At 48.4% G+C, this 281479-nt stretch overlaps 7 protein-coding genes, 2 long non-coding RNA genes and 1 pseudogene across 30 annotated transcripts in view; 6 read left to right on the forward strand and 4 right to left on the reverse strand.

The window, feature by feature from the left end:
• Positions 1-1062: 1062 nt before the first annotated feature.
• On the forward strand, positions 1063-46851 carry MKNK2 (MAPK interacting serine/threonine kinase 2). Its single transcript, XM_083594660.1, has 14 exons — positions 1063-1187; positions 3080-3238; positions 12273-12354; positions 13497-13598; positions 14895-14992; positions 21214-21293; positions 21661-21734; positions 22764-22868; positions 25142-25197; positions 25944-26039; positions 35474-35668; positions 37002-37166; positions 39522-39565; positions 40595-46851. Exons 1-14 carry the CDS (start codon positions 1065-1067, stop codon positions 40854-40856), a joined length of 1641 nt encoding a protein of 546 aa, XP_083450786.1. The 5' UTR covers positions 1063-1064; the 3' UTR covers positions 40857-46851.
• On the reverse strand, positions 45587-53830 carry LOC310753648. Its single transcript, XR_014543421.1, has 2 exons — positions 53748-53830; positions 45587-47420 (listed from the first exon to the last, which is right to left on the reverse strand). It is a non-coding gene; the product is annotated as an uncharacterized lncRNA (long non-coding RNA).
• On the forward strand, positions 49993-74137 carry BTBD2 (BTB domain containing 2). Of its 4 annotated transcripts, XM_083594665.1 has the most exons (10): positions 53664-54158; positions 57180-57299; positions 59356-59512; positions 60301-60406; positions 62323-62520; positions 67206-67398; positions 69426-69513; positions 70213-70359; positions 70717-70805; positions 72174-74137. In XM_083594665.1, exons 1-10 carry the CDS (start codon positions 53695-53697, stop codon positions 72214-72216), a joined length of 1605 nt encoding a protein of 534 aa, XP_083450791.1. In that variant the 5' UTR covers positions 53664-53694; the 3' UTR covers positions 72217-74137. The 4 variants fall into 4 exon arrangements, with proteins under 4 accessions (XP_083450792.1, XP_083450791.1, XP_083450790.1 ...); XM_083594666.1 differs by lacking the exons at positions 53664-54158; positions 70717-70805 and adding an exon at positions 49993-50390; XM_083594664.1 differs by lacking the exon at positions 70717-70805 and having other exon boundaries at positions 53666-54158; positions 69426-69501.
• Positions 74138-76545: 2408 nt separating this feature from the next.
• On the reverse strand, positions 76546-135441 carry CSNK1G2 (casein kinase 1 gamma 2). Of its 4 annotated transcripts, none has more exons than XM_083594713.1 (13): positions 135252-135441; positions 113849-114456; positions 101101-101141; positions 100739-100808; positions 97474-97622; positions 95735-95969; positions 94681-94766; positions 92087-92171; positions 90094-90242; positions 88762-88845; positions 86126-86233; positions 79820-79926; positions 76546-79515 (listed from the first exon to the last, which is right to left on the reverse strand). In XM_083594713.1, the coding sequence occupies exons 2-13, from the start codon at positions 114033-114035 to the stop codon at positions 79461-79463; spliced, it is 1356 nt and encodes a 451-aa protein (XP_083450839.1). In that variant the 5' UTR covers positions 114036-114456; positions 135252-135441; the 3' UTR covers positions 76546-79460. The 4 variants fall into 4 exon arrangements, with proteins under 4 accessions (XP_083450839.1, XP_083450840.1, XP_083450841.1 ...); XM_083594714.1 differs by lacking the exon at positions 135252-135441 and adding an exon at positions 117606-117758; XM_083594715.1 differs by lacking the exon at positions 86126-86233 and having other exon boundaries at positions 135252-135427.
• A 5161-nt stretch (positions 135442-140602) lies between these two features.
• On the forward strand, positions 140603-159512 carry LOC310753490 (uncharacterized protein). Of its 3 annotated transcripts, XM_083594848.1 has the most exons (9): positions 140603-141625; positions 141878-141939; positions 142186-142229; positions 142363-142439; positions 142562-142865; positions 142970-143046; positions 143343-143401; positions 143600-143731; positions 158262-159512. In XM_083594848.1, the coding sequence occupies exons 1-7, from the start codon at positions 141602-141604 to the stop codon at positions 143394-143396; spliced, it is 642 nt and encodes a 213-aa protein (XP_083450974.1). In that variant the 5' UTR covers positions 140603-141601; the 3' UTR covers positions 143397-143401; positions 143600-143731; positions 158262-159512. The 3 variants fall into 3 exon arrangements, with proteins under 3 accessions (XP_083450974.1, XP_083450973.1, XP_083450972.1); XM_083594847.1 differs by lacking the exons at positions 143343-143401; positions 143600-143731; positions 158262-159512 and having other exon boundaries at positions 142970-143335; XM_083594846.1 differs by lacking the exons at positions 143343-143401; positions 143600-143731; positions 158262-159512 and having other exon boundaries at positions 140603-141939; positions 142186-142439; positions 142970-143335.
• Positions 158313-159506, forward strand: LOC310753223 (actin-related protein 2/3 complex subunit 1A-like; annotated as a pseudogene). The gene has a single exon. The product of its transcript is annotated as an actin-related protein 2/3 complex subunit 1A-like (transcript).
• Positions 159513-167434: 7922 nt separating the features above from the next.
• KLHL26 (kelch like family member 26) lies at positions 167435-187843 on the forward strand. Of its 5 annotated transcripts, XM_083594573.1 has the most exons (4): positions 167443-167642; positions 170102-170216; positions 177637-177819; positions 183589-187843. In XM_083594573.1, exons 3-4 carry the CDS (start codon positions 177638-177640, stop codon positions 185168-185170), a joined length of 1764 nt encoding a protein of 587 aa, XP_083450699.1. In that variant the 5' UTR covers positions 167443-167642; positions 170102-170216; position 177637; the 3' UTR covers positions 185171-187843. The 5 variants fall into 5 exon arrangements, with proteins under 5 accessions (XP_083450696.1, XP_083450699.1, XP_083450695.1 ...); XM_083594570.1 differs by lacking the exon at positions 170102-170216 and having other exon boundaries at positions 167435-167642; XM_083594569.1 differs by lacking the exon at positions 167443-167642 and having other exon boundaries at positions 169999-170216.
• Positions 187844-190798: 2955 nt separating this feature from the next.
• Positions 190799-240349, forward strand: CRTC1 (CREB regulated transcription coactivator 1). 7 transcript variants are annotated; one of them, XM_083594574.1, is made up of 14 exons: positions 190799-190991; positions 218432-218548; positions 221087-221224; positions 221996-222057; positions 222632-222726; positions 223095-223180; positions 224800-224843; positions 226120-226340; positions 228861-228997; positions 229638-229895; positions 232423-232524; positions 236968-237054; positions 237475-237670; positions 239000-240349. In XM_083594574.1, exons 1-14 carry the CDS (start codon positions 190863-190865, stop codon positions 239209-239211), a joined length of 1884 nt encoding a protein of 627 aa, XP_083450700.1. In that variant the 5' UTR covers positions 190799-190862; the 3' UTR covers positions 239212-240349. The 7 variants fall into 7 exon arrangements, with proteins under 7 accessions (XP_083450700.1, XP_083450701.1, XP_083450702.1 ...); XM_083594575.1 differs by having other exon boundaries at positions 237490-237670; XM_083594576.1 differs by lacking the exon at positions 232423-232524.
• LOC310753626 lies at positions 240071-242664 on the reverse strand. Its single transcript, XR_014543398.1, has 2 exons — positions 242107-242664; positions 240071-242062 (listed from the first exon to the last, which is right to left on the reverse strand). It is a non-coding gene; the product is annotated as an uncharacterized lncRNA (long non-coding RNA).
• A 4368-nt stretch (positions 242665-247032) lies between these two features.
• The window catches only part of COMP (cartilage oligomeric matrix protein), a 48598-nt gene continuing 14151 nt past the window's right edge, over positions 247033-281479 (reverse strand). For 2 of the 3 annotated variants that reach the window (XM_083594486.1, XM_083594487.1), the window contains exons 4-20: positions 278571-278622; positions 276889-277061; positions 275860-275997; positions 274017-274094; positions 272606-272764; positions 270998-271102; positions 269251-269358; positions 267581-267740; positions 266523-266641; positions 264516-264568; positions 260893-261086; positions 259225-259403; positions 258168-258216; positions 255835-256031; positions 252719-252891; positions 250585-250724; positions 247033-248572 (exon numbers count right to left, since the gene is read on the reverse strand). In XM_083594486.1, coding sequence (XP_083450612.1) covers positions 248523-248572; positions 250585-250724; positions 252719-252891; positions 255835-256031; positions 258168-258216; positions 259225-259403; positions 260893-261086; positions 264516-264568; positions 266523-266641; positions 267581-267740; positions 269251-269358; positions 270998-271102; positions 272606-272764; positions 274017-274094; positions 275860-275997; positions 276889-277061; positions 278571-278622 — 2127 coding nt within the window. In that variant the 3' untranslated portion in view covers positions 247033-248522. Of the gene's footprint in view, positions 248573-250584; positions 250725-252718; positions 252892-255834; positions 256032-258167; positions 258217-259224; positions 259404-260892; positions 261087-264515; positions 264569-266522; positions 266642-267580; positions 267741-269250; positions 269359-270997; positions 271103-272605; positions 272765-274016; positions 274095-275859; positions 275998-276888; positions 277062-278570; positions 278623-279787; positions 279904-281479 lie in introns of those variants that run through there. The other variant, XM_083594488.1, reaches the window with a different exon arrangement.

Consider the following 281479-nt stretch of genomic DNA (forward strand, 5'->3'; position numbering starts at 1 on the left):
GAAAGAGGTTTGCAGGTTGTGGATTTGTGCATGTTTAGAAATACCACTGAAAAGATGGTCAAAGTTGGGGGTGGGGAACGCAGAAGGGAGTCAGTCGCAGGAGGTGAGGAAGTAATCAAGGCACCCCTTTCCAGGAGCAGAAAACTCTCTGCACATGTTTAGAGGCACGCACTGTCTTCTCTCTCCTGCCGCAGAGGCACTCTGCACATGCCCAGAGGCACTCCCTTCCTAGAGGAGACGGCAGGAGCAGAAAACTCTCTGTACATGTTTTCAGGTACTCTTTACCCTCTCTCCTGCCGCAGAGGAGCTCTGCATATGCCCAGAGGCACCACTTTCCTAGAGGAGACAGCAGGAGCAGAAAACTCTCTGCACATGTTTAGATGCGCACTCTGCCTTCTCTCTCCTGCCGCAGAGGCACTCTGCCCATGCCCAGAGGCACTCCCTTCCTAGAGGAGACGGCAGGAGCAGAAAACACTTTGCACATGTTTAGAGGTCTCTTTACCCTCTCTCTCCTGCCGCAGATGCACTCTGCCCATGCAACAGCAGAAACCCCTCTGCCCATGTTGAGAGGCACGCACTGTCTTCTCTCTCCTGCCGCAGAGGCACTCTGCACATGCCTAGAGGCACCCCTTTCCTAGAGGAGACGTCAGGAGCAGAAAACTCTCTGCACATGTTTAGAGGCATGCACTGCCTTCTCTCTCCTGCCGCAGAGGCACTCTGCACATGCCTAGAGGCACCCCTTTCCTAGAGGAGACGTCAGGAGCAGAAAACTCTCTGCACATGTTTGGAGGCACGCACTGCCTTCTCTCTCCTGCCGCAGAGGCACTCTGCACATGCCCAGAGGCACCCCTTTCCTAGAGGAGACGGCAGGAACAGAAAACACTCTCCACATGCTTTCAGGTACTCTCTTGCCGCAGAGGCACTCTGCCCATGCCCAGAGGCAAGAGGAGCAGAAAACTCTCTGCCTCTCGCCGCTCCCCGCTGGCCTCTGCCGGCTGCTGCCCTTCCCTTCCCGGCCCGGCCGGCGGAGGCGGAGGCAGGGGCGGGCCGGTGGGGCTCAGCTGATGCAAGCGGGGGCCGCCGCCTATATAAGGCTCCGCGCGGCGCCTGCTCGGCACCTCCCTTCCCGAGCCCGGCTGTGCCTTTTCCATCTACAGTGGCGCCAGCACTGCGGAGCCCGAGCCTCGGTAAGGGGGACCGCGGGCCGGGGGGAGGGCTGCCGAGGGCCGGGTCAGACTCTTGTTTCCCCCCCCCCCCCCCGATCCCCGGGCGCTTTTGCAAAGCCGCGTCCCTTGCCTTCGCTATTGCGCTTTGCAAAAAGCGCTTTGCAAAAACCAGAGACGACTGGATCTCCGTAGTTCTGCAATGGAAATGGGGGGGGGGGAGAGAGAGAATGGTTGGGAAGAAGACTTAAGATGGGGGTGTGTGTGAATGCCCCCCCAGCAAATAAATAAAGCAGGCCGGGGGTATTGCATTCCCCCACCCCTTGTTTGCAAACTCATTGCATGGCGCGCGCAGCTGAATCTGTCTTGTGTGTGTGTGTTTTTTTAAGGGGGGGAGGGGTTTTGCAGGGGGAAAGGAAGGGGGAGGGGCTGGGGAGGCAGCCCTTCACCCCCCCCCAATATTCCCCTTTATCTCTTTTTTACCCTGTTTTGGTGCCCCCACTTATTTTTGCAAAGGGGGGGTTTAAAAATCTGTTTTTCCTTTTGCAAACCTGGTAGCATTGAAAAGGGCCGGATTGTGGTGTTGTTGTTGTGTTGCAATCCTGGGGAGGTGTGTTTGCGTGGGGGGGGGGAGGAAGCTTTGCGGGGGCGTATCCGTTTCACGCCCCCCCCCAACAGTGAGCGATTCTTTTTCTCCTCCCCCATTTTACCTTCTTCCTCGATGCAATAATAGAAAATGAACTCACGCGAATGATCACGCCCCCCTCCCTTGCTGTGCAGGATGTAGGGTTTTTTTCCGGGGGGGGGGTGGCTTAGGAAATAGTCCACCCCTCCTGGAAAAAAGGGGTGTGTATTTTTGCTGTGTTATTTCCACCCCCCCCCCAATTGCAGATTTTCAGAATAAAGTCCAGAGAGCGTTGGGTTTATGATTTTACTGCAAATCTGCGAGTTTCCTAGATCAGCTGCAAAATAATATATATGGTTTTTGTGGGTGGACGCGGGGGGGGGGAGGGAGGAAATATTAAAATTTTGTGTGGCTGCGGGGGGGGGGGAATATAACATTCCTCTCCTGCCACTTCTTAGCTGCATCTAACTGCAACCACTGTTGAAATCTATGGGCTTGACCATTGATTTCAGTGGGTCTACTTGTGAGTAGAGCTTGAGTTGGCTGCATAATCCCTTCTTTGCAAAAGGCGTGTGTGTGTGTGTGTGTGTGTGTGTGTGTGGTGCCCACCCCCTTTGTACACACCCCCTTTTCCCTTCCTTCCCCGGGGCCTGTACTTCCAACATCTGCCTTTGCTCCAAGAATTTTGTTCCCCCCCTTCCTTTGAAAAATAAAATAAAACAAAGCAAAACCTCTTTCAAATCATAAACAAGGGGTGTTCTTTCTAAGCTTTGAATTGCATCACAAAGGAACGAAAATCTGGTGCAACACAGAGAGGGAGATTGAGATATTTTTGTAATAAAGGCCTTGGTGTCGGAGAGGTTGGGAGCTGAATCTTAAATGCACAAACTATTATTACTGTGATTACGACAATGATTATGATTATTAAATACGAGCATTTCTGTGCAAAAGGGCCTCTGTTGTCAGAGGAAAATACTTGCTCCCCCCCCCGAAGCCCCCACTTCTTTGTGTGTTTGCAAAATCTTTGCTTGCCATTTTCTATATTTCGGGACGCACTCTGTTCCTCTGTTGTGTTGTGTTGTGTGTCATTTGCAAACCGTCCGTTCTCATTTCTCTCTCCTTTTCCCAGGAGTCTGGTGCTTTGCTTTTAAATTTCCTTTGTCAGAAATGAGATCCCCCCCCCCAAAAAAAACCCCAACAGCTATTTTATTGTTATGCACCCAGTGGTTGAATCTTGAACTTTTTAAAAAATAAAAATAAAACCTTTCTCTTCTTTTCTCTCCTTTTACAGGGTCTCCATCGGCAGACCCGGACTAGCTTCACCCCAATTTTTTTTCCTTCTCTGCCCCCCTTTTCTTTTCTTTACTCCCCCCTCTTCATTTGCATCTTCAAAACCTCCAAAATGGTGCAGAAAAAAACAGAACTCAAAGGTTTTCACCGTTCCTTCAAGGTAAGATAGATTAAAACTATTATTATTTAACGGAAGTCGTGTTGCGGAGTTAATGTGTCTGGGTTTTATTAATGCCTTCTGAAAGTTGCTTCCGTTTTCTGTTTTTCCCTTAAAAAAAAAAGTTGTGTTTTTGCAATGCAGTCCCAAGCATATGTACGTATAAAGAAGCCCCATTGAATTTAATAGGGCTTACTCCCAGGTAAGTGGGCCTAGGCTTGCAGTGCCTTTGTTGCTCATTGGTAAAAAAATTTGTGGAGAGACTTATGTTTGGGAATCAAAATATGTGCTGTGAAACCGTTTGCACTGAAACTTTTGCAGCACGTATATCCATTATAAAAAGGCTTAATTTTTTTTTAAGGTGTATGCAAGCTTCTGAGCTACACAGAACTCCTGGTCGGTCAGGCGAGCTGACTCGGGATCCTGTGGTCTTCCTCAGAGTAGTGGAAAACACTTCCTTAGTAGGTCAAACCCTGAAACTTTCGCTGCTGCAGATATAATAGTAGCATATAATATAATATATTAATAATCCTACTCTCCCCTACTTAGAGATGCTAAGGGTTGGACCACATTCTCCCTGCCCTCCGCCCCACCAAAAAGCGAGTTTTTGACCTTGTCCATCAAATTATAGAGGACCACCAGGACTTGAGGGTCTCTGCCCCGAGGAGATTACAATCAAAGGGAGGAAATCAGCCCGGGGACGTAGCAGGTGGTTGGGGCCCGAGAGGAATAATAATACCTTTATTGTCAACGTACAACCTGAAACCAACCGACATAATAATGATTAAAAGGAACCCGACATAATAACAATTAAAAATAATAATTAATAATGATTTACGGCACCTTGTCGTAGGTTGTGCATTGTCTTGGTGGTTGTGCATTGTCAGAAGCAATGCTTTAGCGACAAGTTGTGTTGCAGTTTTGGGCGTCTGCATGGAGCGCCGTACATTTTTACTTTTCTGAGTTGTGTGCGAGATTAATTTCTGCTTCCTAAGAGGAATTAATTTGCTGCTGGGTCGGCCTCCTAGAGAGAAGCCTTTGGCAAGCTCTTTTGAAAGAGAGAGCCGGGTGCTTGCATTTAATGAAGGCTTGCTTGCCGTTTCGCTGGTGCCCTGACATGCAATGGTGCTGGGGTTTTTGTGTCTGTTTTGCTGAATGAGCAAAAAGAGGGTTGTGTCAGTTCCTTTGGCCGGAACATGTGTTTAGGGAGACGGCCAGGGCCCGACTTCTGTGTTGTGCAAGTGTGTCAGGGAACCCTGTCCTTCCAAACTGGTTGCCTGAAATGTTTGGGAAGTGATGCAAGTCGTGTGTAGGTGCCGCCTCAATTTCCGTGATTTATGAGCCGATGGCAGTTCCCCAAAACCCTTTGGCAGGCTGGCTTGGTGGCAACGTGACCTCTCTGCGTCTCTCTGCTCTCCATAGGCAGGTTTCTAGTCCCCATGGAGGCAGCGATATCGCCTGCACGCTTTCTGCAATTCCTGTTGATCCTCAGATGCTCTCTGCTAGTTGCAGCCAGGTTTCTAGCCCTCATGGAGGCCAAGATGTTGTTGCTACAGGTGTGTGCGTTTGTGTAGCATTGGTTACTTGTGCCGTGTCTTCTCTGAGTAGAACCTGGTTGGACGCCTCCCAGGTTGAATAAATGAGGCCAAATTGGATAATGCCGTACAAGTGTTTTGTTTCTATAATTTGCACGAAACAGGATCATGGCTGGTGTGAGTCAGGATCCCGCAATGTGGCTCCGATTGTCTGAACTGCTGAGCGGCAGGTGACCTTTAGTTTGTGAGATGACGGGTTCCTGCCACTCCAAAGGTTCAACACGGGACCCTGCATTGGTTAGAGCCTGGCGCTGATATTGCGAAGGTTGTGGGTTCAGTCGCCGTCAGGGACAGCTGCTGGGCTGCACTCAATTTCAAGCAAAACACCCGGAAAACGCTCCCAATATTTTTGCCTTTCTTGAACAGACAAAAGGAGGGAGGAGTCCTGGAGCCAGACAGGCTTCCACGCCTGTCTCTACTGTCTTGTACCCATTTCACAGGCGGGATAGCTGAGTCCCGGTTGGTTGGTTGGCCCTGCAGATTAATTCCTCCCTGCAGGGCTGCCAACCCTGCGCTCAGAGTCATGGGGTTTGTCCCGTGATGCGCCGCCTCCCTCCCTCCCTCCCTGGTTGCCGAGGGCTCTCCCTAATTATGGGATGCCGGCGTCCTGGTTGGCAGAGGCTGGGAGCCACGCGGGAGGGCTGGTCCTCTGCGGCTCGGAGCCAGACCAGTTGGGCCAGTCGGAAGAGAAGCTGGGAACAGAATTATAAGAGTTGGAAGGGGTCCCCAAGGGTCATCCAGTCCAACCCTCTGCAATGCAGGAATCTTTTGCCCAGCGTGGATCTCGAACCCGCAACCCTGGGGTCTCATTGCAGTTCAGGCCTGGGCTGAATTTGCCAGGAGAACATTGGAAAGACTGCAGGATGAGATCTGGCCCAGCAGCATCCTGTTCTCCCAGTGGCCAAATTACCCCCAAGAACCTAGGGATCCAGATAGACTGCCGCTGGACAGGGAGGTTCCATAGGAACATAAGAAGAGCTTTGTTGCAGGATCAGGCCCGTGACCCACCTAGCCCAGCTTCTATTCTCACTGCAACTCACCGGTTGCCCCCATGGATCTGAGCAAAAGAGCCACTCTCCTGCACAACAGTCTCCTTTTGGAGGTTGTCGACTCTCCTTCCTTGGAGGTCTTCAAGCCCAAGGTCGGGTGGCCATCTGTCCTGGGTGCTTGAGCAGAGATCCCTGCATTGCAGCAGGTTGGGCTGGATGACCTTGAGGGTTCCCTTCCAACTCTACGATTCCATGCTTTCCAGCAACTGGTCTTCAGAAGCCTTTCTAGCCTTCCTGGCTAGTAGCCTTGTCTGCCGTGATGCTGCCTCATCCTGTTTTTTTAACCCTTCTGGGTTGGTGGGCATGACTGTCTCCTGCAGCAAGGAGTTCCATAGATCTAACGGTGCACAAGAAGGGCTTTCCTCTGTCCGCCCCAGATCTCCCAACTGTCCAGCTTTGTTGGGACGTCCGTAAGCGTCTGTGAGAGAGGGGGGGAAAGCTTTTCACTCTTTTCCCATGGCGGACGTAATCCTGCAAACGTGTGCTTGCTTCCCTCTTCTCCAAATTAAAAGGCCCAAAGGTTGCACGATTTTTTGCCGCTGGAATAATCCTGCAAACATTGCAGACGAGTAGCCGTGTGGGTCAAGACAACCCAGCCATGGGGGGGCCTCTGGTTCTCCATCATTGCTGGGCTCCCGCTCCCAGTTGCCACCATAGCCCGATGGTCAGGGATGATGGGATTTGTAGTTCTGCAAAACCCCGCAGTTCCCTTGGCCTAGAGCTGTTTCTGTACTGGGGTGGCGAGGCTCCCTATTATTAACTGTGTTTGTAGCCCGCCTTCTTTGTCCACTGAGCTCAAGGTGTCGTCGTTCCTGGTTCTGTTCAATTAATCACCCCAGCAACCCTGCAAGACTGGCCAGCCTAGCCAGAGTGGCGATTCTGACGAGAAAAGTGACCTTCCCAAAGGTTTTTGCTCTGTCCTTTCTCCTGCAAAAGGCCTGCCTTCTTCAGTCCTTTGCAGGTTTCAGAGTCGGGAGAGTTGAGTTTGTGGCTCGATGGGGATTCGAACTCGGGTCTCGCCTGCTCCAGCTGCAAGATACCGGTTTTGAAACTGTGCTCAGACTTCCAAAGTGAATCTGTGTGGCGCCGGGCACCGAGGAGTCTGCGACTCCAAACCCTCACTGAACTTGCCGGCTGATCTCTGGAATATCTCTCGCTCAGCTTCAGCCTGCCTCGCAAGGTTGTTGTGAAGCTTCCTTGCTTAGTATTAACGGCAACCAACTGGCAGTGCCTATCTGGGGTTTCCTAGTCAGAGATGCTGAGGATCAGATCTAGGCTTTCTGCATGCAAATCTTCCCTGCATCGTAGCGGGTTGGAATAGATGACCTCCTGGTGTCCCTCAAAAATCCACGGTTCTAGGATAACTATGGGGTGAGAGGGGGAACCTTTTTGTGGGGTCCACCGGCCGCCTCCATCCATGCCTCCAAATCTCCTATGTTCTTAACCCCATTCCCTGCCCTACAGCCAACCTCGTGGGGTTTTCCGCCTGCAGATAACAGCTGCTCTTAGAAATCTTATTTTCGTTTCCCTCTCCAGCGCATGCTGAGATCGCGTACTCCATTCCTCCTTATGTAATGCAAAATCTTTTCTTCTTTTTTTTTTTGCAACTTAGAATGCGGGTGTGTGCCTCAAACGCCCAATTTTGCACGGGGCTTGACATGTCCCCCCCTGTTGCGTCTCCTGCCAGTATTTTTCCAAGAGAGTATTTTTCTTTCAAGATGCCTTTCGGGTTGGCGATGGCCAAAGCCTCCCGGCCACCCTGTGACTTTGCTGCCTAATCTCAAATTAATGCCCTTGCGCTTATTTTTAAACATGCCGACACACACACACACACACAGCCTGCACAATAGATTCCCTTGCATTTATTGCTTGTCGTGAAAAGCCTGGGTCCTTCAGTCGATTGCTGCGCAACTCTCCAGTTTTAAAAGAGAGCAATGCAGGGACTGTGCAGCCGCAGACCTGGGTTTGTGTGTGCGCACAAGTGTGTTTCACGGGGTGTAAGAAGGCGGCTGCGCGACGGGAGGGTTGCCTGCAGTCCCCCCCTTTTTTGCACCCTGTGTTTTGCAAAACTCGCTTGCGGCCGGGTGATGTAACTTCTCCGCGGCTGGGAGGCCCCATGGAGGGATATTTGGCGCAGCGCGGGATGCGTTATGTAAGCGCATCTTGGGCTCCGCAGTCTGTGCGTTTGGTGCGCAGAGGCACAAGGGAGTCTCGTACGGGGAATTCGCAGACCCGGGTTTTGCAAAATCCAAAGTGGCAGGAGCCAGAGAGTTTGGAGGAGAAACCCGGAAATGGGTCTGTGGGTTTTCCTGTTGTTGGTTTTTTGCATTTTTTGAGGGATGGGTGGAAATTAAGCAGGCGCAAAGGGGATCGGGGGTTGGCGCAAGCAGAGTGGAAAATAATAAGTGATAATAATAATAATTTATACCCCCCACTCCAGTCTGGCTGGGTTTCCCCAGCCACACTGGGCGGCTCCCAACACATAGAAAAACACAGTAAAATGTCAAACATTAATAGCCGCAATCTTTTTTTAAAAAAAGTTTTTATTAACAATTTCAACATATCATATTCATTATTTTCTCCCCCTTTCCCCCACCCCCCCTCAAACTCTCCCTCCCCTCCCCCAGAGATTTCTCAGCAAATATTATTCTCTACATCTTGCAAAATTATACAATCCTTACATTATCTGTCTGCCATGTTATCAATCAATAAATTTGTGAATGTTTATTCAACCTGCCAAGGAGTCCGTCCAACTCATTTTGTTTGTTTTTAAGTAATTTGTAAAAAGTTCCCATTCTTATCTTGCAGTTTGTATGTCAGTTTCACCAATTCTGCGTAGTTCATCGATTTCTCTTGCCGCTGTTCTTTATTAATAGCTGCAATCTAATACTAAAAAGTCACAATGTGCCCAGCCTCGTGCATTGAGAATGGGTTAAAGGGGTGTGGGGAGAAGGCTGGCTTTCAAAAGAGGGTCTGGAGGTGAAGGCTGCAGATAGAATCATAGAATCGTGAGCTGGAAGGGAACCCCAGAGGTCATCCAGCCCAACCCGGTGCGATGCAGGAATCTCAGGCCGAGCAGCCATGACAGGTGGCCACCCAACCTTTGCTTCAAAAACCTGCAAGGAAGGAGAATCTGCAACCTGTCGAACGGCGCTTACTGTCAGAAAGTTCTTCCCGAGGTTGAGTTGGAATCTCGTTTCTGGTCACGGGTTCGAGTCTTACCGTCTGGAGCAGGAGGAAACTAGCTTGTTCTCTGCTAAGGACCAATGCAACAGAGGGGTGTGTTTGTGTTCAGAGAGCTTGAACAAAATATTTCTCTCTACTGTGGGAAGCGCCTGCCTCCTTCACCTGAGTAGATTTCATAACAGCCTGTCTATCCAGGCTGCGGGTTCAAAAGGCGCCGCTTGTGGCAAGGCTGCTGCTCCCTCCCTTTTTTTGGCCTGGAATGAGATGGGGGTGGATTTGGTTTGCGGTCAGGGGGTGCTAATAATGGGGTTTACGATGGGAGTGGGGGGCTTAACCCTCGGGGGCTAGTTCCCCCCAGGGGGAAGAGTTGCTTGAGCGCGTGCAGAGAGCACTCAAGGAGCAGGCTTGGAAACTCGGGTATAAAAGCCAGGCGCCAAATCTTAAACTAGGGTTTCCTTTTGGGTGAAAGGAGTTCCAGGTCGCCTTTTTGGGGCCAGAGGACTCGGAAAATTGCGCCTGACTCGGAATTTCAAACGCTGTTTTTGCTGCTGGCGCTGGTCCGGCTGCGACAACGTGGTGATATCTGGGCGCCATTTGAAAACCTCTGCTTTAAGAAGAGGTTCTTAGAAGACTTGAGTAAATGCTTGAAAAGCAATTGTAATAAACGGATTACGCTACTGGGACTGCAAGAAGTTCTGTACGGAGGATTATGTGAAATATTGCAAGTTAATGATAATTAAAAGTAATAGAGAAATTAAGAAATGCAGAATAATAATAATAATAATAAATTTATTATTTATACCTCGCCCATCTGGCTGAGTTTCCCCAAGTGATAAAGAACGGAAAATCTTCAGAGGTTGTTGGCGGGAGTCTAAAATATTGTATAAGATAAGAATTTGTGTTCAATGACTGTTGGAAATGATATGTTAAAAAATTAATAAAAATGTATATAAAAGAAAAGAAAACCTCTTTTTTAGTCCACGCTCAATGCCGTTTCCATTTCCGCTGTGCGTGTTTCTCCGCCTTACGAGTGAATTGTCGTAAGAGGAAGCCGCGGTCAAGCAATGTAGCTGAGATCGTTGAATTGTCGCGTCGGAAGAGACCCCAGCGGTCATCTAGTCCAACCCCCCCGGCGAATAGACATTCTGCTGCGGTGACTACAACCTAGGTTTAAGGTGCCCAGCTTAGATAGCTGAGTTTCTAACGTGGGGGGGGGCTCCTACAAAGAGATGCTAAGGATTGAGGGGGGGTGGACTAGATGACTCTTGGGGTCCCTTCCAGCCGTTCCCCGATTCTGCGACAGGCACTGTTACCTGAGCTGCTCCTCTTCTACATTCAAGGTACTGAATATAGAATGTGGACTTGAGGAGCCTGGGTGAGATCTCTGTTGGTTAGAGCGTGGTGCTTGATAATAATGCCAAGGTTGCGGGTTCGAACGCCGTATGGGACAGCATTGCAGCGGGTCAGACTAGATGATCCTCAGGGTGGCTTCCGACTCTTAATATTCTACGATTCTGTTCCTTAATATAAATGCTGGGGGTGTATTCAAAGTCCATTTGCCACCCCCACCCCTGTGGGGCAGCCCAGAAAGGAATCTGCCACATACTTTTTAATAATAATAATAATAATAATAATTAATAATATATTTATTATTTATACCCCGCCCATCTGGCTGGGCTTCCCCAGCCACTCTGGGCGGCGTCCCAACAAAATAATAAAATACAGTAATACATCAAACATTAAAAGCTTCCCTAAACAAGACTGCCTTCAGATGTCTTCTAAAAGTCTGGTAGTTGTTGTTCTCTTTGAAATCTGGTGGGAGGGAGTTCCGCAGGGCGGGCGCCACCACCGAGAAGGCCCTCTGCCTGGTTCCCTGTAGCTTTGCTTCTTGCAGTGAGGGAACCGCCAGAAGGCCCTTGGAGCTGGACCTCAGTGTCCGGGCAGAAGGATGGGGGTGGATATGCTCCTTCTGATATATAAATGTGCAGCTCAGGTCTAGGAGAGGCTTAGTGCGCTGCTCAGGTCTAGCAGGCACCTCCTGTGTTTTCTTCTTCGGAGTACCTGGTGTCTCTGCAAGCTCCTCGCCACGCCCTGCCCTGCCGTTCCCAAACAAGCAGTCTCCTCCCAGCTCATTATGGGCTGGATCCCCAGCCCCAGCCGGTGGGGCAGCGTTCCGGCCAGGTCTGGTTAGGCTACCCTGCGGTTCTCCTCCCTGTTGGCCTCCTTTTGCGGCCTCCATCAGTCACACCTGTCCACGGAGACTGTGTACTGGGGAATAGTCAGTTTTCTGGTTTTGTTCTCCTTCGCCAGGCTGTCGCACAACAGGGAAGGAACTGGTTTGAGCACTTTCAAGGGAGTTGGCTCCTGCAAAGCTGCAATTGCAGGTTGCTAAGTTTCTAGTCCACAAGAAAAGATCAAATTACTTTTTATTTTTTGAATCAACCAGTTGCGTCTGGGTTGAACGACACACAGAGCTGCCTCTGGAAAAGCAAAACCAGCCCCTAAGTGGCAAAGGGTTTTTTCTAAATGTACAAAATTTGGGCTGGCTGGCTGCGCCCATTAAATATTGTTGACCTAAAGGGAGCAGGCAGGAGAACATCTCTGAAGGTTTTCTGCGCTTGGGTGGCTGGCCAGAAAAAGTTGGCAGCGATGGCGGCTGCCGTTTAAGAAGCTGGCAGCTCAGGTCTAGCAGAGGCCAAATGTGCCACTCAGGTCTAGCAAATGCTTTTTACTGAATATGCACCTCAGGTTTAGGAGAAATTGAATGTGCAGCTCAGGTCTAGGAGAAATAGAATATGCAGCTCAGGTCTAGGAGAAATAGAATATGCAGCTCAGGTCTAGCAAATGCTTTTTACTGAATATACACCTCAGGTTTAGGAGAAATTGAATATGCAGCTCAGGTCTAGCAAATGCTTTTTACTGAATATGCACCTCAGGTTTAGGAGAAATTGAATGTGCAGCTCAGGTCTAGCAAATGCTTTTTACTGAATATGCACCTCAGGTCTAGGAGAAATAGAATGTGCAGCTCGGGTCTAGCAAATGCTTTTTACTGAATATGCAGCTCAGGTCTAGGAGAGGCTAAGTGTGTAGCTCAGGTCTAGCAGACCCCTAGTATCCTCCCGGAAACTTCTTACCACCATTCCCCCCTTTAATTCTGGCTTGGATGTGACTTTTTCTCTCCCTTCCCCTTTCCTTCTCTACTCCCAGGGCCAGAACCCGTTCGACATCGAATTCTCCCAGTCCACTCACCTGGATTCTGTCTTCAACTTCGAATGCCCCTCTCGGCCCGGTGAGCGCCGCCGTTTTAATTCTGTTTTGGGATCAGGAGGAAGAAAATCAGTTCCTGAACTGGGAATTGTCCTAGGTTTACGCCTCTTGAAATTCAGACAATTTGATGGAGGGTACCTCTATTCTGGGTGGCACTGTGGGTTAAACCACAGAGCCTAGGGCTTGCCGATCAGAAGGTCGGCGGTTCGAATCCCCGTGACGGGGTGAGCTCCCGTTGCTCGGTCCCTGCTCCTGCCAACCTAGCAGTTCGAAAGCACAAAGTGCAAGTAGATAACTAGGTACCACTCTGGCAGGAAGGTAAACGGCGTTTCCGTGCGCTGCTCTGGTTCGCCAGAAGCGGCTCAGTCATCCTGGCCACATGACCTGGAAGCTGTACGCCGGCCAATCTAGCAGTTAAGCGAGATGAGCGGCACAACCCCAGAGTCGGCCACGACTGGACCTAATGGTCAGGGGTCCCTTTACCTTTTTACCTCTATTCCAGGGATTGTGAACTGCAGGGGAGAGGAGAGCGGCCCCCGAAACCACTCCTTCTGGCCCTCATAACTCTCCCATTTATTGGGTTCAGAATGCCACCTTTTTCCTCTAATCTGGCGTTCATGGTTTCCTCCCCATCCTGTGAGGTGGGTTCAGTTAAGAAGTGGTGGCTGGCTTTGTGAACATGTGTCGGGATTTGAACCCTGGTCTTGACCCAGGGTTTCCCAAACTTGGGTCTCTAGCTGTTTTTGGACTACAGCTCCCATCATGCCCAGCTAGCAGGACCAGTGGTCAGGGGAACTGTAGTCTCAAAACAGCTGGAGACCCAAGTTTGGGGAACTGCTCTAACCACTGCGCAGCACTGCCCTACTGCACAAAGGGGAAGCTTCTATTAATAGCCCCGCCCACATTTGCCCATCGCCCCGCCCACAGCTGTCATGTGGAACAGCTTCCCTGGTCTTAACTCCTGTAATGGAGCCTCCATTTTCAAAGAGAGTCTACCTTGAAATATAAGCCGCTGGCTGTTTCATGCAAAATGCAAAGTTTAAGGGCGACTTCAGAACCCAGCACGCCTCTGGCTTTAGGGATTGTTGTTGCGCGCCTGGTCCTGGGTTCAAATGCTGCTTTTAACTGTGATTCTCCTCCCCGCCCTCATATCTTGTGGAACAGACATGCCTTCGAGTCAGCCCATCGACATCCCCAACGCGAAGAAACGGAACAAAAAGAAAAAACGCTGTCGGGCCACAGATAGCTTTTCCGGAAGGTTTGAAGGTGAGCCGCTCAAGTTGCTAGTCCCCAGCGTTTATTCTCGAAATCGTCACCTCCCGCCTTCCCCTTTGCAGCAAAACGTTTTCCGCTCAGTCCTTGTGGCCTCGTGAGAGGGGCTGTGTCCGCAAGAAGCCTGCAGGAAGAGGGTTGCAGGAGAGATGTGTGTTTATTTATCCAAATTTGCAAACTTTGAAAAAGAAAATAAAGCCCACCCTGCAATCTGAACAGACCAGGAAACGCTACAAATGCACAAAATCTGCTCCAAAGGCTGGGAAAGGAAGTGGTGCTTTTTCAAAGGAGTTGGATTAGACTAGGAGAACTTGTTTCTCAAGCAGTTGTTGGACTACAACTCCCATCCTCTCAAACTAGCAGGACTGGCAGTCAGGGATGATGGGGATTGTAGTCAAAAAGCAGCTGGAGTCCCAAGTTTGGGAAACCCTGGATTAGACTCTTACATTTAGGGAAAGGTTGCTGTAGACTGCACTGGGCTGGATGAGACCCAAAGGTGTGACGCTGTTTGAAGGAGAACTTCCTTTTTAAACCAGCCTGTTGGTTCAGACTCATGAGGACTAGCCCCTTGTTTTATTTTTGCAGGAACGGTTAGAGGCAAGGAGGACTAGAACTTTAAACCGGCAGGGACTGCAGCTACTGGTTATTTTACTATTAGGCGGTCTGTCAGTATGCTTTGGTTTTGTTGTCGTTGATGTTCTGTAATGTGTTTTGAATGATAAAGGGTGGCATGTAAATTGAAATAATAATTACAGCAGCAGCAATAATGATGATGATCTGTAATTTGAGGGGCAGCCAGGGAGAGGCGTCTGCAAAATTCAGGCAAAGATGGACTATGTCAAATCAACAAAGCCATCAGTTAAAATAAGATGATCTGGTGCTTGGGTTTTTTTTTTTTTTTTTGAAGAATGCTAAGCCTTTTCCGGATCGTTTGGAGAAATACGGCAGCACGAAGAATCCATGATCAGGATTCGAACTATGAGCAGCAGAAAGAACGAAAGATTATTGCGCTACGACTGTGTTAAAAAAGGGGAGACAGGCAAAGGGAGCGGGGAGCTAAGAAAAACATCATGGAAAACGAGATGGGAAGTTGGCGATATAAAAAGAACATTTTTAAAATATATATTGGACTTTTATGTGGAATTTTTGGAATATAAACACAGTTTTTGGAATAAAAAAAGTTCAGGCAGCGACGCAGGGAATTGCACTTTGATTCCCCCCCCCCCCCATAATTCTCTTGTTTCCTTGTCTTTCTCTCTTTCCCCGCTACTGTCTCCCTCAAACCTTCAGACGTTTACCAACTCCAGGAAGAGGTCCTAGGGGAAGGGGCTCATGCAAAAGTCCAGGCCTGTGTTAACCTCATTACCAACAAAGAGTATGCAGTGAAGGTAAGAGAGCTTGGGGACTTTGGAGTTTGAGATTTCGGTCAAGAGATTTCTGCATGGCAGCGGGTTGGGATGGATGACCCTCGGGGGTCCCCGCCAGCTCCACAAATCTGTGATTCTCACAGAGGCCAGCCGGATGCCCCAAGCAGGATTCTCTCCCCTCCCACAGCTGCATTGCGTTTTGGGTGTGAGATGGTTGTGTTCTGCTTTTATTGTTGCCTATTATGGCTGCCTCTGACCGCAGAGGCAGAGCGTAGCCATTGTGGCTGCTGGCCATTGATGACCAAACCCTCTTTCGAAGCCGTCCACGATGGTGGCCCTGGCCACCTCCTGTGGCAGGGGATTCCACAGGTCCTGGGCCAAAATTGGGGTGTGTGTGTGTCAGGAATTTCCAGCATAAAACGTCTTCAGTAGTGTTTTTCCGGTTGGTGTGGTTAGCTGGGATTTGGAGGGGGGAGAGAGAGAAATTCTTCACAGGTAGGTCTTTGTGCTGTTGGAGTAGGAGCAGGGACAATTGGGGCTTAGGTGCTTTCCTCCACATGTGGTGGGAGTGTCCCAAAATCCGACTATTCTGGACAACAACCATACGAGAAATATGTAAAATAACCAAGAAAGTATTGGAAATCACCCCAGAATTGGCCTTACTAAACATCTTCCAAGACAATTATGCCCATTTACACCACAAAGAACTCATAACCCACCTACTTTCAGCAGCCAGAAACGCCATAACCAGACACTGGAGAGACCTGTCAGGTGTAAGCATGGACCAGTGGTACCAAATAGTATGGGAAACAGCCCTACTAGAAAAATTAACCAATAAACTGAAACTGATACAGGGACAAACAGAAGAAGACACCTTCACCCCAGTATGGCTCCCCTTCATCACATACACAGCCCAACAAGACAATGACAAAAATCCACCAACAGCATACAGATCATTACAGTGGTGCCCCGCAAGACGAATGCCTCGCAAGACGCAAAACTCGCTAGACGAAAGGGTTTTCCGTTTTTTGAGCTGCTTCGCAAGACGAATTTCCCTATGGGCTTCCTTCGCAAGACGAAAACGTCTTGCAAGTTCGTTTCCTTTTTCTTAACACCGTTAATACAGTTGCGACTTGACTTCGAGGAGCAACTCATAGAACGCAGTGTACATAGTAGCCTTTTTTGAGGTTTTTAAAGACTTTGGTGATTTTTGAAGCTTTTCCAAAAGTACTTTTGCAGCTATTTGGTAAGTTAAGCTTTTAAAACTTAACTTTTTTGGGGGGGGGTTGGATTTTGGGTTGGGGTGTTTGGAATTCAAGGACGGTGTTGGGGAGGGGTTTGCAAGAATCTGGAAACTTGTTTTTTCCCCCTGCATTTTTATGATTTTCTGTGACCATTGGGCCACTCTGCTGTTTTTTTAAAAAAATTCTGGGTTTGAATTTTGAAATGCTCTTTACAGTATGTGTGACTTTAAAGAGCACTTAATAAACTCTTGTTGTACCAAATTTGGCTTTGTTTGGACTTTTTTTGACCATAGGAACGCATTAATTGATTTTCAATGCATTCCTATGGGATTTCGTGCTTCGCAAGACGAAAAATTCGCTAGACGAAAAAATTCACGGAACGAATTAATTTCGTCTTGCGAGGCACCACTGTATGGCTAACCTGATCCAAAACACCCTCCCACCCCACTCACACACAAAAACAAAGACCACCACAGCCAACCACAAATGAACAACCACACCCTGGGCCAGGCACCCCCAAACTCGGCCCTCCAGATGTTTTGGGACTACAACTCCCATCATCCCTGACCACTGGTCCTGTTAGCTAGGGATGATGGGAGTTGTAGTCCCAAAACATCTGGAGGGCAGAGTTTGGGGGTGCCTGCCTTTAGGCCAACCCCAACCTCTCTCGCCACCAAAGGAGCACAAGCGAACAGCAGAGAACCTGCACAAGCGACGCTGACACCAAACCTTACGTATATTAAGTAAAATAGAAACATCGCCATCCGACCCCCCCGCCCCCCGTCTTCCACACCCACCTCTTTCCCTAATGTCTCAACAAATGAAACTGATTCGTAAAAATGTTACATGGAGAAAGGAAAGTACGAGAGAGAGGCATGGCACACACTTTTGTAAATCAAGAAAATCTTTAATAAAAATACATTTTTTTAAAAAAAAACCCAACTCAGGCGCCTTCCCAGCTCTTAGCATTCGGCTTTAAGGAACGCTCACGGATTTGAGTCTTGTGAGACAGGAAGGAAAGCTTTTTTTTTTTTTAGGGAAGCTTTTAATGTTTGATGTATTACAGTATTTTAATATTTTTTTGGAAGCCGCCCAGAGTGGCTGGGGAATAAATAATAAAATATTATTATTATTATTATTATTATTTTTCTCCATCAGCTGGCGCCGTGTCTGGCACCCTGTGCAATCACTTCCTTGTTTTCCCCTGCGGACCCTGCCTCTTTTTTCACCACCCACCCCAAAGAAGAAATTCCTCTCTGCAGTCTTGCCACGAGGCTGTTTTTTTCCAGCGCATGGGAGATGCGGAGGGAGGGAGGGCGGGCGGTGGTGGCAAAACTGGCGTTGTTTTGTGCTGGCAGAAGTTGGGGAGGGCCGAGGTGGTGACCTGCCTGGGCCGGAGGGGGGGGAGAACAGCTGCTGGTCTGGCGCTGGCATCCCCCCCCCTCGCCCCCTTCCCTTTCATGCGCAGGAGGGAGAGGAACAAGCAAGCCTTTTCATCAGGTTTGGCTGCAAAGCGGCATCTCGGGGCGAGGAGAAAAGTTTAGAGCTCCGTAAATAATCTGATTCTCACTCCTTATGACTGGGGTTTGGGCTGTGGCAGCGATGGCAGCTCTCAAAAGGAACCCCCTCGCCCCTTTCTGGAGCCGGATTTTGGGTGCAGATGGGGATATAATAATAATACTTATTATTATTATTTGATTACCTCCCCCTCTTTATTTTTTTCCTTTCTCCACCTGTGATGAGGCTGTATTTTAATGTTTTAATGTTGTATTTTAATCTTGTTTTTAAGTTGTATTCATTCAATTTGTTTTTATTATTGGTTGTTAGCCGCCCTGAGCCCGGCCTTGGCTGGGGAGGGAATAATAATAATAATAATAATAATAATAATAATGTATTACAGTAGTACCTCGTTGTGAGTCTGCCCTGTTTAGTGTCCATTTCGTGGAACGTCCACGGCAAACCCAGAAGTACCGGAACGGGTTACATCCGGGTTTGCCGCTCGCACACGCCCGCTAAATCATGCTTCATGCATGTGCAGAAGCGCAAAACCGCTCACGCGCATGCGCAAAGCAGCGCTTTGTCGAGCGCCCGGGGCTCCGGAACGGATCCTGAATCAAAACAAGGTACCACTGTATTTATACCCCGCCCATCTGGCTGGGTTTCCCCAGCCACTCTGGGCGGCTTCCAACAAAATATTAAAATACAGTAATGCATCAAATATTAAAACCTTCCCTAAAGAGGGCTGCCTTCAGATGTCTTCTAAAAGTCTGGTAGTTGTTTTTCTCTTTGACATCTGTTTTTTTTTAATTTAAAAGATATTTATTGAAGTTTTACAAAAACATAAATTTAAAAAATCATATAAAAAGAAAGAAATACAAAAAAAACATAGAAAAATACATAAAATAAGAAAAAGAAGAGTAGAAACAAATCCATTTTTGTAACCCTAACTCATTATCTTATTTCCTTGGCCTCCTCACACTTCCCCTTTTTGTATCCCCATTTAAATAATCAAATCAGCAAATCCTTACCCTCTTTCGTTTATCTTAACTCTGTATCTTAACATATTATAACTCTATATTTTCATCCATTATCAGTTCAATTTTGCATACTCTTGTTAACTTTGTTGCTAATGCCACTTATTTTCAATCCAACATCATTTTAACATTCATTAATTTTACAGTGTTTCTGCAGATAGTCTTTAAATTTCTTCCAGTCTTCTTCCACCAACTCTTCTCCCAGGTCTCGGATTCTGCCAGTCATTTCCGCCAATTCCATATAGTCCATCACCTTCATCTGCTATAAAGATGAATGTATTGCCAAAAATGTTATTTTTGTTTCAGTCATTGCAAATTTTGGACAAGATGGACTGTTTCAAGAAGTGGCAGAAAGGTTTTTCTCTTTGACATCTGGAGGGAGGGAGTTCCACAGGGCGGGTGCCACCACTGAGAAGGCCCTCTGCCTGGTTCCCTGTAACTTGGCTTCTCGCAGGGAGGGAACCGCCAGAAGGCCCTCGGTGCTGGACCTCAGCGTCTGGGCAGAAGGATGGGGGTGGAGACGCTCCTTCAGGTATACTGGACCGAGGCCGTTTAGGGCTTTCAAGGTCAGCACCAACACCAATATAAAATGCACGTATTCCCTCTCTCGTCTTAAGAACTTTGGGTTGAGTGAAAACGAACACGGGTGTTTTTCATTTTACAATTTTTATTATTTTGCGTTGTGGACAGTTGGCCAGCATTTCCAAAACTTGGCCCTCCAGCTCTTTTGGGACTGCTGTTCCCATCATCCCTGACCGCTGGTCCTGCTAGCTAGGGAGGGTGGGAGTTGTAGTCCAAAAACAGCTGCAGACATGATCTTCTGAAACATTGTGCTGGGTTACTTTCTGCGTCTCTTCGAACTCTGATTTTAGAAGGGGAGAGAGAAGCAATTGGGGGGGGGGTATGTGAATGGGGGGGGGAATGCTCTCACAAAAGCAGCCACATACACACCCCTAAGCACATTCATAGAATTGTAGAGTTGGGACCCCTGAGGGTCATCCAGTCCAACCCCCTACAATGCAGGGATCTCGGTTCAAGAACTCCTGACAGATGGCCACCCAATCTCTGCTTAAAAACTTCCAAGGATGGAGAGTCCGCCACCTCCCAAACAGCTCTTACTGTCAGAAAGTTTTCCTGATGTTTAGTCGGAATCTCCTTTCTTGTAGCTTGAAGCCATGGGTTCGAGTCCCGCCCTCCGGAGCAGGAGAAAACAAATTGCGTATGTGTGTACGCGCACAGATATAGCAATAGACGATGCATTTATTTTCTCGCCTTAGGAACATTAACTTTTGTAACGACAGCTGAAAATTAAAAGACTGGAAACTAAATGCCTCGCCCCCCAAAAAAGGCACGTAGATCAAGTACCTACAGGTGAAATAACAAAGCCCAGTTCATGAAAGAAAGAAAGAAAAAAAAACGAGAATAAAAGTCTTTGCATTAAGAGAGAATATTGGTGTTGCTGGATTTTCAAGCTTCGTTTCCTGTTTGCCAGGCTTGTCTCAAAAATGATAGCTTCACTGTCCATATGTAATAAAGGAATTTCAAATTATATGTAAAGTGTCTGGAAGTTCTAGTCCTCGTTAAAATCTCAAAAGATGCTCAATTTTCTCCATTATCACTGTATTCCAGAGTGGTGGGACCGAGTGCCCGGTGTAAGATTTTGGGCTGTTTCCCATTGAGTTGCAATTCCTATTTGAGCTGCTTAGATTTTAAGGACATTTTCTTGATCTGCGATTGTAGGCGTGAAAAGCAAAATAGTTTTGTTTGTGTTTTTTTTTGAGGCTGGAGCAAAACAAGGAAGTCCCTGGATGAGCCCAAGAATGTCTTTGTAAATTTTTTTTTTTTTGAAAAGGAAACAGCTGCAAAGGGAACAGCTGTGTTTTGCAAAAAATAAAAAAATTAAGGAAGTGTTGATTGGGGGCTGGTGTGTTTATGGTGCCTAACTGGGAGCAATTCCTTTGCTGTGGAAAATTTTCTGTTGCTTCGTGGTATGACCTTAGCTTGAGAGAGGCTGAACTTGCACAGAAATCCCTGCACGTAGAAACAAAGCCTCTCAGGGTCAACATTTCTTCTTGATATTCTTGCTTTCTAGTTGCGGAGAAGCTTGCTTTTTTGGGTGTTTGGGGGAGCATTTGTGTGCAAGCAGATGAATCGTGACGCCGTTTTTAAAAACCTGTTCTCCAGCAAGGTGCTTGGGGGAACTTGCGCACGAGAACGGTCTTCTGTGCAAAACGGCACCCTTGCAGCTAGAGAGCTAGCCTTTCAAGGTGGGCGGGGAGTTGCGACAGGACATGGGTGGCCATGAATGGTGCCTGTTATGCACACAGACTCCCGCAGAGACAAGGGAACATGAGTTCATGTTAAAAGGGTGCAAAACTCTTGATTGCGCCCAACTGGCCGCTTTCAAATCCCTGACGCGACTGTGCGCTGATGTTCACTGCTTTGTGTGTGTTTCTCTTTAAAGATTATCGAAAAGCGTCTCGGACACATCCGGAGCAGGGTCTTCCGGGAAGTCGAGATGCTGTATCAGTGCCAAGGACACAGGTATTTTTAATTTTATCTTTTGGTGGCTTAAGCTGTAGGGTTTTTTAAGGGGTAACTTGGACTGACGGTGCCCATAATAGTGGCTCAGATAAACCTGATGTTCCACCAGCACCTGGTTCGCCCCCATGAAACCTCCATGCTCAAGAGCAGTCTATCTGCAGCCTTGCTTTTGCAGGCTTCCTGGAGACGCATCCCGTTTGGGGGAAGAAAATGTGGGGAGGGGGTGTGTGGACCTTTCTTGGACTGACCTGGCAAGGCTGTGCAGTGGGGGAGAAAGAGAGACGTCCTCGTTCTAGGAGAAAACCATGCAAAGTGGAGATTCCCCCCCCCCCATTTTTAAATGTCCTCCCTGTCTTGCTCGCGGCAGGAACATCTTGGAGCTGATTGAGTTCTTTGAGGAGGAAGACCGGTTCTATCTTGTATTCGAGAAGATGAGAGGAGGCAAGTAGCGACGCTCGTGTCTGGCATGTTGCTGGTCGGGAACGTTTGGCCCGCAGGCCTAACCTGGCCAGCTTGATTTGGCCCTTCTGGTAGTTTTGGCTGAGCCGGGCCCGCCTGTCCTGGGTGTTGGTCCCCCAGGGGACGGGCTCCACCTGCCTGTCCAACTTTGCCTGCAGGTGGGTGAGGAAAGGGATCCCAACTCGCAGGCCGGATTAAATTATTGAACTGGAACCTGTGAAAAGATTTTATTCTCCGGTGAAGGATGGATGCTTGTCCTCTGAAAAAGCCTGGTGCCTGCGTTGTTGTTGCTATCATCATTTATTAAATACGTATACTTCCCTTCATCCGGAAAATTATGAGATGAAAAACACAAAATGCATAATAAAAACAATGGCAAACCGATAATCTACCCCTGCAAAGGGCATCAGGTTGAGCCAGGCGCTTAAAGGTGTAGAATGAAGGCACCAGATGGGCCTCTCTGGGGAGAGCGTTCCACAAACGGGGAGCCACCACAGAGAAGGCCCTGCACTTGTGTTGCCACTCTCCAGATCTCTTGAGGAGGAGGCACACAGAGAAGGGCGTTGGAGGATGATCTCAGGGTCTGGGCAGGTTCATACGGGGAGAGGCCAGTCCTTAAGGGATTGCGGTCCTGAGCCGTTTAAGGCTTTATAGGTGAAAACCAGCAATATCTGCCTCTCCTGGAGTTGGCAGCCCTGCGTGGGGAGCGAATTCCCTGCAGATTTACCTGCCGTAGTTGCAAAGAATGGAGCTGCTTCTCAGACACTACTCAGCTAAATTAACGGATGGTTAATGCAGCCATTCTACTGCAGAGCAACAACCTTCCTCCTAAAAAGTTATGTTACTAGCCCTCTTGGTTCGAAATTGAGAACTGATTCGAGTCAGACCATGAAGTTTGGCATTGCCTGCTGTCCTGATTTTTCCCCAGGCCTGCAAACTTGTATTTTTTGCTGCCTGAGATTGCTAACATTGCTGTGCCCTCTTTTCTCTCTCTGCCCCGATCTTTTCCAGGTTCCATCCTGACTCACATCCATCGCCGCCGCCATTTCAATGAGCTAGAGGCCAGTATGGTTGTGAACGACATCGCCAGCGCCCTCAATTTCTTGCACAACAAAGGTCAGCAAATCCTTTGCGAGTCTGCAAATACCACGGGGCTGTTGGGTCTTATCACTGTTATTTTGTCTGGCAACCCGGAGGGAAAGTTTGGAAGAGGGGAGTCTGAACTCTCAAAGGGACTCCCCCTAGGAGGAAAGTTTGCAGCGTTTGGAACCTTTCAGTTTAGAGAAAAGGCGACAGAGCAAAGAGTCGACACGGGAGAAGTTTATGAAATCATGGAGGAAGCAGAAAGAGGAGTTTTTCCTTCCTCCTAACAACTGGAAATTGTGGAAGTGTGATTCTGGGAAAATAGCTATAACAAACTGAAAAAGATGTTTAGATTTTCATTTGGAAAAAAACAGAATCCTTTCTCCTAGGTATCATGTTAGAGGAAATAAAAAGAACGGTCAAACCAATATTTTATGAATGCAACTACTGCGGCAAGGTTATTGATTGCCAAAAATTGGAAAAGCAGCAGCGTCCCAACTAAAACAGACTGGTTATCTAAAATGATGGAATACTTTCATATTGCCGAACTAACAGGGAGGGTAAGAGGAGATATGGTACAAAAATTGAATAAGGAGTGGCCTATCTTTAAGGAATACATCAAAATTTATGTGGAAAAAGTAGAATTTCTGACAGATACTGAGTGAATCCAGAAAATGATTAGAGTGAAAGGAGAGTAAAGTTAAGATAAAAGAAGAGATTAAAGAAATAATGAAATGCGTTTAAGCTAGTTGGAAAAATAAAGTAGCGTAACAAGAACGGCTGGAAGACAAGTCACTTGGTGGGTGTCCATGTGGGGTAGGTGTGTAGGTATGTTGATATGTGCAGTATAGGTAGGTATTATATAGAGTAATGTAGGTATGTTTTATGCTATGAAAATTAGGTAGTGTGTTGTGTAAATGTATATGTATGTGTTTTATATGTCAATAAAATAAAAAGGAAATTGTGGAAGTGTGGTGAAGGTAGGTAGATAGATAGATAGATAGATAGATAGATAGATAGATAGATAATACTTTATTCGGCTATAAGCCCACAAGGTAAAACCAATCAATAAATAAAATAGCATTTTACATTCTAAGATATCAACTAAAATATTTCATATTTCAACGCATAATCTCCTTCACGTTACATACAATCTCTAAATGTACCATATTGTGGCCTTGAATATAAAGATGGTGGATAGAGTTTACTAGATTTTTAGTAGTCATGCAGCATTCCATGAAGTCTTTTATATGAAAGAACTGAATTCAGGAATCTGGCAACCTGTAATGTTCTATAAGAGTCAATGTCTTGGAGTAGGTAGGCTAGATGTAATTCAGGTGGTTTAGCAACAGTTTCCAAAATGATTGAACTCAGAATCCTTGATCGAGGAACAATATATAAAGGACAATTAAACAAGATATGATAAAGGGATTCTATTGATTTGTTGTCACATGCGCATAAAACAGAGGTTTTACCGTTAGAAAATCTATTGCTCAGCACATTTGAGGGGAACACATTAAATCTGGCTCTAACAAAAGCGAATCTATGCGACGCAACCGATAAGGTAGACAGATATCGAGGTATCTGGGACATAAATGTAATGCCCTGATTTATCGGGGAACATGTACCTCCACCTGTAGTAAGATTTTGTTGCAAATCAACCTCCTCCAATCTTTGTTTGATGTGGTGAAGGTAGAAAGGCGGGGCTCTTCAGTGTTGAAAACCGTGGAGCTCCCTCCTGGAGGAGAAAGGGATGTTAGAATGGTAGAGTTGGAAGGGACCCCGAGGGTCATCTAGTCCAACCCTCCCCTGCCATGCAACCCGGTGTTAGAAGCGGAGAGATATAGGGCAGGAACCAGGGTTGCAGCTGCCCAAACAGAATGCCTCGTGGCCATTTTTCAAGACTGTAAGACTTCGCTTCTTGAAATTCCTCTGATTGTGCAGATAAAATATAACGAGTAGGATTTTGCAGGATGGGGGATTGGTGTGTGAAAAGGTCCAGATCCGAGGATCCCCAGGCATGCCCCTCCAGGTGGTGGGGACGTCAGATGCCATCCCGGCTCCCAGGAATCTTCACTTCTGGCATCTTTTGAACTCTGCATCTGATGGGAGGGTGTTCCACAGGGTGGGAGCTAGTTTTCTTAGGGACTAGTGCCTTTGCTTTCTTATTCCGTAACCTATATTTATACTGCGGTCCAGTTGCTGTTTTCATTTCCTCGCTTTGCGAAAAAGGTTTCTTTGATCTTGCAAGAAGTTTAGCCTCTGTGCTTTCGTTTGCTGACGCAATCTCTCTCTTTCCTTTTCAGGAATAGCACATAGAGATTTAAAACCAGAAAATATCCTTTGTGAAAGCTCCAATCAGGTAAGGAGTGGCTTCAAACACATTAACAGGATGCTCCCTCTTGTCTAAAGAGAAAGTTGTCATTTGGTGTGCGATCTGTGGAACTGCCGTCTGCAGGATGTTGGAATAAAGGGGTTGCAGACGAACATGCAGCTGCCCTTTGCAATTTGCTCTTCTCCAGATTTTGCGATGTGTTTCTCCAACGAAACAAGAGACTCTTAATCTCAGGGTTCTGGGTTCGAGATACACATTGGGCAAAAGATTCCTGCGTTGCAGGGGGTTGGACTAGATGACCCCCGTGGTCCCTTCCAACTTTACCATTCTAGGATATTAGATGCAAAAATGGCTCTGTGAATAATGTCCAATAATAATGCCCAACAACAACAACAACTTATTATTTGTATCCTGCCCATCTGGCTGGGTTTCCCCAGCCACTCTGGGCAGCTTCCAACAAAAATTAAAAATACATTAAAATAATGCTTTGAATCGGAGAAAACCCCTTGAGGATTGTGCATATTAGTTAAAAGGGTGAGTTAAGATAAATGCATGTGAAAACATGCAGGAATTTTTAATGTGGACTTCGAAATTTTTCACGGTGATGTGGAAAGCAAAAGGGGGGGGGATGAACTGAATTTGAGCTGCTTGGGGAGGGAGAAATGAGAAACTGAAATTCACAGGTTTGTCTGATTAATTCTTTCTGGAGCTATGGATTTTTTTAAAAAAAACAACAACTGGCAACTTCTTTGTCTTTCTTTCCTGCAATGCAGGTTTCGCCCGTGAAAATCTGCGATTTCGATCTAGGAAGCGGGATCAAGCTGAACGGCGATTGCTCACCCATCTCCACTCCAGAGTTGCTCACCCCGGTAAGTTCCCCCAAGCGTGGAAAAACCCAATTTATATAAAATGCTTTAAAATGCTTTAAACCAACAAAAGTGGCAGCCAGCAGGTTTTGAACGAGGAGGAAGGCTTTTTTATGTATATAATCGATGGAATTCAAAGGCGTGAGATGTGCTGAATGGTGCTGAGGTTTAGCAGGCTTTAAAAATGGAAAATCCTCCAGGAATTGCAGCGTCCGTTCACTGTGATGGCTCAGATGGAAGCCTGCATGCTTGGGTGCAGTCTACCTGTCTGCGGACACACGCCGGCTCCCTCGGCCTGAAAGCGAGATGAGCGCCGCAACCCCATAGTCTGATTCCCAGAGGTGTCTGGCTGTCCACTGTTAGAATCAGAATACTGGGGATGGATGGATTCCACCCCCACACCCCGATCCATATAGCCGCCTCTGTGTGTTTTGCTGATGTTTTGGCATTGGTGGAAAGAGGTGTTCGGCTTTGTATGGCTTGTCCGTGTGTACGTTCGGTCATCATTTGCTGCAAGCCAGCCTTCCAAAATCCCTTATGTGGGACACAAGAGCCCTTATAGAGTCCTTTGCAGGTTCTCCATCGGTCGGAGATAAGAGCAGAGGCCAATCAGAGAATATTGAGAAGCAAAGATTGTAAGCCTGATCTTTATTGAACTGTTGCAGCAGGGTGCCCCCTTCACACGGAGGAGAAGGAGGAGGACCCCGAACCAAGGTGTGCCCGCCCTTATATAGACATTTTAAATTGCCCACCCTGGAGTCCAAGACCACCCCCAGAAACAACATACCTACATCACAGAAAAGGCAGTCTACAACAGAAATCTGAGTGCGTTGTTTACCTCCTGTCTGGCAGGTTATCTGTTAATGCTCACTTGATTGGATACCCTGGGGAGCCTGGACAGTCTTTTGTAATGATAAATACTTAGTTCCTGAGCCAGGTCACAGGCTCACCCTATTCCCACACAGACATACCCTTAAGACAGGATTTGTGAAGGAAAAGACAATGGGGAGGCTTTTCCATTTTCCTTGACCTTGCAGAGAAATTGGTTTCAGGGCTGTTTTCCTGTGCTGCTTCAGATATGTGGTTTATATATTTATGTACGTGTTTGCTTGGTACGTTTATGAACATTTATTATATATATAAGACCTTAAATTTTTTATTTTATTTAATCCCCCCTTTGCATTTGTAATCTGTTTATTACATCCTTTAACTGGCGTTAACTAATGTGGTGGCTTATGGCGAGTCAAGGATCCCCCTAGGAGACCAGGAAGGGAGATATTTGCAAAATGGGAGGACGTTGGTTCTTTCCTAACAGTCCCTGACCAATGCAGACTGGTCTTGTGTGGTCGTGTTTCTCCAAGCTTAATGGCGTGCCTTTTTTATCTAGAGTGTTGCCATAGTCAGATTTGATTTCTGGCTCCATCTGGCTTGCTTATTAATGTTTTTATTTATTGTGTTCGTTTTTCCCAGGGATGGCCAACGTGCTTCTCCTGTGACGTAGATTAGGCTGGCCCCCAAAATCACCCCCAGTGAGTTTCATGGTCGGGTGGGGCGATTTGAATCCTGGATAGCTTAGTCCAGGGGTCAGCAAACTTAGCCCCAGTGTCTCCAGCGCCGATTGCGCAGAGGGCCGGGGGAGCGCGTGCCCATATGTGTGCACACACAATATTTCCGGCACACTTCCGGGTTGGAGGAGCACCGGAAATAGCTTGTGCGCATGTGCACAGGCCTCCTCTGACCCGGATGTGCGCCGGAAATAACGTTTGCGCATGCTCAAATAACGCTTGCACATGCGCACAAGGTATTTCTGGTGCTTCTCCGACCTGGAAGTGGGCAGCTGCGCAGTGCCAGTAAGAGCGGGCAGCGGGGGTCACCGCGGGCTGGATAAACGAGTACCTCCGGCCTTATCCGGCCCGCGGACCTTAGTTTGGGGACCCCTGGCTTAGTCGGTAGAGCATGAAACTCTTAATCCCAGAGCTATGGGTTCAAGCAAAAGATTCCTTCATTGAGGAATGACCTGCATGGTCAACTTCCAAATTTGATGGTCCGTTCCTGGGGCGCCAATGAGATTAGTAACTTGTGGCGTAGAATTGTGTCATGAATGTGAACACCACATCTTGTTCTGTATCTCGGCTATGCGGCTGGTTTGCGTTTCCTGAGAGGCTGTGCAGAATTGAGAAAGGTCGCATCGCGTTGGCTGTGGCTCAGTCTTTTGAATGAAAGAAACAGGCTTGGGGTGTGTTTTTTGGGGGGGAGGCACAGACCTGCGAAATGCAAATCTGCATATTCCAGTAGAAGCGAAGCAGCCAAGGGGCTCCCATTTGCAATCTGCAAACAAAGTTTTGAAAAAATTAAGTATTGCGGGGGGAGGAAGTGCACGAAACTGGGGCACCTTGCAAAGACACAGCCCCCCCCCCATCCCAGGTTTCGGGTTCCATAGTGCTCTTAATTTATTCCCCTTCCTTTCGAAAGCTTTTTAAAACTGTTGTTTTCCCACCCTAAGCAGAGAGAGGAGCCACCTGCCTCTGGTCTCTCTTGCCCCCCCCCCTCCAAACCGCTGCTGAGATGCTGTAAAATTTGCCCCTAGCAACAGCTTGGCTGATTGGCTGTCAGGCCTGAGGTTTGGGGATTTCCTCTCTCTCCCCCCCCTTCCATCTGTTTCTCTCTCCCTTCCCCTCGCCTTGCTTTGTAGAGGCTGCTCTGACCCATTTCTGCAGTGGGGGGTGGGAGACGGCCGGCTATGGACAGATTTTTTTTTAAAAAAACCAAAACTCCTGGAGTTTTAGGTAAGATCAAATCACAGCCATGTGTGTCAAAAGGGTTATAAATATCGCTATGATTAAAACGTAAACGAAACGCTCTTTGCTTTTTTTTTTTTTTGCAAAAAACCTTTGCCTTTTTGCAATCTTTTAAAAAAACGCCAAAAAAACCACCCCCACACCCTTTGCTATTTTTGCAGCAGCAGCAACAACAAAAACAATCTTTGCTGTGCAGCCCAGGGTTGTATTCAGCGTTACTCAAGAGTTGACTCATTGGAATTGATGCAAATGATTCGCGTTAATGGGTTCTGTTGATTATTATTATTATTCATTGAATTTGTACGCTGGCCTTCATCTGTAGATATCGGGGCGCATCTGCTCTCAGGTCGTATTAACACCCTAGATTTAAAGCTCTGTGACGCCGCTTTGAATGGTCACGGCTTCATCCCTCACAAAGGACCCCCCCCCCCCAGGGAAGTGCAAGTTGTTCAGGGTGCTGGGCGCTGTTTGACGAATACCTGCGCTACAGTTCCCAGACTGGTTTATCGCTCCATCCCTCTTCCCAGGGAATTGTAGCTCTGGGAAAAGGGGGGACAAAACTCTCGGCACCCTTATTTTTTTAAAAAAATATTTTTTATTAGGAAGTTAAACAGAACATATCTTACAACATATCATCCTTAATTCCCCCCCATTCCCCCCCCCGACTTCCCTCAGTTCCCATCTCTGGTTTCCCTGTAAATGCTATTCTCCGCATGTTACAAAATCGTATAGATCCTTAATTTATCTAACTGAATATTACCAATAAAAAGTTTGTGAGTGTTTATTCAAAACCTGCCAAGGAGTCCAATTCACTTTATTGCATCTTCAAATACTTTGTAAAGGGTTCCCATTCATCTTTAAAGTCACAGTTATCCTTGTCCCATCGTTTATGTGTCAGTTTTGCCAATTCTGCATAGTCCATAGTTTCTCTTGCCATAATTCTTTAGTCGGGGTTTCTTCGAACTCTCAGTACCTTTAACGCTCCCTGAATTATCTGGAGGGAGCGCCGACTGTTTTAAAGTGTTTTTTCCTAGTGCTTCGAACTCAGAACCGGTTCTCCATGCTTTCAGACAGGCTGTCTTTTCCCCACCCTTACCTGGAGACGCACCTGAGGCCTTCTGCATGCCAGGCAGGTGCCTTGCCAGTGAACTCTCCCAAAAGCCATTGAAACGTTTCCTGCATTAGCTGGGGTTCCTGCGTCTCAGCGGGTTGGACTGGATGACCCCATGGGTTCCCTCTGTGAACCCTAAGCGTGCATCCTTCCCCCGCCCTCTTTAAGTGCCCCCGAGGCAGATCGGCTCCAGAGAAGCTCTTCCCTCCTCCCTTTTCGTAAGCCGGCCGGTTGGGCGAGTTACCCGGACTCTGCGCCCTGCCCCTGTTCTGAAGGATTTGCCCGAGGCCAGATAATGTGGATTTGCGTATGTATTAATTCGAGGAAGGGCAGAGTTAGGCAGCTGACGCGGCGCCGGGCGGCTTGCGCCTCGGCTGGTTAGATCCGGTCTCGTTTGGGGAAGGGAGGATGCGGTGAAAAAGAAGAGTGAACTCTGTTTGCCTCGGTTGGTTGGCGACAGCGAAGGGTTTTTGGCGCTGTGTGGTTTTTTGCTGGTCTCGTTTTTGCAGCTGCAGTCAAGGGTTCCTCTGAGCATGTGCAGAGTGCCCTTTCCAGCACAGAACCCTTTCCTCCTCCTCCTCCTTCCTTTGCTGCGTATCTGGGATTAAAGGACAGGGTTTAGCAGGCGGTGAGCTGGGGTTCGCTGCTCCCCTCACTGATTTTTAAAGATTTCTGTATGTATACAGAAGAGTTCAGGTAGGTGCGTTCTATTTAAACCAGTTTCACTTTCCACTTCTCAGATGAACCAAGTACACTGTTCCCCCCCCCTTTTAAATCTGCAAACGACAGATTGATAATCCCGAAGCGTATAAACTGATCATCATTTTGGAATTAAAATTTAGCATGGAATTAACTTCAAGCTCCAGTTTTTCCCTCTCTCCATAACGCACCTGTGGGTTTTTTTTTAAGCTAGCCAGGAAGGGTGTCTTAAGTTTGCTGAGGATACTAAAATAGAAACACAAAAAGCTGGTATAGTCAATGTCGCCAACTGGCTCCTATCAGGGCCACCAGCATTTTAAATCTTCCTCCCCATGTGTTTTATTGTATTTCGACTATTTCTTTTAGCTGATTTGTTTCAAATAATTGGTATTTTAAAATGGATGGGTTTTTTTAAAACGCTGTAAGCTGCCAACTTGGGAGAAGTGGCAACGCAGTCAGGTGGGTGGGGTACAAATAATAAAATTTGACTATTACTATAAATGCATCAAATGAATGTCAGCCTGGATAGCTCTATTGGCCCTCCAGATGTTTGAGACTACAATTCCCATCATCCCTGACCACTGGCCCTGTTAGCTAGGGATGATGGGAGTTGTAGTTCCAAAACATCTGGAGGGCCAAGTTTGGCCATGCCTGGGTTAGATTGTGGTGCTGATAATGCCAGGGTTGCAAGTTCAGAACAGCTGCATATTCCTGCATTGCCAGGGGGTTGGGCTGGATAACCCTCAGGGTCCCTTCGAACTCTACAATTCTGGAATATTTTTTTTTTTTAATGAATGAACTCCGAGGCTCCGATCTCCAAATCTGCCCCCGCCATTTTTGTTTTCTCCAGGCACTACTAACTAGATGGATTTATTTTCTTCTTCCACGCAAGAACTGTCCCAGCGGATTGTTTCAAAGGTCTGGTGGGGGGGGGTTGCCCCCAAATTACAGCTCTCTTCCCAAGTCCTTAACTGAACCCCCCAATCTTATTGCAGAAAAAACACAAACCCCTGCTCATCTCTCGTGGGGGATAAATTCTGGGGATACAGCATGAAGCCAAAATTGTGTAGAGTCAAAACATGTTGGTTGAGATTCCCACTGGAAGTTTTGCCCCATTTTGGCCCGCTTCTTAATTATTATTATTTATTTGCCAGGCGTATATTAAGCAGAAATGTGCACAAGGTAAATGTACTCTTTAACCAGGCCTTGGGCTGATTGACACCCACCGCCCTTTTAAAATCTGGGGAGGGGTGTTGTTTGTTTGTTTTATATTTATTATGTGTTTTGAGGGGTTTTTAATTGTGATTTTATCCTGTGAAGCGCCCTGAGACCTGTGGGCATAGGTCAGTATACAAATTTAATAAATAAAAATAATAATGATATCTGTGCCGATATCCAAAGTCTGGGAAACACCAGCTTTGGGGCAGTGTGTTCTCCCCAAAAACCTGAGGTCTAGCAGCTTGGTTTGCACTTTTCAAAACAACGGACTTCCACATTTTCAAACCCTTGAGCCTTTTTGTTGTGAGATATTTCTGTGCCCCAGAACAGGTTTTTTTGCTTTATTTTTTAGCTAGTGTGAGAAAAATGCATTTGCTCACAAAGGACTTTGGGTCAAATATCTGCACATATATTTGCACCAAGTTCCTTTGCAAGTGCAATTGGAATTTTTTTTTTAAGGGGTGGGGAGAAGAACATAATTCCTGCCGTTTGTGTATTTGGGGAGATCCCAGCCCTTGCATGCACAATCCCTTCCCCTTCTTCATCGGACAGAACTATTCTGGCAGGTTTATAGCGGCGCCCTGAACATTGCAAACCCTTTTTCCAGGAAACGCTGCCTGGCTTTTTATAGACCTTGGATGGTCTCCCTCTTCTTGGCCCTGAGGGCTTCTGGGAAAGAATGTCCCGGGTTTTTTTGGGGGGGGCTTTATTTATGAGGGGTAAAATGTGGGGCAGAGGCATGTTGATCACGTGCCCCCCAGCTGAAGCAAAACTCAGCTGGTGCTGTCCAGAGAGCATGGCTACTTGGCGAAAGAGAAAATGCTTCCTGGTCTGATGGGACCCCCAGAGGCCATCTAGATCAACCCGCTGCAATGCAGACATCTCAACTGTAGCATCCAGGACAGATCACCTTCCAACCTCTGCTTAAAAACCTCCAAGGAAAGACAGCCCCCCAAGCAGGGTTAGAAACTCAAAATATACAAGTTGATCGCCAAATGGTACCTTAAACCTCGGCTGCGGTCACCATGATGGAATGTCTAGGTGCCATTTTTTCCTTGGTGAATTTTATTATTATTATTCATTTCATGTCCACGATATTTTAAAGAGGAAAATTTCAGAGCGGTGGCCCACAGATTAAAACTGGCTTCCTGGTGGCGAAGTATTGGAAAGGGAATCAGTTACCCACTAGGGGAGAATGGTTAGGTAAGCTTTCAGAATATTTAGAATTAGCCAAATTGACAGATAAGACAAAAACCAAAAAGGGAAGTGAAAAAGGAATGGGAGTGCCTAAACGAATACCTTAAAAGCCAAGGTTTGAGGACAGAAATCTGGCTAGGTCTGGAATAACCTTGTGAAGTGAAAGGATAAGAAAGAGGGATTTATATCTAGATACTAGGATAAAGATGATAAGGAAAACTGGAAGACACAATGAGAGGTAAAGGAGGTGCTGTGGGACTGGTGGAAGTCAATGTTTGTTTTTCTTTTTAGTGTTTATATTTGTGGTTTTTTTGTATGTTGGTTTTTGTGTTTTGTGTATTGTTACTTTCCGATATTTTTCGTGTTGCTGTGTGGAAAATACTAATAAATTTTATAAAATAAAATAAAACAGGCTTCCTCCACCTCAGCCCTCCAGATGTTTTTGGCCTACAACTCCCATGATCCCTAGCTAGCAGGACCAGTGGTCAAGGATGATGGGAATTGTAGTCTCAAAACATCTGGAGAGCTGAGGCGGAGGAAGCCTGCATTAAAACATCTGATCAAACTATCCAGAATAAAACAAACTCTTTAGCTTCTAGGAAAATATTTCAGATCCTTCTCTTGGGTACATTTGGCTTCTCCCCCCCCCCAAATTTTTTGATTTACCTACTTAATTTATAGAGCCTGCCCCCTAGCAGAAGAGCTATGGGAGGGCAGGTGGTGTGGTGGTTCGAATGTCAGAGATCAGGGTTCGAATTCCCACTCAGTCATGAAGCAAGACTAGGGCCTGGGAGAGACTAGGGTTCAAATCCTACCGCCACCCCGCCCAAGAAACTGCCTTGTTGTGGGGATTAGATGAAGCAGGAAAAACCACGTACGCCGCCTTACAGAAAGATGTGGGATACAAATGAACAATTTTTAACTGTGTATGTGTAATTCCCAACAATATTTTCAATCTGATTTTCTGCTTTTTAGTGAGCAGTTTGGGTGCTATTTTATGGTGCTGGAGTTGCCCTGCTCCCTCCAAACCCAATCTTATTTCTGGAGAAATTCTTGGTGGATAAATCTCGTCCTCTTTCTTTTTAAATCAACAATCATGCGGTATTGAGATCTGCACATTGTGTGAATCCTTGCCACTATACAGTATCTATCTATCTATCATCTACAGTATCATCTATCTATCTATCTATCTATCTATCTATCTATCTATCTATCATCTATCTAATAGTCTATCTAATAACATTTTATCTTTTACTCCACATAGAATGTTACATTTGTTACTCAACAGCTATATTCCAATTTGATCAAACTACGAATGCGTTTTAAGGTTCCAGTCCTCAGTGTCTTATCCAATTACATCCTTTCTAACATGTTTCGTAATACGTTCTGCTGCCTTCTTACACTCCAAACCCCACTGGGGTATGGGGAAAATACTTTTTTTATAAATAGACTACGAATGGGTCCCAGCCTCCTTTAAAAGACTCTAAATTTGTGTCTCTTATCAGTGCGGTCAGTTTTGCCATCTCTGCATATTCAAGGTTTTTCATCTGCCATTCTTCCTTTTTGGCTTTTCTCTCCTCCTTCCATTTCTGAGCATAGGGAAACCATAAAGACGGTTGAGGCTTTTCTCCCCGCCTTGCCAATCCAGATCTGTTGCTAAATAATTTCATTGTGGGAGCCAGAGATCTTAGACAGTAAAACAACTTTCCATTTGTGTAAAATGTGTGTGTTTCTGAAAGGGCAAACTGGAGCTTCTTTCCTGCAAAGTTAGTGGTTTCAAATCACATGCATTTCTTCTGCATGTGAAATCCGGAACCTTTTTGTTTGCGGTGGGGGAATTTTGAAAAGCAAAAGTGTGACCCTGTGGCTTTTAACTCTTTCTCTGCCCGATTCCTCTTTTTTTTTAAAAAAATAAATTCGACTTTATTGATTTAAAATATCATCTTACATATATATTACAAATAGTTACATCAAAATTAAACACAAAAATATAATAGAAGATAAAGAAAATAAAAAAGCAAAAAAGAGTTAACAATAAGAAATGAATATTGGTTATAACATCCTGTCTTTTCTAATAAAGTCTTCTGAAAGAAACTTCCAATCTTTTTCTATTGTCTTAATTTTATCGCACAGTTTGTTTTATAACTTTTCCTGTATATTTTTCTAGTATATTTGTTCCATTTGTTTATTATATACAAGTATCATTCAGTTCTGCTAGGATAACATCATTATTACAATATAATCTTATATATTCTCTGAATAGTCTCCATTCTCTGAAAATTTTTTGATTTGGGGCTCCTCTGACTTTTCCGGTCAGCTTTGCTAACTGAAAGTACTCTAGCGTGAGTGATTGCCAATCTATTATTGTAGGGGTTGTTTCACGTTTCCAACTTCTGTTCTCCTCCCGATTCCAGTGCGGCTCGGCTGAATACATGGCCCCGGAGGTTGTCGAAGCCTTCAACGAGGAAGCCTCGATCTACGACAAGCGCTGCGACTTGTGGAGTTTGGGGGTCATCCTCTACATTATGCTGAGCGGCTACCCGCCTTTTGTGGGCCACTGCGGGACAGACTGCGGCTGGGACCGCGGTGAAGCGTGTCCCGCTTGCCAGGTGAGCAGGCCTTGGGCTCCTTCCTCTTCTTTTGTTCCTTGCACAAATGTCAGGGTCTGCACTTGGGCAAGAAGAACCAGCTGCACCAATACATAGCTGTCAAGCGTCCCTTATTTGGCGGGACAGTCCTTTATCCCAGCGCCAGGTCCCGCTGCTGTCCCTTATTGATGATGTCCCTTAAATTTCCCGGGTTTCAAAGAAAGCAGCTCCTCTCCCTCCCTCCCTGCCGGCCAGGGAGGCGGGAGGCTCCAACTGTGTTGCTTGGCTGCGTTGCTCACCCAATAAGGAGTCTAAGAACGACTGGGGGGGTGGAGCTTGCATGCCTTGTGCTGATCAAATCAGCTGCGTTGCCTGGGGACTCGCCTTTGCTCAGCGCTTCCCAGTGGAGAGGTGACGGTGGTTTTCCTTGAGGCTTGCGGCTTCGTTTGGCTGCTGGCTGGGCTTTCTGCCTTTGGCTCGGAGGGGCTCAGAAGTTGAACATACCTGTGCTTGGAAAATCCCTTATTTTGGCTTATTTTCGAGGCTTCTAGTCCCTTATTTTCAAATCTGTAAGTTGACAGGTATGCACCAATATAAGATTTTTTTTTGGTGGTGGGGGGCACAAATAATACAGTAGATCCTCTGGATGCGAACGGGATCCGTTCCGGAGCCCTGTTCGCATCCTGAAGCGAATGCAACCCGCATCTGCACAGGTCGCGATTCGCCGCTTCCGCACATGACGTCGTTTTGAGCATCTGCGCGTGCGCAAGCAGCGAAACCCGGAAGTAACGCGCTCCGTTACTTCCGGGTCGCCACGGTGCGCAACCCGAAAAGGCTTAACCTGAAGCGACTTCAAACCGAGGTATGACTGTACATGTGGAAAAGATCTAGGGGTCCTAGCAGAGCACATGAGTGAACAGTGTAAAAGGTAAAGGGACCCCTGACCATTAGGTCCAGTCGTGGCCGACTCTGGGGTTGCGGTGCTCATCTCGCTTTATTGGCCGAGGGAGCCGGCGTACAGCTTCCGGGTCATGTGGCCAGCATGACTAAGCCGCTTCTGGCGAACCAGAGCAGCGCACGGAAACGCCATTTACCTTCCTGCCAGAGTGGTACCTATTTATCTACTTGCACTGGTGTGCTTTCGAACTGCTAGGTTGGCAGGAGCAGGGACTGAGCAACTGGAGCTCACCCTGTTGCAGGGATTCGAACCGCCGACCTTCTGATCGGCAAGTCCTAGGCTCTGTGGTTTAACCCACAGCGCCACCCGTGTCCCTTTTGTGAACAGTGTAATGCAGCAGTAAAACAGAAAAGGTGGTTTTGTATGGTTCCGTGACCCTTCCTTCCTTCCTTCCAGAACATGTTATTTGAAAGCATCCAGGAGGGGAAGTATGAATTCCCTGACAAGGACTGGGCTCACATCTCTTTCGGAGCCAAAGACCTCATTTCCAAGCTGCTGGTCAGAGATGCCAAGAAGCGCCTCAGCGCAGCCGAAGTTCTCAAGCACTCGTGGGTGCAAGGGGTGAGTGCAGGGGGGGGGAGGCGGGAGGGGTTCGTTGGTTTGGGGTTAGGGTGTTCTTCTGTTTTTTTGCAGCCTCCAATAAACCTGTCCCGTTTTTTTCTCTGCATGAAATGAGACAAGCCTTTGGTTCATCTAGGTCAGTATTGTGTACACTGGCTGGCAGCATCTCTACAGAGATTCAGGCAGGCCCCTTCTGGAGAGGGACTTTGTAGTAAAGTCAGGGTAGGTTTAATTCCACCACGCTGACATCATGTAGTAATGCTCTACCCCTTCCTCTCCTGTCCAGCTGGATCAGGTTTAGAGGAATGGCGGTCGGAGGCATATACTTTTTTCAGGACAAAACGCATCAAGAAAGGTAGTTGCTGCCACCTCTCCCTTGTACCAGGGGCACCAGAAGGCTTCACCCAGGGGAGAAGGTTATCCTCTCAGTTACCGGCTGCCCCACCCTGCAAGTTGCTTCCACAACTTGGAATTCAGGCAGAAATTCAACAGATACACATTCCCAGAGTGATTAGGGTTGATAACTCCTTCACACCCAGGCAGCCTTTTTTGGTACCAGGTGCCACTAATCAACTTGGAGAGTTTCCTTCCTTCAGATGCCTGAGATAAGCAAATCACACTTTCAGAGACTGTTAGTCTGCATCTTTAAAATAACAAAACACATGCCCCATAAATCCTATGGCCTTTGGTCTTCCCATAATACTTTGCTCCTTACTTGACCAAAGTTTTGTCTATTGAAATTTCCTAACTTTCTCTACAGACTTAACCTGGGACTTTCCCCTGTAAAGATTCCCTTGGCTCCTAAGCAAGCCTGCACTTAACCAAGATTGCAGAGGTCCTTTGCCGTCTCTGTGGGCAATTGGGAACTATACTTAAAGAGTCTAGTTCTTAACAGTTCTGCGTTTAACAAGTTAGCCTCTAGGAGAAAGCCATCACAATGAGGATGCATAATAATAATAATAAAAATAAAATTTATTATTTATACCCCGCCCATCTGGCTGGGCTTCCCCAGCCACTCTGGGCGGCTTCCAACAAAATATTAAAATACCGTAATACATCAAACATTAAAAGCTTCCCTAAACAGGGCTGCTAATCAGAAGCAAAACAGAGGATATCTGTCTGATCAGGATTCACAGTGTGGGTTTGAAACCCCTGGTGCTCTAGGTGGCGCTGTGGAGCTATCCTCTGAAGGTTCCTCAAACCCTGCCTTTCATTTTTTGAATTTTTTTTATTATTATTAATTTTCCATTTAAACATATATAATCACATCATTATTATCCAATTTCCCTCTTTGGCTCTTCAGAGCCTGCCAACTTCCTTCCCTCCCACCTCTCGGCTTTCAAAGTTAACCTTTATATCATAGTATTTTATATATTTTCCAAGTCTAATAAGACTCATTACAAAATCCTCAAAATTAAATATAGAAAGGTAAAAAAAATTCTCATTACAGATCTTCAGATAAGCCTACTAGTCGTGTTAATTGCATACAATGAGCTTTCAGATGTTGTATAAATTGACTCCAGTCTTTTTGGAATACTTGATTGTGCTGGTTTCTGATTTTCCCCATTAGCTTTGCCAGTTCCGCAAAGTCCATCATTTTCATCTGCCATTCTTCTTTTGTTGCTGTTTCCATTTTGGGGCTAAAAGGGTTCTTGCCGCTGTTGTTGCATACATGAACAGTCTTTTATCTTTTTTTGGTATCTCTTCACCTACTATACCCAGTAAAAAGGCTTCTGCAAAAGACTACAAAAGACATTGGATGTAATATTCAGTTAGAATCTTGGGAAAGTCTGTGGAATGAAGGTATTAAATTTACTGCACATAGTGCGCTTCAAGAAAATGTGATGAAAATGATGTATAGATGGTATTTAACACCATCAAAACTTGCTAAAATGTATAGGACAAGATCTAACGAGTGTTGGAAAGGTAAAGAGAAGGAAGGTATCTTTCACCATATGTGGTGCACTTGTATAAGAGGTGAAGGATTTCTGGGAAATGATATATAATGAGTTAAAGAAAATGTTTAAATACACTTTTGATAAAAACCCTGCCTTTCAGATAAAATATAGCAGTATGAGAAAGTTGTACCTTCGTAAATTTGTGTCGTGTCCCCCCCGCCCCCACTTTTGGTTGTGGGAAGTCGTAGAGCAGAGTTCCCCAAACTTGGGTGTCCAGGTGTTTTTGCACTACAATTCCCATGATCCCTAGCTAGCAGGACCCCCACGGTCAGGAATGGTGGGAGTTATAGTCCGAAAACAGCTGGAGGCACAAGTTTGGGAAACCCTGTTGCAGACAGAAAATCTTGCCTTGGTATGATATTAGCTCTCACGCTCTCTCTCGTTTTTTTCTTTTCAGTGTGCTCCGGATAACACTCTCCCAACCCCAATCATTCTTCAAAGGTAAGAGGAAACCCTTGAACCTCCAACCCATAATTTTGTTCTGCCTCCACAGTAGGGATGGGCAATACCTGGTTTTCAATATCGCCAGCTAAATGGCATGATGCAGGTGGCGCTGTGGGTTAAACCACAGAGCCTAGGACTTGCCGATCAGAAGGTTGGCGGTTCGAATCCCCGCAATGACGGGGTGAGCTCCCGTTGTTCGCTCCCTGCTCCTGCCAACCTAGCAGTTCGAAAGCACGTTAGAGTGAAGCGAGATGAGCGCCGCAACCCCAGAGTCGTTTGTGACTGGACCTAACGGTCAGGGGTCCCTTTACCTTTAAATGTCACGATATACCAATATATCACAATGTCTGAAATAAGGATGGAGCTATGTAGAGGCCTTGGCTGGCTTCACAGTTTACCCCGTGTTGTGATTTTTGTATAGCACACACAGAGGTAAAGGTAAAGGGACCTCTGTCCGTTAGGTGCAGTCGTGGACGGCTCTGGGGTTGCGGCGATTGCTTTGCATCTGGTTGGGCCCATGAGAATAGAATAGAGTAGAGTTTATTATTTATACCCCGCCCATCTGGCTGGGTTTTCTCAGCCACTCTGGGCGGCTTCCAACAAAGTATTAAAATACAGTGGTCTGTTAAACATTAAAAGCTTCCCTAAAGAGGGCTGCCTTCAGATGTCTTCTAAAAGTCTGGTAGTTGTTTATCTCTTTGACATCTGGTGGGAGGGCGTTCCACAGGGCGGGTGCCACCACTGAGAAGGCCCTCTGCCTGGTTCCCTGTAACCTCGCAAGGAAGGAACTGCCAGAAAGCCCTCGGCGCTGGACCTCAGTGTCTGGGCAGAATGATGGAACGTGGAGACGCTCCTTCAGGTATACAGGACCGAGGCCGTTTAGGGCTTTCAAGGTCAGCACCAACGCTTTGAATTGTGCTCCGAAATGTCCTGGGAGAAGAAGATGCTAGGCTTTGCAGGGGCTGCTGGTCCGATCCGGCAGGTCTCTTCTCCTTTCCTAAACACGCCACCCCCTGCTCTCCGCAGGAACAGCTGTGCCAAAGAGCTGACGTCCTTTGCGGCCGAAGCCATCGCCGTCAACCGCCAGCTGATGCGGGACGAGGAGGAGGATGAGGCTGCCGTGGAGTCGCACTCCCCCATCATCATCAAAGCTACCTCACGCTCCATGCAGCTCTCGCCGCCGTCCGAGTCCAAGCTGGCCAAGCGGCGGCAGAAGACCAGCATGGCAAAATTGGACGCCAACCAGCATCTGGTTACCCCCTTGGTCCTGGTGGGGGATCACATGTGAACGCCCCTTCCTCCGGCTGCGTGTACATCCCCGTTCCCCCCCTCCCCAATTTTGGACAATATATCTATATATGTATACTGTTTTTGATAGCTGGGGGGGAAAGAAAAACAAGATCAGACCCCTCTCTTTCAAGTTGGCTGGATTCCAAGGATCTATTCTTTCTTTTCTTTTCGTTTTGTATTGTTTCCTGGTCTTGTTTTGAACACTGGCTCCTCTCGACTCCCCCCCCCCACTCTTCTCCCCTCTTTTTTTCCTTTATAAATCTCTCTTAAAGGAAAAAAAGAAAAACCAACTTCCATATTAACTCACCTATAGTTTTTTTTAATTAAACTCCCCCCCCCCCAAAGGTTGCATTTTGACACACGTGTAATATATTTTCGCTTTTTTAAAACAAAAAATAAATGGATTTCCCTGCCCCCACTTCCCTCCTGCTTCTTTGGAAATACCAGGTTGACATGCGCCCCCCCCCCCCCCCCCGGAAAAGCTTAAAAAAACACCAGGCTACTGTTACTCTGTTTTCTGTTGCCTCTTTTTATACTGTGAAAATATTGGGGATGGGGGAGAGGCGTACCCTTAAAAGTTCTCAACTTTTTAAAGGTAGCATTTTAAGTATTTGGGTGTATTATTCCTTTTTTTCTCCCCATTTCCTTTTTTTTTTATGTGGCGTTGCTGTTTCTCTTCCTCCCTCCCTTATTTCTAAAAAAATGTTTTGTTTCATTTTCAACCTAACGGAATTCTAGAACTGAAAACAGCAGCTGCGGTTTGAGGGGTGTGGCGTGTGGATTTAGGTTTTGCCCCAGAAGGCATCATGGGCGCTTATGGGGGGGTCGGGTTTGTAAAGATCCATTTGATTGGGGTGGCGATCGTGGGCAGAGTCCCTCCCCGCCATACACCCCCCCCCCCGAGAGCTGCCGATTCTGTAAGGTTTGGGGTGGGAGTGTTTTGGGCTCTCCGGCAGTTGTCCCGAGAGAGCCGGCCCAGAGTATCAAGGGGCCCGTTCTTGTCCACCCCCCACCCCTGCCCCCCAAAATAACACAGCCCATTTTGTTTCAAACCCAGGTTCCCCCTATTTCTGCGGGGAGGAAAGAGATTGGCATTGATCAAGATGGGTTTGTCGCTGCCACCCCCATCCCAAAATGGGTTTGTTTTGTTTAGCGGAAAAGTCACTGCGCAAAAAAAAAAAAAAAAAACAGCCCCGAAATTTGCACAAGTGTGTGCTCCCACCCCCGGCGCCGCTGGGCTCCAGCTCCTGTCCGTGCTAAGCTAGCTCAGCTGATGGTCAGGAGGAAGGTGGGCGTTGTGTATCTGGGGCAACAACTTCTAGAGCCACGTTTCCCAAACTCCAGCTGTTCTTGGACAACAACTCCCATGATCCCTGTCTAGCAGGACCATTGGCCAGGGATGATGGGAACTGTAGTCCCAAAAACAGCCAGAGACCCAAGTTTGGGACACATTGTTTTAGAGGGTCTCTTTTGGGAGGTTCTGGGTGGGGGCTGTCTCTTGCTGCAGCTGTTTCCCGTCCGTTTTGCGGCTGTCCCTCTCCGAGCGAAAAGTTTGGTCTGGTTCAGAGGGGGGTCTTTGCTTGGGGTGGGTGGTCTTGCCTCTCGTTCCTCCATCCGAGGCTGTCTGCGGGGAGACCCTCTTACCAGCTTGCCAAGATCATGGCATAGCTGTGCCCAAACCGCAGGCCCTTTAAATGGGGCTGGGGCGGGTTCCACCCTCTTCCCTCCTTGCTGGGTGGGTGATGGGACTCTCTGTGTTGCCCTCTTTGCATTGTGCAAAGCCCTCTGTCCTGCGATGGGACGAGGCAAAGCTCCATCTTGAGCACTCGCTTCATTGGTTTCTAAAAGCCTTTGGAGGTTGTAGCCACAGACGAGCGGTTTCAAATAAAATTTAAAGAATTGTCCAGTGGGCCCAGGAATGACAAACCAGCACTGGCGGATTCTCCCTGGTTTGTTGTTGTTTTGAGTTTGCTTTATTTCATTGTGGCAGCTTCCCCCCCGGCTGTTAAACTTGCTTAAAACTCCTGTCCGGATGTGCATATCTGGAATTTTGATAGGATTGTGTTATCAGAGTGATAATTTCTTCTCTTATTCTCTCCCCCCCACCGACTTAAGAAATACTATGCAATAGTTGTCTAGGTAGAGATAGATGATAGCAAAAAAACTTTTTTCTTTTTTAAGTCTTCAGGTAACCCTAACTTCCATCTGTGGGTGAAAGGCGTAATTGGGTTGTGAAATAGTTTGGCCCTCCCACTTTGGGACCCCGCCCCCAAAGAAAACCACAAACATGGCATCTGGGGTTGTGTCCAAAGTCATTCATACTTACAGTTAGACCGATTGGCATTGATTGACCTATGTAAGTGCGGTCCATCAATTTCAGTGGTTCTGCTCAGAGTATGATTCCACTCCCACCCCCTCTGGCTGTGAAATTTATTGTCGCTTTCTTTTCACAAACATTCAGCATCTAGCAAATGTCTTTTCAAGGGGGATGGGGGGGTCAGATTGGGATGTGAGGTTCACTGTGTAAAGTTGGTGAGAGGTTTTCTTTTTTTTTAAGGGGTGGGGAACCCCTTTATCTTTCTTTTTAAACTTTGTTTTACATCACATTTTGTTATTTGGTTGTAGAGCTTCATCTTAGGGTAAGAAATACTTGAACATCGGACGGCTGTGCACCAATGCCGCCGCCTTTTTGGTCAGGAAAGCTGTCTCAAGGCTGCGGGTGATGGCTGTGACCTTTTTTGGGGATGGTGTTTTTCACCCTTCCAGGGCAAGAAGCGAAGGCAACTCTTTGCATCTGGGACTGAGAGTGGCGGTTTCTGCGCTGCTTTTGCTTGCAAGAGCATTCGCAAGAGATGTTGCAAGGTTAGCTTCAGTTCCTTGGGTGGAAAGAGGGGAGATTTTCTCCCCCTTTCTCGGCTGTTATCTAAGCAGCAGATTTTCTGATCTGTTTAGGAACCGCTTCCCTCTTTGGGTTTATTTTACCTTTCCTAAAAAATTCTGGGAATTGCCGACTTCTGAGGGCATAGTCTTCTTGAAGGTCCCCGAGATCCTGCACAGTTGAACAGTTCCCAGCAATTGGGAGCCAAAGCAGATGTGCAGTTCCCAGGATGCCCAGGATTGGGACCCACAGTAGATGCACAGCTCCCAGTGTCCGCAGTACTGGGAGCTACAATGGTTCAGAAACGGGTTTTAACGTTTGCAGTGGTGATGTTAAAATGATAGCTGATTTCTCCCTGGGGTGGGTTGTTGTTTTTTTTGCGGCAGGGTGCCGGGCGTACCTTTGAAAAACAGCATACCCTTGTTTTTAAAAGCAGATTTTTTGAGCATAGGAACACTTCCTGTGACGTTTTTTGGGTTTTGTCTAAGCCCACTTATTCAGTACTACACCAGTACTACGCATGTAATATCTCAGAAACACATAGTGGTTTCTGCAGTAGAAGTTGCAGATAGGTAAGTTGGTCTGCAGCTATGTCTGTTCCTCCAGAAACAACGTGGTCCTCGTATTCTGCTGACCCTGTCCAGGCGGTGGCGACCGTAAGGTCCGCGAGTGATCCTCGTTGCCTCTGAGAGGGCCAGATAATTTGTATGGGATCATGTTCTTCTTCTGTGTTAGTGATCCTGTTTTGGGGAAGGTGGGTGGGTGAGTGCCCCCCACCCCACCCAGTTCATTACTGAAGGGCCAAAATTCAGGAGTGCTGGAAACTCCCTCAGCAACAAGCCCATGTTGAGTTGTCGACTCGCAGGGTTGTGGTTAAGCTTGTGTGGTTTGGCTTTCGAACCAAAGTTCTTTGGCGAAAACCACTCCCTTCTCTTTCTCTCTTCCTCTCTTCAAATAAAGGGGACTTCTCAGGATAATTTCAGCGTGTGAAGGACTGCTCAAAGGTTTCCTTTTCCCAACTTGAGTCTTTTTGACTTTTGCCCGGCGTTTTATGAAAACAAAACGCCAGAGAGTGTGCTTCATTGAGCACTGTTGCAGAATAAAATGATTTGAAGCGCTTTAATGTGGCTGTTGCGGTTCTTCGCTCCCCCTTTGGGCTTATATACCTTCATATGCATACCCTCTCTGGCCAAGGGTGTGCATTATTTTGTGTGTGCAAGCGGGCAATGTGCTAGGATCGCGCCACCACAAAGTACCTGGATTTGGTAGCAAACCAGCATTGGAAATCATTCAGCGTAATGGAATCAAATCCCATAATGGAAGTTTAATCAAGTCCACCTCTTCTTTCCTGAGTGGTGAATGACTCGCATCCTTGTGCATGGAATTGGGTTTGAGCGTCGCTGAAAGTCAACTCTTCCCGCTCCCCCAATTTCTGATCGGATGATTGTTTTGTGGCTTGAAAACGCCAGGCGATTGTGATGGTTTGGCACGTGGTCATTTTTGTTTCTTTAAAGAACTGCTGTTGTGAAGACACAATCATGCCTTCCCATTCTTGTGTGGCCAAGTCAGATCAGGAACCCAGCCTTGCTTGGTTGGGGTTGGCTTTTGCCAACATAGTGATGAGCTCCCCCGCCCCACTCCCCATCTTGCTTAAACTGGGGAGGTAAGAAGTCCGATTCAGTCCTAGCGGGGAGACACAATAAATTGCATTGAAAGCAACAGTTACGGCTAACGTCTAGTTCCCATTTCAATGGGGTGAGTCATGATTAGCAAGTGAGCTGGATTTTCTCCCCATGCCCCCCCTAAAATATATTTAGGCTTTTCATATGTGTGTGTTGAAATTTTGTTTCTGTTTAATGGTTATTCTCAGGACGTGAGCAAAATCCTGATCCTTCTCCTTACTCCCGCGATTGTGCACCTTTTCGTTTGTGTGACCAAAACTGGTGGTGCTTTTCTTTTTTTCCACCGCTCAATTCAGATAAAATGTGTGTTTTCTTCCTCTTCCTTTTAAGGCTCCCTCCCTCCCTTCTTTACTGGGAAATAAGTCTTCCTATCATACAGTCTCACACTACAATACACACCAAAGCTCAGATCTTCTAACATGCAAGGAATTCTGGGCTTTGGAAACGGCGAACCTGTGTCCTTCCACTTGCTTGACCACAGGTTCCCCTCATCCTTGCCTTTAAGAATACCCTTTATTGGATCGCCTTGAAGTAGTCGCCCACAATCCCCCTGGTTTGGAAGCTGGAAGAGTTTAAACTGAGTTCAAAGTTACTTGTCTCCCATAGAGATATGAGGGACCTCTTGTCTCTATGATGGGGACTTAATCCAGTGTACCCTTTTGACATCCTCTTAACCAGCCTTCTCAAGGTTGCTTTCCAGGTATACTATCTTTGGTTTGTGTTATCCCACCCCCCCCCAAGTCTTTAAACTGTGCATGGATTTTTAACCCTTATATTGCCAAAGTTCTTAGTTTAAACTTCTCTTTCTTCCACCAGTCCGCCCCACCAAAATGTTTTTCTTTGTGAAATTATTTTATTGGAAATTCTTTTTTTCTGTACCTCCTTATTATGAGTTGTATTAACTGCAAATTTGAGGTGGTGGTGGGAATGTAATCGCTTTAAACGACGTCTCCTTCCTTTAAATTTTACGTTTCCTTAGATGTTGGTTAGCAACATTTTACTGTGAAAATCTGTTTCTTTTCACGTCCCTCCTTTTTTTTTTTTTTTGCGGGGGTGGGATTCAGTCCAGGAGAAATGTTTTCCTCTGGTTATCAGAAAGACTGCCAAAGGTTTTGTGGAGCTTTTAAATTTAAGTTTATTTTATTTTTTTTGGACATGCAGTCACCTTAACGTACCGTTGGGGACTCTTATGAGCAGGAAGTCCTTCAGAAAGGGACTGGTTTAAAAAAAAAAAAGAAATTTAAAAAAGAAAAAAAAAGAGAAAAAAACCATAAAAATATATAAAAAATAAAAACTTATAAGACAACAGCAACCAAGCACTTTATTAACTGATACAGCTTGATGGAATTTTTTCCTTCGTAACACCTTGTTGATGCCAGAATTTTTTGTATTCTGTTTTGTAAGAATTTAATAAATGCATTGAAACACATAAATGAATTGAATGTTTTTGGAGTTGGAGTCTGTCTGTTTTTCAAAATATAAATTTTAAAAATGCTGCTTAAGGTCCCCCCACACTTCCCAAGATCCTCTTAGAAATGGCGGAACTACAAGTGGCGTATCACAATGTCTGAAATAAGGATGGAGCTATACAAGGGCAATGACTGGCTTCACGGTCTTCCCCACATCGTGATTTTTGCAAAGCACACACAGACACATCACAATTAGCGATACATAGCCAGGTGAAAAAATTATGAAACCGATATCATAATATAGACTTCAAACAGGTTTTGGACGATATATCACCCAGCCCTACGGGCAACCAGCGTAGCTTTTTTAAAAAATTGGGGCTGATATATAAATGGAACCCCAGCCAGTAATCTGGCTGCTGCATTTTGGACCAAAGTGAAGGTTCTGAGTTTCCTCCAAGGGCAGCCCCACGGACAGTGTGTTGCAGTAGTCCAGTCTGGAAGTTGCCATGGAGTCCATTCACCTAGTCATCTCTCTAGCAACCAGTTCACCATCATTAAAGAGAAGGGTCAGCAAGCATCCGGGACTGGAAGCCCTGCTCATAATAATAATAATAATAATAAATATTTTATTATTTATACCCCACCCATCTGGCTGGGCTCCCCAGCCACTCTGAGCGGCTTCCAAAAAAATACTAAAATACTGTAATACATCAAACATTAAAAGCTTCCCTAAACAGGGCTGCCTTCAGATGTCTTCTAAAAGTCTGGTAGTTGTTGTTCTCTTTGACATCTGGTGGCAGGGTGTTCCACAGGGCGGGCGCCACCACCAAGAAGGCCCTCTGCCTGGTTCCCTGTAACTTGGCTTCTCGCAATGAGGGAACCGCCAGAAGGCCCTTGGCGCTGGACCTCAGTGTCCGGGCAGAAGGATGGGGGTGGAGACGCTCCTTTAAGTATACTGGGCCGAGGCCGTTTAGGGCTTTCAAGGTCAGCACCTTTGAATTGTGCTCGGAAAGTTCAGGGAAGTTTTTTATGTCTGACCTGACGCTTTATTATTTTTAATATTTTGCTGGAAGCCACCCAGAGTGGGTGGGGAAACCCTGCCAGACGGGCGGGGTATAAACAATAAAATGATGATGGTGATGATGATGATGATGATGACGACCATAGGAGTCGAGTGGATGCAGCTGCGCACCACTGGTGTGGTGGTGTGGTTGTTACACAGATCCTCCCCATGTGATGATCATTGCTTAGCCTCGGGTAGCGTGGCAAAAGCAAGACCAGAGACAGGAGCAGTGTGGCTGCAGTCTTTTCCCCAAGGGCATATCTGTTGTTCACGCAAAGCCCGGCGGGTGGGGAACTTCAAGCCTTGGGGGTGGGTTGCGGTTCTGGGGGTGAAAAACCACTGCGTTAGCCATCACTGAATTTTATACGCTGCCCATCTTGACTGGGTTGCCCCTGCCACTCTGGGTGGCTTCATTCCCGGGATTGTGGCCACTGTCACCTGCTGGCAGCTTCTAGGAGCCACAGGTGAGAGCTGAGTGCTGGTGGGGACCAAAGGTGGACAAACTGCCCCAGAAGGAAGAGGACGTGTTTCCCGCCACCAGAGGTACATTACATGTTTAGTCGTGTCCGACTCTTCGTGACCCCCTGGACCAGAGCACGCCAGGCACTCCTGTCTTCCACTGCCTCCCGCAGTTTGGTCAAACTCAGGTTAGTAGCTTTGAGAACACTGTCCCACCATCTCGTCCTCCGTCGTCCCCTTCTCCTTGTGCCCTCCATCTTTCCCAACATCAGGGTCTTTTCCAGGGAGTCTTCTCTTCTCATGAGGTGGCCAAAGTAGTGGAGCCTCAGCTTCAGGATCTGTCCTTCCAGTGAGCACTCAGGGCTGATTTCCTTCAGAATGGAGTGGTTTGATCTTCTTGCAGTCCATGGGACTCTCAAGAGTCTCCTCCAGCACCAGAATTCAAAAGCATCCATTCTTCGGCGATCAGCCTTCTTTATGCTCCAGCTCTCACTTCCATACATCACTCCATACACCCGGGTGAAATCATCTCAGGGCCATGAATGAATGTCAAGGTAACCTTGGGACAGTTGCTACCTCTTGGTGCAACCTACCCCACAGGGTTGTTGTAGGGGGTAAAATGAATGTGTTGGTGGTGGCAGGTACACAGCTTTGTACAGCTTGCTGGATAAAGGGTGGTGCATGTAAAAATGTCAGACAAGCCCTGTAGCAGGATCAGACCAGAGACTCATCTGCTCTAACATCATCTTGGATACAGCAGTTGTCTATATGCCTCTGGGAAACTCACCAGTGGGGCATGATCACCTTGGCAACCTCCCTGTTCCTCCTCCCCAGCAACCGTGATTCTCAAGTGTATCCCGCCATCATAACTAGAAGCCTTGGATAGTCAAAGCTTCCATACAGGTGAGCAAGAGGCCCGGGTTATAAATAAGGCGAATGCAGCTATTTCAGGCACATTTTGAAAAGAGTTTTTGCTTTCTGTTTTTTTCTCTGTGACTCACCTCTTTAAGTCTGACCTTTTGATGCTTGAGCTATCTTTTAGGACCCACCCTATTCTTGCGACTAATATTTTTTAATATTGAATTGTTGAATATATGCAGGCTACCCTGGGACGTTAGAGTGACGGGTGGGTAAGAAACCAAATAAAACAATTCCGTGCAATATTAATTCCCCCCCCCAATGTTTTCACAATGACCTTCGAATCAGGTAATTGCATTGTTTCACGAGTTGACTTTCCACCCTCATCTGCAGTGTTTTTCTCAAACCTTTTCTACTGCATTATGTCTTTATTGCAAAAAAAATTCCTATATTACAATTATTTTGCCATTTTTCTTCCATTGCTTTTCTTGAATCCTGCCCACAATTTCATTTGTCTGTAATGCTTTTCCAAAGTCCATGAAAGGCCTCTATTCTTCTATGAAAAGTTCATCGTTTTGATATCGTAATTTCGCAGTCAGCTTTCTGCTTAGTAATAAAACCATTTACCTTATTTTTCTCTCTGCCTTCAAGAGAGATGGGTGGGTGGGTGTCTTTAGTACATTTGGAGGGGTTTTGTTTGTTTTGTTCGTTACCAGCAAATTGTGCTTACCAGAGGGTTCACCCGTGAATCACAAAGTTTAAAAAGGAACAGTCCAAAGGGTTGGGCAGAAAGATTAGATGTCACGATGGGTGTCTTTCACCTCTCCAAATGGCAAGGAGAGCCTCTGGGACAGGGAAGAACCGTTGACAAATCCGCTGAAAATAACCCTCCGTAATCACGTAGAAATCTGCATCTTTGTAGGGTTGGCTGCCTTCCTTAACCCTTAAGTCCGATCTATTCATTCGGGTGCTGGCTTGTTTGATCCCTGGGCTCAGGAGAGGAACACTGCAGAACTGGGAGAAGATTCCCAGCGTTATATTGGAATGGTTCACTGTTCCTAAGTCTTGCCCCTTCTTCCACTGTGCCTCCGATGGAAGGGGGCACTTCCTTAAAACGCCCCTTTGCTCCTAGGGTGGCAACAACTCTGGAGGTGGTAGTTGCAGAGCCGACACAGAAGGACAGGTAATCTTATTTATTTCATACTGCTTGGAAAGCGCTCTCGGCGATGCACACAAACAAAACTGGGGACAAAGCACCTCCCTTTGGGAGGAGGAAAAACGATGGATGTCAAAATAAGGGGGAGCGGCTACACAAAACCACTGCACGCTGTCTAAAATGCCATGAGAAGCTTTGCTGAATCGTGGCTGTGAGATTTTGTACATCAAGTAATAGGGAAGTTAACAAGGCTTGCTTCCAAGTGAAATGTATGCATAGGGATTGCAACGTAATAGTCCCTCTGTGTGTGTGTGGGGGGGCACTCGGCAGGTCCAGATTTCTTTTTACTTATGTTTTTAATCTGCAGGCAGAAGCTAGCTCTCCTTTACCACGTCTGTTCATCCTGCGGTCTGCAGCAACCTCTAGTGTTCATTTGGTGTGTTTCTTTAATGACGCTCCCATTACATTTCCTTTCCACTGTGGAAATTTCAATGCACTATGCGCTGAAAGCTGTATCAAACTATTTAAAGTGGTTATGGCTTTAAAGAATTCTGGTAACTGTAGTTTTGATGGTGGAACAGCATGGTGGACTCTCCTTCAATGGAAGTTATTAAGCAGAGGTTGGACAGCCACTTGTCAGCATAGGAGTCAACTCCTAGGGATTGAGGTCCCTTTGGTCCCCCCAATAAAATATTTGAGGGATCTGCCCCCCCAAAAAAAGTTGAGGTGAGTTTCCATTCAAAGTGTATGTGTGTGTGATCTTATGTGATTATGTGGGGTGGAGCTCATCTCATCCCCACCCCCCAAGGACAATATTTTATTCAAGTTGGCACCCCTGCCTATCAGAGACTCTCTAGCTGAGATCCCTGCTTCGCAGGGGGTTGGACTAGATGATGCTTGGGTGTCCCTTCCAACTCAGGAAGAACTTTCTGACAGTCCAAGCCATGGATCGTTCTCTCTTGGGAGGTGGTGGATTCTCCTTCCTTTAAATCGGAACCAGTGAAGGTCCTAAGTGTCTGGAGGCAGTTGGAGGATGGATGGCGGCTAACGGATTGAGGTTGAATCCTGACAAGACAAATGATGTTTTGGGGGAACAAGGGGTGGATGGGACTTTCTGGTCCTGAACAGGTAACTGTGACCCTAAAGGACCAGTTACGCAGCCTGGGGGTCATTTTGGACTCACAGCTGTCCATGGAGGCGCAGTTCAATTCTGCATCCACGGTGGGCATCTGCCAGATCCATCTGAAACCCTCCCGGCCTGCTCTGTGTCTCACCAGAATGGTCCATGCTCTGGTTTTCTCCCGCTTGGACTACTGCCATGCGCTCTCTGTGGGGCTACCCTTGAAGGTAACTCAGAAATGACAACTAATCCAGAATGCAGCAGCTAGACTGGTGACTGCCAGAGGCATACATATATATATATGAATATAAGTCTCACTTTCCCCCCAAATTCTGTGAAAAGTTAAAGTGTGGCTTATAATCACGACCTTACGGTATGCAGCCAGGAGCGCAAGGCAAACAGCGCCAGGAGCTCCGCAAAGTGGCACCTGCCCTGTGCGTAGTCCCCTGCCCTCTCCCTCAAAGCCGGAAGGGGAGAGCAAGGAAGGGGAAAGGCCCTCAGCGCAGACCCCCCCCCCAAGTATGCAGCCAGGAGCAGCGAGGAATGGAGCAGCTTATATTCAGGGTTTTTTCTTTTTTTCTCCCCCCCCCCATCAATTTTAAAAGTGCGGCTTATATTCGGGCCAATACGGGTCCTAAAGGATCTTCACTGGCTCCTAGTATGTTCCATACGTGACCTTTAGAGCCCTAAATAGCCTCGGCCCTCTATGCCCAAAGGAGCATCTCCACCCCCATCGTCCATCCCGGACACTGAGATTCAGATCCGAGGGCCTTCTGGCGGTTCCCTCGCTGCGAGAAGTGAGGTTACAGGGAACCAGGCAGAGGGCCTTCTCGGTGGTGGCGCCCGCCTTGTGGAACACCCTCCCATCAGAAGCCAAGGAGACAAATAACTATATTTCAGAAGACATCTGAAGACAGTCCAGTATCGGGAAGCTTTTTAATGTTTGACGTTTTATTGTTTTAATATTCTGTTGGAAGCAACCCAGAATGGCTGTGACAACCTAGCCCATGGGTAGGCAACCTAAGGCCCAGGGGCCAGATTTGGCCCAATCACCTTCTAAATCTGGTCCACGGCCTGCCTGGTGTTTTTACAAGAGTAGAGTGTGTGCTTTTACCGTATTTTTCGGCCCATAGGGCGCACCTAGTTTTTTGGGGGGGAAGTAAAGATTTTTTTATTTATTTCCCCCCCCCCAGGCGCGGGGCTGGGGCGGGGGAATCCCGAGCTTCCCCTGACCCCAGATCAGGCAGCTCTCCACAAGCCGTGGGAGAGCTGCGCAACTTTGCGCAGCCCTCCCACAGCTTGCAGAGAGCTGCGCGAAGCCCGAAGCCTGGGGGGCGCTGAGCTCGGGTGCAGGCACCTCTCACCAAGCCGTGGGAGAGCTGCACGAAGTCGCGCAGCTCTCCCACGGCTTGCGGAGAGCTTCCTGATGCCTGGAGAGCGAGAGGGGTCAGTGCGCATCGCCCCCTCTTGCTCTCCAGGCTTCAGCGAAAGCCTGCATTCGCCCCATAGGACGCACACGCATTTCCCCTTCATTTTTGGAGGGGGAAAAAGTGCGTCCTATAGGGCGAAAAATACGGTATTTAAAATGCATCTCTGGGTGAGTACATAGCTGTCAACCTTCCCCTTTTTTGCGGGAAATTCCCTTATTCCAGCGCTGTTTCCCACTGCCTCCTGCTGCTACCCCGGATTGTTAGATATCCCATAGACTGATCCCTTATTTTCAAATCTGAAAGTTGACAGCTATGCATGTGTGCTTTTATTTAAAATGCATCTCTGGGTTATTTGTGGGGCATAGGAATTTGTTTATCCCCCCCCAACAAAAAAAATATGGTCCGGCCCCCCACGAGGTCTGAGGGACAGTGGACCGGCCCCCTGCGGAAAAAGTTTGCTGACCTGGCCAGACAGGCGAGTCGTCCTCGTTATCAGCACCATCACCCTTCCCTGGCGGTTTCTAAGCAGAGCTCAGGGCTGCTTCGGGGGGGGGGGTCAGACTGGATGACCCCGGGGGTCCCCTTCCAACTCATTCGACGCCTCATGGGGCCTCCGTCGCTGAGCCCGCCCCGCCCCGCCCCCTTGCGCATCTATCCGGGGGGGTCAGACTGGATGACCTTGCGGGCGCCCCTCCCTCCCTCCCGGCGTCGCGCCTGAACGTTCCCCGCCTCCTCTTCGCCCTTCTTCCCTCCTCTTCCGCCGGCCGCCGCCCCTCGCAAAATGGCGGCCGGCGCCGGGCCCGTGGCGGGCGGAGGCCTCCCGCCGTCTTTTACCTCAGCCGCGGCGTCGCCTCAGCAGCAGCACCAACCGCCGCCGCCTCCTCCTCCTCCTCCTCCGCCTCAGGCGGCGGCCTCCTCTTCTCCCCTCACGCACAACCACCGCGCCGGGAACCCTCTGCCGGCCTCGTCGTCGTCGTGTCCGGCGGCCCCGGCGGCGGCGGCCGCTTCTCCCGCCCCGCCGGCCTCTCCGCCTTCCCCGTCCCCCGCTCCCGCTCCTCCTCCGCCTCCGCCGCCGGCCTCGTCGTCGTCCTCGCTGGGCCCCCGCGAGCCGGCCTACAACTGGCAGGCCACGAAGCCGACGGTGCAGGAGCGCTTCGCCTTCCTCTTCAACAACGAGGTGCTCAGCGACGTCCACTTCTTGGTGGGGAAAGGCCGAGCGGGGGCCCAGCGCCTCCCCGCCCACAGGTAGGAAGAAGGCCGGGCCCCCCCACCTCAAAAACGGCCCCCTGGATTTTAGCCACGTCGGTCATGCAGAAGCAACACCCCCCCCGTTTTATTCACGTCGGAGCCCCCCTGGTTGGGGGCAGAGGAGCGTGGGCGTAGCCAAGCCCCCCCCCCACTGAATCAATAGAAATCAATAGAAATGCATAACTGCACAAGAACCTACCTAAGGACTCTCTATGGGCTCTAAAGGAAAAAGGGCAGATGGGTTTTGTTTACAACGCCCCCCCCCCCCAATAACAAATCCTGCCCCCAATATCCCATGCCTTTTTGAAATGGGGATCAGGGGGGTTGTTGTTTATGTACTTGGGGGCGACCCTGTTGGGTGGGTGGGGCGCAAATAAAGGACCACAGCATTCGCGTGTTTATGTTGTGGTTTTGTGTTGCAGCCACCCCCCAGAGCTGCGGGAGTAGGCGATGTGCAAATTTAATGAATGAATGAATGAATGAATGGATAATATATTTTTTGGGGGGGGTCGTGCACCCACCCACACCCAAGTCAATGGGCATTGCCATTCAGATAGTGTGAGCGCACTACGTCTTGTGGCCAGTTATACAGGGCAGGGCTTATCTGCCTTCCCCCCCCCCCCATATTTTATTCAAGTTAGCACCCCTGGTTGGGGGGCAAGTAGGGAGGGACAACCCCCCCCACCGCTGACCTACTTAAAGGGGCGTGGAAAGAGGGGAATGGCCATGGGGAGTAGGGGCCTGTTACAGAGCCACGGGCCTTTTTCAAGGGGGAGGCTGAGAACAGTTAAATTTGGAGGGCTCTTAAGGGCAAGTTATTATGGGGGGGCAGGTTACAGTGGGGTTTTGAGTATGATTGGGGGGTGGAGAGAACTGTGCTGTACACATACCCCCCCCATAGGCTGTCATTCTTTGGATGTGATGGACTTGGCTGTTCTTTATACCGGTAGTTGTTGTTTGTTATGAAAATATGGGTAAAGTTATGGGACAGGAAGCTGGGGAGAGGGGGGCAGTTGTGGGTCCGAGAGAGGGGTGTGTGTGTGTGTGTTTGTGACGGGTGGGGCAGCTGCTGGAGGCTTTTGCTGCTGAGAAGGGTTGTGGGGTGGAAGGGGGCTTCATAGGGACAAATGGCTGGGCAACCCTCAAGGGAGCATCTGTGGGATGGGGTTTAAAGAGGATGCCGAAGGTCCCTCGCATCTCCAGGTAGGGCTGTGAATATTCCCTACCTGGAATCCTAAAGAGCTGCTGCAAGCCAGTGTAGGCCCTACTAAGCTATAAGGCTGATTCTTAGGTTCCCATGAGGTCGCAAATTCATCCATCCTGGACTGTGTTGTTGTCTTATGCTATTGATTTTGTTTTTATGAATTATGGATCTCACTAGGATTTATCAGATTGCATTATGCTGTGGGATTATATTTAATGGGAAGCAGACTAGAAACAAAATGAGTTTGCTTATTTGCAACTGGCTTTCCTGATGCACCTGCAGGCAGAGCTGTAAGCTAGCAAGGAGTGAGCTCCAATTCTGGCATGTTAGAGGTTCCAAGTTGTGGCTGGTTTCCCACTTATTACACAAAACTAGGGGGAAACCTGCCCTGGAAATATGCCACCATAATTCTAAGTTACCTAGGTCCACTGATAGCTTTATAGGAGGGCACCATAGCCTTCGCTTCGCATGCAGAAAGGCCCAGGAAAGATGCAGCCAGTCTGCGTTCGGCTTGCTTGCTTTTGTTACAGAACTATTTGTTATTGGGCAGATAAATTGGTTGATTTCGAACCACAAGGATGTTCATTCTGAGCGTCTGGTTGTTCCTGGCTTTGGGCAAGAAAAATGATCCAGGCTTCAGGTGGAATGGATTGATTTCTACAAGCGATTTACGTCATGCGTTTTCTGAGCAAGCATGTCTCCTAATTGGTTGCTGTAGCAGTTAAAAGCATATCTGTTTGCAAATAGAGCTTTTGTAGTACCCAGGAGCGTAATAAAAAAAAAAAACCCCATCTGATCTTGCAAGTTCCTGTGCCCTTTTACACTAGGGAACTGATACCTGCTTAGTGTCAGGGCAGCAATTGTGTTCTGAAAGGTTTCTGCCTGGTTCTCTCTCCCTCTCCCTCCGCGTGTTAAGGACACTAAGCAAGACCATTGCCTTGAAGGTGGAGGGTCCAGAACTTTGCAGAAGCAAAGGCTGGTAGCTGCACATGGCAGATGGATGTTGCTCCCGTGTTTAGATGAAGTAAAAGCCTGTTGGGTTTTACTTAAGTTCTTAATGCAGTCTAAATATTCACAACTTGCACTGTAAAACAAACAAACAATTTATTCTGCCATGAATTACAATGCTTGAATTTGGAAGTCATGTTTTTATTCGTGCTTCGTTCTTTTATGTTGAAAAAACATAAATCCCCGCGGCAGGGTGCGCTCCCGTCGTTCAGTCCCAGCGCCTGCCAACCTAGCAGTTCGAAAGCACCCCTAAGTGCAAGTAGATAAATAGGGACCGCTTACCAGCGGGAAGGTAAACGGCGTTCCGTGTGCTGCGCTGGCTCGCCAGATGCAGCTTGTCACGCTGACCACGTGACCCGGAAGTGTCTGCGGACAGCGCTGGCTCCCGGCCTATAGAGTGAGATGAGCGCACAACCCTAGAGTCTGGCAAGACTGGCCCGTACGGGCAGGGGTACCTTTACCTTTACCTTTACTTTTGAAGGACTAAAGAGCGTAGTTTTCAATACATTTGTGTAACATCCAGGTATCACATGGTTGTTAGGGTGCCTGATAAGTTGATAACAACCACAATGTAAATAAACCTGATCTAAGTCTGTTCCTTTTTTTTAAGCATCGTTTTTATTGCTCTGTTGTGTGAGCTGTGCACCAGAGGTTCTGAAGAGGAAGAGTAACTTCAGGGCAGCGCACTGTGCAATACGATTATAGCAAAATCTTAATTTGTGGTTCTTGTTGTGGGGAATGGACGAGATTCAGAGTGCAATCCAGTCAACGCCGGAACCTTCTTGTTTCTTCTTTCCAAATGTCAGGTTTGTGCTGGCTGTGGGCAGTGCGGTCTTTGATGCCATGTTCAATGGCGGGATGGCTACAACGTCCTCCGAGATAGAACTACCCGACGTGGAACCGGCTGCTTTCCTTGCTTTGCTGAAGTAAGCCCCCGCTTCCTCGGGAGGAACACAGTTCTCCAAAGAAACACCAGGCAATCGCTCTCCAGGGGCTGGATTCTAACAGCGGAGCGCTTGCTTCCCTTCTGCTTTTTTAAAATTTATTTTTTAAAGGCACTAGCTCTCATGGTTATATAGAAATTTTAGGGGAGGATTCTCAAGACGCCAAGCCTTCAGATTTTGTGCAACACCTTAAAGTGGCCTCTTGCCCCACAGCCGGCCTTTGCTTTTCTGTTGAAGTTCTCTTTCCCATCTCCCTCCTTCCTGTAAGTCCTTGAGCAGATTAAACCCTTTTCTCTTACGAGGCAGCAAGGCTGTGCTTCTGAGACCTGGGCAGCCTTAAGAGACCGGGAGATTTGTCTTTAAGTTTGTCCCTTTACCACTGGGCCTGCCTTCCCCAACATGGTGCCCTCCAGGCATTGATTGGGGCTGAGTTGTAGGGACCCCCCAGGGTCTTCCAGTCTGACCCCCTGCAGTGCAGGAATCTCAACTAAAGCATCCAGGACACATGGCCAGCCAACCTCTGCTTAAAAATCTCCAAGGAAGGTGAGTCCATCACCTCCCTAGGGAGACCGTTCCACTGTGGAGCAGCTCTTAAAATCATAAAGTTTCTCCTGATGTTGAGTCGGAATCTCCTTTCTTGGTTCTTTGGTTTGGGTCCTCCCCTCCAGAGCAGGAGAAAACAAGCTTGCTCCCTCCTCTATATGACAGCCCTGAGATATTGGAAGATGGCTCTCATATCTCTTCTCAGTCTCCTCCTTTCCAGACTAAACATGCCCAGCTCTCTCAACCGTTCCTGATAAGAGAAGCTCCCTGATTCATCCCATGGCATCTTCAGCCAGGGGGTGAGGAAAAGACCCTGAGTCTGAAATCCTGGAGAGCTTCCAGTCAGTGTAGACAATACTAAGTTAGACAGAACCAGCCTCCTGACTCGGTATGAGGTAGCTCCCTGCTTTAGTAGAACGGAGATTTTTGTGTGAGAGAGAGTTTCAATGAACATTTCAGCTCCAATGTTTTTGGCTGCAGTCCACAAGGAGTTTGTTTTATTTCATTTATTGTTTATTTCTGCAGTTTGTCGGTCCTCCTTTGTCATGTCGACCTGACCCCCTAGGGCAGTTTCCAACAGTTCACTAAGTACAATAAACACCTAAAAATGTAATGGTTGTTAAAAGCAATCCAACTAATAAAACAAGCATAGACATACAGCATAAAAGCAAATAAGAGTAAGTTAATCCCCGGGGGTGGATTATGTGTGTGTGTGTTTGTGTAGCTCGTGGAAACCGAGCTTTTAAATAACCCGTGGAAAGCCAGACTGAATCAAGTGAATATACTTTTTAAAAACAAACAAAAATTGAAGGTCCAGGTTTGTTTGAGAGGCAGTATGGTGTAGTGGTTAGAGTGCCAAACTCTGTCTGAGGATAGCCAGGTACAAATTGCATCGCACCCTTGGTCACAAAGCTTGCCAGGTGCAGTTTGAGCAAGCCGCTACCTCTCAGGCTAACATTATCCTCACACCCAACCTTGAGAGTTGAAATGGAGGAGGAGTACAGTATTATGCTCTTTGGAAGCAGATATTATTATTATTATTATTATTATTATTATTATTATTATTATTATTATTTACCCTGCCCCTATGGCTGGGACTTCCCAGCCACTCTAGGCAGCTTCCAGCACATACAAAAACATAACAAAACAAGCTATAAATGTTTTTTAGCAAGTACGCATACCTGCCCTGCCCAGCCTACCATGCTCTCCACTGAGAGAGGTCCATATTTAATTTTTAAAAAGAGGTTTCTAGTCCTCCTTGTGCCTGAAAATTGCAAGAAGGAGGAGGCAGACACCTCCAGGTGGTGTGCTATGACTGGGCTGCTGCTGAGTCAGGTGCAAAATGGAGACCCTCCCAACCTCCCATTTATGGGCACGGAGAACCCTTCCTACCTAACAGCTAACTTATTCCATGCTAGTGCTGTATCTTAAGTCAAAATCCTTGTTTTTAATTGCAGCAGTGCTTTCTTCCTGCCCTCCCTGCTCTCGCTCCCAGGTTTCTCTATTCGGATGAGGTTCAGATAGGGCCGGAGACCGTGATGACGACCCTTTACACCGCTAAGAAGTACGCCGTCCCCGCGCTCGAAGCCCACTGTGTGGAGTTCCTCAAGAAGAACCTCAGGGCAGACAACGCCTTCATGCTCTTAACGCAGGTATGCTTGCACAGGAGGTTCTGTGCTGGCAGAGGCTGTCGCGAGTGGTGGTCCCAACTGATCTGGAGGGCGTTGGAAAAGGTAGTGTAGGCCGTGCCGGCCAACCTCAGCTGCCCCCCAGTTCTTTGCTGAGACAATGCCTTTCAAACTCTATGTGGAAAGGTTGCATCATTGGGAACTTCTTAGTTCAGAGAAGATAATGTCAATTATTATTATTATTTATACCCTGCTCATCCGGCTGGGTTGCCCCAGCCACTCTGGGCGGCTTCAAACACCTATGAAAACATAGTAAAACGTCAAACATTAAAAACCTCCCAATACAGGGCTGCCTTCAAGTGTCTTTTAAAAATTGTGTAGTTCTTTATCTCCTTGACATCTGATGGGAGGGGCTGTTCCACAGGGTGGGTGCCACCACTGAGAAGGCCCTCTGCCTGGGCTTCCTGTAACTTCACTTCTCACAGTGAGAGAACCCCCAGAAGACCCTCAGAGGAGGACCTCAGTGTCCGGGCTGAACGATGGGGGTGGAGACTCTCCTTCAGGTATACCGGGCCGAGGCTATTTAGGGCTTTAAAGGTCAGCACCAACACTTTGAATTGTGCTTGGAAACGGACTAGGAGGCATTGAAGATCCTTTAGGACCAGAGTTATATGGTCCCAGCGGCCGCTCCCAGTCACCAATCTATCTTCCGCATTCTGGCAGCTGCCCTCCATAGAGTTAACCCCCCCACACACATTTTAATTAACCTTATATATTTTTATTTCACTTGCTGGCTGATGGCTGTCTTTCAGGCCAGACTCTTCGATGAGCCCCAGCTGGCAAGCCTTTGCCTGGAAAACATAGATAAGAACACATCTGACGCCATCAACGCAGAAGGCTTCACAGATATTGACCTTGGTGAGTCGTCTACTTTGCAGGCACAGTGGGGATCATAGCGTTGGTCGGTTGCTTGGATAATTCTCTGTACTGCTTGGGTTCTGGCTTCCTGAAGGGCCGGAATTGAGCCTGTGTGAATAAAGGAAACGGCAGGGGTCGCTGTACTATTCACAGAATGCTCCTTGGGCATTTTCAAATTCATAATATGCATTTTTTTATTAAAAAAAAAACACACACGCACACCAACCCCCAAGTTGCTAGTCCCCATGGCTGCAAAGTATGCTGCCAAACAGTTCATGCAACACCCAGCGGGGGAGAAGTAGCAGAATAAGACTTCCAGCAAAGGGGAGGGAGTTCTTGCTGTGCCCCTGCAGATTGGCACAGCAGTTCATGGTTGTTGTGTTGTGTGCTTGTGTGTGTGCATTTGCTGTTTTGGATACAAGCCTTTGAGGGTCCCAAGTTGACCCCAGAAACAACCGATTGAGGCTGTGCCAATTTGCGTCTGAGCTGAAGCGCCCCTTTGGGCTGCCGGTGGGGAAACCCAGCATGATTGAATGCTCCAGCGTACAATATGTTGTTTTAAGATATTCCTGCACATAGAAAGCTTGTGCATCAAGGGTTTTGGCCTTGCCATATCCCTACACCCTACTTTTCTATGTGCATTGTGTATTTTTTGTTTATTATTTATTTTAAATGCATGCAGGAGCATTTAAGCATGCAAGTTTGAAGCATAACGACAAGCCTCATTGGTCAGTATTTTGTGTCCCAGCTCAGTCGGTCTGTGCGTCAGGCGGCAGAGAGGACATTCTGTCCTTCCGTCTTCTACCAGCCGAATGCCACAATGCCCATTGTCTGGCACACACAGGATGCTTGCCAACAGAGGTCTCGCTTGTGCTGCTACATTCCTCCCAAGCCTCACAGGATGAAAAGGGCGAGTGGGAACAGGGCAGGGCAGCCAACAGTAGCAGCGGTGGCTGGCTTGCCCCACGTGCGGCCTTCCTCCTTCTGTCATGGCGTACCTCTGCATACGTGCAGAGACTAATCAGTGCAGATTTGAGCCCTGGTTCTTCATCTGTGGCAGCAATTGTCAGGCTGCTTTGGGAAAAAGTTCTGGTCTTCTTGGCAAGGAGATCAGATTGAGAGAGCCAAGCTCCCCGCTGGAACAGCCAGCCTTTGCTGTGTCGGGAGTGTTGCTGTTGCAACTCTCTGAGCTTCCTGTCACACTGACCTGGTGATACTTCAGCTTCACCCAACGAGGTGCTTAACGTGTTAGCTCGGGTGTCCCTGGGTGTTGCTGAACTACAACTCCCACCATCCATTGCCAGCTCAGGGAGGGCAGGAATTTTACCCCCAGTGGGATTTTGGGACTGGTCTGGAGAGTACGCGCTCAGGTCTGAGCCCTGAGGTTGACAGGACCTGGCCTTTGCCCTCACGTGAGAGCTGCATCTGCCCCAGAATTCTCTGCTACTCAGAGCAGTTGTTTCAGTTTGTGAAACTTTTCTCAAAGCTGTCTTTCAAAAACCAGTGAACCTCCCAGGTTCCTTCCTTTCCTGGATGAAATGGCAATAAAAACAGCTCCACGCCGTCCCTGCTTGCCCTAATGTGTGTATAGGGGAGCCTGTGACCCTTCAGGGGGCAGGGGGCGCCAGCTCCCAGAAGCCCCAGCGTTGTCAGTGGTCGGGATGATGGGAGTTGGAGTCCCATCGGCATCTTAGATGCTGCAAGAAAGAGATAGCATTCCTTGCTGTGTGCAAGAAATGGGAGCTACCCTCTTCTCAGATCAGGGATGAGGAACAACCGTGATCTGGCAGCTGGTGTGGCTGGTGGAAATGGCTGCCCAGCAACATTGTGGAGAGCTGTGGCTGCACCTCTTCCCTGCCCTCAAGCCCTATATCGCCGGGGCCTGCAGCTGACGCCCCACTCTCCTTGCCCGACAGATACACTGGTGGCTGTCCTGGAGAGGGACACCCTTGGCATCCGCGAGGTGCGCCTCTTCAACGCGGTGGTCCGGTGGTCAGAGGCCGAGTGCCAGCGGCAGCAGCTGCAGGTGGTCCCAGAAAACAAGCGGAAAACTCTAGGCAAAGCCCTCTCCCTCATCCGCTTCCCCTTGATGACCATCGAGGAGTTTGCAGCAGGTAAGCGGGGAGCCCTTCTTGAAATCCAGGGGGTCTGGAGACTTAGCAACTGAACGTCACAGGACCCTAAGCGGCCGTGTATCCCAAGTCCAGGGTGTCCGCCCTGGAGCCCCTTCAAGCCCTGCCCAGGATTGAACCCAGGACTTTCTGTTACTGAAGAGCGGAGTCCCCTTTTGGACCACTCGAGGGAGTATCATAGCTGAATGAAGTCGCAAGCAGGATTCAAAATGTAAGCAGCAGAAGGGAAAGACGCCGATTGCAACAGAGGAAATAACTGTGGGATGTAAATGTGTCACGTAATGCAGCAGAAAAAAAGGGGTGGGAACAAAAACATCACGGAGTTAAGGGTTAAGGAAAATAAGTACATTAAAGCTGAAGGTTTTTTTTTGAAATTTAATAAAAAATTAATATTAAAAAGAGCCTAGGACCTTCTGGGAAGCAGGTGCTCTACTGCCAAATTCTAGGGTCCTTCCCCTAAATTTAAATTAAGATTCTAGTCCTCATGGTCATCCATAAAAGGCCAGCTTAAACAGGAACAGAGGTAGCTGCCTTACGCCAAATCAGACCTTTGGCCCATCTAGCTCAATATTGTCCACACTGACTGACAGTGGCTCTCCAGGGATTTGGGCAGGAAGCCCTTCTCAGGCCTGCCTGAGGGTGCCATTGGGGATTGAACCGTCTGCACACAAACAGGGTGCTTGCTCTCTTTCACAGAGCACTGGCTAGTCCTGAGTCACCCTGTGGATTATTTCACTGGACGCTGTTTTGGCCTGTTCCCCTTCTCCCCAAGGCTGCTTGCGGAGAAATAAAAGCCATTAAAATAAATGTGCAGAGTTACGTGTGCTGCCAGCTCGCGCAGCCCCACAAATGCCTCCTGGGAACAAAGAGGCACTTTTGCCGCTTGCTGTGGATGGCAAATATCGAGGGGGAAGCCAGGCAGTGATGCAGAGCAGAAAATATTCCTCTGCTGCCGCCGTTTTTTTCCCATGGGAAAATTCAGTTTCTGAAAAAACGGATCAGTAACACAATGGGAACTACAGTAGTCAAACTGGTTAGTTTCCATGTTCTAATGAATGGCATCTTTTAAAGATCTCTTGCAGGCTTCTCATGAACACCTGGTTGGCCCAGCGTGAGGGCAGGATGCTGAATCAGGTCCCAGCTGATTTTGAGGCAGCATCGGGAAGTTTTCCAATTTATTCCCGCCCCACCCCTTGAAAACCCACATCAGTGGGGCTGGCTCTGGAGGGCAACTTGAGATGCTGTGACAGAAGGGTTCGGGATGCTTACAAGAACCAGAAGGTTCAGCGGATTGGGCGTAGCGCCCCCTTCTCTCTCTCTCTCTCTCTCTCTCTCTCCCCCACCCCCAAATCCCTGGTTGTTGATAGAAGGTCATTGACTGGTTCATCAGCAAAAGTGAAGGGGTTTGTGGCTGGAACATGTAGGAATGTGTAGGACAGTTGGTGTTGATAACTCCCAACGTTGCAGTTTTGATCCCCTCATGGTCCCTTCTAGATCTGCGATTCTGTTGTTCTATTTATTGCATCTACATCCCACATTTTCTCCCAAGAAGCACGTGCTTCTCCCTCCTCCTCATTTAATCCCCACAGGGGATTAGCTGCAAGGGAAATTAGGCTGAGAAGCAGTTATTGGCCACAAGGTCGCTCTGTGAGCTTCATGGCCAAGCGGGAATTCGAACCCTGGTCTCCCAGATCTTATGCCACAAGACCACAGTGGCTGCTGCGAGGAAACTGTTAGCAAACCACAGTTCCCGGGATTACCTGGGGAAAATTGTGATGGTTCAAAGTGGTATAGGTAAAAAGTAAAGGGACCCCTGACCATTAGGTCCAGTCGTGGCCGACTCTGGGGTTGCGGCACTCATCTCGCTTTATTGGCCGAGGGAGCCGGCGTACAGCTTCCGGGTCATGTGGCCAGCAGGACTAAGCCGCTTCTGGTGAACCAGAGCAGCGCACGGAAACGCCGTTTACCTTCCCACCGGAGCGGTACCTATTTATCTACTTGCACTTTGACGTGCTTTCAAACTGCTAGGTTGGCAGGAGCTGGGACTGAGCAACAGGAGCTCACCCCGTCGCAGGGATTCAAACCGCCGACCTTCTGATCGGCAAGTCCTAGGCTCTGTGGTTTAACCCACAGCCCCACCCGCGTCCCCAAAGTGGTATAAGAGTGCTGTAAACGTATATTGTGGATGCAGCACCTGCTGGCTTGGCTCTGACCGGGTATTTTGCCAGCACGCGATGAGGCGTCCTTGGCAGCCATTCTCCAGCCAAACATTCACACACACTACTTGGGGGCAGAGAATCCGGCCTCTGCAGTCCCGATCTTTCTGAACAGACCAGCAGCTGTGCTGCCGCCACACCTTTCCCTCCAGAGCAAATATTTGCTGAAGGGCTTTGCGGCCAGGAACTGTTGGCAGCAGCAAAAGCTGTGAAGCAACTGCCCCCCCCCCCCGCGGTGGATTTTGGATAAAGTGTGAGAGTGTATGATGTGGGCAGGAGGACGCTGTCCATCATAGAATCACAGAATGGTAGAGCTGGAAGGGAGCCCCAAAGGTCATCCAGCCCAGCCCCCTGCAATGCAGGAATCTCAGCTAAAGCTTCCGGGGCAGAGGACCATCCCACCTCTGCGTTGAGGGGAAGGGCCATTGCTCAGCAGCGGAGCATCTCCAGGTGGGATGGGAATGCCCTCTGTCTGAAGCAAAGTTGGAAGGACATCTAATTCAGGGATTGATAAGGCCAAGGGCCACATGACCTTCTGAGGCACATGACAGTGGTGGGCGGGGCCAGAGGCTAGTGCCTGTGCATCATCATCATCATCATCATCATCATCAGTTTATATGCCACCCATCTGACTGGGTTCCCCCAGCCATTCTGGGCAGTTTCCAGCAAATTAAAACACAGTGAACCATCACACATTAAAAAAAATTCCTATACAGAGCTGCCTTCAGATGTCTTCTAAAAGTCAGGTAGTTATTTATTTCTTTGACATCTGCTGGGAGGGCATTCCACAGGAGGTGCCACCACCGGGAAGGCCCTCTGCCTGGTTCCCTGTAAGCTCATTTCTCACAGTGAGGGAACCGCCAGAAGACATCCAGGGTGGACTTCAGTGTCTGGGCTGGACGATGGGGGTGGAGACACTCCTTCAGGGATACATGGCTGTTTAGGGCTTTAAAGCTCAACACTTTCAGTTTCATTAGATGACCCTGATTTCTAGCATTGCGGGAAAAGGAGGGGGTCATTTCTCCTGTCCTTATTTTCTTCATCTCGTGTGTCAGCTTTGTAAGCTCTTTCCTAGAAACATGGTAATAATAATAATAATTTTTTATTTGTACCCCGCCCATCTGGCTGGGTTTCCCCAGCCACTCTGGGTGGCTTCCACAGAGACCAAAAATACACTAAAATGTCACACATTAAAAACTTCCCTGAACAGGGCTGCCTTCAGATGTCTTCTAAATGTCCGGTAGTTGTTTATCTCTTTGACATCTGATGAGAGGACGTTCCACAGGGCGGGTGCCACTACCGAGAAGGCCCTCTGCCTGGTTCCCTGTAGCTTTGCTTCTCGCAATGAGGGAACCGCCAGAAGGCCTTCGGCGCTGGACCTCAGCGTCCGGGCAGAATGATGGGGGTGGAGACGCTCCTTCAGGTAGCAGTGAATTGTAGTTTTGGAGTGGAGAGATATTTATTACTATTATTTGTATATTGCCGTATGCCTGCAGGTCTCAGGGCAGTTACAACTATACTTGGATTTAGTTCCCCATAGCAATCTGCTCCGTGACCCTGAACAGTTGCCCAGACATGTTCTCCCTCTTCCTCTCTCGGGTAAGAACATCCTAAAGAGTCCTGCAGCTGGATGAGGACAACAAGGGGCCCACCTCGTCCAGCCTCCTGTTCCCACATTGGCCAACCAGATGCCTCAAGGGGAGCCCTCAAGCAGGACCCGGGCGCAAGAGCAACTCTCCTCTTTTGTGATTCTCAAACCCTGGTATTTGGAGGCATTTACTTCCTCCGACAGTTGGGAGAGAGTATAGATGCAGGAGCTTGTAGCCATGAATCGCCTTCTCTTCTGTGAATATGTCTATTCCTTGTTTGAAGTCACCCGGGTTGGTGACCATCCCTGCGCCTGGCAGGAGCAAATCCCATAGTTTAAACTGCACAATTAAACTACAAAATTCCCTTCCGGAGTAACCTTGACCGGATGTGACTTGGTTGTGACAATTCAATATTTTTACAGGGTTTTTTTAAAAAAATGTAGTGCTTGATGTCTTGCGACTTGCTATCATCTTAATCCATTATAGTCTAGTGATAATTTGTTGTAATCATTGAAGGTGATTATTTGGTGAGAGTTTGAGAGTTAATTTTGCTGCGTAATGTTATATTCCAAATGGATTATCGAACATTACGTTATTCAGTAGAAGCTGTTTGTTTTTCATTACGACCTGCTTGCATCGGACGGGGTTGCTATAAGCCGTGTGAGCTTCGTTGTGCATTTTGTTGTTTCTTCAGCTTGTAAATGGCCTCGTGCAATATGGAAAGGCAGCGTACAAATTAAAAGCGAAATGAAATTAAAAGAACAAGGGTAGGCGGCCAGGGAGGGACCAAGTAAAAAAATCAGTAAATGTGGTATTGAAGCTCATGCTGTCCTTGTTGACGTTTCCTGCTGCCTTTCCCCAGGGCCAGCTCAGTCAGGCATCTTGACCGACCGCGAAGTGGTCAGCCTGTTCCTGCACTTCACCGTCAACCCCAAGCCGCGGGTGGAGTTCATCGACCGCCCCCGCTGCTGCCTGCGGGGGAAGGAGTGCAGCATCAACCGCTTCCAGCAGGTGGAGAGCCGCTGGGGGTACAGTGGGACCAGCGACCGGATCAGGTGGGACCTTGGGCCCTGACGCCACTCGCCTGCTTGTCCAGCTGGGTTGGGAGGGAGGGAGGCTTCTGCAACACCTGGAGTTCCCCAGGGTTCCCCAGATCCTGGCGCCTTCCAGGCATTGTCAGACTACGACTCCCAGCAGTCAAGGGTGATGGGAGGCAGGAGTCCAACGTCTGGAGCGTCTGAGGTTCTCCATCCCGGATTTAAAAAAGCAGCATTTCCCTTAAGGTTCATAAATAGCAACACCCTAGAGGTCCTGGGCCCTAAGAAAGTCAGATTAGCCTCAACCAGAGCCAGGGCCTTTTCAACACTGGCCCCGGCGTGGTGGAACGCTCTGCCTCATGAGACCAGGGCCCTGCAGGATCTGATTTCTTTCCGCAGGGCCTGTAAGACAGAGTTGTTCAACCTGGCCTTTGGCTTGGAATCAACTTGATCCCCTTCCCCTCTTTCCTTTTTCCTTTCTCCTTCTGTGATGAAACTCCTATTTGGGGACTTCACTGGCTTTTTTCTGGCCCACGTAGGACCAGTCTGGATCATTGGCCTTGGTGAAGACTTGACATTTTCATCCCCCCAAAAGTTTTTGATTTGAATTCCTACTGTAAGGAGGCTGCATTTTAATGTTGTATTTTAATCCTGTTTTTAAGTTGTATTTCAGTCAATTGGTTTTATACCGGTGTTAGCCGCCCTGAGCCCAGTCTTGGCTAGGGAGGGTGGGGTATAAATAAAATTTAATAATAATTATACTGCAGGCGAGAGATGAAAGAGTGCCTCTCCTGAGAACAGGGAATGCATCTTCTTAGACCAGGGGAGGGGAAACCTGTCGTCCTCAAGGCAGTGTTCGAAATTCGTCAGGTGCCCGGCACACTTTGCACCTGGGTATCGGCCGTTTGCAACCAAGTGAAGATGCCTGGGCACTAGGATGGCTCCTGACCTCTCCTCCATCCGGGGATCCTCAGATCTGGACTGTTTTCACACACTAAGGCTCCACCCTGTAGAATTCTATTAGTTATATTTTATCTGCACAATTGGAATGAATTTCAACAACCAAAATTCTTTTTTCTGTGCATCCTGAGCAGGAGCGGTGAACGTTATAGCAAATGGTTGTCGCTTGTCTTTGCTTCCCCCACTGCCCTGCTCACAGTTGTGAATAATATCCCCACGTTATGAATGCTCCATGTCACCATTAGGAAAAAGAGGTCGGAATAGGCCAATATATAGGTGGGCTGTCCGTGGGTCAAGGGACTTTTCTTCTTTCAGTTCTCAAAGTTTCTAAGATAGCTCCGAACCAGCCAGATGTTTAACTGAGAATCCACAGTCAGTCCCTCATTTTAAAAACAAGACTTTATAGCTGTCTTGCTCAAAAATGGCAACTAGACATTCCATTTTGGCAACTGTAACCTTAATTGGGGGACGCGGGTGGCGCTGTGGGTAAAACCTCAGCGCCTAGGACTTGCTGATCGCATGGTCGGCGGTTCGAATCCCCGCGGCGGGGTGAGCTCCCGTCGTTCGGTCCCAGCTCCTGCCCACCTAGCAGTTCGAAAGCACTCCTAAGTGCAAGTAGATAAATAGGTACCGCTTTATAGCGGGAAGGTAAACGGCGTTTCCGTGTGCTGCTCTGGTGCCGGCTCGCCAGAGCAGCTTCGTCACGCTGGCCACGTGACCCGGAAGTGTCTGCGGACAGCGCTGGCTCCCGGCCTCTAGAGTGAGATGAGCGCACAACCCTAGAGTCTGTCAAGACTGGCCCGTACGGGCAGGGGTACCTTTACCTTTACCTAACCTTGATTTAAGGAGCCTTTTGGCACCCAGCTTATATATCTGAGTTTCTAACACTGCCTCCATGAGTTGCTGGTTCCTCCTTGCGTTGGCCCCCGGCCACCTTGGCTGCCGTGTCAGGGATGCTGCAAGCAGGAGTCTGGTGTCATCTGCGAGACCCCCAAGCCCACCCACCCCAGCAACCTTCGCTTGCCTGTATCCAGCAGGATTCTTCTCTGCTTGATCTTCTGTACTTTCCCTCTCCAACCCTCCAGGTTCTCTGTCAACAAAAGGATATTTATCGTCGGATTCGGGTTGTATGGATCCATCCACGGCCCAACAGATTATCAAGTAAATATACAGGTAGAGAACTCTCCAGGTTTTGACTAGGGGCAGGGGCGGGCGAGGTGGGCAGAGACGAAGATCCGCAAAAGGGGCCAGGCAGTTGAACAGATAAAAGGGGGATCTGCTGAGAAAGAGAGGAAGGGAGAGGGGCGTAACTGACTTCCATCTGCTTTTCCGTCCGTCCACCAACCGATGGTTGTTGAGGAAATGTGGTACCCAGGGATGGAAGGCAGTGGAGGGAAGTTTTCCCACAAATACTTTTTAGATGCTTGTTTTTGAAGAAAAGTGGGGCATCCAGTGGCTGAGTGGAAGATCCCATAGCAAAGGAAAACCCCCGGTGGGTTGACTTTTATATTAAAAAGTATTTCGTGTTGTTAAAAACAACTGTGTGTGTCTGAGCGCAATACTGCAGAGCAGGACAGCATCGGCGAGATCAGAGTTTCCAAAAGCTGTGGGTCTCCAGCTGCTTTTGGACTAAAACTCCCATCCTCCCTAGCTACCAGGATCCATGGTCAGGGATGATGGGAATCGTAGTCCCAAAACAGCTGGAGGGCCAAGTTTGGGAAGCCCTGGGCTAGGTGGACTTGGAGTTCTGGTTCGGTAAGCCAGGGAGAGGAGTTTACATCTTCATTTGCAGAGATGTTGTGAGTTTAAAAGGTTTCCCTTTCTTTCTCTTTTTCCCTTTCTCTTCCTCTTCCTCCACTGCCTGCCCCCCAGATTATTCACACCGACAGCAACACAATCCTGGGCCAGAATGACACCGGCTTCAGCTGCGATGGGTCTTCAAACACCTTCCGGGTCATGTTTAAAGAGCCCGTTGAGATCTTGCCCACTGTCAGCTACACAGCCTGTGCCACGTTGAAGGTAACTCTGCACGCTGCGCTGGGGGGGGGGGTTCTGCCCTTCAGGGAGAGTGTGCAAACATTCCCGGTCCTTTTATATTTGTTTTTGAAGACGTGCTTTGTCCTGGCTTGGGAAGGTGAGGAGGAGGGGGACCGCCACAGTCCACCAAGGTTGGCCTTGTGGCTCACTAGCTGCCTGTTCCTTTATTTTATTTTAAAATTCCATTTATTATTCCATTTATATCCACATCTTTTGTACAAGCTTCTTGCTGCTCCTCTCCATTTTATCCTCACAACAAACCCGCAAGGTAGGTTTGGCTGAGAGACGGCGACTAGCCCCAAATCACCCATTTCTGTGGTTTTGTTCTTGTTTTCGTAGTCTTGGGCGAGTAGAATGGCAAGTGGGCTCCTAACGGTGTTAGAAACTCGAATATATAAGCCAATCGCCAAAGGGTACCTTAAACTGAGGTATGTCTAGGTGCCTACCCCCCTCCCCCCGATGGTGTTTGTATAGTGGTAATAGTTGTTTTCATTTCATATCTATACCGCTTTATATTGTAAAGTAAAAATCCCAAAGTGGTTGACAACACATTAAAGCATCAAATTTTATTCCAGAATAAAACAAATTCAAATTTCAAGGAAAATATTTCAGATCCTTCTCTCAGGGACATTTGGCTGTCCCCCTATTTATTTACCTACTTAATTTATAGAGCTTCCCCCTAGCAGAAGGGCTCTAGGAAGGCAGGGTGGCGAAGCGGTTAGAGTGTCAGACCTGGGAGATCAGGGTTCAAATCCCCACTCAGTCATGAAGCTCACCCTGGAGTCAGTCCCAGCCTCTTAGTCCACCTCACAGGGTCGTTGTAGGGATTAACATGGGGTGTGTGTGTTTGAAGCATGCAATCCTTCGAGAAAAAGGTGGGAGTTAAATGTAAAAAAACCAGCTCTTCTGCTGACCTGCTTAAGGAAGCTGGAGGGGCAGCCAGGTGGAGATGTCAGTAGCCCACTGGTGCGCAGAGATCTCCAAAGGGTCACAATTGGACGTGCGCCAGTCGCAAAAAGGGCCTGGTGCTTGGGCAATTTCTAACACTGGTTCCTAAATGCCCCCCCCCCAACATGGGCCACGCTTTACGGCTAGTGGACTGTTCAGCCCCAACATCAGACGCAGGTCTCTCTTGTGTGTGGGGTCGCCAGCCTTGTAATTGCTCAGGTCAAAATCGCAGCTGTGGAGCTCACTAACCTAAACGGCCTTGGTCCAGTATACCTGAAGGAGCGTCTCCACCTCCATCGTTCAGCCTGGACACTGAGGTCCAGCTCTGAGGGCCTTCTGGCGGTTCCCTTGCTGCAAGAAGCCAAGTTACAGGGAACCAGGCAGAGGGCCTTCTCGGTGGTGGCGCCCGCCCGGTGGAACGCCCTCCCACCAGATGTAAAAGAGAAAAATAACTACCAAACTTTTAGAAGACATCTAAAGGCAGCCCTGTTTAGGGAAGCTTTTAATGTTTAATAGATTATTGTATTTTAGTGTTTTGTTGGAAGCCGCCCAGAGTGGCTGGGGAAACCCAGCCAGATGGGGGGGTATAAATAATATATTATTATTATTATTATAACCTCAGCTTTGGGGGGCTTTAAAGAGAGGATTGGACAGATTTGTGGAAAAGAAATCTATTGATGGCCTCGGAAAATGCCTCCGAAAACCCCAGCAGGGCAGAATTGCTCTTGTGCTTTGAGTCCTGTGTGAGGGTTTACCCCAGGGGCTTCTGGTCGGCCGCTGAGAGTAAGATGCTGGCCTGGGGCTTGACTACAAGACTGCTTACATGCTCTCTCCCTTCTCTCTCCCAGGGCCCCGATTCCCACTACGGCACCAAAGGGCTCCGCAAAGTGATCCACGAGTCGCCGACGACGGGCGCCAAGACCTGCTTCACCTTCTGCTACGCCGCCGGCAACAACAACGGCACGTCCGTGGAGGACGGACAGATCCCCGAGATCATCTTCTACACATAGGGGCCGCCGCGGGGGGATAGCTCGCTGCCGGGCGGACGGCCATGTGCTGCCCCCCCTCCTCCCGCCTCATCTCTCCCCCTCCATGCGCACCCCTTGCGTGTCCTTCCCAGCTGAAACCGCAGGCCGCCCTCTGCCGTTCTGGCAGGAGGGCTGCTAGCCGGGGCTGGGGGCCCAGCGGGGCCGACACCGGGAGCCCACTGACGGGACGATTCGCTGGCCTGAGTCGGGCCGGGACGGCGGCTAGCAGTTCCTTCTGCCCAGGCCGGCAGCACGGCTCTACCATTGCATTGTGAACGTAGCCGCTTCTACATCCAGCTGTTGCAGTGGGGAGGCGGGGGCAGACTTGCTCTTGCGGATGGACAATCCCTGCCAAAGGAAGCCCCCCTCTGGGCCAGGATCAGGCCGGACAGGGATTTGCGGCAGGGCAAGGAGGAACTGTGTTTCTGACGGCTAGTCACCTGGCAAGGCTTGACCGAGAACGCCCTTTCTGCAGGACCCTGGCCAGCCCAGGCTGCTCCTGCCCTCGCCGGACAACTACCTTATCGTGTCACGGGACAGATTTTTGGGGGAGGGACTCGTCCCTGAACGCGAGGCAGTGAGGGTGATTCGCAGCCACAAAAAAACTTGCCTTGTTTGAAGAGTAACGGGAGTGGCAGAAGTCCCTGGACTCTGATCGTCAATATGTTGCTTGCTGCTAATAATAATAATATAGTGCAACTCAACAATGCATTTTACTCTTCTACGGTCTCCTTTTGAGTCTGGTTCCCATTCACAAGCTGATTGCCGATTTGCTCGTTTGGGGGTTGGTTTTCGAGCTGGGAGACGTCTCGCTAGGGCTTCGATGAGCTGCGTTTCCCGAAAACCCAGCAGCCAAACAGAGGTTTAAGAATCCCCACCCCTAGAAAACCCTGGGCGTCTTGGTGACCTGGCAGAAATGCATCAAACTTAGAAGGCTTTTGTGCTAAAGGTGGGATCCCCACCAGCACTGATTGGACAGTTCGTTTGCCCATTCCACACCCCCCCCCCCCGTGAAATCTCCTGCCTGTGGAAACCTGTAAGCAACTTGCCTTGGGTACGCAGCTGTCATCACCTGAATCCTAGCTGTGCTCGAAAAAAAATAAATGCAAAAAGTTTCTTTGTGGTAGAGCACCCAGTGCAAGTCCCTATGTTTGTTACCTGCACTTGTGAGCCTCAATATGGCCAGTATGGATAATGGAAGCCATTCCTCAGCTACAAGCTTCTCATCAGTGCAAAAGCCTTTGTAGGTCTTTGGCTTCTTCCGAAGAGTGCGCTAGTGCATGTTGCTGCAGCAGTGGCGCATCAGTTTTGGAGGGGCTTTCGACTGCCTCTCCATTTGCTCTCCACCCCCACCCCCCTTCTTGAGCTCTGTATATAGAGATCACTGAATAGGTTCCAAACACAGCTACTGACTTTTTGGGTGGCTGAGTAGCTTAAATTTGAATCTCACTAATGCGCCCTTCTTGGTTATAGGATGTTTTTGGGATGGTGGTGGTTTGTTCACACCAGTCGAAGGCAGAATCCTGTCCAGTCTATAGTTCTTGGGCCCTGGTGCGAATCCTGCCCTTCACAAACTCGCTTGCCCACCATGCCTAGCCCCCAACCTCTTGGAAGGTCCGACGCGCCTGGAAATTTGCTCATGTTAATTATGACAGAAATATAATGAATGTATCAGATGTGCTATATATACATATTATATATATATATAATTTTCAGTGTTCACCCTGGTTTCTCTCTTTCTGATTTGTAAATAGGAAATCCAATAAAAGGCAGGTTGTCTTTCAGCAAGGGATTCTTTGTGATTCGAAAGGAGAAAGGGGGCGGTATGCACACACACTGCAAAAGCGGGGAATTTAAAACGGCAGAGGGAGATTCTTTTGCAGACCAGGTCCTTTGCGTTTCAATAGGGAGAGGGAAACTTCATTCTGAATAGTTTGCCTTCGTCGTCTGCCACATATTTTGGACTACCAATGTCTGCACCCAGCTCAGCGACTTAATAACTTCCTCTCCAGTACTTGGGTTTCCCCAGTGTGGCTCTGAAGGTAGGTCGGTTGCATTTCCTGGCAAGTGACGGAAGACGTGTCCATTTCTTTTTTTAAGAAAGGAAACCTCAGCCTCAAAAACTCCTAAGCCAGGTGGGCAGGGTATAAATAATGAAATGATTGTTTTAAAAAGGTATTTTTTTGCTGCATGTTTTTGCTTTGTCCTGTGAGCTGGGAAGCGTGATCCAGGATTGCGCTCACATGAGCACATGCACTCTTGCCACCCTGGAAGCAAAATAATGGTGTCTGCACATCTTGGTTGGCGGGGGCTCAAGGTACACTGCTCCCTGTCTTGATAGCCCTTAAAAACATGAGGAATCGACTGTAAAACGAAGAGATGAAATTGGGGTTTACAGAAAAATTGGAGACCTTTTTTGGACTATCTCAAAAGTAGTATAGCAACATGAAACCATGAGGATTCGAGGGAGCAGCGGGGGAAAAATGACAAGACGTGGGTTAGTAACAAAAATGTAAGTGAATATATATTGTACGTAAATTTGCTACCTTTGAAAAACCTTAATAAAAATTAATATATTTTAAGAAGCCGTGGGACTGCTCCCAGTTGAGTAGATCAACTGGGGCCTAGGTGGGAGAGGATAAATGTTCCTTTTGGCAATAAATAGGGGTGAGGGGGAAAGGAGTTTCACAGCAGCACCTCACTTTCAGCATCGATTGCAAAGGAAATCCACTTTTGCTGGGTGTAAATGTCCAAAGTGGGCAAGCTTCAAGCTTGCAGAAACTAATCGTTGGCTTTCTAAAAAATCAAAACACAGGTTTGCCAACCAGCTTTTATGAACGTACAAGGCGCACCAGGATCAATGGCCTCTCAGATACTTTAACAGCCAAGGAGCATTTCAGCCTTCACCAAAGTACCCAGATTTTTGCCCTGTCTGAAAGCGTGTGTTGGAAAACCTGGTGGAATAATCCCCCCTTTTTCTGCAATTGGAGTTCTCTTGGATGTTACTGGACCCCCAACTTCCTGGCCAATGGGAAGCAGCAATGGCAGCATGAGCCCTGCCATTCTTGCAAGCAGCTCAGACGTTGTGTGCTTTTCTGGCGCACCTCCATGCGCAAGCACAGTCTACCTTAGATTGCCACCCAGCGCAAGACTGTTTCATGCACAGTGCTTGTGGGGTTCCTACTTGTGAGGAGGGTTATGGTTCAGTGCTTAGGAGCAAACGCAAGATCCCAGCTTCAGTTTCCAGGCAAGGCTCGGAGAGACCTGAAACCTTTGCTGCTGCCGATCAGTGTCGACAATACTGAACTAGCTGGACCAATGCTGCAACTCTTTGTTCCTGCTAAATCAGCCCTTTATTTAGAATCATTGAGGACCAGCATGGCTAGGAATGTCTGCTGCCTGAAACCCCAAATAGTGTGGTCTTCTAGGTCCTGGTATGACACTGTAAACCAGGGTTTTCCCAAACTTGGGTCTTTCACGGCTTTTGGACTACAATTCCCATTATCCATGACTTGCTAGCTATGGATGATGGGAGTTGTAGTCTTAACAGCAGCTGGAGACCCAAGTTTGGGAAAGTGCTCTAACCTACACTACACCCTGGACTATAGGAACTTCCGGAAACAAAACATTAGAGTACCACACCATCCAAAACCCAAAGAAACATCTTTGCAGAATTTATTTTTCAAGTTTTTTTTAATTTTTTTGTTTTTCATGGTTTTTTTTCTCCTTGTTTTTTGAATTTTTTAATTAAAAAAAAAAAGCCCCTAAACCTCTATGGCTTTCAAAGAAGCTTCAGAGAAACTTTTATATGCCATTTACCTGTGTACATTTTTGTTTTGCTTAAAGCAGTTAACTAAAAACTGACAACGGAAAAGTGTCTCTCGCTGCCTCGAGTTTTTGGAATCGCATCGGCAACAGATCACGTCTCTGTGCAGACTCAAATCGATCACCCCCCCCATTTTGTTAAGCAAAAAAAAGGAATTTTATTTTCTAAAACAAAACCAAACAAACCACCATTGCTGGGTCTGCAAGATTCATTTTGATGCAAGCATCTGACAATCTGGGCCCAAACGGCAAAAACCACACCTTGATGTCGACCTCTGCCAAGGTAAATCTTTTCAAAGTCTGCCCTTTTTCAAAACCAGAATAATCCACATTGCAACTGGTAATCCAACCACACTCACATGCACTCTTTTTACATAAACGTTTTAATTTTAATTTCTCTTTTACACCCTTCCTGGGACTGGAACTACATTACCACCCCACCCCAGCATATCATTTAAGGCTGAATTTTTTAATTCCCTCCCCTCCTCTTCTGCACTGTTTGGGGAACAAGCTCAAACATTGCACGTATCTAAGGAACCCTATTTTTAGTGAAAGTCGTCAGAATCGAGGATTATAATTTTTTCCTGCCCTTTACCTTAACGCCTCCTCCCATCTTTCCATTCCAATGCCCCCTTCCCCCCCAAAAAACCCCCACACACCCCTCTTTTGAGGCACTTATAAACCTAAGACCAGGTAGAGCAAGACAATAATCTGAATTATTTTTTTTAGTTCTTTCTCCTCCCCACACCTTGCCTCTTCTCCAAGTAGCCGTAAAAGAAATCAGCCATAAAAGAAAAAAAGGGGGTACCCCCCCAAAACCCCCCCATCTTTATAAGCACACACAACTGAAAACTTAATTTCGGCTTTTTGCAAGGGGTCCGATGTAGAGAGAGGCATGGAGGGTGGTCAGGGTGGGCCTTGCATTCTGGCTCCCTCCAACGCAACTTGGGGTTGGCTTGGGGGGGCGGGTCCTGCTGTCCAGGAACGAGGAGGACTAGAAACTTGGATCCCACTGTTAACCAATTTGACTCTAGCACAATCAAGTGAACAAGACGAGGGCAAGCATACACAGCTTTGGTGGGTATTTTTTTTCCGTGGGGGGGAGACACAGGTAGTGGGAATTGAAGCAACGGGGGGGGGGGAGTCTTACTAGTGAGGAGGTGCGGCAGTTTTAAGACACATAGAATTTGGGCGACGTGGGTGCCATTTAGTGCAAGAGACCAAGGACCTCCCCCCAAAAAAACTTCCCTGCCCGTCTAATCACAGCCCACCCCCCATAGCCTGACATTAACAAGTGTCGTGATTACAACATTTGTAAGTGGGGGGGGGGGGACAACGACAGGCTTTTTATTTTAAAGGAAACAGAACATGCTACTCTGGAATAGGTGCAAGAGAAGGCCGTGCCCTCCCCTTCTTCTCTGTATAAAAATATATTTGTCTATAAAGAAGCAGCAAGGCTTCTCAGTCCTTGTTTGGAAGCTACGGACCCCCCCCCCCAAAAGTGTGCCCGGAAACTTTGCAGGACCTAGAAGGGTGGTTGTGGGGGGGGGGGTCCGGTTGGCTGGAAGAGAGGGGGGCACAAACACAAGGTGTGGTCCTAACTGGCGGTCCATCCTTGGTGGGATTTAAAGATGGCCAAGAAGCCCAGAAGGAAAGGGGGGCGCACCCTACTGCCCCAAAACAACCCCCGAGGAAGAAATCTGCTTCTACCCATTTCCTGGCTCCCTGCAGCAAAATGCACAAGATTTAAAACTGCAGCGGAGAGCCGGACTTCTCCAGACAACATCCCGTAGCTGAGCAGTTTAGCAAAAACGGGAATTCGTCACTGTGTCTGAGCTGTATTGGAGGGGGGGGACACAAAAACAGGGTGGATTGTCCTCACATGAATTTGTTCAGCCAAATTTTCCTTTTCATCCCCTCCCAAGGAGCTTTCGCCACAGATCTGTTCTGGTTGGAAGTTACAGGGGGCTAGGCTTGACCGCCGCAGATCAGATTTCGATTTTTGGCTTTGGCCACCCCAAACCCTCTCCATTCTGAACTCCCCCCCACCCAAAGAAAATTTCTCATAGCAACGGAAGTCGTTTTGGGGGTTCATCTTGGCCGGCAGCTGTTCCTGAGATCCAAGGCCCCCCACCCACCCCCAGCGAGTCAGTGGGTCTATTTTTTAATTAAAGGAGAATCTAGCTTTCTGCAAAACGAACCCCAAAGAATTCTCTAAAGCCCGGTTAATTCCAAGACGCAGGTGCTCCTTGTATTGCTACCCAAAAAAAGTGCATTGAGAAATGAAGAGTCGGAAGTGTAAACGAGCCGCTTTCCTCCCCAGGCGCGAAACCCCACTTTGCCCCCCCCCAGCCGTGCTCCAGACGGGGAGGTCACCCCAGGGACTTCCCTCTGTCTCCCCTAAAGGACCTTGGCCACAACTAAATCGGCAGGGGTTGGGGGCAGAAACTAAAGAGAGTTGGGAACGGGTGGGGGGCACAAATCTAAAACAAAGATACTTTATGAAATAAAAAAAAATATGATGCAAAAAACGTTTGCATCACTACAAAAACAGGGGGGGGGGAGAAAGAAAATAAGGAGACTGTCCCACAAACGCAACGACTAAGATGCAATTTTTAAATTAAGTTAAAGAGACAAAGAAACAGCAAAAGGGGGGGGAGAGGAGGGATGGGGAGGGAATATTAGCTGCAGCTGACATTCCCAGCATCTTCCCAGCAAATCTTCTGCAAAGAACTGATTCCCGGGGTTCTTTTTTTGCTTCCAAAAAAATAATTCCGTGAAACCAAGGTGAGGAAGGGGGGAGAGAAGAGCCCAGACAAGTGTGGGTTTTTTCCCCCTTGGAGGGGGGCAGCTGCATAAATAGTTAATGCTTTTTTCTCTTTGCAAAACCAAGGAGGGCGCGGGCACTTCCAAAGAAAGTTCAGCGACGTGCTTCTTCTTCCTCCTCCTGCCGGTTCCGCTTCCCTCTGTTGCTGTGTCTCTTGGAGGAAGGGAAAAGAAAATAAAAGAAATATATATATATATTCAGGCTGAGAGTGGGGGAGAGGCTTCCCCTCCTCTCCCCGGGTGAGCCTGCGAGTGGAGTCAAAGGCGGCTTGTACGCCACACGGACCCCTTGCGACTCTGGAGCAGGCGGAGGGGATCAGGCCCGTCCTCTTCCATCCGACCAAAGGATCAAGATCCGTTATCCACAGACAGGAAGTGAAAAGGAAGAGGGGCGGAGGGTGAAAACGTAGTCCCGAGGGGACGCCGGCCTCGGCCAAAGCGGGGAAGGGCAGCACGTCACTTGTGGCGCTGGATGGTTTTCCTCTTCCGCCTCTTGAAGAAACAGCAGCACCTGAGAATCGAGGAGAGGAGGGCGTTAGGAGCCTTGCAGGTGGATCAGGCCCGAGCCGGCACCTCGGACAGGGCCTGAGCACAAGAGCAAAACTCTCCTCCTACCGCTTCCAAGGAGGCAAAAGCACTTGTGGAATCAGAGAACGGCAGAATTCGAAGGGTCTCTCCCCCCACCAGGGTCATCTAGTCCAACCTGCTATTCAGAGGGTCTTGGGGGCTGGATTTGGGCACCGGATCTGAGCTTCCTCTCCCAGGCCAAGCGAGACTCTGGTTTCCCCCCGCGCAAGAAGACTTGGTTTACTCACTTAGTGTCATCAGCCACCTCGACCTCGGCGGGGGCGGTGATGGGGGCATTTGAGTGGCCGGCAGTGGGGTCATCTGTGTTCAGCTCCCCGTTGGTCGAACTCATGACCTGAGGAGGAAGGAAGAGGAGGCAGGTGAGATGGGGGAGAAAGTGCTTGCACCCCTCTGCCTCTGGGGTTTTGCACAGAAATGCAGAGGTCAGGGTGCACTGGCCCCAAGACAGGACTCCCCCAAACGCAGTGCGTGACATTGAGCCTGGCATTTGGAGCCGAATCCTTTCCGGTGAAAAGCAGCAGCAGCAATAATAATAATAATAATAATAATAATAATAATAATAATAATAATAATTATTATTATTATTATTATTATTATTATTATTTATACCCTGCCCATCTGGCTGGGTTTCTCCAGCCACTTTGGGCGGCCTCCAATGGAATATTAAAATACAATAACCTATTAAAAATTAAAAGCTTCCCTAAACAGGGCTGCCTTCAGATGTCTTCTAAAAGTCTGGTAGTTGTTTTTCTCTTTGACATCTGGTGGGAGGGCGTTCCACAGGGCGGGTGCCACCACCAGATAAGGCCCTCTCCCTGGTTCCCTGTAACTTCACTTCTCGCAGTGAGGGAACCGCCAGAAGGCCCTTGGAGCTGGACCTCAGTGTCCGGGCAGAACGATGGGGGTGGAGATGCTCCTTCAGGTATACTGGACCGAGGCCGTTTAGGGCTTTCAAGGTCAGCACCAACACTTTGAATTGTGCTCGGAAACGTCCTGGGAGCCAATGTAGGTCTTTCAAGACCGGTGTTATGTGGTCTCGGCGGCCGCTCCGTCACCAGTCTAGTTGCTGCATTCTGGATTAATTGCAGTTTCCGGGTCACCTTCAAAAGTAGCCCCACGTAGAGTGCGTTGCAGTAGTCCAAGCAGGAGATAACTAGAGCATGGACCACTCTGGCAAGACAGTCTGCGGGCAGGGAGGGTCTCAGCCTGTGTACCAGGTGGAGCTGGTAGACACCTGTCCTGGACACAGAAATAACCTGCGCCTCCATGGACAGCTGTGAGTCCAAAATGACCCCCAGGCTGCGCACCTGGTCCTTCAGGGGCACAGTTACCCCATTCAGGACCAGGGAGTCCTCCACACCCGCCTGGCCCCTGTCCCTCAAAAACAGTACTTCTGTCTTGTCAGGATTCAAAGCAAAGAATTCAAGGGCAGGTGCTGAGCCCTTTTTGGTTCGGAGATGAGCAGCGACCCGATTTGGGTAGAAACGTGGGGTGCAGAGTCAAAAGGTCCAAAGACATTTTCCACCAAAGCAATCGCACAAGGTTTCGAAACCGCTTGCACTGCGAGCCACAGGGTTTGGCTACTCCCTGCAAACCGTGGATCGGGGGAAGAAATCAGGAGTCGCTTTGATGCCTGGTGCGAGGAGAGCAACCTTGCTGCCCTAGAATCTATCGTTTGCAAGCCAAGCCAGGGTTTCTGATTGCTGGGGGGGCAGGAGAGCGGCCGCTGTGCACAGACCCTGGTTCGTGTTGAGCCAGGCTGGGCAGATTTGAGGGTAAACCATACGTGGAACGAATCTGCCCCTGCGGCTTGATGGAGGTGGAAACAGTCTCTCACGTCTTGTTACACTGCCGTTTCGACGGGGATATACGCTCGGTATTTATCACTCCTGTTATACAAAAATCTCCAAATGGGTCCGAAACTTCAATGTCTAAAACTCCTGGTTGAGGACAAGGATCTAGAGATCACGCTCAGGGTAGCCAAATTCTGTGCGACTGCCATAAAACTTAGGGAACAAGCTGTGCTACCAAAATGATTAAGGTTTTAAATGACAAGTGATCAAGATTTAATATATATTTTTAACTGCCGCTATATCTGTATTGGAGGGACGCGGGTGGCGCTGTGGGTAAAAGCCTCAGCGCCTAGGGCTTGCCGATCGAAAGGTCAGCGGTTCGAATCCCCGCGGCGGGGTGCGCTCCCGTTGCTCGGTCCCAGCGCCTGCCAACTTAGCAGTTCGAAAGCACCCCCGGGTGCAAGTAGATAAATAGGGACCGCTTACTGGCGGGAAAGTAAACGGCGTTTCCGTGTGCTGCGCTGGTGCCGGTTCGCCAGAGCAGCTTTGTCACACTGGCCACGTGACCCGGAAGTGTCTCCGGACAGCGCTGGCCCCCGGCCTCTTGTGTGAGATGGGCGCACAACCCTAGAGTCTGTCAAGACTGGCCCATACGGGCAGGGGTACCTTTACCTTTACCTTTATATCTGTATTAGGGACACGGGTGGCAACGTGGGTTAAACCACAGAGCCTAGGACTTGCTGATTAGAAGGTTGGCGGTTCGAATCCCCACGACGGGGTGAGCTCCCATTGCTCAGTCTCTGCTCCTGCCCACCTAGCAGTTCAAAGCAGTTCAAAAGCACGTCAAAGTGCAAGTAGATAAATAAGGAGTGGCTTAGTCATGCTGGCCACATGACCCGGAAGCTGTACGCCGGCTCCCTCGGCCAATAAAGCGAGATGAGTGCTGCAACCCCAGAGTCGGCCACAACTGGACCTAATGGTCAGGGGTCCCTTTACCTTTATATCTGTTTTGTCTCTGTTATACCCAATTGCAATTCAATGTATTCCCGTTGTGTTTTATGATTTTCCTGATATTGTTAGTGAGCCGGAACTGGTCTGTGACCGTAATAATAAAATTCAACTCAGTTGAGCCAGGCTGCGCTGGACAAAATGCGCAAGCAGCCCAGATCTGAACCTGAGGGATGAGAGGGTACATTACTGTAAAAGGCCGGCTCATTTTCAAATAATTATTCTTAGTACCACACAGGGGTTCGTCAAAGAACATACTCAATCACAGGACAGCTGCAACCAACCAGGTTTATAGTCCACTTTTTAGAGAGAACTGTGGGTGGTTCAAATCCCTCTCAAGGCTGGGCGTTGAACCAGCAACACCACCTTGCTATTAGCGTTATCCGGAAAACATTTTTGTGGCTCTCGCTGTACTGCATTACATGGTTCTGGCTTTTAAGAACGTCGGAAGATGAACTGAAAACCAAACGGAACCCCAAGTTTTCAGTCTTAACATTGGAAATTCTGAATTTCATGTGCAAACCTGTAAGGATTAAGAAACCACTGTCAGAAACGAAGTTTAGCTCTTTCTGGGTGTTCACGGTGTTTCCTGCGGCCATCCTATCACCGGGTGCCCCCCCCAAATATCCCATTACATGCCCCAACTTCTCTTCTCTAGCCCCTCGTCTGAGAACAGCTTCCTTCAGTCTCTAAAATTCCTTTGCAGAAACAAACAATTAATGTCCCAAAACATTGCAATGGGAAAAAGCTTGTACAATTTTAGTTTGCCGTTTACAGAATTCCAGAGCTCTCGCCTCTTACATAAAAGGTTGTGCCGACAGTGGGATTCTGCAGGGGACCAGGATATTATTATTGTGGCTGTTAAATATTATTATTATTAACACTGTTATTGTTAATACTATTATCAAATAATGTCATGTATTATTATTATTATTGTTGTTGTTGTTGTTGTTGTTAATGGTGTGATAAGAAAATGAAATCTTCTTCGTATGTATTCGGTAATAAACAGCAAAAGCTGGAAGGATATCTCGCTGAACTCATGAAACCATGATCCTGGAAGAAAATCAACCCTGTTGATAGTGAAATGTTATCCCTCATTCTGGGTTTGCTGATAGAAAATAGTGGCTTTTTTCTGAATCTTGCCTCTCAGGGAACCAGTTGCTGTCACAACAGGAAACCCACCTTCAAAAAACTCTGCTGCGGATTTGCAATGACAGAGAGAGAATCCCTGAATTCTTGGGGGGTGGGGGTGTGTAAATATATACCGTATTTTTCACTCTATAAGATGCACCTGACCACAAGACACACCTGGTTTTTGGAGGAGGAAAACAAGGAAAAAAATATTCTGAATCTCAGAAGCCAGAACAGCAAGAGGGATCGCTGCGCAGTGAAAGCAGCAATCCCTTTTGCTGTTCTGGCTTCTGGGGTAGCTGCGCAGCCTGCATTCGCTCCATGAGACGCACACACATTTCCCCTTACTTTTTAGGAGGGGAAAAGGGAGTCTTATAGAACAAAAAATACAGTATATATAATTTTATTCTGTTTCTAAACAGTTTTGTGAGGTTTTTTTTTTTTTAAATTATCAAATGGTATGTACCGTATTTTTCCCTCTATTACACGCAGATTTTTTCTCCTAAAAAGTAAGGGGAAATGTCTGTGCGTGTTATAGAGCGAATGTGTGGTCCCTGGAGCTGACAAGCGTGAGTGAAGGCAAAAATCAGGCAAATATCAAATCGTCCGGAGAAGGGAGGAAAGAGGAAGCTGCGGCTTTCCTGCATTCTGCCTCAGGGTCTTACTGCCCACCTGCTTCTGTTTCCTTACTGTGTTTGCTCAGACGGAACAAAGAGCAGAGAAAACCCCTCCCCTCCAGGCAAGCAGAGTGGAAAACAGATTCCTCTCCGTGCGTCTGGGACTCGAAGGCAACATGCAGGTTGGGGGGGGGGGAGAGAGAGAGCGGGCTGGCTTGTGGGGGGGGGAACTTTTGCCTTCCTTTCCTCCCTCCGGTAAAACCCCTCTCCTGCATTCTTAGCCAGCTGCTTCTCTGCACACCCCTCTCCTTGTCGCTTCTATGTTTTTCCTTCCCTCCCTACTTAAAACGTGGTTCCAATCACGGATCCACATGGATCCTCAGGATCTTTGCATTGAGTCACCCCAAATTCACCATCAGATCACATAGCAATGATCTGATGCAAAAACAGGGCTGCAATGCTGCAAAAACATGGTTACAAAGCACGGATCCACATGGATCCTCAGGATTTTTGCATTGGGTCACCCCAAATTCACCATCAGATCACATAGCATGTCCATGGCTACAGCCTGCACCAAAAAAATCACGCACCCACTGTTTCCTGGGGCTGCAATGGTGCAAAAACATGGTTACAAAGCACGGATCCACATGGATCCTCAGGATCTTTGCATTGGGTCACCCCAAATTCACCATCAGATCACATAGCATGTCCATGGCTACAGCCTGCACCAAAAAAATCACGCACCCACTGTTTCCTGGGGCTGCAATGGTGCAAAAACATGGTTACAAAGCACGGATCCACATGGATCCTCAGGATCTTTGCATTGGGTCACCCCAAATTCACCATCAGATCACATAGCATGTCCATGGCTACAGCCTGCACCAAAAAAATCATGCACCCACTGTTTCCTGGGGCTGCAATGGTGCAAAAACGTGGTTACAAAGCATGGATCCACATGGATCCTCAGGATCTTTGCATTGGGTCACCCCAAATTCACCATCAGATCACATAGCATGTCCATGGCTACAGCCTGCACCAAAAAAATCACGCACCCACTGTTGCCTGGGGCTGCAATGGTGCAAAAACGTGGTTACAAAGCATGGATCCACATGGATCCTCAGGATCTTTGCATTGGGCTACCCCAAACTCACCGTCAAATCACATGTCTGTGGCCGCAGCATGAAGCACAAAAATGATACATCCACTGTTTCATTCAGAATTTTTTTTTCTTGTTTTCCTCCTCTAAAAACTATGTGCGTGTTATGGTCAGGTGCGTGTTATCGAGCGAAAAATACGGTAGGTTTTATGAAATAAGTAAAACAGGAGGTTTTCTTTAAAAATAAAAAATACCCACACCCACGCTCCCCATCTTCACCAAAGAAGTTTGCCATGGGAGGGGCGGGGAGGAGAACAGACGCCGGGCTGCATCCAACCTTAGTCCTACTCAAGAGTAGACACACTGGAGTCAACAGGCACGAGTCCTAGTAATTTCTGCGGGTGTACTCCAAGTAGGATTTATCGGTGTAATGCGCCCCCCCCCCCCGGGTAGGCTTGCAATATTTCCACTAGAGCTCCGGAAACGTTTCACACTAGCCCCCTTCCCAGAAAAATGGGGGGGGCACATCATGCGTGGACACAGGCAGAGACAGGGGCGAACACATAGGCGGACCCGATTCACCATCAAGGGAAGAGCTGTGCACTCATTTTCACACTGGGGGTGGGGGGCACATGCGAGAGAAAGCAGCAGGGCCTAAAGAGAGGGTGGTAGCCCACGCAAGTCCTACTCCAGAGTAGACCCACCGCCATGGATGAACCGGTGAAAGCCGAGTCCAGAGAGCAGAGCCATTGAAGTGAATGGGGCCAAGTCAGCTGCATCTGGGACGGTGGCAATGTTTGCAGGCGCCAATGGGGCTTGGACAGCGGTTTGCAGGTCATGCCCCCCCTGCCAGACCCACACCCCACCCCATATGCCCCTCTAATGTACCTGTACAGACCCCCCAAGCCTGCTGGCCGCAAGGTGGGTCCCTAGGGCTTCCTCGGCAGGCTGCTGGCCAGCCTGAGGGTCCCACACCTCCGTCCCCTCGGGGGACTGCTAGCGACGGGGGGAGGAGACGAAAGGGGGGGGGACAAAGGTGAGAGGGGGGTCAGAAAAAGATGGGGGGGTTGTGGGGAGAGGTGACAAAGGGGGGAGAGGGAAAGAGAGAAAGGAAGAAAAAACAAAACGAAAAAGCATGCAAAACGAAAGAATATAAAACAGGCCTGGACGCAAATTCCCCCAGAAGAGGGGCAGGGGGCGTGGGGGGCACCGGGTGCGGCTGAACTACGACTCCCAACCTCCACCGCCCACTGGGCTCAAGGGCACCTGGGGGTCTTCCACCCTCCTCCATCCCTGAATTGAAAAGAGAAGTCCCCCACTTTCTCGGAAAGGAAAGAACCTCTGGGCGGATAATGGTTCTGCCCCCCTGCTGCCCAAACTGCCCCTTCTTGCCTTGCAGGGGGCGTTTCCTAGTCTGGCTGGGCTCCAGCTCCCAGTGTCCCTGATGGCTGCCAGTTGCTGGCACCCCGACTCCTGCCACGCCACAGGTACCCCAACCCTGAGAGTGACCGGCGCCGTCCGGAAGGGAAAGGGGACGGCGATCGGAGCCCCCGTGACCGAACCCCGTTGGATTCACAGCCGCTGCCGAGTTTCACTAAGCGCACGCAGGGCAGGTGTGCCTCCAAATCCAGGGTTTACCAAACGTGGGTCTCTGGCTGTTTTTTTTTTTGGGGGGGGGGACTACAAATCCCAGAATGCTTTGCTAGCAGGGTCAGGGATGATGGGAATCGTAGTCCCAGAAGAGCCAGAGACCCAAGTTTGGGAAACTCTTGACAAATGGCATGGCCTTCGAGAGATGCCAGGGGCACACATGCGCGCGCACACACACACACACACCATGTCACACTCAAAACACACATTGTGAATTCCTGCACTGCAGGGGGTTGGGCTAGATGACCCCTCAGTGTCCCTTCCAACTCTACGGTTCTATGATTCAATGAAATGGCACAAAGATCCCCAAAGGACTGTGGATTTAGAGCACCATTTCCCAAACTTGGGTCCCCAGCTGTTTTTGGACTACATTTCCCATCATCCCATGGCTAGGGATGTTGGGAGTTGTAGTCCAAAAACAGCTGGAAACCCAAGTTTGGGAAACCTTGTTCTAGACCAGGCATGGCCAAACTTGGCCCTCCAGGTGTGTTTTTGGACTACAATTCCTATCATCCCTGACCACTGGTCCTGTTAGCTTGGGTGATGAAAGGGTTGAGAATTCCATTCCACCTTAAGGAACAGACATTGGGATTGTTACATGTCACATGTCCATTTACATTCCAGGACAGTATGCTGGGAACTTCCGTTGGGTGTATAGCTTTTGCTTCTCTCTCTGAGACGACATGAGAGAGAGACAACATGTTTCTTTGTCCTGCTTTATGATTAATAAATCTGTAGTTGTATTATGCTTCCCCAAGCCTCACGCCTATTCTGCGTCGCAGTTTGATCTGCTGATAGTGTGCCCTGGCTTTGAAGCCCAGGTCGCTGACCTTTACGTCGGAGCAGAAGTGATGGTCTTTGCACCGGGTCGCTGGAAGGAGACGGCCCAGCCTCCCGGCCCTCTGCTTGCCGCCTAGCTAGGGATGTTGGGAGTTGTAGTCCAAAAACAGCTGGAAACCCAAGTTTGGGAAACCTTGTTCTAGACCAGGCATGGCCAAACTTGTTTTTGGACTACAATTCCCATCATACCTGACCACTGGTTCTGTTCGCTAGGGATGATGGGAGTTGTAGTCCCAAAACAGCTGGAGGGCCGAGTTTAGCCATGCCTGATCTAGACAGACCCAAGGGCTGACACAGAATAAGGCTATGTCCCTAGCAAATCGACTCAGGGGTCAGAACACTTGCTTGGCATGCAGAAGGTTGCAGGTTCAAAACCCCGGCATCCCAGGTTAAGTCTGTCCCTGTCCCGAAGCCCCCAAAACTTTGCTAGAAGGCAGCTCCGCACCTCCCCGTTAAATCAGCCCATCGTTCAACACCATGAGGACTAGAATCTGCCTTTGTTTTTATGGAAGGAGCCACCAGCTCACCTGCTATGTGTGCAGAAGGACGCAGGATCAATCCTTTGCATACCCGTTGAAAGCAAGCCATTAATTCCGGTTGTTGAAAGGGAAACAGCCCTCTCTGCAGATCTGCTGCCAGTCAGTGTAGGCAGAACTAAGATCTATGGACCAACGCTTTTCCGCCACACCCAGGCAACCATCACGCTCACTCCTATTCAGGAAGGACTTTTCCTCGGACGCCGAGGCACCTCCGTCTCTTCCCACCAGGTGGCGCCAAGCCTCTGCTCCCGCCTCCGCAAGGAGCCGGCCCTCATTGTTCACCTAAGCCCCAGGCAGGCCAAATTTGGCAGCCTTACCTCTCTGTGATCCCCATTCACTCCCTGTTTTGGCAGAAGTGGAGGAACTTTGCAGGCTCGCCCACAACTCACTCAGGCTCTGGCTGGCCTCCTCTCCCACCCCATCACCACCCCTCTAACTGCCCCACACCCCAATATGGACCCCTGGGGCATGGGGGAGGGGGAGAACCCCACTTACCTGCTGTTTCATGTACTGTTGAGTTTTTTCCCTGTTTGGAGCCTGGACTTGTAAATCACTCTGAATTGTGCCAATAGGGGTCGGCTGCAAAGAGGGGAGGAAAAGGAGACGGGAGCGTGAGATCGGGAACGTCGACGGTACCGCGCTCCTTTGTAAATCGCAGGCTTGGAAGGGATCCCGAGGGTCATCCAGCCCAACCCCTTGCAACGCAGAAATCTTCTGGCCAAGATTCGAACCCACGACCCCAATATTAAGAGTCTGGTGGTCTAATTGATGGTAAAAGGTAAAGGGCTCACCCTGTCGCAGGGATTCGAACCACCGACCTTCTGATCGGCAAGTCCTAGGCTCTGTGGTTTAACCCACAGCACCACCCGTGTCCCTCTAATTGATGGAGCTACGTCCAAAATGTTTTCTTCTGTATCAGAGTGGGAGGGGGGCATTCCCAGCCGGACTTGGAGAAATCAATGGTTGGGGCCTTCTACATTCCAAGCAGCTGATGTGTCACAGAGCCACGACCCCTCCCAAACGGGTGGAGAAGTTTGGGGGAAAGGTGAATAAAGGGGGGAGAGGATAGAAATTTGAGAGCGGTGATAGACTCTCTTTCCTTGGACATCTTGAAGCAAAGGTCCATTCGGAATTCGATAATTGCTATATTTGGGGGGTTGGGCTAGATGACCCTTGCGGGTCCCTTCCAACTCAACAATGATCTAAAAAGAGAGAAATTTCTTTTCCCTCTCTCCACCCACCCGCTTGAGATTTCTAAGAAATCAAACAACCTGAGCAGCTTCAAATCACCACCGGTTCAAAAAGTTCCAACACAGGAAAACTCCTGCTCTCTGATCTCAGGAACCACCGTGCAAAATCTGGTGGATATAATTGCCATTTTGAAAGGCCCGCAAAGGGAGCCTTGATTCAACATGGCGTCCACCTGTGTCCAGAAAAATTTGGCGGCGATATATCCAGAGGTGTTCAAACGCAGAATGAACAACCAACTTTACAAAATTAATAATAATAATAATAAATTTTATTTATATCCCGCCCTCCCCAGCCAAGGCCGGGCTCAGGGCGGCTAACAACCAATAATAAAAACAAGCTGAATGAATACAACTTAAAAACAAGATTAAAATACAACGTTAAAACATTAAAACGCAGCCTCATCACAGGAGGAGAAAGGGAAAAAATATAGCTGATTTTTAAAAATCCCCCTGTGGTTTTTAAGGGTCAAGATCTGCATCTGCCTGCATTTGCTCCGGCCCTCAAAAGGGCTGCCTATGAGCAAATGCGGCCCCTCAGTTCTCCAACCCAACGCCCCCCCCCAAAACCCTAACTTACTAAAGGCTTCCCTGCCCAGTCGTATTCGTAGTCAAAAACGTAGCCGTTCCGGTCAAAGAGGTCCGTGAAGAGTTTCCTCAAGTAGTCGTAGTCCGGCTTCTCAAAGAAGTCCAGGCGGCGGACGTAGCGGAGGTACGTGGCCATCTCCTCTGCGGAAGGGGAGGGGAGGAAGGCGGAAGAGGCAGCGGTTGCCCAATGGTCAGAGCACAGGCAATCTCACCAAGGGAAGCTAATCCAAAGGGTTAAACTGGATGGGCAGGGCAAACTTAGGGTTCCCAAACCTGGTTCTCCAGCTGCTTTGGTGCTACGATTCACATCATTCCTGACCTGCAAAAACAGCTGGAGACCCAAGTTTGGGGGAATTCTGTTGCAGGGAGAGGGGAAGCGGGAGGTCTGTGTGCTAGGTAAAGGTAAAGGGACCCCTGACCATTAGGTCCAGTCGTGGCCGACTCTGGGGTTGCGGCGCTCATCTCGCTTTACTGGCCAAGGGAGCCGGCGTACAGCTTCCAGGTCATGTGGCCAGCATGACTAAGCCGCTTCTGGCGAACTAGAGCAGCGCACGGAAACGCTGTTTACCTTCCCGCCGGAGTGGTACCTATTTATCTACTTGCACTTTGACATGCTTTTGAACTGCTAGGTTGGCAGGAGCAGGGACTGAGCAACGGGAGCTCACCCCGTCACGGGGATTCGAACCGCCGACCTTCTGATCAGCAAGTCCTAGGCTCAGTGGTTTAACCCACAGCGCCACCCGGGTCTGTGTGCTGGGTGGCACTTAAATCAGACTTTTGCCAACGGGATATTCCAAGCAGACTTTTACGGGGTTGCTGGGTGGCCTCCCCCCCCCCCCGGATATTCAGAGGGTCTCTGCCAACATCCCTTGCCGTCAGCCATGCAGGGGCTGCTGAGAGCCTGGCGTCCGGCAACACACCTGGAAGGGCATCATGGCACCTTGTGGCCACCTGGATGCACCTGAAGAAACCTTACAGAGGAACCCAAAGGCAACACCTGCCACCCTGAAGAAGTAGGGATTTAATAATAATAATAATAATAATATATATATACGCCACCCTCCCCAGCCAAGGCCGGACTCAGGGTGGTTAACAACCAATAATAAAAACAAGTTGAATGAATACAACTTAAAAACAAGGTTAAAATACAACATTAAAATATTAAAATGCAGCCTCATCACAGGAGGAGAAAGGGAAAAGGAAAGAAGGGAAAGGGATCAAGTTGATTCCAAGCCAAAGGCCAGGCGGAACAACTCTGTCTTACAGGCCCTGCGGAAAGAAATCAGATCCCGCAGGGCCCTGGTCTCATGAGGCAGAGCGTTCCACCAGGCCGGGGCCAGTGCTGAAAAGGCCCTGCCTCTGGTTGAGGCTAATCTGAGTTCCTTAGGGCCCAGGACCTCCAGAGTGTTGTCATTTGTGGACCTTGAGGCTCTCCGTGGGGCATACTGGGAGAGGAAGCCCCGTAGGTACGAGGGTCCTAGGCCGTGAAGGGCTTTAAAGGTCAAAAGCAGCACCTTGAACCTGACCCTGTACTCCACCAGGCGCCAGTGCAACTGGTAAAGCACTGGGTGAATATGCTCCCATGGCAGGGACCCCGTGAGGAGCCTCGCTGCAGCATTCTGCACCCGCTGGAGTTTCTGGGACAGCTTCAAGGGCAGCCCCGCGTCGAGCGAGTTACAGTAGTCAAGCCTGGAGGTGACCGTCGCATGGATCACTGTGGCCAGGTCGGGGCGGGAAAGGTAAGGGACCAACTGCTTGAATGGTGGTAGAGTGTTCCTGAACATGGAGGTTCTATTCAGAGGCCGGTTTTTGTGGCACACTTGCCTCCTCCCACTCCCTCCACGACGTTACTCTAAGAAAGGTTGCAGAATCGTAGGGCTAAGAAAGGGACACACATACCCCAGGGGGTCATCCAATCTGACCCCCTTCTACGCAGGAATCACACCCAAGCCCGCGGTCATTCCTCCCCCTCGCCCAGTCCTTACCAGGGAAGTTTTCGCACAGCACTTCGACGGGGGTGGCTCTTTTGGTATCGCCAATCTTCTGGTATCGCTCTTTCAGCGTGTCCGCCTGCAGTGAGAATTTGGGGTGGGGAATGAGAATTTGGCAAATGCTTGTTGGAGATGTGGAGGAAATAACGGTGACATGATCCACATGTGGTGGACATGTGAAAAGATCAAGATTTTTTGGGGGGGGAATATACGACGAATTAAAAAAGATGATGGGGATAACCTTTACTAAAAAACCGGAGGCATTTCTATTAAGTATTTTAGACAGAGATACCCAAAAATTTAAGAGAGTTATTTTTGTATGCAACTGCAGCAGCTCGAATACTCGTGGCCAAGGGATGGAAAGATCACATGGCTCCAAAAATAAGAGATTGGCAAATCAAATTACAGGAATTTGTGGAGATGGCTCAATTGACTAGCAAAATCACGAGGAAACTCAAAGCGGGAAAATGGGGTGGTTATAGAAGATATGTTCAAAAATACAATAATAGTTTTGACTCCGTGCTAGCATTTGAGCGACAAAGGAAGTAAAAGGAGGTGGATAACAGTTAAGGATTTATTATGTTTTCTGACTGTATTGGAAAATTTATATAGAAAGGTTTATTGTTTTGTGTACATTCAATTGTAAGATAAAACATATGTGAAGGGACTTGACAGGAAGTCAAAATTGAAGAAAATATTTTGTAAGATAAAAGGGGGAAAATATTTATTTTCATTATCATCATTATTTGTGTGTGTGTGTTTTGTATAGGATGTTTGGGAGGAAATAAGACGGTAAATAACAAACAAAATGTATGATGTATGTAATTTTTATTTCTCAATTGTATTTTGTGGTAGTATGGTTGTAATTTTTTTGTAATATAAAATCATTCAATAAAAAATATTGGGGTGGGAGAATGGGAGGAAGGAATACGTCTATAAGGTCCCCCAAATCACGTCCCATGGGAATGTGACAGCCGAGCTACAAAGATCTACCTGCCTTCAAGGCCGTTCCCCCCTCTTCAGGCATTGGCTGAGTTGCTGTGACCTCACAGAACGTTCAGCCAATTGCTCTGCTTGCTGAAGGGATGGAACCGGCAGTCCTCTAATTGGTAGGCACCTTGAAGGCTTTGGGCACGTCACCTTCGGAACTCCCTGCCCCTTGATGTCACTGTACACTTTTCAGCTCCTTGTCTTGCTCAGGGAGGCCTACCTGGAAAGCTGCAGGCTAGTTTTTATCTGTTTTCAGTCTATCTATCGTTATTTTAACTTTCTGAAGGGTTTAAATTATTGTTGTTAATTTTTCTTGTTTTATCTTTTTCTGTAAACTGTTTGTGTAGGGTTTAAAAAACAAAACAAAACACCAATCGGGTATATGTTGAAACACTTTGAATAATTGTTGTTACAGATAATGGTCAAATAGGAAGGTTTCTCATCTTCCTTTTATCTGTTTTTCTATTCTTTCGGTTATTTTTTCCTCTTTCTCTTTCTTTATATAACTGTTTTGGAAGGATCTGTTTTATATTTTCTTTCTCTTTATTCTTCTCCTCTTTTTTTTTGGATGTAACACTTTTTATTACCGTTTTATATAAATGTGTTCGGATTTTAATGCTCAGTATGTTACAAACCCCCAATAATTTATTTTTTTAAGTGGGTGAGCTGCAAAGGGATAAGTGAAGGCAGAACTGGCCAGGTGTGTGTGGGTAAAAAAGGTAAAGGACCTCTGGACGGTTATGTCTAGCCGAAGGCGACTCTGGGATTGCGGTGCTCATCTTGCTTTCAGGCCGAGGGAGCCGGCCTTTGTCCGCAGACAGCTTCCTGGGTCATGTGGCCAGCAGGACTAAACCGCTTCTGGCGCAATGGGACACCATGATGGAAATCAGGGCGCATGGAAACTCCGTTTACCTTCCCGCTGGGGAATCTACTGTATTTTTCGTCCCATAGGACGCACCTACTTTTTTGGGGGGGAAATAAAGGGAAAAAAATTCCTTTATTTCCCCCCCAAAACCAGGTCGGGGAACAGTGGGATGGCGGCGCTGCGCCTCCCCGCTGTGCCCCGAGCTTGTGGGGCTGGCCGATGTCTGCCCGGCGCGAGGGGCGCTCTGCTTCAGGGCGCCCCACGCGCCGGGCGGGCTTGCTGACACCTGCGCGAAGCACGGGGCGTCCTCCGAAGGGCGTCCCGTGCTCCGCGCTGCCGGCTGCCGCCCGCAAGCCTTGCACACCTGGGGGAACTCCCCCCGGGCGTGCAAGGCTTGCAGATAGCTTCCTGGAGCCTGGAGAGCGAGAGGTGTCGGTGTGCACCAACGCCTCTCGCTCTCCAGGCTTCAGCGAAAGCCTGCATTCGCCCCATAGGACGCACACACATTTCCCCTTCATTTTTGGAGGGGGAAAAGTGCGTCCTATAGGGCGAAAAATACGGTATTTATCTACTTGTACTGGCATGCTTTCGAATTGCTAGGTTGGCAGGAGCAGGGGAGCAACGGGAGCTCACCCCGTCACGGGGATTCGAACTGCCGACCTTCCGATTGGCAAGCCCAAGAGGCTCAGCGGCGGTTGAGAAAAAGCTTTTCCATTTCCACAGCGAAACTCACCTTCAGGCCCTGCCAGGGCAGGCTCCCCCGGAGGAAGTACATGAACATATGACCTAACGCCTCCAGGTCGTCCCTGCGACTTTGTTCTGTGCAAGAAACAACAGGAGACATTTTCAGTTGCGGCTTTGTCATCATTTCAGCAACTTTTTTTTCTTTTTAAAACCCAAAGAACAAAAGAAGATTGGGGGATGAAATTGATGGACTATGCAGAATTAGATAAATTAACAGGAAGAATGCAAAATCTGCGGGATCAGAGATTCACAGAAGACTGGTATAAATTTACGGATTATTTGGAAAGCAATTGTGATGATCAGATTACGCTTGTCGGTTTGCAAGAAGTTTTGTAAGGTGGGCTATTTGAAATATTGCAAGAAAAAAGGTAACGAGTGGGACTGTTAGTTAAGATAATTAAAGGCAATAGGAATTTAAGAAATGCAGAATAAGTGATAACAACGGAGGACCATCAGAGGGGCTGATGGAAGTCCAAAAAGATTGTATAAGAAATGAAGTTTTGCTGTATGAATGATAATTAATATGTAAAAATTAATAAAAAAATATTTTAAAACAATTAAATAAAACCCAAAGAACAACACGGAACACAGTGGTACCTCGCGTTAAGAACTTAATTCGTTCCGGAGATCCGTTCTTAACCTGAAACTGTTCTTAACCTGAAGCACCACTTTAGCTAATGGGGCCTCCTGCTGCCACCAGAGCACGATTTCTGTTCTCATCCTGAAGCAAAGTTCTTAACCTGAGGAACTATTTCTGGGTTAGCGGAGTCTGTAACCTGAAGCGTATGTAACCTGAGGTACCACTGTATCTTTACACTAGCTGCCTGGGCTTCCCTCCACACACACCCCTTTTAAAATAACAGTTTCTGTGTCCAGCACGGATGCAGCGACTCAGAGATGGCTGCACCATTCATAGATCTCTCTGCAACATTCTCTCTCTCTCTTTCTGTCTCTGCCACACATACCCAATCTGCTTTTCCTTGCCCCCCTTGCCCCCCACAGCTCCCCCTCCCCATTCCAAGGGCCTGCCTCCCCCTGCTCACCTTTCCCCAGGTGCGTGTTGATGCTCATGTACCGCGCGGTGCCGGTCAAGCTCTTGTGCTCTCGGTACGGGATGTGCTTTTTGGTCTCGGGGTCAATGAACTCTTTGGCCAGGCCGAAGTCAATGATGTGGATGACGTGTTGGCGCTTGCTCCCGGGCCGCCCCACCAGGAAGTTCTCCGGCTTGACGTCTCTGTAGATCAGGCTTTTGGTGTGGACGTACTCCATGCGGGTGATCTGCGGAAGGAAAAACCGCCAGAGCCTCTGTGCCATGCGCAAAGGAGCACTTGAGGTTCTGTGTCCAGGAAAACTGGGGCTTCTTGTAGGTTTATGAGTTTCCCCCCAGTTATATTTTATTAAATGTTCAAAAGTTTCACATATACACAAAAGTTTTTCTTTTCTTTTTGTCGACCTCCCCTCCAGTTTTCCTTGGTGTACTTTACGGGTCAACAACCTTTTTCAGCCATGGGCCGGTCCATCGTCCCTCAGACCATGTGGTGGGCTGGACTATATATATATTTTTTGGGGGGGGTGAACGAAATCCTATGCCCCACAAATAACCCAGAGATGCATTTTAAATAAAAGCACACATTCTACTCATGTAAAAACATGCTGATTCCTGGACTGTCCGCGGGCCGGATTGAGAAGGCTATTGGGCCGGATCCGGCCCCTGGGCCTTAGTTTGCCTACCCCTGGTGTACTTCATTTCTCCCATCTTCTAACTCCCATATCATAAAAACAATTCAATAACCTCCAATTTCTTTTGTGGCTTATATCTCATGTGAGAAAAAGAATTCCATTCTTCCACCTGTATGCATTTTCATGAGGAGGGGAATCTGTTGTTTTTTAGACTGGGCAACACCCCATGTCTGCAATGGCTCCCCGTTTGCAGAATCCTCTGCATGAGAGCCAAAGAGCGGCAACAGGAAAACGGGGCCTTATCTGCAGTGGCTCCCTGTTTGTGGAATCCGGGAGGCTCACCTGGCACCTGACACCTAAAGTGGATTTTTCAAAGGCTGAACTCAGTCTTTTGTTTTCTTTATCTTTTTAGGTAAGTTCATGAAGATACCAACAAAGGGTAAGATCAGTGTTGTTCACAATACAGTGATACCTCGGGTTACGGATGCTTCAGGTTACAGAGTCCGCTAACCCAGAAACAGTACCTCGGATTAAGAACTTTGCTTTGGGATGAGAACAGAAATTGTGCTCCAGCAGCGAGAGGCCCCTTTAGCTAAAGTGGTGCTTCAGGTTAAGAACAGTTTCAGGCTAAGAACGGACCTCCGGAACGAATTAAGTTCTTAACCCGAGGTACCACTGTACTGAGAGATGCTAGTGAGGTTGTAGATGGGTGCAAAACGCCGGCACCCTGTCTACAACTTCATTAACATCCACCTACAACTTCACTCTCTCAGTATTGTGAACAACACCGAACTTACCCTTTGTTGGTATCTTCATGAACTTACCTAAAAAGATAAAGAAAACAAAAGACTGAGTTCAGCCTTTGAAAAATCCACTGAAACCAGACACGGTAAGTTCATCTTAAGTCTATGTGGCTTTACACAAGGTTTTGTATTTTTCTCAGAAGATTGATAAAGAATGTATAATTATTTCGGTAATTATTGTATGTCTATTTGTCGCCAACGTGTTGCATGAGTCGTGCTACTTCCTCTACGCAGTTGGCAAGGGCATTGGGGTGTGTTGCACAGGTCATTCCAAAAAAGGGGGAGTGTTGTCTGCTCACCAGTTGGATGGCGATCATAAGGACTGTCTTGAGGGTGAAGGTCCGGTCGCAGAGGTCAAAGAGGTCCTCCAGGCTGGGCCCCAACAGCTCCAAGACCATTGCGTTGTATTTCCCGCAGGGCCCAAAGTAATAGACCTGAGGTATCCCTTCTGTGGAGAAAAGGGGGAGGCAGTTCAGAGGAGAGCTTGAGAGCTCCTCAAATGAATATCGCAAAGTGGAGTCAGGGACAATTTTGGTTCAGTGCAAGATCAGTTGACTTTCCAGGATGCTCCTTGTGGCTGAGAACTTTCTGGTTTTTTGAGCAATCACAATGATCCACGCTTCCTCGTGAGCAGCGTTTGAGATTCACATTTTGCACCTGGCTATCGGCCACTTTGCTGACAAAGGTCCGTATAGTTAAAGCTATGGTTTTCCCAGTAGTGATGTATGGAAGTGAGAGCTGGACCGTAAAGAGGGCTGATCGCCGAAGAATGGATGCTTTTGAATTCTGGTGCTGGAGGAGACTCTGGAGAGTCCCATGGACTGCAAGAAGATCAAACCTCTCCATTCTTAAGGAAATCAGCCCTGAGTGCTCACTGAAAGGACAGATCCTGAAGATGAGGCTCCAAGACTTTGGCCACCTGATGAGAAGAGAAGACTCCCTGGAAAAGATCCTGATGCTGGGAAAGATGGAGGGCACAAGGAGAAGGGGACGACAGAGGACGAGATGGTGGGACAGTGTTCTCGAAGCTACTAAAGTGAGTTTGATCAAACGACTAAACAACAATTGGCCACCAAGTGAAGATGCCTGGGCGCCAGGATGGGGATCCTTGGATCTGCACCGTTCTCAAACACCAATAGCCCCTCCTGTAGAATTCTCTCCAATATATTTTACCTGCACAATCGGAATGAATTTCAGCAACCAAAATGCATTTTCTGTGCAGTCTGAGCAGGAGCAGTGAAGAGCGTTATAGTGAATTGTTGTCGCTTGTCTTGGCTTCCCCCACTGCCCTGCTCAGAGTTGGGAAGGATATGTTATGAACGGTCTGAGTCACCATTACGAAAAAGAGGTCGGAATAGGCCAATAGATAGGTGGACTGTCTTTGGATCAAGTGACTTTTCTTCTTTTAAGTTCTCAAAGTTATTAACCTGGCTCAAGGTTGTCCTCTGAACTAGCCAGATGTTGAACTGAAAATCCATCACAGTCAGTCCATCATTTGGAAAATAAGACTTTAGAGCTGCCTTGACCAAAAGAGGCAACAAGACATTCTCTTTTGGCGACTGTAACCTGGTTCAAGGAGACGTTTGGCACCTAGCTTATTATATATCTGAGTTTATAACGCTGCCTAGATTCAGCCCCCAAGACCATGATGTAAAAAGAATGGGCTTTTAAGTCCAATTTTAAAAGTTAAATAGTAATCTCACTAACAATTGAGTCCCGTTATCTCAGTGTGTTCCCCAAGCGCTGTTGTGAAAAGGTTAAGGGCTATCAACACACAGTTTCATTTTTATTGACTTCTTTTATTTGTATTGACTTCTTTCATTTTTACTTACATCTTCTACCTAACAGAATTCCCCCACCGCTGGCTGTAACAAAACCTGAGCAGTTTCGTAAGGAGTAATAAAATTATCGACAGAAAGAGAGTTAAAAGTAGGCTTTGAGCTTTAAGAGGTCATTATAATCAGCAGCAGAATTAACGAGAGATTGAAACATGTCAACGTCTGACATGGGTCTGGGTTGACTTGCCTAAGTAAATGTATTTTCAGGAGGCACTGAATTCAGGGAACGTCCCTGCCTGGCGTCAACAAGAAAGAGAAGAGCAGAAGAGACTGTCAATATTATTAATGCTTAATAATATGCTTAACGGAAGGTAGGCCAGCATGACTGTCGCCCGTCCTGCGGACAGGGAAGGCAAAGGCTGAGAAAAAGAGCAAAGTGGCAGCACAGCTTACGTCGAAAAATCAACACGGGGGGGGGGGCAGGGAAGTAGCCCCATCGTCTTTTAGTTTCCGTTTTCTCCAGGGGCACCCTGAAAACACCTGTCTCAAATCTTTGCAGCTGTTCCGGAGGCTGTGTTGCAAAACATCCCTTCAAAGCCACTCCTTGCACCATCATAAGGACTAGCGCCCATTTTTTGGGGGGGGGGATTAAGGTCACACACACACACACACACACACACACATATATATATATTAAAAAAAACAAGGGATGCGGTGGTGCTTTGGGTTAAACCACAGAGCCTAGGACTTTCCAATCAGAAGGCTGGCGGTTCGAATCCCCGCGACAGGGTGAGCTCCCGTTACTCAGTCTCTGCTCCTGCCAACCTAGCAGTTCAAAAGCACATCAAAGTGCAAGTAGATAAATAGGTACCACTCCAGCGGGAAGGTAAATGGCGTTTCCGTGCGCTGCTCTGGTTCACCAGAAGCGGCTTAGTCCTGCTGGCCACATGACCTGGAAGCTGTACGCCGGCTCCCTCGGCCAGTAAAGCGAGATGAGCGCCACAACCCCAGAGTCGGCCACGACTGGACCTAATGGTCAGGGGTCCCTTTACCTTTATATATATATATAACAAATGTTCATAAATGTACCAAGCAAACATGTACATAAATATATAAACCACATGTCTGAAGCCGCACAGGAAAACAGCCCTGGAACCGTTTTGACTCCCAAACTGACCAAATGACTTCTCTGCAAGGTCAAGGCAAATGGAAAAGCCTCCCCGTTGTCTTTTCCTTCACAAATCCTGTCTTAAGGGTATGTCTGTGGATGAATAGGGTGAGCCTGTGACCTGGCTCAGGAACTAAGTATTTATCATTGCAAAAGACTGGCCAGGCTCCCCAGGGTATCCAATCAAGTGACCATTAACAGGTAACCTGCCAGACAGGAGATATACAACACACTCAGATTTCTGTTGTAGACTGCCCTTTCTGTGATGTATGTATGATGTTTCTGGGGGTGGTCTTGACTCCAGGGAGGGCAATTTAAAATGTCTATATAAGAGCAGGCACACCTTGGCTCGGGGTCCTCCTCCTTTCCTGTGTGTGAAGGGGGCACCCTGTTGCAACAGTTCAATAAATATCAGGCTTACTAGCTGCTTTGCTTCTCAATATTCTCTGGTTGGCCTCTGTTATTTTCTCCGACCGATGGAGAACCTGCAAAGGACTCTATAAGGGCTCTTGTGTCCCCCATAAGGGAACCAGGGCAGATTTTCGTTTATTACAGTTTCTTCCGAAGCCCCTCTGGGGCGTGTGTGCTGCACGCAAGACCGGCCAGCCCGCTACCCACCTGCATTTCCCAGCTGTTTGTAGAACCTGTATTCCAGGTGGAGCTGAGGAGCTCTGGACTTGATGGGTTCCTGGAGAGAGGAAGAGGAAGAGAGAATGGAGAGCTGCAAAAATCCCTTTATTTTCCGGTGCAAATGGGACAACATCAGAGTCTGCCTGCTCAATCAGGCCAGTGGCTCATTTAGTTCAGTTTCCCGTTCTCACATTGGCCAACCAGATAATAATAATAATAATAAAAAATAATAATATATTTTGAAAAACAATGGTCCCTACCTAAAGATGAGGATGGGGAGAAAGAAGAGACAGACCCATTTAAAAACAGACAAACCCAGAGAATCAACATATTATCGGAAGATCACTTACCAACTTGATCGCTACATATTCATTCGTATAGAGGTTCTTCCCTATAAGAAAGGTTTTTTTAAAAAAGAAGAAGAAAAGAATTTAGTCAAAAAAAGAGACAATTACACACACACACACGCAAATCCTAATTTAGGATCTCCACACTAGAAAATTCCATGACAGTTAATCCCAGAAATTTTTGGGTGAAAAAATTCCTGCCTTGCAGAGGGTTGGACTAGATGACTTTGGAGGACCCTCTTCCGACTCCATTATTCTTTGTGAGAGACCTATGTCTGCAAAAGATGGTATAAGCCCACTTACGAATGCTTTTTTAAAAAGGGGATTTACAACTTAGGTATCACTGTCGTGATTACAGTGGTACCTCTGGTTGCGAACGGGATCCGTTCCAGAGGCCCGTTCGCAACATGAAAAGAGCGCAACTCACAGCAGCGCGTCTGCGCACACATGGGTTGCGATTCGCCGCTTCTGCACATGCGCGTGTCGTCATTTTGCGCTTCTGTGCATGCGCGAGTGGCGAAACCCAGAATTAACCCTTTCCGGTACTTCTGGGTCACCGTGGGACGCAACCTGAAAGAACGTAACATGAAGTATGACTGTTTAATATTCTGTCCACAAATACAGTCATACCTCGGGTTACAGCCGCTTCAGGTTGCGTTTTTTTGGGTTACGGACCGCCGAAATCAGGAAGTACTCGAATGGGTTACTTCCAGGTTTCGGCGGTCGCGCATGTGCAGAAGCGCTGAATCACACTTTGCGCATGCGCAGAAGCACCGAATCGCAACCCGCGCATGCGCAGATGTGGGTTGCGAATTCTGCGGGTTGCGAACGTGCATCCCGCACAGATCACGTTCGCAACCCGAGCATCCACTGTACCGCGCTCCTCCCCCACTTTTTTCGCATCCAATAAATAAAAAGTGTTCTCTTCCAAACCATGGTTATCAGGTAATAATGGTAGAACCATTGCATCTCTCTCTCTCTCTTTTAAAGGAATGAAAAGCCTATTGTACGATAAGGGTGTTGCCGTGCATGTACAGAGTGCCTCTCCCCTTCCGGTTCTGAGGAAGTTTTATTATTATTATTACCATATTTTTTCCATGTATAAGACACCCACTATTTTTGGAGCCCAAAATTAAGCAATAATTAATTGCAACATTCCGTGTATAAGACGACCCACAATTTTAAACTTAAAAAATGGGTGGGGGGAAGAAATATAGTCTTATATACGGAAAAATACAGTATTTCACAAACAAGCAGCTTACGAAAGAAGACAAAACAATAAAACCATCGATAAAACACAACGAACAAAAATAATTCGAAACGTTCAAGAAATTAAAATGGGCAACAGACAAAAAAAACAAAACAAAACAGATTAAAATTCAAAGCAGCATTCTAAAGTATCTGGTGGGCTGGAATTTGTTCTGTTTGTTGTGTTATGTTTCTTGCCCAAGCGAACAGCTCTGTTGCTTAGAGCATGGTGCTGATAAATGCCAAAGTCGCAGGTTCGATCCCTGTCAGGGACAGCTGCGTATTCCTGTACTGCACCTCTTGCTAATTACACACAAATTAACTGATAAATAATGATTAACTTTTAATAATTTAGTACAACTTTTAACCAAGTTGGGTACGCAGTCTATCAAGTGTGAACGATTCGTGAAACGGGCCTTTTTCTTTTTCTTTTTGCTGGCTTTGAATAACCAGGAATGCCAGGATTATCTTACAGTTAATAATTTGTTTGTCACTGAATCACAGAATGGTAGAACTGGAAAGGGAACCCCAGCGCCATCTAGTCCAACCCCCTGAAATACAGCAGTCACATCTAATCACAGAAGGTGGTGGCTATTCTCAAATGCATTTGAAAATAAGCTAAGAAGGAAGATTTTCAAAGGCAGATCCTAAAGGCAGGTGAAAAATTAGCCCATCATCTGCACAGAGGCATCCTATAAAACAGGCATCCTATAAAAAAATGTACAAATTTAATTGAATCAATACTTAAATATACGACTTATCAACAGGTAAAACATACCATGCTAGGATTGTGCCCAACTAAATCCTGCTCAGGGCAAATCCATTGAAACTGGGTGGGTGTGACTCAACTCTGGTCCAATGGGTCTACTTAGAGCAGGACAACCCATAATTTGGAGAATCACAAAAAAAAATCCTTATGGAAAGATCTTTCATCGCAACGTTTATCGACACTTAACAACCATTCCAAAAATAAGATAGGTGGTTGAAAATTAAAGCTTTTCAGGACTCAGCTGAAGCATCGTAGCCCAAGCTTGGAGCGTCGCTGGATCATTCCCAGGGAGGGTTGTTGAGGTTTGTTTGACAACAAGGAACCCGAGCCTTTAGTGTTATCAGCCCAGCCCTGCGGAACTCTCTGCCACTTGAGATTCAACTTTTAAACACTTGCTGAAAACCTGTCTATTCTGTAGGCAGAATAGACATCTTTTCCACAATGGTTAAATGGTGTTCTAGGTGGAACTGATGCATATTTTAACTGTTGTGTTTGATTTTCTTTTTGTATGCTTCTACTGTATTTTTGTTGTAAACTGCTTTATTATGAAAAAGAAAGTATTTTCATATAAATAATCTTTTCAAGATCCTAAAAAGTGCAACACGTTCTCCTGATATTCCTAATTCTTTTTTTAAAAAAAGGTTTCCAGTTACTAAATCCAGTTGACATATTTATTCACATTCTGCACCAGGAATACATTAGCGTCATCATATTCAATTGCCTTCAAAATTTCCTGATTATATCCAGGTTTTTCTTTTCTTGTTCTTCTTCCGCACCTCAGATTACATAATCCTTGCAAGAGGTAAAGGGTGTGATTGATACCTCTGTTTCATTTGACCTGTGGCGTAATTGCCTCAAAAGTAACTCGTCAGACGCACTGAGTGTTCTGCCTGAAAAAACTCTTTTCATAGAATCCTAGAGTTGGAAGAGACCACAAGGGCCATCGAGTCCAACCCCCTGCCAAGCAGGAAACACCATCAGAGCACTCCTGACATATGGTTGTCAAGCCTCTGCTTAAAGACCTCCAAAGAAGGAGACTCCACCACACTCCTTGGCAGCAAATTCCACTGTCAAACAGCTCTTACTGTCAGGAAGTTCTTCCTAATGTTTAGGTGGAATCTTCTTTCTTGTAGTTTGGATCCATTGCTCCGTGTCCGCTTCTCTGGAGCAGCAGAAAACAACCTTTCTCCCTCCTCTATGTGACATCCTTTTATATATTTGAACATGGCTATCATATCACCCCTTAACCTCCTCTTCTCCAGGCTAAACATGCCCAGCTCCCTTAGCCGTTCCTCATAAGGCATCGTTTCCAGGCCTTTGACCATTTTGGTTGCCCTCCTCTGGCCACGTTCCAGTTTGTCAGTGTCCTTCTTGAACTGTGGTGCCCAGAACTGGACACAGTACTCCAGGTGAGGTCTGACCAGAGCAGAATACAGTGGCACTATTACTTCCCTTGATCTAGATGCTATACTCCTATTGATGCAGCCCAGAATTGCATTGGCTTTTTTAGCTGCCGCGTCACACTGTTGGCTCATGTCAAGTTTGTGGTCAACCAAGACTCCTAGATCCTTTTCACATGTACTGCTCTCAAGCCAGGTGTCACCCATCTTGTATTTGTGCCTCTCGTTTTTTTTGCCCAAGTGCAATACTTTACATTTCTCCCTGTTAAAATTCATCTTGTTTGTTTTGGCCCAGTTCTCTAATCTGTCAAGGTTGTTTTGAAGTGTGATCCTGTCCTCTGGGGTGTTAACCACCCCTCCCAGTTTGGTGTCATCTGCAAATTTGATCAGAATGCCCTTGAGTTCATCATCCAAGTCGTTGATAAAGATGTTGAATAAGACCGGGCCCAAGACAGAACCCTGTGGCACCCCACTAGTCACATCATGGAATATTTTACAATATTTGGTTGTCATCAAACAAAATGGGCATCTAAGGAACTGGTACTCCAGCCCTGCAACCCATAATTGCTTTTCCCCAAACCAAAATTCTTCTCCTTCGTCCAATGTGCACCCAGTTCAGTTATTTAAATAGTTTCCTTCCACCAAAGAAAGCTCCCAAAGTAGATTACAGACCACTTAAAAGAGGAGAGAGAGAAACAGATCCTGCCTTTGGGGCTTACAATCTAAAAGTACACAGCATGAAAGGAAAATGGATTTGGCAGGAGGAGGAAAGAAGCAAACGCGGGATTAAGTTATTTGGCAATTTTACACAAGCCGTGAGCAGCAGTGAGCAACTATTTTGCAGCATCTATTTTGCGGGGGGCAGGCGTCCGTGAAATCCCTTAAACAGAGCTGAGCCCAGCACAGCAGAGCAGAACAACCTCAGACTTAGGAAAAAGAAGTGTGGGAATTTGAAAACATTCCGGTTTAACCCAGGCATTTGGTGGCGGAAGAAAGCCTGTTCCTGGAACCCTCCGAGGGGAAAATGCTTTTAACTGCAACCTGATTTTGGAGTGTTTGCAGATGGCAAACGGCTTTTGCAATGTTTTGAGCGTTTTTCGCTTTTATACGGCGTGTCCGCTTGCCCCAGTTGGGCTCCCTGGGGAGGAAGGGCACAATCTAAATCCCATGAACAATAATAACTTGTTGTGCTGGGCCCGGGGGTAACCCGTGAAAATGCGGTCCAGGTCCGGTCCAGAATCCGAAGGTTCTGCTAGGTGTCAGTCCGACCGGGCCAAGGCAGGAAACCAGGCAATGACAGGTACAGGATCTAGAATACAGCAATGTTGCTCCCGCAACCTCGGGCAGGGTCCGTCGGCCTTTTATCTTTGTCGGGGTAGGGGCTGGTCCTGATCCCCCAGCGACTCCCCTCCCTGTTTCGCCCGAAGGTGAGCACTCCTCCTGCGAGTACTCAGGTCTCTCCTTCTCTCAGATCTCAGTCTCTGCAGCTTGGGAGACGTCGGTGGGTTACTAGACCCAGAGGCTACCTCAGCCTCCCCTGACCCAACCGGTAGTGGAGCAGCTGTAAGTGATGGCCCAGCTGAAGGCAACAAGGTCATCCCCGCATCTGGAGCCAGCGCAGGCTGAGGCCCCTGACTCGGCCCAGCTGGTGTTTGTTGCAGGGGAACCTGGGCAGACTGGGGCTCTTCAGAATCAGGCCCCAGACTTGGTTCAGATGATGCCTGAGGCAAAGGATCCAGAGCAGACTGAGACTCCTCTGGTTCCGAGTCCCAGGCCATCACACATGTCCTCCTTCCCCAAGAGGGTCAGAGGGTGGCAACACGAAAGCGGGGCCTTTTTGGTGGTGGCTCCCTGTCTGTGGGATGCTCTCCCCAGAGAGGCTTGCCTCATTACATGTCTTTAGGTACCAAGCAAAAGCAGTCCTTTTTGGCCTTTACTTAATCTATGGCCTGTTAAAGCTGGGGGGGGGGGTAGTGGTAGGGCTGGGCGATATCTGGTTTTCAACGTTGTGATATATCACCAGCTAAACATCGCGATAGGCCGATATACTGATATATCACAATGTCTGAAATAAAGATGGAGTTACATAGAGGCACTGGCAGTTTCACAGTTTTTCCCGCATTGTGATTTTCACATAGCACACACATAATGATTCCATCATATGTGTTTTTAATGTACACTGTCCTGGGAATTAAAAGGGGGATATATAAATCAAATAGATTATAATAATTTATTCAAGGAGATTTATGTCAAGGACATAAGTTACTATACAACCTTTAGACATCTGAAAGCAGCCCTGTATAGGGAAGTTTTGCAGTGTTTTATTATGTTTTTATATATGTTAGAAGCTGCCCAGAGTGCCTGGGGCAACACAGTCAGATGGGTGGGGTATAAAAAAATATCACCATCCAATATTATTATTATTATTACTATACCACTCTTCATCAAAAGATCTCAGGGTGGTGTACAACATCAAAACCACATTTTACTGAGCACAGTAATCAAAATATGAAACGAAGCATAGGAGCATGGCATATTTTTTAAAATTAAAAGAGATAATGTATGCACAGTGCAACAAAAAGGAGTCTCCAAGCAGTTTACACCGCTTAAAAAATAAAGTGAAATTAAGAAAATACTTATTAGGCAACTGAAGCTTTTAGGGAAAGCTTTTAATGTTCAATAGATTATTGTATTTTAATATTCTGTTGGGAGCCACCCAGAGTAGGTGGGGTATACCGTATTTTTCGCCCTATAGGACGCACTTTTTCCCCTCCAAAAATGAAGCGGAAATGTGTGTGCGTCCTATGGGGCGAATGCAGGCTTTCGCTGAAGCCTGGAGAGCGAGAGGGGGCAGTGCGCACCAACCCCTCTCGCTCTCCAGGCTTCAGGAAGCTCTCCACAAGCCTTGGGAGCCCGGCGGGAGGTCCCGCCTGCAGCCTGCAGCCCAAAAGCTCGGGGGACAGCAGGGAGGCACAGCGCCGCCACCCCGCTATTCCTCGACCTGGTCTGGAGGCTGGCAGGGGGGCGGGAGAAGCAAGCTTGCTTCTCCCCCCTGCCAGCACCACAAGCTCGGGGGATAGCAGGGAGGCGGAGCAGCGCCACCCCGCTATTCCCCGACCTGATCTGGAGGCTGGCGGGGGGGAGAAGCAAGCTTGCTTCTCCCCCCCCCCCGCCAGCCCCACAACCTCGGGGGACAGCGGGGCAAGCCGCTGCCCCACAGAGGCTAGAGAGGCTGTCCCTGAAGGCAGAAGAGGGAGACGGAGCGCTCCGTCTCCCTCTTCTAGCTTGGGGATGGCTGCGCAAACCTGGGGGGGGGGGGAATAAATTTTTTTCCTTGATTTCCCCCCCCCCCCAGAAAACTAGGTGCGTCCTATCGGCCGGTGCATCCTATAGGGCAAAAAATACAGCAATTTTATTATTATTATTATTATTATTATTATTATTATTATTATTATTATTAATATAAAGGTAAAGGGACCCCTGACCATTAGGTCCAGTCGCGGATGACTCTGGGGTTGCGGCGTTCATCTCGCTTTGTTGGCCGAGGGAGCCTGCGTACAGCTTCCGGGTCATGTGGCCAGCATGACTAAGCCGCTTCTGGCGAACCAGAGCAGCGCATGGAAACACCGTTTACCTTCCCACTAGAGCAGTACCTATTTATTTACTTGCACTTGACGTGCTTTCGAACTGCTAGGTTCGCAGGAGCAGGGACTGAGCAACGGGAGCTGACCCCGTCGCGGGGATTCGAACCGCCGACCTTCTGATTGGCAAGTCCTAGGCTCTGTGGTTTAACCCACAGCGCCACCTGTGTCCCATTATTGATATACCATGCAATAAATATTATTGATATACCATGCAATGAATATGTACCCAAGTCGTTTTTCAGGGTTACAAAAATAACTGCAAAATAAAATAATTAAAACTACAAAAATAAAATAATAACAGGGTTATTAAAAAATAGCAATTTTTTAATAAAAAAATCCACATTTTAAAGCAGCGAAACTGATTAATTAATTAGAGGAGCAACAGCTCAGGAACAGCAACTCACACAGAGACGGAAGGCTAGAGAGCGGAAGGCTTGGCACCGTCAACAGATGCTTCTCAATGTGTCAAGGGGTGGGGAACAAATTTCCAATTCTCTGATGGCCCCATGGAAAGCTGGCAGCCTGTCCCTTCCCGAGCGGAGGGCAAGGAATGCTATGAGGTCACGGTGAAACAGCCAAACGTTCCTTCGCTGTCCCCCTCAAAACAATTTGTCCTTGTGGCTCTCGTACGTGCAAATCTCCCCCCCTCCTCTCTCGCACCTGCTCCCGGGCATCAGGGCTTTGCATCCCTCCTGACCTTTCCTGTTCCAGAGGCGTTCCAAGCATTTAATTTAAAAAATAAAAATAAAGGAAATGAAAGAATACGGACCTCGAGGGTCCGATTTCAAGGGCGTCCGGCAGAGGGAAGCTTTTGCGCCGGGGCTAGCCGCCGCCAAGCGGAAATATGACGTGTGCCCCCCGCCTTCTCCGGAAAGAAATTCCCACGCGGCAAAATACCGTATTTTTTGCTCTATAAGACTCACTTTTTCCCTCCTAAAAAGTAAGGGGAAATGTGTGTGCATCTTATGGAGCGAATGCAGGCTGCGCAGCTATCCCAGAAGCCAGAACAGCAAGAGGGATTGCTGTTTTCGCTGCGCAGCGATCCCTCTTGTTGTTCTGGCTTCTGGGATTCAAAATATTTTTTTTCTTGTTTTCCTCCTCCAAAAACTAGGTGCGTCTTGTGGTCTGGTGCATCTTATAGAGCGAAAAATACGGTGCCTTTGCCGCATTCGCTTGCCTGCTTGCCCATCCCAATCCGCCCCATAAAACAGCCACAGAACCTCTCTGTGTTGCAAAGGATTCTGGGGCACCCGCCAGTTCTGCCCCTTCCTGGGGGAAAAACGGATTTCGGGTACTCAGCATGGAGGTTTTGGTGGTGGTGGTGGTGGTGGACTACAACTCCCACTGTCCTTTGCTATTTCCCCCCACACTGCAGAGTGGGAGCTGTAGTCCAGCAACGCTGGGAGGGGGCCACCTTGTTTGCCGCCCAGCCGCTTCCAAGCTGGACTGCTGCAATGCTCTGCCCGTGGGACCGCCCTTGGAGACAGACTGGAAACGCCCACCGGAGGAGGAGAAAGCAGGTTTTTGCAACAAAAATGGGTGTGGGTGTGGGTTTATAAATAAATAGGACAAAAATATGATGCCTACACTGTTAGAAACTCAAATCTATAGGCCGGGCGATATAGAAAGGAGGTATGCAAATTAAAAGGGAAATGGAATTAAAAGTACAGGGGTCATAACCTGTATTTGCAACATGGATGACACCGTCCGTTTGCATAAAGTTTGTTTTGCACAGAGAAAGCAACTATGCGAGAAGGTTACAGGGAACAAGGCAGAGGGACTTCTTGGTGGTGGCGCCCGCCCTGTGCAACGCCCTCCCAGCAGATGTCAAGGCAATAAACGACTATTTTACTTTTAAAGGACAACTGAAGGCAGCCCTGTTTAGGGAAGTTTTAAAAGTCTGATGCTGTATTGTTTTTAATATTCGGCTGGAAGCCGCCCAGAGTGGCTGGGGAAACCCAGCCAGATGGGCAGGGTATTATTATTATTATAATATTATTATTATTATTATTATTATTATTATTATTATTATTATTATTATTATTAGCGACTACAACTCCTCTGCTCAGTCCTGTGGCTATTTTGCTGGGTCTCGTGCACTTAGTCTTAAAATCTAAAAACTTTTGTAGTAATTTAATTTACGCAGAGACAGCTGTGTTCCTTGCAAACACAGACACCCTTCTGAAAAATCCTACACAATTCCACAGCGGCTGCTACTTCACTGTGTGGAATGCCTTCAGTCTAAAATCTCCAGAAACTTTTGATTCTGTATAAATTTAATTTGCATATGTTCACTGACACCGACACACACAGATAGAACTCATTTTCTGTAAAATTCAGCTCAATTCGCAGTGGGCTGCCTTATTTTAAGGTCTACAAACTTTTCGCGTTTGCAGAAATTTAATTTGCGCAGAGAATAATGCAGCTCTCTGCCCAGGCACACCAGATTTTTGGAAAATCCTGCTCAATCCCATGGCCACAGATATCTCAGTGACCCTCTGTCACAGATGCCTGAGCTGTTTCTTCCTGCTTTGCAGGGGGCTGGACTGGATGACCCTCAGAGATCCCTTCAACCTCTGTGATTCTTTGATTCTATGATTGCTTTCAAGTCTAGAAGCTGGGGTTTTTGCAGGGTTGGGGAACTGATGAGTGCGACATTCAAAATACGACGTCTCTGAGGAACACGACCCGGAAAAGGAAACCTGATGTGGGCATAGCTGTCAACTTTTCCCTTTTCTTGCGAGGAATCCTATTTGGAATAAGGGAATTTCCCTGAAAAAAAGGGAAACGTTGACAGCTATGGATCTGGGCTTGGGTGGAGTGAATGCAAGAGCAAAAAATAAATAAACCAGAGGGTGGGAGCTCCGGCTGAGCAGAGATCTGTCTGTCTGTCTGCCAGGGGGTGGCCGGAACGAGAGGCTTGGCCTGCGGGCGGCGGAGGATAAAGGAGGAGAGATAATCCCTGGCATTTGGGAGGATGTAGCGGAAAATATAGCCTTAGCAGCAGAGCAATGGAGAGGGGCTACTCTCCAGCTGGCACCCGGGACGAATCCTCCCAGGGAAACAGACTGGCGCTGCCAGGGTCTGCAAACATTGCTGGTGCTCAGCTAGGCGGCAGGATCACACGTGTTAGAAACTCACGATACGTAAGCTAATTGCCAAATGCCACCTGAAACCTCGGCTGGGGTGGCTGCAACAGAATGAACTGGGCAGTTTGACTGGCAATTGCAACTCAACGGGGAAACAGCCCCAAATCTTGCAACAGATGCCCACTCTGGGATGTGTGAATGTCTGGAGGCGGTTGGAGGATGGATGGCGGCTAATGGATTGAAGTGTGGTTTCTGGGGGGCGGGTAGGTGTGGGGGATTCCCTGGTCCTGAAAGTGGTAACTGTGCCCCGGAAGGACCAGGTGAGCAGCCTGGGAGTCATTTTGGACTCACCGCTGTCCATGGAGGCACAGATTAATCCTGCGTCCAGGGCGGCTGTATGCCAGCTCCATCTGAGACCCTCCCTGCCTGCGCCCTGTCTTGCCAGAGTGGTGCATGCTCTGGTTATCTCCCGCTTGGACTACTGCAATGCGCTCTATGTGGGACTGCCTTTGAAGGTGACTCGGAAACTACAACTAATCCAGAATGCAGCAGCTGGACTGGGGACTGGAACCATACAACTCCGGTCCTAAAGGATCTACACTGGCTCCCAGTACGTTTCAGAGCACAATTCAAAGTGTTGGTGCTGACCTTTAAAGTCCTAAACGGCCTCGGCCCAGTATACCTGAAGGAGTGTCTCCACCCCAATCAAGAAGCAAGGTTTCAGGGAACCAGGCAGAGGGCCTTCTCGGTGGTGGCGCCCACCAAGTGGAACACCCTCCCGTCAAATGTCAAGGAGATAAAAGAACTGACTTTTAGAAGACACCAGAAGGCATCCCTGTATAGGGAAGTTGTTGATGCTTGATGTTTTATTGTGTTTTTAATACTTAGTTGGGAGCCCCCCAGAGTGGTTGGAGCAACACAATAGATGGGCAGCATTTAAATAAAAATATTATTATTATTGATGTAGTCGTCATGGAGAAAATCATGCGCAATTTGAGATTTCAACACAGACTAGAACCTGCGGGCACTTTTTATATGATTTGACATTCACTGTGGAACCATAATTTCCAAGACAACCTTCATCGTAAGCTTGACCATCACATTACGCTGAGATTCTATTTCAACCCATGTGCAACTGCACTCATTCTGCGTACCTGCTTCAGAGTTTTGCCTCTCACCTTTTCATTTTCACCTGTCGTTCTAATCATCCTCCCCATTTTATACACGCACAGCTCCCACTCGCAGGAAAGGCCCGCTATCCAAAATCTCAGTTAAGTAATTATACCCAAACCTTGATACACGAGTGGCTGATTCAGATATCCGAACCGCCAGAGTGCGCCCACTTCCACACCTGCTTGTGTTTCGCTGGTCAGCGGAAGCCATTTTCGGGCAAAAGCCACAGAGGGAGGGAGAGAGATGGAACAAACCAGGGAGCAGGAGAAACGAGACGTACCAGGTTCCTCCCCTGTTTGTTTGACTTTTGCTGAGGGGTCTGCAACAGTTTGGGACAGAAAGCACGCATCAAATGAATTATGGATCAGAAATGTCCCCATAAATAATGGGAATCCTCTGCCAGCTCGTTCAGCAAACCATTTCCTGGGAATGCATTGCGTTCAGAAAGCAGGGCGGAATTTGAAAATAGTTGGGAGTTCTTGTTATTAAATATACCAAGAAAAAAGCACATCAAGAACTCAGGCCAATGTAAGTTTCAATAGTGGGAGTGGTCCCTGCTCACAAGTCAATAGTCAATAGTAACAAAAACTAATCCATTCAAAAGTATGTATTCTGACAAGAAGAGTTTATGAGTAGAGATAAATTCATGTTAGTCCATAGTCAGATTCGTCGTGGAGGTCTTAGTTTCAATCACTGAGCAGAAGTCAGAAGTCAATTATGGATCAGAAACCAGGACAGGGCCCTGTCTCGATGTATTCACCTTCAACAGCTGGAAGTATCAAATATTACATGAAAATACATTTAAATTCTAAATTATCCTAAATTATAATCTGTAAAACAGTATTATATAACATTTGGGTCCTTACCTAATTTTTAAAGGGTTATACATATTTTTACCAGTTTGAGTTTGTAATCTCTATTTGAGTTTGTAATCCTTTTCAGAATACATACTTTTGAATGGATTAGTTTTTATTACTATTGACTAGCGATGGTGCTGGAGGAGACTCTGGAGAGTCCCATGGACTGCAAGAAGATCAAACCTCTCCATTCTGAAGGAAATCAGCCCTGAGTGCTCACTGGAAGGACAGATCCTGAAGCTGAGGCTCCAGTACTTTGGCCACCTCATGAGAAGACTCCCTGTAAAAGACCCTGATGTTGGGAAAGATGGAGGGCACAAGGAGAAGGGGACGACAGAGGACGAGATGGTGGGACAGTGTTCTCGAAGCTACTAACAGAGTTTGACCAAAGTGCGGGAGGCAGTGGAAGACAGGAGGGCCTGGCGTGCTCTGGTCCAGGGGGTAATGAAGAGGCGGACACAACAACATTGACTTGCGTGTAGGGACCACTCACACTACTGCCTGAATTCTTGGTGTGCTTTTTTCTTGGAATTTGAAAACAGGCCACGGACAGGAAGGTGCAGAGACTCACCTAGTCGAAGCTCCCCAAAGTTCCCGCACCCAATCTTCTTCCCGACACGGAAGTTCGGGCCGACCATTAAGACTCCAGAGTTGGTCCCGGACGTCCGGCTCCCGTGCGTGTTGCGGCTGCTCCCTGTCTTAGACATCCTTCGCCCTTCCTCCGCGTCCCCTTTGCCTCCTCTCTTATCAAAATCCATAAGTTTGTGGTACCCTGGCCTCTCCACGGTTACGCTGCTGCCATGCAAATCCGAGGGCCGAAACGTTGCGGGGGCCGGCTGGGGGGTCAGGGCGGGGAGAGGGCGGGGTAGGGGGGTCGGGGGAAGGAGGGGAAGGGGAGCACGAAAGCGAGAGAAGAGGAAAAGGAGGTTGAAAACGCTGCTTCTCTTTTCTTGGTCAGTAAACCATCCCGGGTGGAGGAGGAGGAGGAGGAGGAGGGGAGGGCGCCAGGGGGCGGACCGTCACCCGCATGTGCTGCGCTAGTGGGCCGGGGGTCCTCTCCTCGAAGGGGGCGTGGGGGTTCCTTCCGGCGCCTGCTGCGGGCTGCTCTCCGAAGACGACGACATGGCGGCAAGGGGGAGATTGAGAGCGGCTGTCTTGCGGCAACGCTTTACGTCCGAGCTGGAGAGGGAACAGAGGGCAGGTTAGCATAGGAAACAAGCATCCGCAGAGTTATATTTCAGGTACAGTGGTACCTCGGGTTAAGTACTTAATTCGTTCCGGAGGTCCGTTCTTAACCTGAAACTGTTCTTAACCTGAAGTACCACTTTAGCTAATGGGGCCTCCTGTTGCCGCTGAGCAATTTCTGTTCTCCTGAAGCAAAGTTCTTAACCTGAAGCACTATTTCTGGGTTAGCAGAGTCTGTAACCTGAAGCGTCTGTAACCTGAAGCATATGTAACCCGAGGTACCACTGTATCATAATTTCTAACCATTTTTTTTATCACACTTACATTAACCATAAAAAACTTCACATTTTATTACGAACAAATAATACTACTTTAAAATAAACTACCTTCTACTTCTAGCCCTACAGCCTTTATCCACTTCCAAAGCTATTCTAAGATTTAAATATTAACATATTTCTTCAAATATTCCTTAAACTTCTTCCAGTCTTCTTCTACCGTCCCTTCTCTCTGGTCTTGGGAGTCTCCTGGTCAGTTCGGCAAGTTCCATATACAGTGGTACCCCGGGTTAATTCGTTCCAGAGGTCCGTTCTTAACCTGAAACTGTTCTTAACCTGAAGCACCACTTTAGCTAATGGGGCCTCCCGCTGCCACCACACAATTTCTGTTCTCATCCTGAAGCAAAGTTCTTAACCTGAGGTAATATTTCTGGGTTAGCGGAGTCTGTAACCTGAAGAGCATGTAACCCGAGGTACCACTGTAGTCCATCATGAGAGCCGTTAATTCTACAGTCATACCTCATGTTACGTCCGCTTCATGTTACGTTCTTTCAGGTTACGTCCTGCGGCAACCTGGAAGTACTGGAAAGGGTTACTTCCGCGTTTCGCTGCTTGCGCATGCGCAGAAGCGCAAAATGACGCCATGCACAGAAGCGGCGAATCGCAACCCGCGCATGCGCAGATGCGCTGCTGCGGGTTGCGAATGGGCCTCCGGAATGGATCCCGTTCACAACCAGAGGTAGCACTGTATTGCAGGCATGTCCAACAGGTAGGTTTTAATCTACTGGTAGATCGCGGGGTGTTTCTGGTTGACCTCTGGCCCCTAAGCGATCTCCTTACGAAAAAGCAGAAAAGGCAAAAAAAAAAAAAAAAAAGAAACCCAACTTTGGCTTACCAAAGAAAGCTCCACAACTTTTGGGTCGATCACTGCCCATTTTTTTATACTGTGAGCAGATTGCAGTCTATTGGGAGTTGGACGTCCCTGTTCTATTGCATTCCTACTGTGGCATGTATGTGGCTCTCCCCTCCATGTTCAGTCTCGCACGACAGCCCTGAGAGGTAGGCTGGGCGGAGAGGCAGCCCACAAGTGAGCTTAGTGGCCGATTCATTATCTGCTGGGTAGAGCATGAGCTAGACAGCATCTTAAAAAGCAGAGACATCACCTTGCCAACAAAGGTCCATATAGTTAAAGCTCTGGTTTTCCCAGTAGTGATGTATGGAAGTGAGAGCTGGACAATAAAGAAGGCTGATCGCCAAAGAATTGATGCTTTTGAATTATGGTGCTGGAGGAGACTCTTGAGAGTCCCATGGACTGCAAGAAGATCAAACCTATCCATTCTGAAGGAAATCAGCCCTGAGTGCTCACTGGAAGGACAGATCCTGAAGCTGAGGCTCCAGTACTTTGGCCACCTCATGAGAAGAGAAGACTCCCTGGAAAAGACCCTGATGTTGGGAAAGATGGAGGGCACAAGGAGAAGGGGACGACAGAGGACGAGATGGTGGGACAGTGTTCTCGAAGCTACCAGCATGAGTTTGACCAAACTGCAGGAGGCAGTGGAAGACAGGAGGGCCTGGCGTGCTCTGGTCCAGGGGGTCACGAAGAGGCGGACACAACTGAACAACTAAACAGCAACAGCAAATAGCATGAGCAGAGCTAGGAACTCAGATATAGAAGCTCGTTGCCAAATGGCCCCTGAAACCTCGGTTACAGGGGCCAAAATGGACCTGGGTGCAAGAGCTCCCTTCCGTCCCACAACAACTGGTGTTCAGAATCATTTATTCCCCCATTGCTGGAGGCAAAGCACAGGCCTTGTGGCTATTATTATTATTATTATTATTATTATTATTAGCCATCGACAGCCCTCTCCTCCTCCACAGATTTGTCCAACCTTCTTGCAAAGCCATCCAAGGTTGGTGTCCACTGCTGACCACTGCGGCAGAGAGTTCCACAGGTTAGCTGTGCGCTAAGCGTCTCACAGCGCCATCGCTTTCTCAAGAAGCCCCTCGGAACGCAACTGCGCTCATGATCCCAGGAAACTATGGTCCAGAATTGCAGTTTTGATTTTCTCCCTTAGGGAATCATTTCACAATCAATAATATTAAGACGAAGAAGAAGAGGAGGAGGAGGAGGAGGAGGGTTGTGGCTGGTGGAAGGGGCAGGGGGGAACTTCCCCCCAAAGAACCAAAACACCCAGTTTTTAAAAAGCTGCCCTGTTAATCTGGATTAGGAGAGGCCTCTCTTGAAGAGGGGAGAAATGGCAGCAAACTCCAAAGCGACTGCCAGCGACGCGGAGGAAGGCGGGATCATCCTAATTAAAGAGGGAGCTAAAGAGGGTTAATTTTGTTATTAAATAAAGATCTGACTTCTTGCCAGTGGAAAGCCGCTGTGTCAAGGAGACAGGGCTGCTGAAGGACTAGCTTTCTACACGCATGGAAACAAAGATGAGGTGAAGCCCAAGAACAAAATAACGTTCTAACTTCTCGCCAGGGGAAAGCTAGCATGACAAAGGGACCGGAACGTGGATGGGCTAGCTTTCTAAGTTCTCGATGCGGAAGGGAAGCTTTTCAGATCCTGTGAACAAACGCTGCTGCCGCCCAATAGCCTTGCACGTCCAAAGTTCTCCCCAAGATTCAAGATACCAGGAAATTGCCAAGTTTCTGAGCACAGACAGAACGGGAAGGGGGGTGCAAATCATATGCACCAAGACGCGGGGAGGAAGCAGAGAACAGGCGAAAGGGCCAGGGGTCCCCCCCTTGAGCATCCCCACGGCACCCAGGTGACCCATGGAAGCAGGACCCTGGGACTCCAAACCAGAAGTCCAACTTGTTCCCACGGTGTGTTTAACACACATTTTCCAGCTTCCTTACCCTCCTGCTTCTCCCTCCTTGTCTCCAGAGAGGCAGCTGCAATTTCCCCAAATATATATCTCTATCTCCCGATTTGCACAAGCGTGGGTTTTCTTAGGGAGGGGGGAAAAGAAAAACCTTTCCGTGGAACAGCCTGGAGAAAAGCTTCCGTGTGTCTCTCTCTGTCTCTCCAACCCAGCAAACGGAGACTCTTTTTCTATTTCCTGGTTTGACTGCTGAAAGCAGGCGGGGAGAGGAGGGAGGAAGCGCCACCAAGCAAGTTCTCAGAGACCTAGCGAGCGCATCAGCCGACTCTTACGTCAAAGAGGAGGAGGAGGAGGAGGCCGGGCTCTGGGGGAAAAGGAAGCCACATCATAAACAGACGTGCGGAACCACGGTGCCGGCAGAACCACGGCAGCGCTGGCGGCGAAGATTTGGCTACGAGTGGGGCTGCCCAGGAGGGAACACTGGCCCCTCCACAAATCCATGCGCACACGGCTAATATGTGCCACGTTCTGTGCTGTGTTACAAACGCAAAATATATCAGCTGTCCCCGAGAGCTTGTAGGGAGCTGCGACTCTTGCAGAAGTCTCCGTCCAGTTTCAGACACACTTTCTCCCCTCCACCAGCAAAAAAAAACCAGCAACCCATTTTCGTTTTTTTTCCTGTTATCAACACAAAAAGTATAGCGGTCATGGAGCCAGGTTTGCGTTTTTTTATGTTGCAAACCACCCCAAGATCTGCCGATGAAAGGCGGTCCACAAATGTTAATAGTACAGTGGTACCTCGGGTTACATACGCTTCAGGTTACATACGCTTCAGGTTACAGACTCCGCTAACCCAGAAATAGTATCTCGGGTTAAGAACTTTGCTTCAGGATGAGAACAGAAATCATGCTCCAGCGGCGCGGCAGCAGCAGGAGGCCCCATTAGTTAAAGTAGTGCTTCAGGTTAAGAACAGTTTCAGGTTCAGAATGGACCTCCGGAACGAATTAACCCAAGGTACCACTGTAATCGTATCAGCCGTCCGGTGTAAGGAACACGGATATAGTGGACGCTCGGGTTGCGAACGTGATCCGTGCAGAAGGCACGTTCACAACCTGCAGCGTTCGCAACCCGCAGCGCCGTGTCTGAGCACGCACGTGTTGCAATTCTGCGTTCCGGTACTTCCGGGTTTCGGCGCATCCATAACCTGAAAACACGCAACCTCACGCATCTGTAACCCGAGGTATGACTGTATAAGTTAATCGTCTGGGAATTGTAGCTCTGTGAGTGTTGTCAGGAGACGCTCTATCCTCCTCCCAGAGCTACAGTTCCCAGAGTGGTTTGATAATCATTCCCTCTTCGCTGGGAACGCTGGGAGTTGTAGTTCATGGAGGGGAATATGGTGTCTCCCAACAACTCTCTGCTTCTTGTCAAACTACAGCTCCCAGAATGCTTTGCAGGAAGCTGCAACTGTTTAACGTGGCGTGATCCCACTTTAAATGCATAGTGCAGATCATAGATTTGTAGCGTAGGAAGGGGCCACGAGGGTCTTCTAGTCCAGCCCCCCGCAATGAAGGAATCTTTTGCCCAATGTGGGACTCAAATCTAGGACCCTGAAATTAAGAGTTTCCTGACTGAGCTGGTGTTCAGCAGCCATTCCAGCTTATTCCAAACCACTACTGAGTTCGCACTGCGCTGCAATGAATTGCTTTGATGCAGGGTTTGAAATTAGCAGGGCGCCAGGCACCTTTTGCGCCTAAATGATTCTCCATTTGCAAGCACCTCAAAAAGCCTGGGTGCCATTTTTTGGGTCTGGCTGACACTCAATGATTACTAAAATGTATGTGCCTCGAAACATATGTTAAAAATAGACAATATGTTAAGGAGTTTGACAATAAAGAGAAGTATGGTACCAATATTTTCATTGTAAACACCAAATTAAACATGTACAGTGGTACCTTGGTTTTAGAATTTAATCTGTTCCGGAAGTCCGTTCTTAAACCAAAACTGTTCTTAAACCGAGGCACACTTTCCCTAATGAGGCCTCCCGCCGCCAGTGTCCTTCCACCGTTCGGATTCCGTTCTTAGACCGAGGTAAAGTTTGCAAACCGGGACACTACTTCTGGTTTTGCGGAGTTAATAAACCGAATCGTTCTTAAACAGGACTGTTCTTAAACCGAGGTACCACTGTATTAACAATGATATTAACAATGTGTCACTCATGTGAATTGTATGTTAAAGGTAAAGGGACCCATGACCATTGGGTCCAGTCGTGTCCGACTCTGGAAGTGCGGCGCTCATCTCGCTTTATTGGCCGAGGGAGCCGGCGTACAACTTCCGGGTCATGTGGCCAGCAGGACTAAGCTGCTTCTGGAGAACCAGAGCAGCGCACAGAAACGCCGTTTACCTTCCCGCCGGAGCGGTACCTATTTATCTACTTGCACTTTGATGTGCTTTCGAACTGCTAGGTTGGCAGGAGCAGGGACCGAGCAACGGGAGCTCACCCCGTCACGGGGATTCGAACCGCCAACCTTCTGATCGGCAAGTCCTAGGCTCTGTGGTTTAACCCACAGTGTCCATGAACTGTGTATTAGTTCATGCTTATCAAAATAATAATTAAAAAGTGTTGTCGACTGGACATTCTGTTTTGGCGCCCACAACCCCATTTGGCTCCTAGCTTTTCTACCCCAGTTTCTAACACTCCTTTGATGGATTTCTGCCTTATTTCTAGGCTACGCATTTTTTATCTGTTTTACTGGGCTTCCAATATCTGGCAATTTCCCACGCCGTCCTTACAGCCAGCTGTTTTGTTTTCAGTGTTGCGGCTGCAAAAGCAGGGGGAAAACAGCACACCAAAACCCAAGGCCGCAGCCCGGGTTCAAATCCCTGCTGAAGACCGCTGGGCGACCTCGGGGGGACGGTCAGCCTCCCTCTTTTCCACCCGGTCCCACCTCGCAAGGTTGTTGTTAAGGATTTAAAAATATACAGGCAGGGGAAATGACCATATATAGTCTTTAAAGAAAGCTTTGGCTAAAAATGTGCTATATATAAAATGAACAGAGGAATAAAAAATGTGCCACGGTTGTGTTTTGTGTGTGTTCATGCACACTTGAAATTGTGCATTTCAGCTGGTGGGGAGGTTCTGGAGCTGCCTTTAGCACAGTTGATCTTTTTCCAGGACTAATTCAAATGTTTGTGTGTTGACTGGAATAATTTCCTGCCCGCAGCCTGTTGTGTCTATAAAGCAAGCATTGCCAGACCCCCCCCCCTCACCACTCAGCCAATAAATATTAAAAGTCCCTTCTCCAAAAGCCAGAATTTTGGCAGCAGGCCAGCAGATAACCCTCCTTCCCTAATTCCCCAGCCACCTAAAAACACAGAAACGTTTATCCAGTGTTTCTGGGTTAAACTGATCATCCACCGCCCAGAGTGGCTGGGGCAACCCTGTCAGATGTGTGGGGTACTATATTATTATTATTATTATTATTATTATGGTACCTCGGGTTACATACGCTTCAGGTTACACATTCTGCTAACCCAGAAATAGTGCTTCAGGTTAAGAACAGAAATCGTGCTCCGGAGGTGCAGCGGGAGGCCCCATTAGCTAAAGTGGTACTTCAGGTTAAGAACAGTTTCAGGTTAAGAATGGATCTCCGGAACGAATTAAGTACTTAACCTGAGGTACCACTGTATTATTATTATTAATATAATAATAATTTTATTTATACCCCGCCCTCCCCGGCCAGAGCTGGGTTCAGGGCGGCTAACACCAGTAAAATTACAGTAAAAACATAATGGGAGGGGGGGAACCAATTTAAAATACAGTGCTACCTCTGGTTGCGAACGGGATCCGTTCCAGAGGCCTGTTTGCAATATCAACAGAACGCAACACGCAGCGGCGAGTCTGCGCACGCACGGGTTGCGATTCATAACTTCTGTGCATAACGTCATTTTGTGCATCTGTGCATGTGTGAGCGGCGAAACCCGGAAGTAACCCTTTCCGGTACTTCCGGGTTGCAACCTGAAAAAACGTATCATGAAGCAAATGTAACATGAGGTATGACTGTAGAGGTTTAAAATGCCATTTACAATGCAGCCTCGTTTTAAAAGTAGCCGATAGATCAAAACCGTAAGGGGAGGGAAACACAAGGGTCAGACTGAGTCCAAACCAAAGGCCAGGCGGAACAGCTCTGTCTTGAAGGCCCTGCGGAGAGACGTCAAGTCCCGCAGGGCCCTGGTCTCTTGTGAAAGAGCGTTCCACCAGATTGGGGCCAGTACTGAAAAGGCCCTGGCCCTAGTTGAGACCAGCCTAACCACCTTGAGACCTGGGACCTCCAAAATAATGTTGTTGTTGTTGTTAATGGAAGACCTTTCTTCAGAGGACACTTGCGCCTTCCACCACCACTGACCCTAACCTCCACTGTCTATGCTCTGGTAACTTCTTGGCTAGATTACTGCAGATCACTCTCCGTGGGGCTGCCCTTGGAGATAACCCAATCGCGCAGAATTTGGCCACCGGGATTAACAAGCAGGATTAGAAGGTCTGAGTGTATTGCACCAGTTCTTGCCTAAACTGCGCTGCTTACCCAGTTAAGTTTCTTGTTTGTTTCAACCTCTAAAAGCCCTAGATGGCTCAGGACCCCTTATCCCTCAGGGGGGTCACCTCTCTGCCCGTGGACCGGCCTGGAATCTGCCTCCAACCTGTTCAGAATTAGCCAGGCGCCAGGCACATTTTGCACCTGGCTATCGGCCATAGGGTGGTGCTGTGGGTTAAACCACAGAGCCTAGGACTTGCTGATCAGAAGGTCGGCAGTTCAAATCCCCGCGACGGGGTGAGCTCCCATTGCTCGGCCCCTGCTCCTGCCAACCTAGCAGTTTGAAAGCACGTCAAAGTGCAAGTAGATAAATAGGTACTGCTCCGGCGGGAAGGTAAACGGCGTTTCCGTGCGCTGCTCTGGTTCGCTAGAAGCGGCTTAGTCATGCCAGCCACATGACCCGGAAGCTGCACGCTGGCTCCCTCGGCCAATAAAGCGAGATGAGCGCTGCAACCCCAAAGTCAGCCACGACTGGACCTAACGATCAAGGGTCCCTTTACCCTTTACCTTTATCGGCCACCTGCAACCAAGTGACGATGCCTGGACACTAGGATGGCTCCTGACATCTCCACAATCTGGGGATCCTTGAATCTGGACTGTTTTCGCACACTAATACCGCATCCTGTAAAATTCTATCCGTTATCTATTATCTGCACGATCGGAACGAATTTCTGGAGCCAAAATGCCTTTTCTGTTCATCCGGTTGGAATAGGCCAATATATACGCGGACTATCACTGGATCAAGTTGACTTTTCCTCTTTTAAGTTCTCAAAGCTATTAAGCGAGCTCAAGGTTGTCCTCTGAACTAGCCAGATGTTTAACTGAGAATCAGTCAGAGTCAGTCCATCACTTGGAAAATAAGACATTAGACCGGCCTTGCCCCAGAATGGAAACTATAGACATTCTGTTTTGGCTGCTGCAACCGTGGCCTTAAGGGGTCCTTTGGCTCCTAGCTTATATATCTGAGTTTCTAACCCTGCACCCACCAGCAAGCATGTGGCTCCCAGAATATTTTTGCAGTCGGGAACATGATCTTCCTGCCAGAACAATATACAGTCATACCTCGGCTCCCAAATGCCTTGGGAGTCGAACAATCCAGCTCCTGAACGATCGGAAACCGGAAGTGATTGCTTCGGTTTTCAAATGTCTTTTCAGAAGCCGAACGTCCAATGGGAGCTTCCTGCGGCCAATCAGAAGCCGCGCTTTGGAAGTCGAACGTTTCAGAAGTCGAACGGACTTCCAGAACGGATTCTGTTCAACCTCCGACATATGACTGACAGAATCATAGAATTCCGAAGCTGAGAGAGAACCCAGAGATCATCTAGTCCAAGGGTCAGCAAACTTTTTCAGCAGGGGACCGGTCCACTGTCCCTCAAACCTTGTGGGGGGCCGGACTATATATATTTTAAAAAATGAATAAATTCCTATGCCCCACAAATAAACCAGAGATGCATCTTAAATAAAAGGATACATTCTACTCATGTAAAAACACGCTGATTCCCGGACCATCCGTGGGCCAGAATTAGAAAGCGATTGGGCCAGATCCGGCCCCTGGGCCTTAGTTTGCCTACCCATGACCTAGTCTAGGCATAGGCAACCTCGGCCCTCCAGTTGTTTTGGGACTACAACTCCCATCATCCCTGGCTAACAGGACCGGTGGTCAGGGATGATGGGAATTGTAGTCCCAAAACATCTAGTCGAACCCACTGCAACACAACTGCTTCCGTATTTTGCGCTGTACTCAAATGTTGTGCTATCTTTCCAAAGTAACATCCCTGACACCCCCAAACCTTGCAAAAGCAGGACGACGCAGAAACTCTCGACGGCCACAAGAGGAGAGGGAGAGACATGAATGCCACCTCTGTCTCTTCCAGATGCTAAAAATCAGGCCAGCTCTAACTCCCCGCCTACCAGGATTCCTGGGCTCCACATTTTCTAGACAAGCCAGCACACACCTGGTTGGAATATACAGATATTGATATATTATGCAGTGCAATACCGAAGGGAGTGACGAGCTGTCACAATGGAAAAAAAGAAAGCACACACAAATCTTTAAGCAGCGCCGTTTGGGAATCACGAAGAAAACAGGAAAGCACTAAAAATAACGAGCGCACACAGATTTTTGCAGCGCTGCATAGGCCAGGGGTCTAAATAAAACATGTCCCCGCCCATGCAGGAAAAATAAAGGAAGAGGACGGTTTTGGGGGAAGGTGTGGTGAGGACAAGATGCCGTGCGCAGGATCCGATCGTCCCAGGAGGGTTTCAGGTTCTCCAACCCCAGGGGAGAAGTCGGCAAGTCTTTTAAACAAGGCTCGGCTAATCTCTGCTCCCCGGATCTCCCGGGACGAACAATCAGAGGTTCTCTCCTCCGTGAGATCAGGAGAAGGAGCAAAACAAGCTGCCCCGGGATCTTGGGTCGCAGGTGGCGCGAGAAACACACTCCCTGCGACTCCCCTGCAAGGAACGGCGGCGGCTTTTAGGTTACCTCCGAACATAAAGGCGTCATGATACACGAGTTCATAAAATTATGCACGGCATGCAGGAAGGTTTTCCTCCATCTCTCCCAACGCTAGAACCCTGGGTGTCCGATGCAGCCGAATGTTCTGGTGCTCAGATCCTTATCAGTGGTTTCCCACAGATCTGGTTGGCTGCAGTGAGAGGACGACGCTGGACTAGATGGGTCAATTGGTCTGGTCTCCAGCAGCCAGGATCTTCTTGCGCTCTTGTGGAACCTCCACAGCCAGAGACAGTCTGGATTCATAGCTTCTTATGGGTAGTTTGCCACTGGAGGACTAGACAGACCACTGGTCCGATTCGACAGTCTCTTATGATGCTCTTATGAGCAACTAGGCATGACGCTGCACAAGGGATGCCCAGTTGCCTTGAAACCAGCAAAACCAGGGTTGCTTCCCCTGTGTCAAATTCCGAAGGACAGTGGACGCTCGGGTTGTGAACGTGATCTGTGCAGGATGCACGTTCACAACCCACAGCAGCGCGTCTGCGCATGCACGGGTTGCGATTCGGCGCTTCTGCACATAGCACAATTTAGTGCTTCTGCGCATGCGCGACTGCCAAAACCCGGAAGTAACCCATTCTGGTACTTCCGGGTTTCGCGGTCGGTAACACAAAAAAAACGCAACCTGAAGCGTCTGTAACCCGAGGTATGACTGTTTCTCCTTTTTCCTGAACAAATCACGTGTCTGTTTTGATTAAGCATTTGAGCAATACTCTGTTAAACCACTGAGCCTAGGACTTGCCGATCAGAAGGTCGGTGGTTCGTATCCCTGCGATGGGGTGAGTTCCCGTTGCTCGGTCCCTGCTCCTGCCAACCTAGCAGTTCGAAAGCACGTCAAAGTGCAAGTAGATAAATAGGTACCGCTCCGGCGGGAAGGTAAACAGCGTTTCCATGCGCTGCTCTGGTTTGCCAGAAGCTGCTTAGTCCTGCTGGCCACATGACCCGGAAGCTGTACACTGGCTCTCACAGCCAGTAAAGCGAGATGAGCGGCGCAACCCCAGAGTCGGCCACGACTGGACCTAATGGTCAGAGGTCCCTTTACCTTTACCTTCAACGAATTATTTCTTCCCTCCATTATTTCCCCCCTGTTCTCTTGTGGCCCTGTTGAATAGTGAACCACTTGTATTCGAGCTCTACACACAGGAAGGTAGAGAACGGAGGAATCACAGAACGGTGGGTTTGGAAGGAACCCCAAGCATCATTGTCTAGTCTAGCCCAACCCTAGGAGAAAAGTTAGTTTTTAAGAAAGGCGTAAAAAATGCAGTGGGTGAGATCTGGTTTCCAGCATTGCAATATACCACCAGCTAAACATTGCAATATACCAATATCTATATATATTACAATGTCTGAAATAAGGATGGAGTTGTGTAGAGGCATTGACTGCATAGCACACAAAAACACACACATTACAATTCGCGATATATTGCCAGGTCAAAAACTACAAAACGAATACAGTCATACCTTGGGTTACAGCCACTTCAGGTTGCGTTTTTTCGGGTTACGGACTGTTGAAACCCGGAAGTACTGGAACGGGTTACTTCCGGGTTTCGGCGGTCGTGCATGCGCAGAAGAACTAAATCGCTCTTTGTGCATATGCCAAATCGCAACCCACGTGTGCGCAGATGCGCCGCTGCAGGTTGCAAACATGCATCCCGCACGGATCATGTTCGCAACCCGAGTGTCCACTGTATCATGATATGGACTTCAAGCTAGTTTTGTGCGTGCAGCCTAGCTCTTGCAAACCCGTCAGTGGAGGTGTTTAAAGGGGGGGCGCATTCTTTTGGGAGAGGCTGGCCATCCCCTCCGCACCACAAAGCTTTCTCTCCACCATCATAAAAGAGGACTAACGGAGAGTCGGAGGGGCAGCTCCACCCTGTTGCCCCTTCGCAGCCCTCATTCCCCAGCTGTTTTTGCAGGAGCGCTTGCAGCCCCCCGCCCCCCCCCCCGCCCCGGAGAAATGCGATGCCTGCAATTTGGCTCAGGGCGGCTGTGAATGAGGCGTTTCATGCATGCTGTCCGTGCAGGAGAGCGGCCGACAGACATGCCTGTGTGCTCACGCTCCTGAAAGAAAAACAACGATTTGCAGGACACGCAGATACGCTACCGGTCTCTCCAAACAGGCTCCTAGCTAGAGCCAATCAGGAAGTCTAAGAAACTGGAGAAAGCGAAAAAGAAACCTAGTGCTATTCTCAAACTGGCAGCGCCGCTTTCGAAGGAGCAAAGTCTGCCATCTTGGTTCAGCCTGGCGCCCAGCACCATCCGAATGTATCTGTGCTAGAAATCCCCCAGGCGCCTGGCGTGTTTCCAGCTGCAAACAGGTGGAGGTCTCCAGGCGCTTCCTGTGAATGCCTTACCTGCCCACCCCCCCCAAAAAAACCCTGCACACATTCCACTTCTCTTTTCTCGCTTTCTGCACTAAGTTTTCCTAGACCAGGTTTATAAATAGCTTTCTGCCTTGCAGCATGTCAGGTCTACCTCCTGGCAAACTTGAATTTGGAAGAAGATTGGCACTCCCTTTTCTAAGCTCTTGACGTGGCAAAAGGAGGTTGCTAGGTTGCTCCCGACCTATCCCTAAAATAATAAAGGTAAAGGGTAAAGGGACCCCGACCATTAGGTCCAGTTGTGACCAACTCTGGGGCTGCGGCACTCATCTCGCTTTACTGGCCGAGGGAGCTGGCGTACAGCTTTCGGGTCCCGTGGCCAGCATGACTAAGCCGCTTCTGGCGAACCAGAGCAGCGCACGGAAACGCCATTTACCTTCCCGCTGGAGTGCTTTGGTGTGCTTTTGAACTGCTAGGTGGGCAGGAGCAGGGACCGAGCAACGGGAGCTCACCCCGTCCCGGGGATTCAAACCGCTGACCTTCTGATCGGCAAGCCCTAGGCTCTGTGGTTTAACCCACAGTGCCACCCGCATCCCCCCTAAAATAACATCTTTTTAAAAAATAAATCGGCCAAAGAAATACTGCCACCATTCTTTCTCAAGCTTGATCACTGCACTGTGTGGGGCAGCCCTTGGAGAGTGTCCGCAAATTCCAGATGGTTCAGTTTAAGAAGGATGTGGACAAGCTGGAAGGTGTGCAGAGGAGGGAGACCAAGATGCTCAAGGGTCTGAAAAGCAAGCCTGATGAGGAACAGTTGAAGGAGCTGGGGATGATTAGCCTGGAAAAGAGGAGACTGAGAAGAGATAGGAGAGCCAGCTTGTTTCCTCCTGCTCTGGAAGGCAGGACCCAAACCAACGGCTTCAATTGACAAGAAAGGAGATTCTGACTAAGTATCAGGAAGAACTTTCTGAGCGTACCAGCTATTTGACAGTGGAACAGGTTCCTTTGGCCAGGTGATGGACTCTCCTTCCTTGGAGGTTTTTAAGCAGAGGTTGGATGGCATTATCTGTCATGGATGCTTGAGTTGAGATTCCTGCACTGCAAGTGTTCAGGGCAGCTGTTTACCAGCTCCATCTGGTATGCAGACTGAGACCCTATCTGCCTGCGGACTGTCTTGCCAGAGTGGTGGATGCTCTGGTTATCTCCCGCTTGGACTACTGCGATGCGCTCTATGTGGGGCTACCTTTGAAGGTGACCCGGAAACTACAACTAATCCAGAATGCAGCAGGTAGACAGGTGACTGGGAGCGGCCGCAGAGACCACATAACTCCGGTCCTGAGAGATCTGCATAGGCTCCCAGTATGTTTCTGAGCACAATTCAAAGTGTTGGTGCTGACCTTGAAAGCCCTAAACGGCCTCGGCCCAGTATCCCTGAAGGAGCGTCTCCACCTCCATCATTCTGCCTGGACACTGAGATCCAGCGCCAAGGGCCTTCTGGCGGTTCCCTCATTGCGAGAAGTGAGGTTACAGGGAACCAGACAGAGGGCCTTCTCAGTAGTGGCACCCACTCTGTGGAACACCCTCCCACCAGATGTCAAAGAGAAGAAGAACTACCAGACTTTTAGAAGACATCTGAAGGCAGCCCTCTTTAGGGAAGCTTTTAATGTTTGGTGCATTACGGTATTTTAATATTTTGTTGGAAGCCGCCCAGAGTGGCTGGGGAAACCCAGCCAGATGGGCGGGTTATAAATATTATTATTATTATTATTATTATTATTATTATTATTATTGAATTAAGATTCTATGATTCTAAGACAAGGCCTCTGGAAACAGGGACTTGGCCATGACGACTGGGTTTTGCCTCCTTTCCTGGCTTGATTTTAGGTACAGTACAAAAGTATTTGAAGGAACAGATTCACCAAGAACCACTAAGCAAGCCATCAATGTAGAGGAGTGGAGAAAGGCTTTTGGAGGCTTTTTGGGAAGGGCCTTTAAGTTGCCATTGTTTGACAAGATAAATTCATCTTCTAGTGTGGTACCTTCCCCACTTTTGGAACTCACTGCCTATTGACGCCTTCGCTCGCTAAAACAGTTTTGTTTAGGCAATGCTGACATGTGCTTTAACCTGGTTATTCAGCTTTTCGGTGATTGTAATTTGAAAAAAACTAATCCGGGTCACTTCATTTATTAAACCTTGCTGAGGCGGCATTACAAAACTCGGGGCGGCTGGCTGGAGGCGTGGCTTTCAAACTTTTGGCCAAGGAGTCTCTGCTGCAAAGCCAGCCGCTCCCAGGGAGCTGCCTTATAATACAGAGTCAGACCCTCTGCACTGACTGGCAGAGTATCAGAAGGCATTGGAGCGCAGCCCTGTATCAGGAAGTTCGGGTTCCAAAGAATGTTCGCAAACTGGAACACTCACTTTTACGGTGTTTGGGAGCCAAAGTGTTCAACTTGCAAGTTGTTTTGGCTCCCAAACACCGCAAACCCGGAAGTGAGTGTTCTGGTTTGTGAATATTATTTGGAACCTGAACGTCTGACGCGGCTTCCGATTGGCTGCAGGACAGCCAATCAGAAGCCGCACTTTGGTTTCCGAACATTTTGGAAGTCAAACGGACTTCCGGAACAGATTCCTTTCGACTTCCAACGTACAACTGTATTATTCTCACCAACTGCACTGTTAAGGTTCCAGACCTGGCAGTTCTAACAAACCGGGAGAAAAGGAACTGCCTTACTGAGTTAGTCCATCTTATTCAATATTGTCAACACTGACCGGCAGCAGCTCTCTCCAGAGCTTTGGGCAGGGAACCTTCCCAGCACTACCTGGGGAGATAAATGGGACCCTCTGGACAGGGTGAGAAACTCAGATATATTAGCTAAGCGCCAAATGGCACCTTAAACCTAGGTTACAGTTGCCACACTGAACTGTCTAGGCATCATTCTCTCCCCAATGAAATACAGTGGTACCTCGGGTTAGGTACTTAATTCCTTCTGGAGGTCCGTTCTTAACCTGAGGTACCACTTTAGCTAATGGGGCCTCCTGCCGCCGCTGTGCCACCAGAGCACGATTTCTGTTCTCATCCGGAAGCAAAGTTTTTAACCCGAGGTACTATTTCTGGGTTAGCGGAGTCTGTAACCTGAAGCGTATGTAACCTGAGGTACCACTGTAATACTAATCAGTGCTTTTTTTTTCCTTAGAAAAATGTTTAGGGGTACTCGCATTTTCCTACTCATATTGAAATACTGTCCCTCAATGAGGCCAAACTTAAGATTCACAAAATGTTTAGGGGTATGCGTACCCCTGTGTCCCCCCCCCCGAAAAAAAGCACTGATACTACTACAGTCATACCTCGGGTTACAGACACTTCAGGTTGCACTTTTTCTGGTTATGGACCCGCCGAAACCCGGAAGTACCAGAACGGGGCTACTTCCCGGTTTCGGGGGTCGTGCATGCACAGAAGTGCTAAATCACGCTTTGCACATGCGCAGAAGCACCAAATTTCAACCTGCGTATGTGCAGACGCACCGCTGTAGGTTGCGAACGTGCATCCTGCACGGATCACATTCGCAACCTGAGCATCCACTGTATTACTACTACTACTACTAATAATAATACAGTTATACCTTGGATCCCAAACGCCTTGCGAGTCGAACGTTTTGGCTCCCAAATGCCGCAAACCCGGAAGTGGGTGTTCCAGTTTGTGAACGTTCCTTAGAACCCGAACGTCCGATGTGGCTTCCGCAGCTTCTGATTGGCTGCAGGGATTTCCTTCAGCCAATCGGAAGCTGCATCTTGGTTTCCGAACGTTTTGGAAGTCGAACGAACTTCCAGAATGGATTCCGTTCAAATTCCAAGGCACCACCGCAATAATACAATTCCTTTTCTATACTGCTTTCATTTAAATTTCATTTCAATTTGGATATCTCCTTTCTATATTACTATATAGAAAGTGGCTTATGAGCTGAAGAAACCACAGAACAGGCAGCAAAGATCACACACCTAATAAGCATCTGATCCAAGACAAAGCCACAATAACTTTACAGAATAAACAACTTACAGAAAGCAAAGCAATGTCAAATAAAGAAATATTCAACAACCCATTAGAATAGTAAACCGTAAAACGCTTCTTATATTAAAGGGAAAAAAGTGCAAAGTGGTTGACAACACATGAAAATGTCAAATTAAACAAAATTCCAAGCTTCCAGGAAAATATTTCAGATCCTTTTCTCAGGGACAATTGGCTTTCCTCCCATTGATTTACCTACAGTGGACACTCGGGTTGTGAACGCGGTCCGTGCGGGATGCACATTCGCAACCTGCAGCATGCGCAACCCGCAACGGCGCGTCTGTGCATGTGCGGGTTGCAATTCAGCACTTCTGCGCATGTGCAAAGCAAGATTTAGTTCTTCTGCGCATGCGCGACCGCCGAAACCCGGAAGTAACCCGTTCCGGTACTTCTGGGTTTCGGCGGTCTGCAACCCCAAAAAACGCAATATGAAGCGTCTGTAACCTGAGGTATGACTGTACTTAATTTACAGAGCTGCCCCATAGCAGGAGGACTATAGGAAGGCAGGGTGGTGCAGTGGTTAGAGTGTCGGACGAGGACCTGGGAGATCAGAGTTCGAGTCCCCACTCAGTCATGAAGCTCACTGGGCGACCTTGGAGTCTCAGTCACAGACTCCTGGCCCACCTCACAGGGTCGTTGTAGGATTAACTGAGGAGGGGGTGGACCATGGACTCCTTGGAGAAAAAGCTGGGAGATAAATGAAATAAACGAGCTCTTCTGCTTATCTGCTTAAGAAAGCTGGAGGGGGCAGCCAGGTGGAGATGTTAGTCGCCAGCCTGGCCCCCAGAAAGACCTCCATGTGGTTTAATGTTTTAATGTGTTGTCAACTACTCAGAAATGAAAGTAATAATAATATGTACCATTGCAAACGTTCTGTTGTGGCGACAAGAAGCTAGGTTTAAGGTGCCGTTCGGAGATAAGCTAATATATCGGCAGGGACGTGGGTGGCGCTGTGGGTTAAACCACTGAGCCTAGGGCTTGCTGATCAGAAGGTCGGCGGTTTGAATCCTCATGACGGCGTGAGCTCGGTCCCTGCTCCTGCCCACCTAGCAGTTTGAAAGCACATCAAAGTGCAAGTAGATAAATAGGTACCGCTCCGACGGGAAGGTGAACGGCGTTTCCGTGCGCTGCTCTGGTTCGCCAGAAGCGGCTTAGTCATGCTGGCCACGTGACCCAGAAGCTGTACGTCGGCTCCATCGGCCAGTAAAGCGAGATGAGCGCCGCAACCCCAGAGTCGGCCACGACTGGACCTAATGGTCAGGGGTCTCTTTACCTTTACCATATCGGCGTTTTCAACCCTGTATCAGCTGATGCCACAGAACTAGAAGCAAGTCACTGTTTCCCATGTGGAAGTGCTTTTAAGCTAACCACTGTGGAGCAGGAGATTCTAATGCACCTCTCAGACTGAGTCTACCTCGCAGGGTTGTCAGGAGATTTAAGAACCACAGCGAAACATAAGGAGTGGGAAGAGGCTTAGCTGATGGGAAAGGCTGTAGGTCTGCGACATGGGGGCGGGTTCAGCCCCCACCTTCCTGTTTAAAACCACAAAAACCCTGAGGACTAGAGTCTTAAGCTGATTTTCAAAGGAAGTGGTGTACCTCAGTGGTAAGAGGACTTTCTTTGCATTTAAAAGGGCATTTCCAGGCTCAGCTGGCAGAGGTCCCTTGCCTAAAACCCCAGAGGGCAGCTGCCAGTCAGTGCAGCAGGTGAATGGTTCGACTCTGTCAAAGGCAGTGTGGTGTAGTGGTTAAGAGCGGTAGACTCGTAATCTGGTGAGCTGGGTTCGAGTCCCCGCTCCTCCACATGCGGTTTTCTATTCTTCTGTGTAATGCAAATGTTGAAGCCAAGGTTGTGGGTTCGAGTCCCACACTGGGCAAAAAGATTCCCGCATTGCAGAGGGTTGGACTAGATGACCCTCGTGGTCCCTTCGAACTTTATGATTCTATAAACAATTTCCCTTAGCCTGCATGGGAACAAAACAAAACTTGTCCAGTGTCTTGTCAAGCTGTTTAGAAAAAATAAATAAAGATTCCTAACTGAACACGACTGGCCTCATAAGCCAACCCCTTCTTTCAGAAGTTCCTAAACACCACATTTTATTTTTGAAGCTGTTTCCCAGCATTTCACTCGCTAGGAGGAGGAGGGAGAGGGGAATCCGATGTATTTCCTGGTCAAATGTTCTACTGCCAGAAGGATTCGCACGCTTTGGTTTATCCGTTCCAGAAAGGCCTCGCCAGAATATAACAAGACCCAAGATAGTGACTTTGCAAACACAGTCCCGGGCAAATAAATCAGGGTTTTTATATATACAGCCTGCCTAACAGATTGCTTTAAAAACCTGCCACGAAGACACTTTGCACGCACACACACACAAAGCAGAAACATAACAGGTTAGTGCTTGGAAAATAAAATTACAGAGAGAGCAAGAATCCAAATGGGTGGTCCCCTTCGCTCGGAGCGCCGCAGGCCTGCCCCCAGAAGAAATTCCTCCCTATTCCCCCGTCTCCAAAACCCACGAGACATTTTGATTTTTGACTGTCTGGGGGCAATTTAGGACGATAAGCAGAGAGAGAGAGAGAAGAGAGAGAAGAGAGAGAAGAGATGTTCTCTGCATAAAAAACCCCAAGGATTCCAAATCCCTTTATATGTTTCACATCAAAACACTTTGGGGGGGGGGCTCTTTTTGGGAAGTTGTTAAGTAGCAGGATGAAGCAAAGATGTGAATAAAGAAGCAGTTCTTTGCTTTAATAACAAAACAAAAGACTTGCTACAGATAACAGAAGGTTCCAAAGGGGGGAGGAAAACAAACCAGTATTGCAACAGTTAGATTTTCACTTTTTCTTTTTGCAATTGGGGGGGGGGGTTTGCTACTAAGGAGGGATGAAAGAGAAAAGACAAGGTCTGAGATGGGTGGAAAAGAAAATGAGGTGGATTTGCCAACCTTGGGGTTAAAAGGCACTCAGCTACAGCTGCACTGACCCTCATTCCCCCCCCCCAAAAAACTCCCTTTTTTGTTAAAGGTTCCTTTCATTTCCTCCTTTTGTCTCCCCTCCCCCTCACCTCTCTTTTTCCCTTCCTTTTCCACGAACACACCCAAGCTATGGATGTTGCTAACCGACTGTTTTGGAAAAAGGGACTTTTGTGGGGGGGGGGGGTGTTGAGAAAGAAGCCCAGTTCCCACAGGGAGGAAAGGGGGGAAATGATAAAAGCAGAATAACAACTGTTTACGAGGAATTATTTCCTTGCAGTTGCAATCATCATCACCATCATCATCATCATCATCATCATCATCTCATTGCTTTCCCAAAAGATAACCCTCCAAGTTAGAAACCACCACAGTTCAGGAGCCACTTTCCTCCGCTCTTCAAATTGGGGAAGAAAATTTAAAAAGTTTTTTTTTGGGGGGGGGGAGGGGGTTTCCAAAAAAAAGCACTGAAAATATAATACAGCTTAAGCACTGCTCTTTGTCTTGCAAAACGAAAGAAAGAAAACAAGGGAAGTTAAGAGCAAAACAAATAAGTAGGCCTAGGTCACGATTACTTCTTTTTCTTTCTTTTTTTGGGTAAAGAAAAAAACGGAGAAGAAGCCTCTCTCCCAATTCACACAAACACATGTCTCTGTCCCACACAACCAAAATCCACTTTTGAAAAAACTGGTCCATCTCCCCCTTTAAAGTTGGAAAGGCTTGTGGAAAGGAGGTGGGAATTTTATGGAATTCCCTCCAGCCTAAATGCAAATCCCCCCCCTGCAAAAAAATTAAAATATAAAGGGGAGGCTGCAATGGTGCTTTATTTATTCCTGGAGAGAAATTGGGGTGTGTGAAGGAGAGAAATGCAATAGGGCCAGCAGGCCTCTCTCCCCGCCCCCCTTTCCAAGTTTAACTCACACCCAGCTAAGCCTCCTTCCTTCTCCCCCTCCCACCAGCAGCCCCCCCCCCAATAAATTCCTAATAAAATGTCTATAAATGTGTTGCAATAGGGCTGGATCAATGTGCAAAAAGATTCAGACCCCCCTGGCCCAAAATGCAGCTTCCTCTTTCCTACCCCCTCCAAAAAAAATTGCATTGCTGGTTCTTTTTCTGTGTCCCCCCCCCCAATTGCACCTATATAAAGCAATGCAAATGGGACCCCCCTCTAAAGCAACAATTAAGCCCTTCCCAAATTAGCCCCCCCCCAAAAAAAGACTCACCTGGCTTTCTCCCCCCTCCCCCTGGCTCCTCAGGGGTGGGGGCCCCCGGGCCTGCCCCCCTCCAGGCGCCCCATTTGGTGCTCCGGTCTCTTCCAAGCTCTTTCGCCTTCTGAGCAAGCCAAGCAGGGAAGGGACGGCCGGGGCGCCAGCGGCGTAAGGCCCGGCGGCGCTCTATGGCGCTGACGTCACGCCGCCGGCGCAAGCCGCCTTGGTGAATCCGGGGCTCCGCTCGCTCGCTGGCTTAGGCGACTCGGGCTGGCTCGCTGGCTGGCCCTCCGGGAGGGGCCCTCCGCGCAGGCGCAGAAAGGGGCGGGCGGGAGGGGAAGAGGAAGGGGCCGGCGGGCAAAGAGGGGAGGGATCTGTGCTTCCTGAGAGACACTTCCGGATTCCAGTTGGGGGGTGGGGGGAATCGTCCATGTGCGGGGCAAAATCCGGACCATTCGGCCTTTGGAATAATTCCATGGCCAGAACTTAACCCATATGTAACTCTGCTTATTTTATGCGCTTTAATCTTATGGGTTATTTTTATTTCATTCTTTAACTTCCATCTCTTGTCATAACAGTTGTCTCTTATTCATTGAATATTTGCAAACAGATAAGAACACGGGCAGGATTACTGTAACAACCTGCAGTTTCATAGGAGCGTATATTTAAAGTAGACGAATAAATGAACAAATTTAAGTGAATTTGGAGGTGCAGGAAATATTAAAAAATAAATTGAAGGAACGGCAGGAAGAGGGGGAAGGAAGTCGAGTTTTGAAATGTTAAAATGACTGTAAAATTATTGAAACGTATAAACCTGGAAATAAATAAATAAATAAATGTCTATTGTTATTTATTGTTATCTCCCTCCCCCGTCTCTCTCTTTATGTGTGTGTGTATATGTGTGTGTGTATACATATATATATATATATATATATATATATATATATAGTTGATTCTTCAAAGCAGCTCTTTATTTGTAAGCTGGAACAGAACTGAACAGCAAACAGCTCAGCCGGCCTGCTTTTATAGGCAGCCGGCTGTCAACATTGTAGAACCACCAATCCAGGGTTTCCCACCTAAATTAACTGACATGGACCTGAGTGAAAACACAGAGAGAGAGAGAGAGAGACAAAAAGTATACTCCTGGTGGCCAGGGGGAGAACTTCAATACATAACATATTTTGCTCTTGTTTAGTTGTTTAGTCGTGGAAGGAGAGTCGACCGCCTTCCGAGGGATTTCCTCCCACTGTCAAACAGCTCTTGCTGCCAGAAAGTTCTTCCGGTTAATAACCCTTCACCCCAGATAGAAACAAGATCGTCACTGTCAGAGCTACCCTAGGTCCCAGCTCACAAAGGACCAACGCTGCTTCGTTGTTAAGTATAAAAGTCTTTATTGAAGTTCAGTTTCACTTCCAGAGCCGCAGCGCGCAGCTCCACGTCTCAAGTGTCAGACCACTGATGCTCCGTCTGAGTCTCCTCCTCCTTGACACCAATTTAAGATTCTAGCCTTGCTCCACCTTCTCCGCTGCTCCTTCCTCCTCTGGGTCCGCCTGCCCACCGGGGTTCCACCCTTTCTAGCCTCTTCTCCCGCTGATTCCCCTGAGCCTTCTCCCTCCCTCCGGCGGGCTTTAGGAGCTGGTTCCCCATCCGGGTCTCCTGCTGTTCCGCGCGCCTGCACATTTGAACTTGGCGCGCGCGCCCAGCCAGCAGCTTTCCTCCTGACCGTTCCACTGCTGCTGTCACTGCTTCCCCCATCGGGGGGGGCTAGCTGCAACTGACCTCCCCTCCGTTGGAGGCGTGGTCAGCCCTGACTCCCTCTCTGGAGGAGACACTGCTTCTGACACATGTGACTCCTCCCCCCCACTACGCTCTGGTGGGGAAACTGGTCCCGATCCTCCACTGCTGCTTTGGGGTTCCCCTCTGGCTCCTTGTTTCTGGTGCGTCCCCCCTGGGACCCCCCTTGCCCTGACCATCGGCGCCCCCTTCTGGGAATCTTCTGATTCGCTGGAGAAGCTTATGGAATCTCTCGGGCCACTGTCATACTCCCCTACGCTGCCCTCGGATTCTTCCCCTTCGCTCTCCCAATCCTCTCTCCCTAGTGCTCCTGCTCCTGATTCCCTGACAGTCGCGTTTCTATGAATCACAGGCAGGATTTTAAGAACTATGTGGGACGGAGCATAACAGGAAAGAAGACTGGAGAACGGTGAGAAAAGAGGAAAATTACTTATGACGCAGTTGAAAAATAAAGGACAGATCGGAGATTAATTTTGTTTATGGAAGCGTTGTACAGAGGCTGTCCCGGATTGATATGATTTTTGGAAGAGTACAAAACCCACATAGAATGCCAGCTTCTAACCTGCTTGTGAAAACCATCAGAGATCGCAAAGAAAGGAATTTATGATAACAACAAGAAGAGAAAGGAAGTAACAAAGGACTGTCCGGATCAAACTGGACAGAACTGTCTAATTAATGCAGTAAGACAAGTGATAGTTTTGGACTCGAGCTGAGCTTGATGTATGGGTATTCCCCCCCCAAAAAAATTTGGCTGTATAATTTGGAATTAATGCGATATGGATAATGTGATGTGATTGGCCTGTTAATAAAAATTATTAAAAAACAGAAAGTTCTTCCGGGAGTCGGGATCTCCTTTCTGGTCGCTTGAAGCCAGGTCTTTTAGACAGATCGGTTGGATGGAGTGTGGTGCGAACGATAACAATAGAACGGTAATGATACCGATCTTATACCCTGCCCATCTGGTCAGGCCTCCCCCAGCCACACTGGGCGGCTTCCAACAGGAGAATAAAAGCACAATAAAACATCAAACGTTAAAAACCTCCCTAAACAGGGCTGCCTTCTTATGTCTTCTAATGCCGCCGGCCCTTGAGATATTGAGGTTGTGGCTCTCATATCCATATCTGGAGGGACAGGGAGCAAAACATCTCTCTCTCCCATTTCCCCACCCCATGCAGAATGGCAAGGGGGCTGGGAAGAAGGTGGTGGGAGTGTGGAGCCCAGCCAGGGGCACTGCCGGGGGTTGGACTAGATGCCCCTTGGCACCCCCTCCAACTCTGCCATGCTCTGATTCTCTCGAGCAGCTGAAGGAATGGGCGGGGGAGCAAGAAGCAGAAGAAGGGGAGGCACAAGCACACACCCCAACAGCCCCCTCTGGCCTGACCCACGGTGGCCTCATCCCAGCACACTTTGACCCCCCTGGTTTTATTTTTCTTCATTCAGCTGCCAGACAACCCAGCAACCTGGCTCCTGTTTGCCAGCTGATGTCACAAAGTGCTGCTTTGCAAGCAAGCCTTATAATGCCCTGCAAGGGGGATGCCTGTCAGATGATGCTGAGAGATTTGTAGATAAAAATGAATGCTGAAGGTAGGAGGCCCAGAGGAGAAGAGGGGCATATTATTATTATTATTATTATTATTATTATTATTATTGGCGTCACCCGTCACTGGTGCACGGGGCTTGGCTCCTTGGCTTGACTTGTTGACAGCTGTTGATAGCTTGCCAGGTCCCTGCCTCTCAGCAATGCAGCTGTGCAGAATTAGCCCCTTTTCACGCTGCAGGAGCCCCAAATGGATGGTGTGTACACAGCCTTTGGTTTTAAGGGAAAGGCTTCTAGCGGGCTACAGCTTTCACGGGGCAGGAGCCTAGTGAAATTTATTTTTAATCATTTATCTGCATCATCGCTGCGTGTGACTCTTGATAAAAAGTAAAGAATTCCTTCCAGTAGCACCTTAGAGACCAACTAAGTTTATTGGTGTGAGCATTTGTGTGCATGCACACTTCTTCAGATTCCTTCAGATGTCTGCATGCACATGAAAGCTCATACCGATAACAAACTTAGTTGGTCTCTAAGGTGCTACTGGAAGGAACTTTTTTTATTATGTTTTGACTATCGCAGACCAACACTGCTACCTACCTGTAACTAGAACCTTGACAAAAAGGTCCCTGCCCCGAGGGGCGTACAATCTTTTGTATGACACAGGGAGGGAAAAGAGAATGGTTGAGGTCCAGGGTGGATCCTGAGTCCTCCTGCGACACATAAGCCAGACTTTGGGATTCCCGGACATTTCCCCATCAGCCCCCTCTTCCCCTTTTCTGCAATAGCGCAATGGAGGTGATGCTATTACAGTTCCAAAGGGAATGTCAAGCAGGGAGGGAGGGGGAAGAGAGAGAGTGGAATTCTGGTGGAGAGGGAAGATGGAAGGAGGCTTGGAAAGGGAGTTTGAAGGGGGGGCAGGTGAGAGTCGGTTGAGAGCGGTGGGTTCTAGAAGGCGGCACGGGGGGGGGGGGCTGAAGCTGAGCTGGACACAGCCGCCATTGCTCCGAGAATGTGGCCGTTTAACGCAGCACGAAGGGGATCTCTCCAAACTTGGAAGCAAGAAGATTCTCTTGATTCAGGTGAGCCACAGAGCCAGGGCTTGGCTTCTACAGAAATGGTACCTCAGGTTAAGAACTTTGCTTCAGGATGAGGACAGAAATTGCGCAACGGTGGCACGGCGACAGCAGGAGGCCCCATTAGCTAAAGTGGCACCTCAGGTTAAGAACAGCTTCAGGTTAAGAACGGACCTCCAGAACGAATTAAGTTCTTAACCTGAGGTACCTCTGTACTGCTAAAGCCCAGATGCCTCGCACCCCACCTCCAAGCTTCACAGAAATGGGCTATGCCTGATTATCGTCTCCCAAAGCAACTTGTTATTGTTGTTTAGTCATTCAGTCGTGTTCGACTCTTCGTGACCCCATGGACCAGAGCACGCCAGGCACTCCTGTCTTCCACTGCCTCCCGCAGTTTGGTCAAACTCATGCTGGTGGCTTCGAGAACACTGTCCCACCATCTCGTCCTCTGCTGTCCCCTTCTCCTTGTGCCCTCCATCTTTCCCAACATCAGGGTCTTTTCCAGGGAGTCTTCTCTTCTCATGAGGTGGCCAAAGTCTTGGAGCCTCAGCTTCAGGATCTGTCCTTCCAGTGAGCACTCAGGGCTGATTTCCTCAAGAATGGATACGTTTGATCTTCTTGCAGTCCATGGGACTCTCAAGAGTCTCCTCCAGCAACATCATTCAAAAGCATCAATTTTTCGGTTTCTTTATGGTCCCGCTCTCTTATGGTCAGCCTTCTTTATGGTCCAGCTCTCACTTCCATACATCAATACTGGAAAAACCATAGCTTTAACTATACAGACCTTTGTCTTCAAGGTGATGTCTGTGCTTTTTAAGATGCTGTTCAGGTTTGTCTTTGCTTTTCTCCCAAGAAGCAGGCGTCTTTTAATTTCGTGACTGCTGTCACCATCTGCAGTGATCATGGAGCCCAAGAAAGTAAAATCTCTCACTGCCTCCATTTCTCCCCCTTTTACAGGATTCTTGCCCACAGTAGTAGATATGATGGTCATCCGAACTGAATTCGCCCATTCCCGTCCATTTTAGTTCACTGATGCCCAGGATGTCAATATTTATTCTTGCCATCTCATTTTTGACCACATCCAGCTTACCAAAGTTCATGGTTCTTACATTCCAGGATCCTATGCAATATTTTTCTTTACAGCATTGGACTTTCCTTTCGCTTCCAGGCATAGCCGCAACTGAGCGTCCTTTCGGCTTTGGCCCAGCCGCTTCATCAGCTCTGAATCCACTTGTACTTGTCCTCCGCTCTTCCTCAGTAGCATGTTGGACGCCTTCCGACCTGAGGGGCTCATCTTCCAGCGTCATAACTTTTATATGCCTGTTGTCTTTGTCCATGGGGTTTTCTTGGCAGGGATACTGGAGTGGCTTGCCGGTTCCTGCTCCAGGTGGATCACGTTTGGTCAAAACTCTCCACTATGACCTGTCCATCTTGGGTGGCCCTGCATGGCATGGCTCATAGCTTCTCTGAGTTATTCAAGCCCCTTCGCCACGGCAAGGCAGTGATCCATAAAGGAGCCCAAAGCAACTACTCTATTCCAAACTTATTCACTTTATTATCATGCGTTGGCAAAAGACTGTTCTGAATTTGTAGGGGACACCTCTAAACCCTAGAAAGAAAGAAATGGTAGGATGTGGACGATTTGGAGTATTCAGGGAAAGGTGCCTAGCAGGCTTCAGCTTGCACGGGGCAGGAGCCTGGTGAAATTACTTTCCTATTATTTCTTTGCGCCATCACTGCGCGTGACCCTTGATCAAAAGGTCCCTGCCCCGAGGGGCTTAGAATTTTTAATAGGACACAGGGAGCGAACAGAGAAAGGTTGAGGTCCAGGCTGGATCCTGAGTCTAGGTCTCTGAATTTAAACTTTGGGATTCCCGGACATTTCCCACCTATAACCTCTTCCTCTTTTTTATTTTCCTTTCTGTCTCCTAGGACAAAAGAGGCTGCTGAGGCGGCAAAGGATGAATGAACCACTGGAGATTGTGGTAAGTTAATTCCATGGGAACCCATTCCCCACATGTGCAGGGAGGTCATGGCGCTGACCTGTGTGAAACAGGGCTGGGTTGGGGGGTTGCAGGCTGGTCTCGCCCCAGCCCCTTGCTCCCCTCCTTCCAAGCCAGGGGTCAGGCACCCAGGCAGGAGCAGCCTGGCAGCCTGTGGTGACGTGGGCATGGGCAGCCTAGCAGGGGGTCTTGCTCTGCCCCCCTAGAGAGTACAATGTCCTCCTTCCTTTGCAGGGCCGTGGTTTGGGGAAACAGCAGCAGCCCAGCGGTGCAGGGAAACACGGCAACATCCGGAGGTATGTTGTGACCTTGTGTGGCAGGAGAAGTGATTCCCAGGGATCCCAGGCCAGATTTAGAGATCCTGTACTTTTATGAAGAGGGTTTCTCTGTAGTCCAGGCAGGGCCCTAGCTAGGGGGTGGTGAGGTGGGCCCCTGCCAGGGGTGGAGGTGAGGGGTGGGGCACAAAATCGACTCCAAAATTTGTCCATCAACATGTCAACTCCTCCAAGCAATCAGACTAACAGAACTTGTTTCTTCCTTAGGCGAGAGGCCCGCCAGTACGAGGGGGGAAAGGCTCCCACTTCAGGTAAGTGGAAATGCCAACAGAGTGCCCCATATTTTAGGAATGTTTCCTTCCTGTGCCCCCCCTCCCTCATGTGCCAGACTGGTGCTATCATCTGGGATCCAGGCGCTTGCTGATTCCTCCGTTTTCTCTGCAGGGAGGGAGCCTTTCCCCAACATCTACTGCGTGCTGGCGAAATCCCTGGAGGGACGTGGCGAACGTGGCGAACATCAGGTACTGGGACAGAAGGAAGGAGTCCTTGTGGGACTTCTTTTGGGGGGGCCATCAAAAATGGGGCAGTAGTTTTTCATCCGCCCCAGCCCCTTCTCATCAGATGCTTTCTGCTTCCTCCACAGGACCACACCTCCAGGGATGAGGCTCCAGCACCTGCTCCCGGGGTCAAGAATGTCAGACCACCGCGGCGGTTCCCAGCGCCTGATCCTGATCCTCGCCTGCCTCACCACCTCCGTACGGGCATGGCTCCTTCCTGGCCGTACTTGGCGCAGAGGCAGCAGCCAAGGTTTCCCCCCATCAAAAACGCCTCAAGGGTGATTCCGGAGCCGGGGGAGACTTTGGCTGCTGCCTCTGTGCCGGGCCGGTCGGGACGGAGCCCAGACGCCCGTACGGAGGAGTTTATGGTGAGGCAGTTAATAAGATCAGGTAGGAGGAAATGCCCCCTTCCCAGGTCCCCACCCTCCTGCCCCAGACTGGGGCTCGCGTGGCTGGGAGCCAGGCGCCGGCTGATGTCTCCCTTTGTTTTGCAGCGAGGAGAAGGCTCAGCCTGGGAGCCGCCGCATCCCGGGAGGGCCTGGAGCCGAGACAACGGCCTCTCGCTTCACAGGTAAGGGGACAGGGGGGTTTAATTGCTTTGCCGCTCTATGCTTTGCCGCTCGCGATTTGCGGGTTTGGGGGGGCGTGGGCAGGTGGCGCGTCGGAATGTCACCCCCCTTCAGGGTGGCACCTGGGGCAGCCCGCCCCCCTGCCCCCCATTGGTACGCCCCTGGCCACAAACAGGATTCGAGCCCAAGAGCCCTCTGCTCACCTGGGACTTCCTGCAACGACTTCTTGAAGCCCGTCCCTGGTCGTTTGGTCAGTGACAGACCATTCACACATTCAGGGATTCCTTCTTTCTTGCAGGATATGTCTTCTGCACCGCTGCGGCTGCTGCCGAAGCCCCCTCCCCGCAAATAATACAGGTAAGAACACCCTGCTCCAGACTTCCAGACCAACTCTCTGACTTAAAATCATGGCGTTCCTATGAGAGTTGGTATCAAAATAACATGGAAGCAGTACAGAAATGGATAAGGCGGAGCTATAGCTGATAAGGAATGCAGTGCTCAAGGTTTGGGCAAGGAGGACAGACCTGGGCTAAAGCAAGTCTTCTTCTCCCACAGGCCAGTCGTGCTGCCCTCAGAGAGCGCCACTCGGAGCGGAGTCCCGTTGAGTGGCCAGAGTCCAGAAGCCGGCCCCCGCACCCCACCCCTTTCCCCAGGCCCGGACCCTTCATCCCTCTTGACGCTTTAAGAGCATTCCTTGTTGGACTTCCGGTTTGGGTCGCGGACAGCGAGGAAGCGCAGAGAGCCCCTGTAAAGGGCTTTCTGAACAACACGGAGGCTTGGGGGAGTCGCAAAGGCACTGCGCCCCCCAAAAATCCCAGGGGGGAGACCCCTGGGCGATAGGCTTCCCGGCAGCGTGGGAGCGGTTTTTTGCCGTCTTCTCGGTTTTTTTCTATGGAAGAAACTCGGGACGGGACCGCGAGCGCAAAATGGGAGAGCACCGACTCCGTGTTGTGATGCCTCTAGCTTCTGCTGAGAAAAGCGACGAACCTCCTCAAGATAAAAATGGATTCTCCTGCATGCTACGATTTAAAACATCTTAAAAAATTGGAACCTAAGCGAGGAGAATCCTGGATGTTATAAGATTCGGCAAGGAATTCATCCGGTTGAGAGCTGAAAATGGCGCGGGCTACAGAATCGCAGATATAGAAAAAAGGGAAGTAGCTGCTTACCGGCCTGACTGAGTACAGAACGCCGCGGCAACTTTGCTAAGGCTAACAAATTACTAAACACAAAGTAGCAAAGAAGATGCCTGTTTGATTTTATATTTTATTCCCCCCCCCCCCCCGCATACCTTGTTTCTTTTGCGGCGGGATACAGTTGCAAATAATCAATTGAACTCAGCGGTTGGGGAGGGCAGATATATATGCATTTAAAGGCTGCAAGAGCTTATTGCAAGTGGCATTGAAAGGCGAAATATAAAGAGACAGAATATAAAGAGACAGAAGGGAGAACTTTGTTACAGACGTCTTGGAAGTTTGAACACAGCGAATTAAAATACAGCGAGGAACGTAAAGCCACTCTAAGGAGACTTATAACCCCCCCACAATTTTTTCTCTTTGGCAACTTTATTTTTCCTTTTTTCTTTTTTTTTTTCTTTTCTTACCCCGCTGAGCGGCACCAGTTCCTTTTTGGCTACCTAATAACTATAGCGACTAGTCCTGTAACCCCTCAGCTGCTGGAATATAGTGTGAAAGTAAATCTGAGCACTAGACCACCTATCTACAATATAGAGGGGCAGGCGTATTTAATCAACTAGAACTGATCTCTTAGCCTCAACGTAACAGACTTCTTAAACCTCTGTTGGATAGATACTTTGTTGGATAGACATGTACCGCCTACTCCTTGGGACTGTGTTAGATACCTTTAGAACAAAACAAAAAACTAAGAACTAAGAAGACCTTTTCTCCTTATTTTTTATGAATTTTTAGTGGATTGGATTATATTACCACTACATTACCATGGTATATGTTACCACGTTGGATTAGGCCGTCAAGTGGCTGAAGAGTTTAGGACCACGTCGATCTGGCTAAAATAACTTTTGTGAAATACTTTGGGTAACATCTTTGATCCTTCTCCTGTGCACTTCAAAAAGACTGCTGATTTGACTTAGCCCAGTTAACCACCTGATATGGAAGAATAAATCTCTACCGCTGGGTCTTTAATTTGACATACTTCATTGTGGTTTAATCTTCTTTGCGGTTGGGTTTATACTCTTACCACCTTTGGAAAATAATCGGAAAATATTTACTTATTCCACTCCCCCCTAGAATAGAAGAATATCATTTATTATGGCCATAGGCCCATACAGGTAAAAACAACACATAAATAACAGCTTGTGCCGTAAGGAGAAAAAAAAGCAATCGCTAAAACACCACTATAACAATAAAATACTATAAAATGGAAAGGCATACTACGCCTTAATTAGCTTGTAGAGCTCCTTGGCGTCGCTTTTGGGAAAGGACAGCAACTAGGAACCTAGCCACCTTCAGGGTCGTGTGGGTATCCTTGTCCTGCAAGATTTGGGCAAGGTGGAATTTTGGTGGGGTACCCTCTAGTTTCTGTATGATTGATCCCAACAAATTTGCCCGTGGCACATTAAACAAGGGGCAAGTGAACATAATGTGCTGGAGCGACTCCGGCGTCGCCTTATCACATTCGCACACGGCGGGGGCTTGGCCCTTTGAGAACCTATGTCTCAGGACATTGGAGGGAAAAGCGTTAAACCTCGCTTTGGTGAAGGCCAGTCTATGTGCAACAGTCGAGAGGGAGGAGAGGTATGATGGAACGCAGTAAGTTAAAGTGATACCAATGTTCTGGGGCGAACAAACACCTCCCCCCAGCGTATAATTTCGCTGTAAGTCGATGTCATCCAGTCTTTGGCGGATCAGTCTCTGAGCAGTGATTTGGTCTAGTTTTAGGGAATCTGAGGGAGAGATTCCATAGCTCAGGAGTTTGGCATGAATTCTACTAGTCCAAAGGCTAGAGAATTCATCTCGCCATAAGCATTGGGCAAGGTAATGGTTTGGTAATCTATGCCACAATGATAACCAGTAATTGAAGACTTGCTTCCACAGGCAAGTTTCTAAGGATGCGACCTTCAATTCTAGTCGCATGGCTGCGTTGCTTACGCACAGGGGGAGCATTAGGAGCCGACGTAGGAATTGGCTTTGCAGAGTCTCAAGGGGAGCAAGATCTGTCATCACGGCCCAGAGCGGGGCAGCATAAGCAAGCACGGCAACCACTTTTGCCTTGAACACCTTTAGGGCCGAGGGAACATGCAAAGCTCCGTCCGAAAAGAAGAATCGGAGGAGCGCATATGACAAGGTTTTGGCCTTATTAAGTAGGTGTTGAATGTGAGCTTTCCACCCCCAAATTGTATTGAAAAATAACTCCTAGGTATTGAAATTTTAGGACTTGCTCTATTTTTGCCCCACCAAGCTTCCATTTGTATAATCTCCGGCTTCTGGAGAAGATCAGGATCTTGGACTTGGCATGGTTGATGGTTAATTGATTGAGTTGACAATACGTGGCAAAGATCTTCAGAGCTCTGGTTAGTCCAACACGTGTATAAGATAGAATTACCGCGTCGTCCGCATATAAAAGGAGTGGGCAGCGGTAATCCGCTAGTCTAGGCGCGTGTGTACTTGGAGATGAGTTGACTAGGGGTGCTCGCATGTCGCTGATGAATAGGTTGAATAGGCAGGGAGCCAATATACATCCTTGGCGCACTCCCTTGTTTATTGGTATCGAATTTGTAAGGTCGCCCGCTGGAGTGAATCTCACTCTGGCAAGGGTACCTTCGTGGAGCTGGCTTATGAGCCATAAGAGTCTTCTATCAATGCCCTGTTTCGCAAGTTTCTCCCAAAGAATATTTCTAGGAACGCTGTCAAAGGCTGCCTTTAGATCTAAGAAGGCAGCACAGAGGTAGCCCCGGGGGGGGGGGGAGGAGTACTTCCGTGCCAGATGATAAAGAACTATCGCATGATCGGTTGTAGAGCGTTTAGTTCTGAACCCTGCTTGTTCATGGCCAATCTGGTTAGTCTCATCTACCCATCGCAATAATTTAGTCATCTACTCCCCCCCATTTTTGCTTACTTTTGTAAGACAAGATTACTATTTGTCCTTTGGTTTAAAAAAGAATGATGAGCAACTTGAAAGCATAGGAAATTGGGTTTGGAAGATATACTCGCAGACCCAATTCAGATATTCGACTGAGACATTTTATAAGACTTTAGAAGAGATTGTGAGCCCTTAAAGGGAGAGAGTCAGTTGTAAAATATAAAGTGTGAAAATAAGGACATAATGTTGGGAAAAAATGGGAAAAAGATGGGGGGGACCCCAGCGTAAAGGAAGTCATCTAGACAAGAGGAAATTAAAGACCTAGATTTTTTATGGTTAAAAATCAAGGATGAGTTTAAACAGAGTGAAATACATATGGAAAATAAACTAGGAGAAGTGCAGGAGATGATAGACAGAAAGATAGAAGAGGCAGTAGGTGAACTTTCCACTAAAATCCAAGAATTATCAGTTAAGTCAAAAATATTTGAAGAGACTAATAAAAAAATTCAGAAAGAGATGAGAGAACAGAAAAGGGAGACAGAAAAAATAAAGGAAGAAATGAAAGAGGTGAATAAAATGCAAGAGCAAATATGGGATAACTTAGCGATGACAGAAATGCGACAGAAACAACTTCACTTAAAATTCAGAGGAATAGGAGAAGAAGTGAAAGAGAATGTAAAAGAGAAAATGATTAAGGAGCTAACTAAATGGCTGGAACTAAAAGAGGAAGAGGTAGCATATGCGATAGAGAACGCCTTTAGAATAAGAACGAGAGGCCAACAAAATAAGCTAAAAAAACCCCTTGGGGACTGTCTAGTAATCTTTAACTCAATAGAGATGAAGAATTTAATATTAAAAACGAGCTACCATAAAAAATTAATAATTGATGGCAGACCAATTATTGTCCTTAAAGAAATACCAGTTAGACTCCTTCGTAAAAGAGAGGTATACAGACAAATAGTAGGCGTCCTGAAGAGAAATGCTATACAATATAGATGGGAGTTCCCTGAAGGGATTGCCTTCTTTTTTAAAGATAGAAGGTTTAAGCTGACAGACGTCCAAGAGGTGGGAAAATTTCTGAGAAGGTATGAGAAAGAATTGGGTAAGGCTGAAGACGGGATAAGAGACAGAGAGGGAAGCAAAACCGAGAAAAGAGGAAGGAAAGAGAGGAGAGGGGCACGGGAAGAGAGAGAAGACGAAGAAGAAGTGGTAGAAGAGGAAAAAGGTGCCGTGGGAGGTGAAGAGGCAGAAGAAGAAGAGTATATAGAGAACGGAAGTTCTAAAACACAAGTTTGAAAATCTAAATTGAATAAATAGAAATTAATTTTAATAATGTTTTTGAATTTTTTGTCCTGGAATGTAAACGGTCTAAATGAAAAATCGAAAAGGAATAAAATAGAGAAAGTTTTGAGGAATAAAAACTATGATGTGATTTGTTGTCAAGAGACGCACGTGGCCAAAAAACACAAACATATACTGATAAATAAAAAGTTGGGAGTTGAATTTATTTTTATTTTTTTTAATAATTTTTATTAACAGGCCAATCACATCACATTATTCAAATCACATTGGTTCCAAATTATACAGCCAAATTTTAAATTTTTTGGGTGTACCCATATATCAAGCTCCGCACGAGTCCAAAGTTCCGGATAAATCCAGACATCCCTTATTTTGCTGCATTAATTAATCAGTTCTATCCAGTTCAATCCAGATAGTCCTTTATATTTTCTTGATCTTATTTGTTGTCATACGTTCCTTTCTTTGCGATCTCTGATGATTCTCACAAGCAGACTAAAAGCTGGCTTCTCTGTGTGGGTTCTTCATTGTCCTTTTATTTTCCAGGCTAGCCAAATAAATCAAATAGATCAGGGGGCTCTGTCAGGTCAAACTTTCAGTTCCATACTCCTCTTCTCCAACATTCCTGAATCTCCTCCCCCATCTCTTTTTTTTTCTCCAGCAGCCTGTCTTGGCGAGACGCCATTTTTTAACTGCGTCATAAAAATTCCTCAGTGTTCACCGATTATTTTCCACCTCCCACACAGTTCTTAAACTTCTGCTTATGAATCTTAAAAGACGCAACAATCTTATTTCTTTCTTTCTGGAGTGGAGGGTTATTTTTGTCACATCATATACGGAAAAGAAAAAGTTTTTCCTCCACCCCCCCCCCTTTGTTCCAAACGTACAGTCTCTTGGTGACGACACATCAAAAGATTTACTTATCCGTCCATCGCTCTTGGTCGCAGAGATCCATTATTCAGCAGCCTTATCGTCGAGCTTTACTTGATATATGTGCTTCAGCCTCAATTCCAATTCATCTGTTTCCAATTATAATTCCGGGCTGAAGCAACCAGCACGCGCTAATCGGAATCGGCGTCAGGAAGAGCTGACTTCACCGAGGGCTCGTGCCAAGTGTTCAGCACCCCCATCTCTCGGATCAGGGGGTGCCTTGTGAACACCGCTGGCCAGGCAGCACCCCACCACACCCTGGTGGGGAGGGAAGGCTGCATACTTCCCATAGCAGCCCCTAAATTACCTCGTGTGGGTCAGAGAGATGTTATTGTCGGCCATCTTCCAACGCGCACCCTGGTGGCCCCCAGGAGTTGAATTTATTAACTCAGATGTAAATAAAAAAAGAGGATTGGTGACTTACGTTAAGGAGAAATGGGAACCTGTATTAATTTGCAAAGATGATGAGGGAAGAATCTTGGGAGTTCAAATTAACCACCAAGGTGAAAAATTTAATGTGGTAAATGTTTATGCCCCTAATACAAATAAAGCAGAGTTCTTCAAAAAATTAGAACAAGTACTATTAGAATTAGAAAATCACAAATTAATCCTGCTTGGAGATCTGAATGGAGTACCAATACCAGAATTAGACAGAAGCGAAAAAAAGAGGAAATCGAACTAAGGGAAACTTCCAAAATCCTTTAATAACCTTGAAGAAAATCTAGATTTGATTGATATTTGGAGGCATAAAAACCCAATAACGAGACAATTTACACATTTCTCAGAACCACACCAGAGCTGGGGTAGAATTGATCAGATATGGGTCTCAAGAGAACTATCCACAAGAACAACGAGATGTGAAATACAACCCAAACCCTTTCCGATCACAACCCAATCATTTTGGAAATAAAGTGTAAGTCATCTGGGCTGTATAGGTGGAGAATGAATGAATACTTACTTGAAAATGACGAGACGGCCGAGAAGGCTAAAAATACCCTAAAAGATTATTTTGACATAAACTTAAATAAAGAAACAAAAATTGATACAGTTTGGGACGCCAGCAAGGCGGTTCTTAGAGGATTTTTAATCCAACAGAACAATTATAGAAGGAAACTAAGAGAATCGAAGAAAGAAGAAATTATTAAGCAATTAAGAGACTGTGAGAAAAAATTAACAATAAACCCTAGGGATGAAAGGACTAAACAAATCTCTAGAATGCTGCAAACACAATATTCAATATTAATAAGCCAGGAAGTAGAATGGAGAATCAAATCAATGAAGCAGAAATACTTTGAATCTGCAAACAAAACGGGGAAACTACTGGCGTGGCAATTAAGAAAAAGGAAAAAAAAATGTGATTAACAAAATCAAAATAGAAGAGCAGATATTAGAAGACCCCAATGAAATAAAGGAAAGGTTCCTTCAATTCTATGAAAACCTGTATAAAAAGGAAGATGAGAATATAGTAGAAATAGAAAAATATCTGGAAAGAAATGGAGGGAAACACTTGATGGATGAAGAGAAAACTTACTTAAATAAATCGATAACAGCAGATGAGATTAAGGAGGCAATTAAGAAGATGAAACCAGGGAAAGCACCAGGTCCAGATGGTTTGTCACAAAAGTATTATAAAGTTTTGGAAGAGCATCTGACCCCGGTTTTATGCGACGTAATGAACAATATTCTACAAGGAGGGAGGATACCTGACTCCTGGAAAGAGGCACACATCACGTTAATACCCAAATCAGATTCTGATAAACTGGACATAAGAAATTATAGACCGATATCACTACTTAATAATGATTACAAAATCTTCACAGAAATAATGGCGAATAGACTTAAGAAATATTTAACAAAATCCATTCATAAAGATCAAGCTGGATTCCTCCCTAACAGGCAATTAAAAGACAACGTAAGGCACATAATAAATATCATTGAATATTTGGAACTCAAGAATGAAATCCCCGCGGCACTAATCTTCATTGACGCCGAAAAGGCTTTCGACAATGTATCCTGGCGGTTTTTATTAAAATGCATGGAAAGGGTAGGAATAGAGGGGCCTTTTATGGAAGGTATAAAAGCGATCTATTCAAGCCAAAGGGCTAACTTAATTATTAACAATCATCTAACTAATCCATTTGTGATCTCGAAGGGTACAAGACAGGGGTGTCCTCTGTCCCCTCTCTTATTTATTATGGTGTTGGAAGCAATTGCAAATAAAATAAGGGAAACCCCAGAAATAAGAGGAATCAGAATTGGAACAAAAGAATATAAATTAAAGGCTTACGCTGATGATCTGGTAATATCGTTAGAAGATCCAGTAAAAAGTATCAGTAAAGTCTTAGAGTTATTAGAAGAATTTGGGAAACTGTCCGGTTTTAAGCTAAATAAGGTCAAAACCAAGATGTTGACAAAGAATTTGGCAGAAGATTTAAGAAATCAGTTAGAGTTACAATCAGGAATTAAGGTGGTGAAAAAGGTGAAGTATTTGGGTATTTGGGTCTCCACAAAAAACATAAATTTAGTAGAAGATAACTACATTAGGACCTGGAGAGAAATTAAAAAAGACTTAGACACCTGGAGTAGGATAAAACTCTCCTGGTCGGGCAGAATGGCCGCAATTAAGATGAATATTCTTCCAAGACTGCTGTTCCTATTTCAGAACATCCCGGTGATTAGAGGTACGACAATGTTTAAAGATTGGCAGAAAACACTTTCCAGATATATTTGGCAGGGCAAGAGAGCAAGAATTAAGTTTAAATTACTCACAGACCGAAGAGAGAGAGGAGGGTTTGCTGTCCCGAACCTGAAATTATATTATGAGGCCTCGTGTTTGTGTTGGATCAAGGAGTGGGTTGTTTTGAAAAATACAGACTTGTTGGACTTAGAGGGATTTAACACCAGATTTGGCTGGCATGCTTATCTATGGCATGATAAAGAGAGGGTACATAAAGGATTCTCTGACCATATTATTAGAGGTGCGTTACTCGAGGTATGGAACAGAAATAAAAGATTTTTAGAAAAAGACACCCCCTGGTGGTTATCACCAATTGATATCCTAACTATTAAAAAATTAAACATGGAAAGCCAAAGATGGACCTATGAAGACCTCCTGGTAAGAACAGATAAAGGGTGGAAAATTAGAACATATGAGGACTTAAAGGATAAATTATTGGGTTGGCTACAATTTCACCAAATTAACGCTTTATGGAATGAACATAAAAAAACAGGGATGAATGAGAAAAAGTCTAGATACCAGGTGGAAATACTAGAAGGAAACTCCAAACTCTTATCCAAAATGTATAATCAATTATTAGAGTGGGACACCAAGGATGAAGAAATAAAGGAGGTTATGATCAAATGGGCTATAGATTTGGGATATAACTTAGATTATGATAGGTGGGTAAAACTTTGGAATAAGGATATGAAATTCACAGCATGCGTTGGTGTCAGGGAACTGTCATCTGAGACGAAGGAGGTGAAAGGGCTCATGGAGGGTGAGAGAGACCACTCAGCGGAGGAGGGGACCAGCAGGGGGAGAAGTGGAGTTCCAAGGGAAAGTGAGTCGGAGGGAGAGCTCAGAGATACTTCTAGCGAGAACAGTGGGGGGGTTTCAGGACCTCCCGTAGGAACACCCACTCCTCGGCGGAAACTGTCACGCCGAGAGTCCAGAAGACGTGTTTCCGTTAAGGAGCTTTTATGCTGGAAGAAGTTCCGTAAACGCCCACTGTCCGATTCAACGAGCGATTGATGGAGCCACGCTTAAGGAGCTCCATCACAGACAGAGGTTTGGGAACTTAGCCAAACTCTGAGGGATCAGGATTTTACGCACAAGCAGCTCATCATCCCATCACAGCAATCGGACAGTCCCTGAAAGCAGCTTGTGCAGAGAGGCATCATGAGTGACCCAGCCGGAGCCGGAGGAGCAGGAGGAGCTGGAGGAGGTCCAACTCTGGAAGAAAGGTACAGAATGTTGGAACTCCAGCTAGCAATGCAAACGGCGAGGCTAGAAGAAAGGAGGGCGCAGGATGCAGAAAAGGCAAAAGGCGCTACATTAGCAAGAAAGATGCCAGGAATGGTGCAGAAGTTTGGGGGGGACCCCAGGAACTACCAAGCCTTTAGGACAGAGATGCAGTATGCTCTTGAACTGCAGTTTAATGACTTTCCCGATGAGGCGTCGCGAGTGGCGTTTGTGATTGGCCATCTCGAAGGAGGGGCGAGAGACTGGGTCAGGCCCCTGATGGCAGGGAATAGTGACATGCTGAAGGACGCGAGGAAGTTTTTTCGCGCCATGGATTTGATGTTTTCCAGCGAGATTGAACAGGGACTGGTACGCAGACAATTGATGGCTTGCAAACAGGGGAGCCGATCGGTTCGTGAGTACTGGACTGAGTTTACAATGTTGATACATAGATTGGGGTGGGACCTATCGGCGGAACCCATTCAAATGCTATTTGAAGAGGGGCTTTCTTCGGCGGTGAAAGACGAACTTTCCCGGGCGCCCAGGGCGGAGTCTATGGACCAGCTGACCAAATCAGCGCTGACCATTGGAGCGCGCCAGAAGGGGCAAAAGCCTCCATAGCAGGGACGGAAGTGGCGAACAAAGGGAAGGTGCCCAAACAATACGCTGACCTGAGCAAGGTCTTCAGCGAAAGGGAAGCAGATAAACTACCACCGCATAGAGACTTTGACTGCCAGATTAACCTGGTCCCTGGGGCCCAGCTACCCGTGGGCAAGCTGTACGCCATGTCAGACAGGGAAATGCAGGAGTTGAGGGAGTTTATTGACAAAAACCTGAAGAGAGGTTTCATCAGAGAGTCCAGAGCGGTGGGGGGCAGTCCAGTGTTTTTTGTGGACAAAAAAAACACGGATAAACCGAGATTGGTCGTGGACTACCGGGCCCTGAATGCCGTGTCAGAACCAGTGACTTTCCCCATGCCCAGGATTGATGACATTTTGACCAGGGTGAGGAAGGGAAAGATATTCACGAAACTGGACTTGAGAGGAGCGTACAACCTGATACGAATAAAGAAGGGGGATGAATGGAAGACAACGATGTTCACCCCCCTAGGGGCTTTCGAATATCGCGTTATGCCATTCGGATTGCAATCAGGCTCCGCCTGTTTTCAATCGCTCATGAACCATGTACTGGGACCTTTGCTCTACAAGAATTGCGTGGCATTCCTCGATGACGTGCTGATATATTCGGACAATGAGGAGCAGCATGTGAAGGATGTCAGGGAAGTGCTGAGCCAGCTGCAAGCAAACCAGTTGTGGGTGAAATTGGAGAAGTGTCAGTTCCACACCAAGGAGGTGGAATTCCTGGGGTACCGCTTATCAGACAAGGGATTAGCCATGGATCCAGGCAAGGTCCAGGCGGTGCTGGAATGGAAGACACCGAAAACCAAAAAAGATGTGCAAAGGTTCTTAGGGTTTGGGAACTTTTACCGTAAATTCATCAAGAACTTTGCCCACTTAACGGCTCCCATCACGGACTGTCTAAGCAGCAAGAAGAAATTCGTTTGGACGGCAGAGGCGGAGCACGCTTTTGAGGAATTGAAAAAGGCATTCGCTTCGGAAGAACAGCTCCTGCATGTGGATTTACAAAAACCCATGAGAGTGGAAACTGATGCCTCAGACCGGGCAGTGGGGGCAGTGCTGCTTCAGCCAGGGAGCAATAAGTCGGAATGGAGACCGTGTGCCTTCTTTTCGCGTAAGCTGAACAAATCCGAGAGGAACTACACGGTATATGACCGAGAACTACTCGCCATTCACGAAGCGTTCCGGAGATGGAGACACTTACTAATTGGCGCACAGCATAAGGTGCAAGTGTGTACGGACCACAAGAATTTGGAGTATTGGAGAACAGCACGAGTGCTCAACCAACGACAAGTGAGATGGGCCCAGGAGTTCTCCAAATTCCATTTTGAAATCTGCTACGTGCCAGGTCCAGAAAACATCAGAGCGGACGCTCTCTCTCGCAAACCTGAATATTTGGAGGGGGAGGGAGCGCCAGAAGAGAGACATATTATCCCAGAGGACCACTGGGTGTGTGGTGCGGCCTGGGTGGGGCAAAGAGAACTGGTAGAGGGGACGGTCAATGATGAGTACGCCCAGGATAAGCTCAGAGGTTTAAGGAGAGAGGGGGAAGACCCCGGAGGTTTTGAAGAAAGAAACGGGGCATTGTATTACAAAGGGGCACTATATATACCCGAAGGGGAATTGAGGGGGAGAGTACTCAAACAGTTGCACGACAATCCCACAGCGGGGCATTTTGGGCAACACAAGACCATGTGGTTGGTGACCAGGGAGTTTTGGTGGCCCAAGGTGAGGGAGGATGTACGGGAGTATGTGAGAAGGTGTGACCAATGCCAGAGAGCCAAAGGAGAAAGGCGGGCACCAGCGGGTTTATTAGAACCGTTACCCACACCAGAACGACCGTGGGAGGCGGTGTCGATAGATTTTATGACTGATCTGCCCAAATCCCAGGGGAAAACCGCCATACTAGTCGTAGTAGACCAGTTAACTAAGATGGGTCACTTTGTAGCTTGCTCACATGCAGTCACGGCGGAAGAGACAGCGAAATTGTTTGTAGAACATATTTTTAGGCTGCATGGCGCCCCCTTGAGGCTGGTGTCCGACAGAGGGAAACAGTTCACGTCCAGATTCTGGAGGAAGCTTATGAGCTTGTTGCACGTAGAGGTCAACTTTTCGACTGCCAGGCACCCTGAGACCAATGGGCAGGCGGAGAGGGCAAACGGTATCCTTCAACAATACCTGAGGTGCTATGTCAATGACAGAGAAAACGATTGGGTCGAAAAGTTGGCACTAGCGGAATTTGCTTACAATAATGCAGAGAATGTGTCCACCGGGATGAGCCCATTTTTGGCTAATTATGGGTGCCACCCCAGGGCGTTTCCAGGGGAAGGAGGAGAGAGATGGAGTGTTCCGGCCGCTGAACTTTTTGTAGAAGAAATGGAAGCGATCCATCGTCAACTCCAACACCACTTAGAAAGGGCCAAAGAAGAATATAAGAGGCAGGCAGACAAGAGCAGAAGGGAAGGTGAAACAATTAGGGTGGGGAGTCGGGTCTGGCTATCAACCCAAGGGTTGCCGTACAAGGGGGGTTGCAAGAAATTGAGACCCAAAAGATTGGGACCATTTGAGGTCATACAACAGATCAACCCAGTGGCTTTCAGACTCCGGTTACCGAACCACATGAAACTGCACCCAGTATTCCACAGGTCATTACTGTCACCATACCGGGGGGAAGGTGAAGTGGTATCCACACGGGGGCCAGCCATAGAAGAAAGGGAAAGCCGCAACTATGTGGCGGAAATCATCGACTCCAGGTGGAAGGGGAATCAGGTGGAGTATTTGGTCGCGTGGGAAGGGGAACCAGAGTCAGAAAACACCTGGGTGAAGGCAGAGGAGGTCCATGACGAGGTCTTGATCGAAACGTTCCACCAAAGGTTCCCCAGGAAACCTCAGCCAGTAGCGAGGTTCCGAAGGGAGTACTTTGGCACCACCGACGATGAGGAGGAACTGGAGGGATTCAGGGAATCGGAGTTGGAAGGAGGTACCGACTCCGGGGAGGAGGAGTACTTGGAAACCGGGAACAGCAAAAGGTGGAGGGAAGTGTTCGAAACTTCGGAAGATGAGGGAGGTTCCTTCAGGGGTTTTGCTCCCTCGCCTCCCGCAGAGGAGGGGAGGGAAGGGGGTGAAGGGGGCCCTGGAGGGGAGGTGGATGTCAGGGAACTGTCATCTGAGACGAAGGAGGTGAAAGGGCTCATGGAGGGTGAGAGAGACCACTCAGCGGAGGAGGGGACCAGCAGGGGGAGAAGTGGAGTTCCAAGGGAAAGTGAGTCGGAGGGAGAGCTCAGAGATACTTCTAGCGAGAACAGTGGGGGGGTTTCAGGACCTCCCGTAGGAACACCCACTCCTCGGCGGAAACTGTCACGCCGAGAGTCCAGAAGACGTGTTTCCGTTAAGGAGCTTTTATGCTGGAAGAAGTTCCGTAAACGCCCACTGTCCGATTCAACGAGCGATTGATGGAGCCACGCTTAAGGAGCTCCATCACAGACAGAGGTTTGGGAACTTAGCCAAACTCTGAGGGATCAGGATTTTACGCACAAGCAGCTCATCATCCCATCACAGTTGGACTCCGAGAAAATATGGAAAAAATGATGTACAGATGGTACATCACCCCCGTGAAATTGGAAAAAATGTATAAGACTGGGGACAAAACATGCTGGAAATGCAAAACAAAAGAAGGTGATTTCCACCATATGTGGTGGGCATGTGAAGAAGTGAAAAGGTTTTGGGGACTTATCTATGATGAATTAAAAAAAATTCTGAAATATACTTTTCCCAAAAAACCCGAAGCCTTTCTCTTAGGAATGGTTGGAGAGGAGATTAGGAAAGAGGACCAAACAATGTTCCAATACGCAACGGTAACTGCCAGGATATTGCTAGCGCAAAACTGGAAAACTCCCAATATCCCAACTGTCAGAGAATGGCAAACTAAGCTATTTGAATATTTAGAACTAGCTAGGATGACACAAAAAATCAGGCATCAGAAAAATGTAAAATTTATTAATGATTGGCACAAATTCGTAACATACATAGAAATAAATTTAGGATACAACAAAATCACAGTAGGTGAAATATAAAACCTGCGAAGTATCGATAGAGGTTAAAAAAAAATACCGTAGAAAGATATCGTGGTGATATAGCTCAAAACTGAGATGGAGGGAAGTCACTCAATGGTATGATGTTTTATGTTTGTTTTCTTTTTTCTTGTATGGGTTGGTACAAGCTTTGTGTTATCACGTTGTATGTTTTTGGTGTTGTTGTTTTTTCCTTTCTTTCCTTTTTTTTCCTTTCTGAAAAAGAGCTCAATAAAAAGAATTTTTTAAAAAAAAAAAATAAGATCATTCCTTGTTCAGAATGTCTCTACACCAGTTCTTACTAGAGCCAATAACCTGTCACGCCTGGAACAGGGACCGAACTCAGATTGCCATTAGCCCTAATAATCATAAAGTTCACATCTATAAGAAGAGTGGGAACCAGCGGGTGAAAGCTCATGCGCTCAAAGAGCACAATGGACACATCACAGGCATTGACTGGGCCCCCAAGAGCGACCGCATTGTCACTTGTGGTGCTGACCGTATCGCTTACGTCTGGAGTCAGAAGGATGGAGTGTGGAAGCCAACACTGGTGACTCTGAGGATCAACTGAGCAGCCGTCTTTGTGAAGTGGTCTCCTTTGGAGAACAAATTTGCTGTTGGAAGTGGCGCTCGACTCATATCTGTGTGCTACTTTGAGTCTGAAAATGACTGGTGGGTGAGCAAGCACATTAAGAACCCCATTCGCTCCACTGTCCTTAGCCTGGTTTGGCACCCCAACAATGTTTTGCTTGCAGCTGGATCCTGTGACTTCAAATGCAGAGTGTTTTCAGCTTACATTAAGGAAGTGGATGAGAAATCAGCCAGCACACCCTGGGGATCCAAAATGCCCTTTGGGCAGCTGATGGCTGAATTTGGTGGCACAGGAAGTGGTGGTTGGGTCCACAGCGTCAGTTTTTCCACCAGTGGCAACCACCTGGCCTGGGTCAGCCATGATAGCACTGTGTCGGTTGCAGATGCCTCCCAAAACACGATAATCTCGCAACTGAAAACAGAATTCCTCCCATTGCTGGGGGTGTCGTTCGTCTCGGAGAACAGTGTGGTTGCCGCTGGCCATGATTGCTGCCCAATGCTCTTCAACTGTGACGACCGTGGTACCCTCACCTACGTCTCCAAGCTGGACATTCCCAAGCAGAGCATACAACGCAATATTTCGGCCATGGAATGTTTCCGCAACATGGACAAGAGAGCCACTATGGAGGATCTCAACACTACTCTGGAGACGCTGCATCAGAACAGCATCACCCAAGTGTCTATTTATGAGGTGGACAAACGAGATTGCCGCCAGTTCTGCACCACTGGTATTGATGGAGCAATGACCATCTGGGACTTCAAGACATTAGAGTCCTCAATCCAGGGGCTGCGGAGCATGTAAATCTGGCTCTCTGTTCTCTAGCAAGACAACTCATTCTGGCACCTGCACAGACTTGAAAAGGGATGGTGAAGATAGGTCACTTTTTGAAGCACTGAGAAAATGACGACTTGGTGGATTTTTTAAAAAATAATAATAATAATAATAATAAGAAGAAGAAGAAGAAGAAGAAGAAGAAGAAGAAGAAGAAGAAGAAGCGATAAAATGAAATAAAAAGCATTTACCAAAAAAGAAAGAAAAGCCATGGGTGTAAGAATAAAGAAATATGATCACTCCGCCAAGAAATAATAATAAATTCTAAGCCTTTTCTGCAGTTTAACTCTGCGCTGTGTGAATAAGTTGTTTCTTTTTCTCTGTCCTGTGTCTCCCAACATGCAGCTTCACTGAGTGTCTACGAGTTCCGGTGTTAGATATTATATGTAAAACTGGGGCTGGTTTTACAGTGCAACCCATTACCAAGGGATTCAGTGTCCCCTGAAGTACATTAACAGTCAGAGAAAGATGGATGGAGGCAGGAAACAGTTGCAGCAAGGCAGATCTTTATTTTCCAGTTGTAACAGAGTCCCCCCACCCCCTTTGCTGGGAAGTGAGAAGGGACCTCCCCCTGCAACAAAGCTATGTAGCAGATTTTAAAGACTTTAGAAATTGCCCAGTTCCTTAGCCAAAGACCACCCAAAAGCATCATACAAGCATCACAGAAAGAGGTGGTTGTTGTTGTTCAGTTGTTTAGTCATGTCCACCTCTTCGTGACCCCCTGGACCAGAGCACGCCAGGCACTCCTGTCTTCCACTGCCTCCCGCAGTTTGGTCAAACTCACGCTGGTAGCTTCGAGAACACTGTCCAACCATCTCCTCCTCTGTCGTCCCCTTCTCCTTGTGCCCTCCATCTTTCCCAACATCAGGGTCTTTTCCAGGGAGTCTTCTCTTCTCATGAGGTGGTCGAAGTCTTGGAGCCTCAGCTTCAGGATCTGTCCTTCCCGTGAGCACTCAGGGCTGATTTCCTTCAGAATGGAGAGGTTTGATCTTCTTGCAGTCCATGGGACTCTCAAGAGTCTCCTCCAGCACCAGAATTCAAAAGCATCCATTCTTTGGCGATCAACCTTCTTTATGGTCCAGCTCTCACTTCCGTACAACACTACTGGGAAAACCAGAGCTTGAACTATACAGACCTTTCTTGGCAAGGTGATGTCTCTGCTTTTTAAGCTGCTGTCTAGGTTTGTCTTTGCTTTTCTCCCAAGAAGCAGGCGTCTTTTAATTTCGTGGCTGCTGTCACCATCTGCAGTGATCATGGAGCCCAAGAAAGTAAAATCTCTCACTGCCTCCATTTCTCCCCCTTCTGTTTGCTAGGAGGTGATGAGACCAGTGGCCATGATTTTAGTTTTTTTGATGTTGAGGTAGTCTACAGAAAGAGGTAGTCTACAGCAAAAATGTGAGAGTGTAGCTTGTCTCCTGTTCATCAAGATACAGTGGTACCTTGGTTTTAGAACAGCTTAGTTTATAAACAACTTGGATTAAGAACACTGCAAACCCGGAAGTAGGTGTTTTGGTTTGTGAACGTTGTCTTGGAAGCAGAACATGTCGAGTGTGTTCCATTTGTAAATTGAGTCCCCTGCTGCTATGGGAAAGCACGCCTTGGTTTAAGAACACTTTGGTTTAAGAACCGACTTCCAGAACGGATTAAGTTCATAAAAGAAGGTACCACTGTAACTGATAACACTTGTTGATAGAATTATTTAAAGAAATATTATGGTACGCTGAACTTGCAAGTGGGATTTGAGCTATGAGCAGCAGAAGTAATTAGATTACAATACTGTGGTTATGATTTAATAGCTATTAAGAGAGGAAGGGGAGAAACGACAACTCCATGGAAAACAGGGTGGGAAGTTTATAAAAATAAGAGAAAATATGAATTTGTGTTTTGACTGCATATGTGAAGAATGCTGAAACTTAACAAAAGAGAATTGGGCGGAAAAGAGACTCTGCTCCTTTTGATCTTGAACAAAGAGATGGTTTTAAGCTGAAACCTGCGAAGGGGCCTTATTATACAAACTGCTGGTCCCATCCGGCTCAGTACTGTCTACACGGATCGGCAGCCGCTTTCCTGGATTTCAGATGAGGGGCATTCCCAGTCCTGGCGACGGTCAGAGTTTGCACCCGGGACCTTCTGGAAGCCAAGCAGGTGTTCTGCCAGCGAGCTACCCAAACTCCACAGGATAGAAAGTTGAAAAAGTGTGAATTGCTCGCTAATGCCCGTTAGAAACTGCACTTGCAATTCTTAATTTGGGAATAAGCCTATGGTCCAGGGATACGGGTGGTGCTGTGCGTTAAACCCCAGAGCCTAGGACTTGCCGATCAGAAGGTCGGTGGTTCGAATCCCCGCGACGGGGTGAGCTCCCGTTGCTCAGTCCCTGCTCCTGCCAACCTAGCAGTTCGAAACCACGTCAAAGTGCAAGTAGATAAATAGGTACCACTCCAGCAGGAAGGTAAACAGCGTTTCTGTGCGCTGCTCTGGCTTAGTCATGCTGGCCACATGACCCGGAAGCTCCCTTGGCCAATAAAGCAAGATGAGCGCCGCAACCCCAGAGTCGGCTACGACTGGACCTAATGGTCAGGGGTCACTTTACCTTTACCTTTACCTGGGGGATTTACTTCCAGAGAAGCGTTCCTTATACAATTTTTAAATTATCATTTCTTTGCACTCTTTTAAGCATCTGCTAATTTTAAAAATTATTTTAAAACCATTCTTTTAAAACCCATTTAAAAACAAGCAAACCTTGGTTTACTCCATCAGCGAAGTTGCCCCCCTGCCAAAAAAAGCTAGAAGGTGTGATTCGGTTTAAGGTCTGCAACAAAAAGAAATGTCTCATTCTGCCTGCTTTACTGAACACGAGGCAAAATTTTGCATTCTCCACTCTCGTATGGGAGGCGTCCCATCGGATCCCGGTGTAATGGCTGCTGGGAAATCCTCGCTTCTTTTCTTTATCTCTTTCCTTTTGAGGAAGAGGGGGAAGAGACGACGTAAAGTGGGAGGGGCTGGGAAGGAAATAAGGTTTTGCGGCAACAAGGCGGGGGAGGGTGGTTTGCGACAGTGTCGGGACTTACGGCAGCTCGTTAACCCTTTCCGTTCCGGTTGATTTTTCCAGTTCCTTCCTATAGCAGTTTGTTTTTCTATTGATTTAGGAATCCTCTAGGTTAGATTACTGCAACGCGCTATCTGAATTCTGAATCACAGAATCATAGAGTGGGAAGGGACCTCTAGGGTCATCTAGTCCAACCCCCCTGCAATGCAGGAATCTTTAGCCCAAGCTGGGGCTCGAACCCACGACCCCGAAATTAGATCTCTTGACAGTTTGGAAGCTTAAGCTGGTGCAGAATTTGGTGGCAAGACAGTTTGAGCATATTGCACCGATCCTGACCCGATTGCACAGGCTGCCTATCGGCTTCAAAGTGCTGGTTTTGACCTATAAAGCAATAATAATAATAATAATAATAATAATAATAATAATAATAATTTTATTTATACTCCATCCATATGGCTGGGTTGTCCCAGCCACTCTGGGCAGCTTCCAACATATATAAAAACAGTGAGACATCAAACATTAAAAACTCCAGATGTCTTCTAAAAGTTGTATAGTTGTATATTTCCTTGACATCTGCCAGGAGGGCATTCAACAAGGTGGGTGCCACCACTGAGAAGGCCCTGTGCCTGGTTCCCTGTGTTAACGGAGAAATCTGAGGGCTCCCTTGGACAAAAAACAAGGACACCAGCCAGGAATACCAGAGCAAAACAGCAGCCAGTAGGCTTTATTGAAGACTGTCGCGACAGGACTTCCACCTGCCACCAGGTGGAACAAGATGGAAGCCCTGACAAAAGAGCCCCCAAACTTTTATTAGCTAATACCCATGTTACACACCCCCCCAAACTACATCACTAATGCATCATGGTTACATCATGAAAGGGGAGGTCTGGTGGCAGGAATCTGAGCATCCTGGACCCTGCCCCATGGTTCCCCTTGCCCTCCACCAAACACCCATCAAGTGTAACAAAAGAGATCTTTACATTTCCCTGTTTCCCAGCCAAGTTCATCACACCCTTTTGTCTTCATCTGGGTTTGTTCTTTCTGGAATGGCTACCTGTCTGGCACTCAGGTATCAGGATGCGAGGAATTATCACTCAGGCAGAGGGGCTGCTGAGTAGCTGAGCTCACATGTCTATATGAATTTCTGAAGTTTTCCCAGTGAGCCAGTACATAGAGACATTTATCAGTGAATTCTTACATTTGGTATCGTGCAGCAAAGGCCCTTTGAATAGATAGGAAGAAACTGTGACGAAATGTTTTGTGGGGGCAAATCACAAAAGTCACAAAAGTGATTGTGCTGGTTTTGGTAGTGGGCTGCATGTGCCTGATATCTGCTGGAGGGGCAACCCCCCCAACCTATACATAATTTCCTGCAACACCTGTAACCCCACTTTATTAATCAGCCCAATATTAATATTAGGGCCGGGATTCGAACCCCATGTTGGGCCAAATATTCCTGCATTGCAGGGGGTTGGGATGGATGACCCCCGGGGTCCCTTCCAACCCTACAATTTTATGATTCTATAAGTATGTATATGGTGTGGGTGGGTTGTCAGGATCTAGAGGACTGGTGTTACTGGGAGACCCATAATTCAGGGGTTCCCTGTGTGCAGAAGGGGGAATATCTGATCCTATCTGAGTTTATGCCAAATTGAGGCTGCATTTTAATGTTGTATTTTAATCTTGTTTTTTAAGTTTTATTTCAACCAATTGCTTAATATCTGGTGTTAGCAGCCCTGAGCCCGGTCTTGGCTGGGGAGGGCAGGGTATTATTATTATTATTATTATTATTATTATTATTATTAATCTACCCCACCAAAGGGATGCACGCCTTCCAAACTCTGGGTGTCTCTATCCCCATAGATCCACATTCTCTGAATGAGGCCACTCAAAACCTCCCCATTTTGAACTCCTTTTCAGTGTACGTGTGGACATATCAAATGCCCCCCATTATTTTTGCCTGCCCCCTCAAAACTAACCTCGTGGTTGTTTTATTTTTAAGCAAAATCACATTTGTTCCATTCACACTTCACACCTTTGTTTTTTTACAGTATAGGAAATGCCGTTTCATGTATCCCTCCCACAAAAGACTTTTAATGGATCATAGAATCAAAGAATTGTAGAGTGGAAGGGACCCCAAGGGTCATCCAGTCCAACCCCCTGCAATGCAGGAATATTTCGAACCCATGACCCTGAGACAAACTTTTTAAATAAACAATAAATACCCCTCTCCAAAACATGATATCTCTCTGTCTCAAGTCTGTGAGTTTTCAAAGTGAACGCTTACTCATACAGTGTATCTGGGATATTTCATTTATCTTATGAAATTTATTGAGCTGTCACATGGTAAGGAATAATATTTTTTTAAAGCATTGTATCTTATCTTATTTACCTTATGAACTCTACCTAGCTAGGAAACGGTGCTTTTAAAGCAAACATTTATTTGCACTGCACACCCCAATATATTTATCTGGATATTTACAGGAGTAGCTTGTAAGATAAACTATACCACATATAAGATAGCGTATGTTTAAAGGAAGCAATAATTTATACTTCCTTATGTGCTCTCTCTATTTGGCTATAAATAAATAGTTTATATGTATTTTCTATACTTAATATAGAAAACCTCTATCTTCAGTACATTTTATTTTATTTTATTGCTAGGGCTAGTGGCTGATGCAAATAAAGATTCTTCTGATTCTGATTCTAAATAATTTATAAAATAAACTATCTTATATTTATAAGAACATTAAGGTAAGATAGCATGCTTTATGTTGAATGGAAAATATATATTGTGCATTCTGCTTACCCCTGTGATACAGTGTCTCTGCTTATAGCACTTGCGTGCATTGTGCTATAGATAGATACTGTAATATATAACTCGTTTATAAGGTAAGCTGTCTATAACAATATAACTATGTCACCCAGGAAGGCAACTCTGCCATCGTCTTCCATTATCTTCTTCTTCTTCTTCTCAAGGAAAAATTCACAACCCTCATTTAAATACATGCAAAACAACAACAGCAACACTGAAACAGGCTGAATTGATCTTAACAGAATTAAAATTGAAGGAGATTGCAATAAAAAGGTGGCCTTTTGTGAATAGCGGTGTTTGCATGCTTATTGTGTTTTAAAGGAAACATTTGGTATTTGCACTGCTTATTGCGATGAGAGATATAGATAAGATTCATTATAAAAAATGAACATACAGTATATATTTTAAGAGAGACAAGTAGATGTGCTTTTAAACGGACATTTATATTTTATATATTGCTGTGTAGGGAGAATGGACAAACCTGCGCCTGTGTGCTTTCAAACTGACATTTATATTTTATATTATGAGAGAAAGGCAATGCGCCTTTCTCGGATATTTACATATTATATATCATGTATAGATGGGCAAGTCTGTGTTCGTGTGCTTTCAAATTTATATTTTATATATTAGAGAGCAAGTCTGCGCCTGTGTGCTTTTAAACTGATATTTATATATTACATAGTGTATCTCTCTGATGAGATTTTATATTTTATATTAGAGAGAAGGACAGGCAAGTCTGCACCTGTGTGCATTTTAACTGATATTTATATAAATATATCGAGAGAGAGAGGTCTGTGCCTGTGTGCTTTTAAACTGATTGTGGTTGTTGTTGAGTCATTTAGTCGTGTCCGACTCTTGGTGACCCCATGGACCAGAGCACGCCAGGCCCTCCTGTCTTCCACTGCCTCCCGCAGCTTGGTCAAACTCATGCTGGTAGCTTCGAGAACACTGTCCCACCATCTCGTCCTCCGTCGTCCCCTTCTCCTTGTGCCCTCCATCTTTCCCAACATCAGGGTCTTTTCCAGGGAGTCTTCTCTTCTCATGACGTGGCCAAAGTCTTGGAGCCTCAGCTTCAGGATCTGTCCTTCCAGTGAGCACTCAGGGCTGCTTTCCTTCAGAATGGAGAGGTTTGATCTTCTTGCAGTCCATGGGACTCTCAAGAGTCTCCTCCAGCACCAGAATTCAAAAGCATCAATTCTTCGGCGATCAGCCTTCTTTATGGTCCAGCTCTCACTTCCATACATCACTATTGGGAAAACCATAGCTTTAACTATAAGGACCTTTGTCGGCAAGGTGATGTCTCTGCTTTTTAAGATGCTGTCTAGGTTTGTCTTTGCTTTTCTCCCAAGAAGCAGGCATCTTTTAATTTCGTGGCTGCTGTCACCATCTGCAGTGATCACGGAGCCCAGGAAAGTAAAATCTCTCACTGCCTCCATTTCTTCCCCTTCTGTTTGCCAGGAGGTGATGGGACCAGTGGCCATGATCTTTGTTTTTTTGATGTTGAGCTTCAGACCATATTTTGCGCTCTCCTCTTTCACCCTCATTAAAAGGTTCTTTAATTCCTCCTCACTTTTTGCCATCAAGGTTGTATCATCTGCATATCTGAGGTTGTTGATATTTCTTCCAGCAATCTTAATTCCGTCTTGGGATTCATCCAGCCCAGCCTTTCGCATGATGAATTCTGCATATAAGTTAAATAAGCAGGGAGACAATATACAGCCTTGTCGTACTCCTTTCCCAATTTTGAACCATTCAGTTGCTCCATATCCAGTTCTAACTGTAGCTTCTTGTCCCACATAGAGATTTCTCAGGAGACAGATGAGGTGACCAGGCACTCCCATTTCTTGAAGAACTTGCCATATTTACATATTATATAGGGTATCTCTCTAGAGAGATGAGATTTTATATTTTATATTAGAGAGAGGGATAGGTAAGCCTGCGCCTGTGTGTTTTTTAACTGGTATTTATAGAAAGATATCGAGAGAGAGAGACGTTAGGAGGCCCGTGTCTGAGGCGACGTTTCCCGCTTTCTCTTCTCCTGAGGTAACACGAGAAAAAAGGCGGGCTGGCCTTGACTCCGCCTCTTGCCCCGCCCCTCTTTCCCCTCGCCCCGCCCCCTCCGCCGCGTCGTCACGCCCCGCCTTCCCGCCTTCCGGCCTGCTCTGAGGCGCAGCGTCGGCGTCGCCTGGAAGGGGAAGCCGGGCCTGGCGAAGGCCTCAGGCGGCCGGGCCGGGCAGGATGGCGGAGTCCGGAGGGGCCGAAGCCTTCGCCTCCGCCGAGCGGCCGCCCACGCCCAGCGTCGCCGGGGGAGGCGGAGGGAGCGGCGGCGGCGGAGGAGGAGGAGGCGGCGGCAGCAGCAGGTGAGGAAAGAGGGAGGAGGAGGGAGGAGGAAGAAGAAGAAGAGGGGCGCCCGTTCTTGATGAGGGAACTCCCTGCACTTGACTATTTGGCACCCGTTATTCTTGCTGCTTTGCTTTCCTTGCAGCACATCATTTATTAAGATTTTCCTTTATATTTTTTAGCGCCGTTTTTGCTGTTATTGTCATCGGTTAGTTGTTGCTTTATTTTCATTTTACATTATTTGTTATTATTACAGATAGGTAGCCGTATTGGTCTGCCATAGTCAAAACAAAAAATTTTTTTTCTTTCCATTAGCACCTTAAAGACCAACTAAGTTAGTTCTTGGTATGAGCTTTCGTGTGCATGCACACTTCTTCAGATACCCTGAAACAGAAGTTGCCAGATCCTTCTATATAGTGAGAAGGTGGGGAGGGGTATTACTCAGAAGGGTGGTGGGAATGGGTGATTGGCAGATAGCTGTGATGAGCCTGTTGACGACTCTTAACGACTGCAATAGGTCTTACAGGAAATAAGAATCCAGAAATAGACTGGAAAGAGAAGCTGCTGAATTGCAACTCATTTCCAAACTTAAAACCATGGAGAAACCTGGTCTGAACAAAGACATTGGATTCTTATCTCATTATACATGACAAAGCCATTTTTCACCTTCTCACCCCTTGCTTTTTCCTGTAAGACCTATTGCAGTCGTTAAGAGTCGTCAACAGGCTCATCACAGCTATCTGCCAATCACCCATTCCCACCACCCTTCTGAGTAATACCCCTCCCCACCTTCTCACTATATAGAAGGATCTGGCAACTTCTGTTTCAGTGTATCTGAAGAAGTGTGCATGCACACAAAAGCTCATACCAAGAACTAACTTAGTTGGTCTTTAAGGTGCTACTGGAAGGGAAAAAAAATTTTTTTTTGTTTTGATTATTTGTTATTATCATAGCATTTAGCACGTTGCTGTTCTGCCATTATTCTGCGTTGTTTGTTGCTATCATCATATTTAGTATAGAATTGTAGAAGCGGGAGGGACCCTGAGGGTCATCTAGTTCAACCCTCTGCAGTGCCCAGTGTGGGACTTGAACCCAGAACCCTGGCATTAAGAGTCTCGTGCTCTGCTGAGCTGTCCCAGTCTTTGGGGTATCATTGTTGCTCTTTTATTTTATCACATGCATATCGTTATTTTGCAGTATTGGTTGTTGTTGGTTAGAGCCTGGTGCTGGTAATGCCAGGGTTGCAGGTTCGATTCCCGTATGGGGCAGCTGCATATTCCTACATTACAGGGGGTTGGACTAGATGATCCTCAGGGCCCCTTCCAACGCCACGATCCTGCAATTCTGCAATTTATTATATCGCTGCTATTCTGAATTTATCCTGTTAAAATCGTTACTATTTTATATCACTTATCGTTATTATATTTATATCATTGTCACGGCTTTATTTTATCATATGCCTTGCATAATTATTTTCTATTGTTATCATATCGATTATATCTTTGTTAGTTTTATTTTATTGTGTTCCTATCATTGTTATTTTACGTTTATCATCCTTATTATTGTATCATTGTTACTGCTTTATTCCTATCATTATTACTTTATATTATTTATTATTTTATCACAATATATTTTTGTTGTGTTGTGTTGTTGTTACTTACCGTGTCTGATTTGTGGCTGGGGCAACCCAGTCAGATGGGGCAGCGTATAAATAAATTATTACTATTATTAATATTATTATTAGTACTACTACTTCTATTTTATTTTATTTTAGCATGTTACATTTATTGTTGTCATTTTGACCATTGTGGTTGTATCAACCACAGAATAGTAGTAGTAGAAGGTGTTGTGATAATAATACAGTGGTACCTCTGGATGCGAACGGGATCTGTTCCGGAGCTCCGTTCGCATCCTGAAGCGAATGTAAGACGAGTCTGCACATGAGCGGGCTGCGTTTTGCCGCTTCCATGCATGCGCGTGACGTCATTTTGACCGTTTGTGCATGTGCGAGCGGCGAAACCCAGAAGTAATGCACTCCGTTACTTCTGGGTCACTGCGAAGTGCAATCCGAAAATATTTAAGCTGAAGTGTATTCATCCCGAGGCATGACTGTAGTAATAATAATAATAATAATAATAATAATAATAATAATAATAATACAGTATATAAACTCCCCCTTTCTAAAACACGGCCCATCAAACAGCATAGAGTTATATAATTGTAGAGTTGGAAGGGATCCCTAGGGTCATCTGGTCCAACCCCCTGGCATGCAGGAATCGTTTGCCCAGTGTGGGACTCGAACCCACAGCGCTGAGATTCAAAGTCTCATGCTCTACCAACTGAGCTACACCCCCCCGACGATTCAGCTGAAGGATTCTGACAGGTATTACAAGTAAGCTTGTTGTAGGTAAGTTCAAGTGCTTTGTTAAATGGCTGTGTGTATTTTGCTAAAAAATGAGGAAGCTTTCCGGTTTCACAGAGTACTTCTTCAGGCTGGATGTTGGAGGTGGAGATAGTTGTCCTCAACCACGTTGCAAAAGCCCCAGTCTCCTGCTTGAGAGACAGAACACAGGAAATGGCCTTTTATATCCCAGGTCAGATAATGAGTCAATCTCGCTCAGGGTATTGCCTGCTCTGTGTTGACCGGCAGCTGGACTGTTGACATCAGGCAGACGCCTTCCCTGTATTCTTTCCGGCACCTGCTTAAAACATTTTATTCTAGGCTAGCCTATCTAGACAAGTAGATGATGACTTAGAGAGAGAACGCGCTGCCATTTGTTTTAATCATTGTTTAAATATTTTTAATACCTTGCTTTTTAAAAAAAATTGACAGTGTTGAATGTTTTCTTTTATATTGTTGTGAACTGCTTAGAGTTTCCTAGTTTTTTAAAACAAATGATCAAGTGGTATATAAGTTTTGTTTAGTAATAATAACAATAATAGTAATTTTTATTGCACCCTGCCCATCTGGCTGGGTTGTCCAGCCACACTTCCAGCATATATAAAAACATAATAAAACATTACACATTATAAGACTTCCTACTACAGGGATGCCTTCAGGTGTCTTCTAGGAGTCTGGTAGTTATTTATCTCCTTGACATCTGCTGGGAGGGTGTTCCACAGGACGGGCGCCACTACCGAAAAGGCCCTCTGCCTCGTTCCCTGTAGCCTCACTCCTCACAGTGAAGGAACCACCAAAAGGCCCTCAGTGTCTGGGCCGGATGACGGGGTGGAGACGCTCCTTCAGGCATACAGGGCCAAGGCCGTTTTAGGGCTTTAAAGGTCAACACCAACACTTTGAATTGTGCTCGGAAAAGTACTGGGAGCCAGTATAGATCCTTTACTATATAGCACAGTATAGATCCTGTGCTATATGGTCCCGGCAGCCGCTCCCAGGCACCAGTCTGGCTGCTGCATTCTGGATTAGTTGTCGTTTCTGAGTCACCTTCAAAGGTAGCCCTGCGGAGAGTGCATTGCAGTAGTCCAAGTGGGAGGATAGCTAGGGCACGTACCAGAGTAGGTGGGTCTCAATCTGATCTGTGGAGCCAGGTATTTGCTCCTGAGCAAGAGTGAAAACTTGCAGCCTCCTAACACACGTCAGTTGTGCTTTAGCTCTTAAGAGATCCTGAGTGTCCTGCATTCTTGATTCAGTTTAAAACACATTGGTGGACGTTAAAAAAACCACACACCTGCCAAAGGGGAGACTCTGCGGGACTTAAGTTTTAGCCCACCACTGGCCTATAGGGCTTCAAATATCCTTTCCAGATTTAAGAATCTCCTCACTCCGTGCACTTGCTCAAGAGAGGTGGTGTGCTCTTGTTTTGTACGGTGGTGAAAGATCTGAATTGTTTCAGTAACCATGGATACCGCTAATTTAGCTGAAGGAGGCTGACTGTATTATATGTATATATGCTTTAAAAAAAAATTCTAATTGCCGTTTTAGAAGCGGAAAATGTGCCTTCTGTGCAAGCATGTAACTTGAGGCACTAAGTGAGCAGCGTTTAGTAGAATAGCATTAGGTTTTAAGTATTCTTAATGTTTCCCTCCTTTATTTTCCGGTTTGTGTGCCTGGGATAAAGTTTAAGACTACTGCTGCTGCTGCTGCTGCTGCTGTAGTACAAATCTAGAATGATGCATCTTGTGCTCATCAAAGCATCTGATGGAAAAAAGTTAAGGGTCATAGGGTAGGATTAGGATTATTTTCCACTGTTATGTTAAAAAATCTGGGTGCGAGGCTGCTCAGCCACCCAGCTCGTTGGACTAAGTCCGCGGGTCCCTGCGGAGGAAAATGAGCTCAGCCGGAGACAGGAGCAAGCTGCAGAAGATCCATGTTTATTGCGCAACAGGTTCAAGGCGAGATTGAACCCCGAGAAAGGGGTGACATAAACTTTTGAAACTTCCCTCCATGTCCCAGAATACAGTGCAAAATACATCCCAGTTACATCATGAATACATTAAAGAGAGGTTGGGTTACACAGATTACATCATGAATATATTAAGAAGAGGTTGGGTTACACAGGATTAACATATGGAGGAGGGAGGGGGGAATATGCAGAGCTGGAGATATGCGCAGATAAGCACATCCTGATGAGAAGACAATGGTCCATGTACTGGCATTTCCTGGAGGAAAGGCTTGGCAGAGTGATTTGACAGGATTAGGGTCTTGACACCTTGCTTGAGGGATTATGGAGGACAGGGGAGGTGTGATGGAGTCCTAGAGAAATTGAGCAAATTGGCACGTTGATTTTCTATGAATTTTATAGATTTTAGTCCCTTTTGACATTGACAATTGGAAATAAATTGATATATTGTAGCGAAGAAGGTGAAGAAGACATGCCCCCCCCTTCCGTATCACCACATACACACGAAATGTGCATTAAGCCAAGCCACAGTTCATTCTACCGAGCAGCTGGGAGAACTCAGTCAGTAGAGCTTGTGACTCTTATTCTCGGGGTCCGTGGGTTCAAGCAGCAGCTCAGGCAAAAGATTCCTGAGTTGCAGGGGGTTGGACTAGATGACCCTAGTGGTCCCTTCCAACTCTATGATTCTATAAACAATTTCCCTTAGGCTTCTTTCTGCTTCTGCACATCTCCAATCAAAAGGAGTCGGAAAGAATAGCTTGTTCACAAACGGCATCGTAGCTTTGTTGTATCTTAATGGGATCATTTCAGTGCTGATCTGCCTTATGAGTTTGTTCGTTGAATTTGTTCTGTTTAAGATTTTCTGTACCTCCTTTCAGCCACAAAGGCCCCATGGGGGAAACCCAAAACAGTAAGCAGTGCACAGTACAGCAAAATCAATAGAATACTATTAATAACTGGGAGGGGGAAATGGACACATCACTACTGTAATACCATCCAACAGCAGCAGGGAGGAAAGATATATTTTTATTAAACAATTTTAACAGAACAACTTATCCATCAAGAGTTAATTGAAATGGGGTGGGCCATTCCTCTGTGGGGGATGAAAGTTAAGATATAGTGATAAGGGGGATCTGGTCCTTTCTTTTTCTGTTTCTTCTTACTTTAGTTTCTTTCTTCTCTTTACTGTATTTCCTGTAGATTGGTTTGTTTCTTTTACTGTGTTTTTGAAAACTTCATTTAAAAGCCCCCCCGCCCAAATTAACAGGGCATCAAATTTCATTCTGGGCGCTAGGAAGGGACATGGGGTGGCAGAGAGTGTGTGTGAGAGAGCACTGGGTGTCCTGCTTATTTTTTTACTGCCCCCTGTCAGTTACCGTATTTTTCGCCCCATAGGACGCACCGGCCCATAGGACGCATCAAGTTTTTTTGGGGGGAAATAAAGGAAAAAATTTTTATTTCCCCCCCAGGTGCTTGTGGTGCCGGCAGCGGGGAGAAGCGCTCTTCTCCCTGCCGCCCGCCTTGAGATCAGGTCCGGGGACAGCGGGGAGACGCACTGTGCCTCCCAGCTGTCCCCGGAGCTTGCGAGGCAGGCAGCGGGGAGAAGCGCTCTTCTCCCCGCCGCCCGCCTTCAGACCAGGTCCGGGGACAGCGGGGAGATGCGCTGCGCCTCCCAGATGTCCCCGGAGCTTGCGAGGCAGGCAGCGGGGAGAAGCGCTCTTCTCCCCGCCGCCCGCCTTCAGACCAGGTCCGGGGACAGCGGGGAGATGCGCTGCGCCTCCCAGATGTCCCCGGAGCTTGCGAGGCAGGCAGCGGGGAGAAGCGCTCTTCTCCCCGCCGCCCGCCTTCAGACCAGGTCCGGGGACAGCGGGGAGATGCGCTGCGCCTCCCAGATGTCCCCGGAGCTTGCGAGGCAGGCAGCGGGGAGAAGCGCTCTTCTCCCCGCCGCCCGCCTTCAGACCAGGTCCGGGGACAGCGGGGAGATGCGCTGCGCCTCCCAGATGTCCCCGGAGCTTGCGGGGCAGGCAGCGGGGAGAAGCGCTCTTCTCCCCGCCGCCCGCCTTCAGATCAGGTCCGGGGACAGCGGGGAGACGCGCTGCGCCTCCCAGATGTCCCCGGAGCTTGCGAGGCAGGCAGCGGGGAGAAGCGCTCTTCTCCCCGCCGCCCGCCTTCAGACCAGGTCCGGGGACAGCGGGGAGATGCGCTGCGCCTCCCAGATGTCCCCGGAGCTTGCGAGGCAGGCAGCGGGGAGAAGCGCTCTTCTCCCCGCCGCCCGCCTTCAGACCAGGTCCGGGGACAGCGGGGAGATGCGCTGCGCCTCCCAGATGTCCCCGGAGCTTGCGAGGCAGGCAGCGGGGAGAAGCGCTCTTCTCCCCGCCGCCCGCCTTCAGACCAGGTCCGGGGACAGCGGGGAGATGCGCTGCGCCTCCCAGATGTCCCCGGAGCTTGCGGGGCAGGCAGCGGGGAGAAGCGCTCTTCTCCCCGCCGCCCGCCTTCAGATCAGGTCTGGGGACAGCGGGGAGACGCGCTGCGCCTCCCAGATGTCCCCGGAGCTTGCGAGGCAGGCAGCGGGGAGAAGCGCTCTTCTCCCCGCCGCCCGCCTTCAGACCAGGTCCGGGGACAGCGGGGAGATGCGCTGCGCCTCCCAGATGTCCCCGGAGCTTGCGAGGCAGGCAGCGGGGAGAAGCGCTCTTCTCCCCGCCGCCCGCCTTCAGACCAGGTCCGGGGACAGCGGGGAGATGCGCTGCGCCTCCCAGATGTCCCCGGAGCTTGCGAGGCAGGCAGCGGGGAGAAGCGCTCTTCTCCCCGCCGCCCGCCTTCAGACCAGGTCCGGGGACAGCGGGGAGATGCGCTGCGCCTCCCAGATGTCCCCGGAGCTTGCGAGGCAGGCAGCGGGGAGAAGCGCTCTTCTCCCCGCCGCCCGCCTTCAGACCAGGTCCGGGGACAGCGGGGAGATGCGCTGCGCCTCCCCGCTGTCCCCGGAGCTTGCGGGGCAGGCAGCGGGGAGAAGCGCTCTTCTCCCCGCCGCCCGCCTTCAGACCAGGTCCGGGGACAGCGGGGAGATGCGCTGCGCCTCCCAGATGTCCCCGGAGCTTGCGGGGCAGGCAGCGGGGAGAAGCGCTCTTCTCCCCGCCGCCCGCCTTCAGATCAGGTCCGGGGACAGCGGGGAGGCGCAGCGCCTCCCCGCTGTCCCCGGAGCTTGCGGGGCAGGCAGCGGGGAGAAGCGCTCTTCTCCCCGCCGCCCGCCTTCAGACCAGGTCCGGGGACAGCGGGGAGATGCGCTGCGCCTCCCAGATGTCCCCGGAGCTTGCGGGGCAGGCAGCGGGGAGAAGCGCTCTTCTCCCCGCCGCCCGCCTTCAGATCAGGTCCGGGGACAGCGGGGAGACGCGCTGCGCCTCCCCGCTGTCCCCGGAGCTTGCGGGGCTGGCGGCGGGGTCTCCCCGCCGTCAGCCTCCAAACCACTTCGGGAGACAGCGGGATGGCGGCGTTCCGCCTCCCTCTGTCCCCCGACCTTGTGGGGCTGGCGCTGGGGCTCTCCCCTCTCACTCTCCAGGCTTCAGCGAAAGCCTGCATTCACCCCATAGGACGCACACACATTTCCCCTTCATTTTTGGAGGGGAAAAGGTGCGTCCTATAGGGCGAAAAATACGGTACCTCAAGGAAATGTGGCCCTCGCCAGAAAAAAAGAGTTCCCCTTCACTGAATTAAAACAATCCAGAAAAGATGTTTACCATGTGCCTAAATCAGTGCTTCCCAAACTTGCGCGTCTCAAGCTGTTTTGGACTACAACTTCCATCATCCCTAGCTAGCAGGGATGATGGGAATTGTAGTTTTTAAAAAAACAGCTGGAGACCCAAGTTTGGGAAACCCTGGGCACTAAATTCTCCAGAAAAGAGGACGCCAAATGGACCATTCTAGGAGAGAAGGTTCTGGTAAGGATTACAAAAAAGCTAGCCGATGCAAGGGGTTTTGGATGTCCCAGCATACTCAGAAGTGAAGCGGGAGAGATTTGGGAACCCTACTTCCTGCTTCCGAGCCCTAGTCCTGTGAGCTAGCCAGGGGCACCTCACCTGGATGCTGTCACAATGGCCACTTCAGCCCAGGTCAGGGGGCAGGGGGAATCCATCTGCCTCAGCTGGCAGCGGCAGTTTGCTTTCATGCTTCTCATGGCACCCAATGCTGGGGGCCCCAGACTGATCAGGTAGGTGCCAGTCTGAGAAGTTGTGGCTGAACTGTGAAAAAATTGTGCTCTTTGGTTGAAGCAGGCTTGGGAACCAAGCTTTACTTAGGAATCTATTGGGATACCTGCCCTATACCAGGTCCCTCCAGCTCAAGATCATCTACACCGATTGGCAGTGGCAGTTCTAATAATAATAATAATAATAATAATAATAATAATAATAATAATAATACAGTGGTACCTCGGGTTAAGAACTTAATTTGTTCTGGAGGTCTGTTCTTAACCTGAAACTGTTCTTAACCTGAAGCACCACTTTAGCTAATGGGGCCTCCTGCTGCCACCGTGCCGCCGGAGCACGATTTCTGTTCTCATCCTGAAGCAAAGTTCTTAACCTGAAGCACTATTTATGGGTTAGCGGAGTATGTAACCTGAAGTGTATGTAACCCGAGGTACCACTGTAATAATAATAATAATAATAATAATAATAATAATAATAATAATAATTTATTTATTTATTTATACCCCGCCCATCTGGCTGAGTTTCCTCAGCCACTCTGGGCGGCTCCCAACCGAATATTAAAAACACAGTACAGCGTTAAACATTAAAAACTTCCCTAAACAGGGCTGCCTTCAGATGTCTTTTAAAAGTAAGATAGCTGCTTATTGCCTTAACATCTGATGGGAGGGTGTTTCACAGGGCAGGCGCCACTACTTCTCCAGGGTTTCAGGCAGAGGTTTTTGCCAGCTGTGTCTGGAGACACCAGCAATTGAACCAGCGACCCTCTGAGTTCAGAATAGACCACTCTGTTCTGCCTTGGTCAGACCACACCTGGAGTCCTGGGCGCCACAATTTAGGAGGGATGTCGGCAAGCTGGAAGTCGTGCAGAGGAGACGATCAAGGGTCTGGAAATCAAGCCTTGTCAGGAATGGTTGAAGGAGCCGGGTATGTTTAGCATGGAAAAGAGGAGACTTAAGAGGAGATAGAATAGCCATCTTCAACTACCTCAAGGGCTGTCAGATGGAAGATGGAGCAAGCTTGTTTTCTCCTGCTCCGGAGGGTAGGACCCGAACCCATGGCTTCAAGTTACAAGAAAGGAGATTTCGAGTAAGCATCAGGAAAAACTTCCTGACGGTGAGAGTTGTTTGACACTGGAACAGTCTCCCTGGGTTGCTTGTGGACTTTCTTGGAGGTTTTTAAGTAGAGGTTGGATGGCCATCTGTCCTGGATGCTTCAGCTGAGATTCCTGCATTGCAGGGGGTTGGACTAGATGACCCCGGGGGTCCCTTCCAACTCCACTTCAGGAGGGCATCATAGACTTTGTGGGAGAGGGGATGCTGGGCTGGATACAGGTGTGCTGCCGAGCTCTGCTCACCTTCCTACGGCCCCGATTGTGTCAGTTATACAGGCCAGCAGTTTGAAAGCCTCTCTCTCTGTTTCCTCTTTCCCCCCATATCACCCTCTCGTCCTCGCAGCATGGCAGACAAGAGCAGCACTCTGAAATGCACTTTCTCCGCCCCGGGCCACAGCGCGACACTCCTGCACGGCTTGGCCTCCCTCCGGGCTCAGGCCCAGCTGCTCGATGTCATCCTCACCATCAACAACGAGGTGTTCCAGGTCCACAAAGTAGTCCTGGCTGCCTGCAGTGACTACTTCAGGTGAGAGACCCGGAGTACCCCCTCACCTCTGCTCCAGCGTTAGGAGCTCAGATAGTAAAGGTAAAGGGACCCCTGACCATTAGGTCCAGTTGTGGACGACTCTGGTGTTGCAGCGCTCATCTCGCTTTACTGGCCAAGGGAGCCGGCGTACAGCTTCCGGGTCATGTGGCCAGCATGACTAAGCCGCTTCTGGCAAACTAGAGCAGCGCACGGAAACGCCGTTTACCTTCCCGCCGGAGCGGTACCTATTTATCTGCTTGCACTTTGACGTGCTTTCAAACTGCTAGGTTGGCAGGAGCAGGGACCAAGCAACGGGAGCTCACCCCGTCATTGCGGGGATTCGAACCGCCGACCTTCTGATCAGCAAGTCCTAGGCTCTGTGGTTTAACCCACAGCGCCACCCATGTCCCTGGAGCTCAGATATGGTACCTTAAACCTAGCTTACGCTTGCCACAACGGAATGTCTCTTTCTTTTTATAACAATTTTATTGAAAGCATTTTTTAAACATATTAAACAATAACACTGAAACTCATTTATAAGAAAATACAGAGCACTATTGTACAGAAAAGAGAAAGATGAAAAAAGAATAGATGGGAAGAATAACTGAAAAGACCCTTTATCACATTTATATTGTGCATATCTTATCATTCACCCACGCATCGAAAGGCAGGCTCCCCCAGCTCTCACCTGGGTGCCTATCTCCTCTCCCGGTCTCCCACCCTGACTGAGATCCTTTTTTAAAAAAATAACATTTTTATTGAAAGTTTTTAAACATATTAAACAATAAAATTCAAACTCGCACATAAGAGAATACAAAACACAATTGTATGGAAAGGAAAAAGAGAGAAAAAAAAGAATAGAGAGAGAAGAACTAAAAAGACCCTTTATCACATATTGCGGCATGTCCATTCTCCAGGGGGTTGGACTAGATGACCCTCCGGGTCCCTACCAGCGCTACAATTCTATTGCCAAACGGGTGCAAATGCTCCCCTGAAAGGTTTGACGGTCGAAACAGAAGGCTTTTTATCACAGGTAAAGAAATCAGCCCTCGACACCTTAACCGGCAGAAATTTTTTTTTTGAAAAAATCCCTAAGCCCCGAAGTCACTATTTCATCAAAAATCTGACTTTCGGCAATTCACTCAAAAATGGTGCCAAACAGTTGCAAATGCTCCCCTGAAACGTTTCGCGGTCGAAACAGATTGACCGCGGTCACAAGACAAGAAATCAACCCTTGACAACTTAACCGGCGGTCAACCACATTGTTGACTGTAGCTTGCTCTTAGAGCAGTTCACTTGTCCCAGTATGCAAGAAGGGAAAACACACACAGTGGAAATGGAAATGCAGATGGCATGAACTAATGGACTAAAGCAGAGTTTTTTAAACTGTGGTCTGTGAGCTCCATTTGGGTGGCCTGTGAAAAGGCTACAGCACAGTCAAATAATCTCTACTCAGTCCTGCACTTAACTTTCCTTTATGTAGTGATGGAGGACTAAGGTGCCCAGAAAATGGGTCCATGAATCGTGCAGCAGCGGCAGAACAGAAGCACAGGACATGTGTCTGTTGCTGCTCGTGAGTCAGCTGTCTTGATGGAGAGGTCAATTGCCAGAAATCTCCACATCGGCACAGTTGGACCTGTGACTGACTCCCGGGGCATTTCAAAAAGTGCTCTTCCACCAGAGGAGGCTGACTGTCTTCTCCAGAAACAGTGCAGGAAACAGTCCCTGTTGGTGTTAGGTGAAGGAGGGGGAGAGGGAGGGAGTCCATCTCTTCTTAGTAAAGGTAAAGGGACCCCTGACCATTAGATCCAGTCATGGCAGACTCTGGGGTTGCCGCGCTCATCTCGCTTTATTGGCCGAGGGAGCTGGCATACAGCTTCCGGGTCAGGTGGCCAGCATGACTAAGCCGCTTCTGGCGAACCAGAGCAGCGCATGGAAACGCCGTTTACTTTCCCGCTGGAGTGGTACCTATTTATCTACTTGCACTTTGACGTGCTTTCGAACTACTAGGTTGGCAGGAGCAGGGACCGAGCAACAGGAGCTCACCCCATCACGGGGATTCGAACCGGCGACCTTCTGATCGGCAAGACCTAGGCTCTCTGCTGTGTGGCCAGGGATGATGGGAGTTGTAGTCCTACAACATCTGCAAGAAAAACCTACATGCAGGACTCGAGTTCAGAAACACTCCCCTCACCCCAGTCGCCAGCAACTGGTATTCGGAAACATTACTGTCTCCAACTGTAGAGACAAAGCACCGCCATCCTGGCTAATAGCCGTTGAAATTAGGCCCTGTGATTTCAGCAGGTTTACTCTATAAGTAAAACTGAATTGAACACCACCCTGTTTTTCTAATCCCCTTTTAAGAACTGAATTGGCACCGACTAAGAGCAGGCGAAATAAAGTGCTCCACGGAGCACATCTTCACAGAGGTGTGGCGATGGACGTGAGTTTAGATGGCTTTTAAAAAGGGGGCTTGGAGAGTTTCGTGGAGGAGGAGCAAAGAGGCACCTGTGGCTCATTAGCTGTGATGTTTAGGAGCGTTACCAGCAACATTTTGGCCCAGCCTCTGCGGAGGGATTCTGCCATTGTGTAAACTTCCTGGAGGCACCTGAATGCTGCAGTGGCAGGCCGTGAGTTCCATAGGGTTGTGCGGCTGCCGCAGTGGGAACTGTAGTTCAGAGGGCACCAGGCTGGGGAAGGCTGAATCAGACGGGCCTCTGCTCTGATCTAGCAGGGCGCCATCAGAGCATATCACACCGGTCCTAAAGGATCAACACTGGCTTCCAGCAGTGTTGGTGCTGACCTTCAAAGCCCTGAAGAAACATCTGCACCCCCATTGCCCAGCCTGGAGACTGATGTCCATTTCAGAGGGCCTTTTAGTTGCTCCCTTACTGAGAGAAGTGAAGTTACAAAGAACCAGGCAGAGGGCCTTCTCGTTGGTGGCACCCTCCCTGTGGAACGCCCTCCCATCAGATTGTCAAGGAAATAAAGAACTATCTTGACTTTTAGAAGCCACCTGAAGGGAAGTTTTTAATGTTTGCTGTTTTATTGTGTGTCAGGGAACTGCCATCGGGAGAACAGGAGGTGAAGGGACTCCCAGAGGTTGAGAGAGACTTATCAGCTGAGGAAGGAACCAGCAGGGGGAGGGAAGGAGCTCCTAGGGAAAGTGAGTCGGGGGGATGGCTCAGAGACACTTCCAGCGAAAACAGTGGGGAGGTTTCAGGACCTCCTATAGGGACACCCACTCCTCGCCGGAAACTGTCACGCCGAGAGTCCAGAAGGCGGGTTTCCGTTAAGGAGCTTTTATGCTGGAAGAAATTCCGTAAACGCCCACTGTCGGATTCTACCAGTGACTGACGGAGCCATGCTTAGGAGCTCCGTTACAGACAGAGGTTTGCGTACATAGCCAAACTCTGAGGGACTAGGGATTTCACGCACAAGCAGCTCATCATCCCATCACATTGTGTTTTCAGTATTTTGCTGGGAGCATCCCAGAGTGGTGGGGCAACCCAGCATATTATTATTATTATTATTATTATTATTATTATTATTATTATTATTAATTCCTTCAGCTGTGCTCCCGCTTCTCAGCCTGGTGACTCACCCCTCCCCACCCACACAGCGGCTTGCTTTGCATTCCCCCTTCAGACTTGATATCTGGGGGGCTTGGGAAAACCACCACCACCATTGGGGCAGAGGATCTACTAGGCTCAAAGCCTTGGCCACGTCCCTGCTGGGTGTACGTGTGTTGTTCTGAGCATATAGAAGTGGCGAGTAAGAGCCCCAATACCCATCTCCCACACTGGCCACTCCATACTTGGCACTCACCACCCTTTCCCCGCCTTCTTGCAGCTGCTGGTGTTAACAGCCTCCTTGCTTTTTTTGCTACCTTCTGAGATTTGTGTGTGGGTTATTATTATTATTATTATTAACTTTATTGGCGTTAGTTTCCCTAGTAACATCAAACCCCAGAGGTTTATTGCTCTTCCTAACAGGCGAGTGATTATCGGAGGCAGATGCTAATGGCTCTTGTCCGACTGAATTTGTGCACTTATGGTGCTGGGCCATAAGTGCATCAAGAGCTTCTTTGATAACTTGGGTATGCAGAGGATCTAGTAGCATGTTCCTCCCTTTCTGTCCCCCCGCCTTGCCCCAATTTAGGTTCAGATCAAGGGGGTGAGGGAGAGGCGGCTCTGAAAAGCTTTTCGCCTCTTGTTTCTTTAATCTGGATTTCAGGGCTACGAAGTGTCGTCTTCTAACAACACCAGGATTATTTGACCGTGCCTCTCCAGACTTTTAGCTTGCCATTGTTGATAAAAATCCTTCCTCCCGCTCCACAACAGCTTAAGATATGCCAGCATCATAATGCATAAAGCTTCTATTTGTTGCCCCTGATGAACAATAACCATTTAGTGGCTTAGCCGGTCACTGAGCTGTGGGAAGGGAACTCAGCGCTTCGATTTTCCAGAGTAAAATTGACCTACATCTGGGCTGAGCTTAGACAAAAGAGCTACAAATCCTCTTCTTCCCACAGACCCCTGTTGTTAGTCAACTCCCTTTTCATTGACCTGTCTGCCAAGCCCTTTCCTATCTGGTAGCATCTCAAGAGGATGCTTGGACAGTTCGCCGACATTTCGCCTAAATATGCCAACAATTTCAGGGCTCCAGAAAAGCCGAACGCTGGTCAGAATAGAAAGTGGTGAAAAGCCATCAGAGAAGGGTCAGGGCAGATTTCTCTAGGGAGGGAGTTTCCTTAGCCGTGGGGCAGCTGCAAAGATTCTTAAATTTTATTATTTTTTGTTATTATTTATTAAATTTATTGGCCACTTTCTTTACCAAGGTAACTTAAAACACATACATGTACAGCACAAAAGAAAACACAAAAGGTAGGGGTGAACCATCCTATCCAATCAAAGAGGCTATGGATAATTAAAAGTCAAAGTAAGGCCTGGTAGAAAAGGAATACTTTTGCCTGGCACCTAAATAATACGCAACAATTGGAAAATATTTTGCAGAATACTTAAAAACTCAGTGTAAAGATGTTAAAACGCAAATAGGATTTGAGTAAGAATAGCAGTGAGGGCGAACTTTTTCTTTCACTTGTGAGATAGGGTGACCATATAGAGTAACTATAATATGCCACATAAATTCAAATTTTGAGGGAACCAGGGAGGGTGGGAGGGGAAGTCATAGCTGGAATGATTGATTGGTAAATTTAAAATGTTACTGAATTGCTTATTTGTTAAATACTACTACTACTATGGGACACGGGTGGCACTGTGGATTAAACAACAGAGCCTAGGACTTGCCGATCAGAAGGTCGGTGGTTCGAATCCCCACGACGGGGTGAGCTCCCGTTGCTCGGTCCCTGCTCCTGCCCACCTAGCAGTTCGAAAGCACGTCAAAGTGCAAGTAGATAAATAGGTACTGCTCCGGCGGGAAGATAAATGGTGTTTCTGTGCGCTGCTCTGGTTCGCCAGAAGTGGCTTAGTCATGCTGGCCACAGGACCCGGAAGCTGTACGCCGGCTCCCTCGGCCAGTAAAGCAAGATGAGCGCCACAACCCCAGAGTCGTCTGCGACTGGACCTAATGGTCAGGGGTCCCTTTACCCTTTACTACTACTAGAGTTGGTTGATGGGTTAAAAGGATAACTTTAACTTGGTGGAAACGGGATTCACTCAGCAGCCTTTAGGGAAGCTGCCTGTATTGACAGCTAGGAATGGTGAATCTGAACATTCTCCTCTCTCTCTTGGGCTCTTTGACATCTAGGGCCATGTTCACTGGCGGAATGCGGGAAGCCAACCAGGACGTGATTGAGCTGAAAGGCGTCTCTGCGAAGGGCTTGAAGCACATCATCGAGTTCGCCTACAGCGCCGAAGTGACGCTGGACCTGGACTGCATCCAGGATGTCCTCGGGGCAGCCGTCTTCCTGCAGATGGTGCCGGTGGTGGAGCTGTGCGAGGAGTTCCTCAAGTCTGCCATGAGCGTCGAGACCTGCCTCAACATCGGGCAGATGGCCACCACCTTCAGCCTTGCTTCCTTGAAGGAGTCGGTGGACGCCTTCACCTTCCGCCACTTCCTCCAGATTTCTGAGGAGGAGGACTTCCTCCACCTTCCCCTTGAGCGCCTTGTCTTCTTCCTCCAGAGCAACAAGCTCAAGAGCTGTAGCGAGATCGACCTCTTCCGGGCCGCCATCCGCTGGCTGCAGTACGACCCAGCGCGCCGCGGCAATGCCAGCCAGGTCCTCTGCCACATCCGCTTCCCGCTTATGAAGTCCTCCGAGCTGGTGGACCATGTCCAGACCTTGGACATCATGGTGGAAGACGTCCTGTGCCGGCAGTACCTCCTGGAGGCTTTCAACTACCAGATCCTGCCCTTCCGGCAGCACGAGATGCAGTCTCCCCGCACCGCCATCCGCTCGGACGTGCTCTCCCTCATCACCTTTGGTGGCACGCCCTACACGGACAACGACCGCACCGTGAGCAGCAAGGTATACTACCTGCCGGACGGCAGCGCCCGGCAGTTTAAGGAGCTGACGGAAATGGAGGTGGGCAGCAGCCACACCTGCGTGGCGCTGCTGGACAACTTTGTCTATGTGGTTGGTGGGCAGCACCTGCAGTACCGCAGTGGTGAGGGGGCGGTCGACGCCTGCTACCGCTACGACCCGCACCTGAACCAGTGGCTGCGCATCCAGGCCATGCAGGAGAGCCGGATCCAGTTCCAGCTGAATGTTCTGCACGGCATGGTCTACGCCACGGGGGGCAGGAACCGCTCCGGCAGCTTGGCCTCGGTGGAGAGGTACTGCCCGCGGACCAACGAGTGGAGCTACGTGTGCTCGCTCAAGCGCAGGACGTGGGGGCACGCTGGGGCCGCGGTGGGGGGCAGGCTGTACATATCGGGTGGCTACGGGATCTCGGTCGAGGACAAGAAGGCCCTGCACTGCTACGACCCCGCCATGGACCAGTGGGAGTTCAAGGCCCCCATGAACGAGCCACGAGTCCTACACGCGATGGTCAGCGCCAACAGCAGGATCTACTCGCTCGGGGGCCGCATGGACCATGTCGACCGCTGCTTTGACGTCCTGGCGGTGGAGTACTATGTCCCCGAAGCCAACCAGTGGACGACAGTCAGCCCCATGCGGGCGGGGCAGTCCGAGGCGGGCTGCTGCCTGCTGGAGAAGAAGATCTACATCGTCGGGGGGTACAACTGGCACTTGAACAACGTGACCAGCATCATACAGGTGTACAACACGGAGACGGATGAGTGGGAGAGGGACTTGCACTTCCCAGAGTCTTTTGCTGGGATTGCCTGTGTGCCGGTCATCCTGCCACAGACCACAGCTCGGAGGTGACCACCCTGAGACTTCAGCCCAGTCTCCCGAGGCATCACATGCCATCAAAGATATACATTCTGGCTTGCCCCATTTTGGAAAATAAAATGTTTTGTGTCCACAGCAGGCGAGCAAGGTCTTCCACCTTACCCTCTTGTCCTCCATAACTTTTCGACAACTTGCGTTCCGTCCCTGCTGGGTTGGAGGAGATTCTAAGGAAGACTGAGCTAGGATTGTGGTGGGGTTTGTACAAGAAGGGATGGGTGGTGCTCCCCATTAACTCCTCCCCCCCCATCTTGCAGGTATTTTTTTATTTTAAAAAGAAGCTCCTTTCTCCTCTCCTCCACCCCCCAAAATTATGAACTGCGGAGTTTTTACTGCACGCCAGAGCATTGGTGCATGTGAGTTTGTTTGGTCTGGACAGTTTAAAAGAAAAGAAAAAAAAATTAAGGACATCCTGAACTTCCGAAAAAGCAATAAAGGAGGATGAGGCAGCTGGCTGGGGTGGGCTGGGGTGGAGGAACTCACAGAGGAGATGAAAAATGTGTGATCTCATCCTAGCAGGTGTGCCTGTTCACTCCCCCCCCCCCCCGAAAAGCACATTTTAAACACAAGTACATTGCACACTAGTTTGGGTAGTCTTCTTTCTCTCTCTCAAAAACCAGAGTTCCCAAACCGCGTTCTGTGGAGCAGCGGCAGCCCACAAGCTTCGTCCCAGAGGTCCGCTGCGTGTCCCTGATGGAATGGCAATAGAAGCTGCCGCTCTGTCGCCTTAAGTGGCCTGAGAGGAGTGGAGAGGATTAGCAGCAAAATGGAACAGGAAGCTAGAATTGGGATATTCAAAACAACATGTAAGGAATAAAGCAATTCAAACGCAATTAGCAATTGTGCAGCGCCTAGCGCAGCACGATAACAGGCAGAAAAAGAAACTGAGCTTAAGGTTGGTGCTGCCACCCTGCTTCCCAATGTTGTTCTCACAGGACAGCAATGCTCCCCCAGATTTCCCAGTTTTAAGTTGCTTGGGACTGCCTTTCTCAAGTCAGCTAGCTGCCCCCCCCCCCCCGCAACACACCTTAACACTGTTGCTGCAGGAGTAACTCTGGTCTGGGCCAGAGATGGGCCAAGGAGGTGCTTTCTGGGTTGGACTGATTCCGAATAAGTGTAGATTATTATTTATTAAATTTGTATGCTGCCTTCTGCTTGAAGATCTCCGGGCAGTTCACAATGTAAAGTTACAACATGAAAAACACAAAACACATAATAAAAATAACAACAACAATCTAATAATCTCCCCTCCCACAACACATTTAAAAGGGAGGGCATTGTTAATCAGCCAAAGGCCTGGTTTAAGAGGAACAATTTTGCCTGGTGCCTAAAGGTGTATAATGAAGGTATCGTGAGCCTTCCACAAACAGGGAGCCACTGTAGACAAGACCCCGTTCTGCCAGGTCTCACATCACCACACTGCCCCTGGGCAACTGCCAGCCCCTGACAGGCCACCCTGCACCCTTGGGCGACCTCCCCTTTAATTTTTAAACTGGCCTTGAACCTGCCATTTTTAATTTCCTACAATGCCTATAGTGCACTGCTGCCCTGCGGTATCATGGGAACATTTGTGCCTGGTGGCAAGCTTGCTGCTCAAAAGACAGGAAACATTTTTCTGCTTTGCACATGGATTGTAGAAACACAGAATTGTAGAGTTGGACGGGGTCCTGTGGGTCATCTAGTCCAACCCCCTGCGATGCAGAAAAGCATCCCTGGCAGGTGGTCCCTGGTTCAATCCCAGTGGCAACTCCAGGTAGGGCTGGGGAAAACTCCTTGCCTCAAACCGTCAGAGTAGACAATACCAACCTAAATGGACCAAGCGTCCTACTCTGTATACTTAATTTCCTATGTTTCTAGAGGGGTCCTGCTGCGTAGTGGAGCTGGCCAGAGGTTGCCATGCCTTATCCCCCATGATTATATTCCATGGAGTGGAGTTAGCACAGCTCCTCCTCTGTAGTTGCTCCCTGAGCTATAGAAGCCCCTGTGCTGTAGTGTTGCTGCTGGCTGAATCTGAGACTCTCTTAATGCATTTTAACTGCACAGGCCTGAGCCACGGCTTATAGGATGGAACAAGCTACAACCCACAAAACAAAGTGAGCTGTTTGGAACAGGCAAGAATGCATCCCTGGCCGTTCATGCCTTTTGCTAGTCAGCTTTTTCGCTTCTGTCTTAACAAATCTTGGAGAATTTCCCACCCCTCCCTGCCAAGATGTGAAATTAAAGCAGGCTTTTCTAAGCACGTTTTGATGCGTTGACGTTCCAAATTATTTTGATGCACTTAAAAATGTTCGAGCGGGAGGCTCGCCTCCTCTCCCCTCTCACAGGAAAGTAAAGTAAGGGGGAGGGGAGATGCAGAAATTTAATTATTTGAAATGCAGCCTTTTTATCAGAGGATGTGTTCTGCGTGTGTCGGTGGTCCAGAACTTTGAAGTGGGATGAGATTTTGGTTAGAAAAGACTTGTTTTTTTGTGTGGTTTTAACTTGAGAGTTTTAAAACGCACAATTTTTTTTTACTCCAATGAGATTTATTATTACTGTTCATTTCATTTCCATACCGGTTTATATTTCAAAGAAATAATCTCAAAATGGTTTGCAACACATGAAAGCATCAAATGAAACAATCCAGAATAAAACCAATTCAAGCTTCAAGGGAAATCTTTCAGATCCTTCTGTAAGTGACATTTTGCTTTCCCCCTGTTTATTTACCTACTTAATTTATAGAGCTTCCCCCTAGCAGAAGGGCTCTAGGAAGGCAGGGTGGCGTAGCGGTTAGAGTGTCAGACCTGGGAGATCAGGGTTCAAATCCCCACTCAGTCCTGAAGCTCCCTGGGTGACCCTGGAGTCAGTCCCAGCCTCTTAGTCCACCTCACAGGGTCGCTGTAGGGGTTAACATGGGGTGTGTGTGTTTAAAGCATGCAATCCTTGGAGAAAAAGGTGGGAGTGAAATGTGAAAAAATCAGCTCTTCTGCTGACCTGCTTAAGGAAGCTGGAGGGGCAGCCAGGTGGAGATGTCAGTAGCCCACCTGGTACCCAGAGATCTCCACATGGTTGCAATGGGTAAAAGTCACCCCACTTCAAAGTTCTGGGGAATATCAAACACTGGACCCAACCAGCACAGGCTGGAGCTGACGGTAGTAAAAAAATTCAACCTGTGGACACCGGTTTGAGGAAGCCTATGCAAAAGAGAGGTAAGTTACCGCAGGGAAATTGCAGCACTTAACAACAGTGTGTCAAAAGGAACATAAATTGCAGGTGTAAGGTACTTCTCACGTAGCTTTGTGACTGCCTCAATCCTGCTTTCCTGGGTATCTTTCTCTGGATTTGGGGAACGGGATGGGAGGGTAAGATCTAAGTCAGTTTAGGTTGGCCAGGAGAAGTGTGCTTGTTCCCTCTCACACAGCGCCCGTGGAGAATGGCCTCATCTGTGGGTCTACAACCACTTCGCCTCCTTTCGAACTGCAACCTCCATGCTGCAAGAACTTGCTAGTATTTATTTACAAAAAAAAAAGAGTTTTGATACTGCTCTGTGAAAAGTACCTGGGGTGTTTTCTGCCAGAGTTTCGTTCTTGGTGGTGGTGGTGTCCAGCAGCGCTCTCCTTAAGTTCTCAGTGCAGAAGGGGTACAAAAGTGTGCTTGTGCTTCTGTCAGATTTGCGGCACTGAAAAAGCCTGTCTTGCCTCCTCCGTGCCATTTGGGCCAAGGGCTGACTCCTAGTGAAAAACAAAACTGCATATGGTCCCGTCCCCCCCATTGTGGAGACTGGCCAAAACATGACAAAACCCGAAGAGATGGAAGGTTTCTAGAAATAAAAACATGGGGTTGTCTCCAAAATTAGTCATGCTCGGAGTTTACACATTTAAAAGAGAATTGGCATGGCTAACAAGCCCATGGATCTGACCCACTTAAATTAATGCTCCATTAACATGGGACTAGAGTCCTTCTTATACAAGGTGTGCTTTGCATCGATGAAGGCAACTGCTTCAAATATGCAGAAAGGCTGACATGCAGAACTCTCCTTCACTGCATGTCGCCATGGTCTTTTCAGATGAGATCGCTCCTAAAGAGGATTATGGGAAATTCATGGTGGTACCAGAGACCAATATCTGAAATGTCTGTTTCTGCAGAGAGACTTCATAGGATTTATCTGTATTTTGATAATTTTGTATGTTTCTAATTTTTATTTTTAAAATGACTATTTTGCACCATGTTATGTAAACGATTTAAGAGATGCGGGGTTCATCCAGAACTAGCCCTGCTCAGAGATTCCTGGATAGGACTAACTTAGGTCCATTCATTTCAATGGGTCTGACTGAGCAGAAATGAGTTGATTTCAATCCACATATTTATATCTATCTATATATTGTTATACTGAAGCTGAGGCTCAAATACTTTGGCCACCTCATGAGAAGATAAGACTCTCTGGAAAAAACTCTTGATGTTGGGTAAGATTGAGGGCACAAGGAGAAGGGGACGACAGAGGACGAGGTGGATGGACAGTGTTCTAGAAGCGACCAAAATGAATTTGACCAAACTGCGGGAGGCAGTGGAAGACAGGAGTGCCTGGCGTGCTCTGGTCCAGGGGGTCACGAAGAGTTGGACACGACTAACAGACTAAACAACAACACATATTGTTAAATAAAACGATAAAATGTTCAGAGGCAGCCTGTCACTGAACATCAGAATAAGCAGCCTCCCCTCTGCTGTGGCTTTTCATTTTAGTGCCATCATTTTGGGGTAGACTGCTCCTGGCTGTGGAGGCTCCATTTTTTCCTCATAATTTAGTATGGCTATCTCTTGTCAGATGTGGAGCAACAAGAGCAGGTTGTGTGTGTCGGAGGCTTAAACTAATCAAGAAATTGAGAGAGGGGGAGGTTTAATTATGGGGGGGGGGCGGCCTACCAAGCAAGAAGGGCCTGAGAAAGGAGATAAAGCATTGCGCATGCGCTACGAAGCCTGCTTGAGATGGGGGGGGGGCCACAAAAACACCTTTCTGCGCCTGCGGCGAAAAGCAACGGAGGGAGGTGTATGATAAGAGATGAGGAAGCGCAGCGCATGCGCCTTGTCGCCTCGTTTCATTTTCTACTCGTCTCTCGCGAGCCAATCCCCTCCTCGTTTCCCACCTATTCTGCCCATTTCCAAGTTTGCGCGTGCGCAAAACCAATCTCTCCCTCTCACCACCCACCTTTTGGTTCGCGCATGCGCGCCGCGCCTCCTCCCCTCCTCCCGCAAGCCTCCCCTGCCATTCCCTCTCCCTTTCTTTCTATTTTGCGCGTGCGCGTTGCTGCATCCCGAGTTCTTTTCTCTCTCCGTCCAGCCCACTTCTCGCTCGCGCGTGCGCGCTGCGTCCCATCCGCCGATCCGCAAGCCGTCCTCCTCCTCCCCCCTCCTCCTTCTAGTCTGCCCGTTCCTACGCCTGCGCAGTCGCGCGCCTGTGGGCGGAGCGTGCGCAGTCGGCCGCGCCGCCTCTCCCGCCCGCCCTCTCTGCCTTTTCGCGCCTGCGCAGTCGCCCCGATTTTGCTTGTTTGGTTGGCGGCGCGGCGGCCAGGTGGGGGAGGAGGGCGAGAGGGAGTGAGGGCGCGCGCGGGTGCGCAGGCGCACTGGCGCCCGGAGCGGGAGGGGGCGGCGGCGGCGGCGACGGCGGCGGCGGGAGGGATGCGGACGGGGGAAGATGGCGGCCTCGTCGAACAACCCGCGGAAATTCAGCGAGAAGATCGCGCTGCACAACCAGAAGCAGGCCGAGGAGACGGCGGCCTTCGAGGAGGTCATGAAGGACCTCAGCCTCACGCGCGCCCACCGGGTGAGCCCGGGGCGAGGGGTGGAGGCGCAGGGCGGACGCCCCCTCAGGGAGGGAGGGCAGGAGGGAAGCCCCTCACGGCCGCCTCAGGGGTCGCCAGGAGGGAGGGCGCGGGATGGAGGCGGTGGGAAGGCTGGCAGCCCCTCAGGGAAGGAAGCCCGCGCTCGCCTCACGGACCTGAGGGGGAAATTAAGCGCGGCGGCGGCGGGGGGGGGAGTGGGGGGGGGACGAGGAGGAGAAAGGAAAGAGGGAAGGATGGGATGGAGGCGCCTGGCTGACTGACTGAAGGGAAGCTTCAGGATCACTTCATACGTTTGGGGAATATTATACGTGTGTGTATTTGGGAGGGGGGGTCTTTGAGGGGTGAGGAAGAGGAGAGAGGGGAGGAGGAGGAAGACACCCCCCCCCCAAGGAGGGAAGCTCAGCATCACCCCGTCTGCGTGTGTGAGGGAAAACGTATACATACATACATACATACATACATCTACACGCACACACATCTGGTGTCTTTGAGGGGTGAAGAAGAGGAGAGAAGTGGTGGGAGGAGGAAGGCCGAGGGAGGGGGGCGAGAAATGCGCTTGGCTGACAGACCCCCCCTTCTTAGGAAGCCCAGAATACTCTCTCCTCAAGGCATAGCTGTCTTTTTTAAAAGGGAAATTCCTTTATTCCGAATAGGATTCCTCGCAAGAAAAGGGAAAAGTTGACAGCTATGCCTCAAGGGTGTGTGTGAGGTGAAATGATTGGTGTGGGGAAGTCCTTGAGGGGCAAGGAAGAGGATAGAGGAAAGAGAGAAGAGGGGGGAAGAGGATAGAGGAAAGAGAGAAGAGGGGGGAAGAGGATAGAGGAAAGAGAGAAGAGGGAGGGATGGGGGATGTCGGCTGGCTGGCAGGCAGGCAGGCATCCCAGCTGACATCTCCTTAGGAAGGGGAGCCCAGAATGGCCCCTTCCTCTGCCTCTGGTGTGATGGAGGGGGGCATGGTAGTAGTGGGGTTTTGGGGGCTGAGGAGGAAGATGGAGGAAATGGTGATGCCCTAACTGGTTGACACCCCCTTAGGGAGGGAAGCCCAGAATACCCTCAAAGTGGCACCTCTTCCTTGTTCCCCCCTTTCAGAAGGGAGAGTTGAAGGACTGCCTTTTCAATTATATCCTATTGGGGAGGGGGTTGGGGGTTGCTGAGAGGTCGACACATGATCCCTATTTTCTCTGTCTCTCCCCCCCCTTCCTAAAAAGGTAGTTTACATTTGAGGCAAATCGGGGTGCTTTGAATTTAGGGAACTGGTTACTTACCCCATTTTCCAGGATTTTAAAAGGCCACACACAAACACACCCCATTGATGGGTGTGAGGGGAAGGGTTATTAGTGGGTGTGAAGGAAAATTAGCTATTTGGGGAAACGGGGTTAAGGGGGTGACAAGATGTCCTGTCCCCCCTTTCCTTTCTCCACTTCCTTAGAAAGAGAATTAAGTGGCCTCAGTTTTACAACAGAGGAAAATGGAGCTGTTCTGAGGGTGGGATAAATTGGGAGGAGTGACACCCTATTTTCCTTCTCCCCTCAGAAAATATGTTAAAAGCCTGTTTGGTGGTTTGAGGTTACAATATTGACACGTGTGTGTGTGTGTGTGTGTGTGTGTGAGAGAGAGAGAGAGAGAGAGAGAGAGAGAGAGAGAATTTAGGGTGTGATATCCCCCTTCCCATCCTTCAGTAAGGGACTAAAGGGCTGCTGCCCCAATTTATGGGTGTGATTAGAAGCGGGGAAGGTTGTAGCTAAATGTAGCGGGACAGCAAACAGAAGCCCCTCTCCCCACTTTCTGAATTCAGAAATGTGTGCCAGGTTGAGGGGGGATCAAGAATCGCCCTTCCTCAAACCCATGGGTCAGGAATTGAAATGGGGGATTAATACACAAAAGGGGAAGAACTGCTGTCTCCCCTCCTTCTCCCTGCTCAGAAAGGTGGTGTGTGTAGGCTTAAGGACCCCCCCTTCTCAAATTATAGTGGGGGGGGGGTCTGAAAAATTAAAGAGGGGAATTAGGTGAAGGGCACCCATAGGAATGGGTTGACACCTCCCCCGAAGGAATCAAAGGGGGCAGTGACCATCCTGTCACCCAGTGCTTTGGAATTATTAAATGAAAGGGAGCAGAAGAGAAATAAAAACACTGGGGGAGTGAGTGGAAAGGACGCCTCCAACTACTTGCAGAGGGGGTGGTTCTTTATGTCCTCTCCTTTTTCTGTCTGCGGGGGAAATGTGGGTGACTAGCAAGCAGAGTGGGGTGACTCCACTTGCCCCCTTGCACCCCAGTAGAAAGTCTGGGACAGAATACACCACCAGTTCAGTGGAACTCTTAAACTGGGGGATAGGGGAGATAAACATTAAAAAGATAGTGCAGAGGTAAGTGGGATCTGATGGGAGGGGGACCTGAATACCTTTCCCTTCTCTGAAGGTTTGAGGAATTAATATATTGTGGGGGAATATTGAAAGCAGGTTAATTACGACCCCCCAAATACGTGAAGTAGACCGTTATTGGTGCATCCCTTCCTTTTTGACAGGTAAGGGAAGGTCTGCTCATTTCTACTCCCTTATGAGGAATGTGGGAAAGTTGTGAAGATGCTCTCCTGCCCTGATGTATAGGGGGAGGCATTAATAACCCCCCTCCCAGTTTATGAATTGGGGATGAAAACAAACCAATGCTGCATATATGGGGTTAACTAAATTCTCCCGTTATTATGCTGTGAGTGGGAGTGGATAATTTACTCCCTTCTTGTTATCTGTACAGTATAATGAAAATTCTTAAGGGAGATTAAGGAGCCCTTTCCATTTATTTGCATGTGGGGAGGTCACCATGGGGGATTATTTTGGGGAGTGGGAACTGCTAATGAGCTCTCCAGTTCATGTCTGTGTTGAGGATTTAATGACCCATTTTCTATTATCATTATTTATTCTGCTATCCTGTATTTCTTAATCACCTTCTAAAATATTGGCTCAATGTGATTTACACATAAGATAATTAAAAACAGTGAAAAATACGAAAGCAACAAATGAATCAATTCTCGCTATAAGGGTGTGGGAGAGAATTGTGAGGGAGGGGTTCTGAATTATTCTTCCAGTGCTTGTGTGTTTTGTTATGGAGATATGAATATTTTTTTCTTGCATTTAAATTTATAGCCCACCCTTCCACCCAAAGAAACCTAAGGGGTGTTTTTATTTGCAGGGGATTGTGGAATAAAAGGGTGTGCTGATTTCTAATTTAACATGGAGAATTGTGAGAGTGGGGAGTTTATGTAACCCCCTCCTCATTGTATTTGAATATCAGGTGTTGATAAAGTTCCCTTGTGTGCATGTGAGGGAAAGGAGAAAAGCTTAATAATGTGTGTGTAAATTGTTCCAAGGGGGGTGGCTAACCTGTAGCCCTCCAGATGTTATAATCTGATGACTCCCATCAGCCACAAACGATGGAATCTGGAGGACCACGGGTTAGCCACACCTCCGGTAAATGAAAGGTTTGTTTCTAAATCCATGAGCATGTCTTTGTGCATGTGTTTGGAACAGGGGAAATCATTAATAATATTTACTGATTTGAGAACTTGCAGCTGTCCAGTAAAGCCAATGCGAACCTTTTTTTTTTTAATGCTCAGTCGCAATGAAGAGATAACATATGACTCCTGTTAGCATAGATGCTGTTTGTTGGTGGGGGTGAGTCTGCTGCAGTTAATATTGTGTAAGGTTGAGGAGTTATGGTGGGAGTGCTTTGCGGACTCGGTGCCTTCTCTGATATGTGTGCTTGAGCTATGACCGGTTATCGTAATGCCCATGAGTGCACATGGATTGCGATCAAGTTGCTGCCTCTATCCAAGAGTTGGAGGGCACAAGCATTACATTTCTTCTGCAATAATGCCACTTTATTTGACCAGGTGCGGGGGGGGGCCTGGATTTGAGCAGCACATCCTCATGCCTTTCTCTGTGTGTAGAGCAGTTGAAGGCCGATACGGGCTCCTCATCACAGCACTTCAGCATTGCTAAAAATGTGCGGTGCGCACAATTCTTTAATGCACTAAGTTGTCTGGTTTAGTGTGGGCTTTCTTTGCTGTGGAATTTAAATTTAGCTTGTGTGGTGTGGCTGTTACTAATAAGTAACAACAGTAATGATGCACCTACAACCTGGCACCTTACAATTCATTTTATAATGTTCTCTCTTAGTAATATGGCATTGTTGGCATTTTCTTACAAACTGTGGAAAGTTAATAGCTACCTCTGGGGTTAGGAGAGTCAGTTGTACTAGAGTGTGTTAGCCACTGTGCTCTTGCAAAGTTGATGGCACTGTTAACACACAAACACACCATGGCTAGAGAGCAGTAGAGAGCTCACCGCCTGGAGCTCCTTTCACCGACTTGCCTTCCTCCAGATGTGTTAGATTTCTTTGTCCGTCTACCTTGACCACTTCCCGCCAGTGCTAGAAATGAGCCAGGTGCCAGGCACGTTTTGCAACTGGTGCAGGTCCAGTTTTGGCCAAGTGAAGATCTCTGGATGCTAGTTTGGTGACTGGGCAAAGCAAAATGTCACTTAGAGAAGGATCTGAAAGATTTTCCTTGAAGCTTGAATTTGTTTTATTCTGGATTGTTTGATTTGATGTTTTAATGTGTTGTAAGCTGCTTTGAGATTTGTTTTTTTTAAAATATAAAGTGGTATAGAAATGAAATGAATAATAATACTACCAATAATAATCACCATTGAGGGGGAAATGGTGCCAAGACATACCGTTGTGGTGACTGCAACCTGTTAGATTATATCTCTGCCTCCCACACTGGCTGCCGTGAATCAAACACCATCTAGAGGACCACAGGTTCCCCCATCCCTGACAATACCCTAGTTGGCATAGGGATCATCATCAGTTGATTATACATATGGTCTGTTTCTTGATGGAATGCAAGGCTTGCTTTTCAGTATCTAATGCTTAGGCACCCCCTGTATTAGTTGGGGTCACCCCGAGACAGACTGACACTGCAGCAGGGTTGGGTGCTGTCTCAAATCTTTCCAGTTAAGGGTAGAAAAAGGGGCTCTTAAGAACAGGAGACTAGCCTGCTGGGTCAGACTGGTGGCCCAACTAGTCCAGTATTCTCTTCTCACGGTGGCCAACCAAATGCCTCAGTGGGAAGGCCACAAACAAGATCTGAGCACAAAAGCCCTCTCCTCCCTCCCCCAATGGTTTTCAGCAATTAGGATTCCTCAGAGCCTCCAACTGTAGAGGCACAGCATAGCCGTCACAGCATGAATTTGTCTCTTGGATTCCCCCGGCCCCACATATCAAGCATACAATCGTTGGCCTGTATTTGGGTCAAGTGAGCAGCCAGGCTTTTGTTCTGTTTGGGCTGCTGGTGATCATTACATCTTTTTTTAAAAAAAATTGGGGCCAATCCAGATTAAGGCACTGAGGATGAGATGACGGAGTTTGGGAGATAACATTTTGGGGCAGGAGGAGAAACAGTGAGGGTAGCAATGAAGCTCAATCTTCACTGTTGATTGAGTGTGTGGGGGTGTCCCTTGGGAATATGTGTTAGTCGGCTGATGCAGCGTAATACCCATTTAACATATTCTCTCTAAATTCATTTTCATCTGCTGGGCAGGATTGGCAGTCTAAGCACGCTCCCTTTAACGCTGCTGTCTCTGTCACAGGTGCTGCCTTGTAAAGCTTTGTGGAAATGTCATGGTGTCTCAGAGGGTCTGGGTTCAAGGGGCTTTTGCTACGTAGGGCCAAGGGTCGGCAGAGTAGCCCTTGCCTGCTTGGGGACTGCAGCACCCATCAGTTGTGCAGCTGTGGATGATGGGAGTTGTAGTCCAAATCACCCAAAGGGTGTGAACTTGATGCAGACAAGTTAATAGCTGGTGGCTCTTTCTGAATTTCTCACTGCCCTCACACTGGGGCAGACTATTGCAGAAAAGCAGGTGTGATAGATATAAGAGATTTTAAGAGGAGCTGTGGTGTGATGTTCTGTTGCAGGGGGTGAGTGTTTATTGGGTGATGTTTTCACAGTGGGCTGACAGTATAGTGGTGCGTGTTCCGTTTCAGTGTGCCAGTACACGGAAAGAATATCTTTTATGCACCCTTGAGCCTGCAGTATTCTCTCTCCCTTGCCTCTACAAATGTGGTACCAAAAGAGACCTGGTGAAATTATTCTGCATTTGCAGAACCAGTGTGTGACAGGGGTCTCTTCTGCCTAGCAATCTGTTCTCATTCCTCCCACCTGCACATTGAGTCAAGAGGTGGGGGTTGTGGTGGCAAATACCCCATGGATAATGTCCCTGCTGCACCTTAATTGGCGCCAAGGGCTCTAAAGCACACCTCTTCCAGCTATGCCTAGTCTCCTGCGGTTTGGGCAAAAACACGTAACTACAAATTATAGTGTGATTATGGAGGTTGTGCCTCCGGCCTGGTCTTCTACCGAGGCACTATCTGTCATAGGTGGTTTAAAAAACGAAATCACCCCTCTTTCATCTGCCATTCCCTTACGTGTGCAAGGAATCACAGATGCTTTTGTACGTGTGTGTGTGTGTGAGAGAGAGAGAGAGAGAGAGACAGGGAGAGCGCGCAAAATGAAATTATAATAGGCCAGGAACAATTGAGCATAGTGTTGATTCTGTCAAAAAGAAGTTTCCTCTTTTGACTTCCTGGTGTTGGGATAGCGTCAATATTTGCTTTTCAGAGGTTCGGAGATAAGCCTAGATAAGGAACAAAGATTACATTTTACTTTTTTCCATATTTTTTTGTCAATGGCTCTTTGGCTGAAATTGTGGATGGACCTGGGTGGTATCAGGTGTTTGGTGACTGAAGTGGCCTAACCCTTCTGTTGACTTTGGATCTGTTGTTACTCTGATAGCAGAACTTTTTGAAGAGGCAGCTCCATCATTGAATTCCACCCTGCACCCCCCCCAAATGTGCCCCAGGGGTTCAGTCGTCTTGATCAGCTGTTAGTTTTGCCAGAGACACACTCTGAGGAGGGGTAGGGACATAGAGGGCCAAGCCCCCCTCCAAAGTTGTCACATGGTGGACTTGCTCTCCACCCGAACTGGGGAAGTTTTTAATCACTGGTGTTTTAATGTGTTTTTAATCTTTTGTTGGAAGCTGCCCAGTGACTGGGGAAACCCAGCCAGATGGGTGGGGTATAACTAATAATATAATACAGTAACAACAACAACAACAACAACAACAACAACATGCTTCTGGATGCCAGCAGCTGGGAAACACAGGAGGGGAGAGTTGCTCTTATGCTCGGATCCCAGAAAAGTCACCTGGTTGGCCCCTGTCAGAAGAGGAGGCTGGACTAGGTGGGCAGTGGGGTCTGATCCAGCAGGCTCTTCTTATGTTTGGCAGTTGAAGGGAGCCTGGTGGGCTTGAAGGGGAAAGGGTGCCACTCAGTGGAGTATCTGCTTTGCACAACTTCCCTGCTTTGATCTTTAGCATCTTCAGGTAGGACTGGGAAAAGACTCCCTGCCTGGAACCCTGGAGATGTGCTGCTGCCAGTCAGTGGAGACAGCGCTGAGTGGGATGGATGACTCTGTATCAGGCAGCTTCCTATCAGTGTTAAGAATTTCCCAGGTGCCAGGAGAAATGAACTAGATAATAAAAATAACAACAATAAAAATGATTCTCCTTGCCAAAAAAGAGAGAAGGTGCCTAGACATTCCATTGTGGCGACTGCAACCTAGGCTCAAGGTGCCAATTAGCACACATAGCTGCATTTCTAACACTGCTGTCTATGTTCTTCTGGGACAGTAGCTTCCTATTGCAAGCCCCTTATTTACAGATATTCTGCCCAGGCTGCTTATATTTTCCAGCTAGCTTTTCACTCTGGAGGCTGGTTTCTTTGTCTTGATACCTGTGGAAACATCATGGATGAAGTATGTAGCTTGCTTTCCCTTCAAAGTAGCCTTTCCCAATGTGTGTGTTTGTACACACACACAAAATAAAATAAATGCCAGGAACATCTGGAGGGCACCTGGTCGGGGATGGTTCATCTAGGCAAAATAGTCTTTGTCACTGATGACTGCTTATGTTCTGTTCCTGTTTGAGATGTCTGCAGGCAGAGCAGATGGCTAGTGGGAGAAGCTTTGCTGTGCTGCTAGCTTTGCCCTTAATTTAAAGAAAAATAATAACAATCATTTAAAAGGGAGCAACCACGTACGCTTTAGCACTCTGGGAATATTTTAATGGTATCAAATAACGATGGTCAACGGAGAACGACCAATCAGTGTGCTAATAATAAAAAGCAATAACAATGGTAATTAGCAAGTCAAAATCTCCTGCTCTGGAGAGTAGGATTCAAACCAATGGCTTCAAGGTACAAGAAAGGAGATTCCGACTAGATATCAGGAAAACTTTCTGACAGTAAGAGTTGTTAGACTGTGGAACAGTCTCCCCTGTTCTCCTTCCTTGGAGGTTTTTAAGCAGAGGTTGGATGGCCATCTGTCACGGAAGCTTTAGTTGAGATTCCTGCATTGCAGGCCATTGGACTAGAGGACCCTTCGGGGTCTCTTCCAACTGTGATTCTATGGAAAGGAGTGCTGTGCCATTATATGTGAGGTTCAGTTTTCAAAATTTGGGCTGGGGGCAGGCAAAAATCTGCCTGCCCCCCCACCTCCTGGAAGAAGTGATAACTTTTGCATCGCTAAACTATGGAATTTGTTCTTGCAACGGGCACCAAGTTGTGTGGCTTTAGAAGAGGATTAGACATGTTCATGGAGGACAAGGCTATCAGTAGCTATTAACCACAATGGCTGAGACTTACAAGTGGGGAGAGCCCTTCTGTTGAGCTCGTCTACCTTGAGGGCTTCCTATTTGGGCACCAGGTTGGCTGCTGTGAGAACAGGATTCTGGACTAAATGGGCCCCCTATGGCTTGATTCATTTTGTAACATGATGGCACCATTGATGACAAATGAAGCCTCATTCTGGAACTCAAGAGATTATACACCTTTTGTCTAGGCATCAGAGGTACACTCTTCGCCAGGGATGTGGTAGCTTTTTTTGGTAAACTTTCTCATGCATATCCAAGTAACTTGCATAGAGTAATTTGCATTGGAAGATTTTCCTGAAGCCCTTGAGGGCAATCTAACTTAGTGCATTTATTTTACTTGTCTTTAGCAAAGGAAAGCTACGGCCTTCAAAACCGCCAAGCTTGCCTCATAGCATCTTTGAAGTGGACACTGTCTGTCCGTTGTTACTCATGAAGTTAGAAAAAGGTAGAAATTCTATGAGGAAATTAAAGCCCTGGAAAATCCTCTGTTTTGGAAAAGTTGCTGTACTCTAACCCTGGCTGTGTCCAATTGATACAGGACTACCTCTGGTTGGAAGGTTTGGGGTTAGGCATCCCCTTTCCAACAACACTTTGGAGGTCCTGAGCCTCAAGGAGGTTAGATTGGTTTCAACTAGGGCCAGGGCCTTTTCAGAACTGGCCCCGACTTGGTGGAACACTCTGTCACAAGAGACTAGGGCCCTGCGGGAATTTGACATCTTTCTGTAGGGCCTGCAAGACGGAGCTGTTCCGCTGGGCCTTTGGCTTAGATTCACTCTGACCCTTGGCTTTTTTGCTGTCCCATGTAGGACCAGCATGGATAGCTGGCTCGGGTGAATATCTGATGTTTCCTCCCTTTATGGTCTTGATTTATGGGCTACTACTAAAATGAGGCTGCATTTTAAGCTGTATTTTAAGCCATATTTTAATTAACTATTTGTTGTTGTTGTTGTTGTTTCTATTATGTTTTATTGTAATTTAAATTTGGTGTTAGCCGCCCTGAGCCCTGGCCCTGGCTAGAGAGGGCGGGGTATAAATAAAAATTTATTATATTATAATTATATAGCTCTTATCGACTCTTGCCTGGCAAGATTGGGAGGGCTGGCAGCAATTGTCTCAGCAGTGCAGGGGGAGGGTTGCTGCTTTCTATTTTCTTTAACAGCTACAGCCTTGTGAACAGTTCTGTACGCTTTTGCCAAGAGGGTGCAAAAAATATCAGCGAGAAAGGGGAGGTGTCTTCCATGTGGGGCAGTGGGGAGTGCACAAAGCACTGCACACACAACAGATTTCAACTCAGCACTAATTCCAGGGCACTTCATAGAACCATAGAATTGTAGAATTGGGAGGGACCCAAAGACTCATCTAGTCCAACCCCCGTGCAATCCAGGAATCACAATTAGAGAATCCCTGACCTGACAGATGGCTATCCAACTTCTGCTTTAAAACCTTCAGTGAAGGAGAATTCGCCACCTTCCCAGATAGTCAGTTCTGTTGTTGAAGAGCTCTTGCTGTCAGAAAGTTCTTCCCAGTGTTGAGTCGGAGAACATGTAGTTCAGTTGCAGGAACAATGCCTTTGCATACAGGTGGCTCCAGCTTCAATTGTTCCTTAGCAATTCCAGTTAAGTGATCTCTCAGGTAAATGATGATGTGTGTCCCTGGCTAACAGTCAGAGTAGACAATACTGGCCTAGTGTGTCCCTGGCTAACAGTCAGAGTAGACAATACTGGCCTAGGTGGATGTACTCTGTCATGGTATAAAGTAACTTCTTTTGTTATTATCTCATAATTTAAGATGCTAGTCATAAATTATGCTAGCCATCTTCGGACTTCCGGTTTCCGTCGCGACCGCTTCCACACGGCTGGGTATCTCTCCCCCAAGGGACTCCCCCTTGAGATTTTTGGGGGGCGCAGTGCCTTTGCGGCACCCCCAAGCCCCTGTATTACTTGGGAAACTTCTCCGGGGGTTTTCCGCGCTCCCTTTCTGTTCGCGACGGAAACCGGAAGTCCGAAGATGGCTCTCATATCATGGACATGATCTTATTTCTGTTCAACATCCTTTGCTAACCTGGTGCCCTGCAGGTGTCTTCGGCTCCCGGATCTCATCACCCCCTGCCAAAGATCTCCAGAACAGCAGCTTGGCAAAGACATTACCACGCAATAGTGTTTTTCAGGAGAACGTGTAGTTCAGTTGTAGGAACAGTGCCTTTGCATACAGGTGGCTCCAGCTTCAATTGTTCCTTAGCAATTCCAGTTAAATGATCTCTCAGGTAAATGATGATGGAGGAAGTCCTCTCCTCCCCTTGTGTCCCTGGCTAACAGTCAGAGTAGACAATACTGGTCTAGGTGGATGTAGTCTGTCATGGTATAAAGTAACTTCTTTTGTTGTTATCTCAGAATTTAAGATGCTGGTTTATGGGAGCTGAGAGAGGGAGATTTGACTTAAAGCACTGTGGGCTTTTAGACCTTGAGACTGAGGGCTGATTGTGTCCTTCCAAGCCTCTATCTGGTCAGTGTTAGAAACTCAGATAATATAAGCCAGACACCAAATGGCTCCTTAGCCCAGGGTTATAGTCACCAAAACGGAATACCTGGTTGCCATTTTGGGGCCAGACTGCTCGAAAGTCATATTTTTCAATACAACTTTTTGGTTCCTGAAATTCATTCTGATTGTGCAGATAAAATATAACAGGTGTGTGTGTTATTAGTGTTTGAAAACAGTTCATACCCAAGGATCTCCAGGCATGCACCTCCAGATGGTGGAGACATCAGGTACCATCATAGCATCCACTTGGTTGCAAGTGGCCAATAGCCAGTTGCAAAATGTGCATGGCAGATTTCGTATGCTGGGCCCACAGCCCGTAATGAGCCCTGCTGCATATCTGGAACATTTGTACCTGGTTGGGATGTGCCCCTGAACACATCTCTTGCTTCTCTGGATGGAGAACAGAGAGGGTGTGTGTAGAACCTAGCTTACTGTACAAGCATAACTTTTACATCCATTGCTCTGTCCCCCCCTTGGCCTATGGCCCTGCTCGCCACTGCTTTGTGCCCCCCGGAAGGTCACCCAGAAGGAAATGCGGTACTCGGGCTGACTTAAAACCCACCAAGTGAGTTTGTTGCATCTTACGCTTCTCTCGATCTCGACATTTCACTGGCTCCAAATAACGTATAACAACTGTATCGGAGCTGGGTCCGATTCCCTAATGTCCTCGGGAAGTCATAGGGAAGTGACTGTTGGCTGGCTCCTGGGACTGCTGGAGGTTGAGGCATGCAGGCTCCCATCCTCTGCTCCAGGGGGATTTGACTGATAGTGTGCAGGGGCCGCCAGGTACGAGAATCTGTGCATAGACTGTGCCTTTCAGGTGGGTAGGGTGTGATGCGTCCCTCACCTCTGGCTGCTGGCAGCTGCAAGCCAAAAAGGGCATGATTCTGCCACGTTTTTGAGTGTCCCAGGGAAGGCAGTTCCACACCTGGAGAGACACCCCTCCTGCTGTGTATGGCGCAGCACCTGCAGGACCAAGCTTTCATGATGGTGTTCATGGAGAGATGAATGGCAATCTTTGATGCACAGCACCATCAGCCATTTTGCTGCTACTTCTCCCCCCCTCCCCGCCCCCAACACCCTCCTGTTTTGTTTGGTTGTATATGAAATTAGACGGAGTTGGTGCTTTATTTTCCTCTGCTCTTCTGCACCTTCCTTTTTAAATTTATATTTATTTATTTTGTTTTGGAACCAGCACCTTGGCTACCCCTTTGCTTCTGCAGAGGCGAAATGCCCCCCTCCCACATTATTAGCAATTGTGTGCCCTCCTCTCTCTTGTCTAAATTCCTCCCCTTCCTCACCACCACAATATTTGGGAGCGTTCACCGTCATGTTCGCTCTCTCACATTCTTCCTTGGTTGCAGCAGAGGCTGTGAGCCGCTGCTTTTCCACAGCTTGTTGGCTGTGCTGTGCCCCCGCTTGGATGTCAAACCATTTTTTATTTTCTTGTGATCAACCCCCCCTTCCAAATCGCACACATGGATAAACACCTACGATTGTTTGGTGTATAGCCTTGTGTTGGCGGCCCATGATACCTCCTCCTTATTCCTTTCTTTTTTTTTTTAATCTGAGCTTGCGGAGCTCTTATTCTCTTAGATCCTCCTCCCTTGGAAACAATTTCAGCGTGAAGAGCGAATAAGCCTCTGATTGAGGGGGCGGAGGGGAGGCGCCTTTCGCAGTTAGCAGGGAGTATTCTGACATTTCTGCTGTAATGCTGCGAGTGGGAGGCAGATGGTTGATGAAGGGGACCATGCAGCAGCGCCACCAGAGATGCCTGAAAGGATGTGCTCCTGTGATGGGAGAGGGTGGTGGGGAGTCCATCTTGCCAGTCTGGGGTGGTGGAAGAATCTGCTTAAATTGGGGAAGGGGGAGCTCTTACCAGGAGGGTGAAATGGTTGTTCCTTTAGAGCACAGGTTCACAAACTTATTTGGCCTACCACCCCTTTCAGAAAACAATTACTCAGCCCCACCCCCGAAAGCTGCCTTCTTTAAGCGAACAAACAGAAAGATGCAGTGAGAAATTTGCATTCTTTGATGCATCTGTGTTTCTACCTATGCCCTACAGCATAGTAAAGAAAGATTTTGTTGTAAATAAGACACCTTGAAGCTTGAAATTATAAAAGTATTTATTTAAATCAACCCTAGTAGCATTCACGTTGCACACAGAAAATTGAGATAACAAAGGATAATATTAAAATAAAAATCACTAACACTTCCCGGGCCTGGGTGGAGCCAAAAAGGGTTCACCCAAGCCCAGAAAGAATCCTTTCCTCCAGCATCACCTCCACATCCTGGGGAGGCATTGTCGCCGTCCCACAACGGCGCCCGACCAGGCAATAACACAACAGATGAAACATATACGAACGGTTTCTCAAAATTTTCTTCTCTTCTTCTTTATGCTTTCACCGCCTCCTTATTTCTGTTCAACCCCCCCCCCCCATTGCACCTGACGTGACTACCACCCCCCTGGATCGTTCCAGCCCTCCCCCCCGGGGGTGATATCACCCACATTGAGAAACACCGCTTTTGAGCGTGTCTCTTCCCCACAATGAACAAAGGAAGCTGCCTTATACCACCTGGCTGACTGCTGTATGCACTGACTGGCAGCAATTAGCTCTCCAGGGTTCCAGGCAGGATTCTCTCCCTGCCCTACCTGAATATGCTGCCAGGAGCTGAACCTGGGACCTCCTGCTCTGTCCGTGATGCCAGTTGCCCCAGCTTGATCAGCACCTGCTACCTGCTGTGCGTCTACTTCAGCTCTTTTGTTAATGGCAGAGTAAAGGGAGTGTTGACATTTGCTGTTTGATACATCACTTAATATGGCAAGTTAGTAAAGCACTTTGCATACAGCGCTTCATGCATACTTGGTTTTCTGAACTAGTGTGTGCCTTTCCCCTGAAAGAAAGAAAGTGCCCACCCTTTTATTCCAGTTGTCAGTTGTTCCGATTTTTGCACTCATGGCTGCAATCTGCCCCGAGTCTTCACCACGAAGGGCAGGTAAGGGATCTAATAAACAATAACAGTTTGTTTCTCTCCTAACAAACCATGATGGTAAACCAGGGTTTGTTCTTGGCCTACCATTGTGGTTTGCTAGCAGAGAAACAAACCACAATTGTGGCTTTTTTGTGTGCAACGGCAAGCCAGCCACTGGTTTGCTGCCTCCTCTGCGTGTGAAAGGAAAGAGCCACTAGCAAACTTCTGAACAGTATCCACCAGCACGCCATGTGTTCTTGCTAAACCATCATTAATTTTAACAATAGTTTTATTATCTGCAAACAGGTGTCTCTGTTTTCTTCCTCCTCTTCCTTGTTCTTTTCCTTATTCTCTCACCCCTCACATCTTTTCACTTCTCTTAAAAAATTGTAAACAAGAAAATGGTGGTAGTGTTTTTACTTGTGTGACAGAGCAATCGGGCTCGAGGGGCTGCATGAGACACTCCAGAATTCTCTGTCTGGTCCTTAAGGCTCTCTTCAGACCACACCTCCTCTCCCTAAGCCACACACTTCACAGGCCTTTTGCCTAGCCTGGAACGCATCTTGGATTTGTGATATTCCCTCTTGCTTGCCTGTATCGAGAGAGGTGCACAAGTGACTTGCCTGCATGGCTGGAATGTAACCTGTTATGCAGAGCTGCGTCTTGAGCTACTCCCCAATTTTTGCCTCTGGTCCCACCCACTATTGCCCCACTGCCCTGGAAAGTTTCTCAGGATGGAGTGTGGCCTCCTGGGCTGGAAAAGATTCCCCACCCTAATCTAAAGTTCTGTTTAGCATTCAAAAAAGTACATGTGAAAAGGATCTAGGGGTCTTGGTGGACCACCAGCTTAACATGAGTCCACAGGGTGATGCAGCAGCAAAAAAAGTGAATGCTATTCTAGGCTGCATCAGCAGAAGTATAGCGTCCTGATCAAAGGAAGAAATAGTGCTGCTCTATTCTGCCTTGGTCAGACCACACCTAGAATACTGTGTTAAGTTCTGGACACTACAATTTAAGAAAGATGTTGACAAGCTGGAAGGTGTGCAGAGGAGGGGGACTGAGATGATCAAGGGTCTGGAAACCAATGGTTAAGGGAACTGGGTATGTTGAGCCTGGAGAAGGGGAGACTGAGAGGAGATATGATAGCCATCTTCAAATATCTAAAGGGCTGTCACATGGGAGATGGAGCCAGCTTGTTTTCTCCTGCTCTGGAAGGTAGGACCTGAACCAATGAATTCAGGTTACAAGAAAGGAGATTCTGACTAAACATCAGGAAGAACTTTCTGATAGTGAGAGGTGTTAGAGCAGAACAGACTCCCTGTGTGTTTCCCTGGATGGTCCTGGCAAAGAGACATCCCAGGCAGCGAGTATCTTCCCTAAGCCTGAATAATCTCCTCTTGATACCAAAACCAAGAATGGCTATTGCAGGCTGGCACTAATAAGCCACAACACCCAGACAGGAAGTGATAGACTGGTAAAGTGGATTGGGGTGAAGGTCTTCCAGAAGCCAGGCACCTTTTTCTATCTCCAGTAGTTACTGGCGAGTTGCTTTGCTGTGAGGAAATCTGGGGTGGGGAGGAGGAGGAGGAGGTAGAGCCAATTGCTAGTAAGGATTTGTTAGCAAAGGTTTTCTCCTTTGTTTTGTTTCTGTGATACGCTGATTGCTTTAATTTTGATCGCAAGCCCACCCTGGGAAATGAAGAACTGAAAGGCGGGTATTAGGTGTTTTAAAACACACTAAGATGAGTAGGCTCTAGGGGTGTTGTATCCAGCGTTAGTCTTCTTCAGAGTAGATCCTTTGGAATTTAATTGGCGTGATTAACCGAGGCCCATTAATTTCAGTAGGCCTACTCAGAGTACAACTTAGTGGTTCCCTTGTGATTGGAGCGTCATGGCTTGTAAGCAGTCGGGGTGAGAGGAAGAGCTGATTTCACTCAGAAATAGCATGCCTCATCGTCCTCACCAGCCTTGCCAGACTGGGCAGAACCTCCCTGCTCCAGTGCTGCCTGTCCCACCCACCCAGTTTCTGCCCTGCCTCTTCAGGTGTGAGCCATGTGCAAACCTCCTCTGTTCTCATGGGTTGCGCCGTCAGCTGTGTCAAACATTCAGGGCTTTGTGTGTGGTGGAGGAGAGCGCAATCAACAATGGCTGTGCTCTGTCTCCACGGTCAGAGATATTAATGCTTCTGAATGCCTGCTGCTGGAAGCCACAGGAGAAGAAAGTGTGTCTCTTGTGCTCAGGTCCTACTTGTGGGTTCCCCATAATTGGCATCTGGTCAGCCACTGTGGGAACAGGATGCTGGACTCTATGGGCCACTGGCCTGATCCAGCAGATGCTCTATCTTCTTAAGTTCTTATGTGAACGTGTTTCCTTCCTTCCCCTTCCTCAACAAATGTCCTCTTAATTGCAGATCCTTTCTATTATTATTACTGCAACTGCTACTACTAAAGAAATGGCAATTAGGAGTCACTGCTAGCCTTGGGAAATGCCATTTTGGGCCTGGAGAGAACTTTTGAATAGGGTTCGTTCCTCCCGTGGCTCAGCTGGGGCTGCCATTCATTTGCATCGGCTTGCTGGCAAACAATGGTGACTGCTTCTATATGGTGCTGAGCAATTTGCAGTCCGAAGCGCAAGTACCTAACATGATGCTGATTGGCAGCTTCTCTCCAAGTTTCTAAGCGGCTTTGGGGAATGAACGTGGTCCTGTAACAGCTTTCTAGTAAGCCTTCAAAAGTTGCTAGCCTACAGACATACTTGCTAGTTTGTTAGAGGGTGGTTTTGTGTGTATTCTGAAGATGCAATCTCCCCCCACCCCACCATCCTTGACACCTGATATATATATCTCTGCATCACTATCTATATCAGTGGACCCACCCCATTCTTTTTAATTGTAATTTGTTTTAAACTGATTTTAATATTGTCCTTTTAAATTGCTGCGGTTAAGAAATTACAACAACCAGTGGCATAGCGCCATTTGCCGGTACCTGGGGCAGGTGTGCTTGCACGTGCCCCAGATGGGGGCAGAGTGCGTTCGTCCAGCCCTTGCCCTCACTGCCGGGTGCAGAGAGTGAAGCCCACCCTCTGTGCCCCATCCAGTGCGCGAGGGCTCGCCTGGCAGGGGCTGGGGAGTGCAGAGGATTCTCTTCATACTCTGTGCTCCCCAACCTCTGCCAGTGGCAGGCAGGTGCTTGAGTGCTGGACATGGCACAGAGGGTGCTGTTTACTCTCTGCTCCCCAGGGTGCAATGGGGATCTTTTTGGGGGTGCCTGGTTCATGCTCCCCCCCATTGTGTATCCGGGGCAACGGCCTTGCTGCCACCTCCCACGCCATGCCACTAACAGCAGCAACAACAAAAACAAGTAATTTCTGTGCTGGCTACAGAGAAACAGAAATCCTTGATGGTCAGCTTTGAGATGAAAGCTAGAAGAGGCAAGTTTTTTAAAAAAAGAAAAGACTTTACCATGTGAACTGGCAGAAGTGGGGCATGCCACCCTGTCCTCCTTCCACCAACCTACTTCCATGCTGAGTGCGGAGGATCCTTCCTTCCTCCACCAGCTCCCTCGGTCGCCTGCATGGAATCACCGATCGCCTGTGGCTACCAGGCAACTCAGCCGGGTTACAAAACATCTGTGTCATCGAAGGAAAATATTAACTGTCCCCAGAGTGGACTCTTGCCATGTGCAGCTCAGAGTGTAAACTGGGTTTGTGTTCATACGGTTTATGTGAAGTCTGGGAAACTCCCCCCCCTCCACTTTGGCACAGGCAGATTGAAAGCAACGCCCACCGTGTGGGTGATGGAAATGAAACTTGAGTGGAGGTGCATCTCCGCCAAGGAGGTGAGTGCGTGTAGATACAATTGTCTGTAAAGCCAGCGGAGAACAAAATGTACTTTTAACTGTATGCAAATAGGAGCCTGGCAAGACTTACCTCATTGCAGAGCCTGCAGTTAAGTTATGGGCTGCATCAACATCCGTGTGTGTGTGTTGTTCTAGAGCTAGATTCTGTGATGCCAAGTGAGCTGACATGCAGAGGCTTTCTTCTTCTTCAAACAGTCCAGAAATAGCAAGTAACAGGTCAACTTTCTCCTAAGTGCTGTGGCTGGCTACTTTCTCCTTGATTGAATTTCTCCTCCCCATAACTCCTTGTAAATGGATCTGCAAGCACAATATTAAAGGGATATTTTGTCCTCTGCAGTTGGGTGGTGCTGAGCCAGGCCTTTTGAACTGGCGTGTGCATGTTGCTGCCTTGAAATGACTAACTCTTTCACACCACGGTGGCTAAGAACAGTGTTTTGTTGGCAACCAGGAAAGGCAGATTCATTGTTCCAGAAGCCTTATTAATTCCATTGAATCTGCCACTTTTTAATCTGCCGTCCAGGGCAGCTTGCTCAGAGCAAGAAGGCCGCTGCAGCAGCTGTTGGAATATCAATACAGTGGTACTTCGGGTTACATACGCTTCAGGTTACAGACTCCGCTAACCCAGAAATAGTACCTCGGGTTAAGAACTTTGCTTCAGGATGAGAACAGAAATCGTGCTCCGGCGGCGCGGTGGCAGCAGGAGGCCCCATTAGCTAAAGTGGTGCTTCAGGTTAAGAACAGTTTCAGGTTAAGAACAGACCTCCGGAACAAATTAAGTACTTACCCCAAGGTACCACTGTAGCTGCTGCTGCTATATATCTTTAGCATTATACATTTGCTAACGGAGAGCAGAATTAGCCTGCTGTGGTTGCTTTTATTGAAATTTGGTGGCCCCCAGATGTTTTGGACCACTGTCCGAAAATAAAGAGCTTTTCTCCCTCTCTCATACAGTGCTAGAACTTGGAGCCAGAAAAGTTGAATATTGGAAGATTCAGGACAAGCAACAGAAAGGACTTGGCACGGCGCATATCTAAGCTATGAAGCCCACTCCCACGAGATGTGGCAACAGCCATCAATTTAGATGGCATTAAAAGGGGATTACACTCATTCATGGAGGATGAAGCTGCCAGGGTCCACTAGTCACGATGGCTGTATGCTACCTCTGGGAACAAAGCAAGTTGCTGTCCAAAACAGTGTTAGAAACTCAGCTATATAAACGAGGTGCCAAATGGCACCTTAAACCTAGGTTACGGTCACCACAGCAGAATGTGTAATTTGCCATGGGGTTGGATTAGATGATCCTTGGGGTCCCTTCCAATGCTACAAGTCTATGGTTCTGTGATCTTAGCTGCCGTATTTTTTGCTCTATAAGACTCACTTTTCCCCTCCTAAAAAGTAAGGGGAAAATGTGTGTGCGTCTTACGGAGCGAATGCAGGCTGCGCAGTGAAAGCAGCAATCCCTCTTGCTGTTCTGGCTTCTGAGATTCAGAATATTTTTTTCTTGTTTTTCTCCTCCCAAAACCGGGTGCGTCTTGTGGTCTGGTGCGTCTTATAGAGCGAAAAATACGGTGCATTGCTTGACTGTAGCTTGTTCTTACAACAATTTACTTGTCCCCATATGCAAGAAGGAGAAACGTGCACAATGGAAAGGGAAATGGCATTAACTAGGGACTAAAGCAGAGGTTTTTAAACTGTGGCCTGTGAGATCCATTTGGGTGGCCTGTGGAAAGGCTGCAGCACAGTCAAATATCTCTATACCCAGCCCTGTACTTACTTTCCCTGATGTGATGATGGAGGGCTAAGGTGCCCAGCAAGGGGTTCCTGATTTGCATGGCAACACAGAAGCACAGGATGCGCTACTGTAGCTGCTCATGAGTCAGCTGTCTTGATGGACATGGTCAGGTTGGTCAGTTGCCAACCGGGCACCCAGAAATCTCCACGTAGTCGCAATTGGACTTGCACAGTAGCAAAATGTGCCTGGAACCTGGGGAGTTTCAAACACTGATTGGAACATTCCACCCACTCTGGGAGGCCACAGGTAATGAAAGGCCTAGTGGAAAAGCAATGAGAGGCAAAAAAATGAGAGGCACAAATACAAGATGGGTGACACCTGGCTTGAGAGCAGTACATGTGAAAAGGATCTAGGAGTCTTGGTTGACCACAAACTTGACATGAGCCAACAGTGTGATGCGGCAGCTAAAAAAGCCAATGCAATTCTGGGCTGCATCAATAGGAGTATAGCATCTAGATCAAGGGAAGTAATAGTGCCACTGTATTCTGCTCTGGTCAGACCTCACCTGGAGTACTGTGTCCAGTTCTGGGCACCACAGTTCAAGAAGGACACTGACAAACTGGAACGTGTCCAGAGGAGGGCAACCAAAATGGTCAAAGGCCTGGAAACGATGCCTTATGAGGAACGGCTAAGGGAGCTGGGCATGTTTAGCCTGGAGAAGAGGAGGTTAAGGGGTGATATGATAGCCATGTTCAAATATATAAAAGGATGTCACATAGAGGAGGGAGAAAGGTTGTTTTCTGCTGCTCCAGAGAAGCGGACACGGAGCATTGGATCCAAACTACAAGAAAGAAGATTCCACCTAAACATTAGGAAGAACTTCCTGACAGTAAGAGCTGTTTGACAGTGGAATTTGCTGCCAAGGAGTGTGGTGGAGTCTCCTTCTTTGGAGGTCTTTAAGCAGAGGCTTGACAACCATATGTCAGGAGTGCTCTGATGGTGTTCCTGCTTGGCAGGGGGTTGGACTCGATGGCCTTTGTGGTCTCTTCCAACTCTATGATTCTATGAAAAGCAGCTTTTTGACTGGTGCCTAAACCTGTGTAATGGGAGGTGAGCCTCCCTGGGGAGAGCATTCCATAAACAGGGAGCCACCACTGAAAGGACCCGCTCTCGTCTTGCCATCTTTGGGACTTCCGTTGGAGAGGTCATGTGATGAAGGGCCTCAGATGATGAGCGCAAGGTTCGGGTCAGTTCCTGTGGGGAGAGGCGGTCCTTGAGGTCTTGGGGTTCTGATCCACGTAATGCTTTATAGGTCAGTTAGTCCAGAAACCAAATGCATTGCCTTTTGCTTGAACTGGGACCAGGTGTGTTTTTGCAGTCACAGCTCCGTGGGGCTGAGAACAAGCTGTTCTTTTTGGGCAAACCCACTGAATTAAACAGGCTACCTTAATTGAGCTGTGTGTTTCTTATTTGAGACTCTTAATGTATGGCTCGCTAAACGGAGCGTAGCAATTTAAGTACTCGAGAGTGTATAAAGAGTTCCTGTTTTATGGTGCCTGGCTGCTTGCTCTTCCTTGATCAGTGAGGGAACAGATCAAGCAAATGTGGTGAATGGATTTATCCACCCACCCTGCATGTTACTCTCCAGAAACGAGGCATTGTTAGCAGAGTCAGATGTCTAAATTTGAGTCTCTGACTGGAACTGGAATGACATCTCCAACTGCGGACCTCAAGTTCTCAAAGCTGTATGGCTGATTGCCTAAATTTATCAGATTTATGCCCAGTTTCCAGCCAAGATAGCCTCCCAGTGGTGCAGTATAATTAGAAGGACATAGATGTGAGTTTTCTTTGCATGGTACCTTGGTGATTGGTGCTCACAGCGCTGGAGCTGCAGGTTGAGAGAACAGGCTGACGAGTGGTCTAAGATGTGAAAAAGTTCCTTTACTTGTTCTTTCACAGAGTCTTTGGGCCAGTGTTCAAAATCAGCCAGGCACATTTTGCACCTGGCTTTCGGCAACTTGCAACCAAGTGAAGCCTGACATCCCCGCCATCTGGGGATCCTTGAATTTCGACTGTTTTCACACACTAATGCCCAATCCTTTAGAATTCTGTCAGTTATATTTTATCTGCACAATCTGAATGAATTTCTGGAACCAAAATGCTTTCCCCATGCAGTCTGAGCAGCAGCAGCAGTGAACATTATAGTGAATGGTTATTGCTTTTCTTCACTTCCCTCACTGCCCTGCCCTGCTCAGAGTTATGAAGAATATTCTCACATTCTGAATGGTCCATGTCACCATGAAGAAAAATAGGTAGGAATAGGCCAATAGATGTGTGGACTGTCCCTGGATAAAGTTGATTCTTCTTCTTTCAGTTCTCAAAGTTCTTAACCGGGCTGAAGGTTGTCATCTGAACTAGTCGGTGTTTAACTAATAATCACAGTCATTTGAAAAATAAGACTTTAGAGCCGTCTGGCCCCCAAATAGCAACTAGGCATTCTGTTTCGACGACTGCAAGCTTGATTTAAGGAATCATTTGGCACCTAGCTTATATATTGGGAGTTTCTAACCCTGCTTTGGGCTGCTTCTCATTCAGCCTTCAGAGATTAGAGCAGAGAGTTTCCTGAACAGGCTCATTTCCTGGAAACGGACGCATTCACGGAGCAGGCCTGCACGTATCAGAGCCCGCCTTCCTCCTTTCTTAAGTAACGCAAGAATCCCCTTTGGCAGGCACTGTCCGTAGCCCCACTGCATAGCACCTGCGTGCAGAAGGTCCCCAGCTCCTCTCAGTGAGACCTCTCAGCCTCAGCTGCTGCCCACCAGTGCAGGCAACACTGCTTTAACGTTAGGCAAGGCCCCTTTCCTAGGGGAAAAACAAGCAACCCAGCAGATGTCAGGGTGGGAAGGGGGGACATTTCGGGGAGTTTGTTGGCAGAAAGGGGCACCTCCTTTTATTACCCCTCCCCTAAAAGGTCCTTTCCCACCTTAGCTCTCTTTGGTCACTTGGCAAGGCCGGCATCTTCCTACTCCTCCCTGGAGTGCTTCCCTGGCAGCTCTATTTATCTTACACCCATTGACTGCCAATCAGCACCAGACTGGCGATGGGCACGTCCCTCCCTCCCTCTCTCTCCTGCTCCCGCCCCCCCCGCCACTACCTGCCTGCGCGTGCTGCTTTCTGCCATCCAGCCACTACGCTTTTCCGCGAAGAACGTAAACATTCCCTCCTGTTTGCTTTCTGATTTATCAGGAGCTGTGCCCGGTTACATAACTGCATATTCATGGCTGCAGCTAAAAATAATTTAAAAAAACACCAGGAACAGAAAAAGCTATTTTTATCCCGCTCGGCAGTGGGCATCTCTTCCTTTTTGTGTGAGTGTGTGTCTCTCTCTGCATGTGCGTCGACGCTTTATTTTGGTCACTCCTTTCATCTCAGGAGTAGGCGTTTAGCTAAATTCATTTATTTCATCTGTCATGGATGCTTGAGTTGAGGTCCCTGCATTGCAAGGGGTTGGACTAGATGGCCCTTGGCATCCCTTCCAACTCTACGATAAAATGTACGCTCCACTTGATTGTGAAACAAAAAAATGCAAAATGCCACCAAGCGGTGTACAAAAAGAGTATATTGATAAAAAACAATCAGAAGCAACAATTTAAAGCATTGAAAAAAATTGAACAGGGCAATAAGCTAAAATAGATTAAAGCACACATCAATATTCGGCATATTGTCTAACCTAAATTGTTTGACTGACTGGCAGGAGTGGGAAATCTTAGGCCCTGGGGGCCAAATGTGCTGCTCCGATCCTCTCTGTATGGCCCTTGGGATTCTCACCGTCCCTCTTCTCTGTTCTCCTCAAGGGCTTTTGCCTGATCAGACTGTGTCCTCGGTCTCTGATGATGGCTCTTGGTTGCCTGGATTGAAGGGATGTATAGACGCTTTGGTCTTTTGCATGCTTGGAGTGCAGCCTCAGATGCACAGATAAGAACATGGGTAGGCAAACTAAGGCCTGGGGCCCAGATCCAGCCCAATCGCCTTATAATCCGGCCCGGGAATCAGGGTGTTTTTACATGAGTAGAATGTGCCCTTTTATTTAAAATGCATCTCTGGGTTATTTGTGGGGCATAGGAATTCATTCTTACCACCCCCCCAATATAGTCCGGCCCCCCACAAGTTCTGAGGGACAGTGGACTGGCCCCCTGCTGAAAAAGTTTGCTGACCCCTGGATAAGAGTCTCATGCATTGTTCTGTCCCCTTTTCCTCGGCCCCTGCCTGTCACTGTGATACAGCCCCTTAGATGGCACATCCCTGCTATCATCTCTCTCTGCGATAGGAGGGCCTGGGACCTTCTCTACGCCTAAGCCCCAGGCCTGAGACCTTCTCTACGCCTAAGCCTGAAGGCCTGAGATGCAGCCATTTTTTGCTGGAGCCAAGCAGACCTGTGCACACTCCATGCCTGGAAGGGCGCAGTCTGCACTCCTGTCGCAGAAGAGAGCCAGCACTGAGGTAGCGTTTGCAGTGCCAGACTAGGACCTGGGAGATGAGGGTTCAAATCTCCACTCGGCCATGCAGCTCTCTGGGTAATGATCCTCAAGGCTTCTCTCAGCCTAACCTACCTCACAGGGTTGTTGCGTGGGTCAGTGAGGAGGGGGAGGACCATGCACGCCACCTGGAGCTCCTTGGATAAAATAAGTGATATTTAAATGCAATAAATAACAACAACAGCAATAATAAGAGAGGGAGGCAGTGAATGTGCTCTGCCCCTCCCTAAGTGTTGCAGCAGAACCACCTGTAAGTAGAACCTCCTCCTCCCAAGGCAGTTTACCTCGGGGAGTTACAGGCGCTGGGCCCCAGCAAAAAGAGGATGCTTTCTTTTCTTGTGAGGCTTCCCCCCCACTTTGGCTCTTGGAAGCAGATTGCTGGAACAGGCCGGCCTGAGCCAGCAACGGGCTGCTGCTCTCATCCGCCTACAGGGTTCTCTGCGCCGCCTAGCCCTCAGCGATGGGCTGTGCGGATCGATGGGGCGGCGGGAGTCTTCTGTTTGCTCTGGGATGGGAAGGTGCGCCACGGCTGCCTCATTAGGTCCAGGGCCCGGCCTGGCAAGAGCAGCGCATCTGCTGATTGATAAAATGTTTCTGGCTCCCGGTCCGTTCCGCCTTGACTTCCAGCGGCCCGTATTGATTACATTTCATTTCTTTTTCTTTTTTAGCTAAGCTGCATTAATAATGTAAAAGCTCTTAGGACGTTTCTAGGCTCTGGGTGTAATTGGCAGGGGGCTGCTGGTCTGTGCGTGTTTGTTTTAATAGAGCTCCTGGTTATGTCTGCTTAAATGGCTTGCTTACAGATCCTGCGTAAAAATGGTCTGCTGATTTCAGCATGTTCCATATGGAAGGGCCGTCGCTCAGCTGCAGAGCGCAAGCTTTGCATGCAAATGGTCCCAGTTCAATCCCTGGCATCTTGCTAAGCAGGGCTGGTTGTTGTTGTTGTTGTTGTTGTTGTTGTTGTTGTTGTTGTTGTTGTTGTTGTTGTTGTTATCCTGCCCTTTACCCTAAAGGAGGCAGCTTACAACTCTTTCTTTCTTTCTTTCTATTATTATTTGTTAGCCTGCCCTTTACCCTTTGTTGTTTAGTTGTTGAGTCGTGTCCAACTCTGGACCAGAGCACGCCAGGCACTCCTGTCTTCCACTGCCTCCCGCAGTTTGGTCAAACTCATGCTGGTAGCTTTGAGAACACTGTCCCACCATCTCGTCCTCTGTCGTCCCCTTCTCCTTGTGCCCTCCATCTTTCCCAGCATCAGGGTCTTTTCATCATGATAATGTTACCAACTGGTCCTATTTTAAGGAGGGGAAGCAAAGCGCTTCCTAAACCTTTTGAGACTTCAGGAATGGTGTTTGTTTTTGTGTGGTTTAATTTGTGGATTAAAACCCAAGTCAAACTCAAAAAGACGCTCATATTTTCTTGATCAGATTCTGGAGCAGTGGGTAAAAAGATCCTCTTTGCATCTGTGGGGCCACAAAGCGAATATGGTAACCATTCTGTGTTCCCTGGTTGTCTGATATTCATTGGGTGGTTAGTATGTGAAATCTGTTTTGGACTACAGCTCCCATCAGCCAGCAGGGCCATGTGTCCCCAGGGCTGATGGGAACTGTAGTCTGAGACTTATGCAAGGCACCAGGAAAGACTGGCCTGTGTTATCACGACCTGTACATATTTGTGTTGCTTTCACCAGATCTGCTGCTTCTAGCTTATATTTGCGTACTGGTGTGTTGAAGCTGTCCTCATGATGTGTTTAAAAGGGGTTGTGGTATAAATCTTACTAATGTATAATATCCCCTCCCCTTCCTTTTTTGTCCAGCTAGTCAGGAACTTGGCGTCAGGATTTGGTTGTCTGGAATGGCGATGCTTCTTTCAGCATGGGCTAGTGTTTCCCAAAGTGGGCAGTACCTCCCCTGGGGGGCAGTGGGGTTATCTAGGGGGACCCTAAGAGGCAGGGGGCTCTGTGGGGTGTAAATGCCTATCAGACTTTGAAAAGCTGGAACAAGTTCATCAGTTTTGTTGAATTAATAAAATGAAATAGTTTTGATTGGATATTGAATACATGGGCAATTGATTTTGAATTTTATTGTTTACTTATCTTCCTTAGTGGGTTGTTTCCTTAGTGCAAACTGCTATTCTTAATTATGCTTTGTGTAGGGTAGGGGGTTACTGGAGATGAGTTTGTGGAGCCGAGGGGGTGGGACCCCCCCAAAAGTTGGGGAACCACGGACCCCCCCCAAAAGTTGGGGAACCACGGGAACACACTGTAAATGCCTCCTTGCTCCCGTCCTTCCTGTTCATGCCTGGGTCAGGCCAGAGGTAGATGTCTAGACCAGCACCTTCTTTCCCCTGCTCTGCGCAATTGGATGCCTTCATGCAGCCCACAAACTCAGGGACCAGAAGTCAGGACTCCCCCTCCTCTTGTTAAATGGGCATTCAGAGTCAAGCTGCCTCGGAAATGTGGCTTTTGCATAGTTTATATGCCATTTGATTGCAATAAGATGTTTACAAGATTCCAAAGCAAAGAACTGCAGTCACTTCCAGAAAGTACAGCTAGTGGGCACCTGCTATATCTCAATGGGCATCCTATTCCACAGGGCAGGAGCAGCAATACTAAAAGCCCTGCTGCAAGTTAGTATGGAGCAGGCTTCTCAGACCTTTGGAGCACACGGGAGAAGCTTTCCGGCAGTCCTCAGTGATCTACTGCTTGTGTAAGAGACAAGACAGTCTCTTAAGCAATCTGGTCTTTCAGTTGTGTAGGGTCTTGAGTATCAACACATTGAACTTGGCTCAGTAGCAGCCAGTGCGAGCAGAGCATTACAAGCAACCTAGCCCCTGCGTTCTGCGCCAGTTGCATCCTCTGAACTAATCCCAAAGGTAAATCTATTGCAGAAATCCAACTGTGAGGTTAGTTGGGTACAACCTTGCCAGGTGCTTGGGTTCCATATCTCCTCCTGGCCAGCCCAGGATTGTTCCTTCTCCATCTGGAACCTGCACAGCTTAATTAATCTTCCTCTTTCTCTGTTTTCCAGCTACAGCTACAGAAAAACCAGTATTTGCAGTTGGGCCAGACCCGTGGCCAGTACTATGGAGGATCCCTGCCAAATGTCAATCAGATTGGGAGCAGTGCTATGGACCTGCCTTTCCAGGTGAGGGTTGCCCTTTCTGCCCGACAGCATCGCCAGATATTTCTCTTAATTTCCTTTTTCCCTCCATCTAAAAAGCAGTATCCAAATGCTGCACTAAAAGGCGCTGTATACATTATTTTGTCATTCATTCATGTATGTCTATATATATGTGTGTGTGTGTGTGTGTGTGTGTATGAGAATCCTGCACCTTCCTCCAAAAGAACCCAGGACATTGTGAAGAATAAGAATAAGAATAAGAATATTTATATGCCAACCATCAGACCGGGTTGCCCCAGCCGCTCTGGGTGGCTTCCAACAAAATATCAAAACACACAAAAAAAACTCCAACATTAAAAACCTCCCTGATTGGTTCAGACACCTGTATTCAGGTCCCATAAATTGATATCAGACTGCAAAGTTGTTTTTTGGTTTTGTTTTTTTGGTGTGTGTGTGTGCATGCAAACATTACAGTGGTGCCTCGCAAGACGAAATTAATTCGTTCCGCAAGTTTTTTCTTCTTGCGAGTTTTTCGTCTTGCGAAGCACGGTTTCCCATAGGAATGCATTGAAAATCAATTAATGCGTTCCTATGGAGACCGCCTTCAGACCAGGTCCGGGGATAGTCTGACCCCAGACCTCTTCTGAAGGCTGGCGGGGGGGGGGGGGAAGGACTTTTCTCCCCACCGCCAGCCTTCAGAACAGCCTTCTGAAGGCTGGCGGTGGGAAGAAAAGCCCTTCTCCCGCCGCCAGCCTTCAGAAGAGTTCCCCCAGGGCTGCCTAGGCTGCGGATAGCAGCCTGCTGCCCCACACGAGGGGCGCTCTTAAGCAGAGCGCCCCTCGCGCGGGGCAGACATTCGCGGCTTGGGGAGCCCTGCAGGACTTCCCCTCAGGGCTCTCCAAGCTGCGGATAGCAGCCTGCTGCCCCGCGCGAGGGGCGCTCTGCTTCAGAGCGCCCCTCGCGCGGGGCAGACATTTGCAGCTTGGGGAGCCCTGCAGGACTTCCCTGCAGGGCTCCCCAAGCTGCGGATAGCAGCCTGCTGCCCCGCGCGAGGGGCAGACATTTGCAGCTTGGGGAGCCCTGCACGAGCGCCCCTCATGTGGGGCAGCAGGCTGCTATCCGCAGGGCTCCCCAAGCTGCAAATGTCTACCCCGCGCGAGGGGCGCTCTGAAGCAGAGCGCCCCTCGCGCGGGGCAGCAGGCTGCTATCCGCAGCTTGGAGAGCCCTGCGGGGAAGGCCTGCAGGGCTCCCCAAGCTGCGAATGTCTGCCCCGTGCGAGGGGCGCTCTGCTTCAGAGGGGCTTGGGGAGCCCTGCAGGACTTCCCCTCAGGGCTCTCCAAGCCCTGAAGCTCTGCTTCAGAGCGCCCCTGGCGCGGGGCAGCAGGCTGCTATCCTCAGCCTAGGCAGCCCTGGGGGAACTCTTCTGAAGGCTGGCAGCGGGAGAAGGACTTTTCTTCCCACCGCCAGCCTTCTGAATGTTGGCGGTGGGGAGGAAAACCTTCCTCCCACCGCAAGTCTTCAAGACAGGTCCGGGAACAGAGAAGCGCTGCGCACCTTCCCCTCTGTTCCCGGACCTGTCCTGAAGGCTTGCGGTGGGAGGAGGGCTTTCCTTCCCACCGCCAACATTCAGAATGCTGTTCTGAATGTTGGCGGTGGGGAGGAAAACCTTCCTCCCACCGCAAGTCTTCAGGACAGGTCCGAGAACAGAGGAGAAGCGCTGCGCGCCTTCTCCTCTGTTCCCGGACCTGTCCTGAAGGCTTGCGGTGGGAGGAGGGCTTTCCTCCCCACCACCAACATTCAGAATGCTGTTCTGAATGTTGGCGGTGGGGAGGAAAAACCCTCCTCCCACCGCAAGCCCCGGGAACAGAGGAGAAGTGCTGCGCGCCTTCTCCTCTGTTCCCGGACCTCCCACCGCAAGCCTTCAGGACAGGTCCGGGAACAGAGGAGAAGGCGCGCTGCGCTTCCCCGCTGTCCCCGGAGATTTCCCTGTGGGCTTTCGTCTTGCGAAGCAAGCCCATAGGGAAATTCGTCTTGCGAAGCCGCTAAAAAATCGGAAAACCCTTTCGTCTTGCGGGTTTTTCGTTTAGCGAGGCATTCGTCTTGCGGGGCACCACTGTACTAGTAATTCAGTTTTGAATGGCCACCTGTCCTGGATGCTTTAGCTGAAATTGCTGCATTGCAGAGGGTTGGACTAGATGACCCCTGGGGATCTCTTCCAACTCTTATGATTCTATGAATAATACCCCACAAATATTCTTGCTTGGTCTGTAGGAAATTATTAGCTACTATGCAGGAGAGAGGCCAAGCCTGTTTCTCAATTTTGAAAGACTATGTAAAAGATTTGAAAGCGGTGTGGTATCATTGAAACTGATGGACTGCAAGCGCGCCATTATTCCTATGAAGCCAGGTTAAACCGCTAACCATATGCATGAAGGCAATTTGCCACACTGGTAGAATTAGAAGAGACACCCCCCCCAAAGGGTCATCTGGTTGAATCCCCTGCAATGTTGTCACAGGGTTGTTTTCCCCGCCCTTTCAATGCCCATTTGCCTTTCTCTTTAGACTCCGTTTCAGTCATCAGGATTGGACACCAGCAGGACGACCCGGCACCATGGGCTGGTGGACAGGGTGTATCGCGACCGGAACCGCCTTGGCTCGCCCCACCGGCGCCCGCTGTCCGTGGATAAGCACGGCAGGCAGATATCCTTTGGCTCAGCATTGCGGCCTAAAGCACAGGAGGGGATGCATGTGCCTGGGAGGTGTTTAGGAAGGTGCAGCTTATCAATAGCTGCTGGGAACACACAAAAACCTGAACTGGTAACACATTTAAAATACACTGCGCACAAGGAAAGAGAGACCAGGAAGGAAGAGGAAAAAAGCAAGCTCAGGCAACAGTTCTTTAAACAATAGTTCTGAAAATGGCTATCTGTCCTAGAAACAGCCCAGGGTCAGGAGGCATCTGATGAATCTGGTCTTTCAGCAGAGGCGACTTAACGTGCCCTGCTTCCCATCTCTCCCACATTTAGGGCCCCACTAGAAGCCCCCCTTTCATTCTGAGGTGGGATGTGGTGTAGCCCTAGTTAATTTTCATCTGAAAGGCCATGAAGCCATCCGTAAGAGAAGGATGAAGCAGTGCTTTGAGATCAGCTTTAGCCAGAGGTGAAGGGAAATATCAGGTGAAAGGAAAGAAGAGGAAGCAAGGCATTGAGAGAGGGAGAGAGAGCAGAAAGCAAACACCGTCTGAACACCATTTTGTAGCTCTTCCCCATTAAGTGCAGTGGGTTTCTTTGCAAAACTGGGGGCTTGGTGAAGTAGGCATTTTCTCTTGCCCTGTGCTGACCAAACACCATGTGGTGTCTGTGTAAATATATGACGCCCAACAAGGCCTGTCGAACACTTAAAACTTTTATTGCTGAAACTTTCCCAAGAAGCTCTGGATACCTTCCCTTCTTCCTTGACTGCCCGACTCACGTGGACAGCTGTCCGTATGGTACCGTCTATCTGTCGCCTCCTTCAGACACAAGCTGGAGGAGGTACGTAAGTGCTGATTTTTGAACTCAGGGTATTCCGTTTGCAAAATGTCCCGTTAATCCTCCTCCTGTCTAGCACGGTCCTGCTTTAAAAACTGCAATTCTTTGTCAGGACAGGGGTGGGCAGGTGGGGAGAGAGAACTGCAGACAGGGAGCCTCCTGGATCAGGCCACTCGCCCATTGAGTCCAGCATCCTCAACCACAGGCCCCAGTAGGAAACTGACAAGCAGGACCTGAGCTCAAGTTCACACTCTCTCCTCTGGTGGGTTCCAGCAACTGATGTTCAGAAAACACCAGTTAGGGATGCTGGCGTTGCAAGATCCTGCTCTGAGCTCCCTTCATCAAATTTCTGCCCAGCTGCTCCTTGTATATCTCCAACCACAGAGAGCCCACAAGGCAGCCACTGTCCTGTTGTCGAACAACTCCTTTCATTAGGAAGTTCCCCCTAACATTTAGCCAAAATCCAGACAGACGTCAAGCTACTTGGCTAGTGATTTCCCGCACTCCTTTTCAAAACCGGGTGGGAGGTTGGCCACTTTCCAGCTCTGATAGTTTTTGTCTGCCCTTTCTCAACCAGGACCAATTCAGATTCTGCCCTGCACCAGAGTACGATGACTCCCACTCAGGCGGAGCCTTTCTTAGCTGGGTCACAGGACATGCAGCAAAAAAGAGGTGAAGTATAATACAGTATATCTGTTTTATCACTGAACATGGGAGGGAGGCGGAAAGGGCTTTTAATGAATAGTCTGAAACTTCAAAAAAAATCCATAAATTACACAATGCAACTTACAACCACAGAAATAAGGTTGGTCCTAAAAATACACATATCGAAAGTCAGGTCAGTACACATAAAGGACCTTTTTTTAGGAAAAAGGAAGAACAAGGGAAAGCAACAAATATGCATAGACTTTCAATTTGTTGTTTGTTAAAAAAATGCAGTTTAGTTTTACCTGCTTGGGTCCAACGGAGTCTCGTTTTCAGGGCACCTTTTGCTGATCCTTAATGAGATTTCCCCCCACCTTTAAATTGATTTCTTGTAGTCTTACTGTTGGCCGTCCCAGGCATGGAGGAAGACACAGCGGATACGGAGAAGAACCTCTCGAAGCAAGGGTGGGAAGCTAAGAAGGTAAAGGCGCTGATTCTGCCCCCGTGTGACATGTTGCGCAGCTGCATAAACTTGTTCCAACCCCTGGGGAAAGTTGGGTTTGCTTCTAAGGCTTACCGTATTCTTTGCTCTATAAGACGCACCTTTTCCCTTCCAAATCATAGAATCATAGAGTTGGAAGAGACCACAAAGGCCATCGAGTCCAACCCCCTGCCAAGCAGGAAACACCATCAGAGCACTCCTGACATATGGTTGTCAAGCCTCTGCTTAAAGACCTCCAAAGAAGGAGACTCCACCACACTCCTTGGCAGCAAATTCCACTGTCGAACAGCTCTTACTGTCAGGAAGTTCTTCCTAATGTTTAGGTGGAATCTTCTTTCTTGTAGTTTGGATCCATTGCTCCGTGTCCGCTTCTCTGGAGCAGCAGAAAACAACCTTTCTCCCTCCTCTATGTGACATCCTTTTATATATTTGAACATGGCTATCATATCACCCCTTAACCTCCTCTTCTCCAGGCTAAACATGCCCAGCTCCCTTAGCCGTTCCTCATAAGACATCGTTTCCAGGCCTTTGACCATTTTGGTTGCCCTCCTCTGGACACGTTCCAGTTTGTCAGTGTCCTTCTTGAACTGTGGTGCCCAGAACTGGACACAGTACTCCAGGTGAGGTCTGACCAGAGCAGAATACAGTGGCACTATTACTTCCCTTGATCTAGATGCTATACTCCTATTGATGCAGCCCAGAATTGCATTGGCTTTTTTAGCTGCCGCGTCACACTGTTGGCTCATGTCAAGTTTGTGGTCAACCAAGACTCCTAGATCCTTTTCCCATGTACTGCTCTCAAGCCAGGTGTCACCCATCTTGTATTTGTGCCTCTCATTTTTTTTGCCCAAGTGCAATACTTTACATTTCTCCCTGTTAAAATTAATCTTGTTTCTTTTGGCCCAGTTCTCGAATCTGTCAAGGTCGTTTTGAAGTGTGATCCTGTCCTCTGGGGTGGGACAGGATCACACTTCAAAAAATTAAGGGGAAATGTGTGTGCGTCTTATGGAGCGAATGCAGGCTCCTTGGCTTCAGCAATAGCAACGCGAAGCCTCCGAAGCGCAGAGGGAGCGCTCCCTCCACGCTCCAGAGGCTTCGCATTGTTTTTGCTGAAGCCTGGAGAGCGAGAGGGGTTGGTGCGCACCGACTCCTCTTGCTCTCCTGGCTTCGCTTCGCTGGAGAGGCGTTGCACAGCTTTCCCTCTCTGCGCAGTGCCCCTTCAGCGAAGCGGGAGGAGAAATAGAAGGGGCTCTGTTTCTCCTGCCGCTTCGCTGAAGGGGCGCTGCGCAGAGAGGGACAGCTACGCAGCACCCCTTCAGTGAAGCGGGAGGAGAAATGGAAGGGGCAGAGAGGGGGAGAATTTTTTTTCCTTGTTCTTCCCCTCTAAAACAAGGTGCGTCCTATGGCCGGGTGCGTCCTATAGAGCAAAAAATACTGTAATTAAGAGCGTTCAGGGTGGCGATACCTTTTGGCTTCTAAGCCAGAGCTCCTTTTTGTAAACAATGTGTCCTGACAGCTCATGATTAGATTCTGCAGCCTATATAAATGATGCAGAAGAGGAATGACTCCGTTTCTCTCTCTGTCTCTCTCTCTTTCAGACCGGATCCTCAAGGCCTAAATCCTGTGAGGTTCCAGGAATCAAGTACGTGAAAGAATTGGGGTTGTTTGGTTTCTGCATTTGTAGGACACTTTGGCTGGCTTTTTGTAGAAAAAAAGGGTTATATCCCCCGTTGGTCATACTCTGAGCAGACCCACCGTAATTGGTGAACATCCTAGGCTGAATTAAATTCAGAGGGGTCTGCTGTGAGTATAACTTAGTTGGATCCTTCCCCGTCGTCTGTTGTCCCTTCCTCTGGGTGTGCTGGGAAGAGTCATGTCCAATCATGGTGTTGGAAGGGACCCCAAGGGTCATCTAGCCTAACCCCCTGCAAGGCAGGAATCTCAGCTAAAGCATCCCAGATGGATGACCATCCAGCCTCTGCTGAAAAACCTCCAAGGAAGGAGAGTCCGCCACTTTCCAAGAGAGTCTGCCCTACTGTCCATCAGAAAGCTCTTTCTAATGTTTAATCCAGGGGTAGGCAACCTAAGGCCCGTGGGCCGGATGCGGCCCAATCGCCTTCTAAATCCGGCCCACGGGCGGTCCAGGAATCCGTGTGTTTTTACATGAGTAGAATGTGTGCTTTTATTTAAAATACATCTCTGGGTTATTTGTGGGGCCCAGGAATTCATTCATTTCCCCAAAAAAATATGATCCGGCCCCCCACAAGGTCTGAGGGACGGTGAACCGGCCCATGGCTGAAAAAGGTTGCTGACTCCTGGTTTAATTGGAATCTCCTCTTTCTTGTAACTTGAAGCCATTGGTTGGGTCCCTACCCTCCGGAGCAGGAGAAAACAAGCTGGCTCCGTCTTCCATGTGACAACCCTTTAGATTTTGATAGATGGCTGTTGTATCTCCCATGTAACTGACAACAAAGACAGTGTCATTGCTTTAGCAACTCTAGGAAATAGGTACAGTGGTATCTCCGGTTGTGGACAGGATCTGTTCTGGTGCTCCAGTCGGATCCCAAGGTTTCCGCAACTGGAGGGACTGCTTCTGTGCATGGGCACGGCGTGGTAAAGCGCTTCTGTGCATGCGCACACGGCGAAACCCCCCAAAATACTTCCAGGTTTCCCACATTCACATCCTGAAGGATATGCAACCGGAGGTGTGCATATCCAGAGGTACCACTGTAGCTGCAACTCATTGGGGAGTCCCAAGAACAATGGGAGGCAAGGCTTAGTTGAGACATCATGGGAAAGCCTAACTGTGGTGTGGCACGGTGCTTGAACTGAGATAACTATGTGGTCTTGGGGTATTTTTGTCTGTCAAATGGTTCAGTTTTCTTCCCCCCCCCCTCCCGGTTTCTTCTTGAGCACAGCATCTTTCCGTCAGCTGACCAGGAAAACACTACCACACTTATCCCCGCCACTCACAACACGGGTGGCTCCCTGCCGGACCTGACAAACATCCACTTCCCCTCTCCTCTCCCGACGCCGCTGGACCCAGAAGAATCCCCTTTCCCGTCCCTCAGCAGTTCCAACAGCACTGGGAACCTTGCGGCCAACTTGACGCATATGGGCATCAGCACAGCCAATCAGGGTAAGGGGTGTTGCGGCTGCAGCTGCCCAGAATGACAGTGTGACTTCACTTCCTGTCTTGCAATGTCACTTCCTGTCTAAGCTTGCTGTTCACTGTTGCAAACCTCCTTTGTCTAGTTTGTTGTTCTGGGTGGAGGGAGATCTGAAAACCAAACCCTGTCTTTGTGAAGTAATTCCATTTTACAGATAGCCAAGCGGATCAGGCAATGGGGAGTGGCAGTTAGCAGGCGGAGGCCCACAGAATCATAGAGTTGGAAGGGACCTAGGGGGTCATCTAGTCCAACCCCCTTGGACAATATTGGGCAGAGCCTTCTTCCTCTGAGGGTAGCAGAGCATCGGATACCTCCAAAATACAGTGGTTTAATTTTCTAAGACAACTTTCAGCCCCCTTTTTGGCTGTGCCTCTTATACCCATTTTGCAAATCGCTGTTTAAAAGTTCAGTTTCTTTCTCCTTGTCCCCTCGTCACGGCAAACCTACAAAACCCAAACTTTTGGGTTAGAGGGAAGAGAGCCCCTGAGCTCCTTAGAAAGATGGTGATTATGATGATTTGTTTCTTACATTTATATACCACCCTTAATCCAAAGATCCCAGGGAGGTTCACAACAGAAAAATAACAAAACAAGAATACAGATCATGCACATGTGGTCGAAACCAAGAATCAAAAAGAAAAAGAAGAACAGGAGAGAAGCAGTGAGGGAAGGGGGAGAAGACTGGCAAAGCCCACATGGCGTGCATATCATGCAAACAGCTCTGAGGAGGGGGCCCAAATCTCTTGGCAAAAGTAGCTTTTTCATACTTCAAGATAGGAAAGGCCCTTCAACCAGTCAGCTATTGGAGGAGTTGGCTAGTCCTTCCAAAACCACCACCACTAATAATAATAATAATACCCTGCCCATCCAGCTGGGTCTCCCCAGCCAGTCTGGGCGGCTCCCAATAGAGGACTAAAAACTAAATAAAACTTCAAACGTTAAAAACTTCCCTAAACAGGACTGCCTTCAGGTGTCTTCTAAAAGTCAGATAGTTCTTTATTTCCTTGACATCTGGTGGGAGGACATTCCACAGGGCGGGCGCCACTTCCGAGAAGGCCCTCTGACTGGTTCCCTGTAGCTTTGCTTCTCGCAGGGAGGGAACCGCCAGAAGGTCCTCGGAGATGGACCTCAGTGTCCGGGCAGAACAAAGGGGGTGGAGACGCTCCTTCAGGTATACTGGGCTGAGGCCGTTTAGGGCTTTAAAGGTCAGTACCAACACTTTGAATTGTGCTTGGAAACATACTGGGAGCCACTAATGCATGCAGGTTCAAGGACGTTAGGATATAACATAGTTACAGATAGGTAGCCGTGTTGGTCTGCTATAGTCAAAACAAAAAAACATTTTTCCTTCCAGTAGCACCTTAAAGACCAACTAAGTTAGTTCTTGGTATGAGCTTTCGTGTGCATGCACACTTCTTCAGATACCTTCTTCAGTTATCTGAAGAAGTGTGCATGCACACGAAAGCTCATACCAAGAACTAACTTAGTTGGTCTTTAAGGTGCTACTGGAAGGAAAAAAATTTTTTTGTTTAGGATATAACATAGGATGGATACCCTGTAGATCATCTCAGAATGCATAGGATGCCCTGTCTACACCTGGCACGTTCACCCTGCAGCAGGATGGAAATGAAGCTGCAGCCTCCGATGTAACCTGACTTAGCCCCTCTCCCGCTGCCCAGGGGGTCATCTTGTTTGGGAGTTGAGTTTATTAGGTTGCCAGGACAGCTGAGCATGGTAATAGTTCTCAGGGAGATCGTAGAGTTGTTGCTGGTCATTGCAGACCAGGCCTGGGGGAACCTGCTGCCCTCTAGAAGTCGTTGGACTCAGTTCCAGTTGACGTGGACGGTAGCCAAGAGTGATGGGAGTTTCAGTCTTAGAATATCTGTCACTGTAGGCAATTCTGAAGAAGCTGCCTTATGCAGAGCCCATAGAATCGTAGAATGTTAGGAGCTGGAAGGGACCCCCAAGCGCCATGCAGCCCAACTTCCTGCAATGCAGAAATCGCAGCTGAAGAACCCCTGACGGAGGGCCAGCCAAACCTCCAATAACAGAGAGTCCACCGCCTTCCGAGGGAGTCCAGATTGTGTATTTTGAAGCGTGTTCATTTAGTTTACAGTTCCATTCCTCCTTTGTGGGTATAGTTTGTGATTTCCACCTAGCAGCAATCACTATTCTAGCAGCTGTACTTGCATATAGAAAAATTCTCCCCCCCCCCCACCCCGTGGTATCTCTTCATCTATCAGTCCAAGGAGATATGTGTCTGGTTTCTTTGTTATTGATATTTTCAACATCTTCTTTAGTTCTTCATGTACTACTATCCAAAATTTCTTAATTTCCTCACACCTCCACCACATATGAAATCCAACCTATGTTGGAGATGTGGTGGAGAAATAAGCGGGTTCAGGGTTAGCCTTGCCAGAACTACCCTTTGGCATGGGAACGAGTGACGGGAAGAGCCCGTGTGCTGACGTTTCCCTCCGTTTGCCACAGGGATGACGACGACGCAGGCCTCTTCCCAGCAGCACCGACAGCCACCCACCGGCCCCCTTTCGCTGAACGCAGACTCCAGGAGAAACCAGCCCCAGCAGGTCTCCCCCACGCTCTCGCCTCTGTCGCCAATCACTCAGGTACGCAAGGGATGCGAGGGGGGGTCGCTTTTACTGGGAGCATGCTGTGGGGTAGGCGGACGAGGCTTGGGTCTGGGGTTTCCATGATCCAGTGCTAGTTTTGACGGAAACGCTGGCGCTGAAGAGGGGTGGCAGAAAAGATCTGATGTTGTTCTGCGTTACTGGTGCCAGCAAACTTTGTGGCAGAGTGGGGATTTGAACCCTGGTCTCTCTGGTCCCAGTCCAACACTCCAACCAGTGCACCACTACTGGCTGTCTCATATCCCAGCTCTTGATATTCTAGCCTTAGAATCATTGAATTATAGAATGGGAAGAAACCCGAGAATCATCTAGACCAACCCTCTGCAATGCAGGAATCTTTTGCCCAACGTGGGATTCCAGCCCATGACCCTGAGATTAAGATTCTCAAAGTTTATTAAGAGACCTCTGGGCACTTTGGAACATTTTAAACATATAAGCACACATACGTTTGAGCATCACTTATTTCTGCCAGATGCTGGCTGTTTCCACAGACCACTGGTAGGGACCCCTGCTCTCGGACTGGGTCATCTGAAGGAGAGCGCCCTGGCCTCCCTGCCTGCCCTGTGACCCAGGGGAGGCTGTTCCTCACTGCCCTCTCCTGCCCTGTCCCCCTCCCCAGGCCGTGGCAATGGACGCCCTCTCCCTGGAGCAGCAGCTCCCGCCCTACCCCTTCTTTACCCAGACGAGCGCCCAGCAGCAGCAGCAGCAGCAGACCCAGGTCGCCAGCGCTCTCCCGCCCAATGCCTCCCTGATGCAGACGTCCGGCCTGCAGCGAGGGGTGCAGCTGCCCCCGCTCTCCGTCACCGTCCCTTCCACAATCCCACAGTCTCCGCCGGGAAGCCAGACCCAGACCTCCATGGGGATAGACATCAGTTCGGTAAGCTGGACTGGGGAACGGCTGGGCGGGCAAGGTAGGGAGCCCTGGGGGGTGTGGGTCTAGGTCTGGGCGGGTGTGCACGCGGAGGACTTGCAAGATCTCCTGGGTCATGCAGGAACAGGGCAGCGAGAAGTTGGTGCACAACCACCTTTGCAGAAGTGTTGGTCTGCCATCTACATCGCAGGTGTTTGACTGCTTCTCTGTAGACAAAGCAGATGGCTTCCAAACCCAGTTTGGCAGTCACTGCTCCTGCTCCCGGTCGCCTCTGGGAAATGAGTCGCTACAGAGATTTCTCCAAAGGGTGCATGTTAGGAGAAAGGACTGCAATTTCAAGGGGCCTGTGTTGGGCGTTCCTAAGCAGGCTTTTAGGTAACAGCTTCAAGGCAGAGGACAGGCCTGCCTCCCAAGTCCGGCCGTGCGCTCTGTCGTTCTGCTCAGGGTGACTTTTGGGCAGCCCTTGAGAGCTGCCAGCACCCGTATATTTCCTTGTCTTGGCAAAAGGAAATGGGCATGCTGGCTTCTCGGGACATCAGCCTGAGTGGATTATCAGTATGTACAGGAAACCGTCATGCCCTCTACCCCAGGCTTTTGGCTTGATCAAAGGCAGCTTCTCCTGGGGAGCCTCCCACCCCAACCTCTGCCAGCACCGGGCCCTCTCACTGATCTGGCATCCTACAGTTGTGCTAGCTGGGAGGGTGGGGTGGTTTGGGGAGTCGCTGCGCAGTGAATGACAAAGGCTGGGTTTAGTTCCTGGCTTTGAGCCTCAGGGTCCTCAGTGGATGGAGGTGTCTCACCTGCCTCACCTGAGCTTCCCACTGACCATAGAGGATGCAGGAGCAGCTTTGCTAAGGCTTGAGCTTGCAGCCTTCCCCTTCTGCCCCTTTCTGTCTTCCCCAAACTCCCCTTCACGCGTTGGGAGTGGTTGGCGGAAGCGTTCTCTCTTTTTAGTGTTACGAAGCAGAGCTTGTGTATGTGTGGCTTTTCTTTCTTCTTTAAAGGCAGGGGGCCAGAAAATTCTGCAGCCTTTCTAAACGATGCCAACTTCTTGACACCCTGCTTCTGAATTGGCTAGGGGTCCTCCCTAGCCCTGACCCTCAGGCCTGGGGTTCTAATTCACAGGACGAGAGAGTTGCTCGGATCCTGCTTGCAGGTTTCGCTTGGGGACATCTGGTTGGCCACTGTGAGAACAGGACGCTGGACTAGATGGGTGACTGGCCTGATCTGGCAGGCTCTTCTTAGGTTCACACACTGTTCCAAGCAACCCTTTGCACCAACGAGGTCTGTGTGTTTAACGTTTGACACTGAGGTTCCCAGGAAGTCCGAAATCGCACACACACCCTGTCCTTTTTCTCCTGGGATTTCAGTGCATGCATCCACACCCAGCAACGTCGTCGTTATTATTACTATTACTATTATTATTACATCCCCTGGACAAGTCGGGGGGGCGGGGCGGGGGAGAAGCACCTTGCTGCAAGACAGGAGTGGAGAGTTCACTGAGCACAGATCTCCCCAATTCTAGATGCAGGTGTGAGAAAGCGAAAGAAGGGGCTGTGTTCTCCGGAGTGGGCTGAGCCAGGTGCAAAAGCAGTGTGCCAGCCTTAAGCGGGATCCGTGGAGGAGAGGACTTACTGATGGCTACTAGCCATGCTGGCAGAGTTCCCCCTCCACAGTCGGAGGCAGCCAAGCTGCTGAATCCATGTTGCTGGAAACCGCAGGAGGGGAGACCTGGTTCTCAGACCTTGTTTGAGGATCAGGCCAATGGCCTGATTCAACAGGCTGCTCTTAGATGCTCAGTAGATGGGGGGTGGCGGTGAAATTAAGCCCTGCATAGATAAATGTATGCATATTTATTTCAATGTAAATGCATAGAACTACCTGTGGCTGGGAGAAACTACAGGAGGGGAAGGTGGTCTTGTGCTCAGGTCCGGCTTGCGGGATCAGGACAAAGAGGGCCCACTTAGCCCAGCTAAGCCCAGATGCCCCCATGGGAAACCAGCAAGCATGACCTGAGCAGAATGGCAACTCTCCCCACCCCACCTCACCCGACACGGTGGCTTCTGGTCGGCCCCTGTGAGGACAGGAGGCAAGGCTAGATCAGCTTTTGGCCTGACCAGCGGCAGCGCTCTTCTTACGTCCATGCGGGTCCTTTCCCTCCAGGAGTTTTGGGGGAAGCCTGACTAGGAAAGGGATGTTTAAAAAACCATCTGTGTCTCCTCACTGCCTTTCCTGTCATTCTAAGGAGCAGAGGCATTTGGAATATAGCGTATGGTTCCTGGCTGCACCTTGCTCTCCAGGAAGCCGGGAGGAAGTCCAGAAATGATTGTACCCCCCACTTTTTTCTGTCCATGATCTCTTGGGGCATTGTTTAACCGGTACTAGCTGACTCCCTGGGTGTTCATACAAGGGCTTTTCTTCCCTCCCATCTCTCTTCTATCTTTCTCTCCACGAAAGAACCCTGTGATTTCATCTGCCTTCTCTCCTTCCCCCCTACCCTATTCTCTTTCTCTAACTCTATGTCCTTCTGTAGGGTTCACTCCAGCAGTACCGCAACAATGCTGGCTCCCCGGCCAACCAGTCTCCCACCTCTCCTGTCTCCAATCAAGCTTTCTCTCCTGGCAGCTCCCCTCAAGTAAGGGACTGACTGCATCTCTGTTTGTGTGTGCGTTCTCTCTCTCTCTCTCTCTCTCTCTCTCTCTCTCTCTCTCTCTCTCTCTCCAGGCCTTTCGCTTCCATGCTTCTCAGTGGGTCCGTCTTATTTTCTCTCTCTTCCCACTCCCTCTTAATGTCACATTGTCCAATTTTTAAATATATATCTTTATTGGATTTCTATACCACCCTTCGTCTGAGGATCCCTGGGCGGTTTATGATAAAAAACGCAAATACACATAGTAACAGACAAAAACAATACCCCCATCACTTCCAGCTATGTCTAGATGAGTGCTTTAAATAAGGCGTAAAAATAGGGTTTGCCCTGGAACTATACAGTGCTGGTAGATTCATACTGCTTCAGCTATCACATAGGTTTTTCTAAATGTGCAGACTGTTTTGATAATCCAAGAGGTTTTTCGCCTTAAAGCATACACATGGGTTTGAAATGACATGAGTTGAAGGTGGCAACTTTCTGCTGTTAAGTTGTAAACAAAACACTTCAGAGTACAAGGTGCAGCTTCTGGTTTTCTTCAGTATTGTCCAGCACTGTTTTCTGCACTAAGTACGAATCTTACTCAGCTTCTCAGTGTTCACTGGAAGCGATATTGTATAATAACTATTAATATTATTAGTGCCACGAATTTCCTGCGCTTTGTCCTACATTAAACACACAGAGACCTACTTTTGAGTAGACATGTATACAGATGTTTTGGACTAAAACTCCCAGCTGCCCCGTGATGGCTGGGCTGGAGAGTGCAGGTTCTTTAAAAGACCCCCCCCCCAAATAAGCATGTTTGCTAGGTTTAAAACAGGCCAAGTAACAAAAAGAGGGGAAAGAATCTCCAGCCCACAGAGGTCTTAATCCATCACACACAGTCCGAGTTCCAAAAGTGAGTTTCAGAAATCCATAGGAGGAAGAGGGCTAGTTAAAAAATGTATTGAAAGACCAAAAGAAGAATCAAATTGTGGGACTTAAGTGTGCGTATAAATCATCATCATCAAACCTTTATTGCATTAGCATACAGCCATAGCAGGATAAGACAAAAATGCTAGAGAGAAGCAACCTAACAAGATTCAAACGATATTACTGGCATTGTGACATTTAAATTACCCTAAAACAATAATGTAAAAATTTAGTTGCCAGCGCCAGGAATCTAAAATGCAGATGTATATAAAACATATAATGGCCCCAAAATAGGCTTGGCACATTAGGTTAAAAAGGTAATACAAAGAATTAAAACTGGTCCAGGTCTGGGACACACTACCCAGTCAGTGTAGCCCTGAGTTTCAAAGCCTGCACTATAAAGATTGCCACCCCACGTGAAATTTGGGGATTTGCGTCCACAAGAAGCGATTTCAAACAGTCTTCCTTAGATGTGATGGTGGGCGGGATCAAGAGGAGGAGCTTAGTTCTTATTAGCTCATAAATAGGGCAGTAGAAAAAGAAATGTATGAAGTCCTCTACTTCATTCATTGTGCATGGACATAGACGCTAAGTAATGGGGGTCTTAAAGTAAATCCCCTGCAAGAAGGCCGTGGGTATAGAAGTGTGCGTATAAAGACTTTGTTGTCCCACTGGTACCTTGGAAGATAAAACAGACCCAAATGGCAAATAGTGGGTTTGGAGGCCTGCTAACACTCCCGGAACAAGTCGGCTAAGTCAGCGCACAGCAAAGACCCGCCCTAGGCATCATCTTAATTGCCCACACAGCTGACGGCAGCTGGAGCACATGAAACCTTTTAGTACTTTCATATTCAGGGAAAGCAAAGCACCGCTCGTTCCCAGCTCTCATCCCACAACGTGGGAGCAGTTAAAACAATCAGCAGCAGTTAGAAAGGGTTTTAAAAGGGTGAAGCAGCGCAGAGCGGGAGACCTCAGGCAGTCTTGGGTGCTGCTGCTTCTTGGTGGGAAAATCAGGGGTGGCCAACCTTTCACGCCCTCCATTGTAGAGTTGGAAGGGACCCTGAGGGTCTTCTAGTGCAACCCCCACAATGCAGGAATCGCAACCAAAGCATCCGTGATAGAGGGGTCATCCAACCTCTGCATAAAACCTCCAAGGAAGGAGAACAAGAAGAACCGTCAAGCAGCTCTCACTGTCAAAGTTCTTCCTGATGTTGAGTCCGAACCTCCTTTCTTGTAACTTGAAGCCATCAGTGCAACTTCTGCGTGGAGAAAATCAGGGAAGGCCAAGCTCCCGCCCTCCAGAAGTTCCTGGACTACAGTTCCCATCATCCCCTATAGGCAACAGCAAGGGGAGGTGGGAGTTGAGGTCCAGCAGCGCCTTGGAGGGCCACCGCCTTTCCTCCATCCCTACGTTAAATTTTATGTACGGGTCTGACCACTTGATTCGATAGCCTTGTAAATAAACCGGGGTCGTGTCCAAGCAAGTTTTCCTCTGAGCCCGACCTACGGAAATCGGTATACCCAAGCGAGTCATGCCCATTTGATTTCCCCAGGTCTGCTCTGAGGACGACTGAACGCTGGCTACAGCCCTTGGTTGTTACAGAGGGGAGGAGTAGACTGAGCACCGACACGTAGCCACCTTAGCTATGTGGGGCCTCCCTGCTCAGGCACACTCTACCTCTGAATGCCGCCTGCTGCTGGTGTGGTGGAGAGAGCACCAGCAGCTGTCGGCCGTCATAGCAAAACGGAACCCTTGTTCGCTGCCACCAAACACCAGGTGGTGGCGACAGGGGGCTGCTGCCATTTCCTTCCTGCCAGGTTTAGGGAGCATCTGCGGAAAGGAGGGTGCCAGGCCATGTGGCCTCGTCCCCCTCTCTCCGCCTTCCTCGATTCAGAAGGCCGAGAAAACTTGGAGCACAGTTTGCAGGGGTCAGGTTCATGCAGGAAGAACAAAGCTGTGAGCCAGCCTTATGAGGAAAGGTTCCAGTGTGTGCATTTGTCTTTTTTTTCAGTTTAGAGAAAAGACGAGCAACAGGCGATGGGATAGAAGCCTATACAAAACTAGAAAGTGGGCGGAGAAAACATTTTTCTCCCTCACACAAGGTGCTGGACCTCATGGGCATTCAGGAGAACTCCTGGCCTTCCTTGCTGCAGCGCTCAGCCATTCAGTTAACGAAAGCTAGCAAGCCCCTCTCCCTCTTCCGTTCTGCAGAGAGAGCCTTTGGCTTCCGCAGCCAGTGGAAGAGGCCAGGTCTTGGATCCCAAAGTGCTGAAGCGATGAAAAAAAGCCCTTCCCATTTAATCACGTCTCCTCCACCCCCCACCTCCCCGGTCTCTGCTGGCAAAGTTATTAAAAACAGTGCAGTTAAGGATCCTCAAGGGGAGCAATTTTTTTATTAAAAAAATGCATCTGTATCACTTTGCACTGCTGCACAGTTGTAAAATGAGAGTGGTTTCTCATAGACCCGCTGGTGGGGAGGAGGTGGTCGGATTATAATAGCCCAGCAGAGAAAGGTTAGGGCAGAGGGATTCCTGAATTTAGGTCGATAGTGGGGAAGGAGGCTCGCTCACTGCTGCCCATCTCGGCTGTTTTTTAAACACAGGAGCAGGCTTGCAGAATCAACTTGGTTGGATTTTGGGGGGGCAAAAAAACCTCTTTATGTCTTTCCTACTTTATAAGAGACCTTGTGAGACCGGGATTCTAGAAGGCAGGGTAAAAGGAACTCGAAAGATTTGCTTTGCTTTGTCTTCTTCATTTTGAAGCAGTTGGGGGAATTGTAGCATTTGGGAGCTTCTCCATCAGGCTTTGCCAAGCTGATCTAATCTGTGCATGACTAGCGTTGGATGGAAATAGTAATAACAGCCGTAGGAGTAGGAGTACAAATAAAAATATTATTGGGCCACAACCAAGCGAATCTCATCAGCGTCTGATGAGTGTTGGATACAACGAGTCATAAGCGCAGTGGTAGTAGGAATAAAAATCTTTTTGTCGTTCCAAGCAAACTTCCTAACCAAAGGAGGAGGGGGGCATCTTAGTTGCTGCTGTTTTGGGTAGCACAGCCCCTTATCCTCCCCATTGGTCCACTGGCATGCGGTCATGTTGGTCGGGACAGTTTGCAAACTATCTCATCCATCAGAGCCTTTCTACCCCTCTCCCACCCTCTGGGGCAGACATGCTTCTTCAAACCATGCGCGACCCATTCACTTTTGTCCCCTCTCCCCCTTTCCGGCCTGTGTGTTTCTGGCATGGTGGTGACAGCGGCATAGGCCTCACCTAAGGTGAAAACCAGGTTACTGTGCCCCCCCCAAGTCCCATCTCCTCCTCTAGAGCTCTGCTCTGCTCTTGAATTCATCATTCTGGGACTGATTGGTAGTTAGCCAGTGGGGTTGGGATTTCACCATGCAGCCTTCAATTCAGCATCCTCAAGGGCGGTCTTGGCAGACTGTCTGCTGCCCCCACTCTGGATTTCAGCAAAGGGCTCTTCTCTGCACTGATTCACCTCCTCCTCCTTCTTGCAGCAAACATCTATCCTGGGGAGCGTCTTCGGGGATTCCTGTTACGACCAGCAGATGACGGCCAGGCAGGCAAACGCTTTATCTCATCAGGTGAGAGCGCTTTCTGTGACTCCCAAGCACCCCTTGACTGGAGGTTCAAATGGGATTGGTGGTTTCGACTCTTCACCACCCAGAGAAGTTTGGTTCATCGGGCGGCCAGATAAAATATTTGTTAAATTTGTATGCCGCCCTTCGTCCGTAGATCTGGGGGTGGTTCGCAGCGTCAAAATGCTAAATCACAATTTTAGCCATGGTTGCAAAGTGGAACGTAGAATCATAGGATTGTAGACTTGGAGGAAGGGTCCCCACGGGTCATCTAGCTCAGCCCATGGTTCAGAGCAGTATGCCCTTGGGATGATGATGATGATGATGTATAACTTGTACCCCCACCCATCTGACTGGTGGGTTATGAACCCAGCCGGCTTTTCAGCCCAGCCCAGCAAGGCTCTTTTATTAAGTTCTTACCTCCAGGATTCCTTCCTCCAGCTTGAGCAGTTCAACATGATTGAGAATGCCATCAGCTCCAACAGCCTCTACAGCCCCTGCTCCACCCTCAATTACTCCCAGGCGGCCATGATGGGCCTCACCGGAAGCCACGGGAGCCTCCAGGACGCCCAGCAGCTCAGCTACGCCAGCCACGGGAACATCCCAAACATCATCCTCACAGGTGGGTCCGTGGTTTGGCGCCTGGGGGGTGGGACTGGCTGCGCATCGCCACCCTTTGGACCTTTGCAGCTGCTGAATTTCTGAACAGCAGCAGCTGGTAGGGCAGAAGGCAAGGGAGCCCAACAGCAGGTGGCACTGCGGCCGGCGAGAGACAGAGCCAACAAATTATAGTTTTCTCCTCCTCCCTGCTGATTTCCTCCTACAAGGAGCAATCGATCAACCAGTCTTTATGGCAGTCAAAGACCAGCTGGCGAAAAGAACGATAAAAACAGGTATAACTGCTTCAGCACCAAGGGGCAGAAGAAGTAGGCAGAGTTGAGAATTTCATGTGTGCTTATTTGCACTGAAAGCAACACTCAGTCAGCAAAAGTATGTGAGACAGAGTTTAAAACTGGTATTTGTTCACTGACCATCATTGTCACCATGGCCTGGCCTGGCCTTGTTGCCATAAAACAGAATTTTATGACAGGCCTGGTGACCTCCAAGTCTTGGATTTTACAAGGGGAGACAGTGAGAATCAGGAGGAGGAGGCTGGCTGGCAGGGCCACCCTCCAGACTGGTTGCAGGTCAGAAGGCGGGCAGACAGAGGCTGGTGGGGCAGTGCCCATTATGCCCTCGCAGAGCAGACTCCATTGTTTCTGGGCCAGACAGACCACAGGTCAGCAAACTTTTCCAGCATTCCACTGTCCCTCAGAACTTGTGGGGGGGCCGGACTATTTTTTTTTTAATGAATTCCTATGCCCCACAAAAAACCCAGAGATGCATTTTAAATAAAAGCACACATTCTACTCATGTAAAAACACCAAGCAGGCCCCACAAATAACCCAGAGATGCATTTTAAATAAAAGGACACATTCTTCTCATGTAAAAACACGCTGATTCCCGGACTGTCCGCGGGCCGGATTGAGAAGGCGATTGGGCTGCATCTGGCCCCTGGGCTTTAGGTTGCCTACCCATGGTGTAAACAGTACTGAGCTACATGGACTCAAGGGTCGGACTCAGCACAAGGCGAATTCCTGCATTTTCCTTGTTCGGAAAACCATGAGGACTAGAACATAGTTTTTCTAGGAAGAGCTGCAGCTTAGCTCCAGGGCTTCACATGCAGATTTCCCCAGGTGCAATCCCCTGCAGCATCTTTGGGTCGGGCTGGGAGTGTCCCCCACCCTGGGTCTGACTGTCTGAACAGCTTCGTGTGTTGCCAAAGTCTGAAGTTAGCTCCTGGGTTGCCCCAAGGAGTGGGTCAGGTGGAAGAGGAACGGAGGCTGATCCTAACCAAAGGTCTGTCTGTCTTTCTCTCTTTCTCTCTCTCCCTCCACCCTGCCACTCCCAGTGACCGGGGAGTCCCCTCCCAGCCTGTCGAAGGACCTGACCAGCTCTCTGGCCGGCGTGGGGGATGTCAGCTTCGACTCTGATTCCCAGTTCCCCCTGGACGAACTCAAAATCGACCCCCTGACCTTGGACGGGCTGCACATGCTCAACGACCCCGACATGGTCCTCGCTGACCCCGCCACAGAGGACACTTTCCGGATGGACCGGCTGTAGGGGAGAGGGGAAGAGGGGGCGCGTCGCCGAGAGTGAGAGAGCGCATGCCAAATCGCAAATAAAAGGTGTACCAAGTCTCGGCGCCCGCAGAGGCAGGGAGCGGCCCACCTCGGGTCCGTCGCACCTGAGAGCCGGGCTCGTTCCATCCTCACAGAGCAGCTGCCCACCCCCCGTCTCCCCCCCTCCCGCCCTCCAGAGGCCACTGGTTTGGGAGAGGACCTCTTTATCCACAAGCCCCCCTTGCGCCCTTTCCGTTCCTCTCGCCCTCTGCTTGCCACCAAAGTTCGGTCCTTGTTCTCCTTTGCACTAAATGGTTTCTCCGTGTTTGTCTTTGGGAAGGCGGGGAGCGGGGCGGCAGTAGAGGAGGCTGCTCCCCCCTCTTCCTCACTCCCCCCCACCCCGGTGGCTGGGCAAAGCGCTCTGAAAAGGTAAATAGATAGTTCTTATTTCCTCCCCACCTCTGTCGAAACTACCGAGTCTCCGGTTTTGGTTACAGAAACAGCCACTTCTGCATGAAGCCAGGAGCTTGGGGTGGGTTGCTGGGGGTTGCGCGACAGACACGTGACGCCCCACCACCCCTGAGTTCGAAAGCTACGTTGTGGATATTGCTGCTTTCCTTCTGGGAAATGGGGTGGGTGGGGTTTCAATGCAGGAGGTGGTGGGGAGAGTCCGGTGAGCCCTCCAGAATAATTTCCTGAGGCAGATGCTTGGCTTTGAAGGATGGGGAGGGGTGTAAACGGTTAGTGATCTCCTCCCCCCCCCTTTTCGCTAGCCTTGACTCTCATCCAAAACTCTATTGCTGCCTGTTCCCCTGTTTGCCTTCTTGCTCAACAGTTGCAGAAACATCTCTTTTGGGGAGGGGGGGCAACACCGTCCAGGGATTTAGTTGCACGAGCCGCCTAACTCCTCTTTCCGATTCAAAGGACTTTTTTGCAGGGGGTGGGGGACAGGTAGAGGAAGAGGAGGGGCAATTTTATTTATGTCGCATACTTCCGATACCTAAAGGAAGGAGCTGCAGTTTCCTCTGGGTTGAACGCTTGCGGGATTATTGCTGTCCAGCGTGCAAGTCTCTCTCCCCTCCCCTTTTTGCATGGCAAAGGCAGTTCCCGCCCTGTATTAAAGGAAAATATCTCATGTGCATGATTTGTTATTTTTTAGCAGGGAATAGCGAGGAAAATCCGGTCAGCCTTGGAGGGGCGCCGAGCCAGACTGAGCCCCCAAATGGTTGCTGAGGGTGGCAGAATCAGAGGGGTTCAGTGGGGAATCGTTTAAGGGGACCCCAAGACGTACACACACGTCTCCTGCTTGCAAAGTGGACAGAGATGTTCTCTCCTTTGACGTCTCGAGCGGGAGGCGCTCTTTGGCGTGGGGCAGTTTTTTGGACTGACTCCGTTTGTCAGTTTCCGTTGGCAGAATCTGGTGCCAAGTGCCCCTGGGGTGTTGGTGGGTCCCTGAAACACATGTCTGAGACTCAGAAATCCTCTCGCAGGCTTGTTTGTGAGTCTGAATGTTTCAGGCAGGGTCTCCCTGCTCCCCACCCCCCAAACACTTTTCTTTTACAGCATCCCATTCTCCAGGTCAGGTCCCTGGTTTTCTGTGCTGCTTGGGAGGAAGTGAACCTCCCATTTGCCGAAAATGCTAAACTGGTAGCCTCCTGTGGCTCCCTTGGCCTGGCTGGGCGATCTCTTTAAGTCCTCTGGGCCTTCCTGGCTGGCGCAGCAGAGCTCACCTCCCTGCCGTCCCCTCTTCTGCTCTGAGTTGGCCAGGCAGTGTTCAACTTGAGTCCCTGCCTTGTTGTCCCTCAGGTTCTGGGTTTGAGTCCTGCCATAGCCCTCCCCGAATGCGCTCTCCCCGGCGAGTTACAGCTGGGCCTCTGGGCCACTAGGAAGTCCCGTTCCAAGTACATGTCTGCTTACACTCCGCCTGTGCCATCCTTCGTTTTACGACTTTTGCACTAAACCTGTGCTGTCTCCTAGGCGTTCTGTGTGGGCGCTTCGATGCAGTGCTTCTCCCCCAACCCTTTCGACTCCCCAGAAGTGGCCTCTCCCATTGTTATATAACCCGTGTCAGTATTTTAGCCTCTAGTACTCGCCATGGTCTGCCCATTTCAAGCCTGCTCTGGGTCCCTCTCCTACACGAGGAGGAATCCCGTCTGCTAAACAAAAAACAAAAAAACAGGAGGTGGTAACTCTCCTTCTCCGGACGGTGAATGCAGGGATCTCGTCCTTTGGCCTCCAGCGATCCTGTCAGAATTCATTGGTCCGACTCTCTGGGATGCCCTTCCCTCAGATCTCAACATGTGCACAGTCCTCTTCAGTCTTTGGCCTGCCGTTTGGGGATGTGGAATTGGAAGACGCATTGCCTGGTTTGGTAAACACACGCAGCTCTCGAACCGGACAGTTTTATAGGGAGATGTAAAAATCTCTCCTCCTCCCCTTTTCTAAATTACACATGTACATAGGAGAGCCTGCGTGCGGATCAACTGTAAGTAGTTTTACAAAAATGGCCTTAATATATATCTCTATATATATCTATATATCTGTATACACACGTGAAACACAAACACAAAAAAAACCTTTCTGGATTTGTTTGAGGGTCACTGCGCGTTAGGGACCATTTGCTTTGGAGGGGCACTGTTTAAATTTCTGGTTTGTGCTTCATTTGTTGCTGTTGCTGGAAACGATGGTTAAAGATGGCAGGATCGTAGCGCGCAGGATATTTCGATGCGCTCGATATCTCTCTTCTTCCCAGCAGGGGGCAGCGTCATTCTTAATTTATCATGTTGAGTATCCAAGCGATGACTTTCGCACAACGGCAAACTACTTCCTCCGTTAATGCACCTTATATTCTGCTTCTTTCTGTTTTTTTCATCATGGGGGGGATTTCTATCCTCACCCCCACCCTCAATTCTGTGTTTAAGGCCAGGCCACCAGAGGTTTTGAGATACATGCTCTGTCTGCATCAGAAGCTGCTTAAAACTGCTTATTTTGAAGGGGGAGGAGCTGAAAGCTCCCCATATCCTTCCTTTTGGGGGATTCTATCCACCATGATTCTGTTCCAGGGGAGAGTGCTTTGTTGCTGTCGTTGAGCAGAGAGGAAGTCCTGCTTCGTTCAAAAGTGTTGTTCGTTGCTCAGTTCAGGTCAGGTTTAAAAGAGCTGCTCTCTTTCGGTTAGGTGCCTGGCTTGCGTCTGCATGGGCACAGTGGTGCGTTTGTCTTAAGCCGTTCTTTCTGTATTCTCCTTTCCTCCCCCCCCCTTTTACCTTCCCAACAACCCTGTGAGGTAGGCTAGGCCAAGAGATGGCAGCTGGCCCAGGGAGTGCCTGTGTTGAGTGGTCGTTTTATCCTGGGTGTCTGTGGGCCTGGTCCAGTATTGCTCTGTGTGTGTGTGTGTGCGCGCGCCAGCTAATAATACTGTGTAAATGAGACCAGTTTCACCCCTGCAGTGCGGCCTGAGCCCTTTCTCCTTACAATTTGGCAAGAAAAAGTTCCCAGTGAGGAAAGGAGCGCAGAAGTCGACGTCCCTCCAGTTTCCATCAGGCTCCGCTTGCTCCACAGCACCTCCACTGGAGCAGGCCAGGAGGGGTACTGCACCTTCTCATCCCAGTGGGAGTCCCAGGAGGGGTCCCCTTTCATTGCCGATTCTGGTCTGCCGCCTCAGGCGCTTGGGTGCACCCACAGAGGCCACTGGCTGTCAGGCAGTACAGGCTTCCATAGCTTAGTTGGTAAGAGCACGAGACTCTGAATCTCAGGGTTGTGGGTTCGAGACCCACGTTGGGCGAAAGGTTCCTGCATTGCAGGGGGATGGGCCAGATGATCCCTTGGGGTCCCTTCCAGCTCTGCAAGTGTGTGATTCCTAGCAGGAGCTTTGCTGCCAGCCCAAAATATTAGCAAGGCATGTTAGAGCCCTAGAGCTGATTTGGGGGGTATGGGGCGATTAGTCCAATTCTGTAGAGTTCGAGTATCTTTGTAATCAACAAGGCTCCGTTCTGGAAAAAACCCCACATCACATTCCTTAAAGCAGGATCTTTTCCTTTTAAAATCCCCACCCATTTGAAAATGGACGTTGGCCCCCCAAAGCCCCTCTTGGCATCAAGTGCCAAATGAATTAAATGATGATGATGACTGTCATCCTCATTGTCAGGGCCCTGTTCCATTTCCATCCTTGCAAGCTGTGTGGAGAAGCGTTCCTGAGCATATGCAGAGTTCCGCTGCCCCCTCCTCCTCTCCCCCTGTAACCCCCACGCCCCGATGGACCTGGTTTTCTAAGGGGGTGTGTGTGTGTCCCCACCTGCTCTTTGGGTGGGCTCTGGCGGCCAGCGGGTGTCGAGAGGCCAAGATGGGTATCAGAAGCGATTGGGAGGATGGCAGGCTGTCGGAAGAGAGGCCGGGTGCTGGTGTTTTAAATCCGTCAGCTTTCCGTCAGCTTCGAAATTGTCTTGCAAAAGCAGGGGGAGTATCTTGAGCCAGAGTGAATGACTATATATACATATATATTGGTGTGTGTGTGTGTGCGCGCATGTGTAAGCAAACTGCGATGGAAGTGTAAAAAAAGCAAGACTTAAAAGTGGCGCAGGGAGCGGGGTACAGATCCAGCAACTGGGTCAGGCCAAAGCAGGCCCAGCCCAGCCCCCTCTTCCCACAGCGGCCAACCAGACCCCCAGCAAGCAGGGGGCTAATTGTCCAGATGTCCTCAGATACAGGATGCTGGGCTCGGAGGTGGTCAGACCCAGCTATGCACAAATTGGGGGCGGGTAGGATAAGACATCCCCACCCCCATCCCTGCCAAAAAAGGCCAAATTCGGGGGCGGCCTCTGCCCATTGCATGGCCAGAGAAAACTGAATCTTGTTATCGCTGTGGCTTTTCTGCATGTTTGCAGGAGTCTTGCTGGGGGCTCCTTGGAAATCTATCTCTGACAGGCAGCAGCAAGAGACTGAGCTACTTCTTTCTCTCCCCCCCCCCCCCCGTTTTTCTGTGGTGGTCTCATTTCCATCCTTTTTTTCCTGCCTCCATCCTTTCAAGGCAGCCATCTCCCCCCACCCTTTTTTTTCTTAGGTAGAATTCCTCTCCGGAAGAGGACTACCTACATACTACACCCATGGCTTTTGAAAAAAGAAAGAAAGAAAGAAGGCACTTTGATTTTTATTTTTTTTTAATTAAAAAAATTCCCTTGTCACTGTGAAAACATCTGTGAAAGAGCAGTTGAATATCTGAGTATGCATTATTCTTTTTAGGGGGAAAAAATGGGGAACCCATACAAAAAGTTAAGTGTTTTTGTGTTGTAACTTTTCTTTTTTAATGAACCGGTTTAACCTTCCTTTTTTTTTTTCCAAAAGAAAACTTTTAGGCTTTGTGCGGAATTTTCATATTGCAATATGTGAATTGGGGGTGGGTGGGTGCGGAGGGTTTAAATAACCAACACACTACGTTTATGGAACTTCGGTTGATAATCTTTGTGCTTTTCGTTGTATTTATTATTATTTTTTTTTATTTTTTTAAAAAGGGGGGGAAACAACTTCCTTTCGGGGAGAGGGAGGAGGGCACAGTGCGTGTGTGTATATAAATATATATATATATATATATTTTAAAAAGTATATATAAATAAATGTGAGCTTGGCCAGTTTCTACTGTGTTTATAAAGGAAAGGCGTGGCTTTTTGGGAGGAGGGGAACGCAGGCTGGGGGGGGGGAGATGCTTTGAGGCGGCCGCAGCAGCAGCAGCAACAGCTTGGTATTTTCTGCCTTTGGGGTGTTGGGTTTTGGTTTTCATCCCCCTTTTACATAAGAACCGAAAGCAAAAAAAAATGTATAATAGCTGTTGGTATCTTAGCATGTGTATTGAAGCAAAGGCTGTCTTGGCTCAATGTCCCTGTTCTCCACCTGCAAATTGGACGATCTCACGCCAGTGGTTGAGCATCATTTTGCTTTTTGCCTGGTTCCCTTCTCTCCTCTCCTACTCCCCCCCCCCTCCACCCCAAAAAAGCCTTCTTGGTATATCGATAACAATGACAAAATTCCCAGCGTTAATCATTCTCCTCCCTGCACCCAGCCCCAATTTTCAGGTGTATCAAAAAACGATGAAAAGCTCACCTTTGGGACAGGGTTGGGTGGGAGATGGGCTCTGAGATGCCTTCTCTTTCCGCGCCCCCCCCCAAGACACAACTTATATATGTTTGGGAGGCTGGGGCAACCCAGTCAGATGGGTGGGGTTCAAATAATAAAATGATTATCACCATTATTATCAATTGCCGCCACATCCAAACGGTGTTCTGTTACTGTATGGCACGGCTGACCTGAGCTGGACGTGTCTTCTCCTGGCCCAGCCTTCGCCAACATGGTGCCCCCCAAAAAAATGCTGGGCGGGGTTTGGAGGCTGGGGCTGGGTGCGCAGTAGAAGCTTCTCTGAAAAAAAGCACCCAGCAGAGCTTTAAAACGTAACTGGGCAGATCAGCAGAGGCTTAATGCTCTCCCTGACCCCCCCCTTCCCAAAACTGAATGGGTCAAAATACTTCTCCCCATAACCCCTCCACCCCTTTGCAAGTGTGTGTGATTGGGGAGGGGGGATGTGAAGTTTGGCATGTCCCCCCACTTTAAAAATCCCACGAACAACAAGTAGGATTCATTTGAATTCAGTGCAAATAAACATGACTTGCTAAAATAAAAAGAGGGAGGGTTGTTTTAGGGTTTGCCTGTTTTTGCCAAATTGGGCGGGAGGATTAAGTGTTTTGTGGGGGGTCGGGGTGCTATTTTGGATGCACAACCCCCCCCCCAGGTCTGGTGATACCTGTCAGTTCTAGAATACAGTTCCGTTAGTTTCATAAGCCTTCATTTGCAGCTGATAGTTTTTAGAAAGACCACAGGGACTAGCTGCATCGGGGGTTTTTTGTTTAAAAGAGAAATAAATGGCGGTATCAGGAATCCCTACAAAAAGCCATTATCCTTGGAGTGGGGAGATCCACAACCTTCTTGATGACACGTTACCTGCGTTTCACTTCGGGAAACCCTAACCAAACCAGCACATAGAAATCAGCCCTTCGCAGAAGCCACTCTCTTGCATTGATTTGGAGAACACTTAGCTAAGGCACGGCTTGCAAATGCAGCCGCTTGTCGTGTGGCGCATCTCTTTGGCTGCCCTGCCATACGCAACAGAAACACCAGGATTAATTCTGCAAGCTTTTGCAGGTTGCGTCCGCTGACGGCCATACTCTGAGTAGTCCTATTGAAACAGACGGATGTGGCCAAACGGGTCTGGTGGATCTACTCAGAGCAGAACTTAATTGGGCTGCAACCCTAACATCACTTTCTTTTGGGGGGGGGATAAGACAATGCCTAGACGTTATTTCCCCCTTCGATCCTAAATAGTTCCTAACTCTATATGGGCATGAGCAGTCGCACATTAAACGTAATTATCCATATTATAATAACCATATTGCTAGAGACATCCAGAACATTAACGCAACTTAGCAAGTAAACAAAATGTGCTTAGTTCTAGCTGTTAGTCGGGTGGTAGCTTTTCAATACATGGCTTTCTTTTGGGGGCAGGGAGGAAATTAAATTTTTCTCTCCCCCCCCCCATTTCTTTTGGGGCACCTGAAAGTGTAAAAGAACACCAGGGAAAATGTGGGTTTTATCTGAATAAGGTAGATTCAGCTGTGTTTGGCAGCTTCCCTTACAGACAGGCAGCTAAAAAACAGCAACACAAAAATCATATTTTGGGGTGGGGTGGGGAGGTGGATTAAAAGGGTGGGAAGGGAACAGTCTTTTGTTTTCTGTATTTTTGGACTGTGTAACATCCTGTTCTTTATAGTTTTTTTTAAAAAACAAAAACAAAAACATGAGGACTAGTGGAATGACTTTACTGATATATGCAAATCCTACCATTGAGTTACAGGTTTTCTTGGGGGGTGGGAAGGGGGGGTACTTGGGGGCAGCAGCAGCAGCAGCACAGGAACTCCGGAGCATAGAAGCTTAATTTATTGTGGCTTTTTTCTTGGCAAAAAAAAAAAAAGGAACCCTGAAGGTGGCTTTGTAAGTGTGTGTGTGTTTTTTTCTTCTTTTTGCAAACTTAAGAACATGACAATGATGTGAAAAAGCGGCAAAACTCTGTGTACATTCTTTTTGATCTCTCTTTTTTTGGTTCGTTCGTTTCCTTTTTTTTCTTTCTTTTCTCTGTGAAGGCTTTTTTTGTCTTTGTAACTTTGCATTATTTGTAAATGAAATGTAATAAAGTTCAGCTGTTTTTCTCTCTGGCTGCTCAGCTCTGCTTTTCTGAATAATTGTTGTTAATTGCAAAGCTGCTTTGCAATGGGTTAAAAAGGGTCTTTTTTGCAAAATGCCTTCCTCTTCCCTAGCCAGACGGCAGTTTTGCTTTTTTTGGATCTCTCCTGGCTTTCAGAGAGCCTGCCCTGCGGGCAGTGTCATAAAACAAAACACAACCTTCTTGTCCTTAAGACAAAGTAATTTAATTCTCCAAATTCTCTATACATACATATTTTTTAAAAAGTGCTTTCCCTGCGTTTCTTCTTATTGCTTCCGAGAAGGTGCGCATTTCATTACCTGCCTTTAATGCGCCAAGGATTCAGGGCCGAGGAATGAGAGTGCAACCGGGTTTGGGAGGAAGCCCTGTGCCACGTTTACCCGGGGTCACCTGCTTAGACTGGCAGCCGCCCACCAGGCTTCTCAGCAGCTGAGCCTTGAGGGGCTGAGGATCAAACCAAAGCAGGGGCACCTCTCTTGCAGGATGCTTGAGCAGGCCAGATTGGATTAGCTCGGCACACATTTCCCTCCCTGTCCAATTTAATTAACATTTCTCAGAATTGGTTACTTGCAAGACTACGACCATTTCTCAAGAGGGACGTCGCACCGCACCACCCCGTTTTTGCATGAATCGCTGATCTGTGCCTGGACAGTGATTCATGCAGGGGTGCAACGGTCAGCCCCACTTTCTTGACATCAGACCCGAACCCCCTACCTAGGGCTGGAGCAGAAAGAAGCAGCCTCCCTCTGCTGGCGAGTGCTTTGGAGTTCTTGTAGAGATTCTCCTAGCCAGCCTCTCCCTTCCATGTTCTCAAGCGCCTCCGCTGGAACAGCTGCTGCTCTTCTGCACGGTGCAGAACATTCGGCAGGTTCATGGCCAGTGAGGGATTCCAAGGGGGCTTCCGGTTACTAGGGAAAGGGAGGCGCAGCGATGTCAGAGGGTGGCCGGGTGGCTGCTGCAAGGTATTGCAGGACTGTCCATAATCTGATATATCATAAAAAGAGCAGGAAGCAGAGGGGTGAGTATGTGAGTCTCGGGCCAACCGTAAAAGGCGCTTAGTAGTCTTGCTGGTTCCGGTAAGTTTCGTAGTCCTCTGGGATCGTGTCTGTGAATGAGAGAACAGGAGGCAGGGATCTTAGAATGGGGTTACCAGACGTCCCCGTTTCCCGGATTTAATAAAGCCAATGCAATTCTGGGCTGCATCAATAGGAGTAGAGCATCTAGATCAAGGGAAGTAATAGTGCCACTGTATTCTGCTCTGGTCAGACCTCACCTGGAGTACTGTGTCCAGTTCTGGGCACCACAGTTCAAGAAGGACACTGACAAACTGGAACGTGTCCAGAGGAGGGCAACCAAAATGGTCAAAGGCCTGGAAACGATGCCTTATGAGGAACGGCTAAGGGAGCTGGGCATGTTTAGCCTGGAGAAGAGGAGGTTAAGGGGTGATATGATAGCCATGTTCAAATATATAAAAGGATGTCACATAGAGGAGGGAGAAAGGTTGTTTTCTGCTGCTCCAGAGAAGCAGACATGGAGCAATGGATCCAAACTACAAGAAAGAAGATTCCACCTAAACATTAGGAAGAACTTCCTGACAGTAAGAGCTGTTTGACAGTGGAATTTGCTGCCAAGGAGTGTGGTGGAGTCTCCTTCTTTGGAGGTCTTTAAGCAGAGGCTTGACAACCATATGTCAGGAGTGCTCTGATGGTGTTTCCTGCTTGGCAGGGGGTTGGACTCGATGGCCCTTGTGGTCTCTTCCAACTCTATGATTCTATGATTTGTGAATAAGTCCCCGGACAAATTCCATCCCCGGAATGTCCCCGGATTTCATCTAATGTCCCCGGGAAACGCAGCAGCGGCAGTCTCAGCAGCCCGGAGCAGTTGGCTCTGGCTGGCTTCAGGAGCCGCCCAGAAGTCCCCATCTGATGGTGGTGCAGGGGCTCCAAGATGCAGCTTCTGCCTCCACCTTCCCTGACCCCAGCAACTCAGCTGTGAAGGGAGGCTTCATGCTGCCTATCAGAGCTTGCGTGCAAGCAGGAGCGGGGCGGGGATCTCTCAGGCAAGGGGAAGCTTGCACGTAAGTAAGAGTTGGGATGGGGCTGCTCCAAAAGGCAGTGTGAAGCCTTGCCTCCTAGCTGAGGAATCCCTGCCCCCTCCTGCTTGCACGCAAGTAGGAATGGGATTGGGGCTGCTCCAATGGGAAGGGAGGCATCGCGCTGGCCTAGCCTCGCCACCACCGCTGCTCTCAACCCTCCTTCTCCGCCTTCCATGCCTGACCCACCGCACATTGCTTCCCCACCACCACCGAAGAACCAACAGCTCGGGCTGCCCAGGCTCATGGAGAAAGGAGATAGAAGCCTCAGAGGAAGGGGAAACGTGGCGGTTGAGGTCAAGGCGGTGGCCACCCCTCTGCCACCGCCATCGCTGCATCATCAACGTCCCAAATGTGTAGTAATTAATTAAAGTGTCCCCGGATTAATTGGAAAAAAAATCTGGTAACCTTATCTTAGAATGGTAGAGTTGGAAGGAGTCCTGAGGGTCATCCAGTCCAACCCCCTGCAGCGCAGGGAGTTACCTAGTCCCACCCAGTAAAAGAGAGACTTGATGATGCGACTGCGGGGGCAAAGCGCTTTGGTACACCCCTCCCTGGCCAACACTCTGTTCCTACAGCGGCTAAACACCCATAAGAAACTAGGGATCCAGATAGACTGCCTCTGGACCTGGAGGTTCCACAAGAACATAAGGAACCTGGCTTCTGGATCAGGCCAAGGGCCCATCTAGTCCAGCATCCAGATGCCCCCACGGGGAGCCCCCAAGCAGGACCTGAGTGCGAGAGCTCTCTCCCCTCCTGGGGTTTCTAGCAATTCCTGTTCAGAAGCATCACTGCCTCCAACAGGTGAGTCCCAAAGGAAATACGACCCCAAGGCCCACAACTTGCCGGGAGTCCATAAAAGCAACTGAAACTCGCTTTCTTTTTGCTTGTGTGTGAAACCCAGTCACTAAATCTCTTTTAGCTCCACCCTCTGGCATTAAAATGGGCATGGCTTTGAAGGCTGCACCCAGGGATGGGGAGAGGGGATGTGTGGGGCTGGGCGGGAGGGAGTGGGGCCTGCTCACCGTTGCAGCGATACCGCAGGTTGGACCAGATGATGTTCTCCTGGGAGAAACAGAAGACCCCCAGGCGCCCGCCTCTCATCGTGGTGTCGAGGACGACGCCTGTGTCGGCCACCAGCTCAGGGCCCTCGTAGAAGCGAGCCCTGGAGAGGCAAGGAAAACCATCAAGGACTCTAATGCCAGCACATTTGTGGCAAAAATGTCAGGGTCTAGGAGGCAGGAGCCTCTGCTTGAAATAATAATAATAATAATAATAATAATAATAATAATAATAATAATTTATTAATTATTATTTATAAGCCGCCCATCTGGCTGGGCCTCCCCAGCCACTCTGGGCGGCTTCCAAAAAAATGTTAAAATAACATAATACATCAAACATTAAAAGCTTCCCTAAAGAGGGCTGCCTTCAGATGTCTTCTAAAAGTCTGGTAGTTGTTCTTCTCTTTGACATCTGGTGGGAGGGCGTTCCACAGGGCAGGTGCCACCACCGAGAAGGCCCTCTGCCTGGTTCCCTGTAACTTGGCTTCTCGCAGTGAGGGAACCACCAGAAGGCCCTCGGTGCTGGACCTCAGTGTCCGGGCTGAATGATGGGGGTGGAGACGCTCCTTCAGGTATACTGGGCCTTTGAGGCCATTTAGGGCTTTAAAGGTCAGCACCAACACTTTGAATTGTGCTCGGAAATGTACTGGGAGCCAATGTAGGTTCCTGCCTCCGAGATGATTTTTTGAAATAGTAACACAAAATCTCTTTGGAAATAACCCCAAATAAAGGCCCCTTTGTACCTTAGGAACTTGCCTTATCTGGTTTTATTTTTAAATACGCATTTCACAAAACAAGACAAATGCATTAATTGGAAACTGAAAAGGGAGCTTATAATCTCTTGCTAGGTTTGAAATAAATTTTGCAGGGTGTCTTGCATTCAGCGACAACAGAAAACAAGAAGATACGGTATACAGTGGTACCTTGGGTTAAGTACTTAATTCATTCTGGAGGTCCGTTCTTAACCTGAAACTGTTCTTAACCTGAAGCACCACTTTAGCTAATGGGGCCTCCTGCTGCTGCTGCGCCACCGGAGCCCGATTTCTGTTCTCATCCTGAAGCAAAGTTCTTAACCTTAAGCAATATTTCTGGGTTAGCAGAGTCTGTAACCTGAAGCATATGTAACCTGAAGCGTATGTAACCTGAGGTGCCACTGTATATCATTTTAACAGTTTTCCAAAATCAATTTTCTCAAAAAAAATTAACTTGATCACTTAACATCTTCCATGCTTTCTAATTTAGCTTTAAACATCTTAATTCCTAGACATCTGATTGGTTCTTACATACACTGTGTGAAAAGTTTTTGTGTGAATAAAACGACCTGGGCCGAGGGGTGGACAGGAATGATTATTACACGGACCCTCCCAGAGTCTTGCTGGTTCAAGCCTCTGTGTGTATTTTATTATCAGAGTCTAATCCTTCCTTTGTTTTTTTTTAAATGAAATATTTATTAGAGTTTTTCAAATTCAATACAAAAAAAAATCTAAAAGAACAAAAAATGCAAAAAAAGAAAAAAATTAAAATTTACAGTTTCATATTTTCATTACCATATCTCCCAGACTTCCCCACACCTCCCTTCTTGCATTCCAATTCAAGTTGTTTGTTCAACAAGTTCCTATCCCCAATTTTTAACCTTTTTATATTTAATTCATTTTTTTTAACTTATTTTAACTTATAAACATCAATATTTGTACCTCAATACACAAATCTTTTTCCTAAAGTCGACCCTGGTTCCATTCCACGAATTTCCCAATTTTCATATTAATAACCAAACAACAACAAAAAAATAAGACAGATCATAATTATACACCCTTTGGATTCTCAAACCCCACCACCCCCTTTCCCGGTTTCGATCCCCAACAAATGTCCAGTCTTAATTTTCTATCAGCCTGGAGATCTCATGTCCGAGGCTCTTAATTCTCTCTCAGTCCCTCTCTGCCGGTTTTTTTGATAGTCCTTAATATTAAACTCCAAATTTCGGAGGAGCTCTTAATCCTTCCTTTGTTTTGGGAAAGCCTCACAGGACCACTACTGAGCCAGGCCTTTCCGCCGGGCACCCATCCCTGGCGCACCTGTGCACCTGGTCCCTGCCACTTACCGGATGTAGCCCACCTGGGGCCGGTGCTGCAAGAACCAGCGATAGGAGGTCTTGTCCTTCCAGCCGACGTTGCGAGGGTCTTTCCAGAGGAGCTTGACCTGGTTGGCCGTGTCTCCAGTGTGCCAGAGGGAGTTGCGGAGGTATTCTCCAGGGCCCGTCTTGGACTTCACTGCCTGGGATTGGAGGGAAGGGCAGCGAAGTTCAGAAAGCAGGAGCAGGTTGTGGGGGCTTCCCTGAGCCCCCCCCCCCACCCAGAGGTGGTTGAAGAACCACAACCTGTCAGTGTCAGCAACCCGCTCCTTTCCTATTTACCGTATTTTTCGCTCTATAGGACGCACAGGACCATAGGAGGGGGAGAACAGGGGGGGGGGATTCTCTCCCTCTCTTCTCAGCGCCCCTTTAGCGAAGCAGCAGGAGAAACAGAGCCCCTTCCATTTCTCCCGCTTCGCTGAAGGGGGGCTGTGCAGAGAGAGAAAACTGTGCAGCGCCTCTCCAGCAAAGCGAAGCCTGGAAAGCAAGAGGGATCAGTGTGCACCGACCCCTCTCGCTCTCCAGGCTTCAGGCAGCTATCTGCAAGCCTTCGGAGTGCAACGGGAACTCCCGCTGCACTTTGAAGGCTTGCGTATAGCTGCCTGAAGCCCCCGGAGGGCAGCGGGAGTACCCGCTGCGCTCCGGGGGCTTCAGGCGGCTTCAGCGAAAGCAACGTGAAGCATTCAGAGCCAAGGAGCCTGCATTCGCTCCATAAGACGCACACACATTTCCCCTTAATTTTTGAAGGGGAAAAAGTGCGTCTTATAGAGCGAAAAATACGGTATACAACCCGCCTTTCTTGCAAGCTGGGATTCAAGGCAGCTTCCGGCATTTTAAAAATAATGGTTGTAAACATTTTTTTGCCGATCGTTTTCATTCATAAACCGGTTTTGAGGTTTTCTTTTCAACACTCAAGCATGTGAACCTTACGAAATCAAAGAAACAAACGTCGTGGAATGCGAAACAATTCTAACAAACCAGTGTAGTCAAAATGCATCTGAACACATTTAGAACCTTTTTGTCATAGAGCTGTATTTTGTGTTTTTTATCCTGTATTTTTATGTTGTGAACGGCCCTGAGGTCTATGGATGGAGGGCGGTATACAAATTTTAATAATAATAGAGTTAGAAGGGATTTGAGCAGGGGTGTCAAACTCAAATTCATCGGGGGCCGCATCAGCAGTTTGGTCACCCTCAAAGGGCCGGTTGTCACATCACAGGATGGCATGCGCTCAATATAAAAACAAGTGGAGGTTTCCTGTGTAGAACGGCCGGTGCCGCTAGAGGGCAGACGTTCTCTGGCTTGTAGGCTGCCGCGCATGCGCTGAAGAGGCGGCTTTCTTATGTCAAAAAAAAAAAAAAGCAAGAATAAAAGGTGAAGGCTGGCAGCCGGCGGCGGCTACACGGGCCACATGACGAGGTCTGGTGGGCCGGATTCAGCCCGCGGACCTTGTGTTTGACACCCGTGGATTTGAGGGTCCATGGCCACTGGTCCCATCACCTCCTGGCAAATAGAAGGGGAAGAAATGGAGGTAGTGAGAGATTTTACTTTCTTGGGCTCCATGATCACTGCAGATGGTTACAGCAGCCACGAAATTAAAAGACGCCTGTTTCTTGGGAGAAAAGCAAAGACAAACCTAGACAGCATCTTAAAAAGTAGAGACATCACCTTGCCAAAAAAGGTCCGTATAGTAAAAGCTATGGTTTTCCCAGTAGTGATGTATGGAAGTAAAAGCTGGACCATAAAGAAGGCTGATCGCCGAAGAATTGATGCTTTTGAATTATGGTGCTGGAGGAGACTCTTGAGAGTCCCATGGACTGCAAGAAGATCAAACCTATCCATTCTTAAGGAAATCAGCCCTGAGTGCTCACTGGAAGGACAGATCGAGAAGCTGAGGCTCCAATACTTTGGCCACCTGATGAGAAGAGAAGACTCCCTGGAAAAGACCCTGATGTTGGGAAAGATGGAGGGCACAAGGAGAAGGGGACGACAGAGGACGAGATGGTGGGACAGTGTTCTCAAAGCTACCAGCATGAGTTTGACCAAGCTGCGGGAGGCAGTGGAAGACAGGAGGGCCTGGCGTGCTCTGGTCCAGGGGGTCACGAAGAGTCGGACACGACTAAACAACAACAACAACAAAGTCCAACCCCCTCCAATTCAGGAATCTCAACTACGCCATTCATGTCAAACCCAGAGAGAGGAGATCTTGAGGCAAGCCTTTTCCTAGAGAAAAAGACTACCAAGAGCAGGAGGACGTGGTTGAGGTAGTGAAAGCCTAGGGGAGCTTCCAGATGACCTGATGTGTTTGATAGGAGCAGTCCATTCTGATCTGAGCACTTGGCCATTGTCCCATTAGCCCCGGTGTCAGACGGCTGCCCTGGCAGGGGATGATGGGAGCTGTAGTCTAGGACATCTGGAGGACAACATGTGCACCAAAGGCTGCCTTAGCCTCTTTCCTAGTGGCCGGCCAGAGCCTTTGCCTTGTGTCTGCAGGAGAGCTGGCTCTTAACTGCTTGAACAGCCTGCGGAGCCAAAATGCAGACGAGATTTGGGAGAAGGCAACTGAGATATGGGACGCGGGTGGCACTGTGGGTTAAACCACATAGCCTAGGACTTGCCGATCAGAAGGTCGGCGGTTTGAATCCCCGCGACGGGGTGAGCTCCCATTGCTCAGTCCCAGCTCCTGCCAACCTAGCAGTTCAAAAGCACGTCAAAGTGCAAGTAGATCAATAGGTACCACTCCAGCGGGAAGGTAAACGGCGTTTCCGTGCGCTGCTCTGGTTCGCCAGAAGCGGCTTAGTCCTGCTGGCCACATGACCCGGAAGCTGTACGCCGGCTCCCTCGGCCAGTAAAGCGAGATGAGCGCCACAACCTCAGAGTCTGCCACGACTGGACCTAATGGTCAGGCGTCCCTTTACCTTTAATTGAGATACAGATCAGCCGTTGGGGAAAACATCCCTGTTTCCCCGCTCTCGTTGCCAGAGAGGAGAAACAGAGATGGGAGATTTTGTGTGGCCGGTTTCGTCCCCTGTTTTCCTGGCTTGGCCCGCGGCGTCTGGGCTCCCCCAGGCTCCTCAGCGACCTACCTTGAGCTGGATCCCCGGTTCCGCCACAGCCCGGAAGGGGTTGGCCTGCCAGTAGGTCTGTTCCATCTGCTTCCACATGACCACGTAGAAGCTGGCGCTGTCCTGGTAGCCGAAGATGAAGCCGGCGTAGTCATCGTCCGTGGCCGTGTTCACGTGGAAGGTGCCCTCAAAGTCCACCCCGTTGAATGCGGTGTACCCTCAAGCAAGGGAGAGAGGGGTCACCGCCACAGAATCTGGGGGCGGGGGGCGGCTGGTGGTCTGGGCCTGCAACTCCTGCCAGCCAGCAGGAGCCCCCAAATGGCTAGGGGTGGGGAGGTGCAGTCCAGCAGTACCTTGAGGGGCAGAGGTGGCCCTGCTGCAAGCATGGGAATCCTGTCTCAGGCCCTTGGCCCAGCTAGCTCAGTACTGTCTGCACGGACTGGCAGCAGCTCTCCAGGGCTTTAGGAAGGGTTGTCTCCAAGCTCTACCTGTAGAAGCCCCCAGGGACTGAACCTGGGACCTTCTGCATGCAAAGCAGGTGTTCTCGGCCCAGTATATCTGTAGGTGCGTCTCCACCCCCATCGTTCTGCCCGGACGCTGAGATCCAGCGCCGAGGGCCTTCTGGTGGTTCCCTCGCTGTGAGAAGTGAGGTTACAGGGAACCAGGCAGAGGGCCTTCTCAGTGGTGGCACTCGCCCTGAGGAATGCCCTCCTGTCTGATGTCAAGGAAATAAGCAAGTATTTATGACTTTTAGAAGACATCTGAAGGCAGCCCTGTTTAGGGACGCTTTTAATGTTTAATAGACTATTGTATTTTAATATTCTGTTGGAAGCCACCCAGAGTGGCTGGGGAAACCCAGCCAGATGGGTGGGGTATAAATAATAAATTATTATTATTATTATTATTTTATTATTATTATTACTATTATTCTACCCCTGAGCTATGGCCCATCTGTCCCACATCACTATCTGGGCAAGTGCTAGGGCCAGGTCAGCCAACAACTCACAAGATGCCAGTGAAGTTAACACTTTATTCAAAGGAAACAGCTTAGACCAGTGAGCACAGCAACTCTTCATGATGATGATAATAATAATAATAATAATAATAATAATAATAATAATAATAATAAACAACAATAATAATTTATACCCTGCCCTCCCCAGCCAAGACCGGGCTCAGGGCAGCTAACACCAGGTATAAAAACAATTGATTAAAATGCAACTTAAAAACAAGATTAAAATACAACATTAAAATGCAGCCTCATTTCAGCAGAAACTCAAAGACTTTTTTGGGGATGAAAACGTCAAATCTTCACCAAGGCCAACTATCCAGACTGGTCCTACGTGGGCCAGAAAAAAGCCAGGGAAGGCCCCAAATAGGAGTTCCATCACAGAAGAAGAAAGGAGAAAGGAAAGAGGGGAAGGAGATCAAGTTGATTCCAAGCCAAAGGCCAAGAGGAACAACTCTGTCTTACAGGCCCTGCGGAAAGAAATCAGATCCTGCAGGGCCCTGGTCTCATGAGGCAGAGCGTTCCACCAGGCTGGGGCCAGTGTTGAGAAGGCCCTGGCTCTGGTTGAGGCTAATCTGACTTCCTTAGGGCCCAGGACCATTAGGGTGTTGCTATTTATGGACCTTAAGGTCCTCCGTGGGGCATACCAGGAGAGGTGGTCCTGTAGGTACGAGGGTCCTAGGCCGTGAAGGGCTTTAAAGGTCAAAACCAGCACCTTAAATCTGACCCTGTACTCCACCAGGAAGCAGTAGGTCTTGCCCCAGTGCGGAAGTTGTGAGGACTGAAGTACCCACATTCCCACAACTCCCTAAGTCTTCCCTTGCAACCTGAGGCTCCTTGGCTGTCTCTGCTTTGCCCTCTCTGGGAGACCTGGGGGGGGGGAGCTGGTCACAGCAGGAGGGGGAGACCCCCTGGCTTCTTCAGCAGCCTGCCTCATCTCTGCCTCTTGTGCCTTCTCCTCTCCGCTCCTGTCTCTGAGTCTGGACTGCTCTCTGCCACAGTCTCCTCCCGCTCACTAAACCCTGTTGCCTCTTCAGCTTCTGACACCTCCTCCTCCCAGTCCTCTTCTCCCTCTGACTACTCACTGTCACCCCACCACCCCTCATCGGGCTCTGAGCCTTCTTCCCTTGGGGGTCCCCGAAGCTGGTGCCTCCCACCGCTCATCCACATCCAACCGGTCCATGACAATCACTTTTATCAACAAGCCCATGACATTTATGTTCGGATGTCACAGCTATTCACTGATATTCTTTATTGGTGGTTGGTTTTTATGAAGACTTTGCGAAAGAATATGAATAATGGTGGGGAAAGGGTGTGGGATTTATGTGTGGAAAATACCACTTACCAACTGCCAAACCTGGGTCACTGTTCATGGTCTGAACAATCTCCATTCCCTGCAAATGAGAGAGAGAGAGAGAGAGAGAGAAAGAAAGAAAGAAAGAAAGAAAGAAAGAAAGAAAGAAAGAAAGAAAGAAAGAAGTGGGTGCTTTTTTCAGTCTCAGAGCATCGTTCCAGAAGCACAGGTAGTTTGGAAGCACTAACTGGACTACTGCAAAGTGCTGGGTGTGGGGCCACCTTTGAAGACCACCTGGAAGCTACATCTGGTGTAGAACAGCTGGGGAGCTTTTTCAGCCGTTCAGAAAACATAGCACTGGGTGGGTCAGGGTCCCAGTTTGCTTGCATCTCAAAGCCAAGGCTGTGTAGATAAAAAAATTTAGCAGCTATGCAACTTGGAAACTAAATGTCTGAGGAACGACTCCCTCACACCCATCTCCCTGTGTCACCCCTGAAGATTTGGCTCCCAGTACGTTTCCGAGCACAATTCAGAGTGTTGGTGCTGACCTTTAAAGCCCTAAACGGCCTCAAAGGCCCAGTATATCTGAAGGAGCGTCTCCACCCCCATCGTTCTGCCCGGACGCTGAGGTCCAGCGTCAAGGGCCTTCTGGCGTTTGCCTTACTGCGAGAAGCAAAGCTACAGGGATCCAGGCAGAGGGCCTTCTCGGTGGTGGCGCCCGCCCTGTGGAACGCCCTCCCACCGGATGTCAAAGAGAAAAACAACTGCCAGACTTTTAGAAGACATCTGAAGGCAGCGCTGTTTAGGGAAGCTTTTAATGTTTGAGGCATTACTGTATTTTAATATTGTGTTGGAAGACGCCCAGAGTGGCTGGGGAAACCCAGCCAGATGGGCGGGGTATAAATAATAAATTATTATTGTTGTTATTATTATTACTACTAGTTCCCAGGGCCAGACAGAGAAATTTGGAGGGCCACATTCGCACCCCTCTTCTGGACATCTGGGCGGAACTGAACAGGGACACGGAAGGTAGCGTATTCTGCGGAAAGCTTTTCCTTCCGCCTCGGATCATGGCAGGAAGTGGGGTACGTAAAAGCCCCCAACTGACCTGGTTGAGGACGATCCAGTTGGGATCTATCTGTGCGTCTCCCTCGGGATCCAGCACCACCGTCTGAAACGCCCGGAAGTCGGTCAGCGTCACCTGGGCATTCTCTGGGCAGACGTCTATGCGGTCGACCACCAGGTCCTTATCGAAGTCGCCCTGGCAGGCGTCCCCAATTCCGTCTCCTGCAGCGGGGGAACGAGGCTCAGTTCCTCAAGAGCAGCTCTACCCCCCCCCCATGGGGTTCCCGTTGGATCACGGAAGGACCCAGGCAGGGGGTGGTGGGGCAGGAAGGTCACAAATGACATGCCCCCCTCCCTGCAGGCAGATGCCGCTAGAAGAAAAGTTAGGATTCGGGGGCTTTCCCTTTTTTACTTATTTCATATTTATTTACATTTCTAGATCTCTCTTCTGCCCATAAACATTCAAGGCAGCTACTGAAGTTGGAAGACAAATAATTTTTTAATTAAAAACAACAACAGCAAGTTGATGGATCTCATGGATTCGAAGTTATTGTTATGAGTTTGGCAGGGGTGTCAGTCTGGATGATACCCTGGGTCGCTTCCAATCCTGTATACAGTGGATGCTCGGGTTGCGAACGTGATCCGTGCGGGATGCACATTCGCAACCCGCAGCGGCGCGTCTGCACACGCGCAGGTTGTGATTCGGCGCTTCTGCGCATGCGCAAAGCACAATTTAGCGCTTCTGCGCATGCGCGACCGCCGAAACCCGGAAGTAACCCGTTCCGGTACTTCCAGGTTTCGGCGCATCCATAACCCAAAAAAGCAACAACCTGAAGTGTCTGTAACCCGAGGTATGACTGTATTGCGGTGGGTGGGGGAGGGGGGGAAGAATCTATAAGGAATTCTTATATAAAGAACCAACCAGTTCTTTTGTCAAGGCCATGCCTTTGGTAGGCCAGCTGAGCCCTGCAATTCTACAGATCCAAAGAGGCTGCCCTGTTGCCATAGAGACGTGTGGGTGGTCGTTCTCCCACATCACCTGGCTGGATGCCACACCATCGTAGGATGGAGAGCAGGTGGCCAGAGGGGTGTGTATGAGTTTTGCTGATGACTTTGGGGGGGGGGAGAGAGACATGACTCGCTCTGTGCAGGATTTGGGCCTCCAATTGGGGGAGCAAGATCTGTCAGGGCGTTAATGCTGTGAGCTTCTCTGCCCTATTCTCAGGTAAATAAAACCATACATGCTAAAAGAGACCACAGTCTCCTCTGAGGAAACACCTTTGCAGTCTTTCAGTACTCTGAGAGGGGTAAGGTAAAGGTAAAGGGACCCCTGACCATTAGGTCCAGTTGTGACCGACTTTGGGGTTGCAGCGCTCATCTCGCTTTATTGGCCGAACCAGAGCAGTGCACGTAAACACCATTTACCTTCCCGCCAGAGTGGTACCTATTTATCTACTTGCACTTTGATGTGCTTTCGAACTGCTAGGTTGGCAGGAGCAGGGACCGAGCAACGGGAGCTCACCCCATCACGGGGAATTGAACCGCCAACCTTCTGATCGGCAAGTCCTAGCTTCTGTGGTTTAACCCATAGCGCCAGAGGGGACAGCACCTAACTAACCGCTCCAGGTGAGGCTGTGGCCAATGACAAAACCAGAGAGGTGGCCTGATGAGGTTTCTGCTCTTTTTTGCAAGGCCAGTACTCCTTCCTTACTGTCTGTGTCTTCCTGCCCGGGGTTAGGGACCAAGCGGCAGTTGTCTGGTCCGGGGGGCCTGCGGTCAGGGATGCCGTCGTTGTCGTCGTCCTCGTCGCATTCGTCCCCGATCCCATCCTGGTCAGAGTCCAGCTGGGAGCTGTTGGGCACCGAGGGGCAGTTGTCCCTGGAGTCCTGGTGGCCGTCCCCATCTCTGTTGTGCAGAGAGAGAGGAAGGGAAGATTGCAAGTTTAGGGTATGGGAACTGAGGCTTCAAGAGCAAGGGAACATTGGACCACATGAGAAGCTCAGAGTCACCACTTTGACCCGACGGCAAGCAATGACCCAGCAAAGGAGAAGATAGAAGAGGAATTGGCAGTGGCTAAGTCTCTTTCTAGGGACGCGGGTGGCGCTGTGGGTTAAACCACAGAGCCTAGGACTTGATGATCAGAAAGTCGGTGGTTCGAATCCCCGCGACAGGGTGAGCTCCCGTTGCTCAGTCCCTGCTCATGCCAACCTAGCAATTCAAAAGCACACCAAAGTGCAAGTAGATAAATAGGTACCACTCCAGCGGGAAGGTAAACGCCGTTTCCATGCACTGCTCTGGTTCGCCAGAAGCGGCTTAGTCATGTTGGCCACATGACCAGGAAGCTGTATGCCGGCTCCCTCGGCCAATAAAGCGAGTTGAGCGCCGCAACCCCAGAGTCAGCCACGACTGGACCTAATGGTCAGGGGTCCCTTTACCTTTACCTAGGTCTCTTTCTATGTCTCCTCTCTTAACAGGTCCCTTTAAAGTAAACCGATTCCCTCAGGAAGAATGGACAAAATTCAACGATTGTTTAGCTAAATTTGTTAAGTTAAACTAATTGGAAATAGCTTGCAGGCAACAGATTGGTCTAGGAATTTATATAAGTTAAGTGATGTTTAACATGTACAATTTTGAATTGAAAAGATATAAGGATGTGAATGGACTAAGTTAAGTATATAAGAATTAGGATTTGTAAAGCAGTTATAAGGATATGCATGGAAATTCAACCAAGGGGATGCGAGGAAGTCACTTAACAATGTTAATAAGTGTAATTTTAATAAAGGTTATGATTTATGTTTGTTTGTGTGTTTTGTTCGTTTATAATTTTGTGAAAATTAATTTTTTAAAAAATTGAAAAAATAAATAAATAAAGTAAACCGATTCCCAGCTCTGAAATTCCTCGGCTGAGCTCTAGCCCTGACTCTGGACCCAGACTCCCAGGTTTCTTTCAAGGTGAATCTGGACCACATGCTCCACCGGAGGCTGCCTGCTGTATCTCTGCATGAGCTAATGTTGTCCTTCAACCATCCCCCGCTCTCCTGTCCTCCATCCATCCAATCTGCCAGGTTGGGTGCAATCGGATCTTAAGATGTAGTAGAACTAAGTGCCCTTGAAGGCATCTGTCTGTCGCATCTCTGTATGACCCCCTGCTCTGGGTGCTCTGCCTGTCAGAAGAGGCCATTATGGCACAAATCCAGTGGCGTGTGCTACCCTGAGGGGAGATAATTATTCTCTCTCAGGGGACTTCCGGGTTAGCGCGAACGGCTAATGGCGGATTCCCTCCGAGCTCCGGAGGGAATCGGCTCTACAGGAGTGGGGTCTTGCCGCTGCGGCGACGCGGGGACCCTTAGAAATCACAGGTGCGGAAGCCTGTGAACTTGGTGACTCGGCGGGCACCATTTGCGCCCCCCCGACCTGCGAAGGGGCCTTTTTAAAGGCTTCGGAACGGGGGACGGGGTGAGCGGCGCGGTGCTGAGAGTCGACTGCTTCTCCTGTGGAGTGAAGCCGCGAGCCATGGTCGGAGGGCGCTGACTTCTTCTTGTGAACAATCGGACTCTAAAAGTAACAACCTGTGAGTAGTACGGAAATTGGACTTTTTAAGGAAATTTCTTTGGAATTTGGAACGATCGGGGAAGGTGCAAACAGGAAGTCCGCCTCCCCGCCTTGTAAAAAATCTAAAGCAAGGACTAGTTAACTAAGGTCGAGAGAATTTCTCCTTCTCTAGTGGACAAAAGATATTAATTTCACGATTTGGCGATACAAGTATAAGTAATTGTGCTGGAGGATAAGAGTTAATTTTGAGAGTTGAAGTGTCACCCCCCCCCCGGACCCGGGAGCAATTCGCGAGAGAGCCTGTTGAGGAGATATAGAGGAGTTTGACAGCTGTCAAAATTAGCTGTCAAAAAGGAAAAAAAGAACTTTGTCTCTGCTGTCTCTGCTGGATATATTTGCTGCAACTTGGTTATATTTTGTTGAAAATAAGTAAGAACTGATACAAATTAACCTGACTGTTGGATTTTAACTGGAAAGAATACTAAGTTACCAAAATCCCTCTAGAGGGGGATCTGGGACACTACAAGAATGGCTGGAAGAGGGAAAATTCAGGCTGGGCTGGACAGAGTATTTGTTCTCCTGGGAAAGTTACAAGGCCAAATTGATGTTTTGGCTACAAATGTAACAACTTTGAACTTAACAGTAAATAACATTACGGAATTTGATAAGGATTTGACTCAGGAAGCCCATGCAGCTGGACAAAAAGAGAACTTTGAGAATCTTGAAAGTGTGGAGAAAGAGACACATGTTGTTTCTGAGGAGAAGGAAGGAGGAGCTGTAATTTTGCAAATGACAAAGGAGAGCCAGAGGCCTGATATCATGCTCACAAAGGAAAACAAGAAACCAAACCAGAGGCCTGACAGGATGACTACAAAGGAAAATAAGTATTGGATGATGAAATTCTGGTTTGAATTGGCGACTGAAGAACGGAGAGATCTCCTTATGTGGAGACTTGAAGATCCATGGATTACAAATCTGATTAAAGTGGAAGCTGGAGTTTTTGTGACAATTGGACTTTTGGACCCTGCTCTTAAGTATGGAGGTCCGGCTGGAAGAAATATGGACTTTATTGGGACAGAGCTCCTCCGAGATTTGGAGTTTAATATTAAGGACTATCAAAAAAACCGGCAGAGAGGAACTGAGAGAGAATTAAGAGCCTCGGACGTGAGATCTCCAGGCTGATAGAAGATTAAGACTGATGGATATTTGTTGGGGATCGAAACCGGGAAAGGGGGTGGTGGGGTTTGAGAATCCAAAAGGTGTATAATTATGATCTGTTTTATTTATTTTTTGTTTGGTTATTAATATGAAAATTGGGAAATTCGTGGAATGGAATTTGGGTTGACTTTAGAAAAAGGTTAGCGTATTGAGGTACAAATATTGATGTCTACAAGTCAAAATTGGTTTTAAAAAAATGAATAAAATATAAAAAGGTTAAAATTTGGGGATAGGAACTTGTTGAACAAACAATTTGAATTGGAATACAAGGGAATACAAGAAGGGAAGGTGTGGGGAAGTCTGGGAAATATGGTAATGAAAATATGGAATTGTAAATTTCATGTGTTTTTAATTTTCTTTTTTTTTGTTTTTTTAGGGTTTTTTATTATTTTTTTGTATTGAATCTGAAAAATCAAAATAAATATTTCATAAAAAAAAAATTATTCTCTCTCAGTTGCTCTTGGGTGTCAGGACTGTGGCAGTTCAGCAAAACAACTCCTCCAGGTGCTCCCTAGCTCCTACCCCCGAACAGGTGAAACCAGACAAGCCATTTCTATAACTTACCGGTCTTGGTTGGTATCACACAGGTCCCCGACGAGATCGTGGTCAGTGTCTTTCTAAATAACAGGAAGCAACAGCTGCATTATTTGCTTAAAATAAAATAAAAAAGTTTACAGGAGCAAAACAAGACTTTGAAATCTGCGACTCTTAATTTAGGGTTACCAGATGTCCCTGGTTACAGGGGACAGCCCCCGGATTTGCAGATCTGTCCCTGGACAAATTCTGTCCCCGGAATGTCCCCAGATTTGCAAATCTGTCCCTGGGAAATGTGGCAGCGGCAGCCTCGGCAACAACACATCATATGGAGACTTCCAGTGAGGAAAAATGGCGGGTGCCACGGCAGCAAGCAGCTCCTGAAGCCAGCCAGAGCCAACTGCGCTACCAGGCTGGCTCCGGGCTGCTGACTGCTGCTGCCGCCGCCACTGCTGAAGGGGAACCGGGGACGTCCAGCGGTACAGATCTCCTGCCCCCTTCCCCCTTTCTTTTGACTGATCAAGGGAGGCTCAGGAGTTGTGGGTGGGCAGCCGTTGCTCGGTTTTTTAAAAACACTGCGCATTTATGTTTCACAGGGTGCAAAAGAAGGGCTTTGCACCTTGCCTGGCAGAGAAACCGCACACCTTGCGCCCCTCCTGGGCAACAGCCGCCTGCCCGTGACTCCCAAGCCTCCCCCGATCTGTCACAACAAAGGGGGAAGGAGATCGGGGAAGGCTCGGGAGTCACGGTGGGCAGTGTGCTGTTGCCCAGTTTTTTAAAAACTCTGCGCATTTATGTTTCACAGGGTGTGAAAGAAGGACTTTGCACCTTTATATAATATGCATGTGTCAGAGCCGCCCGAGGTCCCAGCTCACAAAGGACCAACGCTGCTTCGTTGTTAAGTACAAAAGTCTTTATTGAAGTTCAGTTTCACTTCCAGAGCCACAGCGCGCAGCTCTACGTCTCAACTGTCAGACCGCTGATGCTCCGTCTGAGTCTCCTCCCCCCAGACACCAATTTAAGACTCTCGCCTTACTCCACCTCTTCCTCTGTTCTTTCCGCCTCTGGTTCCGCCTGTCCGTTGGGGTCTCACCCTTTCTAGACTCTTCTGACGCTGAATCCCCTGAGCCTTCCCCCTCCCTCCGGCGGGCTTTAGGAGCTGGTTCCCCATCCGGGTCTCCTGCTGTTCCCCGCGCCTGTACATTTGAACTTGGCGCGCGCGCCCAGCCGGTAACTTTTCTCCTGACCGTTTCACTGCTGCTGCTGTCACTGCTTCCCCCTCTGGGGGGGCTAGCTGCAACTGACCTCCCCTCCGTTGGAGGCGTGGTCAGCCCTGACTCACTCTCTCTCCCCGCTGGAGGAGACGCTGGCCCTGACACATGTGACTCTTCCCCCCCACTACGCTCTGGTGGGGAAACTGGTCCCGATCCCCCACTGCTGCTTTGGGGTTCCCCTCTGGCTCCTTGTTTCTGGTGCGTCCCCCCTGGGACCCCCCTTGCCCTGACCATCGGCGCCCCCTTCTGGGAATCTTCTGATTCGCTGGAGAAGCTCATGGAATCTCTCGGGCCACTGTCATACTCCCCTACGCTTCCCTCGGATTCTTCCCCTTCGCTCTCCATTTCCTCTCTCCCCAGTGCTCCTGCTCCTGAGTCCCTGACATCCGCGCATTTATGTTTCACAGGGTGTGAAAGAAGGACTTTGCACCTTTATATAATATGCATGTGTGCTTGGGCCCAAGGTCTTTTGCCTCACCATCCCCACTACTGACTCCCTGTTGCTACTCAACTTAAAAAAAAAAAAAGGGATCCCTGGATTCACTGAAAATATCTGCTAACCATGTCTTAACTGCAGGGGTTAGGGAACCATGCTTATCTACAGCCCCTATTTCAAACCTGCTCTTGAAAGATCTAAAGCCATACAGACATTCACCTTCAAGGCCAGTCTCTAGGCATCCTTCAATTTGCTCTCCCAGCCTGGGGAAAAGACGTGTTTCCACCACACGCCACCAACTCATTCCTTTCCCCAGGAAGCGCTTACCTGGTCCGGGTTGCTAATCAAGGGGCAGCTGTCGCAAACATCTCCAACCCCATCACCGTCGCTGTCCCTCTGGTCTGGATTGGGGATCTTCACGCAGTTGTCCAGGACATTTTTAACCTCTGCAGAAGTGGGAGGCAAAAACAGCCGCAGTCATCAAGAGTGCAGCATCTCGCCTGGCCTGGAAAGCTGTCGGAGAGGCAAGATTCTCCTCCTGGAAGAGGCATCAGTGCTTATGCCAAAGTCAGGAAGGAGAGGCACTCCCCAAAAATTGAATGCCCGATCCACAGTTCTTCTGAGAGGTTACATTAAAAATACCGTATTTTTCGCTCTATAAGATGCACCAGACCACAAGACGCACCTAGTTTTTGAAGGAGGAAAAAAAGGAAAAAAATATTCTGAATCTCAGAAGCCGAACAGCAAGAGGGATCGCTGCGCAGTGAAAGCAGCAATCCCTCTTGCTGTTCTGGCTTCTGGGGTAGCTGCGCAGCCTGCATTCGCTCCATAAAACGCACACACATTTCCCCTTACTTTTTAGGAGGGAAAAAGTGAGTCTTATAGAGCAAAAAATACAGTAAATAAAACGTTTTTCAAAAAGCCTCCTGGCCAATTAGTTGTGTGTCTCTTTGTTGATTAATTCAGAAGGTGTGTGTTTTAATTGACTAAATGGTCCATCTTTCCACTCTAACGGAGATGAGCTTTCTTGGTCATGTCGTGGAATGACGACAGGACAGGTGTTGTCTGTGAGATGCCAGGATAGAGCAGCTACGAATGTCTTCTCCTGACCATCCCTTTGCCTCAGGCCTGAGCCGGCAGCCAGGCTCTTCTTACATTCTTGTGGAACCTCCAGTTCCAGAGCCAGTCTATCTCGATTTCTAGGCTCTGTGGGGTATTTGGCCACTGTGAGAAGAGGGTGGCCCGACCTAGGAGGCCTGCTCTTACGTTCATCACCAGAATAATTTGTGACTATTATTGCTGTTAATCCACCCACTCATCATCATCTATCCTGCTCTTCAGCCCCTCTGTCTTTGAAATCGCTCAGGGGCCCTGCAGGCACTCACTGTCTCCATCCATGTCATCGTCGCACAAGTCCCCCCGGCCGTCTCCGTCACTGTCTCGCTGGTCGTTGTTCTTCACGTTCCGGCAGTTGTCACAGGCGTCGCCAAAGCTGTCCTGGTCGCTGTTGCGCTGGTCTGAGTTGCGCACAAATACGCAGTTGTCCTGGGTGGGGAGAGAAGGGGTTAGTCCAGGGAGGGGGCTGAAGAGATATGGGTGGGCGAGAGTTTGCTGCTGGACTGGAACCCTGAGCCTATCGATAATAATAATAATAATAATAATAATAATAATAATAATAATAATAATAATTTACAGTGGTACCTCAGGTTAAGTACTTAATTCGTTCTGGAGGTCCATTCTCAACTTGAAACTGTTCTTAACCTGAAACACCACTTTAGCTAATGGGGCCTCCTGCTGCTGCCGCACCACCGGAGCACAATTTCTGTTCTCATCCTGAAGCAAAGTTCTTAACCTGAAGCACTATTTCTGGGTTAGCGGAGTCTGTAACCTGAAGCGCATGTAACCTGAGGTAAAGGTAAAGGTAAAGGTACCCCTGCCTGTACGGGCCAGTCGTGTCCGACTCTAGGGTTGTGCGCCCATCTCACTTAAGAGGCCGGGGGCCAGCGCTGTCCGCAGACACTTCCGGGTCACGTGGCCAGCGTGACGAAGCTGCTCTGGCGAACCGGCACCAGTGCAGCACACGGAAACGCCGTTTACCTTCCCGCTATAAAGCGGTACCTATTTATCTACTTGCACTTTAGGGGTGCTATCGAACTGCTAGGTGGGCAGGAGCTGGGACCGCAGACGGGAGCTCACCCCGCCGCAGGGATTCAAACCGCTGACCATGCGATCGGCAAGCCCCTAGGCGCTGAGGATTTACGCCACCCACGTCCCTCCTGTAACCTGAGGTACCACTGTATTATTATTTATACCCTGCCCATCTATCTGGGTTTCCCCAGCCACCCTGGGCAGCTTCCAACAAAGTATTAAAATACAGTGGTCTGTTAAACATTAAAAGCTTCCCTGAACAGGGCTGCCTTCAGATGTCTTCTTAAAGTCTGGTAGTTATTTTTCTCTTTGACAACCGGTGGGAGGGCGTTCCACAGGGCGGGTGCCACCACCGAGAAAGCCCTCTGCCTGGTTCCCTGTAACTTGGCTTCTTGCAGCGAGGGAACCGCCAGAAGGCCCTCGGCGCTGGACCTCAGTGTCCAGGCAGAACGATGGGGGTGGAGATGCTCCTTCAGGTATATTGGACCGAGGCCATTTAGGGCTTTCAAGGTCAGCACCAACACTTTGAATTGTGGTCGGAAATGTGCGTCTCTTGCGTAGGCCGCATTCTCCTTCCTCTACCCTTCCTCCAAGCATTAATTTCAGAGCGTTTAGCCTGAGCAGAACTTCTCTGGAGGCAACCCAATAATCCAAGCTTCACAAAAAAAACACCATACATTTAAAGCACACCTCTCCCTCCACCTCGTTTGCCCTTCACACAACTACCCAGCAGCCTTCACCAACAACAAGGTTTCCGATTTTAACACACACATGCAATCGCGTTGCTTATTGGAAACTGCCCTCTCTTGTTGTGCTTGACAGGGAAACGACAGCTTTCCTTGGTCCTGAAAGCAAAAACGGAACAGCGCTTGTCTACTTGACGTGCACCCAAGACAGGAGTTCAAACCTCGGTGTTTATTATCCCATCGCCGTCGGCATCGTCATCGCAGGCGTCTCCTATTCCATCTCTGTCCGCGTCCTCTTGCCCGGAGTTGGGGACAGTCACACAGTTATCCTGGAAAGGGAGAGAACGGTTAGGCTTTTAAGGTGTTTGTGTGCGTGCCTTACGGGGAGCTGCCGGCCAGGACCTCCTGCATGAAAAGTAGGCCTTACATCCTTTCCCTTTCTTTGACCAACAAGGTGGTGTTCCTCTTGTGTTTTTCCTCCGTTTCATAGTTAACTTGTGACTTTCTCTTTTTTTAAAAAAATAATAACCACAGCAACCCGGTTTGAGTTGTTTGGCCAAAGTCACCACATGGACTTCCCTTAACTTGGAATCCAACTCATTCATTCTCATATATATATATATATATACCCCACCCTTCCTGGTTCAAAAACTGGGCTCAGGGCGGCTAACAACAAATTAAAAACACTTAATTGTAACAGCAACATAAAATACAGTATAAAAACAAGAATAACAATAAAATTCAAAGTTCAGAAATCAATTTAGGGAAAATCCATCTAATAAGCATTAGATAATCCCCAGGGCTAGCTGGCTGAATTGGTCCTACTTGGGCCAGCGAGGAGGCCAGGGGAGAATTAGTTGTGGGGTGTCAGAGCGGGTGATCTTCATAAAAGGGGAGGGGGAGGGAAGAGAAGGGAAATAAAAGATCAGGCTGAATTCAAATTAAAGGCCAGGCAGAATAGCTCTGTCTTACAGGCCTGACAGAAGGAGGTTAAATCCTGCAGGGCCCTGGTCTCATGGGACAGAGCATTCCACCAGGTCGGAGCCATCACTGAGAAGGCCCTGGCCCTGGTGGAGGATAGTCTGACTTCCTTAGAGCCTGGGACCTCTAAACTATCATTATTCATGGGCCTTAAGGTCCTCTGCGGGGCAGACCAGGAGAGGCGGTCCCATAGATACGAGGGCCCTAAGCCACAAAGGGCTTTAAAGGTCAAAACCAGCACCTTAAACCTGACCCTATACTCCCCTGGGAGTCAGTTCATGCATGTTATATGCATGTTATATGCAATATATATGTGTGTGTATATATATATATAACACAATTTAAAGTACTCATTTTTACATCCTTAAGATATCAATGACTTCCCCTCTTCTCTTTCCACGGTTCATTTTACATATCATAAATCCCTGCATATTTTACAAAACTATACCATTCAGTATTCCATCATTGCATCCAACAGAACTTATTTACACTGTTGAATTTATCTTAATGCTGCCAGTGTTTTCAGCTGTACACAGTTATTTCCCATATATTCAATAAACGTTTTCCAGTCTTCTCTAAACGTACGTTCTTCTTGTTCTCTTATTCTATGTGTTAAGTCTGCAAGCTGCGCATATTCTGTCAACTTAAGCTGCCATTCTTCTTTGCTTGGGACCTCGCTCGTTTTCCATTTTTGAGCTAACGAAACACGGGCCACAGTAGTGGCAGACATAAATAACCATTTTTGACACCTGGGAATTTCAGTCTGAATAATCCCCAACAGAAAGGACTCTGGGGGATTTTTTTTTTTGGGGGGGGAGCACTTTTAAACATTTTTTTCAATTCATTATGGATCATTTCCCAATACTCCTTTACCCTTTTACAAGAGTAAAAGGAATGGAACTCTTAAGTCTGCCTAGGCTGCACTCAGAGAAGGAGAGGCATAGTCCAGGGTGGAGAGGGCCTTGGGCGCTGAGCGTCTCTTCTTACCTTGCGGCACTTCTTGTCTGTGCAGCGAAGCTTCTCGTCGGGAAAGCCGTCAATGTCAGTGTCTTTGCCGCAGATGAAGCCATTACCGGCCCACCCAACGATGCACTGCAAGCAGAGAGTGGTACAAACATTAACCAAGGAAGGCAGACCTGTTAACACTGGTTCCTCACTTTTCTAGTCTTCACCACACTTCTGCACATGTTTTTTTTATTATTATTATTATTATTATTAAATTTATTTAATCATTTTATCATTTTTTCAATACAAACAACAACTGTAAAAGACACATACAACAAAAACCAGAATAACACTAATAACATTAACAATTCAGATTTGAAGACTGATATACCTATGACTAATGGGACGCGGGTGGCGCTGTGGGTTAAACCACAGTGCCTAGGACTTGCTGATCGAAAGGTTGGCAGTTCAAATCCCTGCGGCGGGGTGAGCTCCCGTTGTTCGGTCCCAGCTCCTGCCTACCTAGCAGTTCAAAAGCACCCCTAAGTGCAAATAGATAAATAGGTACCGCTTTATAGCGGGAAGGTAAACGGCGTTCCGTATGCTGCGCTGGTCCTGGCTCGCCAGAGCAGCTTCGTCACGCTGGCCACGTGACCCGGAAGTGTCTCCGGACAGCGCTGGCTCCCGGCCTCTTAAGTGAGATGGGCGCACAACCCTAGAGTCGGACACGACTGGCCCGTAAGGGCAGGGGTACCTTTACCTTTTTTATACCTATGACTATGCCTTTTTAACAATATTTCCCCACCTCTCTCTCCTCCCCCTACTTCCCACCACTGTCCGCCTTATTGCTTAAATATTCCTTCCAGATTTCTTCATATTTATCCATTCTTAATTTGCGTCGACATGCAATTTGTTCGTATGTAGCTAGTCTGTCCATATTATCAATCCATGTGCTCAATGGAATCTTTTTGCGGCTCTTCCAATTCATGCATTTATTATTATTATTTTAAAAACTTGTTCTCCAGTAAAGTCGCCATGCGTCCTTTAACTTTGCCTTATGGACATTTTTTTTTTGCAAGCAATTTCCTGAAACAGTGCGGTTTTGAAACAACACAATGCATTTTCATGCACAGCAACAAGAACAAAAAGGTTCAGTGCTGCACAAAGGTCTCCCCTTAAATCAACGCGGATTAAGGTGTGAGCGAAGGGAGGGTATTAATTTCTGGAGGTGCACATGTCTGACTGTCCAGCCACTAGGGGGCAACAGAGACTAAAGGCTTTGAGCTGTAGAAAACTTTGCTGTTCTAATTGCAAAAAATGACCCATACATTCTGAATCTTAAAGCATCAGTTTTAGAACAGGCCTATTTTGTTGTTCTTTTGCATCAGCCCCCCCCACCCCCGGATTTGGTGAGGGAAATATTTAGAAATGGATCTGAATGGAGTCTTCGCTTTTCTGTTTATTCTGGACGTGCAGAAGCCTGAAATTCACATTTCTAAGGGTGAGCCGGGGGAGAAAAACACACCAGCCACCTCAATCTCCTCTAGTCTGCAGAACTTTGCAGCTTCCCCGCTGGCTAGATCTGGAGATGCTTGGGGAGGGACGTGAGGAAGAGGAGGAGGAGGAGCCCAAAGGAGGCTTTGAACTCACCACACAGCTGAGTGTTCCATCGCGTTCCACAATGCAGTCCGCTTTCTCGTGGCACGGGCTGAGATCTCCGTTGGGACACCTTCTCTCCATCTTGCTGCGGCAGCCGGAAACCTGGTCCCCTGTGAAGCCAGGCTTGCACGCCCCACACTTGTAGGAGCCCTGCAGGGAGAAGAAATGGGGTGGTTTGCAGGGGGGCATTTGCAGGGATGGCCCAGCAGCCGAAAGGATGTCCTCTCGCCTCCGTGGATGCATGAAACCTGCTCTGCTGTTTCGTGGTGCTTTATCTTTCCCTTCCACCGATCTTGGGACATCCTTGCTTTTGGGAAACACAGGCCTTTGTGTACCGTTGTTGTAAACAAAAATCTGCCCTTTTTCCCCTTATGGGGTATCCAAGAGCCCATATAGAGTCCTTACGTGGGTTCCCTATTGGTAGGAGAAAATAACAGAGGCCAAGCGGAGAATATTGAGAAGCAAAGCAGCTCGTAAGCCTGATCTTTATTGAACTGTTGCAACAGGGTGCTCCCCTCACACGCAGGAAAGGAGGAGGACCCAGAACAAAGGTGTGCCCCCCCTTATATAGACATTTTAAATTCCCTGCCCTGGAGCTCAAGACCACCCCTCCATACATCATACATACATCACAGAAGGGGTGTAACCCAAGACCACCCCCCAGATACATCATACCTACATCACAGAAAAGGCGGTCTACAGCAGAAATCTGAGTGCGTTGTTTATCTCGTCTGACAGGTTACCTGTTTAATAGTCACTTGATTGGATTGCCTGGGGAGCCTGGCCAGTCTTTTGTAACGATAAATACTTAGTTCCTGAGCCAGGTCACAGCCTCACACCCTATTCATATCTTAAATGTGCCCTTAAGACAGGATTTGTGAAGGAAAAGACAATGGGGAGGCCTTTCCATTTTCCTTTGACCTTGCAGAGAAAACATTTGGTCAGTTTGGGAATCAAAAATGGTTTCAGGTTGGTTTTCCTGTGCGGATCTATGTACGTGCTTGGTTGGTACACTTATGAACATTTAACATATATCTAAGACCTCAAAATTCCTATCACACCGTGTGCTTCGTCTTGCTTTCAACGGGATTCTCAGTGTGCAAGTGCAGGTCTCTTTCCTTTGCTTTCGGTGGGCTGGGCACCCCAAGGTGGGTGCCATTTGCACCTCTAAATATGAACGAGCAACTGTTGATGCATCTAGCTGTTACCCGGCATAATTTAAATGGGATAGACAGAGCCAGGTGAGAGGCTCTCTCTGGATAATTGTCTGCGGCGAAACTAAAATACTTTAGTCAGGAATCTAACCTTGAGCTGCTTCCCCTTTTGTTGAAAGGAGGGGGGGGTTTGCCTTTTGCGGCGGGACAGAAGGAAGGTCTGGTCTGAGGCAACTGCCAATAATTACCCGAGTGTTGGTGCAGATGGAATTGGGGACACAGGATCTGCCCATCCCTGTCTCGCACTCGTTGACATCATTGCAGACCTGCGCAGGAAAGAACAGAGAGGGGAGATTGGTGCCTGTTTACCTGGCGGCAAAACCCAGCGGAGTGTCCTGTTGTGGCAACTTTAAGGGCCAACACGTTTATTATGTCATAAGCTTCCGGGACGGGGCCTGAGTTTCTGCAGTAATAAATCTGCTTGTCCTCAGAGCTGCCGCAAGACCTTTTGGCTGTTTCAAAGGCATTTTTGGGTGATCAAATATTTGGGAGGATCAATAGCCCCACGACGAAACACAGACTTGGCCTGCAATAAGCAACTCCTTCCTTGCATCTCTGCATGTGTGACCGCAATAGGTAAAGTCTGCTCTCTAAGGGAGATTTGCCAGCTTAAACGCTGCTCACTCTGCACACCAAAAGGGCTTCAGTAAGTAACTGGACCAAGTGCTAGGGTGTGAAGATACTGGGGGAAGATGGCCCAGAGGTATGCTTGCATCTGAGCGGTTGTATAGAGGCACTGCCAGGACTAGGACCCACAGCCAGGACCCTTCCAGCTGCTCTGCAGCACAGCTCCAAAAATAGAAACAGGAGCAGAAATTGCTGGTATCCATTTATTCACCCCGGAACCAAAATCAACCTGGGAAATATGGTATTTGCTGTCGTTTTCTACTGTCAGCTCACAAACGATTCATAACTGATTTCATACACCCATCCCCATTCTCTTTGAAATGAATGGGGTTGTAATAATGCAATGGCAAATGGATTGTGGCTTCGGGCCCTCGTATTTACGGGACCGCCTCTCCTGGTCTGCCCTGCAGAGGACCTTAAGGTCTATGAATAATCCTAGTTTGGAGGTCCCGGGCCCTAAGGAAGTCAGACTATCCTCCACCAGGGCCAGGGCCTTCTCAGTGGTGGCTCCGACCCGGTGGAATGCTCTGTCCCAGGAGACCAGGGCCCTGCAGGATTTCACTTCCTTCCGTCAGGCCTGTAAGACAGAGCTATTCCACCTGGCTTTTAATTTGAATTCAGCCTGATCTTTTATTTCCCTTCTCTTCCCTCCCCCTCCCCTTTTATGAAGATCACCTGCTCTGAGACCCCACAGCTAATTCTCCCCTGGCCTCCTCGCTGGCCCAAATAGGACCAATTCAGCCAGCTAGCCCTGGGGATTATCTAATGATTATTAGATGGATTTTCCCTAAATTGATTTCTGAACTTTGAATTTTATTGTTATTCATGTTTTTATACTGTATTTTATGCTGCTTTTACAATTAAGTGTTTTTAATTTGTTGTTAGCTGTCCTGAGCCCGGTTTTTGAACCGGGAAGGGCAAGGTATAAATAAAAATTTATTAATATTATTATTGTTGTTGTTGTTATTTATTCTTGTAGGATTATTATTATTATTATTATTTATTCTTGAAGACAGGAGTGCCTGGCATGCTCTGGTCCATGGGGTCACGAAGAGTCGGACACGACTAAACGACTAAACAACAACAACATTCTTGTAGGCTACATAATTTCACCAGAGAAGACAAGAGAGGCAGATGACATGGCCTTGGGCGGGAGATGAACCGCAGCAGAAGAAAAACAGGATGTTGGGCGGAACAGCAGGCGATGCCTTCTTCCATCCCTGTTCCTATCAGCCCTCCTGCATGCAGACCTCAGGAGCATAAACAGATTGCCTGGCCCCTGACTTAAAGGAATGGCAAAGAAATGGGAAACTGGGAAGAACCCTGCTCCACCCCCTTCTCTTTCTGCAGCTGTGCTCACCACCCCGATCAGAGGGCAGAAGATCCCACCCTCCAAGGAGTTACCTGCTTGTTCGCCCTGGCGAAAGCCAGACCGACTCCTTCCAGTATGGGGCCAGTGTAGCCAGGAGGGCAGGGGTTGCAGTGGAAGCCGGGGGCTGTGTTGATGCACTGGACTCTGGGGAAGCAGGGGTTTGCTGCACACTGCAAGGAGAAAAGGTTTCGCTTATTTGTGCATGATTAGAGCATCATTGGGATGCGTGTGGCCCTGTGGGTTAAACCACAGAGCCTAGGACTTGCCGATCAGAAGGTCGGCGGTTCGAATCCCCGCGACGACGGGTGAGCTTCCGTTGCTCGGTCCCTGCTCCTGCCAACCTAGCAGTTCGAAAGCACATCAAAGTGCAAGTAGATAAATAGGTACCACTCCAGCGGGAAGGTAAATGGCGTTTCCGTGCGCTGCTCTGGTTCGCCAGAAGCGGCTTAGTCCTGCTGGCCACATGACCCGGAAGCTGTACGCCGGCTCCCTCGGCCAACAAAGCGAGATGAGCACAGCAACCCCAGAGTCGGCCACGACTGGACCTAATGGTCAGGGGTCCCTTTACCTTTATAGCATTGCTATAACAGTGGCTTCCAAACGGGTGTGTGTGTGTGTTTGCGGTTCTGATAACACCATTTGGGACACTGGCTTGCATTCCCTCCTTTGCTCCGCTTCCCCCTCCCATGGCAATCTATTTGGATCGGGTCCTTTCCCCACCGTCACATTCTCAGTTGGAGCAAGGTGAAAATGAGGCCAGTGAGCTTCTCCAACATGCCTCCCCCATTGTGTGAATCTTGAACACCTCCTATAATTCTGTGGGGTTCTAGAACACCAGCCTTCACATGGAAAGTAGACAATTTGGAATGGGGGTGGGGGGGCCCAATCCTTTTGCTCCGAGAAGAACTGTGTGTGTTTGCGGGGCAGGGGAACCCAAGCCAGTCTTAGTGCTTGCCCTTCACTCCCAAGCCAGTTGAGGAAAAAAAGCTTCAGAAGAGATCTATGGCTTTCTCCTCCTGCCTCCCATCTTTTACACAGAAGGAGAGGGGGAACCTCCTGACCTCGTCGATGTCGGTGCAGTGGGTCCCGTTGCCCGTGTAGCCCAGAGGACAGGCCCCACAGCGGAAGCCAGTAGGGGTGTCTGTGCACGTGACGCCAGGGAAGCAAGGATTCGGGTAGCAGCGATTAAGAGCCGCCACGCTTATGCCGGGGCCAGTCGCTCCTGTACCGATCCCTGGAAGACAAGGGAACAAAGGCATTGGGCTGCCCCCACTGGAGGCAAGTCTGTTAGGGGCGAATGGGGCACTGCCCCGCCAACCACACTCATCTCCCTCCTCTCTGCCTTCTCCCTCACAGCCAGCTGGCCGCCAGATTCCTCTTCCTTTGTCTCAAACCACGTTAAAGGTAAAGGAACCCCTGACCATTAGGTCCAGTCATGGCCAACTCTGGGGTTGCGGCGCTCATCTCACTTTATTGGCCGAGGGAGCCGGCGTACAGCTTCTGGGTCGTGTGGCCAGCATGACTAAGCCGCTTCTGGCGAACCAGAGCAGCGCATGGAAACACCATTTACCTTCCCGCCGGAGCGGTACCTATTTATCTACTTGCACTTTGACATACTTTTGAACTGCTAGGTTGGCAGGAGCAGGGACCAAGCAATGGGAGCTCACCCCGTCGCGGGGATTCGAATCACCAACCTTCTGATCAGCAAGTCCTAGGCTCTGTGGTTTAACCCACAGCCCCACCCACGTCCCTCAAACCACGTTAACACCATACATTTAAAGCATTATGGTGCCACTTGAAACAGCCATGGCCTGAAGCGAGATGAGCGCCGCAACCCCATAGTCCCCTTTGACTGGACTTAACCATCCAGGGAACCGTTATCTAACCACAGAGCTTAGGACTTGCTGATCGGAAGGTTGGCGGTTCAAATCCCCGCAATGACGGGGTGAGCTCCCGTTGCTCAGTCCCTGCTCCTGCCCACCTAGCAGTTCAAAAGCACAAAGTGCAAGTAGATAATTAGGTACCGCTCCGGCGGGAAGGTAAACAGCATTTCCGTGCGCTGCTCTGGTTCGCCAGAAGCGGCTTAGTCCTGCTGGCCACATGACCCAGAAGCTGTACGCCGGGTCCCTCGGCCAGTAAAGCGAGATGAGCGCCGCAACCCCAGAGTTGTTGTGACTGGACCTAACGGTCAGTGGTCCCTTTACCCATGTGGTGCTGATAATACCAAGGTTGCAGGTTCGATCCCCACATGGGGCAGCTGCACATTATTTCTGCCTTGCAGGGGGTCGGAGGAGATGGTGCTCAGAGTTGCTACGTGCTGGAGCAGGACTTGCGGCTGCCATTAGTGGGCTGCCAGGGAGCAAGGGAGAGGGAGAAAGGCCGAGCTGGTTGTCCTTCAGCTGCAGCCAGGCAGAAATGGCAGTGCACACCCAGCCATGCGCTATTAGGCGATTAGGGGCCACGCCTTGGGTGTGCTCTCAGGCGGCAGCGCTCTGGCCCCTTACGGCTGGCTGGTTGCACCTGGCAGGTGAGATGAAATCTGGTTGCAATAAGGACCTTATGGTCCTCTCCCTCTTTTGCAGGAGGGGACGCCTGGGGGCCAGGATGCCTCTGGGCACGCACAAAGCGCCATTCGCTCCAATGGCTAGCTTTTAAGGAATGCATTTCATTTTTAACTCTTCCAAGACATGGGCTGCAGTGTGTTGGGTCTGTAAGGAGATACCTTTGACACAGGACGACTTACCACAAGCATCGCACTCCATCACCGTGTTCTTCAGGAAGGTGAGTTCCTTGATCTGCAAAACAATGGTGAAAATAAACACCAGTTTATAGCCCCTTCCTTGGTGGTTGGGGGTGGGGGGGGTGGGGGGAGGAAAGCTCAGCTTCGGACTCAAGGCCAAGTATACAAAAGCAGAGCCGAGCTGAAATGTCCCAGGCGACATGCTTCTGAGAGAAATTATTTCTGAGGTTTTTCTTCTTCTGAACCTCCTAGAACTAAAGAAAGCCCTTTGCAAAAGTTGCTCTCAGTATTGTTCTGTCCCAACCTTGTGGGGTGGTTGTTGCTAATAATAATAATAATAATAATAATAATAATAATAATAATAATAATATTTATAGCCTGCCCTTCCCGGTTCAGAAAACCGGGCTCAGGGCGGCTGGCAACAAATTTAAAACACTTAATTGATGCAACAAAAAACAGCAAAAATAGAGCATAAAACGTGAATAACAATAAATTCAGAATTCAAAAAATAATTTAGGGGGAAGATCCATCCAATAAACATTAGATGATCACCAGGGCTAGCTGGCTAAGTTAGTCCTATTTTATAAAAGCTTTTATTAACTTTTTGAAAGAAACAAAAAATACAGTCAACAGGAGTAACAAAATCCAACATGACGGTTGTTCCATCAAGATTGGAAACAGTCCTGATGAAATCCAGACATGCAGTATGGTGGATCCTAACATTTTCGGTGGGCAACCCAGCCAGATGGGTTGTAGTAAAATTGAAAATTGAAATTAATCTTCACGCTAATAAGTCATTCCGAAGATTTCCATCCGTTTCTCCAAGTGTGTGTTGTGTTACTAATAGGGACGTGGGTGGCGCTGTAGTCTAAACCACTGAGCCTCTTGGGCTTGCTGATCAGAAGGTCAGCGGTTCGAATCCCAGCGATGGGGTGAGCTCCCGTTGCTCAGTCCCAGCTCCTGCCAACCTAGCAGTTCAAAAGCACACCAGCGTAAGTAGATAAATAGGTACCGCTCTGGCGGGAAGGTAAACAGCATTTCTGTGGGCTCTGGCTTCCATCACGGGGTCCTGTTGAGCCAGAAGTGGTTTAATCATGCCGGCCACATAACCCAGAAAGCTGTCTGTGGACAAACTCTGGCTCCCTTGGCCTGAAAGCGAGAATAGCGCCGCAACCCCAGAGTTGCCTTTGACTGGACTTCACCATCCAGGGGTCCTTTACCTTTCTGCCTTTACTTGTCATGTACCACCCATGGTTTCTGGGAGGTATCCAACTAAATATCCAGACCATACATTTAAAGCAGTTTTATACCACTTTAAACTGTCATGGCTTCCCTCCCAAAGACTCCTGGGAGCTGTAGTTTGTTAAGGGTGCTGAGAATGGCCTCATTTCGTTTACAGAGTTATAATTCCCAGAATTCCCTGGGAAGAGCAACTGACTGTTGCGTTCGGCATTGACTGGTGATTCATCTGTGGAATAATAATAAAATAAAAATAATAATAATAGTATCTAATCCTGTTTAGAATCCGCCACCCCAATTTCCCCCCTCTTTCTGGCCTTGCTGTTTTTAGTTGCAGACTATATTGATGAGGCCAGAAGATCATTTGTGGAGGGGAGGGGGCTGCCATTTTTCTCCCATGATGCCCTGGGATGATGCTAGAATGCTGCAGCTAGACTGGTGACTGGGAGCGGCCGCCGGGACCATATAACACCGATCCTGGAAGACCTCCATTGGCTCCCAATATGTTTCCAAGCACAATTCAAAGTGTTGGTGCTGACCTTGAAAGCCCTAAATCAGGCATCCTCAACCTCGGCCCTCCAGATGTTTTGAGACTACAATTCCCATCATCCCTCACCACTGGTCCTGCTAGCTAGGGATCATGGGAGTTGTAGGCCAAAAACATCTGGAGGGCCGAGGTGGAGGAAGCAAGCCCTAAATGGCCTCGGCCCAGTAGACCTGAAGGAGCGTCTCCACCCCCACTGTCCAGCTCCGAGGGCCTTCTGGCAGTTCCCTCGCTGTGGGGGCCTTTTTGGTAGTGGCGCCCACCCTGTGGGACACCCTCCTATCATAAGAAACTATAAAGATAAAAACTGTTAATATTTTTCATGATACCTTACTGTGTTTTAATTTGTTGGAAGCTGCCCAGAGTGGCTGGCGCAACATCATCATCATCATCATCATCATCATCATCATCATCATCATTTGCTGACACCAGCTGAAGATGTACCCTTTTTGCAGAGCCATAGCTACAGGGGCTGGGGACACGGGTGGCGCTGTGGGTTAAACCACAGAGCCTAGGACTTCCCGATCAGAAGGTCGGCGGTTCGAATCCCCAAACGGGGTGAGCTCCCATTGCTCGGTCCCTGCTCCTGCCAACCTAGCAGTTTGAAAGCACATCAAAGTGCAAGTAGATAAATAGGTACCACTCTGGCGGGAAGGGAAACGGTGTTTCCGTGTGCTGCTCTGGTTCGCCAGAAGCAGCTTAGTCATGCTGGCCACATGACCCGGAAGCTGTACGCCGGCTCCCTCAGCCTGTAAAGCGAGATGAGCGCTGCAACCCAAGATTCGGCCACGACTGGACCTAATGGTCAGGGGTCTCTTTACCTTTACCTTTAGCTACAGGGGCAGGGGGGGCCGTTGTTGTTGTTTTTGCCCTGGGTGAAACCTCCAGAGGGGCGCCATCGAGGCTCCCAACCTGTTTGTGTGTGTGTGTACACAAATATGCATGGGGGTGGGTGCCAATCTGGGTCTTTGACCCGGGTGAAATAAAGCCTAGTTTCGCCCCTGCTTTTTGCCCAGGGTGGAGGTAAGGAGGCCAAATGCCAATTAATGTATCGCCCAGTGTGTGCTGTTTTGACGTTTCGAGTTCCCTAAGGGCATTCCTGAGAAAAATGAGGGACTATCTGTTAAAA

The sequence above is a fragment of the Podarcis filfolensis genome (assembly GCF_964270895.1).
Source record: "Podarcis filfolensis genome assembly, chromosome: 18".
Lineage (NCBI taxonomy): Eukaryota > Metazoa > Chordata > Lepidosauria > Squamata > Lacertidae > Podarcis > Podarcis filfolensis.

Coding starts and splice junctions, on each gene's coding strand:
- BTBD2 (XM_083594663.1), top strand. CDS start 53,695: ATGGCGGCCGGCGCCGGGCCCGTGGCGGGCGGAGGCCTCCCGCCGTCT. Junction 57,300..59,355: donor GCTTTCCTTGCTTTGCTGAA/GTAAGCCCCCGC, acceptor TCTCGCTCCCAG/GTTTCTCTATTCGGATGAGG. Junction 67,399..69,425: donor GGGACCAGCGACCGGATCAG/GTGGGACCTTGG, acceptor CCAACCCTCCAG/GTTCTCTGTCAACAAAAGGA.
- CRTC1 (XM_083594574.1), top strand. CDS start 190,863: ATGGCGGCCTCGTCGAACAACCCGCGGAAATTCAGCGAGAAGATCGCG. Junction 228,998..229,637: donor CTCTGTCGCCAATCACTCAG/GTACGCAAGGGA, acceptor CCCCCTCCCCAG/GCCGTGGCAATGGACGCCCT. Junction 232,525..236,967: donor CTCCTGGCAGCTCCCCTCAA/GTAAGGGACTGA, acceptor TCCTTCTTGCAG/CAAACATCTATCCTGGGGAG.
- MKNK2 (XM_083594660.1), top strand. CDS start 1,065: ATGCAAGCGGGGGCCGCCGCCTATATAAGGCTCCGCGCGGCGCCTGCT. Junction 21,735..22,763: donor ATTCGAGAAGATGAGAGGAG/GCAAGTAGCGAC, acceptor GATCTTTTCCAG/GTTCCATCCTGACTCACATC. Junction 26,040..35,473: donor CTCCAGAGTTGCTCACCCCG/GTAAGTTCCCCC, acceptor TCCCGATTCCAG/TGCGGCTCGGCTGAATACAT.
- LOC310753490 (XM_083594846.1), top strand. CDS start 141,858: ATGTCCTCCTTCCTTTGCAGGGCCGTGGTTTGGGGAAACAGCAGCAGC. Junction 141,940..142,185: donor AAACACGGCAACATCCGGAG/GTATGTTGTGAC, acceptor TTTCTTCCTTAG/GCGAGAGGCCCGCCAGTACG. Junction 142,440..142,561: donor GCGAACGTGGCGAACATCAG/GTACTGGGACAG, acceptor CTTCCTCCACAG/GACCACACCTCCAGGGATGA.
- KLHL26 (XM_083594569.1), top strand. CDS start 170,077: ATGAGGAAGCTTTCCGGTTTCACAGAGTACTTCTTCAGGCTGGATGTT. Junction 170,217..177,636: donor AATGGCCTTTTATATCCCAG/GTCAGATAATGA, acceptor TCGTCCTCGCAG/CATGGCAGACAAGAGCAGCA. Junction 177,820..183,588: donor GCCTGCAGTGACTACTTCAG/GTGAGAGACCCG, acceptor TTTGACATCTAG/GGCCATGTTCACTGGCGGAA.
- CSNK1G2 (XM_083594713.1), bottom strand. CDS start 114,035: ATGGATTTTGATAAGAGAGGAGGCAAAGGGGACGCGGAGGAAGGGCGA. Junction 101,142..113,848: donor CTTTGGGGAGCTTCGACTAG/GTGAGTCTCTGC, acceptor CCTTTCTTATAG/GGAAGAACCTCTATACGAAT. Junction 92,172..94,680: donor TGCCCTGGCAGGGCCTGAAG/GTGAGTTTCGCT, acceptor TTCTCACTGCAG/GCGGACACGCTGAAAGAGCG.